Source organism: Stomoxys calcitrans, chromosome 3, assembly GCF_963082655.1.
Source record: "Stomoxys calcitrans chromosome 3, idStoCalc2.1, whole genome shotgun sequence".
NCBI lineage: Eukaryota > Metazoa > Arthropoda > Insecta > Diptera > Muscidae > Stomoxys > Stomoxys calcitrans.
The window spans coordinates 89,680,278-89,900,032 of record NC_081554.1 but is presented as its reverse complement, the minus strand read 5'-3'; the positions used below and the strand labels follow the sequence as shown (position 1 = coordinate 89,900,032).

Genomic DNA, 219,755 nt, shown 5'->3' with positions numbered 1-219,755 from the left:
TTGTCCCATCGCCTTAAGTCTCATAGCCGCTGTGGCTGCCTCACACTTAATCTATATGTCAATGGGTCGGATATCTAGAATAGTCTCCAATGTTCTAGTGGGCGTGGTCCTCATCGCTCCGCCTATGCCAAGACAACATGTTCTCCGAACCTGTTGTATGGTCCTTATGTTCCACTTTTTCTCAATACCAGTCCAACAAACTACTGAGGCCTAAGTAAGTATTGGTCTAATCACTCTCCTGTAGAGCCAGTGGACTATCCTAGGATTCAGACCTCATTTCGAGCCTACGGCCCGTCTACATAGTGCCCAACATCTGTGAGCCTTCTCAGTAGGCTCCTGAATGTGACACTTCCAATTCAGTTTCCTGTCCAAGATCACACCTAAGTATTTGAACTCTTGTCAGATATCGAAATCGTCTTATTGAGGAAACGTTGTGCGCTAACTTGGCCCACCTTCGTCTTCCTCGTGAACGGGGCATATTTCAGTATTCTCTGGGTTAACATTGAGACCTCTGGGTCTAGCCCAGTCATATGCCATATGCAAGACCCTTTCGGCCCTTCTGCATAGTTCGTTCGGATCTTTACCCCTTAGAAGTATTATAACATCATCTGCGTAGCAGACGGGTTCAAAACCCTCCTCAGTCAGCATCCGTAATAGGTCATTTATGGTGGTCACTCATAGGAGTGGCGATAAAATGCCCCCACTGTGGCGTGCCCTGTGCCACTTTCTCCCTTATATTTATGCCATGGTACACAGAATTTCTCCACCTGTTCCTTATCATATGGTTTATCTAGTCTTTAAGGACCGGGTCCACCCGATAGTGGTCTAAGGATTGGGACAGTGTGTCGGTCCGCACATTGTTAAAAGCCCCCTTGATGTCAATGCATACCGCCAGTGCGGCGAACGTTTTGGCATCGAAGGATTCTTCTATTTTATGCACAACCTCGTGCAGGGCAGTCTCCACCGACCTTTCCTTGACATAGGCATGCTGTTTGTATCTGAGCAGTTCGCTGAAGGTACTACTCTTTATCATGGTGTCCACAATACGTTCCATGGTTTTGAGTAGAAAGGACGTAAGGCTTATGGGTCTGTAGGCCTTTGGTGTCGCATAACTTGCCTTGTCGGACTTGGGTATAAACACCACCCTTGCCTCCTGCCGGGGGTTCGGAGTATATGAAAGTCTTAGGCACTCTGTGAAAATTTTGGCCAGAAGAGGCGCCAGATAGTTTGCCTCTTTCTGTAGTAACGTCGGAAATATTCCATCAGGTTCGGGTGACTAAAATGGTTTGAAGCTCCTCAAAGATTCCTTCACCATAAATTCTGTTATTATAAACCTTCGATCAATGTCATTATTCCAAGATTCCAATGTCTCCGTGAGTCCCGTCGTATCCTGTAGAAAATGGGTTTTCATCAAAAGTCTCAACATGTCCTCCGTTGTCTCTGCTCTCACTCCCATGTTGTCTACTAAAGTTTCAGTTTGAATATGGGTTTTTGAGATAAACATTTTTATCTTGGCGGCGTCATTAACGCTATCGACCTGTTCGCAGAAAAGCTTCCAGGAGACTCGTTTTGCCGCTCTGGTAATCTATTGTATTCCTTGAGTCGTCTGTAATACACATCCGTGGCAAATGGCCAAATGGAATGGCAAAGTGGCCTAGTCTCCGGTAGCGGGTAAAAAAACATACACCGCATTTTTTTGGCTTGTAGAACATTTGGTAGGTTTTGGCCGAGTGTGGTAGAATTTTTCTTAAATTTTGGTAGGAAATATTTTTCTTGAGTGACAGCAGCCAGCAATGTTAAAACTTCTTTACCAAGTGGGATCGCTATGCGGCTCGCCATTCGGGCTTGGCATAAAAACTTTAAAGCCTTAACTTTAATCGGACTGCGCTAATTGATATGAGAGAAGTATCATCTGTTCCTTAATGGAATGTTAATGGGAATTTAGTAGTAGAAGTACTTCTTATCGATTCAGGTCGTTGGGAATTGCAAATGGGTCATATAGATTCAGATTTTGATTTAGCCCCTATATAAACTGATTCTTAGTTTTGACATCAATTTCACAAGATTTAGCTGAAATTTGACAAAAGGATTTGGGTTCAGCCCAATTGGATGAGAATTACGCCCTCTAGAGGCTCTAGAAGTATAATTGGGAGATCGATTTATATGGGAGCTATACCAGATTTTGGACCGACTCAGACCATACTTGACACATCTTTTGAATGTCATAGTACGTTAAGTTAGTTTATAAACCGAAACGGATCATACTTGACAGAGATGTTGGAAGTCAGAACGGAAGTCCTTGTGCCAAAGTTCAGTCAAATTGAATGAAATCTGAACAAGTAAAAAGGCGTTAAGTTCGTTTGGGCCGAACTTCGGATACCCACCACCTCAGGTACATATGTAAACCACCTTTCATCAAAATCCAGTGAAAATTGCATACCCATAGCAGTTATATCGAAATATGATCCGATTTGGACCAAATACTAATAAGTACAAGTCATATCTTAAAATAAACTGATCTGAACCACATACAACATGGATGTTGAAAAGCCTAATTTAAGTCAATGTGTCAAATTTCAGTTAAATCGGATTATAAATGCTCCATTTTTGGGGTCAAGACTTTAAATCGAGATATCGGTCTATTAGGCAGCTATATGCAAATCTTGATCGATTTAGACCAAATTGCAAAAATATGTGGAGGGGCTTAATTTAACTCTCTGACCGAAATTTCGGACAATAAATGCGCCTTTTATGAGACCGAAGCCTTAAATCGATAGATCAGTCTATATGGCAGCTATATCCAAATCTAGATCAATCTGAGTGAAATTGAAGAAGGAAATTTCAGCAAAATCGGATAAAAAATGTGGCTTTTATAGGCCTAAGACCCTAAATCGGAGGATCGGTCTATATGACAGCTATATCCAAATCTGGACCGATCTAAAAATTTACGAAGGATGTCGAAGGGCCTAACACAACTCACTGTCCCAAATTTCAGCAATATTGTATAATAAATGTGGCTTTTATGGGCCTTAGACCCTAAATCGGAGGATCGGTCTATATGGACCGATCCGGGCCAAATTAATGAAGGATGTCGAAGGGCCTAACACAACTCACTTTCCCAAATTTCAGCAAAATCGGAAGATAAATGTGTCTTTTACGGGCCTAAGACCCTAAATCGGAGGATCGGTCTGTATGGCAGCTATAACCAAATCTGGACCGATCCGGGCCAAATTAAGGAAGGATGTCGAAGGTCCTAACACAACTCACTGTCCCAAATTTCAGCAAAATCGGATAATAAATGTGGCTTTTATTGGCCTAAGACCCTAAATCGGCGGATCGGTCCATATGGGGGCTATATCAAGATATAGTCCGAACAAGTCTAGATCGTCTTAGATTTTTACACTGATCAAGAATATGTGTACTTTATAGGGTCGGAAATGGATATTTCGATGTGTTGCAAACGGAATGACAAAATGAATATATCCCCATCCTTCGGTGGTGGGTATAAAAATTCGGGCATCGGTTTATATGGGGGCTACATCAGTTTATAGACCGATTCGGATTATACTCAGTACTGATATTGGTCTAACTTCCAAAGTAAAGTTTTTGTGCCAAATTTCAGCCAAATCGGATGAAAACTGATGCTTAAAGGGGCTAAATAAGTCAAATCCGGGGTCGTACCGACCGACCGATCAGCTTATAGACCGATTCAGATCATACTCGATACTGATATTGGAAGTTAGAACACAAGTCTTTGTCCCAATTTCATCGTAAATTGAGTTTTCTAGGGGCTTAAGAAGTTAAATTTGGGGACTTTATCCAAATCTGAACCGTTATGGGTCATTTGCAATCCCTGACCTACAAGTATAAGCGGATATCTTTATTCGTTTTCATCGTATGGTGGTGGGTATAAAAATGAATTTGTGTTTGTTGGTTTCTTCCACATAGACTCGAAGACGGTTCAGCCGATTTGCTTGAAGGAGCAATAGGCTGTATAAGTGGACCGATCGGGACAATATGTATACTGAATGAAAGGTATTCGGAAGCACAGTATGAATATGATAAAAAAATTGGATCAAAGTAAAAAAAATTGGATCAAAATCAGAAGTTGACTGTTCGGGACAATATGGGACCCAAATAAAAGGTATTCGGGAGAAGAGTATGAATATGATATTCAAAATTGGGTCTAGGTATTTAGGGGCTCATCCCAAGTCCAAAACCACCCCAAATAGGACTATCATGGGGATGGGACTTAAATGGAAAGTATTAGGGAGAAGATTACGAGTATGACATTAAAAATGAGGTCCATGTAGTGGGGAGCAACTCACTCCCCGTGTGTGCTCTGTTAAGAATCCATCCAACTTTTTTGCTCAAAATGCAAGAGCTTGACTTGCATGACATGTGGTTTCAATAAGACAGTGCCACATGCTACACAGCACACGTAACAATAGACTTATTGAGAGGCGAGTTCGGTGAACATTTAATTTCACATTCGGGACCGGTCAATTGGCCGCCCAGATCGTGCGATTTAACGCCTATTTTTGTGGGGCTCATGTCTATACAGACAAGCCCGCTTCAATTGACGTACAGGCCGATTTGTTGGAAATAGTATGCCAAAATTGGACTAAGCATTAATTGCCATGGTATTGGAGCCATATCAGATAATGAACCGATTCGGGCCATACTTGGTTTTGTTGTTGAAGACCATAATAGAAATAATTGTGCAAAATGTCAACCAAATGGGATAAGAAATGAGCCATATAGGGGTTCCAAATCGGATATGAATTGCACCCTTTAGGCACTCAAGAAGTATATTCGGGAGATATATGGGAGTTATGAACCGATTTGGATCATACTTGTTGAAAGTCAAAACTAAAGTCGTCATGCAAAGTTTCAGCCAAATCGGATAATAAGGCTCAAGTAGTCAAGATCCGAGATCGGTTTATATGGCAGCTTTATCAAAACATTGACCGATGTGGTCCATTTACAATCCCAACGGACCTAGACTAATAGGTAGTATTTGTGCAAATTTTCAAGCGCCTAGCTCTATACCTTCGAAAATAAGCGTGATTTCGATAGACGGACGGACATTGCTAAATTGACTTAGAATGTCAATGTACCACAGTAGTGGTACAGGGTATTATAACTTACTCTGGAGTCGGAGTAGAGGTAATTTGCTCGACTAAAACTCCAAAACTACGACTCCAAAACTCAGACTACGACTCCGCAGCCCTGGCTCCGTTATTTGTTTAAACACCACCATAGGTTAGCGATTATATTCATTTAGTCATTCCGTTTGCAACTCATCAAAATATCCATTATCGACCCTTCAAAGTAGAAATTCTAAGACGATTTAAAGATGTCCATGTGTCTGTCTGTCCGTTTTTGTAATGACTCTACAGTCTTCAAAAATTGAGACACGGGTGAAGTGTGGCAAGGACGCACTTTAATGTATAGCACCCATTTGTGCTGGGCTGTCTGTTCAGGAAACAAATCGAAAACGATGAATGTATCCACGACGCGCACCGAGGAGAGCACCCATTTGCGCTGGTCTGAACAGACAACACAGTCATGGGTGGGCGGCATGGTGTATGCAGCATGGTAAAGGCCGTCCATACACAGGTGAAGTGTTGGAGGGACGTACTCTAATATAGAGCACCCATTTGCTCTGGGCTGTCCAGGCAACAAATTCAATGGAGAAGAAATGCGATACACCAGCAAAAACACAATAACGCTGACAAATGTTTGTGATGAACCGGAGGCGAACAAACGCACAACACACACCCTGGTTACGGGTGGGGAACAAAAATGTCACGCAGCATCCCAACGCAGGCGGACAAACGCGCCACACATAATATAGCCATTAGCATTAAAGGTCGACTCAAACAATCGCTTAGGCGGGTGGCGGTAGCTGGGGTAGGCGTCACGCATGCCACCCCCATTTGTTGAAGGTGCAAAGTGAGATGAATCATCGGCCGCGGCAAGTCGAAGGACGACGGCAACTTAAGCGGTCAGGCCGTCTACGAGCCGTGAATTTGGGGGCTCGGAGTGGCGGCCACGGACAGGAACACCGATACCGAAACGGGTAGGGAGAATGCGGTTGGCATGGTAGAGAAGTTAGTCAACTATAATGAAAGGTCGATGGACTTGAGTAGAAAAGTTACTCTTTTATGGGACAAAAATAATTATCAATTTAAAATGGAATTATCGTGGCAAAAATTTGTGAATTTATAATGAAATAATTGAAATTTGGTAAAAATTGTTTAGTCGAGTTACATTAATTTTGTAATTTTAGCAAAAGCTATAGGATTTAGGTTAGGTTAGGTAAGGTTGAAAGCGGCTGCGGATATTAATCCGCCCCATGCCACTATGGACGTACACCTAAGCCTAAAACTAAAAAGTAACTTCGAAAGAGAAAATTTTATTTATAATTTTATAAATGTCCCCACCTAAGTACCGGTGTCTTTTAGCCACGAAAGCCGGCCAATGACATAGGAAATGCTCCAACGTCTCATTATCTTCCCCACATGCCCTACACATGCTATCACTTGCCGCACCGATTTTGTACAAGTGAGCTCGCCCGTTATGATACCAATCCGGGTCACCTCATAGGATTTTCGCCGTCCTTCCGACTGTTTCGCTGTTCCACAGGGTTATATGCGCATTCGTCGCGCACACCTTTAAATTGAACAGCGTCGACTCGAAAGATTTCGGGTTAACCTAGTTTTTTGACGGCATTTCTCTGGACTTCACTGCCAAATCGTCTGTCCTTTCATTCACCCTTACTCCGTTATGGCCCGGCACCTAAACGATGCGGAATGTGCCATCCTCAGAGAAGGCGTTAATCCCCTTCTTAAACTCTAAGACTGATCGTGACTTTACCTTCCTGGTTGTTTTTGCCCTTATGGCCATTTTACTGTCGGTAAAGACGTCCTCGCGTTAGTACCACACCAGCTCACGCATTCTGTGATCGCCCGGATATCCGCCTGTAGGATCGTATTATGGTTAGGCGGTAAGGCAGTCTAAATCAGATCTCAGTCCTTGGGTTCTCAATGTAGACCACTAGGCCCACTCTGTCTTCTAGCTTTGATCCATCCGTGTAACATGATCTTCCAGATGACAATGCTAGAGTTCCGCCAGTCCAAGACTGTGCCGCTGGTAGCACTGCCTCGCACTCGACCTCAAGTGTCGTCTCAGGTATCCGATTGGAAACCTCTTACCTTACTTCCAGGTTTCCTATCATCGCCTCGTTTATACCGCGATGGTATGAGCTGCTCCCATCCTCAATCCATTCTCCCATCGCCTTAAGTCTCATAGCCGCAGTGGCTGCCCTGCATTTAATATGAATGTCTATGGGTCAGATACCTAGAATAGTCTCCAGTGCCCCTAGTGAGCGTGGTCCTCATCGCTCCGCCTATGCCAAGACAACATGTTCTCTTAACCTTTTGTATTATCTTTATGTTGCACTTGTTCTCCATCGCAGTCCACCAAACAACTGAGGCGTAAGTAAGTATTGGTCTTATCACGCTCTAGTAGAGCCAGAGGACTATCCTCGAATTCAGGCTTTATTGCGAGCCTACGGCCCGTCTACATAGTGCCCAACATGAATATGACACTTTCAATTCAGTTTCCTGTCCAAGATCACACCTAAGAATTTGACCTTGTCAGATATCGAAATTGGCCCATCTTCGTCTCAACCTCATGCAGGGCAGTTTCCACCGACCTTCCCTTGACATAAGAATGCTGTTTGTGTTCTCTGGATGTCATACTCTTTATCATGGTGTCAAGAATACGTTCCATGGTTTTGAGTAGAAAGGACGTAAGTCTTATAGGTCTATAGGCCTTTGGTGTCGCATAACTTGCCTTGCCGGGCTTGGGTATAAATACCACCGTGCCTCCTGCCAGGCTTTCGGAGTATATGCAAGGCCTATGCAAGCTGTGAAAATAGTTGCCAGATGAGGCGCCAGATAGTCGGCCTCCTTTTGTAGTAACGTCGGAAATATTCCATCAGGTCCGGAAGACTTAAATGGTTTGAAGCTCCTCAAGGTTTTCTTGACCTTAATTTCCGTTATGATAAGCTTTCGATCAAACTCGTTATTCTAAGATTCCGGTGTCTCCGTGAGTCCCATCGTATCCTGTGGAAAATGTGTTTTCTTCAAAAGCCTCAACATATCTTCCGTTGTCTCTGCTCTCACTCCTATGTCGTTTACTATTCAAATTTATGCTCAATGATAAGGGGTCTCCCGAAGGGCGTGCCGCAGTGCGACATCTCTTTGGAGAGAAGTTTTGCATGGCATAGTACCTCACAAATGTTGCCAGCATTAGGAGGGGAAAACCACCGTTGACATTTTTTTTCTAATGGTCTCGCCAGGATTCGAACCCAGGCGTTCAGCGTCATAGGCGGACATGCTAATCCCTACGCTACGGTGGCTTCCAAATACCAGTTACCAATATTAAGTGTTAATAGGTCGTTAGTATTCAAGAATTCTGCCAGGGCTTGGCCCCGATTATTAATGTTGGTACTATCCCACGAAATGTGATGAAAGTTCGTATCGCACCCTATTAGTACCTCATTTCCTGTCTGTTTTGCTTTCCTCACCAGCCGTTGCAGCTCCGACGTAGGTGGCGGTGTCGGAGAAGCGAAAGAGCAAGTGATGCCAGGTATGCTCCACCGTCTCCCTGGCTCCTCACTGTTGCATCTGATGTGTCAACAACTCTGGGGAAATACATAATTTAAAATTTTATGACAAATAACGCAGGTCCTCGCCTGAGTACGAATGTTAGCATAGAATAATTGGTAGTTGATATGGTTCAACCCAAAAACTTTGTTCCGGGAATCTTGCCCTTGCTGGTTTTCTCCACGAGAGCGTGAGTAGCTGTCTCGCTCCGGTGGAGGTTTATATGGATGACGTCAATAATTGGTCCTCCATTAGAAGGGCTTCTTGGAGGTGGGTGATGGTCTCATCGTCTGCTCTCTGTTCTTTAGGCTGCATTAAGCTTCCCGTCACTGCACTGCCTGATGTTTTAATATTAGGATCTTTGTCGGTAATGATTCCATCATCGGGTCCTTGTGCGTTAGGCTGTATTGAGTCTGCCGTCCCTGCACTGGCTGATGTTCCAATTATAGAATCTTTGCCTATACTAGTTTTCCAAATCTTGAGTAAATGGGCTTCTTGGGAGTAGGTTATCGTCCCATCGTCGGCTCCCTGTGCGTTAGGCGGCATTGAGTTCTTTATCACTGCACAGCCTGATGTTTCAGCATTAGGAACTTTATCCATCCTAGTCTTCCTAATCTCGAGAAAGCGAGAAAGTCGTTGATGATTCCGTTGGGTCTCTCGCCCCTGTTTTAGTATTTGGATATTTGCTTGTCTTCGTATTCCCAATATTGATAGAGTCGTTGATTATCTCATTGTCGGCCCCCTGTCGGTTAGGTGGTATTGAGTGTCCTGTCATTGCACTGCCTGATGGCTCAATATAAGAATATTTGCCTATCCTTGTCTTCCCAATCTTGAAGAAGACGGCCATGGCCCGTAGTACGACATGCCTTTAGTCTTAGCCAAACTTGTCATGGACATTTGATCAATGCTTGTCATAAGGAGGGTTCCTTCATCCTTCTCCTCCCTGTAGAAAACCTCCATTGCTCCACGACCAAATCTTGGTTTTGCTTGTTTAAGACTTCCATCATGCGTTCCGTCGCGATTTCGCCGCCCACATCCTTGATGAAGACCGTCCCCTTTGTGAGCTGTGGGATGTCCATCTTTTTTACAAGGTCAAGCTTTGCGACCCAGGAAGTGTGTATACTTCCAACGAGCTTTTGACGGTATCAATGCATTCCGCTGACGCAAATCGCAGCGTTTAGATGCCCCCTCTATACTCGCAGTTCATAATTCATATGGGTGGACCACCTTCAGAGTTCAATACATGTTCCATAACCTACCGTATGCACAGCCGATATCGGCTGATAGAATCCTAACCGATGCACAACCGACATCGATGACTGCATAAGTCATCTCATCTCTTTTGTGCTTCCTTGCCACTGCGGCGTAAGAGGGCTGCTCCTTACCTTTCTCAGCGACCATCTTTCCCTTCCGTACAGCATCCTTTTGGAAGTCACAATCCTCCATGAAGACTTAGGGGCCGTGCGCGCTTCCCTCGTTGCTGTTCCGACTTTATCTCCCTCCGCAGGACACTGTCTGGTGTCTCCATTGCGGGGGGCTGGCCTGGTCTTCCCAGAGTACTTGAAAGCAAGGAGCTCTTTTTCTTCTCCAGCGACTTGGGAGTATTATGCTCTTTCGGAGATCTTATTCTCTTTCCAGTTTCCATAGAAATGCCTGGAATGTCAGTTCTATTCCTTCAAGCATGCTGCACTTTCACCCGATTACGCTGCCGGTACACAATCCGTCTCCTTCGTCGTGCACCGGATCGCTTTCTCGTTCTGCTTGTGAGTTTAGCATCTCTCGATTCGGCTGCGATGACTGTTAACAATGTCACTGTCTGCATCTGAATCGGAAACCCCACCTTTACTCAAAGGCTGGGGACGAACTATGTAACCTTCTGGTTTATTCGTCTCTTCCTCATTTGTTAATCTGACGACTGGTTATGTGCTTGAAGCATTACTCTCGACTACAGGTGCCAAGGCACTCACACCTATAGGAGGGGCGGACAACATGCTACGGTCTGATGCCACCACCGCAGCTGTTGGGTCTTTGGAGTTCATTTCCAGCCTACTCCTGAAAGGCTTCAAAATTTTTCAAATATTCCAGTTTGCGGATTTTTTTTTCTTCGAAGAGCGAAATGAAAACACTTCCGCTTCATTCAACGGTTACTATTTTACCACGTTTTCACTTTTTTCCTATCTCACTGTGCATTGTTACTTAATTTACTTGTGATTTTTGCAATCGCAACACTGTGTGAGAGATGTAAATAAAATAACATAAACCCTTTTTTACTTTAATTCAACACTGAGTTTCTTCTCTCTGCTCTGAGTACCCATAAAGGAGTGGAGATAAAAATGTGAATGAGTGATTCATTCATAAACAGAGATGCCGCTTTAGTGTGTGTGAGTGTGTAACATTTTTCGCGCCAGAATTTAAAGCACACACACACATCCACATATCGCGAACTTAGCCGAATTGGAAATACCGAAGAATCCTTCGTCTACTAAGCAGCAACAAAAGACAACTGCTTTTGAAGATTTAAATCAGTCTGTGAGAGGACATCAGGCTCAACGGAACGCAAGCTAACTTTGAATGTTTAGCTATTAAAACGAAATTACGGTATTTCAAGCAAAATAAGAGATTCATTTCGAAAACATCAACAAGTGAAATTTAATATCTCATAAGTCACGCTGTTTACAAATAAGAGCATATAAATGCTGCTTGGTTTTTTTAAACTTGACAACTAACTATCCGTAGTTGACTATGGTGCTGCTTAAACGAAGTTTGTTCAATGTCAGACAAGTGGAAACTTTCAAAGAAATTCGTTTTAATATAAACAAAGGCAATAGCATGAGTGCAGCCGATTTCCTCTTAATTTCTAATATGATAGACACTCGTGTGTAAAATTTATGCCTTCTTTGGGAATTTTCCTGTTGAAAATACATTAAATATTAAAAAAAAAGTTGAGTAGTGAGGTGATAGCATTTATCGAAGTAATTTTTCAGAGAATTACGCACAAGTAAAAATTATGAGTTTACAAAAAAAATTTACAATAAGTGACTTTAATTGAAGAGAATATAATCATAGCCAAAATGAATCGAGTGTTTTTGATATGCATTACCATTTGCATTTGTGTTGAATTAAACGACCAATTATTTTATAAAAATTCATTTGTGTTATTGCCGTCCGTGTCCTTTATACGGTTAGCGTTTGCATTAAAGCCTTCAAATGAAGTTGTGGATACGACATTATCCTCTGCACATCACATTATTTCTGAAAAGACCCTCTCCAAATCAGTGGCAGTTAATCCAGCAGCGGTGGCCAATAGCGATACACGCAACTTGAACATTCACCACAGCACCAATAACCGCAATACGAGCCATGGCAAAAAGGATGAAATAAAGATTCTCATTGGCTTTCTGGCCGATTTCTCGCAAATGCGTGTAAGTAGAAATGATTTCAATAGCAATGATTTCAATGGTATCATTGATTCAATGATTTCATGGAATTTTTATTTATTTTATTTTCATAGTATTGTGTTACATTTTCCATAGCTCAACACAGCCATTTGAATCAAAAAATGATCCATTTGAATTGCTATTGAGTAAGGTAATCTATTTATTTTTGGTGCAAACACAAAAACGGAAGAAATACAATAAGGGAAGAATCTTGGGAAAAAATAGAATAGAAATAGAATCTTGGGAATCCACCATCATAAAAATTTACGCAATTGAGCTCAGTTTGTATATGTGGTTTATTTTATAGAGAGGCCCGAAACAAACAAATTTTAACCAAATCGGATAAAAATTGAAGCCATTGAGATTCATATGTGACCTTTATTTATTTCTAGCCAAAGCGGGCCCGCTCCGCTGCGCCTTCTTCAACTGTCTAGTATTATTTAAGAGTGGGAACATTTCGCCCTAAATGTGAATATCGAATTCGTGCTTCTGTAGCCCAAGTCCGCTGAACACCTGCATTCCAATTCTTGTGAGAACATCGAAAAAAATTTAAAGCAGTGGTTATCTCCTTTTATGCTGGCGAAATTTGCGAGGTACCAAGCCTTTCATGGCCATGCAAATTCTGCCCGAAAGGTTTCGCACAGCGGCACGCCTTTCGAAATTATCATTGAGTTTAAACTTGAATTGGAAAGCACTCATTGAGAAGTTTGCCCCTGCTCGGTTCATGGGCATAATTTAACTCTACTCTTAAATGCCTTTCTTTTGAGTCCTATACTGTCCGTACTGGTAAATAGTTCCGGTTTAGGACGTATTTAGGTGGTGGGGTGGCCACCCAGACATCTGGCCCTTAAATTAAATATAAGATTCGTGCTCCACTTTCAAATACATTTATATGAGCCCCATATTGGCATGATCGGTAAATAAGTTCTCTTTGAGGGTGGAGTTGACTCCAAAGCCTTTGTCCCAAAAATGAGTATCAATTTCGTAATCCACTCCCAAATAGCTTCTATATAAGCTTTTTGAGAGCCAAACACATGACTCTTTAATTGGATATCAAATTAGTTTTTTTCTCTTAAGCATTTTTCGTTTGAGCCCTATATTGTCGTGATTGGTCTATATATCCATTTGCCGGGTTTTGGGAGATACCCGAGGCACCCGACCCCAACAATAGAAACCATGCGAAAAAACTTCGAACTAATCGCATTACCAATCTCCGAGATCTGTTTTTTTATACCCTCCACCATAGGAAGGGGGATATACTAATTTCGTCATTCTGTTTGTAACTACTCGAAATAGTCGTCTGAGACCCCACAAAGTATATATATTCTTGAACGGCGCGACATTTTGTGTCGATCTAGCCATGTCCGTCCGTCCGTCTGTCTGTCCGTCCGTCCGTCTGTCTGTCGAAAGCACGCTAACTTCCGAAGGAGTAAAGCTAGCCGCTTGAAATTTTGTAAAAATACTTCTTATTAGTGTGGGTCGGTTGGTATTGTAAATGGGCCATATCGATCCATGTTTCGATATAGCTGCTATATAAACCGATCTTGGGTTTTGATTTCTTGAGCCTCTAGAGTGCGCAATTCTTGTCCGATTGGGATGAAATTGTGCACGACATGTTTTGTTATGATATCCAACAACGGTGCCAAGTATGGTTCAAATCGGTTCATAACCTGATATAGCTGCCATATAAACCGATCTTGGGTCTTGACTTCTTGAGCCTCTAGAGTGCGCAATTCTTATCCGATTGCGATGAAATTTTGCCCGACATGTTTTGTTATGATATCCCACAACTGTGCCAAGTATGGCTCAAATCGGTCCATAACCTGATATAGCTGCCATATAAACCGATCTTGGGTCTTGACTTCTTGAGCCTCTAGAGTGCGCAATTATTATTCGATTGGTATGAAATTTCGCACTACGTGTTTTGTTATGATATCCAATTACTGTGCAAAGTATGGTTCAAATCGGTCCGTAACCTGATATAGCTGGCATATAAACCGATCTTGGGTCTTGACTTCTTGAGCCTCTAGAATGCGCAATTCGTATCCGATTGGAATGAAGTTTTACACGTAGTATTTTGTTATGATATCCAACAACTGTGCCAAGTATGGTTCAAATCGGTCCAAAACCTGATATAGCTGTCATATAAACCGATCTTGGGTCTTGACTTCTTGAGCCTCTAGAGGTCGCAATTCTTATCTGATTTGAATGAATTTTGGCACGACGTGTTTGTTATGATATCCAACAACTGTGTCAAGTATGGTTCAAATCGGTTCATAACCTGATATAGCTGTCATATAAACCGATCTGGGATCTTGAATTCTTTAGCCTGTAGAGGTCGCAATTATTATCCGATTTGCCTGAAATTTTGTACGACAGATTCCCTCATGATCCCTAATAGCAGAGCAAATCTTTTCTTATATCCTTTTTTTGCCTAAGAAGAGATACCGGGAAAAGAACTCGACAAATGCGATCCATGGGAGGGTATATAAGATTCTGCCCGGCCGAACTTAGCACGCTTTTAATTGTTTATTAATTAGGATAATGAGAATTGCTTTTTAGGGGAGGGAAGGCACCTCAGATATTTCGACTCAAATATCGATATTTAATTTGTGCTTCCTTCCGACCATATTCCCATGGACGGTAGACGTGAACCGTTTGGAGCGTGTTTTTGGGGCTGGGGCGTCCACCGGCATTTTGCCCTGAAAATAGATAACAAATTCTTTCTTTACTCCCAAATACCATTGATTTGAGCTCCATATTGCCATACTTGAAAATGAAGTTCAGTTTAGGGGTGCATTGGGGAGTACCCTCAAACATTTGGCTTAAAATTGGATATTAAATTCGTTTTCTACTCTCAATTTACCTTTAATTTGAGTCCCATATTGTCACAATGGGTTTATTAACCTTTTTGGCCTTTTTTTGAAAGCGCCACCTAGACTTGAACGCGAATTTTAATGTCTTCTTCGTAATCTACTCCCAAATACCTTTCATTTGAGTCCCATATAGACATGGTTGCCTAATATGCCCATTTGGGGGTATTTGGAGGTGAAGCGACCTTCCATTACTTGGACCTAATTATTTATGCCATATTTGAAGCCCAAATTGACGTCGTCGCCAAATTGATGAACGTCGAATATATCTGTTTAGAGAAGTTTTTGGCTTTGGGAGGCCCGCTGGGTACTTGGACCAAAATTTTAATACCATATTCGTTTTCAAGTTTCCAAAACCTTTCATTTGATACCCTTATTGTGTCCATCGAACCACTTTGGAGTATGGGTGGCGTTTTTGGGACGATATCTTAAAGAAAATCTTCAGAATATCTTCAGAAATCGGTTCAGCCAAGTCTCATATAGTCATAATGGGTCTAATGGCGTTTTTGAGGGGTGGCGTGACACCTATACTTCGATCTGATTTTGTATGCCAGATTCATAATTTACTCACGAATACTTTTCATTGAGCCCCATATTGACATGAACTTCGAATATATCTGTGTAGAGGAGTTTTGGGATTGGGGGGGCCCGATGGGTACTTACACTCAAATTTTATTAACATATACGTATTCTACTCTCCAAAACCTTTCATTTGATACCTATATTGTCCCGATCGGTCCACTTTTGATTTTGGATGGTGTTTCTGGCATGTGAAGGAGGGTCCGTCCCCCTTCCGATACCGAAAAATTATATAGCCTATTTTTCCTTCTAGACCAACCTACACAATATGCGAAAATTTCGAGAAAATCGGTTCTGCCGTTTTTGAGTCTATACGAAACAAACAAACCGAGTCCCATATATCCGTGATTGGCTAATGTGACCATTTTGGCAGTTTTTGTGGGGATAGGGTGACCCCCTATACTTAGACATGAATTTGAATGCCAGATTCGTTATCTACTCCTGCATACTTTTCATTTGATACTCATATTGTCCTTATCGGTCAACTTATGATTTTGCGTTGTGTTTTTGGGTTAACGGGGTAGGGTCCGGTCTCTTCCGATTTCAACAAATTATAAAACCTATTCTTACTTCCTGATCATATTCGTGAATATCTTTCATTTGAGTCCCATATAGTCATGATAGTCAAATAAACCTATTTCAAGGAGTTTTGGGGCTGGGGTGGCCCCCCAAGGTACTTGGACCCAATTTTTATTATGACATTCTCTACTCTACTCTTGAATACCCGTCATTTGAATCTCATATTGTCCCGATCTGTTCACTTTTAATTATGGGTTCTACTTTTGGGGTAAGGGGGAGGGTCCAACCCACTCCCGATATCAAAAAATTAAATAGCCTATGTTTCCTTCCAGACCAACCTACACAATCTGTGAAAATTTCAAGGTAATCGGTTCAGCCTTTTTCTAGTCTATACGGAACAAACAAACAAACACAAACTTAATTTTATATATAAGAAAGATAGATTATTCTTTATCCCTAACTAAGACTCACTGTAATGCTTGGGTGCCATACATGTGTCACTAAAAGAGGAAGAAACTTCTTCCTCTTCTATTTAGAATTAAACGTTAGCTTACCTCTTAAGGCATTCAACATCAATGTAAACAAAAAAACGTGGATCTGATTGATGGGCAGGCAAAGCCCGAAGATGTATGTTGGAAAACTTTCATTCATGAACACAAGTTCTGCTACAGTGGTAAAAACATTTTGCGCGCCATTATATAAAACACACCTATGCACACCCACTCGAATGACAACGAACGAAAGAACAATAAACGAACGAATTAAAAACGAAGCGAACGACATCGACTAATACAACGAGAATGAACCGAATAATCCTTCGGTTAACTGAGAAACAAATAAAAAGAGGCTGCTTTGGCAGATGTGATGCAGTCTACCAAAGGATATCGGCCGTTTAAAACAAAATAATTATCTTATCGGTAACCGTTAAGTGAAAAACATTGAAAAAAAAAACAAAAAAAAAACCTTGCATGGATTTCCATGTCTGTTGTTTAAGTGCTCTGGGTGGAATTGAATTTGTGTTGCTTTGTGAAATATTTACAAGTAAACCATTTCCAGTTAAGTGAGCAACAAAGCACAAGAGAATCAGAAATATTGTATTTTGAGCGTGACTTTTTCGGGAGGCAAGGCATCACAATTTGTGTTTTTTTTTCTGTAATTGAAGGAGTTCATCTTCTAGTGGTTTTTGGGCCACTTTATAAAATAAAAACAAAGCTAAAGTGGATGTAATTTTGTCTTAAAAAATTTTTTGGTTTAATTAAATTGTTAGGAAATTTTAAGAGAATCCTAGAAATTTCTTCGGGTTTGAATTGTTTTCTAAAAAAACTTTTTTTATGGTTATGCAAAATTTTTCAATAAAAAGCCAAAGTCAATGCCTAAAGAAAAATTGCAGAAACTTTGAAAGAAGCATTTGACATAGAGAAATACTGAAAAAATTTAATATAGCTACTAATTAAATATACTAATAAGAAATAAAAAAGTTTAGAAAGAGTTGTGCCTTGGCTGGCTTAAAATATAATTTGCAATGGTATGAAATGCCAATATTCTCCAAAATGAGTGCAGTGATTTTTATATATGCAGCAATTTGCATAAGTGGTGGTTTAAATGCCCAACAAGTTTATAATAACTCCTCCAACTTGTTATTGCCATCCACTTTGGGTTCCTCATCTTCCTTGGATTCTGGCATACCTGTTGAATCTCAAGTAGAGCCAGTGACAGCGGCATCCTTGTCATCCATGTCCGCTTTGCATTCAGTTATGCCCGCTGAACCTTTGGCAGAACCTGTGTCCATTGTGCCTGCAATTTTTCAAAACAAAAAAGGCCATAAAGCCATCAGCCACAGCTATAACTACAACTACAACCAAATCAGCGGCCATAATAGTGATAATGGTGACGAGAGAAAAAACACAAATGATATGCCTATTAAGCCAATTACTATTGGCTTTCTGGCAGATTTCTCTCAAATGCGTGTAAGTAGCAATTAGTTGTTGGTATTTCTTTAATTTATAAATTTTTATGTTAGAGTGGTCGTTGATCTTTAATTTCCCAGAAATGTTGGAGCCAATGTATTTTTAAGAATTGGATAACCGTTTTCGAGTTGTTTGTACACTTCCTAGAAACACAGAAACTGACAGTTAAAGGGAAAATGGCTCAAATTAAGTTTAGCTTGTAATACGTAACATGAAAAATACGCCAAGGCCAGACAAATTTTGATATTTCAAAAATTCAAAAGCTTATCGTCAAGTGTTTCTGCAGTGAAATGCCTTTTCCTTACATGACAGCAAATTTACTTAAAATATTTAAGAGAAAATATCAAAGTCGTCGAGTTCTGCAAAAGATGGATGAAATCATTGCATCGCATTTTTTAAATTAAATATGGTAGAAGTGGAAAATCTAATTTATTTAATGATACAAACTTGAGTTGAGGTAGAGAAAAGCGAAAAAATCTTTTTAAAAAAGTTTGTAATTCTTGTATTTTAGAAGTATTTTAGAAGCCACCCAGACGCATACCTGGGGTTAAATCCTGACGAGAACATTATAGAAATGTAAAAACGTATGAAATTCGACCGTGCCAAACTTGGATATTCAACGCCATGGAGTCTAATAAAAATTTTTACTTTCCAAATTTCGCCAAATCAAGCAAAAAACAAGTCAATGCGTGCTAAGTTCGGCCCTCAACCATGGATCGCAATTGTCGAGTTCTTTTCCCGGCTTCTCTTCTTAGGCAAAAAAGGATATAAGAAAAGATTTGCTCTGCTATTAGAACGATATCAAGATATGGTCCGGTTTGAACCACAATTAAATTATATGTTGGAGACCTGTGTAAAATGGCAGCCAATTCGAATATGAATTGCACCCTTTGGGGGCCCAAAAAGTAAAATAGAGAGATCGATTTATATGAGAGCTGTATCGGGCTATAGACCGATTCAGACCATAATAAACACGTATGTTGATGCTCATGAGAGAATCCGTTGTACAATTTCACGCTAATCGGATAATAATTGCGACCTCTAGAGGCTCAAGAAGTCAAGATCCCAGATCCATCCATTTTGACAACATGACCTAGCCAACGCAGCCGTTGTATTTTTATGCTGTATAACTATGCTATCGTTATCATACAGCCCGTGGTTCATACGTCGCCTATATTCTCCGTTAACGCAAACTGGTCCATATATTTTACGAAGAATCTTTCCAAGCACTGCCTCATGTGCTTTCACAAGTACCCATGCTTCAGAACCATATAACAGCACGGGTAGTGTCAGTGTCTTGTATAGTGTAATCGTCGTCTGTCGAGAAGTGGCCTTGTTTCTAAACTGCTGACTTAGTCCAAAGTAGCATCTGCTTGCCAATATAATTCTTCGCTTAATCTCAAAACTGGTGTCATTCGTTTCGGTTACGGCGGTGCCGAGGTAGATAAAGTTACTGACTCTCTCAATGTTGTGGTTCCCAACTTTGTCCATTTTCTTAATCTGCTCGGTTGTGCAAGGCTTTCGTCTTATCTTCATTTACTGCCAGACCCATTTTTACTGACTCTCTTTCCATTCTTTCAAAGGCTGCAGTTACTACTTCCGGTGATCGACCTATGATATCGATGTCATCGGCATAGGCGAGTAGCATGTGTTCTCTTGTGATTAGTGTGCCATATCTATTCACATCTGCATCTCGTATAATCTTCTCCAGCAGGATATTAAAGAGATCATACGATATGCTGTCTCCTTGTCTGAAACCTCGTTTAAATGGTTCGGAGAGATTCTTTCCTATTCTTACAGCGAAACGCGTATCAGCAAGTGTCATCCTGCAGAGTCTTATTAATTTTTTCAGGGATACCAAACTCAGACATGGCTTGAAATACCTTTGAACGTAAAGGAGTATCGAAGGCGGCTTTGTAGTCAACAAAGAGATGGTAGGTGTTGATTTGTCCTTCTCCGGTCTTTTCCAGGATTTGGCGCAGTGTGAATATCTGGTCTAGGGCGGATTTACCAGGTCTAAATCCCAATTATCTCATTAACTTTAGGTTTTAATCTTTCACACAGTACGCTCGAGAGTATCTTGTATGCAATGGGGAGGAGATTTATTCCTCTATAGTTGGCACATTCCGTCTTGTCTCCTTTGTTGTGTACGGGACATAGTATGCTGAGGTTCCAATCATCGGGTATGCGTTCTTCTAGTCAGATTGCGCAGATAAGCTGATGCATACGCCTTATCAACGTGTCGCCCCCGTAGTTCAGCGGGTAACCCTTCAGCTCCTATTGCTTTGTTGTTTTTAGTCGGGTCACTGCTACTTGGACCTCATTCTGACTAGGAGGTAAACATTCTATACCATCATTAGGGATTGGTTCTGCGGTATCCTCTTCGCCGCCAACATCGGACTCTAGCAGTTGGGTAAAATGTTCTTTCCATAGCCTCAGCATGCTATCTGTGTCAGTTACCAGATTTCCTTCTTTGTCTCTGCAGGTGGATGTGCCTGCACCAAAGCCATTGGTTTGATGTTTGATTCTTTGGTATAATTTCCCGACTTCATTCTGACTCCTGTACATGTCAATTCGCTCACACTCACGTCTTTCCATTTTCTTTTTCTTTCTGCGGAATAGACGCTTCTCCTCAATCCTTTTCTCCCGATACCTCTCCTTCATCTGGCGCGTTGCTCTATATGCCGCATTCTTGGCTTCACTAGCATCTCGACAATCTTGGTCGTACCAGGGTTTCTTGGAGGAGGCTTCCGGTACCCAAATACGAATTTCGCGACATTTTCCCATGGAGTGGGCAATAGTTTGCCACAGCGCCATAATATCATCGGAACAAGGAGTGCTTTCATCAAGCAGTTGGGTCAGTCGAGTGGAGTATGCCGCTGCCATTTGTTGTGTCTGCAGCTTTTCAATGTCCAGCTTCCGTGCAGTGTCAGATCGTACTCCAAAACCACCAAAACTACTAAGGCGTAAGTAAGTATTGGTCTAATCATGCCCCTGCAGAGCCAGTGGACTATTCTCGGATTCAGGGCCCATTTCGAGCCTACGGCCCATCTACATAGTGCCCAACATCTGTGAGCCTTCTTGGTATGCTCCTAAATGTGACACTTTCAATTCAGTTTCCTGTTCAAGATCATACCTAAGTATTTGACATTTTCAGATATCAAAATCGTCTTATTGAGGAAACGTGGTGCGTTAAATTGGCCCACCTTCGTCTTCCTTGTGAACAGGCATATTTCAGTCTTTTCTGGGTTAACATTGAGACCTCTGGGTCTAGCCCAGTCATATGCCATATGCAAGACCCTTTCGGCCCTTCTGCATAGTTCGTTCGGATTCTTACCCCTTAGAAGTATTATGACAATATATTGTATATCGACGTATGGGTATAATTATGCATCATTCTCAACTAAAGGTGGTTAATATATATTTCCGAGGAGGTGGGTATCCAAAGTTCGGCCCAGCCGAACGTAATGTCTTTTGACTTGTTAATTCATAGAACCAATACATAGAATCTATTTTGAATACCTATTGGCATATCAAATAGAAACTAGGACCAAAATTGTGCCGACTACAGCCTTTATGGGCTTTATCGGATGAAAGTTATGCATGGGTGCTATAAAATCAATAGCATTCGTCCTTGAGTTGGACAAAATTTTAAGACAATCACACAACCAATGCGATCTGTATATTGATCATAAGAATACATTCGCATACAGTCAGGCGGACTTAGCTAAATCGAATCAGGAAGTTATACTAAGCCAATTGATATACTAATTAATCTACTTAGATATAGCTCTTCTCATTATGAGCATTGCAAACAGATGCACAAGTTTATAATACCCTGTATCACAGTGGTGGTGTAGGGTATAATATGACTTAATATATCATCAACATACAGCAGCAGTAATTCTAGCTGCTTCAGTAGCTGGTATAAGGAATTAAATTTATTTGAACGCTGAAGGGTTAACAGCTAACTTTTTTTAATTTATTTAATGCATAACAGATTTGATAGACACTTAAAGTATATGAAATGCTCAAACGAGCATCGAAGAAATTTAAAGGTAAAACACTGGTAATCACTGCGGCAACGATTGTCATAGACATAACGTCAAATTCTTCAAAAGTAGGATATGAGTTTATGGTAATTATGGGAATTTGCTCCTGAATAAATTTCTTAAGTCCATTAAACATGTGAGATTGTAGAAAATGTGCTTTATATGTACATTAGACTGTCCCACGCCAAAAACGACAAGTTTTTTTTTTGCAAATAGGGAAACTCACACCCTTCATTCCTGTTCTTGTGAAATATTATGGCAATCGGTTAACGATAACCCATGGCGACACGATGCCCAAAGTTAGATGTAAAGGGTGATTTTTTTTGAGGTTAGGATTTTCATGCATTAGTATTTGACAGATCACGTGGGATTTCAGACATGGTGTCAAAGAGAAAGATGCTCAGTATGCTTTGACATTTCATCATGAATAGACTTACTAACGAGCAACGCTTGCAAATCATTGAATTTTATTACCAAAATCAGTGTTCGGTTCGAAATGTGTTCAAATTTTGACAAATTTTGTTCAGCGATGAGGCTCATTTCTGGTTGAATGGCTACGTAAATAAGCAAAATTGCTGCATTTGGAGTGAAGAGCAACCAGAAGCCGTTCAAGAACTGCCCATGCATCCCGAAAAATGCACTGTTTGGTGTGGTTTGTACGCTGGTGGAATCATTGGACCGTATTTTTTCAAAGATGCTGTTGGACGCAACGTTACGGTGAATGAACACATTTCGAACCGAACACTGATTTTGGTAATAAAATTCAATGATGTGCAAGCGTTGCTCGTTAGTAAGTCTATTCATGATGAAATGTCAAAGCATACTGAGCATCTTTCTCTTTGACACCATGTCTGAAATCCCACGTGATCTGTCAAATACTAATGCATGAAAATCCTAACCTCAAAAAAATCACCCTTTAGTACTATTCACAGAATTCAATTGAGAATTTTAGGTCTTCGTAAACAAGGTACACATTTTTATGGCATTTATAGTTAAATCATGAATCCACTATCGTGCTCTCTTTTAGTGATCTCAAAACAAAAATTTGGTATCCAAATTGTGGATGGGATACCTAGGGGGGACGCCCCAGCCGAAAACCTACGAAATATACGAAATACACCAATCACGACAATATGCGACTCAAATGAAGGTATTTAAGAGTAGAATACGAATCTGATACCCAAATATGGGACCATGTGTTTGGGGTACCACCCCAACCCACAAAACACCCCTAAATGGGGGGCCGACCCTTCCTAAAAACACCCCCAAACAGGACTTATTTACAGACCATTTTTTATTTTTTAGAGAAGAGTTAGGTAAGAGTGGCAGTCCTTTATAGACTCACTTAGACAATTTTAAGTCCATTGTGATACCACAGTAGCGACAGACCAAGGCTTCTGACTATGCATACAAATATGGGGCGCAAAATTAAAGGCATTATGGAGTAGAGGACGAATCTGATACCAACATTCGGGACCAACTGTCTAGGGGACAATCCCCATAACAATCCCCAAATAGGACGTATTTGCTCACCATGGCTATTTGGGTCTTAAAGAGAGTGGAGCTCTCCACAAAGCGGACATATTTGCTGACTTTTGCAATAAGGGGTTTAAATGAAAGTTATTTGAGATTAGAAGACGAATTTTATATCCAACTTTGAGTCCTAGGGCGATATGGGGTTCAAATAAATGATATTGAAAGTAGAGCACGATGCTGATTTATTCTCAGGACTAAGTGATTGGGGGACAAGCCCACTCCCCAAAACACACCTAAATCGAACATATTTATCTACCACGTCAATATGGGGCTAAAATGAAAAGTATTGGGGAGTAGAGCACGAAATTAATACCCATTATCGGGACCAATTTTTTGACTACCCCTTCTCAAAAACACCCCACAAGCACCAATTATTTATTGACCATAGTAATATGGGGCTCAAGTAAAAGTATTTGGGAGTAGACAACTAATCAGATATTCAAATGTGGGACCATGTATTTGGGGCACCGCCCTTTCCCCAAGAGTACAAATTTACCGACCAAATGAAAGGTATTTGAGATTAGAAAAGCCATAACAGAGTTCAATACGAATAATTTTGCTCCAAATTTATATGAAAGCTGTATGAGGACAAGGAACGATTCAGACTATAAGAGTAGATGTTGGAAGCTATGGCGAGGTACCACATCGCGGTAGGTGATCAAATTTGGATATTGTTTTATATTAAGAAATTTCAGGGGTCTAAAACATTCGTAGCGCCATTGGTGACCCCAGATACCGTCTCCTTTAGAATTTTGAACACAATCTGAAAATAATTTTAGTTTTAAATTTTACAAAATATAGTTCTACCAGCTGGAGTGGAGCGCTTTGTTACACCATGAAATAGCTTTACAAATATAGATTGTTTTGTAGATATAGATTGCTATGGTCGAGATATTTAAGGCTATGGATTCATTTCAGTTTTAACACTAATTGATTTGTTTAGTGTATTTGTAATCTACTTTTTGAATGCCATTTTCATTGCCTATGAATCCCACATCATTCAAATTCAAAACAGCATTCAACACTACTCATAAAAATAGAATGTGACAAAAGCCGTGTTTTCATTGGATGTCTTTTCTTTATCTCACTCAACACCCTCAAATGCAACGAATATGCAGCGAATGGAGTGAATCATTTTAGTGCTGACGAAGTGAATCATTTTAGTAATTGATAAAGCCTTTAGCTTTCAAAAGGATTTTTTTTAAAAACTTCGTTAATTTCTGAATGGGGAAGGTATTGGGGATGTGAATGCCAAAGAATTTTGAACCCAAGTGTCTGGGGAGCCGTCCTGCACCCAAAAGAACCTCAAACGAACATATAGGCCAATGTGAGACTTAAATAAAAGGGATTTGGGGGCGGGCTTATATAAATTTGTTTGTCGCTATAGACTCAAAAACTACTAAACGGATTTCTTCAATTTTCAAGTTTATTGTCTGTTAGGGCAAAGATCATTAAATTTTACAATTTTTGTTTATATCTCCTTCGAGACGAGCGCAATGATCGGCTCTCGCTGTTGCTTCGTGTGTCCAAGTTCGAATCCCGGCCGGACTCTGCTGAATTTTTTCATTTTAAAAATTTTTGGCTGTTGGGGCGAAGATCATTAAATTTTACAATTTCTGTTTGTTTCTCTTTCGAGATGAGCTCAATGATCGGAGATTTTTCTTTGCAAATTGAAAAGGAAAGCCAGAGATAGCAACTATGGGACGCGTTTCGTCTTTGGTTAGAAGACTTTTCAACCATATTAGGTGTGATGGCTTCAAGGGCCGTGCGTTGGTATGTTGTATTTAGATCGTATTAATTGCGAAAACGCCTCTATGATAGAATTACTACATTAACCACGCTACACAATCCTGTCTATTAGCTGTACTTTTTCACAATGCATGGGTTTTTGTGTAATGAGAGACTTCTGTGCATCTGTTTGAATTTGTATTGATTGATCTCGAATTTGTATAGGTTGATCTGAAAGGAGCAAGAGGCTATATAATTACGTAATTAGTACGAATTAGATATTAACCAGTAAGGAAAGGCGAAAGACGGGTGGTGCAAGAGAAATATACATATTTTAATTGCAAGCGGATATACACATATGGCAGATATATCTAAATCTCAACTATGCAATTCCCCAGTAATATTAAATGTCATAAGAAAATCCTTCCTGTCAAATTTCGAGAGAATCGGTTAACAAATGACCTCATTATTATAATATTACCCAAAATCGGACGAACATATATATGGGAGCTATATCTAAATCTGAGCCGATTTCAAACAAACTTCTCAGATATTGTGGTAATCGTCGAGGAGAGCGTGGCGCAAAATTTAGGGAAGATTGGTCAATAAATGCGCTTGCAGTGGCTCTAGGAGTGAAATTTGGCCGATATATATATAAGAGAGCTACATCTAAATCTGAACCGATTTCTATGAAATTCACCAGTAACATCGAGAGTGAAAAAAAATCCTTTCTGCCAAATTTCGTCAGAATATGTTAACAAATGACCACATTATTGCAATATTAGCCCAAATCGGACGAACATATATATGGGAGCTATAACCAAATATGAACCGATTTTTTCCAACTTCAATAGGCAGAAAGTGATTCTGATCGATCGGTATACTTATCAATGGGGCTATATCTCTCTCTCTTCTTGGAAGAGATAAGTTATAATACCCTGTACCACAGTAGTGGTGTAGGGTATAAAAATTGAATCCAAGTACCGACCACAAAACCCCTAAAATAGGCATATTAGACGATCATGAAAATATCGGATCGAAGTGAAAGGTATTCAAGAGTAGATTACGAAGACAGTCTTTATGGAGCAATAGCCTATATAATTTGTTGATATCGTGAGTGATATGGAAGTAGAACACGAATGTGTATACTGGTGCCAAGAGTCTTGGAGACCGCCCCAACCCCACATTACCATGTCCGGTAATGTTTTGGGGGTGTATCGGACCTCCAGGAATTTGGCCCCATAAGCGGATAACAATTTCGTGTTCTACTTCCAAATACCTTTCCTTTGAACCCCATATTACCATAGTCACAAATGTCCTATTCGGAGGTGTCTTTTGGGGTGGCTTTTAGGGGTGGATTCGCTCCCTTCCATTATCAACATATAATATAGCCTATAGCTCCTTCCATTTTATCCAATTTATATGACAGCTATAGAAGGTTGTGGCCAAAACGGATATGAATTGAGCTCTCTAAAAGCTAAAGAGGTCTAATCGGGAGATCGGTTTATATGGCAGCTAATTCAAGTTATGAACCGATTAGAACCATACTTAGCACAATTGCTGGAAGTGAACACCTCGTACACCTTCAGCCAAATTGGATACGAGTTGCGTCCTCTAGAAGCTTAAGAAGTCGAGAGCCATTTATAATCCCAACTCTAATAAGAAGTATTTGTGCAAAATTTTGAGCGCCCAGCTTTACTTCTTTCGTGCTTTCGACAGATAGAAGGACGGACGGTCGACTAAAAATTTCATGACGATCCAGAATGGCGTCTTAGATTTGTATACGATCGTGACAGGTTCCAAATCGCGGATCTAAGCGTATGAACCCAAAATATAACAACAATCGACAGTGTGGGTCTTCGAAGATCCACACCCACGAAAGTTGTACGTGGTCGAAGCACTTCGAGGAAAATGATCCCCTGTTTCTTTGAAAAAATTGGTAATGTTCCTACTGTTCCGCTTGAGCAAAGTAGAACGGTCAATTCCGAGTGGTACGTCAAAATTTTTTGCTCAAGTCCTTCTCAAGTCTTGGGGGAAATTCGAAAAATGAACAATGAATGAATCAATGTCCATCATGGCAATGCAAGCTCTCATACATCGGCTCAAACCATCGCTTTTTTGACGGAGCAAAACGTCGAATTGATGGGTCATCCGGCGTACAGCCAAGACTTGAAACCCAATGCAAAATTTGCCCATGAACATTCCATTAAGAAACTGGGGCAAACTTTTCAAAAATCAATAAGTGCTGTCCGATTCAATTTGAAGCTCAATGACAGGGGACATCCTTTTTTGGCAAAGTACCTCTCAAATGTCGCCAGCATTAGGAGGGGTAACCACCGCTGAAAAATTTTCTGATGTACCTGCCAGGATTCAAACCCAGGTGTTCAGCGTCATGGGCGGATATGCTAACCTCTGCGCTACGGTGGCTTATCTTTATTCCCGTGCATTAAGATAAAAAAGTGTGGGCAATGATCTTCGCCGCCAGAGAATGCTATTGAAGCGTCCAATAACCAAAACGTGCATCGACAATTGGTCTGAGCGATACTTGAGATATAATAAAAGACTTAGCGATACTTGAGATATATAAAGTATAATAGAAACTACAAGATATAAGGTTGGGTCAAGTTAGGTTTAAGTGGCAGTCTGCCATCAGACTCACTTAGACGTTTACGTCCATTGTGATACCACAGGAACAGGAGAAGGAATATGACTTCTAATTTCTATCACTGAATTATCCAGATCACTTTACAAAGCCCGACAACCTGCGAATGTTCAAATCCGCTAAATCAGACAAGTTCTCAACGAATTGAGAACCTAAAATGGAACTCCTTCTGAGTGCAAGTGCAGGACACACACACAGATGTTCTATACACAGCTTCGGCAAAAGCAGTTACTGGCAGCTTTCAGTCTGTCGGCATATTTGCCGACCAGACAGTGATCTGTCATGACTGAGACATCTGTTCTAGCAAGTGACGGCAAAGCGATAGACCTCTTCATGTCTAGATTAGGCCACATAATTTTGGAATGCTAACAGCCCCCATTTGTGACTATTTATCATTCGTTGCCCTTCGGACCTGATCCTGAACACTTAGTTTACATGTCGCTGGAGGCACCCGCAAGCTCTTTTACTCTCGATTTCCTGGGATATCTCTGTGGCCTGGCACTCAGAACAGGTGAGTTTTGAACTGGTCAGTCATATCATTGAACGATTCGGACTGTCAAGGGTGGTTTTTGTATTAAGACGTTCCCCAGATATTAAATGACTGCCTGGAGGTCTCAGAAGATGTTCCCCAGATATTTAATGGCTGCCTGGATGTCTCAGAAGATATTTATGTTTATCGTCGTTATGACATTCCAACTTCCAGTTCACCACTTCTTTAATTGCAAGGATCTCCGCTTGGTGCACATTACATTGGTCGGGTGGCCATTCTGATATGACCAGCCCTAGTTCTTCATGGTACACCCCAAAGCCCACTTGGTCGTCTAGTTTGAATCCATTCATATAGAAGTAAAGGGTGATTTTTTTGAGGTTAGGATTTTCATGCATTAGTATTTGACAGATCACGTGGGATTTCAGACATGGTGTCAAAGAGAAAGATGCTCAGTATGCTTTGACATTTCATCATGAATAGACTTACTAACGAGCAACGCTTGCAAATCATTTTCAGTGAATGGGCCCTAGAAAAGTTGGCAGAAAATCCGCTTTTTTATCGACAAATTTTGTTCAGCGATGAGGCTCATTTCTGGTTGAATGGCTACGTAAATAAGCAAAATTGCCGCATTTGGAGTGAAGAGCAACCAGAAGCCGTTCAAGAACTGCCCATGCATCCCGAAAAATGCACTGTTTGGTGTGGTTTGTACGCTGGTGGAATCATTGGACCGTATTTTTTCAAAGATGCTGTTGGACGCAACGTTACGATGAATGAACACATTTCGAACCGAACACTGATTTTGGTAATAAAATTCAATGATTTGCAAGCGTTGCTCGTTAGTAAGTCTATTCATGATGAAATGTCAAAGCATACTGAGCATCTTTCTCTTTGACACCATGTCTGAAATCCCACGTGATCTGTCAAATACTAATACAGGAAAATCCTAACCTCAAAAAAATCACCCTTTATAAGTAACTTTATTTACCAGCAATATCGTAATTCAAATCGGTTGTATCTGGAATAGTGGTATAGTATTTTTTATCAAAAAGCGGATCAGACAGGGTGTATCCACATTGCCAGGGATATCGGGCATTGTATCAAGGCTAACACATTGTTCATAGGCGCGACATGACCAAAGGGGAAGTTTCCTTAGCCTCACAGCAGTGGTCGCAGCAATTTGTCTAACCACGATGTCCAGAGGCAGTAGATGTTGTATTAAATTCAGTGCATCAAATGGGGTTGTCCTCAATGCGGATGTGATGCACAAACAAGCCATCCTTTTTATCCTGCTGAATATTGAACAGTAGGTGGATTTTTGAAGCGCCGTCCACCAGACCATAAAACCATATAGCAATATAGGTCTGATAACTGTTGTATATACCCAATGCATGACAAGCGATCTAAACCCCCAACTTTTGCCAATGGTTCTCTTGCAGGTGTGTTGGAACAGAGTTGTCTTTCTTGTTCTTTCCAAAATGTTGTATTTGAAGTTCAATTTCCTGGCTAGCAACACACCCAGGTATTTTCAGTAAATAGAACATTCTTTCCTCCCAAGGAGAAAGGAGCCTCTGTAGGTAACTTGTATCCCGTGCTGAAAAGAACTACCACCTAAAAAAACACAAAGAAATTAATTAAATGCGTATGCCATATAAGATTGTCAAGTAGGCATTAACTTCAAGCTAATTATGAAATAACAATTAAAAGATAATTAAGAAGAAACAGCCAACTTTACCAGCCCACAATTTTTTAAGCTAGAGCTGTCATGTTTTTGTATCCCGAATATTTTTGTTGTTGCTTATAATTATATCGGTTTCTTCTTTAGAACACCATTATCTTAAAAGTTTTTCTATCAATTCTGTTAGAAGTTATTGTCCTTTAAAGGTTTCAGTTAGAAACCTGCCAAAAAAAACGAATGAAATAAGAGCGCTCTTGGCAAGAAACAGGTATAATTATCAACAGTTAAATGCTGGAAATGGAAGTTAGTGTTCTTTCGAAAACTGAATTTTGGAATCGCTGACATATTAAATCTGTTGATATAATTTTTAAGGAACTGACACACGTGTAGCTTTTGTCGTCTATCTCACTTATTATTACAAGAAGGAGATAACAAAGTACACTTCCTAGTGTCAAATGAGTGCTGTCTAATGTAAGTTTTAGCTATGGATTCGGAGCGGGCCTGTTTTTTCCTGAGCAGGAGCGAAATTCTTAGAGCCCGGTGTGAAGCGGGAGCGGAACAAAATTGACAAAGAACATTCCATTAAGGAACATATCAATGACTGCTCTCCGATTCAAGTTTGAGCTCAATGATAAACGGCCTCAGTTTTAAAGCTGAGTCCGAACGTAGTGCCGCAGTGCGACACCTCTTTGGTGAGATGTTTTTACAAGGCTACTATACCATTTTTATACCCACCACCATAGGATGAGGGTATGCTAATCTAGTCATTCCGTAACACCTCGAAATATTCGCCCTAGACCCCATAAAGTATATATATTCTTGATCGTCTCGACGTCCTCTAGCCATGTCCGTTCGTCCGTCCGTCTGTCTAAATCACGATAGCGGTCGAACGCGTAAAGCTAGCCGCTTCAAATTTTGCACAGATACTTAATGTTGATAAAGGTCATTGGGGATTGTAAATGGGTCACATCGGTTCAGATTTAGATATAGCTCCCATATAAACCGATCTCCCAATTGGACATCTTGAGCCCTTACAAGCCGCAATTTTTTTCCGATTTGGCTGACATTTTCTCTGACCACTGATCATTGAAACAAACAAAAATTGTAAAATTTAGTGATCTTCACCCCAACAGACAAAAGCACCCGCCACGAAATTACGCTACAGGCTTTAAAAATAGAGATATTGAGCTAAAACTTTGCACAGATTCTTTTTTTTTCCATAAGCAGGTTAAGATCGATGATGGTCTATATCGGACTATATCTTTATATAGCCCCCATGTAGACCGATCCGCCGATTTAGGCCCATAAAAGCCACATTTATCAAGCGATTTTGCTGAAATTTGGGACAGTGAGTTATGTTAAGCCAGTCGACATCCTTATTAAATTTGGCCCAGATCGGTTCAGATTTGGATATAGCTGCCATATAGACTGATCTCTCAATTTAAGGTCTTGGACCCATTAAAGGCGCATTTATTGTCCGATGTCATCGAAATTTGGGACAGTGAGTTAAGTTAGGTCCTCGACATCTTTCTGCCAAATGGCCCAGATCGGTCCAGATTTGGATATAACTGTCATATAGACCGATCTCTCGATTTAAGGTCTTGGACCCATAAAAGGCGCATTTATTGTCCGATGTCGCCGAAATTTGGGAAAGTAAGTTGTGTTAGGCCCTTCAGCAACCTTCTTCAACTTGTTTTAAACGATCTGGATAGAACGTATAGTGCTGTAAAATTTAAAAATCTTGGAAATAGTTTCAGATCTTCTAAACGGATTGAGATATGTACGCGAAACTTGACATTGTACATTTTGAGTGTGTCGGTCCACACATTGTTAAACGCCCTCTCGATGGCAATGCATACCGCCAATGTGTACGTCTTGGTATCCAAGCATTCTTCTATCTTATGCACAACCTTCTCTTAACATAGGCATGCTGTTTGTGATTGTTCAGCTCACTGAATATCCTACTCTTTTCGCGGTATCCACATGTATATGTAAGAAGGCTTATAGGTCTGTAGGACTTTGATGTTGCATAATTTGCCTTGACGGGCTTGGGTATAAATACCACCCTTTCCTCCTGCCTGGTTCTCCTATCCTCGGCCTATCCACGCAGTGAGAATCGTGGTTAGATGAGGCTCCAGATAGTCGGTCTCCTTCTCTAGTAACGCCGGAAATATTCCATTAGGTACGGATGACTTAAATGGAAGCTCCTCAACGCTTTTCTATAAATTCTGTGATGATAAGCCTTAGATCAACCTCATTATTCCAAGATTCCGGTGTCTCCGTAGGTCCAGTTGTATCCTGTGGAAAAAGAGTTTTCATCAAATGCCTCAACATGTCCTCCGTTGTCTCTGCCCTCATTCCCATGTCGACTACTAACATTTTAGTTTGGAAAGGGTTTTTAAGAAAAATTTTTTCATCTTGACGGTGTGAATAATGCAATCGAACTGTTCGCAGAAATTTTCCAGGAGTCACATTTGCAGCTCTGATAATCCTATTGTATTCCTTGAGAAGTGTGGGCTACACTTCCTAGTAAACTGCCGCTTTCTTACGATTTCCTTTGATATAAAGTCTGCGGGACTGTTTTTTTAATGTTGAGGATCTCTTCGGTCATGGGATTTTTTGGGTTGGCCGAGTTTCCGGTAAGCATAGAATTATTGTTAGTTGATATGGTTCAGTCCAAAAAAAATGTTCCGGTTCGTCCATGGCTCCTCAATTAGGGCAATATGTATTCTGCCCCTTGCTGATTTTCTCCATTAGGGCGGGTGTAGCCAAATCGCTCCGGTGGAAGTTGATCTGAATAAACTCAATTATTGGTTCTCCAGTCGTTGGTTGCCTGCTAGTTGTCTTCTGTTACTGCACTGCCTGATGTTTCAATATTCCCAAATTTGGGAAAGTCGATGGTGGTCTCATCGTCGGCTCCCTGTTTGTTAGGCAGTATTGAGTCCCCTGTCGATGCATTGCCTGACTTTGCCTTTCTAGTCTTCCCAATCCTAAAAGATCCTGTAGATCGGCAGGTCTTTAATTTTAGCAAAATTTGTTATGGAGACTTGGTCAAGGCTATTTCCATCAAAATTGAAAATTTTTGGAAGTGATCACGAATTAACGTTTGTTTTGTTCTACGAGGCTTATGGCCATTTTAAGTTTTGTTGTGTAAAATTCCCATTTTTGGAAGTGATCACGAATTAACCATAGTTTTGCTCTACGAGGCTAAGTTAAGGAGATATGGCCAGTTTAAGTTTTGCAAGTGTAAAATTCACATTTTGGCCTATTTCCATCAAAATTTGTTAGGCAGTATTGAGTCTTTTGTCACTTCATTGCCTGGCTTTGCCTTTCTAGTCTTCCCAATCCTGAAAGATCCTGTAGATCGCCATGTCTTATATTTTAGCCAAATTTGTCATGGAGACTTGATCAAGGCCCACCGCAAACAGAGTTCTTTCCTCTTTCTCCTCTCGGTGGAGGACCTCACATTTCTCCGAGACTAAACTTTGATTTAGCTTGTTTAATACTTCTCACATGCCCATCTTTCTCACCAGGTTGAGCTTAGCGCCCTCCCAGAGAGTGGCGATACTTTCAACAAGGTTTTTGGCGATATCAATACATTCCGTTGATGCAAAATGCAGCGTCTGGAGTCTCGATCGAATGAGGGCTGGCTTTGTCTTTCTAGTGTACTTAAAATCGTGGAGTTCTTTTTCAGGGGTTTCGCAGCGTTATTCTCTTCGGGAGATTTGATTCTCCTTCCAGCCTCCGTAAAAGTTGTTGGAATGTCAATTCTATCCCTACGAGTATCCTGCACTTTCGGCCGATTGCGTTACCGGTACATACACATCTCATTCTCTTTCTCATTCACGGCATGCACCTAACAAATGATGTCAGCATTAGAAGGGAGAACCACCGCTGAAAAATTTTTCTAATGCTCTCATCAGGATTCGAAGGCAGGCATTCGGCATTATAGGCGGACATGCTAACATCTGCGCTACGGTGGCCTCCTCTTACTTATAGTAATAATAAAACTGAAGGCCAGACAGACGGAGGATGAATGATTTACATTGGTGCCGATAAGAGGATTTATGCCACCTTTAATCGAAACGCATTCACTAATGGTGTGATATCTGTCCATTTCTTAAATTCATAGAACCAATTTTTACTTTCTTATTAATATTCACACTGTAGTATAGTATATAGAGAAAAAGTCATAGCTTTAGAAAATGCGTAGTTAAATTCCTTGAATTTGATCTGTAGCCATTTTTTCTGAAAAATATTCTTTTCTTATGATAATTGCACATGACTTTTACTTTATAACTAAAATTATTAGGATTGACAGCTGGCTACGAAGGTATTGCTATATGCAAAAGTCATTTTAATTTCGTACATTGTGGCATTAAATTTAAAGAATTTATGTCCTTATATCAGTCATATCATTTAATAACCACACATACACCCATCCAACCGCCCACACACATCAACACAAAAATATGTAATTTATTTGTGGTCTCAACTTGGATGTGATGCACAACGACTTCAGCATATCTAGAGTGTGTGGATTTATGTCAGCAGAACTTTTAATGCATCAAAAGCCTGGGGTAACTTTCTAGACTGTTCCAAAAGGTGTTCATGTAATTGAATTCTTACCAAAAATATTCATCCACATTCAAGAATTTATTAACGCCATAGAATGAAATTTCCAAGAATTAATTTTCTAATTAACGACGTGTTAAGTTTTGCAAAGTATTGGTAATAAAACATTAACTAACACAACAATCAAGCTGTAATTAGTTGTAAATGGCGTACATTGGAAAAAGGCCACACTATGGTGTTTGGATTTTTGAAGGCAAGTTGGGTTTGCTTAGGTTGAAAAGAGGGTGCGGATGTTTATCTGCTCCATGGCACTATGGACATACACCTAGGCCAGTATTTGGCTTGTTGTGCGCTCTAAATATTATAAAGTAACCTCGAAAAAGAAAATCTAAGTTAGGAAATCCGTGCTACTTAGAAAATCCTTAATTGTTTTCCATAACGCGCACCTATTTTGGCTCATGTTTGGTATTGTGTCCTCATCTAAGTACCGGTATCTGTTAGCAGCGAAAGTCGTGCAATGACATAGGAAATGCTTCAACGTCTCATCATCTTCCTCACATGTCCTATACATGCTATCACTTGTCTCACCGATTTTGCATAAGTAAGCTTGTAGTCATATGTGTCCCGTTATGATACCGAAAGCTATACTGACATGCTTCTCAGTTTTTTTCAAAAATAGACTCGTCTTTTAACGATCCGAATCTCCACAAAGGATTTTCGCCGCCTTACCGACCGTTTCACTATTCCACAGTGTTCGTCGACCACGCCCTTAAGTCGTACTGAGTCGAACCGAAAGGCTTCGGGTTAACCAAGTTTATTGATGGCAGTCCTCTAGCCTTTACTGCCAAATCGTCTGCTCTTTGATTCCCCTTACTCCGTTACGACTAGGCAACCAAACGATGCAGATTGTGCCATTCTCAGAAGAGACGTAAATCTCCATTTTACACAGCAAGACTGACCTTGCCGTCCTGGTTGTTATTTCTCTAAAGGCCAGTTAGGTTAGGTTAGGTTTAAGTGGCAATCGTCCATTGTTATACCACAGGAACAGAAGAAGGAAGATGCCTTCTTGTTCCTACCGTTGAACCATCCAGATCGCTTTAAAAAGCTCAATAACTTGAGAATGTTCATATCCGCTAAATCAGACAGGTTCTCAAAGAAATGAGAACCTAAAGTGCAACTCCTTCTAACTGCTAGTGCTGGACACACACACAGAAGATGTTCTATAGTCTCTTCTTCCTCGATGTCCCTACGGATCTGCAAAAGTCGTTTGCTGGAAACCTTCAGTCTGTCAGCATGTTTTCCGATTAGACAGTGATCTGTCATGACGGACACAATGGCTGAGACGTCGGTTCTAACCAATAACAGCAAAGCAGTAGACCTCTTCAAGTCTAGATGAGGCCATATGGTTTTGGAATGCTCACAGCCCCCTCATTGTGACCATCTAACATTCGTTGCCCTTCGGGCCTGGTCCTGAAAACTTAGCTTACATGTCGCTAGAGGCATACCCATAGATTCCAGTGTCCCTGAAGTGTGTTTGGTAGTTCCTAGTCTCGCAAGTTCGTCTGCTTTAGAATTCCCTGGGATATCTCTGTGGCCCGGCACCCAGAACGGGTGAATTTTGAACTGTTCAGCCATCTCGTTGAGAGATCTGCGACAGTCGTGGGCTGTTTTTGTGGGCAGTTTACCGAAAACAGATTTCAGACACATGGTTCTGGGCCCACTCTTTCCTCCAATTTCGATATAACTGTGTAGCATGATCTTCCAGGTGGCACTACCAGAGATCTGTCCAACCAAGACTGTGCCTCTGGCTGAATTGTCTTGCACTCGACCTCAAGAGTCATCTCAGCTATACGATCGGAAACCTCTTCCCTTCTTTCCAAGTTTCTTATCGTCGCCTCGATTATACCGCGATGGTATGAGCTGCTCCCATCCTCAATCCATTCTTCTATCGCCTCAGTCTATGAGAAGTGGCTGCCTCACACTTAATCTGTATGTCAATGGGTCGGATATCTAGAATAGTTTCCAGTACCCTACTAGACGTAGCGCTCACCGCTCCACCGATGCCAAGACAACATGTTCTTTGAACCTGTTGTATTATCCTGCAATTTTTCTCCATCGCAGTTCATCAAACTACTGGTCTAATCACGCTCCTGTAAAGCCAGTGGACTATCCTCGGATTCAAGCCCCAATTCGAGCCTACGTCCCATCTACATTGTGGCCAACATCTGTGAGCCTTCTCAATACGCTCACGTATTTTACACTACCAGGTAAGTTTCCTGTCCAAGTATAAGGGTGAATTTAGAGCAGAAAATCCTCAGACCTTGTTAGATATCGATATCGACTAGGTTATCGGTAAGTTATTGCTGCTCTTGGCAATTTTCAACATTTTAAACAAGTAAAAAGGCTTTACGTTAGGCCGGGCCCACCATCTCGGGTATATATGTATACCACATTTCGTCATAAGCCGGTGAAAAATGCTGAATTTATGCCCCCATAGTAGCAATATCGAAATATGGTTCGATTTGAACCAAATTCGGCACGGACATTAAGTCGTCTAATAAGTAAAAGTCATTGTTCAATTTTTTAGAACAAAATATTGCTCTTTTTGGTAGCTATATCCAAATATAAACTGTTTTAAACCATAAACGACTCGGATGTCGAAAAGCCTAACATAGCCAAGACTTTAAATCGAGAGATCGGTCTATAGGCAGCTATATTTAAATCTGGACCGGTCTGAGCCGAATTGAAGAGGGATGTCGAAAGGACTAACATAGTTCACTGTCCCAAATTTCAGCGACATCGGACAATGAATGCGCCTTTTATGGGCGTAAGACCTTAAATCGAGAGATCGGTCTATGTTGTTGTTTAATTGGCTATGACAGAATATTTGTTTCACTAGCCGAACGTAGAATAGCGTTCCAAGCGCCTCGATCTTCTGCGCTCATTCTAAAATCTCTGACACCAAGTTGCGAGGTGTCTCCCACAACTTGATCTTTCCATCAGGCTTTTGATCAGTGTCTTGTAAAGTGTAGTCTTCGTCTGTCGAGAGGTGGCCTTGTTTCTAAACTGCTTACTTAGTCCAAAGTAGACTCTGTTTGCCAGTATTATTCTTCGCTTTATCTCAAAGCTGGTGTCATTCGTTTCGGTTACGGCGGTGCCGAGGTAGATAAAGTTACTGACTATCTCAAAGTTGTGGTTTCCAACTTTCTCCATTTTCTTTATCTGCTCGGTTGTACAAGGCTTTTTGGGAGTTGAAACCATCCATTTCGTCTTATCTCCATTTACTGCTAAACCCATTTTCACTGACTCTCTTTCGATTCTTTCAAAGCCGGCAGCTACTACTTCCTGTGACCGACCTATGATATCGATATCGTCGGCTTAGGCGAGTAGCATGTGTTCTCTTGTGATTAGTGTGCCATATCTATTCACATCTGCATCTCGTATACTCTTCTCCAGCAGGAAATTAAAGAGATCACACGATAGGCTGTATCCTTGTCTGAAACCTCGTTTGGTATGAAATGGTTCGGAGAGATTCTTTCCTATTTTACTGAGGAACACGTATCAGCAAGTGTCATCCTGTAGAGTCTTATACATTTTTTTCAGGGATACCAAACTCAGACATGGCTTGAAATACCTTTGAACGTAAAGGAGTATCGAAGGCGGCTTTGTAGTCTAACAAAGAGATGGTAGGTGTTAATTTGTCCTTCTCGGGTCTTTTCCAGGATTTGGCGCAGTGTGAATACATGGTCTAGGGTGGATTTACCTGGTCTAAAGCCGCATTGGTAGGGCCTAATTATCTCATTGACTTTAGGTTTTAATCTTTCACACAGAACGCTTGAGAGTATCTTGTATGCGATGGGGAGGAGTCTTATTCCTCTGTAGTTGGCACATTCCGTCTTGTCTCCTTTGTTGTGTACGGGACATAGTATGCTGAGGTTCCAATCATCAGGTATGCGTTCTTCTAGCCAGATTGCGCAGATAAGCTGATGCATACGCCTTATCAGCGTGTCGCCTCCGGTCTTAAATAGTTCAGCGGGTAACCCGTCGGCTCCTGCTGCCTTGTTGTTCTTTAGTCGGGTTACTGCTACTTGGACCTCATTCTGACTAGGAGGTAAACATTCTATTCCATCATCAGGGATTGGTTCTGCGGTATCCTCTTCGCCGCCAACATCGGACACTAGCAGTTGGGTAAAATGTTCTTTCCATATCGTCAGCATGTTGTCTGTGTCAGTTACCAGATTTCCTTCTTTGTCTCTGCAGGAGGATGTGCGAATATTTTGTGAATATTTTTATGTTGAAATCTGGTGCTACTAACTACCATGTTTTTTGCCGCGGTGAAATCTATCAGCCTCAACCCATTACTGGACGTTATCTCGTGGAGGCTAAACTTTCCGGCTGTTGGGCCAAAAATGTCTTCCTTCCCTATTTTCGCATTAAAATCTCCCAGAACGATTTTAATGTCGTGGGGGCAGCGGTCATATTCTCTCTAGGCGCTTGTAGAAAATATCCTTGGTCTACTCGTCTTTGTCTTCCGTCGGGGCATGGGCACAAATAAGGCGTATGTTGAAGTACTTGGCTTTTATGCGGATTGTGGCTAGCCTCTCATCCACCGGAGTAAAGCTGGGGACAAGTTGTTTCAGTCTCCGACTTACCACAAATCCACAGCCAAATTCATGCCTCGTGTTATGGCAGCTATAGTATAGTTCGTCACCGTTTGGTGTTGTAGTGAAGTCATTCCCAGTCCATCGCATCTAATACATCCGCCAGCGCGTATACTGCACCTCCTCTATAAAGAGTACGGACATTCCAGGTGCAGATCCGCAAATCATGGTCCCTTTTTCGTTTGCGTGGGTCGTCAACGTTGGGGGGTCCGTTTTTACTATTCCTTTGTTTCTCATAGTAGTTCTCATAGTTTTCCGGGGGCGGGTTACTGGCCCAGCGCCCCAACCGCATAGGTTTTGTGGGATTGCACATGTTTCCCTCATTATGGCAAGCCGCTTACTGCAAGATCCGACGCTCGCCGCCAGCCGCCCCTAACCTGGGAACAGAAGCTGATGTTGGCCATTGGTTATTTGAAGGCGCCAATAACTCGCCTTGTCATCTCGAGTATCATTGCCACTCAGTATTTAGTTAAGAGCCAGTGCCACCTGACTCCTCATTGAGACTCTCCTCTCGAAAATCGCTGACTGCCCGCGGCCGCATTTGCAGCTACTCCGCATAAAAACGGAGCTTTCCACCATCCGCAACCTGTGGACGCGCCCGGTAGCTTTCAGCTAAGCTTCCCGTGATAACGATGGGCACCACACAAGTCGGAGCTCAAAGTTCCAGCCTGTGTGGTGCTCATCCCATATCGGCCGGGAGATCGGTCTATATGGCAGCTATATCCAAATCTTGACCGATAGGGGCCAAATTGAAGAAGGATGTCGAAGAACCTGATACAACTCAGTGTCCCAAATTTTGGAAAAATCGGACAATAAATGCGTCTATTATGGGCGCAAGACCTTAAATCGAGAGATCGGTCTATGACAGCTATATGCAAATGTGTATCGATCGGGGCCAAATTGAAGAAATATGTCAAGTTTCCTTACACAACTCACTGTTCCAAATTTCAGCAAAATCGGATAATAAGTGTGGCTTTTGTGGGCCTAAGACCTTTATTCGGCGGATAGCCCTTATATAGGCTATATCAAGATATAGTCCGATATAGCCCATTTTCGAACACGCTTGTGAACAAAACAAGAATCTGCGCAAAGTTTCAGCTCAATATCTCTATGAAACATGGTGGCGTCTCATTGACCCTTTTTAGAGTGTTTTTCTGTATCTGATCCGTATCCCATTTTGTGGATTAGGGGCAAAATGTGTGTTGTGGATTACAAGGATGTCTAAGGCAATAAAATGCTTCCATTTGCCAAGGACAAAATGGCATAAAGCATTCTAGTTCCAAGTTCTTTCTGTGACGATTTTGAAAGGCCTATCGCAATCATGGAACCTAAACCTAATTGAAAACCTCTGGGGCATAAAAAAACAAAGATTTGACATTTTCCTTGTGGTTTTTATTCTTTTTTTTTAATTTTTAACACTTTTTTCTCTTCTGTTGAACTACGCGAATCATTTTTGAGGTGCTAATGCTTCAATTTACGAAATGAATATTGCAACAAGTAAATGCGATCGGATGGATCGCATTTGTCGAGATCTTTTCCCGGTATCTCTTTGCTCTGCTATTAGAGCGATATCATGATGTGGTCCGGTTCGGACCACAATTAAATTATATGTTGGATACCTGTGTAAAATGTCAGCCAATTCGAATAAGAATTGCGCCCTTTGGGGGCTCAAGAAGTAAAATAGAGAGATCGATTTATATGGGAAATGTATCAGGCTATAGACCGATTCAGACCATAATAAACAGGCATGTTGATGGTCATGAGAGGATCCGGCGTACAAAATTTCAGGCACATCGGATAATAATTGCGACCTTTACAGGCTCAAGAAGTCAAGATCTCAGATCGGTTTATATGGCTGCTATATCAGGTTATGAACCGATTTAAACCTTATTTGGTACAAGTCATAATAAAATACGTCATGCAAAATTTCAGCCAAATCGGATAAGAATTGCGCTCTCTAGAAGCTCCAGAAGTCAAGACCCAAGATCGTTTTATATGGCAGCTATATCAGGTTATAGACCGATTTCAACCATACTAATATGGCACAGTTTTTGGCTATCATAACAAAAACCCGTCATGCAAAATTTCAGCCAAATCGGATAAGACAAATGTTTCGGTAAATACAAAGAATTTTTTCTTTTGTGCCATGATTACACAAGCATAATATGGATTTTATGCCGCTCTTATAGAGTGAGCCTAATCTCCAGCTTATCTAAATCGATTGCTGTTGGTTAGAACCAGGGTCATAAATAATTATACCCACCACTATAGGATTGGGGTATATTAAGCTAGTCATTCCGTTTGTAACACCTCGAAATAATGATCTGTGACCCCATAAAGTATATATATTCTGGATTGTCTCGACATTCTGATTCGATCTAGTTATGTCAGTCCATCTGTAGAAATCACGATACCGGTCGAACACGTAGAGCTAGCGGCTTGAAATTTATGTAGTTCGTTGAGGATTGCAAATGGGCCATATCGGTTCAGATTTGGATTTAACTCCCATATGAACCAATCTTCTGATTTGACTTATTGAGACCCTGGAAGCCACAATTTTTGTCCGATTTTGCTGAAATTTTGCACATAGTTTTTTGGTATGACTTGCAATAACTTTGCCATGTACAGTTTAAATCGGTCAAGAACCTAGTATAGCTCCCATATGAACCGATTTTTCGATTTGACTTATCAAGCCCCTGGAAGCCACAATTTTTGTCCGATTTAGCTAAAATTTTGCACAAAGTGTTTTCTAATGACATCCAACAACTGTATTGAGTACGGTACAAATCGGTCTATAACTTGATATAGCTCCCATATAAACCGATCTTCAGATTTGACTTCTTGAGCCCTTACGACCCGCAATTTTTGTCCGATTTAATTAAAATTTTGAACAAAGTGGTTTGTTATGATTTCCAACAACTGTGCCAAGTACGATACAAATCGGTCTATAACCTGTTACAGCTCCCATATAAACCGATCTCCCGATTTGATTTCTTGTGCCCATGGAAGTCACAAATTTCGTCCGATTGGGCTGAAATTTGCACATAATGTTCTCTTATGACATCCAATATTTCTGCCAAGTACGGTCCAGATCGGTCTATAACCTGTTACAGCTCCCATAAAAACCGATCTCCCGAATTGACCTTTTGAGCCCTTACTAGCCGCAATTTTTGTCCGATTTGTCTGAAATTGCGGTATTCTGTTATGACTTCCACTAACTGTGCGAAGTACGGTTTAAATCGGTCTATAACCGATAAAGCTCCATGTAAACCAGTCTCTCGATTTTCTTCATTCGGTTCCTAGACTTAATTTTTGCTGGTTTGACAGAGTTTGGTATGTAGAACAAAACTATGCCCTTCAACTAAATTTAGTTTGTATAAATTTTTAGCACAATGGGTGGTGGGTTCCAAAGATACTGCCCGGCCGAACATAGCAAGCTTATACTTGTTTGTAGATTCTGTAATGTAATTTAAATGGTAGTTGTGAACATTTGCTATTTCACAACTAAATTCTCCACTGTTTGTTTTCTCATGAATAATATTTACCGAACCACCCCCAAAGATGCTCCACATTACGACACAGAAGTTCATTTACTATGAGGCAATTAGTAGATGATTACATTGTTGACATGTCCGACTACAAGATTGTTTGTGCATATCCCTAGAAAATAGGTTTTACCTTAATACGATTTCACTTGCAATTGTTCGATAGTGAATTAATTCAGTGGAAGTGAAAGTACTTTACCACTTGGCTAAGCCAGTTCATCCTATTGTTAGGGAAACATTTACTTGCCTGCTGTGGTCTTCGTGGAAGGGACTTGATATACCATTGTGTCGATTTCTCCTGATGTTTATTTAAGTTCTTCTACTGTTAAGAAACATAGCACAAAACTGATACTTAAATTGTAAATATAAAGGGTGATTTTTTAAGAGCTATAGGAAAGTTTTTCAAAAACATAAAATTCAGACAAATGCATGAAATCTTTAATTGAATCGATAGTACGGTCCATATAATTTAATGTTTGAAGATTATTTCATGCAAATGTTAACCCTGACTGCGCCTCAAATGATCTATCCGCTTAGTCCAATTTTGGCATACTCTTTCGAACATTTCGGCCGGTATCTCATGAATAAATGCTTGAATGTCGTCTTCCAATGCGTCAATTGAAGCGGGCTTGTATAGATATGAGCTTTAACATAGCCCCACAAAAAATAGTCTAAAGGCGTTAAATCGCACGATCAAGGCTGCCAATTGACCGGTCCCGAACGTGAAATAAAATGTTCACCGAACTCACCTCTCAATAAGTCCATTGTTACGCGTGCTTTGTGGCATGTGGCACCGTCTTGTTAAAACCACATGCCATGTATGTCAAACTCAAAAAAAGTTGGATATCATCCCGCTGTAGAGCTCATCATTCACAGTTTCGATACGATTCACATCATCTTTGAAGAAGTACGGCCCAATGATGACACCAACCCATAAACCGCACCGAACTGTGACTTTTTCTGGATGCATTGATAGCTCTTATTTGCAATTAATCTGACTGATATCCACATCAAAACATGAAACGTGCATGAGCGGTTTAAACCAGTGTTGCCAAAAAGATAATCGCTAAAAAAATAACCCTTTAGTTATTGGAATAGTAGTTCGAGGCGAAATATGTTGATATAACCAAAATGGCATAACAATTTATGAAACAGAATCCTAGCGACTACATAATTAAATTATCTCGAAATTTGTAGACAACTTTAAGGTTCCAAAAAACTTTCATAAGAATCTTGCGAAGATGTAAGCGAACTATACATAAGACATTTACCTTTCCGGCGGCCTTGTGCTATACAGAGCAATGTTTTGGTTGGTGGTGCTACTAATTTAAAAATGAGGATCTTGTTTTTCAGATTGAGGATGATTGAATGAAAGTTTATTAACAACCGCACTGATCTTTAGACTCTTAAACTTTTTTTTTTTGAGATATTTCATAAATATTTTTTTATCAAAGTTTACTTTATTTGTCCAAAAAAAAAACATGAGCTTTGACATAACCCTACGAAAAATAGTCTAAAGGCGTTAAATCGCACGATCTAGGGAGGCAATTGAACGGTCCCGAACGTAAAATAAAATGTTCACCGAACTCGCCTCACAACAAGTCTATAGTTTCACGCGCTGTGTGGCATGTGGCACCGTCTTGTTGAAACCAAATGTCATGCAAGTCAAGCTCTTGGATTTTGGGCACAAAAAATTGGATATCATCTCACGGTAGCGCACACCATTCACAGTTACGTCACGATTCGCATCATCATTGAAGAAGTACGGTCCAATGATAACACCAACCCATAAACTGCACCAAACTGTGACTTTTTCAGGATGCATTGGTAGCTCTTGCAATGCTTCTGCCTGATCTTTACTCCAAAATCGACAATTCTGCTTATTTACGTATCCGTTGAGCTAAAAATTAGCTTCGTCGTAAAATGGAAGAAGCGCGCGATGATCTTTCTTAACAGTATACGCATTTTGATAATATAATTCAATAATTTGCAAGCGTTGTTCGTTGGTGAGACGATTTATAGTTAAATTATTGACCAAACTGAAGATGTCTGATAGTGAAACAAGACACGAAAAGTGCTTGAGCTGTTTAAACCAATGATGCCAAAAGATAATAGCTTAAAAATCGTCCTTAATGTGAGTCATTTGCGACAATATGGGACTTAAATGGAAGGTCTTTGATAGTAGAGAACGAGTCTGATTTAAATTTTAAGGGACCAAGTATTTGGGTGGCCACCACGCATCCACAACAACCATCAACTTGACAAGTAGACCGATCGTGACATCATGGTACTTAAATAAAACGTTGATCCCGGTAAAGTAAAAATTTGTTGTTATTTGGAACTAAGTGTCTGTGGGACCGACTGCCCCAATGCCAGCCACCCGGCAGCATATGGTACTCAAATAAATGGTTTACGGCAGTAGAGTAGGAATCTGATATTCAAATTTATTGCAAGTGTTTAGGGGCCGCCCGGCCCTAAAAACCCCCAATTGGGTATGTAAGACGAGAAAATTTCAGGAGAATTTTCTGAGCCACGGTAGTGGTGCAGAGTTGAGTTTGTGTTTTATAATAAAGCATTTATATGGATAAATGTGTACTTAGTTTACCAATTTTATGCTAGGACCTAAAACTCTTAACTGGATTTGTAAGAAAGCCACGCATCCAACTTTGAACGTTATGTCGGGAAGAGTTATCGATAACCCAATGCAAATTTGCTCATGAAAATTCCACTAAGGAACAGCGGCAAACTTCTCACATATTAATGAGTGCTGTCCGGTTAAAGTTTAAGTTCTCGCCCGGACTTGAACTTAGGCGTTTAGCGTAATAGAGGGACATTCGAACCTGCGCTACGGTTGCCTCCAACCGATCGTTAACTGATTTCCATAATAATTCGTATTTTGATTTTTGCGATCCAAAGGGAAAAAAATTGAAAGGTGCATATTTACAAAATTACCAAAAAAAATATTCTCTTTCATAACATGGGACGGTCCACAGTGATGCCAAATCGAAAAATTTTGATAATAATTCTGGAACTTGTGAACGGATAGTGATATGTACACGAAACTTGGCACAGTCAATGGTAAGGTGTTTTCCAATAATTATGCACGCTAGTGGCTCCAGAGGCTGATCAATGCGTCTTGAAAATTGACCATCTTATGTATGTTAAATTTTGTACTGCTTGCCAGAGAGTCATTTATGGACCGATTGGCTTGAATTTAATATAGAGCTCGTAAAACTCTAACGGTTTCTACGTTATTGACATACAGATTAAGTGTGAGGCAGCCACTGCGGCTATGAGACTTAATGCGATGAGAGAATGGATTGAGGATGGGAGCAGCTCATACCATCGCGGTATAATCGAGGCGACGATAGAAAACCTGGAAAGAAGGGAGAGGTTTCTGATCGTATATCTCAGATGAACCTTGAAGTCGAGTGCGAGGCACTGCTGCCATCGGCACAGTCTTGGCTGAACCCAGGTATAGCCATCATATTACATTACATGGATCACGGATGGATCAAAGCTAGAGGAAAGAGTGGGCCTGGGTGTTTACATTGAGAACCAAGTGACTGAGATCTGTTTTAGACTGCCTGACCATAATACGGTCCTGCAGGCGGAGATCCTGGCAATCACGGAATGCGTGAAGTGGTGTGGTGCTAACTTGATGACGTCGAGTGTGAACATCTTTACCGACAGTAAACCGGCCATAAGGACAATAACAACCACGAGCTTGGAGAATTTCCTATGTCATTGCCCGGCTTTCGCGGCTAACAGACAACGGTACTTAGGTGGAAGCACGATACCAGACATGAACCAACTTAGGGGAGTGGTATGGAAAACCATTAAGGATTTTGTAAGTAGCACGCAATTCCTAACTTAAATTTTGTTTTTCGAGGTTACTTTTTAGTGTATGTCTAAAGTGACATGGAGCAGATTAATATCTGCACCCTCTTTTCAACCTAACCAAACCTAACCTATCTTTGAATTTATAACCTGATACGGACACACTCATTGATATGTGAGAAGTTTGCTCCTGTTCCATAATGAAATGCTTATGGGCAAATTTGTTTTTCAACAACTTTGTCAGAATATAAATTATGAATGCTTTTAGGATAAGCAGTTGCAAACTTTCCCAAAGCTTTAATTAAATATTGAAATAATTAACAAGTAAAAGCGTGCTAAGTTCGGCCGCGCCGAATCTTATATACCCTCCACCATGGATCGCATTTGTCGAGTTCTTTTCCCGACATCTCTTCTTAGGCAAAAAAAGGATATAAGAAAAGATTTGCTCTGCTATTAAAGCCATATCAAGATATGGTCCGGTTTGAACCACAATTAAATTATATGTTGGAGACGTGTGTAAAAGGTGAGCCAATTTGAATAAGAATTGCGCCCTTTGGGGGCTCAAGAAGTAAAATAGGGAGATCGATTTATATGGGAGCTGTATCGGGCTATAGACCGATTCAGACCATAATAAACACGTATGTTGATGGTCATGAGAGAATCCGTCGTACAAAATTTCAGGCAAATCGGATAATAATTGCGACCTCTAGAGGCTCAAGAAGTCAAGTCCCCAGATCTGTTTATATGACAGCTATGTCAGGTTATGAACTGATTTGAACCATACTTGGCACAATTATTGGATATCATAATTAAACACGTCGCGCAAAATGTCATTCCAATCGGATAAGAATTGCGCACTCTAGAGGCTCAAGAAGTCAAGACCCAAGATCGTTTTATATGGAAGCTATATCAGGTTATAAACCGATTTGAACCATACTTGAAACACTTGTTGGATATGATAACAAAACACGTCGTGCAAAATTTCATTCCAATCGGATAATAATTGCGCACTCTAGAGGCTCAAGAAGTCAAGATCCAAGATCGGTTTATATGGCAGTTATATCAAACTATGGACCGATATGGCCCATTTACAATACCAACCGACCTACACCAATAAGAAGTATTTGTGCAAAATTTCAAGCGGCTAGCCTTACTCCTTCGAAAGTTGGCGTGCTCTCGACAGACAGACGGACGGACGGACGGACATGGCTAGATCGACATAAAATGTCGCGACGATCAAGAATATATATACTTTATGGGGTCTCAGGCTAATATTTTGAGTAGTTACAAACAAAATGACGAAATTAGTATACCCCCATCCTATGGTGGAGGGTATAAAAAAGTTCCTCTCGTAATATTTTATTAATTTGTATTTATATTTCATGGTAATAATTTGCTTGAGGTGTCTTGGTGCGAATGATTGATGACATCTACTAACAAAGTACGTATACGTCACCATGGTACGTCACCGGGGCATATAGGCTCTAATTAAGCTATTGATGCATCAAAAACAGGAAAAATCTTTACCTACTGAATTCTCTCTGAATATCTTAATGATATCAATTGAGAAATAGGTAGGCGATATATAACACATTTTATGTAAATATTTAGAATAATTGAAGTTCTTCACATTCACAAAATTTATGTTTCGTTTGTCTATCTTTCGAGCTTGATATAGAATATTTTTTGCAATGGAAAAGGAAAGCCAGAGACCACAACACAACAACCACTGTGGGACACATTTTGTCTTTGGTTGGACGACTTTACAATCATATTAGGTGTGGAGGCTTCAAGGGCCATAAATTGTGGTAGATCGTTCTTATATTGAATATACCGCGAAAACGTGTCTAAGATGTAAGCACGAAACTATCACAAGTTTGACACCTTTCACGCTAGTTGTTCTCTCTCACCGCATGTGTTTTTGTAGTGATAGACTTATGTTCTCTACGACTACCTTGCTTCCATGGTATACGCATGTCATTTACGCATCTCTTGTAAGTTATATTGAAAATGAAGTTGTTTGTCAAAGGCAATGGCACTAGCTAATGCTCCGTGTATCCAGATTTGAATCCCGGACGTGCTCTGTCGAATTTTTATTTTCAAGTTTTATGTCTGTTAGAGCAAAGATTATTTTATTTCACAATTTTTCGTTTCGAGATGAGCTCAATGATCGTAGATTTTTTGCAACGGAAAAGGAAAGCCAGAGATCAAAACACACCACACATGAAGAGTCTTCTAATGGAAGACGAAAAGCGTCTCATAATGGTTGGCTTGTTGTGATCTCTGGGTTTCCTTTTCCGAAAGGGAGACAAACGAAGAATTGTGAAATAAAATGATCTTCGCTCTAATGGCTGGTACTATGTTCGTTTTGCACCGTTGAAACCCATTTTTTCACGATTACTTTTTTGAAACATTACTAAAAACAATGATAAAATAAGAATTTTATTAAAATTTAGCCATAAGTAATGGGGGAAGGTCTTACTGAATGAAATCAGCATTTTTTTTTTTTTTGCTTTAAAATCTGTTATTTAGAAAAGGTCATTGGCGGAAAATATCGCGAAAATAGAATAGAGTATCTGCCTTAACAGGCAAAAACTTGCTTTTATATCCACCACCGTAGGATAGGGGGTATATTCATTTAGTCATTCATTTTGAAACACATTGAAATATCAATTTCCGACCCTGCAAAGAATATATATTTCGGATCGTCGTGAAATTCTAAGACGATTTAACTATGTCCGTGTGTCTGACCGTCTGTCCGTTTGTTGTAATCACTCCAGAGCCGTCAAAAATTGAGATATTGAGCTGAAATTTGGCACAGAAATTTTGGATATAGCTGCTATATAGACCGATTTTCCGATAAAGGGTCTAAAAAGGCCATAAAAACTTTACTTTTCATCCGATTTTGCTAAAATTTGAAACAGTGAGTAGTTTAAGGCTTCCCGACATCTGACCCAAATATGGTTCAGATCGGACTATATTTAGATATAGCTGCCATATTGACCGATCTGCCGATAAAAGGTCCGAAGTCCATAAAAGCTTTATTTATTACCCGATTGCGCTGAAATTTTGCAACAGTGAGTTATTTTAAGCCTCCCGACATCTGACCTAAATATGGTTCAGATCGGACTATATTTACATATAGCTGCCATAATGACCGATCCCCCGATAAGGGGTCTGAAGGCCATAAAAGCTTTATTTTTTTATCCGATTTCGTTGAATTTTGGAAGAGTGCGCAGTTTTAAGCCTGTCAATATCTGACCCAAATATGGTTCAGATCGGACTATATTTAGATATAGCTGCCATATTGATCGATCTGCCGATAAAGGGTCAGAAGCCCAAAAAAGCTGTATTTATTGCCCGATTTCGTTGAAATTTGAAATACAAAATTCAACAGTGACTGTTGAATTGAGTGCATACATTATCCATTTTTCACCAGATTGAGGCGAAAGGGGGTTTACTTATACACCCGGTGGCTATCCAAAGTTCGGCCCGGCCGAACTTAATGCCTTTTTACTTGTTTTACTTTTATTTTATTTGTCATTTGCCAACAAGATATTCTCAAATAAGTAAGTGACAAGTCCTTCCAGAATTGATTGTCTAAACTCCGAAAAGTCGAAAATAATTCCAAGAATGCTTTGAGGAAAAGCATTTGCCAACTTTCTTACCGCTCTAATTCAATATTAAAATAATTAAAAACATGTAAAAATGCATTAAGTTCGGCCGGACCGATGTTTGGATACCCAGCTGCTCGGATATCTACAATATAAACCACTTATCGTCATACTACTGTGGAAAATGTATCATATATGTACCCATAGCAGCTTTATGTTAATGTAGTCCGATAGCCACCTAATCCAGGAACACAATTAGATTGAAATATAGATGGATCCTAACCAAATAGGGCACGTATATTGATCAGGGTTCACTGTGCCAAATATCTGCGAAATCGAGCATTAAATGCACCTCTTGTAGGTCCAAGACCTTCAATTGGGAGATCGGCCAATACGGTAGCTATATCAAAAAATAGACCAATTTGGGTCATATTGGACACGAATTTCGAAGAGCCTAACACAGCCCAATGTGTCAAATTTCATAGAAATCTAATAAGAAACGAGCTTTTATGGTCTCAAAGACTTAAATCGTGAGATCGGTATATATGGCAGATATATCCAAATCCGGACCGATCTGGGCCGTATTCAACAGGTACATCGAGAAGCCTAACACAACTCATTGTGCAAAATTTCGGTGAAATCGGATAAAAATTTCACCTTTTATGGTTCAAAAACCTTAAATAGGGAGATTGTTATATATGGCAGCTACATCCAAACCTGGACGGATCTGGGCCGTATTGAACAGGGATGTCAAAGAGCCTTGGACAACTCAAGGATATCGGGGAGCGAAATTGGAAAATAAATGCGCCTATTATGTGACCAAGACTTTAAATTGAGAGATCGGTCTATATGGGAGCTACATCCAAATCTGGACCAAATCAAACAAGGATGTCGAGGGAACTAACATAGCTAACTGTTCCAAATTTTAGCGAAATCGGATAATAAATTTAGCTTTAATGGACCTAAGATCTTAAATCGGCAGATCGGACGCACGGACAGACGGACGGACAGATGGACGGACAGACGGACGGACTGACGGACGGACAGACGGACGGACAGACGGACGGACAGACGGACGGACAGACGGACGGACAGACGGACGGACGGACAGACGGACGGACAGACAGACGGCCGGACAGACGGACGGACGGACAGACGGACGGACAGACGGACGGACAGACGGACGGACAGACGGACGGACAGACGGACGGACAGACGGACGGACAGACGGACGGACAGACGGACGGACAGACGGACGGACAGACGGACGGACAGACGGACGGACAGACGGACGGACAGACGGACGGACAGACGGACGGACAGACGGACGGACAGACGGACAGACGGACAGACGGACAGACGGACGGACAGACGGACGGACAGACGGACGGACAGACGGACGGACAGACGGACGGACAGACGGACGGACAGACGGCCGGACAGACGGACGGACAGACGGACGGACAGACGGACGGACAGACGGACGGACAGACGGACGGACAGACGGACGGACAGACGGACGGACAGACGGCCGGACAGACGGACGGACAGACGGACGGACAGACGGACGGACAGACGGACGGACAGACGGACGGACAGACGGACGGACAGACGGACGGACAGACGGACGGACAGACGGACGGACAGACGAACGGACACACGGACGGACAGACGAACGGACACACGGACGGACCGACATGGTAATATCGTCGTATATTATTACGAGATCAAGAATATATTTACTCTATAGGTTCGCAAATGGATATTTCGATGTGTTGCAAACGGTATGATAAAATTAATATTCCCCAATTCTTCGGTGGTGGGTGTAAAAAATTCAACTCAACTGTTTATGAATTTGTTTTTTATACCCACCATCCCTCCAAACATTTTCTATCGTGCGAGTCACTAAATCTGCACTCAAGGAAGTGGAAAACAATCTCAGGCGATATAATTTTTTACTCTAATTAGTGTCTCGGTACGGGAGAAAACGTGCCACTTGGCGATATATACCCATGAGTGACTAAATAGGGACTAAAAAAAGTGTAAAATTCGATTATCAACGTCATTTATAAAAATAAATTTTTATTTGCCAAATTTTTTTTTTTTACCTTTTAGAGCGAGGCTAATTTTTATTTCTCTTTCTAATTTATTTCTTTTCCAAATCAAGATTAATAATCGAAGATTTTATTTGCAATGATTTTCCCTGACTGGGATTTGAACAGCCAACCTTACGATTGTGAGGCGTATGCTATCCCTCTGTGCTACCGGCCTTTCTTCATTACAGAAGGCTAAGTTAACATACATTCTCTTGTTTCGGGTTTTTTGAGTTAGCGTCCAAAACAACAACAAAAAAATCTATTTTTAAATTTGTAGCAATAACAGTTGATTATGAGAAACTAATTAGCGAAACATGAATGATAGAATTCCGACAGTAATGTATTTTGTTGTTGTAAATCTTGAAATCTCTACAAACTATCATACAAAAGGACCTAAAAAGTGACTATTCTGGGAGGGAGTGAGAAAGTCACTTCCAAATGTTTGGAGGGATCATAGAATGGGAGTATACCAATATAGTCATTCCGTTTTTAACACCTCGAAATATTTATGCGATCTAGCCATGTCCGTCCATCCTTCCGTCTGGGAAAATCACGATGGCGGTCGAACGCGAAAAGCTAGCCGCTTGAATTTTGCACAGATACTTCCTATCGATATAGGTCGTTGGTGATTGCAAATGGGCCATATTGGTGAAGATTTAGATATAGCTTATACTTGAACCGATCTCCTGATTTGACTTCTTGATCCCCTGGAAACCGCAATTTTTGTTTGATTTGGCTGAAATTTTGCACGTAGTGTTCTGTTATGACTTCTAACAGCTGTGCCGAATCCAGTCCGAATTGGTCTATAACCTAATAAATCTCCCATATAAACCGATCTCCTGATTTGACTTCTTGAGCTCCTGGAAGCCACAATTGTTGTCCGATTGAGCTGAAATTTTACAGGTAGTGTTCTGTTACGACTCCCAACAATCGTGCCGAAACGGTCTATAACCTGATATAGCTTTCAAATAACCATTCTCCCGATTTGACTTCTTGAGCCCATAGAAGCCGCAATTGTTGTCCGATCGAGCTGACATTATGCGCGAGTGTTTCTTTTCGATTTCCACGGCGTTGATTTTGAAGACATTTTTAGCAGAATCTATTCGTGCCGGCACGATTTTACTTGTTTTTTTTTTTATATATTCTACACCACTACTGTGGTAAGAGCATTTATTTGTAACACCCAGAAGAAATACCCATTCATAAGTGTACGGATCGACTTAGCATCACTTTCTGATTCGATTCAGCATCTGTTTTGGCCTAGAGACAAAGCCTATTTTGGAAGAAATCGGTTAAAGTTTGATTTAGCACCCATATACATGCGTCCAGAGGGATCTGGATCTGAGACGAGTGGGTCTGGTTGAGCAGATAAACAGGTGACATGTATCGTGCGGTCTCAAGTCACAATCGAGACACGCATCCTGTTTTTGCTAGGACAGCATGTAGTTAAGTCTACGCAAGGGTAGATTATATGTGTCCTGCTGATGGAGATGGTCCATGTGAGAACTGAGGAGGAGACAGCTCATTGCAGTTTGAAGAACAGCATTCTGCCAGCTCTGAATATTATTCCACTGCGTGTCACTGACTAAACTGTGCTGCCTAACTTACCGCAAACCGGCCAATTGATTTGTGGTCAACAAGGTATTTTGTTTCCCACCATTAATATATAAATAATTATTTTTTTTGGCATTGAACTTCAATGGAATATAGATCATTGCATATATAACCGGTTTTTACAACGATAAATTCATGACAAGGTACAAATATAGCGAAAAATCTAAAAATGATCGTAAATTCAAATCAAACAAGTTTACGAGTTTTTGTAAACTAAAAAGGTTAAATATTACTTTTGTATTTCGAGGGTCCTCATTTAGAAATGGCAATAGCTACCAATCGTCGACTCACCCTTTAACCAGAATTTGGGTGGCGATTTCCCCTGTATAGGCCCAGTCTTCTCACAAAATAGGTTTTAGGCCTTCTTTAAAGTAATTCTTTTGTTTTTGTTGTGTAATTCTCTGATTAGGTATATTATGTTCATGCTAGATGCTTTTACGGGTGTAAAAGCTCTTAATAATCACTTCATTATCATTCTTGAACTCTATATGCCTTAGTTTTAGGTCAAAGATTGGTTGAAAATAAAATTTTCTTGAATTATACAACGATTTTTCCACATTCGGTCCCAAAATATTACCGAATATTTTAGATTAGGTTTAAATAAATAAGATTTTCCATTTTTTCTATGATAACAAGCCAAAGCATCCCCAAACCATATGAAAGTAATTCTTTTAAAGCCTTATAGTTTTTACCATATTTTATTATACCATCCGAATCAAAAATGTTCTATATCGGATATCGGCAACCCTAAGGTTTGTATAGTAGGCTTAAAAATTTTCTTATGTTGCTTTTGAAAATACAGGTTTTAGATGTCGTACACTACCGGTCCTATACGAAATATTTTGAACTTTATGGGGATTTAATTTTTATACACTACACCACTACTCTGGTACAGGGTATTACACGTACAGGGTATTATGACTTAGCCCAGAAGGAAGAGAAATACACTCATTGATATGTATACCGATCGACTCAAAATCACTTTCTCATTCGATTGAACTATGTCCGTCTGTATGTCATTGATAATCCGATCCTCTTCAAATTTTGCGAAGAGACGAAGCCTATTGGAATTAGAAAAAAATCTGTCCAGATTTGGATATAGCCCCCATATATATGTTCGTCGGATTTCAAGAAATATTGCAATTAAATGCTCAGTTGTTAACCGATTCTCTCGAAATTTTGGAGGTAGGATTTCCTTATGACTCTTAGCAAACGCATTTATTGGGTTGCCCAAAAAGTAATTGCGAATTTTTTAAAAGAAAGTAAATGCATTTTTAATTAAACTTAGAATGAACTTTAATCAAATATACTTTTTTTACACTTTTTTTCTAAAGCAAGCTAAAAGTAACAGCTGATAACTGACAGAAGAAAGAATGCAATTACAGAGTCACAAGCTGTGAAAAAATTTGTCAACGCCGACTATATGAAAAATCCGCAATTACTTTTTGGGCAACCATATTAACCATTTATTTGGAGGCCACCGCAGCGCAGAGGTTAGCATGTCCGCCTATGACTCTGAATGCCTGGGTTCGAATCCTGGCTAGACCATCAGAAAGCATTTTCAGCGGTGCCTTTTTCCTCCTAATGCTGGCAACATTTGTGAGGTAATATGCCATGTAGAACTTCTCTCCGAAGAGGTGTCACACTGCGGCACGCCGTTTGGACTCGGCAATAAAAAGGAGGCCCCTTATCATTGAGCTTAAAACTTGAATCGGGCTGCACTCATTGATATGTGAGAAGTTTGCCGCTGTTCCTTAGCGGAATGTTCACGGGCAAATTTGCAAAAAAAATTGCATTTCTTATCATTTATGATCCGTAGTTTTTACCGTTTGAGCATATTTGCTTCAAAAATGACACGGATTGTTTAATAATCTATCTGAAAACGTTCGCCGGTGTCCATCAAATTAGTTCCGAAATAGATAGAGCTCCCACTTTGCACTTAAAAGGAAGGTGTAGGGTATAATACATTCGGCACCGTCCGACCTTTGACTTTCCTTACTGGTTTATACGTACATTCGTTCACATGTAAGGTCAACATAAATGCCGAAATTTGTGGAATTTGGGACACTGCGATCAAAATGCAATGTCTTTCTCTGGACAACAACATATAGTCTTCCTGATCTCGGCTGTTCGACTTATGTGTTACTGTTTAAATAATTATTGATGACGTTGATGTATTTACAAATCGATGTGGGATTCAAAAAATTTTTTTCGCTTTCACGTGAGGATATATTTTACAAATATTTTATAATAATTGTAAATTTCCCTATGATCATTCCATTATGGAGCAGCAGCAAACTTCTCACATATCAATGAATGCTGTCCGATTCAAGTTTAATCTCCATGATAAGTGGTATACTTTTTATAGTCGAGTCCGAACAGGGTGCCGCAGCCTCTTTGGGAAAAAGTTTGTAAAGGGTGATTTTTTTGAGGTTAGGATTTTCATGCATTAGTATTTGACAGATCACGTGGGATTTCAGACATGGTGTCAAAGAGAAAGATGCTCAGTATGCTTTGACATTTCATCATGAATAGACTTACTAACGAGCAACGCTTGCAAATCATTGAATTTTATTACCAAAATCAGTGTTCGGTTCGAAATGTGTTCATTCACCGTAACGTTGCGTCCAACAGCATCTTTGAAAAAATACGGTCCAATGATTCCACCAGCGTACAAACCACACCAAACAGTGCATTTTTCGGGATGCATGGGCAGTTCTTGAACGGCTTCTGGTTGCTCTTCACTCCAAATGCGGCAATTTTGCTTATTTACGTAGCCATTCAACCAGAAATGAGCCTCATCGCTGAACAAAATTTGTCGATAAAAAAGCGGATTTTCTGCCAACTTTTCTAGGGCCCATTCACTGAAAATGATTTGCAAGCGTTGCTCGTTAGTAAGTCTATTCATGATGAAATGTCAAAGCATACTGAGCATCTTTCTCTTTGACACCATGTCTGAAATCCCACGTGATCTGTCAAATACTAATGCATGAAAATCCTAACCTCAAAAAAATCACCCTTTACATGGCATAGGACCTCACAAATGTCGCCAGCATTAGGAGGAGATAACCAGCGCTGAAAGTTTTTTTTCTAATTTTCTCTCCAGAATTTGAACCCAGGGTTTGGTGTCATGGGTGGACATGCTAACCTCTGCGCTATGGTGGCCCCCATTTGATATCTATTGGGTTGCCCAAAAAGTAATTGCGGATTTTTTAAAAGAAAGTAAATGCATTTTTTATAAAACTTAGAATGAACTTTAATCAAATATACTTTTTTTACACTTTTTTTTTCTAAAGCAAGCTAAAAGTAACAGCAGATAACTGACAGAAGAAAGAATGCAATTACAGAGTCACAAGCTGGGAAAAAATTTGTCAATGCCGACTATATGAAAAATCCGCAATTACTTTTTGGGCAACCCAATAGTAATCTTCGCATTTACTAAGAAATTTTACATCATAAGCATTTTAGCTGGTTTTGTGTTGAATAAACGAAATGTACTTAAATCTATTTGATTGACTGTATGTTCGACCAATTTGGTCAAATATTGCAATAATGTGGTCATTTGTAAATCGATTCTCACAAAAGAATAGTACATCTCGATACCGCTAACATAGAATCGGTTCAGATTTAGATACATCCCCCTTAAATATGAATACCAGATTTTAAATTTAAATAAAGCTTTAGTCGGCATATTCCTAAATAGATTTTCTCAACATTTTGCACAATGTCTCTCTTATGAATTTTACTATGTGTGCTTATTGTGATTGAAATCTATTCAGATTTTAATATATAGCCCCAATGTATATTTTCGTTCGATTTTGACTAATTCTACAATAATTTGGTTATTTGTTTACCGTCCCATCCCATTTTATAGAAATCGATTGAACTTTTAATAATGCTCCCGAACTTCACTTTCAGGGTCTTTGCAAGTGAATTTTTCAATTAATCTTCTTAAAAGTGTGCACTGCGATTTTTTCTATGACTCCCATAATAAACAAGAATTTTGGGCGAAATTCTTCTTTCAAAATTTAAGCAAATTTTAACCATTCAGTCTGCATCCCCAATGTGGTGTAGAGTATCAAAGCGTCGGCTTTACCCGACATTAGTACGTCCTTACATGCTTTTATAGGTAACAATTTGCGTGAGTCATCTCAATGCGTATGATTGATGCCATGGATTAACAAAGTACGTATACATCACCTTGGTGTGTAGGCTCTAACGAATGAATTTTCTTGAGCTAAAATATTGTAAAGTTCAGAGACTTACAAAAAACAAATACACAACACCATGACAATGGGGATGGGAAAGTTTGTAAAACAATGCAATCATTTGAATTGGTTAGAAGCTCTCATTAGCTGTTAGAATTGGGATTGGGGATTAAAACTCAAAGAGCTAAAAGAGTTGTAATTCAGTCGCCCATAGCACCAGAGGCCTGCGCGTGATACGAATATAACGTGTTACATATATGTCACGTGATTTTTTTAACAACAAAAGCACGTAATTTTGGTAGCTTATGCATAAATATTAAATTTTAGTATCTCTGGTTCTCGCAACCAAAATTTCTTTTATAATTGTTTCAACTTGGTCCTTGAAACGTAGAATGAAATCCCAATAGGCAAACTCTAGTTATGGAGAGAATTCGCTTTTCCACAAAAGACAGCGTGTTATTTAAACTACATGTAAACAAAATTACAATATCACAGTATCTTTGACACGATTGGATCGTCAGTAAGGCTGAGCTAAGAAACAAATAGGTCGATCTGACACACACCGCATGGGGAATTCTTCAGTTCCGTGCAGAATACATTCGAGACCTCTAGAGCACGGAAGATCCTAGCATCCACAGACACATTCAGAAGTCAGGAAAAGTATCGACAATTTCTTGTGAGTGGAAAGGAGACGTATGGCGATTTTATAGGGTTTCGACTATCGAAAAGTTGTAAGCGTCACAAACTTCGAAATTGCTTAGCAACTTGTTGAGTTATGATTTCATGTTATTGTTTCAGATTTGTTGTTTCTATAGCACTTATACATATGAAATTATAATATATAAGTGATAACTTGAAATCTTTTTAGAGTTGGCCCTCCTCCTGGCGGAGTTGTGTACCCAAGTAGGTTAGGTTAGGTTGAAAAGAGGGTGCAGATATTAATCTGCCCATTGCCACTATGGACGTATACCTAAGCCAGTGATCGGCTTGTTGTGCACTCAAAATACCAAAAAGTAACCTCTAAAAAGAAAATTTTAAGTAAGGAATACCGTGCTACTTACAAAATCCTTAATTGAATTGTTTTCAATACCGCTCCCCTAAGTGCCGGTATCTGCTACCAAATAAAGATAACAGTCAAGTAAAGACAGCTGAGGTTATCCCCTCCTTATGCTGGCGATTTTTCTGAGGTACATTGCAAATTTGCCCATGAACATTCCGTTAAGGAAAAAAGGAAAATTTCTCACATATCAATGAGTGCTCTCCGATTAAAGTTTCAAGCTCACTGATGACAGGCCTCCTTTTTACAGCCGTGTGCAAACAGCGTGCCGCACAGCGACACCTCTTTGATGAGAAGTTTTTACATGGCTGCCATACCATTTTATAACCATCGCCGAAAATTTTTTCTGATGTTCTCGCCAGGATTCCAACTCGCGAGTTCAGCGTCGGGTGTGCAGATGATGAGGCTACTACTTTTTAGGGAATATTTCCCAGAAAGTATATTTCACGAAGCTCTACGCACAACAGCAAAGAGGGTTACCGAAAGTTGTTGAGGCGTAAGTCCGTCAAGTTACTCACGGTGGCACCTTACTTCTTAAGAGTAGAAAACGTCCCATTTACTAAAAGCGCAAAATACCAGAGTGATTTGCTAGACAGGAAATTTAACTTCAAATCAAACATATTGGTTTCTTCTTCACCTGCAAGAGAGCCATTGGCAATAGTTGGAGATATAAAAACTGAGTGTCATGCACTGGTTGTATACTGCAGTTATAGGACCCATAATGCTATATGGTATTGTAGTCTGTGGACGCCGCTTCAAAATTCCACCTACTGTTCAATACACAGCCAGATTCAAAGGATGGCTTGTGTGTGCATCACAGCCGCACTGAAGACGACACCATCCGATGCACTGAATTTAATGCTACACCTACTGACTCTGGTCATTGTGGTTAGACAAATTGTCTTACGGTCACTGCTGTGAGTCTCAGGAAGCTTTCTACTTGGTCATGCAGCCTATACGAACACTACGTTATCACTGATACCATGCCCGATGTTCTCTATTCCTGATAGAACCGATGGGTAATACAATATCCATGATCACTGACTATTCTATACTCGGCCGAATCCAATGGATGGCTTGTTGGTACATCACAGCCGCATTGAGAACGACATCATCTGATATACTGAATTTTATGCTACACCTAATTCCTCTAGACATTGTAGCTAGACAAATTGCTGTGACCACTTCTGTCAGGCTAAGAGAGCTTCTCTGCGCAGTATCAACGGACACTGCTTTACAATGCCCGATGTTCCAGGCAGTATAGATAAGTTGTTCATTGACTGAGCTGCTATTGAATACAAAGTACGGTACGCTATTCCTGATGGAACCGATTGGAACTTCAATATCCATGGTAATTAAAGTTACATAGACTTCCCCACATATGGTTTCAAACTATACTACATATGAGCCCTGGGGTGTGCTTTGAGGAACAAGAAATGATTATAGGGAGAAGTTTACCCGACGACTGTAAAGTGTATCAAACGGAGATTGTTGTAGTAAAAAAAGGATTAGAGTGGCTAAGATATAACACCATATTGACGATTGGCATGAATACCTTCTCACATAGTCGTATTCCTGAATTCAAACCCTGCCTTCTATATTCTCATTTGCGGCGTTTATGGGGGGGTGGGGTGACCCCCTACTCTCCGATCTGATTTTGTATGCCAGATTCGTAATCTACTCCCGAATGCCTTTCATTTAAGCCCCATATTGATATGGATGACCAATTTGTTTGCTTGTAGACATTTTGGGGTTAGGGCGACTTTCTGGGTACTTGTACCTTATTTTTAATATCACATTCGTATTACACTCTTTAATACCTTCCACTTGATATCCATATTGTCTGTATTGGTCCACTTGTGATTTTGGTTGGTATTTTTGGGGTAACGGGCATATTTCTTCTTCCTGACCATATTCGTAATCTACTAATTGCCATGCTCGTCCAGTGAACCTTTTTTTATAGGGTTTTAGAGTTGGGGCGGCCCCCGTTATTTGGACCCAACTTTTATTATGAAATTCGTACTCTACTCTTGGATACCTTTCATTTCAATTCCATACTGTCCCGATCTGTGAAAATTTCAAAATAATCTATTCAGCCGTTTTTGAGTCTATACGGAACAAACAAACAAACCGGCAAACAAACACAAATTCATTCTTGTATTTGAGATAATTTGCGTGAGGAAACTCAATGCGTATGATTGATGCCATGGATTAACAAAGTACGTATACATCACCATGGTGTGTAGGCTCTAAAGAATGATTTTTCTTGAGCTAAAATATTGTAAAGTTCAAAGACTTACACGAAACATCAAAATAAACAACAAATACACAACACCATGGCAATGGGGATGGGGAGGTTTGTACAACAATGTAATCATTTGAATTGTTTATAAGCTCTCATTAGCTGTTCGAATTGGGATTGGGAATTAAAACTCAAAGAGCTAAAAGAGTTGTAAATCTGTCGCCCATAGCACCAGAGGCCTGCGCGTGATACGAATATAACGTGTTACATAAAATCACGTGACATGATTTTTCAGCAAAAAAGCACGTAATTTCGGTAGCTTATGTATAAATATTAAATTTTAGTATCTCTGGTTCTCGCAACCAAAATTTCTTTTATGCTAATCCTTTTGTTTACAATGTTCCATTGACATAAAACCAAGTATTATTATTACAGTTTCTATTCAGCAGGTTAAAATTGTTTCAACTTGGTCCGTTGAAACGTATAATGAAATCCCAATAGGCAAACTCTAGTTATGGAGGGAATTCTCTTTTCCACAAAAGGCAGCGTATTATTTGCACTACATTTAAGCTAAATTACAATATCACAGTATCTCTTAACTGGCTGTAGGCAGTTTTTGTTTATGAGGTTACTGTATTACCATCCCAGAACTGTTTGATCTAAGAAAGGATTGCAGAAGACAATAGGACAAAAGCTACAAGGATACCACATGACTTGAATGTCAATAAGGTTGAGCTAAGAAACAACAAGGGCGAGCTGAAACATACTGCATGTGGAATTCTTCAGTTCCGTGGAGAATACATTTGAGACCTCTAGGCTACGGAATATCCTAGCATTTAAAACCTTATTACAGTGGGATATTCGGAAAACAGGAAAAATATCGACAATTTCTAGTGAAAGGAAATGGGGCGTATGGAGATTTTATAGGTTTTCGACTGTCAAAAAGTTGTAAACGTCACAAATGCTCAGCAAATTTATAAGTTTTGACTTCATGTTATTGTTTCAGATTTGTTGTTCCTATTGCGCTTATACATATGAAATTATGATATATAAAATTTTACTGGAAATCATTTTAGAGTCTGCCCTCCGCCTTATGAAGTAATGTACCCAAGTTAAGTAAATACAGCTGAGGTTATCCCCTCCTAATGCTAGCGACGTTTGTGAGGTACATTGCGAATTTGCCCATGAACATTCCTTTAAGGAACAAGAAAAAATTTCTCACATATCAATGAGTGCTCTCCGATTAAAGTTTCAAGCTCACTGATAAGAGGCCTCCTTTTTATAGCCGTGTGCAAACTTTGTGCCGCAGAGCGACACCTCTTTGATGAGAAGTTTTTACATGGCGGCCATACCATTTAGTAAACACCGCTGAAAATTTTTTTTGATGTTCTCGCCAGGATTCGAGCTCAGGAGTTCAACGTCGGGTGTGTGGATGACGTGGATGATGACACCATTGTTATAGTGTTGTGTATTTGTTCTTGAATTTTCTGTTTTTTGTAATTCTTTGAACTTTATAATATTTTAGCTCAAGAAAATTCATTCGTTAGTACCTACACACCATGATGAGGTATACGTACTTTGGTAATCCATGACATCAATCATACGCATCACATAAAAACATGTTAGGACAGACTAACGTCGAGTAAAGCCGAACCTTTTATACCCTACACCACATTGGAGATGCAGACTATATCATTAAATTTGATTAAATTTAGAAAAAAGAATTTCGTCCAAAGTTTTTACTTATTATTGGAGTCATAGAAAAAACCGCAATGCAAAATTTTGAGAAGATTAATTGATAAATGCACTTGCAAAGGAGCTAAAAGTAAAGATCGGGAGCGTTTAAATATCTATGAAATAGGATCTGTTAACAAAAAAACCACATTATTGTAGAATTAGTTAAAAGCGGACGAAAATATTTATTCGGACTATATATTTAAATCTGAACTGATTTCAATCATAATAGGCACACATAGTAAAAGTCATAAGAGAGAGATTGTGCAAAATGTTGAGGAAATCTATTGAGGAATATGCCGACAAAGGATTTAGTTAAATTTAAAATCTGGTAATACATGTCCCCCTTCATGTCTTAATCCGAACCGATTTAATGGCAGCCATATGTACAATTCTTTTGCGAGAATCGATTTACAAATGACCACATTATTGCACTATTTGACCAAATCGGTCGAACATACCTTCAATCAAATAGATTTACGTACATTTGGTTTATTCAACACAAAACCAGTTAAAAATACTCACGATCTAAAATTTCTTAGTAAATACGAAAATTAATAATTATCAAATGGAGGCCACCATAGCGCAGAGGTTAGCTTGTCCACCCATGACACCAGAAGCCTGGGTTCAAATCGAGGATAGAACATCAGAAAAAATTTTCAGCGTTGGTTATCCCTTCCTAATGCTGGCGACATTTGTGAGGCACTATGCAAAAGTAAATAAGCTATTTCGTACATTTTGGTACCAAAATGTATGATTTCTTTAAAATTACTTGTCCGTCCGTCTGTCTGTTGAAATCACGCTACAGTCTTTAAAAATAGAGATATTGAGCCGAAACTTTTCACAGATTCTTTTTTGTCCATAAGTCGAAGTTGACATAGCCCCATATAGACCGATCCGCCGATTTAGGGTCTTACGCCCATAAAAGCCACATTTATTATCAGATTTTGCTGAAAATTGGGACAGTGAGTTGTGTTAGGCCCTTCGACATCTTGACATAGCCACCATATAGACCGATCCGCCGATTTAGGGTCTTATGCCCATAAAAGCCACATTTATTATCAGATTTTGCTGAAAATTGGGACAGTGAGTTGTGTTAGGCCCTTCGACATCCTTCGTCAATTTGGCCCAGATCGGTTCAGATTTGGATATAGCTGCCATATAGACCGATCCTCCGATTTAGGGTCTTAGGCCCATAAAATCCAAATTTAGTGTCCGATTTTGCTGAAATTCGGGACAGTAAGTAGTGTTAAGCCCTTCGACATTCTTCATCAATTTGGCTCAGATCGGTTCAGATTTAGATATAGCTGCCATGTAGACCGATACGCCGATTTAGTGTCTTAGTCTCATAAAAGCCACATTTATTATCAGATTTTGCTGAAATTTGGGACAGTAAGTTGTGTTAAGCCCTTCGACATCCTTCGTCAATTTCTCCCAGATCGGTCCAGATTTGGATATAGCTGTCATATCCTCCGATCCTCCGATTTAGGGTCTTAGGCCTATAAAATCGAAATTTATTGTCCGATTTTGCGGAAATTCGGGACAGTGAGTAGTGTTGAGCCTTTCGATATCTTTCGTCAATTTGGCACTGATCGATTCAGATTTCTATATAGCTGCCATATAGACCGATTTCTCGGGGCCAACCGAGACCGATTTCTCGATTTAAGGTTTTGGGGCCATAAAAGGCGCATTTATTGTCAGATATCGCCGAAATTTGGGACAGTGAGTAAAGTTAAGCCCCTGGACATACTTCTGCAATATGGCACAGATCAGTAGAGATTTGGATATAGCTGCCATATAGACCGATCTCTCGGTTTGATTTCATGAGCCCTTACAAGTCGCAATTTTTGACCAATTTGGCTGAAATTTTGCATGTAGTGTTCTGTTATGACTTCCAAACACTATGCCTATTACGGTCTGAGTCGGTCAATTACCTGATATAGGTATGCAAGGTATTTAAGATTTGAAAACGGATCTGATATCCAATTGTCGGACCAAGTGATTGGGGGACCTCCCCAACCCCCAAAACACCCAAAAAGCGGACAATTTTACGACCATAGCAATATGGGGCTCAAATGAAAGGTCTTTGGAAGTAAAGAACGAATCCGTTATTAATATTCGGGAAAAGTGTCTATGGGGCCACCCCACCCATATAACACCGCCCAAATAGGAAGTATTTGCTGAAGCATTGCAATTGCTCAAAAAAGAGTTATTTTTTTAGAATAGAACACGAATCTGACATAGCCAAGTCACTGAGTGGCCGCCTCATCCCCCAAAACATCCCCAAGCCTGGTTCAGCTAGTATAGAATAAAAATATGCCCTTCAGCTAAATTTATTTTGTATAAATTTTTAGCAGAATCCATGGTGGTTGGTTCCCAAGATTCGGCCCGGCCCAACTTAGCACGCTTTTACTTGTTTTAACTAGTTTCATTCGTCTGATTTACACCAATCCAAATTTCAATAGCTTAACTCTTTTCTAACTCGATCTAGAATTTTTCTAAAACAGGTCGATTTGTAGGTATTTTTCTACCCATTCGTCGGTCAATCTACTCATATTCGTCCATCCGTTCAACAATTAGCCGAAATCACGATAGGTCAGTATTCGAACAATTTGAAAGCCCGTACTCAGAAACGTAGTACGAAACAATTTTTAACTATTTTTGAATTGATTGGTATTATAAACTTCGATCCGTATGGACCAAATTACCCATTTACAACGGACCACGACCTACATCAATAAGAAGTATTTATTATTTTTTTTTTAAATTATTTTCATGCAGATAGCCTCATTTGTTTGAACGCTATTGTTATTGATGTGTTGTCTTTGAAGAAACCTTCAATAATTTTTTTACAAAAATATCATTGAAAATTAAAAAAATTCAATAATTTTTTTTTAAATTTTGTCCTAAAAAAAATTTATCAAAATTTTGCCTTAAAGAAAAATTAAATTAGATTCCATTATAATTTTGATTTAAAATTTTGTCTTTAACACATGTCAATAAAATGCTCTCTTTAGAAAAAATCTCATTGAAATTATGTCTTTGCAAATTTAGTATTTTCTCGACTCCGACTCCAGGCAAAATTGTCGGACTGCGCAGCACTGGTGTAAACACACTTTTATAATATCACATTTTTCCCATTTTCTTTTACTAACATGTTCTTTTAATTACTTTATGAAAATCTATGGCAAGTTATCATCTGCAATGTTCTCGTTATGCCCTTGAGACTAAAATTCCAAAACTTTATCATTGCTCTCATTCTTTGTGTAAGTAAATATTAAATCTGTGGAAAAAAGCAAAACTGTCTTCAAAAAGTGACATTTTCAAGGCCATTAATTATTAAGTATTTAATGGAATATTTTATACGTTAGGTTAGGTTAAGTTAGGTTTAAGTGGCAGTCTGCCATCAGAATCACTCAGACGTTTTCGTTCTTTGTGATACCACAGGAACAGAAGAATGAAGATGTCTTCTAGTTCCTACCGTTGAACCATCCAGATCGCTTAAAAAGCCCAATAACTTGCGAATGTTCACATCCGCTAAATCAGACAGGTTCTCAAAGAAATGAGAACCTAAAGTGGAACTCCTTCTGACTGCTATTGCGGGACACACACACAGAAGGTGTTCTATAGTCTCCTCCTCTTCGATGTCCTCACAGCTTCTGCAAAAGTCGTTGGTGGCAACCTTCAGTCTGTCAGCAAGTTTTCCGATTAGACAGTGACCTGTCATGACGGACACAATGACTAAGACATCTGTTCTAGCCAATGACAGCACATCAGTAGACCACTCCAAGTCTAGATTAGGCTACATAGTTTTGGAAAGCCCCTCTTTGTGACCATCTATCATTCGTTGACCTTCGGGCCTGGTCCTGAAAACTTACCTCACATGTCGCTAGAGGCATACCCACAGATTCCAGTATCCCTGGAATGTGTAGGGTAGCTCCTAGTCTCGCAAGCTCATCCGTTTTACAATTCCCTGGGATATCTCTGTGGCCCGGCACACTGAACGGGTGAATTTTGAACTGTTCAGCCATCTCGTTGAAAGATCTGCCACAGTTGAGGGCGGTTTTTGTGTTCAGAAATACGTTCTCTAGGGATTTATTGGCTGCCTGGCTGTCTCAGAAGATATTTATGCAAATCGTCGTAATGACATTCCACCACTTCCTTAATTGCAAGGATCTCTGCTTGATACACACTGCACTGGTCGGGTAACCTCCTCGATATGACCAGTTCTAGATCTTTAGAGTACACCCCAAAGTCCACCTGGTCGTTTAGTTTGGATCCATTCGTATAGAAGTCTATGTAACTTCTGTTACCAGGAATATCGTAGTTCCAATCGGTTCTATCAGGAATAGTGATACAGTAATTTTTATCATAAAGCGACTCAGGTAGGGTGTAATCCATACTGCCTGAAACATCGTACATTGTATCAAAGATAATACAGTGTCCGTAGCCGCCACATGACCAATGAGAAAGCTCCCTTAACCTCACGGCAGTGGTCGCTGCAATTTGGGTAGCCACAATGTCCGGAGACATCAGCATTAAATTCAGTGCATCAGATGGTGTCGTCCTCAATGTGGCTGTAATGCACAAACAAGCCATCCTTTGGATCCGATTAAGTATTGAGCAGTAGATGGATTTTTGAAGCGCCGTCCACCAGACAACAACACCATATAGCGTAATAGATCTGACAACTGCAATATATACCCAAGCATGACACGCTGCTCAAATCCCCAACTTTTGCCAATGGCTTTCTTGCAGGTGTATAGGGTAAGAGTGGCCTTTCTTGCCCTTTCCAAAATGTTGGGTTTGAAGGCCAATTTCCTGTCCAGCAAAACACTTTGCGCTTTCTGTAAATGGAACATTCTTTCCACCCAAGGAGACAGGTTCCACTGTAGGCAACTTGTATATTCTGCTGAAAAGAAATACTTCTGTCTTGCACGGATTTATACCTAGACCACTTTCGGTAGCCCACTTTGCTGTTGTTATTGCTATATCTCTTAGAGTGCTGGGAAACTTTCCCCTAATCGCAATTGCCACGCCATCAGCATACGCGATCACTTTTACGCCTTTTTTCTTCCATAGACAATAATATATTGTTAATGGCTATATTCCAACGTAGAGGAAACAGTACACCTCCTTGATGTGTTTCTCTGCCGACCCATCTTTTTAGATCCATAGATCCCAAGCCTGCAGTAATGCATCTTTTAGTAAGTAAGTTATTAATAAACTTTCTTACGGTAGAGTTGATGCCTGGGAACACCAATTCCTTCATGATTGACGTCGATTTTATATAAATGTCAAGAAATGCTACCATTGTACATTACTTGACAGCGATAGAACCCTCTATGTAGCCGACTAGGTCGTTGAGGGCTGTTTCAGTGGATTTGCCTTTACAATATGCATGCTGCTGCCGCGACAGGCGATCTCCAGGGTTCTTTACCCTAAGATATGTTTCTATCAACCTCTCAGAGTCTTCAGCATAAAGGATGACAGAAAATCTTTCGCCTTCATGTGGTAGGGTTTTCCTGCTTACGGAATGAAAATGACCTTCGTGTCCCTCCATCTCACAGGTATATATGACATTCTGATACAAGCAGAGTATATCTCCCTAAGCCAGGGAACCAGTCTATCAGATACAACTTTAATTCAACCGGTGATACATCATCAGGGCGTGGCGACTTAAAGTGGTCGAAACTTCTTATCGCCCAAACGATTTTCGGCTCGGACACAATTTCCCTAATGGCCTCCGACGAATGCATATCAGTGACAACCTCTTCTGGCGCCACGTTGTCCGTTGGAGAATTTCCCGGGAAATGTGTATCAGCGATGGTTCTGGTCTAGTCCTCACTAGACACTGTCCATACATTCTATTCTCTGACTTCTGAATATACCCCACCGTAATAGGTCTCGAGAACAGAATCTTCCTTAGCCTAGAGGCCTCAGATGAATCCTCCACGGAACTGCAGAATTCTACCCAGGATTTATTCGGAGTCTTTCTATATTTTATATGTTACAAAGCAATCAAAGCCGTTTTTCCCCGCCTAGTGCTAGTGATACTAGTGAGGTAATAACCTTAGGTAATCAGCCGCAGAAACTATTCTAGTTAGTGGTTTCGCGCCGTTCTGCGGCAAGGCATTCGAAATGGGCATTAAAAAGGAGCTCACTTCGTCGTCTATAACCTTCTCAGTTTTCCCGTCACAAACAGTCTTAGAGTGTAAGGATAGCACAATCCTTCTCTGAGGACGGTACGCCATATTTGGGTGCCGGGCCATAGCTGAGCAGGAGGATAAAGAAAGTAAAGAATTTAGCGGTGAAGACTTACCGGTCGACACACTCCAAGTTAAGGGCGTAGGCGAAGAACGCACACATGTAACACTGTGGAACAGCGAAACGGTCGGTAGGACGACGAAAATCCTTTGGGGAGATCTGGATCTTAAGAAGACGAGGCTATTAATGAAAGGTAGTAAGAAATAGGTCAGTTAGGTTTTAGTATCATAACGGGACACATACAACTACGAGCTTACTTATGCAAAATAAGTCGAAAACATGTATATGAAATGCAGGGATTATGATGAGACGCACAGTGGGAGAAAATCGAATAAAAAGCTGGTAAAAAATATGCCATTTGAAAACGGATAGAGACAACTCTTTGAATTTTGAAATGGTTAAAGCTCAAGTGTTATGAAGATCATGCGCAAGGTTGTCCGAGCGCCTTTTGGCAGGCCCATAGAGTTCATAGATCACCTCGCTATTTCGAAAATTTGTAGGGGCTGCCAAGCCTTCGTCTATGGTCCGACTAAGGGGCGTGATATAGGTACAATTAGGGATTTTGTTAGCAGCACAGATTGCCTGACTTAAATTTTCTCTTTCGAGATTACTTTTTCATATTTGGAGCGAACAACAAGCCGACTACTGGCTTTGGTGTATGTCCATAGTGACAAGGGGTGGTGGCCATCATAGCTCATAGGTTACCATGTCCGGCTATGGCCTGAACGCCTGAGTTCGATTCTTGGCTAGAACATCTCACAGCGGTGTGAGATACTTTGCCATGTAAAATCTTCTCCCCAAAGAGGTGTCGCACCACGACTCGCCGTTCGGACTCGGCGATAAAAAGAAGGTCCCTATTCATTGAGCTTGAAGTTTAATCAGACAGCACTGACTGATATGTGAGAAATGTTTATGGGCAAATTTGCATTTCAGTCGTTATCTAGCATGCAAAACATCACATTTATGTAAAATTTCTTAATAATTATGGGGAACTAACAATTTGAATGATGTTGACATGTTGGGGCTTTGGATGAAAATCCATTTTCCACAGGATATGAAGGGACTCACTGAGACACCGGAACTTTTTATTATTAATGACGTTGATTGAAGGTTTATAATTACGGAATTTATGGTGAAGGAATCCTTGAGGAGCTTCAAACCATTTAAGTCATTCGGTCCTGATGGAATATTTCCGGCATTACTAAATTTTGGCCAAAATTTTCACAGAGTGCCTAGGACTTCCATATACTCCGAAACCCTGGCAGGAGGCAAGGGTGGTGGGTTTATACCCAAGCCGTGCAAGGCAAGTTATGCGACACCAAAGGCCTACTGACCCATAAGCCTTTCTACTCAAAACAATGGAACGTATTGTGGACACCATGATAAAGAGTATGACATCCAGCGAACTGCTCAAATACAAACAGAATGCTTACGTCAAGGGAAGGTCGGTGGAGACTGCCCTGCACGAGGATGGGCGTAAAATAGAAGAATCCTTCGATGCCAAAACGTACAAAATGGCTGTATGCATTGGCATTGAGGGGGCTTTTAACAATGTGCGAACCGACACACTGATCCAATCCTTAGACTAATAGCGGGTGGATCCGATTCTTAGAGACTGGATAAACCATATGCTAAAGAACAGGTGGATAAATTGTGTGCCCCATGGCATAAATATAAGGGAGAAGGTGGCACAAGGCACGCCACAGGGCGGCATTTTATCGCCACTCCTATGGGCGACCACCATAAATGGGCTATTTCGGATGCTAACTGAGGACGGATTTGAAACCGTCTGCTATGCAGACGATGTTATAATACTTCTAAGGGGTTAGGATCCGAACGAGCTATGCACAAAGGCCGAAAGGGTCTTGCATATGGCATATGACTGAGCTAGACCCAGAGGTCTCAATGTTAACCCAGAGACGACTGAAATATGCCTGTTCACGAGGAAGACGAAGGTGGACCAATTTAACGCACCACGTTTCCTCAATAAGACGATTTCGATATCTGACAAGGTCAAAGACTTAGGTGTGATCTTGGACAGGAAACTGAATTGGAAGTGTCACATTCAGGAGCGTACTGAAAAGGCTCACAGATGTCGGGCACTATGTAGGCAGGCCGTAGGCTTGAAATGGGGCCTGAATCCGAGGATAGTCCACTGGCTCTACAGGAGCCTGATTAGACTAATACTTACTTAGTGTGATTAGACCAATACTTACTTACGCCTCTGTAGTTTGGTGGACTGCTATGGAGAAAAAGTGCAACATAAGGACCATACAACAGGTTTAGAGAACATGTTGTCTTGGCATAGGCGGAGCAATGAGGACCACGCCCACTAGGGCACTGGAGACTATTCTAAATATCCGACCCATTGGCATACATATTAAGTGTGAGGCAGCCACTGCGGCTATGAGATTTAAGGCGATGGGAGAATGGATTGAGGGTGGGAGCAGCTCATACCATCGCGGATAATCGAGGCGACGATAGGAAACCTAGAAGGAAGGGAAGAGGTTTCCCATGAGATACCTGAGATGAACCTTTAAGTCGAGTGCGAGGCCCTGCTGCCAGAGGCACAGTCTTGGATTGACGGAACCCTACTATTGCCATCTGAAGATCATGTTACACGGATGGATTATAGCTATAGGACCAAGTGGGCCTGGGAGTTTACATTGAGGACCTAGGAACTGAGATCTATTTTAGACTGCCTGACCATAATACGGTCCTGCAGGCGGAGATCCGGGCGATCACGGAATGCGTGACATGGTGTGCTGCTAACGCGAGGACGTCGAGTGTGAACATCTTTACCGACAGTAAAATTGCCATAAGGGCTATAACAACCAGGACGGTAAGGTCACGAATAGTCTTGCAGTGTAAGACGGAGATTAACCTATTCTCTGAGGATGACAAAATGCGCATCGTTTGGGTGCCGGGCCATAACGGAGTAAGGGTAAATGAAAGGGCAGACGATTTGGCGGTGAAGGCCAGAGGACTGCCGTCAATAAACTTGGTTAACCCGAAGCCTTTCGGGTCGACGAAGTCCGAGTTAAAAGAGAGGGCAACGATTGCGCATGCAACATATTGGAACAGTGAAACGGTGGGTAGGACGGCGAAAATCCTATGGGGGGATCCAGATCGTGAGAAGACGAGGCTATTACTGAAAGGAAGCAAAAAGGAGGTCAGTATAGCTATTGGTATCATAACGGGATACATAGTACTACGAGCTCACTTATGTAAAATGGGTGCGACAAGTGATAGCATGTGTAGGGTATGCGGGGAAGATGATGAGACGTTGGAGTATTTCCTTTGTCATTGCGCGGCTTTCGCGTCTAACAGATACCGGCACTTAGTGGTATTGAAACCAATAAAGGTTTTTGTAAGAAGCACGGAATTTCTAGCCTAAAATTTTCTTTTTAGAGGTTACTTTATAGTTTTAAGAGCGCACAACAAGCCGATTACTGGCTTAGGTGTATGTCCATAGTGGCATGGCGCGGATTAATATCTGCACTCCTTTTCATCCCTACCTTTCAATTTGAATGATTATTATTTATTTTCTAGTCCACAGCTTTTATGTCTTTTGAGCATTATATATACCTCATAGGTGTGTTTATGGTTTTTATGGTATAGATATTATCGATACCATGAACACCAGCAGGGGTCTCTTCTTGGACCCAGTATCGAATACAAAATTGGTTTTCCCTAAATAAGTTTCACTATTTCATTGTTCAAACTAGCCACCTAAGTAACGTTTCCAATTGGAGTGCATGTGATCAAATCCAACCTGTTGTGTGGCAATTTCCTTTCAGTAATCAAAAACAATTAAAAGCGTGCTAAGTTCGGCCGGGTCGAATCTTGGGAACCCACCACCGTAGATTCTGTTAGGGCATAATTTTATTCTACATACCAAACTTTTTTCAAACCATGAACCGATCAAGGATGGCCGAGAGACCGGTTTACATGTGAGCTACATCAGGTTATAGACTGATTTGGACCGTCTTTGGCGCAGTTGTTAAAAGTCGCAATAGAACACCGCATGCAAAATTTGTGGCAAATCGGAAAAAAATGCGGCTTGTAAGGGTTCAAGAAGTCAAATCGGTAGACTTGTTTATATGAGGGCTATATCAGGTAATTGACCGATTTAGACCGTACTAGGCATAGTGTTTGGAAGTCATAACAGAACACTACATGCAAAATTTCAGCCAAATCGGACAAAAATTGCGGCTTGCAAGGGCTCAAGAAGTCAAATCGGGGGATTGGTTTATGAAGGAACTATTGGGTTGCCCAAAAAGTAATTGCGGATTTTTCATATAGTCGGCGTTGACAAATTTTTCAACGGCTTGTGACTCTGTAATTTCTTTCTTTCTTCTGTCAATTATCAGCTGTTACTTTTAGCTTGCTTTAGAAAAAAAGTGTAAAAAAAGTATATTTGATTAAAGATCATTATAAGTTTTATTAAAAATGCATTTACTTTCTTTTAAAAAATCCGCAATTACTTTTTGGGCAACCCAATAGATTATAGGAACTAGATTATAGATATAGACTATAGAACTATATTTGGACCGTACTTGACACAGTTTTTGGAGGTTATAATAGAACACTACATGCACAATTTCAGCCAATCTAGGAGCACAGGAAATCAAGTCGCGAGATCGGTTTTTTAGAAGCTATATCTAAATCTGGACCAATATGGCCCATTTGTAATCCTCAAAGACCTTCATTGATATTAAGTATCTGTGCAAAATTTCAAAAGGCTAGCTTTACGCGTTCGACCTCTATCGTGAGGCCGGACGGGCGGACATGGCTAGATCGACTCAGGACGTCGAGACGATCTAGAATATATATACTTTATGGGGTCTTAGTAGAATATTTCGAGATGTTACAAACGGAATGACTAGATTAGTATACCCCCATCCTATGGTGGTGGGTATAAAAATGCTTCATTTCTTGTGATGTTCATTCCCTTGGCCAAATTAGCTTGACTATTTCCCCTTTGGGAAAAAAATTATTACGTAAATAATACATTTATTGACCAGCCATACCAGGCACACAAAGTTAATAGAAAAAAATAATAAATAGAAAAACTTAAAAAAAAAATGTTAACAAAAAACTGTCCGACAATCGTGATTGAAATTGTTAAGAAAGGTTAAATATTGAATATTGTCCAATATTGTACACTCTTTTTGTGTGCATTGACATTTGCATTTGCTTTCCTAACTAAACAAATAATTTTTAATTAGTTTAAGCTTTTTATTTTTCCATCTTTTATTTGATTGTTTTTATATAAACTTTCGCTCTAATAAAATAACATGAATGGGCAACTTGACAGTTGCCGAGCACATTAGAAATTGCAAATAAATTTTTCTCATTAATTATATTGAAAATGTTTTTCTAATATGTATTCCAGAAATTGCTAAACTATGATTTAATTAACGATTATAGATCTACAGCTTATTTATAAAAGCAATCATGTTGTGGCTCGAAAGTGAGATGCATAATAAGAATTTTTAATTTATTATGTTCGCCGGTTAGGGTTCGTCATTGATTGATTCTATTTTGCATTAAATTTCAAAATTTTGCTGAGAAGCTATGAACTGGGGGCCGGTAGACGGGAGGCCCAAGGAATAACGCGATAGTGACAACCCACCGAAACGTCCACTAATGTTGTTTCAATATCCTCCATCATAAGATAAGGGTATACTAACACCGCCATTCCGTTTGTAACACATCGAAATATTGGTCTAAGGCCCCATGAAGCATATATATTCTTGTTCGCCATTACATTTTAAGTTGATCTAATCATGCCCGTCTATCTCTCAGTCTGTGGAAAGCACGCTTACTTTCGAAGGAAAAACGCTAGGTACTTGAAATGTTGCACAAATATTTCGTATTAGTGTAGGTCGGTTGGGATTGTAAATGACCCATGTCGGTCCATGTTTTGATATAGGTGTCATAAAAACCGATCATGGATGTTGACTTCTTGAGCCGCTAGAGGGCGTAATTCTTATCCACTTTGGCTGCATGATTTTGCATGAGGTGTCTTTTTTATAACTTCCAACGACTGTGTCAAATATGTTAAAAATTGGTGCATAACTTTATATAGCTGCCATAATAAACCGATCTCCCAATTTGACTTTCTAAGCCTCTTGAGGAAACAATAATTATGGGGCACAAAAACTACGGTCCATATCGGTACGGTCTACATCTTGATATAGCTCATACATATTTGAAAAAGTAATTCAAAGAACTTGACAAATGCGTTCCATGGTGCAGGGTATATAGGATTCGACCCGGACAAACTAAGCCCGCTTTTACTTGTTAATACTAAAAAAAATACGAAAAGCTTGGGCGAACGTTTTTGGACAAATTTTATCCAGATCTACAAACTTCTGCGAGTTTGTCTTACTAAGTACTTTCGTTTTTGGGTAACTATAAATTCCATGTGATCAATATCTATATTCAAAGAACATACTTTCACATTATTTACATCCCAAACTAACCAACTGACTCACTTTCATACCGACCGTTACTCGAAATATTAAAATTATGAGAACAGATGCAGTTTTTAATTTTCGTCATTTAACAAGGAAAAATGGATAATCAACAAGTAAAAGTGTGCTAAGTTCGGCCGGGCCGAATCTTATATACCCTCCACCATGTATCGCATTTGTCGAGTTCTTTTCCCGGCATCTCTTCTTAGGCAAAAAAAGGATACAAGAAAAGATTTGCTCTGCTATTAGAGCGATGTCAAGGTATAGTCCGGTTTGGACCACAATTAAATTATATATTGGAGACCTGTGTAAAATGTCAGCCAAATCGAATAAGAATTGCGCCCTTTGGGGGCTCAAGAAGTAAAATAGAGAGATCGATTTTTATGGGAGCTGTATCAGGCTATAGACCGATTCAGACCATTATAAATACATATGTTGATGGTCATGAGAGGATCCGTCGTACAAAATTTCAGGCAAATCGGATAATAATTGCGACCACTAGAGGCTCAAGGCTGCTATATCAGGCAATGAACCGATTTGAACCTTATTCGACACAGTTGTTGAAAGTAAAAATAAAATACGTCTTGCAAAATTTCAGCCAAATCGGATAGGAATTGCGCCCTCTAGAAGCTCAAGAAGTTAAGTTCCCAGATCTGTTTATATGACAGCTATATCAGGTTATGAACCGAATTGAACCATACGTGGCACAGTTTTTGGATATCATAACAAAATACTACGTGGAAAATTTCATTCAAATCGGATAAGAATTGCGCACTCTAGAGGCTCAAGAAGTCAAGACCCAAGATCGGTTTATATGGCAGCTATATCAAAACATGGACCGATATGGCCCATTTACAATACCAACCGACCTACACTAATAGGAAGTATTTGTGCAAAATTTCAAGCGGCTAGCTTTACTACTTCGGAAGTTAGCGTGCTTTCGACAGACAGACGGACGGACTTGGCTAGATCGACATAAAATGTCGCGACGATCAAGAATATATATACTTTATGGGGTCTCACACGAATATTTCGAGTAGTTACAAACAGAATGACGAAATTAGTACAACCCCCATCCTATGGTGGAGGGTATAAAAATGATTGAATTTGAACCCTTATATACAAAAAACTACTTGACATATTGAAACCAAGCAGAAACAACAGGACCTCAGTCACTTTTGAGGACGTAACCGTGACTGACCCGAAGAGGTGCGCCAGGTTGTTCAACCGTCAATTTATTGTGCATCCCGAAAGTGACAGGGCTAAGAGGAGAGCTATTCGTCGTATCCGTGGTCTCCGAGCCGAAGAACAGCCATCACAATTTACCGTGGACGAAGTTACGAATGTCATTCGTGGCGCCAAGGCGTTGGGCCCCGACGGAAACTCTACACTGATGCTTAAGAATATGGATCAACCTGGAGTTGAGTATCTTACAACTGTTCTCAAACTGTCTTTAAACACTCTTTTAGTACCCCATGTCTGGAAGCTGGGCAAAGTGATTCCGCTAATGAAGCCTGGTTAGAACCCGAGTAAGGGGGACTCGTACAAACCGATCTCCCTTCTCTCACCAGTAGCCAAGACGCTTGAGGGGCTACACCTTCCGATCTTCGTTGGTGAATTTCCAATCGCCGAGCATTGGCATGGATGTCGAAGACTACATAGCACAACAACTGCTCTGCACGCCATTTCAATAAGCGCAGGCCATGACATAGGACGGTCCTCGTGGCGCTTGACCTATCAAAGATATTTTGCACGGTCAGCCACGGATCGCCAAGAAATCGAGAAATCCGGCCAGAAATCGAGACACAGTAGAGTGAAAGTGGGAGATCCCCAAGGCAGGGCAATGTTTAACCTCTAACTATCCTCCATTCCAGCCCCTTCAGACGGCATAGAGATCGTATCATATGCTGATGATAGTACGATCATGGCATCAGGCCTCCCACCTCTATGAACTTGCCTCTTTTTTATACCCTCCACTATAGGATAGGGGTTACTAATTTCGTCATTCGAAATATTCCTCTGAGACCTCATGAAGTATATATAATCTTGATCGTCATGTAATTTTAAGTCGATCTAGCCATGTCCGTCCGTCCGTCTGTCTGTCGAAAGCACGCTAACTTCGAAGGAGTAAAGCTAGGCGCTTGTAGTCTTATATAAATACTTCTTATCAGTGTAGGTCGGTTGGGATTGTAAATGGGCCATATAGGTCCATGTTTTGACATAGCTGCCGTATAAACCGATTTTGGATCTTGATTTCTTGAGTCACTAGAGGGCGAAATTCTAATCCGATTTGAATGAAATTTTGCATGAGGTGTTTTGTTATGACTTCCAACAACTGTACCAATTATGGCTCAAATCGGTCCTGATATAGCTGCCATATAAACCAATCTGGGGCCTTAACTTCTTCAGCTTCTATAGGGCGCAATTCTTATCCGATTTGGCTAAAATTTCGCTTGACGTGTTTTATTATGATTTCCATCAACTGTGCTAAGTACGATTCAAATCGGTCCATAACCTGCTATAGCTACCATATAAACCGATCTTAAATATTGACTTCTTGAGCCACTAAAGAGCACAATTTTTATCCGATTTGGCTAAAATTTTGCATGACGTGTTTTGTTATGACTTCCAACAACTGTGCCAAATATGGTTTCAATTGGTTCATAACCTGATATAGCTGCCATATAAACCGATCTGGGATCTTGACTTCTTGAGCAGGGTTATCCGTATCAATTATGGTCTGAATCGGTTTATAGCCTGATACAGCTCCCATATAAACCGGTCTCCCCATTTTACTTCTTGAACCCCTTAAGGGCGCAATTTTTATTGGAATTGACCGAAATTTTACACATCGACTTCTACTATGTTCTCCAACAGTGCAATTATGGTCCGAATCGAACGATAATTTGATATTATACCTCCAATATGATATCAATTCTTTCCTTTTATCATATGTTTGCCTAAAAAGAGATACCGGGTTAAGAACTCGACAAATGCGATCCATAGTGGAGGGTATATAAGATTCAGCCCGGCCGAACTTAGCACGCTTTTACTTGTTTAAGTTATTATTTTTTTCTAAATTTCGTGAGGATCTGTTAATGCTACGATATTGCAGTATAAGTCCAATCGGACCAACATTATGGGAGCTTATACTAAATCTGAACTTAATTTTTACAATTCGCTTCTAGCCCTAAAAGACAGAGGGACATACCTCTATCCAGAGTTAATCAATATACCTATCATTGGGCTATCTCTTTTACTTCTGGATGTTACAAAGAAATTCACAAAATAACAATACGTTGGACCACTGTGGTGGTGAAGGGTATATAAATCATGCAAACTGAACTAATAACGCTGAGGAACTGTTTCTGGATCATGGTCTTTGGTGTAAGAAATTTCAGGTTAGGGTGATCAAATACTGTCAGAAGGGCAAAGCCAAAAAAGCAATTCGATTTTTTAGGCCAAACATTTGTAAGGTTTTTTAATATAACCTTGATCAAATACGAGTTAATAAGAACAAATAAAAGCGTGCTAGGTTCGGCCGGGCCCGGACCCACCACCATGGATTCTGCTAAAATATGGGAGCTGTATCTGGTTATTGACCGATTTGGACCGTACTTGGCGCAGTTGTTGACAGTCAGTCACAGAACACTATATGCAAAATTTTAGCCAAATCGGACAAAAATCGCGGCTTGTAAGGGCTCAAAAAGTCAAATCGGGAGATCGGTTTATATGGGAGATGTATCATGTTCTTGACCGATTTGGACCGTACTTGGCACGGTTGTTGAGAGTCATAACAGAACACTATGTGCTCAAGAAATCAAATCTGGAGATCGGTTTTTATGGGAGCAATATTGGGTTCTTGACCGATTTTGGCCTTACTTAGCACAGTTGTTAAAAGTCATAACAGAACACTATGTGCAATATTTCAGCCAAATGGGACAAAAATTGCGGCTTCCAGGGGCAGAAGAAGTCAAATCGGGAGATCGGTTTATATGAAAGCTATATCCAAATCAGAACCGATATGGCCCATTTGCAATCCCTAATGACCTACTTCAATATTTAGTATCTGTGCAAACCGCTATTGTTCGACCGATATCGTGATTTCGACAGACGGACGGACATGGCTAGATCGACTCTGAATGGCAAGACGATCAAGAATATTTAAACTTTATGGGGTCCTAGATCAATATTTCGAGGTGTTACAAACAGAATGACTAGATTAGTGTACCCCCATCCCATGGTGGTGGTTATAAAAAACAGGTACCGCGCTGTTCTTATCCCACAGTTTTTTTCCCAACTATTATAATTTGACCTTCAATGAAAGATTTTTGTATTTAATAAAAAGACGCATAATTAAGAATCAATTGTATTTTAATTAACAATGCTTTTTATTTCAGGTGACGCTGGGTGCCCTACCTCTCGCTGTCGAGGACATCAATAAACATTCGAAATCACTGGGTGGCATAAGTTTCTCCTTCAAAGCATACGATATAGGAGGCCAAAAGTCAAGTGATCATCGTGTTCAACCAATAAGGTGAGATAACTTGAAGATTGTCAAATGGACTATGGTTGACAATGGTTTTATTTGAAGCGGGCCTGACACTAAGGTGTAACGGGCTTTACGAAGCTTCTTTTACCTTCAATCACAAAGTACATATTTTTTGATTTAAGATTTTTTTCGTAAATACCATGTATTTCAACTTTAAACACATCCTTTTGTTATATACATATATTATCGGACTATATCTTGATTTACCGTGGCACAGATATGTCCACATTATATAAAATGGCATATAAGATTTTACCTTAAAAATATTAACTAATTATAATACTGTGAACCGAATTAAAAAAGATTAGCAAAAATAGACATTTGGCAGAACAACTTTTTCGTACAAAAATGTGTTTTTGAATGGGGTATATACCACGGCAGCTATACGGAGACAGATATCCATACATACCGTGTAAAACGTGTATTTTTATACCCTACACCATAGGATATACAAATTTCGTCATTCCGTTTGCACACATCAAAACATTGATCTGAGACCCAACAAAGTATATACGTTCTTGATCGTCTTAACATCTTAAGTCGAAATAGACCGGACGTACTGTCTGTCAAAAGCACGCTAACTTTCGGAGGAATAAAAATCGGTTAATAACCTGATATAGCTTCCATATAAACCGACCTCTGATCGTGATTTCTTGAGCTGCTAGAGGACGCAAATGCGATCCTTAGTGAAGGGTACACTCACAAAAATGCTTATCGCAAATAGGAGTTAATTACATAATACTCGTTAGTCCATGGTATTTTTCCGCGATTAGTTAAAAATTCCTAAAGAGTGAGAAAATAAACGTTGAACGAATAAAACTAACTACTCATGATTATACATTACTTACTTACTTTAATTGGCTATGACAGAATATTTGTTCCACTAGCCGAACGTAGAATATCGTTCCAAGCGCCTCGATCTTATGCGCTCATTCTCTGACACCAAGTTTCGAGGTGTCTCCCACCACTTGATCTTTCCATCGGGCTTTTGGTGTTCCCGGTTTTGCGTGTTTGCCTTCAAAAGAATTCTTTGCGGGAGCTTCTTCATCCATTCTGACAACATGTCCTAGCCAACGCAGCCGATGTATTTTGATACCTGTAACTATGCTATCATCTATCGTCGACATACAGCTCGTGGTTCATACGTCGCCTATATTCTCCATTAAAGCAAACTGGTCCATATATTTTACGAAGAATCTTTCTCTCAAATACTCGAAGCACTGCCACATCTGCTTTAACAAGTACCCATGCTTCAGAACCATATAACAGCACGGGTAATATCAGTGTCTTGTATTGTGTAAGCTTCGTCTGAGAGGTGGCCTTGTTTCTAAACTGCATACTTAGTCCAAAGTAGCAACTGTTTGCCAGTATTATTCTTCGCTTTATCTCAAAACTGGTGTCATTCGTTTCGGCTGTGGCGGTGACGAGGAAGATAAAGTTACTGACTATCTCAAAGTTGTGGTTCCCAACTTTCTCCATTTTCTTTATCTGCTCGGTTGTACAAGGCGTTTTGGGAATTGAAACCATCCATTTCGTCTTATCTCAATTTACTGCCAGACCCATTTTCACTGACTCTCTTTCGATTCTTTCAAAGGCTGCAGTTACTACTTCCGGTGACCGACCTATGATGTCGATGTCGTCGACATAGTCGAGTAGCATGTGTTCTCTTGTGATTAGTGTGCCATATCTATTCACCTCTGCATCTCGTATAATCTTCTCCAACAGGATATTAAAGAGATCATACGATAGGCTGTCTCCTTGTCTTACACCTCGTTTGTTGTGAATGGTTCGGAGAGTTTCTTTCCTTTTCTTACTGAGGAACGCGTATCAGCAAGCGTCATCCTGCAGAGACATATAAATTTTGCAGGGATACCAAACTCAGACATGTCTTGACATACCTTTGAACGTAAAGGAGTATCGAAGGCGGCTTTATAGTCAACAAAGAGATGGTAGGTGTTGATTTGTCCTTCTCGGGTCTTTTCCAGGATTTGGCGCAGTGTGAATATCTGGTCTAGGGTGGATTTAGCAATTCTAAAGCCGCATTGAAAGGCCCAATTATCTCATTGACTTTAGGTTTTAATCTTTCACACAGTACGCTCGAGAGTATCTTGTATGCGATGGGGAGGAGACTTATTCCTCTGTAGTTGGCACATTCCGTCTTGTCTCCTTTCTTGTGTACGGAACATAGTAGGCTGAGGTTAAAATCATCGGGTATGCGTTCTTCTAGCCAGATTGCGCAGATAAGCTGATGCATACGCCTTATCAGCGTGTCGCCTCCGGTCTTAAATAGTTCAGCGGGCAACCCGTCGGCTCCTGCTGCCTTGTTGTTCTTTAGTCGGGTCACTATTACTTGGACTTCATTCTGACTAGGAGGTAAACATTCTAAACCATCATCAAGGATTGGTTCTGCGGTATCCTCTTCGCCGCCAACATCGGACACTAGCAGTTGGGTAAAATGTTCTTTCCATACCCTCAGCATGTTGTCTGTGTCAGTTACCAGATTTCCTTCTTTGTCTCTGCAGGAGGATGTGCCTGCACCAAAGCTACCGGTATTATGTTTAATTCTTTGGTAGAATTTCCGAACTTCATTCTGACTCCTGTACATCTCAATTCGCTCACACTCACGTCTTTCCATTTCCTTTTTCTTTCTGCGGAATATACGTTTCTCCTCTCTCCTTTTCTATATGCCGCTTTCTTGGCTTCAGTAGCATCTCTATACTATTGGTCGTACCATGGGTTTCGTGGAGGAGGCTTCCGGTACCCAAGTACGGATTTCGCGGCATTTTCCATGGAGTGGCCAATAGTTTGCCACTGCGCCATTATATCATCGGGATAAGGAGTGCTTTCATCAAGCAGTTGGGTCGGTCGAGTGGAGTATGCCGCTGCCATTTGTTGTGTTTGCAGCTTTTCAATGTCCAGCTTCCTTGCTGTGTCAGATCCTACTTTCCTCGCCATGCTCAAACGGGTGCGAACCTTTGCTGCAACAAGGTAATGATCCGAATCTATATTCACTCCACGGATCGATCGTACATCTAACACGCTGGATGAATGCCTTCCATCTATCACAACGTGATCAATTTGGTTCCTCGTGTTTTGATCGGGTGACAGTCATGTGGCTTTGCGAATATTTTTATGTTGAAATCTGGTGCTACTAACTACCATGTTTCTTGTCGCGGCGAAATTCAACTGTTGGACCAAAAATGTCTTTCTTCCCTATTTTCGCATTAAAATCTACCAGAACGATTTTAATATCATTGGCGGGGCAGAGGTCATATTCTCTCTCTAGGCGCTGGTAGAAAATATCCTTGGTCAGCTCGTCTATGGGGCCTATCCATATAGACCGATCCGCCGATTTAGGGTCTTAGGTCCATAAAAGCCACATTTATTATCCAATTTTGCAGAAATTTGGGACAGTGAGTTGTGTTAGGCCCTTCAACATTCTTCTTTAATTTGGCCCAGATCGGTCCAGTATTGAATGTAGATGCCATATAGACCGATCCCTGATTTAATGTTTTGGGGCCATAAAATTCGCATTTATTGTCCGATGTCGCTACAATTTGAGACAGTGAGTTTAGTTAGGCCTTTCGACATATTTCTGCAATTTGGCCTACATCGATCAAGATTTGAATATAGCTGCCATATAGACCGATCTCTCGATTTAAGGTTTTTGGCCCATAAAAGGCGCATTTATTGTCTGATGTCGCCGAAATTTCGGACAATGAGTTGTGTTAGGCCCTTCGATATTATTTTTCAATTTGACCTTGATCGATCAAGATTTGCATATAGCTGCCATATAGACCGGTCCGCAGATTTAAGGTTTTGGGGCCATAAAAAGCGCATTTATTGTCCGATTTTGCCGAAATTTGGGACAGTGAGTTTTGTTAGGCTCTTCGACATTTTTCTGAAAGTTAGCTCAAATCGATCCAGGTTTGGATATAGCTGCCATATAGACCGATATATCGATTTAAAGTCTTGGCCCCATATAAGAAGCATTTATAATCCGATTTTACAGAAATTTGTCACAGTGACTTATGTTAGGCTTCTCGACATCCATGTCGTATATGGTTCAGATCGTTTTATTTTTATATATAGCTAATAAAAAGATAACAATTTTGTTATAGACAATTAAACAATGAAACAATTGAAAGATAAAAGCTTTGTGTAAATTTTAGAAAAAATTGGTTCAGATTTAGGTTAAGCTCCAAAAATGTATACAAATCTTCCCATTTACACTCATAAAGGCGTACTTACTAAAATGGTCAACCAATTTGCACGAAATTTAGTATGATAATGCAACCAAGACTATGTTAAAATTTATCAAAATCTGTTTGGATTTGGAAAGAAATTTTCTCTTTTTTAGCATAGGGCTGTCGATTATATATATTTATGTTGTTTTGTAGCCTAAGGACTTTAGCATTTTAACAAAAATGTTCTTGGAAATAAAATATGACCACAATGTCATTCAAGTATAATTTCAAAGAATAGTTCTTCTAAAAGTGGTAAAATCTTTAAGGACTTTTAATTGAAAATTCTCTTTCTATTTCTTGAATTCTCATAAACCAGTTCATGTGACTGTGGCTTATTGGGATAAATATTTTATTGATTTTTTTTTTTCTTCATTGCAGAGTTATGACACAAATGAAAAATGAAAATGTTGCTGCTTTTATTGGTCCTGATGAGAGGTGCACCACAGAAGCTTTGGTGGCAGCAGCCTGGAATATCCCAATGATATCCTTCGTAAGTAAATTCTTAGCACAAAAACATAAAAAAATACTCTCGAAGTAAGCTTTGAGTTATAATTGCATGGATACGGTAATTGTCAACACGTGTCCAAAGTTAGCTATATATCTGAGTGGTGAGGAATCCTTAGAAGAGTTAATTAGTTTAAATTGAACACATCCGCATATTATTATTATTATAGCCAGCTTAAGTTGAAGGCTAATTACACCCAGGCATTTAATAAATGTTTTCCAAAAATTTACAAGAAAAACCAAGCACATCATGAAAGCGGAAGTTATAATGAACTTGCGGATCAACGTTTTCTCCTACATTCATGAAGCATTTTGCTCAAGATTCTACTTTTTAATAACAATACCAGGAATATATTTGTAAACATTTTTTTATCCTTAAGCAAATCATTAATGGCACAATCCGCATCATTTGGATGCCGGGTCATAACGGAGTAAAGGGAAATGAAACGGCAAACGATTTGGGAAAGTGAACGACAGAGAACTGCCGTCGATAAACTTGGTTAAACCGAAGCCGTTCGGGTCGACGCCAGTCCGCCAGTAAAGTCGTGGGCGACAAATAATGTGGAACAGCGAAGCGGTCAGTAGGACGACGAAAATCCTATGGGGTGGTCCGGATTGTGAGAGGACGAGGCTATTACTAAAAGGAGCTAAGAAGGAGGTCAGTATAGCTTTTGGTGTCATAACGGGACACATAGGACTGAGACCTCACCTATGCAAAATTGGTGCGGCAAGTGATAGTATGTGTAGGGCATGTGGGGAAGATGATGTGACGTTGGAGCATTTCCTATGTCATTGCCCTGCTTTCGCGGCCAAAAAACACCGGTACTTAGGTGGGGACACGATACCAAAAATGAACTAACTTAGGGGAGTGGTATGGAAAACAATTAAGGATATTGTAAGTCGCTCGGAATTCCTTACTTAAAATTTTCGTTTTCGTGTATATCCATAGTGGCATTGGGCTGATTAATATCTGCATCCTCTTCCAACCTAACTAAATCATTTAACATAGGTCCACTATAGAATAGGGGTATACGAATCCTGATATATAAATGTCTGGCCTAATAATGAAAAACTAAATTTTTATCGTCAACCAGTAAGGAAGGGCAAAATTCGGGCGATGCCGACTGTAAAATACCCTACACCTACCCTATAAGTACAATGTGGGACCTATATCCAATTCTGAACCAATTTTGATGGACCTCGGCGGATGTTTTCAAATGGTTTATTAAATAAAACGCATCAAATTTAGAGAAAACTAGCCGAACCGGGCCCGCTCCGCTGCGCCTTCTTTAACTCTCTAATATCTTTTTAGGCTGGGGACACTTCGCCCTAAATGCGGGTATCGAATTCGTGCCATTGTAGCCTATGACGCTGAACGTGTTCGAATCCTGGCGAGAAGAAAGGACAAAGCGGTGTTTATCTCCTCTTAATGTTGGCGACATTTGCAAGGTACAATGCCATGCATGGTCATTTAAAACATTTTCCTCAAATAGGTATCGCACTGCGGGACGCCGTTCGGATTCGGCTATAAAAATCCATTATCATTGAATTTAAACTTGAATCGGAAAGCACTCATTGATGTGTGAGAGTTTGCCCCTTCTTGGTTCCTGGTGGTAATGTTCTTCCTAAGGAGAAATGTTCTCATTAGGGGAGAAATGGCATCTCAAACATTTCGACTCAAATATGGATATCAAATTCGTGCTGCACTTCCAAATCCCTTTAATTTGAGCCCCATATTTTCATGGCCGGTAAATATGAAACGTTTTGGAGGGTGTTTTGGGGTTGGGGCGGCCACCGGCACTTTACACTGAAATTAGATATCAAATTCGTTCTTTATTCCCAACGGAAATGAAGTTCTGTTTATTGGTTGCTTTAGGGCGTACCCCAAAACACAAATACCCGTCATTTGAGTCCCTTATTGTCATAATGGGTCAAATAACCCATGTGACGTATCTTTAGGAAGAAAAGCGCTACCTAGACTTGAACGCAAAATTTAATGTCATATTCGTAATCTACTCCCTAGTACCTTTCATTTTAGTCCCATATAGCCATGTTCGGCTAATGTGCCCATTTGGGAGTGGAAGACCTCTCATTACTTGGACCTAATGTTTCACGCCATATTTGTAGTCTACTGCCTAATACTTTTCATTTGAGTCCCATATTGACTTGAACTTCGAATATATCTGTTTAGAAGAGTTTTGTTGTTCAGGGGCCTCGCTGGTAACTTGGACCCAAATTTTAATACCATATTCGTTTTCTGGTTTCCAATACCTTTCATTAGATACTCTTATTATGCCCATCGGATCACTTTCGGATATGGGTGGCATTTTAAGAAATTGGGTTCAGCCAAGTATCATATAGTCACAATGGGTCTAATGGCGTTTTTGAGGGGTGGCGTGACACCCTACACTTCGATCTGATTTTGTATGCCAGATTCGAAATCTACTCCCAAATACCTTTCATTTGAGCCCCATATTGAACCACAATGAACTTCCAAAATGTCTGTTTGGGAGAGTTTTGGGGTTGGGGCGGCCCGATGGGTACTTAGACTCAAATTTGAATAGCCCATTCATATTCTACTCTCCAATACGTTTCATTTGATACCTATATTGTCTCGATCGGTCCACTTTTGATTTTGGGTGGTGCTTTTGGCATACGGGGGAGGGTCCACCCCCCTTCCGATATCGAAATATTATATTGCCTATGTTTCCTTTCAATTTTGCCGTTTTTCAGTGTATACGGAACAAACAAACCGAGTCCCACACATCCGTGATTGGCTAATGTGCCCATTTTGGGCGTTTTTGTGGGTGTGGGGTGACCCCCTATACTTCGACATGAAATTGCATGCCAGATTCGTTATCTACTCCTGCATACTTTTCATTCTATACCCATATTGTCCTTATCGGTCCACTTTTGATATTGGGTGGTGTTTTTGGGGTAACGATTGAGGGTCCGCCCCGTTCCGTTGTCAATAAATTATAAATCAAACCAATTGTCGAAACACTTTTTCCATTTCGATTGATACACCTCCAAAACATAGTTATTGAACGCTTCAACGGCATTTTCTGGCCGCTAGTTTGAGCCTATGTGTAAGAGCTTGCATTGTCATATGATGTACCACTCAGAATTGACCTCCTATGTTTCTCAAGCGAAACAGTCGCCACATGACCAGTTTTGCCTAAGAAACAGGCTACCATTTGCTTCAAAGTGGTTCACCCATGAACAACTATCGTTGGATTTGGCACGCCTTCGAAGACCCACACGATCGATTGTTGATTTGTTTCGGGTTTATACGCATAGAACCACGATTCGCCACCTGTGACGATATTATAAACGTATTTAAGGCAACTCGATCGTATTTTTTCAACATTTTTTAGCACTTATTGACACGAGCCTTTTTTAGCCAATGTCGAATTGCACGGAATCCAACGAGAACATACTTTTACTGTGAGGTGTTCATGCAATATCGAATGTATGCTGGTTGAAAAAATTTCCAACGATTCCCCTATTTCACGGCATGTCGCATGATGATCTTGTATTATATATCAATGTCGCATGATTCTCTGGTGCAACGACCATTTTTGGACGACCTTCACGAAATTCTACTTTGAGCGAGCTTTCGGGCACGACTGAATTCATTAAACCAGCTTTTCACAGTGCTATAGGATGGTGCTTGTTATACAAAGATTTAAGTTATTCCATTTTTTTGTCAAACTAATTTTTTCATGTTACTGTAGACAACACAAATGATGGTCGTACGTCAAAACGCTCTGAATACGATTATGCTGGAAAATGTAAAATTTCCCGATGGAAATGTCTGTCTGATAGCATCTAGCAACACTTGATGTTGCCTAGGCCAGAAACTTATATAGCAACCCTCGACGCGTTTTCTTCATTTCCTTTCTAATATTTCGAAATTATGGTCGATTATAGCTCCCATATAAATATATACCGCTCCCATATAAATATATATAGCTCCCATATAAACCGATGTCCCAGTTCGTCTTTTTGAACCGAAAGAAGACGCGGTTATTTCCCGATTTTACTGAAATTTGTTAAAACCTGCAACATCCACACATTAAATTAATCCAAATAGGTCTTTAGTCTTTTGTAACTCCCTTATAAACTGTTCTCCCGATTTGACTCATTGAGCCTCTAGTCGAGCCTCGGTCGATGCTAAAGTATAGCTTCCGTATATGTTAGTAGAATATTAGAATTCTGTTTTCGCCTAGTGTAATGACATAGACCTCAGTCTGCAAGGCCGCACACTTTTCCGGTCGGCTCCGAGCCAAACCGATATTTAGGACTACGGAGTAGACTCCGAATCCAGTCCCTGGATCCATTTTGGAGCCATCAGTGAAGATCGAGGTCTTATCTCTCTCGAACACAGTATTCGTTCTAAATTCTTCACTCCTGTGAAAACGAATCCTGAATGTCCTAGTCCTTATCGGTGACAGATAATCGGAGATCCTCCTCAGTCTACCATCCGCATGAATATCATCCAGGATGGAACTGTGGTGTCACGTATCCTTCTTCAACATGCAGAGCTCGCTCAGTCCAAACGCGACCTTGGCGACGCAGTTCCGGTTTTTAAGAAACCAAAAATAAATTCTGCTCGATTTTTTTTACAAAATTCTCTAAATCTCGGGCAAAGATGGTTTCAAAATCGGTTTGTTTTTTTTGTAATTTTGCTGTGGAGGCTACAATTATTGTTAGAAGCAAAGAATTTTTTGCATTGGTTTAGGGGACATATGGATTAGAAAATATATCCGGTTATGACCCCCGTCAAAAAAATATATAAACCTAAATGGGAAATCTGGGCCTTGGAATTTGAGAACTGGAGAGGTCATTTCCATTTTTTTTTATATAAAAAAGCCTACCCTGCACTATAGGATAGAGGTATACTGATTTCGTCATTCTGCTTGTATCTACTAGAAATATTCGTCTGAGACCCCATAAAGTATATATATTTTTGATCGCCGTGACATTTTATGTCGATCTAGCCATGTCCCTCCGTCTGTCCGTCCGTCTGTCTGTCGAAAGCACGCTAACTTTCGAAGGAGTAAAGCTAGCCGCTTGAAATTTTACACAAATACTTCTTACTTGTGTAGGTCGGTTAGGAATGTAAATGGGCCATATCGGTCCATGTTTTGGTATAGCTGCCATATAAACCAATCTTGGGTCTTGACTTCTTGAGCCTCTAGAGAGCGCAATTCTTATCCGATTGGAATGAAACTTTGCACGAAGTGTTTTCTTATAATATCCAACAATTGTGTCAAGTATTAAATCGATCCATAACCTGATATAGCTACCATATAAACCGATCTTGGGCTTTGACTTCTTGAGCCCTAGAGGGCGCAATTCTTATCCGATTGGAATGAAATTTTGCGCGACGTGTTTCGCTATGACTTCCAACAACTGTGCTAAGTAAGGATCAAATCGTTCAATAACCGGATATAGCTGCCATATGAACCGATCTTGGGTCTTGACTTCTTTAGCCTCTAGAGGCTAAGGCTTTTCCGATTGGAATACAATTTTGCAAGACATGTTTTGTTATGATATCCAACAACTGTATCAAGTATGGTTCAAATCGGTTCATAACCTGATTATAAGCCGATCTGGGGTCGTGGCTTCTTGAGCCCCCAGAGGGCGCAATTCTTATCCGATTGGAACGAAATTTAGCACGACATGTTTCGCTACGACTACCAACAACTGTGCTAAGTATGGTTCAAATCGGTCCATAACCTGATATAGCTGCTACATAACCGATCTTGAATCTTGACTTCTTGAGCCTCTAGAGTGCGCAATTCTTATCCGATTTGAATGAAATTTTGTATGAAGTATTTGGTTATGATATATAACAACTGTGCGAATTATAGTTTAAATCGGTCCATAACCTGATATTCTCATATAAACCGACTTGACTTCTTAAGCCTCTAGAGGTCGCAATTATTATCCGATTTGCCTGAAATTTTGTACGACGGATCCTCTCATGACCATAAACATATGTGTTTATAATGGTCTGAATCGATCTATAGCCTGATACAGCTCCCATATAAATCGATCTCTCTATTTTATTTCTTGAGCCCCCAAAAGGTGCAATTCTTATTCGAATTGGCTGACATTTTACACAGGTCTCCAACATATAATATATTGATATCGCTCTAATAGCAGAATAAATCTTTTCTCTTATCTTTTTCTTTGCTTAAGAAGAGATGGCGAGAAAAGAACTCGGGAAATACGATCCATGGTGGAGGGTATACAAGATTCGGCACGGCCGAACTTAGCACGCTTTTACTTGTTGATTTCCAAACTGTATAACTTTAATTGAACGGTCGGATGCGGACACTTTCTGCTGCAAAGTCATTCTAAATTTTGTTGCAAATCCAAATCATGCATAAAAATTAAAATCGAACCACAAATGACTTCGTAAATTGCAATAAACGAAGCCAATCTCGGCCTTAATCGGTATGGTCCACATAATTTCATGTTTGAAGATTATTGCATGCAAATGTTGACCGCGACTGCAACTCAAATGATCCATCCGCTTAGTCCAATTTTGGCATTCTCCTTTCAACATTTCTGCCGGTATCTCACGAATAAATGCTTCAATGTTGTCTTCCAATGCGTCAATTGAAGCGGGCTTGTTTGTATAAGACGTAGAGCTTTAACATAGCCCTACAAAAAAATAGTCTAAAGGCCCTAAATCCCACGATTTAGGCGGCCAATTGAGGGGTCCCGAACGTTGAATAAAATGTTCACCGAACTCGCCTCTCAATAAGTCCATTGTTACGTGTTGTGTGTGGCATGTGGCACCGTCATGTTGAAACCACATGCCATGTAACTCAAGCTCTTGTATTTTTTGCAAAAATTGGATATCATCTTACGGTAGCGCTCACCATTCACATATATGTTACGATTCGCATCATCTTTGAAGAAGTACGGTCCAATGATGCCACCTGCCCATAAACCGTACCAAACTGTGACTTTTTCTGGAGGCATTGGTAGATCTTGCAATGCTTCTGGCTGATCTTTACTCCAAAATCGACAATTCTGTTTATCGAAGTACCCATTCTGCCAAAAAGGAGCTTTGCCGCTGAAAACATTTTTGATGATGATGATCTTTCTTAACAGAGCACGCATTTTGATAATAAAATTCAATAATTTGCCAACGTTGTTCGTTTGTAAAACGATTAATGACTAAATTATTGACCAAACTGAAGATGTTTGACAGCGTAACAAAACACGAAACGTGCTGGAGCTGTTGCCAAAAAGGTAATACCATGCTTAGGTTTAAATGACAGTCTGCCATCAGACTCACTTAAAAGTTTTCGTCCATTGTGATTCCACAGGAACAGGTTAAGGAAGATACCTTTCGATTTGGACCGTACTTAACACATTTGTTGGAAGTCATAACGCAACACTATGTGCAAAATTTCAGCCAAATCGGACAAAATTGCGGCTCCAGCGGCTCAAGAAGTCAAATCGGGAGATTATATGGAAGCTGCACCCAAATCTGAACTGAAATGGCCCATTTGCAATTCCCAACGACCTACATCAATATTAAGTAACTGTGAAAAATTTCAAGCAGCTAGCTTTACGCGCAGAGGCCACCGTAGTGCAGAGGTTAGCATGTCTGCATATGACGCTGAATGCCTGGTTTCAAAATCCTGGCGAGACCATCATAACATTTTCAGCGGTGGTTATCCCCTCCTAATGCTGGCGACATTTGTGAGGTACTATGCCATGTAAAATCTTCTCCTCAAAAGAGGTGTCGCACTGTGGCACGCTGTCCGGACTAGGCTATAAAATGGAGGTCCCTTATCATTGAGCTTAAACTTGAATCGGACTGCACTCACTGATATGTGAGAAGTTTGCCCCTGTTCCTTAATGGAGTGTTCATGGGCAAATTGGCAATTTTAGCTTTACGCGTTCGAAAGCTATTGGGATTTCGACAGACGGACGGAATGACATGGCTAGATCGACTCAGGATGTCGAGACGGTCAAGAATATATATACTATATAGGGTCCTAGATCAATATTTCGAGGTATTACAAACGGATTGACTAGATTAGTACACCCCCATCTAATGGAGGTGGGTATAAAAACATGGAAAGGTGGGTATGAAAGGTCCATATTTGAAATGTAGTTTATTTAAATTTGAAATGTAAAATTTCCACCAAAATGCCCTTAATATAGCAGCCTTCATAAAGGAAATGAAAGACTGAACCGATTTTTATACCCACCGATTTTTATACTGTCATTCCGTTTGCAACACATTGAAATATACATTTCTGAAATATCCATTTCCGATAAAGCATATATATTCTTGATCACCATAAAAATCTAAGACGATCTCGCCATGTCCGTCCGTCTGTCTGTTGAAATCACGCTACAGTCTTTAAAAATAGAGATATTGAGTTGAAACTATGGACAAATTCTCTTTTGGTCCATAAGCAGGTTAAGTTCGCAGATGGACTATATCGGACTATATCTTGATATAGCCCCCATATAGACCGATCCGCCGATTTAGGTTCTTAGGCGCATAAAAGCCACATTTATTATTTGATTTTGCTGAAATTTGGAACAGTGAGTTGTGATATGCCCTTCCACATCCTTCTTTAATTTGGCCCAGATCGGTTTAAATTTGGATATAGATGTCATATAGACCGATCTCTTGATTTAAAGTCTTGGGCCCATAAAAGGCGCATTTATTGTCCGATTCTGGGATTTTGGACAGAGAGTTATGTTAGGCCTCTTTACATCTATCTGCAATATGATCCAGATCGGTCCAGATTTGGATATAGCAGCCATATAGACCGATCTCTCAATTTAAAGTCTCCCTACAACCAATATTACGAGAAGGAATATCAAAGTTATTAGACAAATGTTTAGTTTTCGGTTCCTGTACCTTTACCCACATGTTATTGATTATTTTAAAAATATAAAATACATATTCATTCATGAAATTTGTCGTTAATTTATTTTCAGAAATGTGCGGATTCCACAGTGTCTGGTAAAGAAACTTTCCATACATTCGCCAGAACTTTGGCACCAGCATCGAAGGTAAGCATTAAATGATAATTGATGGTAAAAAGGACAACACATGATTATTATTATCATTATTTTCAAATGGTACTCGTACAGTACAAGGTCGAAAAGTTAAAACATTGCTTAAAGTGAAAACCATTAGTTATTCAAGATCATTTCACTACTTACCTTTAAATAAAAGCAAGTAAAAGCGTGCTATGTTCGGCCGGGCCGAATTTTGGAAACCCACCACCATGGGTTATGCTAAAATATGGGAGTCATATCTGATTATAGACAGATTTTGACAGTACTTGGCACAATTGTTGAAACGCATAACATAAAAAAAATCAGCCACATCGGATAAAAATTGCGGATTCTATGGCTCAAGAAGTCAAATCGGGCGATCGATTTATAACAGGTTATAGAACGATTTGAAACGTACTAAGCACAGTTGTTGGGAGTCATAGCAGAACACTATGTGCAAAGTTTCAGTCAAATCGGATGAAAATTAAGGCTTCCAGGGGCTCAAGAAATCAAATCGGGAGATCGGTTTATATGGGAGCTATATCAGGTTATAAGCCGATTCGGACCGTACTCGGCACAGTTGTTGGAAGTCATAATAGAAAACCATATGCCAAATCGGGTGAAAATTGAGGCTTCCAGGGGCTCTAGAAGTCATATCGGGAGATCGCTTTATATGGGAGCTAAATATATCAGGTTATAGATCGATTCGGACCGTACTTGACTCAGTTATTTGAAGTCATAACAGAACAATACATGAAAAATTTCAGCCAAATCGGAAGAAAATTGAGGCTTCCAGGGGCTTAAGAAGTCGCATCGGGAAATCGGTTTATATGAGAGCTATATCAGGTTATAGACCGATTCGGATCGTACTTGACTCAGTTATTGGAAGTCGTAACAGAACAATACATGCAAAATTTCAGTCACATTGGACAATTGCTGCTTCTAGGGGCTCAAGAAGTCAAATCAGAAGGGAGTTCGGTTTATATGATCTACATCAATATTAAGCGTTTTTTTATAAAAGTGTAAAAAAACATGATTACACCCAGGAAAATTAGTCTGGTGATATCAGCATACACTGTCTGCTCATATTTAAAATTTTTAAACTAAATTTTTGAGCATTTTTTTAACTTTTTTGTTTTAGCAACAAATTACTGCTGTCCCATTTTTAATGGACTTTCTGCTGTTTCAGCAAACATTTTTGCTGTTTTTACTTACAATAACAATCTCTATGAGTGTATAATCAAATCAACCTAAAACCAAGTTCAATAACATTGGTCTTATGAGGTAATTTTCGAAAAATAAAATTTTACGAAAAATTAAAACTAATGGTGGAGTGTATATAATATTCGGCCCGGCCGAACTTAACTCGCTTTTACAGAGCCCGTATTCTTGCTAAGAAGTCTGAATGTTTTTTTTTTTCTCCGTCGCTAAGCACTGAAGATTCAGTAGTAGCCAGCCTTGAAATAAATAAGGCTTGCTTCCCTATATATGACACATGATTCAGAGATGCCGCCTTCAAGCATTAAATTGCTGGTTGAAGCAGCTTCTGTAGGGGAAAAGAGCCCCGTTGTAGGAAGTGATGCTCATGCACATCACCAGATATGGGGGAGTTCGTATGTCAACGAAAGGGGTGAGCTGCTTATCGAATATATTATAAATTGCAATCTGGCGATTTGTAGTTAAGGGGATAAACCAACCTTTATTACCAGGAACAAGCAGGAGGTACTAGATATTCCCTTGTGTCGGAAGATATAAGCGCAAGAATATGCGGTTTGGAAGTGTCGGATGACAACAGCTTCTCCGATCATCGTGGTCCCTCGGCTAAACAGAAGAAAAGCGGAAATTTCAGCATGTTCTAGTGCCAAGCCAAGGGCAAACAGCGACCACCATGGTGGATCTCAGAACTGGTTGGTCCAGGAAGGACTGCAGAAAACTCTTCAACAGGGCGAAAGTAACAACAGTACCACACGATTGGGACATCTTTAAAGCTGCGCTTAGAAAATATAAGGGCGTTCTGAGAAAGGCTCAGAACAAAACCTTTGTGGAATTCTGCAGCTCCGTGGAGGATACATCTGAGACCTTTAAGCTAAAGAAGATTTTTTCCTCGAGACCTATTACGGTGGGGTATATTCAGAAGTCAGAGAATGTATGGACAATGACTAGTGAGGAAATACTAGAATTACTCGTTGATACGCATTTCCCGGGAAATTCTCCAACAGACGACGTGGCGGCAGAACAGATTATCACTGGTATGCATTCGTCGGAGGTTATTAGGGAAATTGTGTCTGAGCCGAAAATGCTTTCGGCGCTAAGAAGTTTCGACACCTTTCAGTCTCTAGGCCCTGATTATGTATCACCGGTTGAAGTACAATCTGTATCAGATAGACTGGTTCCTTGACTTAGGGAGATATACTCTGTTTGTATCAGCATGTCATACATACCTGTGGTATGGCGGGACACGAAGGTCATTTTAATTCCGAAAGCAGGAAAACCTTACCACACGAAGGCGAAAGATTTTCGTGCTGTCAGTTTGTCATCGTTTAGGTTGATAGAAACATATCTTAGGGCAAAGATCCCTGGAGATCGCCTGTCGCAGCAGCAGCATGCATATAGTAAAGGCAAGTCCACTGAAACAGCCCTCCACGAACGAGTCGGCTCGCTGTCAAGGACCACACAATGTTAGCATTTCTTGACATTGAAGGTGATTTCAATAATGTAAAACTGACGTCAATCATGAAGGAGTTAGAGTTTCTAGGCATCAACTCTACCGTAAGAAAGTTTATTAATAACTTTCTCACCAAAAAAATGCATTACGGCAGGCTTGGGTATGTGGATCTAAAAAGATGGGTCTCTGGAAGAGAAATGTGTAGTGGGACCGTATGGCTATTTCGGTACTTCGTGCAGCAGCGAAGCGGGCTATCGAAAGTGGCCTACTCATGAATCCGTGCAAGAAAGAAGTAGTTCTTTTCAGCAGGAGATATAAGTAAAGTTACCTGCAGTGGAACCTGTCTCCTTGGAAGGAGAGAATATTCTTGCCCTATACACCTGCAATAGAGCCGTTGTTAAAGTTGGGGGTTTAGACAGCTATTTAGTGTTGTGGTCTGGTGGACGGCGCTTCAAAAATTCACGTACGATGAATGGCTTGTTTGTCCATCACAGCCGCAATGATGCAGTGAATTTAATGTTACATCTAACGCCCCTGGACATTGTGGCTACACAAATTGCTACGACCACCGCCTTGAGGTTAAGGGAGCTTTTTCTTTGGTTATGTGGCGGCTACGGACACTGTGTTACCCTTGATACAGTGTTCGATGTTCCAGGCATTGTGGACTACATCCTACCTGAGCCGCTTTTTCATTAAAAGTTCTGTTCCACTATTTCTGATAGAACAGATTGGAACTACGATATCCCTGGTAATAGAAGTTACATAGACTTCAACACGGATGGTTCCAAACTAAACGGCCTGGTGGTCATATCGAAAAGGTTACCGAAAAGGTTAAAGGTGTATCACGCAGAGATCCTTGCAATTAAGGAAGGGGTGGAATGGCTTAGATATAATGCCATAACGACGATAGGCATAAATATACTACTTAGACAGCCAACAGCCATTTAATCCCTGGAGAATGTATTTCTGAACACAAAAACCGCCCTCGACTGTCGCAGATCTCTCAACGAGTTGGCTGAACAGTTCAAAATTCACCTGTTCTGGGTGCCGGACCACAGAGATATCCCAGGGAATTCTAAGGCAGACGAGCTTGCGAGACTAGGAACTTCCTTACACACTCCAGGGACACTGGAATCTGTAGGCATGTAAGCAAGTTTTCAGAACCAAGCCCGAAGGGCATCGAATTATAAATGGTCGCATAGAAAGGGTTGTGAGCATTCCAAGTCTATGTGGTCTAATCTAGACCTGAGAGGTCTACCGCTTTCCTTTCACTGGTTAGAATATACGTCTCAGTCATTGTGTCCGTCATGACAGATCACTGTCTAATGGGAAAACATGCTGACAGACTGAAAGTTGCCATTAACGACTTTTGCAGAAGTTGTGAGGACATCAAAGAAGAAGATACTTTAGAACACCTTCTGTGTGTGCACCGCACTAGCAGTCAGAAGGAGTTCCACTTTAGGTTATAATTTTTTTAAGAACCTGTCCGGATGTGAACGTTCGCAAGTTGTTAGGCTTTTCAAAGCGATCCGAGTAGTTCAACGTTAGGAACTAGACGGCATTTTTCTTCTTCTGTTCCTATGGTATTACAATAAACGAAACGTCTGAGTGAGTCTGATTCCAGACTGCCACTTCAACCATTTTCATTTTTGGAAAACATCTCGGGGGTTTTTTGTTTCCTGCGCTAAACATGAATTATTTGTATTCCAAATTTTTAAAATATGTGCTTTAAATTGCATCGAAATGCGGTTTTGGCAACAGTTTGAGTATAACAGTTGCAATTAAAAAATTTAAATTTCGAACAATTTCAATCATTTTTTAATTGGAAAAAAATATAAATATAAACATTTTTAATATTTTTTGATCAAATCTGCAATTTTTTAATTGAAAATATTTTCAATCTCTTATTTCAAAACCTGTGATTTGTATTAACATTTGCAGATTGAAACAGTTTCAATTAAAAACTAATTCCATCAATTAATTTCGTAATTGAAAGCGTTTTAGATTTCTTTGTCTAACTTATTTGTACACAAAACTCATTCATTGTATGCATCCTGTATAAGGTTAACGAGCATCCATTTAAACCCTCTCAAACAGTCTTCCAACACAATAACCTCAAACACAGATGCACTTGTTTCTCAACCACATTGCTATGCTTTTAATTCTCTTCCATTTCTCATTTTTTTTCCAACACAAACAGGTTTCCAAAAGCGTTATAAGTCTCCTGAGTGCATTTCATTGGCAAAAATTTGCCATTGTCGTCAGCTCGAAGCCAGTCTGGGGTGCGGGTGTAGCAACTGCCATTCAGGTAAGTAATGAGAATGCAATCTGCAAAATAATCTACGTGAGTATGTTTGCATGTTTTGCACGTGTAGATTTCCATCAAGCACTTCCCAGTAGTCCAGGCTGCTAGTTCCAAACCTGTTCATCCACTAGTTCTAAAGTAATCAGAACTAGTTCTACTTTTTTTGACGGACAAACGGACGGACGGACAGACATGACAAGATTGACTTAAAATGACATGACGATCAAGAATATATATACTTTATGGGGTCTCAGACGCACATTTCGAGATGTTACGAACAGAATGACGAAATTAGTGTACCCCCCCGTCCTATGGTGAAGGGTATAGAAATATTTCTTTTTTTTTTCTATTTGCTCTCGTTTTTTTCTCTGTCACTCTCTCTACTTATTACTCTACTTATAAATACAAGTTTATAAGTTTTGTCAGTGGTCGACGAGGAGATTTGAACTCATCATATTAGGTTTGGTAGTCTTCCACGCATCCTCTAGCCTGCCGACAAACAATGGGAGAAAATCGAAAAAAAGCTAGTAAAAAATATGCCATTTGAGAACGGATAGAGAAAACTCTTTGAAATTTGAAACGGTTAAAGCTGAGGTGCTGAGTACGCATGTAATATTACAATGCCCTAGGTGGTCCAGGCGCCTCTTGGCAGGCTACTAAAGTTGTTGACATATATAGTTCATCTACAAATTATGGTATTTAAGAAAGTTATTTCAATAAAGACCATTCAATGAAAATACTTTTGTCACGAAAAAAATAAAAAAATACACTTTTTCCACATTTTGGTACCCTCCACCATAGGATGGGGGGTATACTTTCATAACCTGATACAGCTGTCATATAAACCAATCTTGGGTCTTGACTTCTTGAGCCTATAGAGGGCGCCATTGTAATCCGATTTGAATGAATTTTTGCACGAAGTATTTTGTTATGATATCTAACAACTGTGTCAAGTATGGTTCAAATCGGTTTCTAACCTGATATAGCTGTCATATAAACAAATCTGATGACTTGACTTCTTGAGCTTCTAGAGGGCGCAATTCCCATCCGATTTGGCTGACCATATCTTGATATTGCTCTAATATCAAAACAAATCTTTCTTATATCCTTTTTTGCCTAAGAAGAGATGCCGGGAAAAGAACTCGACAAATGCGATCTATGGTGGATTGTATATACGATTCTGCCCGGCCGAACTTAGCACGCTTTTACTTGTTTGTTTTCCAAACGGAATAACTTTTAACTGAACTATCAGATGTGAACATTTTTTGCGGCGAAGTCATTGTAAATTTTGTCATAAATCCATATCATGCTTTAAAATGAAAATTGGACCACAAATGCCTTTGTAAACCGCACACGGCCTCGCTAAACTCAAGCTCTAACCATTCCAAAGAAATATCTCTACCCGTTGTCACACGGCATATTTATTCTGTTTTTATACCCACCACCGTAGGATAGGGGGTAAATTTATTTAGTCATTCCGTTTGCAAAACATCGAAATATCAATTTCCGACCCTACAAAGTATATATGTTTCGGATCGTCGTAATCGTCCGTCTTCTTCGTCTTCAAAAATTGAGACATTGAGTTGAAATTTGGCGCAGATACGTCTTTTTGATGTATGCTGGTTGATTTCTTCAATGGGCCAAATCGGACCATATTTGGGTATAGCTGCGCAGTTTTAACCCTCCCAACATCCGACCCAAATATGGTACAGATCGGACTATATTTACATATAGCTGCCATATAGACCGATCTCCCGATAAAGGGCCTGAAGGTCATAAAAACTTTAATTTGTATCCGATTTCGCTAAAATTTGAAACAGTGTGTTATTTTCCTGACACTCGACCTAAATATAGTTTAGATCGGACTATATTTAGATATACCTGCCATATAGACCGATCTGCTGATAAGGGGTCTGAAGCCAATATGAGTTTTTTTATCACCCGATTTCGCTAAAATTTTAATCAGTGAGTAGGTTAAGACATCCCAGTTTCCGATCTAAATATGGTTCTGATCGGACTATTTTTAGATATAATGCTGCCATATAAACCGATCTGCCGATAAGGGGACTGATTACCCGATTTCGCTGAAATTTTAAACAGTAAATTTTTCTGAGCTTCACGATATCCGACCTTAATATGGTTCAGATCGGTTTATAATTGGATATATCTGCCAAAAAGACCAATATTTTGTTCTACAAAATTGAATAGTGACATATATATTAGACTACTCAATGTCCGTGACGAATTTGGGTGCATAAGTCATCAAATTTTCACCGGATTGGCACGAAAGGGAATTTACATATATGCCCGAAGTGGTGGGTATACAAAGTTCGGCCAGGCCGAACTTAATGCCTTTTTACTTGTTTCTATTTTTATACCGTCCACCATAGAATGGGGGTATACTAATTTCGTCATTCTGTTTGTAACTACTCGAAATATTCGTCTGAGTCCCCATGACATGGGGTCGTGACATTTTATGTCGATATAGCCATGTCCGTCAGTCCGTCCGTCTGTCTGTCGAAAGGTAACGCTAACTTTCGAAGGAGTAAAGCTAGCCGCTTAAAATTTTGCACAAATACTTCTTTATTAGTGTAGGTCAGTTGGGATTGTAAATGGGCCATATCGGTCCATGGTTTCACATAACTGTCATATAAACCAATCTTGGGTCTTGACTTCTTGAGCCTCTAGAGCGCGTAATTCTTATCCGATTTGGCTGAAATTTTGCACGAAGTATTTCATGATATCCAACAACTGTGCCAAGTATGGTTCAAATCGGTCCATAACCTGATATAGCTGTCGTATAAACCGATCTGGGGACTTGATTTCTTGAGCTTCTTGAGGGCGCAATTCCTAACCGATTTGGCTGAAATTTTGCATGACCGGTCTGAATCTGAATCGGTCTATAACCTGATACAGCTCCCATATAAATCGATCGCTTTATTTTACTTTTTGAGCCCCCAAAGGGCGCAATTCCTATTCGAATTGGCTGACATTTTTCACAGGTCTCCAACATATAATTCAATTATGTACCGAACTGAACCATATCTTTATATCGCTCTAATAGCAGAGCATCTTTTTATCCTTTTTTGCATAAGAAGAGATGCCAGGAAAAGAACTTGACAAATGCGATCCATGGTGGAGGGTATATAAGATTTCGCCCAGCCGATTTGAGCACGCTTTTACTTGTTTTTTAGATTTTTCCAATTTGCTACCCCTGTTAGCAATACTTGTTACTAGTTCGGAAAAAAAAAATTTTAGAGCTGAATGCATAAATAACTACAATTCTTAGGGTTTTGCGTAAAAGGGAACTGCAGAGACGAAATTGTCTTTAAAAGATAGCTACTGAACTAAATGATGGTGCTAACTGGTTACTGGCTGGACAACTGTGTTGTTGTTCCAGTGCTAAGTGTTCCCAATTAGAGTCATAAATTCTAAAATGAACTAAGTGTGAGATAGTGGTGGTTTCGTTGCTAAACGAAACCTTCATTTTCCAATATGGTCAATTGACATTCGCAAAATTGTCATATGATTTCAGTACAAAAGAACAACGTTCGGTGGCTTGAAACATGAACGTGACAAGTGGAGCCTAAACCTCTTTTCACATCACAGCGCAATAACTACGAACTTGTTTAACAACCTCTTTGACATTTTTGAAAACAGAATGCGTTTGAAGAACATAGTGATGATTTTTTGTTTGAGAAGATGGCTTTTGCATCCTTTTTATTCCCAACACCAAAGGATGGAAGTATCGTAAACACGTCAATCTGTTTGCAGAAATTAGAACTAAAGGAATTTCACTAAGAAGGAAATAAAATTTTCAGCATATCTGCACCAAATTCCTTATTGATTGCTTTATCATCCCCTAAAAGTCTTAGGGGAGGGGAGGTCACATTTTGTCAAAAACAACGTAGTTTTTAAAATTCTTGGAAGCTACCCCTTTCTACGCTTATAGCTCCAAATAAAGATGCTTCTGAACCGCTTTTGAAGAAATTTTGGAGAGATTTCAAGAAGTTGTTGCGCTTTGTTTGTTTATTTGTTTGTTTCATTGTTTGTTTGTCTGTTCCTATAGACTCAAAAACTGCTGAACCGATTTTCATGAAATTTTCACAGATGGCAGAGTTTGAGCCTCCAGTGAAAATAGGGTACTGCATTTTTTTATATCCGTAGGTGGGGGGCGGACCCTCCCCCTTACCCCAATTTTCAAAAACGCCTGATCTTGGAGATGAGTGCACCGATTTAAGCGAAATTTTAAATGCCACCTCATGGTACCCTAAGAACACCAAATTGGTATACAATTTTGGGGTCAACTAACCTGGGGGGACGCCCCATCTCAAAACTCACCCGAAGGGACATGTTTACCGTCTGGGACAATATGGGTATCAAATAAAACGTATCTAAGAGTACAGTACGAACTTGGTATAAAAATATCGCCCTTAGTGTCGGGGGGTCCCCCACCCCCAAAAATCCCCCAACAAGACACTTTTACCGCTTTGGGCAATATGTGTATCAAATGAAAAGTATTTAAAAGTAGAGTACGTACTTGGCATGCAAATGTCACCTTAAGTGTAGGTGGGGTTCCCCACCACCAAAAACACCACCCAACAGGACACTTACCGCTTTGGCCAATATGGGTATCAAAAGAAGGTATTTAAACGAAGAGTACAAATCTGAAATAAAAATGTATTTCTTGGTGTTTGAGGGGCCTCCCCAACCCCCAAAACACCCTAGCAGGACATATTTACCGATTGGGACAATATGGATATCAAATGAAAGGTATTTAAAAGTATAGTAAAAAGCTGATATAAAAAAGTATTCCTTTGTATTTGGGACAAATAGGCATATAAACTGAAGGTGCTTGGAAGTTGAATACACATCTGTTTTAAAAATTTGGTTCAAGCAGTCTAAGGGGCCTCCCCAACCCCAAAAAACGGGCACCAATACACATCTATTATAAGAATTTGGTTCAAGAAGTCTACGGGGCCCCCAACCCCAAAATGGGCACCAATGTCCAACGTCACAAAATGGGTATCAAATGAGAGGTCTTTAAGTGTTGACTACGAATCTGGGACAGAGTCTTGGGCCGGTACGTGTAGTTCGATCGGGATAATATGGGAATTTAAGAAAAGTTATATGACAGTAGAGTTCGAATATAATGTTGATATACGAATTCAAGTATCTGGGTCACGTCCTGCCGTTCAGCCGGACATGTAGATCTCGACAATAAAAGACTCAAATAAATTGTCTTTTGGATCTTAGCGTCTGGGGGACCCACGCTCTGCTACTAATAAAAAAAATCAATAAACTGTCATGTAGGACGACCGAGAATATATAGTATTCAAATGAAAGGACGTTTCAGAGGGCAATCGCCCTCCCATCTTACCCAGAAAAAAAGGAAATAAAAATAATAAATGAAGGCCGATCAGGATAGAATAGGACAGCAAAAAAGGTCTTTGTTATAAAATGGGCTACAACGGACTATAAATTGATATAGCTTCGATATATACCAATCTGCCCATTTACGGTATTAGGCCCATTCAAGCCACATTTATTATCTGATGTTGCTGAAATTTGGCACAGTGGGTTGTATTGTTGTTCAATACGGCTTAGATTGGTCCAGATTTGGATATAGCTGTCATATAGACCGATCCTCCTATTTAGGGTCTTGGGCCCATAAAGTCACATTTATAATCCGATTTTGCTGAAATTTGGGACAGTGAGTTGTGTTAGGTCCTTCGACATCCTTCGTCAATTTGGCTCAAATCGGTTCAGATTTGGATATAGCTGCCATATAGACCGATCCGCCGACTTAGGGTCTTAGGCCCATAAAATCCACATTTATTTTCCGATTTTGCTGAAATTTGGGACAGTGAGTTGTGATATGTCCTTCGACATCCTACGGTAATTTGGCTCTGATCGGCCCAGATTTGGATATAGCTGTTATATAGACCGATCCTCCTATTTAGGGTCTTAGGCCCATAAAGCCACATTTATTATCCGATTTTGCTAAAATTTGGGACAGTGAGTTATGTTAGGCCCTTCGACATCCTTCGTGAATTTTGCTCAAATCGGTTCAGATTTGGATATAGATGCCATATAGACCGATCCGCCGACTTAGGGTCATAGGCCCATAAAAGCCACATTTATTATACGATTTTGCTGAAATTTAGGACAGTGAGTTGTCTTAGACCTATCGATATCTTTCTTCAATATGGACCTGATCGGTCCAGATTTGGATATAGCTGCCATATAGACCGATCTCTCGATTTAAAGTTTTGGGCCTATAAAGGCGCATTTATTGTCCGATGTCGCCGAAATTTGGGACAGTGAATTAAGATAAGCCCCTTGGCATACTTCTGCAATACAACACAGATCGGTCCAGATTGGGATATAGCTGCCATATAGACCGATCTCTCGGTTTTAGGTTTTGGGGCCATAAAAGGCGCATTTATTGTCCGATATTGCCGAAATTTGAGACAGAGAGTTGGCCTAAATCGGTCCAGTTTTGAATATAGCTGCCATGTAGACCGATATCTCGATTTAAAGTCTTGACCCCATAAAAGGCGCATTTATAATCCGGTTTCACTGAAATTTGACACAGCGACTTATGTTAGGCTTTTCGACATCTGCGTCGTATATGGTTCAGATCGGTTTATTTTTTGGTTATAGCTACTATAAAGACCAATATTTTGTTATACACAATTGAACAATGACATGTACTTTTTAGTATTTGATCCAAATCGGAACTTATTTCGATATAACTGCTGGGGGACATAAGGTATGCATTTTTCACCGGATTTGGATGAGGTGGTTTACATTTATACCCGAGGTGGTGTGTATCCAAAGTTCGGCCCGGCCGAACTTATCGCCTTTTTACTTGTCTTCTGTTGAAAATGGTTTGGTTTGGTTCGGAGTCAGATGATTTGAGATCTTTTTCAGACTTCCACGATCGTCTTCAAATGCAAATTTGCCCATGAACATTGCATTGGGGAACGGGGGCAAACTACTCACAAATCAATGAAGCTGTCCGATTCAATTTTAGGCTCAATGATAAGGGGCCTCCTTTTAATAGCCGAGTCCGAACCGCAGAGCGACACTTCTTTTACATGGCAAAGTACCTCACAAATGTCGCCATCATTAGGGGGGATAACCACCGCTGAAAAATCTTCTAATTTTTCAGTCAGCATTCGAACCCAGGCGTTCAGCGTCATAGGCGGACATGCTTACCCCTGCGCTATGATGGCCTCTAAGCGTCTATCATACTCAAAATAAAACTTGCCGTACCTATCATCCTATTGCATTCCTCAGCATAAGCGTATTTCGTGTGGAACAGTTTTTTTTTTGGAGTTGGAATGAAAATGAACTTTGCCTTATCTTAAACTTTCTATTCGTTTAAAAATGGTAGATGGATTATGTCAGCTGAACCACCATGGGCTATAAAAAGCAGACCGTTATCATGAATTTTAAAATTCAATCAGACATCACTTTGAGATATGTAAAGCGTCTAACGTTTTGGTGCGGAAAAATTCCCAAAAAAATCAATTTACTAAAATCATACATTGAAATATATGTATATTCGGATATTTTCATAAAAATATTATTTTATTTAGCAAAAAAATCCCTTTGAACGGAAGAATCTTTTTTTGTCTGATATGAGTCTGAATTTGGCTGGTAGTGGCTTTTAAATTGCATAACAACCAATCCTCAAAATTCCGAGGAATTCCACTTTTTCATATGCTCTTTGACTCTTTCACACTTATTCAACATAGTTCATAGCAATTCTAAATAAATGAAAATTTCTAGATAAAAACAGAATAGAAATTTAGGCAAAAGCTATGTAACAACTGGCACTTCAAATATATGGGTATAAAAAATTGTCTCACTTTTTGAGTGAAATGTGTAAAGCCTTTACCTGTTTTCCATCAATATATTTATGTGCATGTGTATTCATATTCAACACGTTCCTTATGTAAATACCTGTAGGCGTCATATATCTTTAAATTCATTTACATTTCCTCTCTCCCTCCTCATTTCCAGGAACTGGCGGAAAGTGAAAATTTCACCATCACACATTTTCGAAAGATATCAGATTACGTGCCTATCGAAAACACATTAACAAAAATGCAAAAAATCATCGATGAAACGTACACCACAACACGCAGTAAGTTTTCCCACATATACAGATCACATAAAAATAATATTCCCATAAAAAGATTAAGGCTATTTTGCGTCTCTAAAGGGACAAATGATGAAAAATGATGATATTAAAGAGCAAACGAAATTTCATTGAAGGTCACGTAATAGTCCATCACATACATGCTGGATTATGACCTAATGAAAATGGTGTGCCAGACCGAAGCAATAACCAGACATAATTGAAACGAACACTTTATCTACCACACCCAAATTTGTCTGAAATGTTGCCAAGTAATTTACACAATCTACTATTTAAAAGGTGTATTTGTATGAGAAAAAATAGTGAATTTGGGGTATACACTGTGTAGCGTTCGAAGGTGATAGAATTAAAACTCCTCTATCAAGAATATTGGCTCTATGTTTCCCATTTCACGCATCATTAAGTATGTGGTTTAAATGCGGCAATTCTTAGTCTTCGAATAATAAATTCATTCATCGATGGCCCCTGGACTTGAACAACTTCAAATCTTCCTGCAATCTGAGCCGATTTAGTCGTTATAGATGGGTTCTCATCCAATGAGCATAAATTGACCACAGGTGTACCCCAGGGCTCTTTTCTTTCTCCTTCTGTTTTTCTTGTTTTCATCGACGATCTGTTGGATCAGACATCGAATCCGATCTACTCATTTGCGGATGACAGTAATCTCTGTCATTCGTACTCATTCGACCATAGGCCGAGTCTTCGAGAGATTGAGGACAAGAGGCGTGTTATGGACGATAAACTCTGCCAGGATTTGCTAGCCATTTCTGAGTGGGGTCGAAGAAATGGAGTACAAACGATTCGCTGACCCATTACGATCATCTTAGTCTATCAACGGTGTAGATGTTTAGCAATCAGAAGCTCTTGATGTTCTGGGCATGGAAATACAAAGTGATTTTCGTTGGGCTAAACATATATTCGATGTGTCGAAAGAAGCATTCAAGTGTTTAGACTTCCCTAAATGGCGTAAGAATTACTTCACTCCGCCTGATCTTCTTAACATCTACACCACTTTCATAAGGCCGAAAATGGAGTACAACTCAGATGTATGGGCTGGAGCTTCAAAATCATCCCTGGAGCTACTGGATCGTGTACAGGAGAGAGCGTTGATTGGGGACTGTGTGTGGGTATCCAACTCTATTGCCTTCCTTCATCATCGTCGTAATGTGGGTTGTTTGGCGCTGTTCTACGGTACTTTCATGGTGTGTGTTGGTCTGATATTCATCTTCTTATTCCTGATGTAAGGATGTATGTCAGGGATACTAGACATTCCAGGAACTCACAAGCAATTGGCCAGCGGACCGCACAATGCATTATAAAGAGAATTCTTATTTCGCCTGAACCGTTCGCATGTGGAATCGACTTCCGGCTAATGTTTTCCCACCCACTTTGACATCCAAAGATTTAAGACAAATGTCAATAAGCACTATATCCTTTTCCCACCCTCCAATTCCTAATTTTCTCTCGCCAACGCAATGCACCCGCCAACGGGACACCCCCTGCGTGTTGGCTGACAGAAAAATTGTCTGATTTGTGAAAACCTGAATACCTCCTCTACAAATGTCTAGAACATTTTTACTTCAGATAATCCATCAGAGTCAGTAATCAGCTCAGTAATCAGCTTCATGTTCACTCCAAATACTTTAAACTAAACCCGAAAAAAAATCTAGGTCAGGAATTCTGCGCTATTAACAAAACCATCAACTGTTTTACATACCTCGCCCTCAAGTCGGAAATAGATCTCAGTCCATGGGCTCTCAATGTAAATTCCCAGACCAACTCTGTCCTTCTGCTTTTATCCAGCAGTTTAGATAGAACTTCAAGATGGGAACGTCAGAGTTTCAGCAATTCAAGGCTGGGCTGCTGCCAGCAGTGCCTCTCGCTCGTCTCAGGTATCCGATCAGATCCTCTTCCATTCCTACAAGGTTTCCTATCGTCCGCTATTCCATATCCATTCTCCCATCGCCATGAGTCTCGTAGCCGCAGTGTTTGCCTCACACTTAATCTATAGATCCAGTGTCTTAGTGGGTGTGGTTTTGATCGCCCAGCCTTTTCTTGATTCAGGCCCCATTTGGAGCCTACGGTTCATATACATAGTGTTCAACATCTGTGAGCCTTCTGAATGGTAAACTTCTAGTTCAGTTTCTTGTCCAAGATCACTTAACAAGTATTTGAACTTTTCGGATATCCAAGTACTACTGTTGAGGTATGTTGGTGCATCAAATTGGCTTACAATCGTCATCCTCGTTAACAGACAGATTTCAGCCTTCTGTGGAATAGGTCTTCCCGCATGCCCTACACATGCTATCATTTGCCGCACAGATTTTGCATAAGTGACCTCGTAGTTCTATGTGTCCCGTTATGATACCAATAGCTACACTGACCTCCTTCTTGCTTCCTTTCAGTAATAGCCTCGTCTTCTCTCGATCTGGATCCCCCCATAGGAAACTCGCCGTCGTACCGACCGTTTCGCTATTCCACAATGTTGCATGCGCATTCGCCGCCCACTCCCTTAACTCGGACTGCGCTGACCCGAAAGGCTTTGGGGTTACCAAGTTTATTAACGGCAGTCCTCTGGCCGTCACCGCCAAATCGTTGCCCTTTCATTTCCCCTTACTCCGTTATGGCCCGGCACCCAAACGATGCGGATTTTGCCATCCTGTTCGTTCGTGACCTTACCGTTTTTGCCCTTATGGCAATTTTACTGTCGGTAAAGATGTTCACACTCGACCTCCTCGCGTCCGCCTCACTCATCGCCCGAATCTCCGCCTGCAGGACCGTATTATGGTCAGGAAGTCTAAAACAGATCTGAGTCCCTGGGTTCTCAATGTAGACCCCCAGACCCACTCTGTCCTCTAGTTTTAATCTATCCGTGTTACATGATCTTCCAGATGGCAATACTACGGTTCCGTAAATCCAAGACTGTGCCGATGGCAGGAGTGCCTCGCACTCGACTTCAAGGTTCATCTCAAGTATCCGATTAGACACCTCTTCCCTTCCTTCCAGGTTTCCTGTCGTCGCCTCGATTATACCGCGATGGCATGAGCTGCTCCCATCCTCGATCCATTCACCCGTCGCCTTAAGTCTCATACCCGCAGTGGCATAGCAGCAGTCCACCAAACTACTGAGGCGTAAGTAAGTATTGGTCTAATCACGCTCATGTCCATCCAGTGGACTATCCTCGGATTTAGGCCCCATTTCGAGCCTACGGCCCATCTACACAGCACCCAATATCTGTGAGCCTTCTCAGTACGCTCCTTAATGTGACACTTCCAATTCAGTTTCTTGTCCAAGGTCACGCCTAAGTATTTGACCTTGTCCGATATCGAAATCGTCTTATTGATGAAATGTGGTGCGTTAAATTGGCCCACTTTCGTCTTCCTTGTGAACAGGCATATTTCAGTCTTCTCTGGGTTAACATTGAGGCCCTTATTGTTTGTTTCAACAAAATTTAATAATATTACACAACGCACAGTGGGAGAAAATCATAAAAACTAGTTAATATTGTGGTCTTCAAGCGGACTTTTTTGTAGGGATTTTTGAGCACTATCCAATAAAAAATTTTGGAAATCGGCCCACAAACAAATATTTGGCAGCCCCAACAATTCTAAGTAATACCGAGGTGATCAATTTTAGGGACCTGCCAAAAGACGCCCAGACAACTGAAGACCTTCAAATTTTACTCAGTATCTCGCTAACACCTCGGCTCCAACAATTTCAAAGACATGTCTCTACCCGATCCCACACATCATATATTTTACCAGTTTTTTCTTTTTTCTCCCACTGTACGAGGCTTGTCTAGTAATGGACGCTTGCCTGTGGTAATGGGTATAAAAATCGGCTCCATTATACAACTTAACGCCAGCTTTTTATACCCACCATGATGGGATGGGGGTATACTAATCTAGTCATTCCGTTTGTAACACCTCGAAATATTGATCTAGGACCCCATAAAGTATATACATATTCGAACACAATCGATCTACCGAATTGACTTCTTAAGCCCATGGAAGCCACCATTTTTGTCCGACTTGGCCGAAATTTTACACATAATGTTCTGTTATGACTTCCAACTGTTCCAAATACGGTTCAAATCGGTCAAGAACATGATATAGCTCCCATATAAACGGATCTCCCGATTTGACTTCTTGAGCCCCTAGAAGCCGCAATATTTGTCCGATTTGGCCGAAATTTTGCACATAATGTTCTATTTTGACTTCCAACAACTGTGCCAAGTACGGTTTAAACCTATGAATCACCTGATATAGATCCCATGTAAACCGATCTCCTGATTAGACTTCTTGAGCCCCTGGAAGCCTTAATTTACATCCGATTTGACTGAAATTTTGTACATAATGTTCTGCTATGATTCAACAACTGTGCCAAGTACGGTTTAAATCGGTCAAGAACCTGATATAGCTCCCATATAAACAGATCTCCCGATTAGATTTCTTGAGCCCCTAGAAGCCGCATTTTTTGTCCGAATTGGATGCAATTTTGTACCTGGTGTTATGTTATGACTTCCAGCAACTGTGCTAAATACGGTTTAAATCGATGAAGAACCTTATATAGCTCCGATATAAACCGATCTCCCGTTTTGATTTCTTCAGCTCTTACAAGCAAAAATAAAAATCGCTGCTTGTAAGGGCTGAAGAAGTCTGTTATGACTTCCAACAACTGTGCCAAGTACGGTACAAATCGGTCTATAACCTGATATAGCTCTCATATAAACCGATTTCCCGATTTGATTCTTGAGCCCCTGGAAGCCTCAATTTTCATCCGAGTTGGCTGAAATTTTGTACATAATGTTCTGTTATGACTTCCAATAACTTTGCCAACTACGGTTCAAATCGGTCCATAGTCTGCTATTGCTCCCATATAAACCGATTGCCCGATTTGACTTCCTGAGCCTTTGCAAGCCGCGATTTTTATCCGATTCGTCTGAAATTTTGCATATAGTGTTCTGTTATGACTCTCAACAACTGCGCCAAGTACGGTCCCATTCGGTTTATAACAAGATATGACTCCCATATTTTAGCAGAATTCATGGTGGTGGGTTCCCAAGATTCGGCCCGGCCGAACTTAGCACGCTTTTACTTGTTTTTGTTTCTTTGGCTTTTAACCTCTTTATCGACATATATATTCGCCTTATTGAATTGTAGTAGTAATTGTAGCTTGGCATAATACCCCAGCAGGCCGTGGCGTCAAGACGTCTAATAAGAAAAGTGCATGGCCCTCTTTCAATCGTTGAAGACATATGCATCGACAGCCCACACAAATCGTTGATGACATTTTCATATAGTTGTCGCGAAATTCATGCATGACATTTTAAGCCACCTTTTGAACGAACGTATCATCAATGAATGTATAGATGACAAAGTCCCTCATCTATTCGTTAATGACAATTTTTAAAAATTTCTGCAAGCTTGTCTTCGATATCAAAAATATTGTTATTGATGAATTAATTTATTACTAAAATCATTTTTATGCACAAAAAAATAATTACATTTTTATAGGATGTTATTTAATATTGGTTCTCCTTTTGTTTCCGGGATTTTTGTCTATGGCTGGTGTTAGTTTTTTAATAAATGCAGTTTTCACATCATCCAATTGGTTGGGATTGTAAATGGACCATATCGGTCCATGTTTTGATATAGCTGCCATATAAACCGATCTAGGGTCTTGACTTCCTGAGCCACTAGAGGACGCAATTCTTATCCGATTTGAGCGAAATTTTACATGAGGTGTTTTGTTATGGTTTCCAACAATAGTGCCAAGTATGGGTGAAATCGGTGCATAAACTGATATAGCTGTCTTTATTTCTTGAGCCCATAGAGGGCGCAAATCCTATCCGATTTTGCTGAAATTTTGCATAACGTGTTTTGTTATGACTTTCAACAACAGTGCAAAGTATGGTTCAAATCGGTGCATAACCAGATATAGTTGTCATATAAACCGATCTATGATATTGATTTCTTGAACATCTATAGGGCGCAATTGTTGTCTGATTTAGGTGAAATTTTGTACAACGACTTCTCCCATGACCTTCATCATACGTGTCAAATATGGTCTGAATTGGTCTATTGCCTAATACAGCTCCCCTATAAAACGATCTCCCTATTTATCTCTATGAGCCACTAAAGGGCGCAATTCTTATTCGATTTGGCTGAAATTTTACACAATGACGTCTACTATGGTCTCTAACATCCATTCCATTATGGTCCGAATCGGACCATAACTTGATATAGCTCCAATAGTATAGCACTTTTTTTTTCATTTATCTTTTCCTTTCGTTTGTTTGCCTAAAAAGAGACACCGAGAAAAGAATTCGACGAATACGATCCATGGTGGAGGGTATGTAAGATTCGGCCCGGCCGAACTTAACACGTTTTTAGTTGTTTTTATTATTATTTTTTGTTTTGTTTTATTAATCGTTTTCACTTTTATAAAATAATACAACAAAAGTTCTGGTGTCGTCAGATGTAGATACTCTAATCACTTGGTCACGTTCCATCACATTATTCTTTGTTTTGTTATTTGGTACAGTTACATATCTTTTTTATCATTTATAAAATAAAGTTTTTCGTCAGATGACGGTTTATGCGACACGGTCTGCTAAGATGTCCCCTACTGAGCAAATTGTTTATATTTTGTACAAGAGAACAATAGAATGAAAAAAAGCTTTGCTGACTTGTTTGTGGACACGGTTAGTGAATTTGTCGACTATAAAATTTTATAATAGGTGACAAAATTCAAATTGTCTTAAAAAGTCTTTGAAGGCAATATCATAATACCCGTTTGGACTGCTGGGGCATTTCGTGTCATATATACTTAGAAAATTCAGGTGGCACGTGACACGAGCCTGAAAAAGAAATACATATGTACTTTCGCATACCTATGCTTGTTAAAGATGGGTCTGGTTCCGTTTGTCTGAAATGCGTGTTAGAATATGTGCTTAAAGCCTTTTGCCAATTTACATCATTTTTCTTCATTTGTTCCACGTTGTAACTTCCTACAGTGCCTGGCATTACTTCGTTCATTTTGTCCTTGGTTTGTCATTTATTTTTATTCCGATGCCTCAGTTTATGTCTTCATCGGCGAACACATTGCAATGGTTGACTTTGTGCGTTGCATGCAGATGCGAAAGTTGCTGGACGATGGGGACTACATCATAATTTCCGTTGATGACGAAATCTATGATTCCAAAAGGCGTGTCAATGTCATGGAGAGAAGTAAGTAATTCAATTCCTTTTGGTTGACTTTCCACACCGCTTTTTTCATTCATTACCCTTTGATGGGATGATTGCATATGATTTATAATGAACATGTTTATTTTGAATTTCCCATCATTACAGCCTATTTGGATCCATACATAAAAAAGGAAAAGAGTAAATCATTGGATAAAAACTCATTTCGCTCGGTGATAAAAATTAGCATGACTTATCCCCAGAATCCGGATATACGGTGAGTGTAATTATTGTCTGCATGCATGTAACTAACTGTCAGTAAAAATTCAATTTAAATTCGCATTCCAAAGATAATTATTTTTATTTCTGTGGTAATGAACGCAATACAAGAATTTTAACGCGGTTGTGGCAGGCTTTAATCTGACGAGGAAACCACCAACGTAGATATATGGCTTATTGTGATTGTTACGGGTTGTCCAAAATTGAGATATGATGCCTCTGTTCTTTCTAATATGGTCAGTGTTAGAGCACTCAGAGAACTTTGTTAGTAAAAGCAGCAAAATATTGGAAAGCCAAAACAAAAGTGGAGACAATATCTATGTGCATACATCTTCTTCTTCTTAAATATAACCGCAAGAAAAGGCCAAAGTCGGGCGGTGCCGACTTTATAATACCCTATACCTACCCTTCAAGTACAAACTGGGAGCTATTACTAATTCTGAACCAACTTTGATGGACCTCGGCGGATATTTCCAGATGGGTTATTAACCAATCCGAATAAAATTTCAAGCAAATATGTTCAAATCGTAATAACTACGGTTGACAAATGACAACATTATTGCAAATTAGCCAAAATCTGACGAACATATATATGGGAGATATATCCAAATCTGAACCGATTATGACCAAACTCCTTAGTTATTGTGGTATGCATCAAGGAAAGAGTTATGCAAATTTTGGCAAAATTGGTCAATAATGCAGGGACCCTGGAAGAAAAGATTTCTATGAAATTCACCAGTAATATTAAACAAGTTCGGCCGGGCCGAATCTTATATACCCTCCACCATGGATCGCATTTGTCGAGTTCTTTTCCCGGCATCGAAAAGATTTGCTCTGCTATTAGAGCGATATTATGATATGGTCCGGTTTGGACCACAATTTAATTATATGTTGGAGACCTGTGTAAAAAGTCAGCCAATTCGAATAAGAATTGCGCCCTTTGGGGGCTCAAGAAGTAAAATAGAGAGATCGATTTATAAGGGAGTTGTATCGGGCTATAACCGATTCAGACCAAAATACATACGTATGTTGATGGTCATGAGAGAATCTATCGTTCAAAATTTCGACCTCTAGAGGCTCAAGAAGTCAAGATCCCAGATCGGTTTATATGGCAGCTATATCAGGTTATGAACCGATTCGAACCATACTTGGCACAGTTGTTGGATATCATAACAAAATACTACGTGCAAAAATTCATTCCAATCGGATAAGAATTGCGCACTCTAGAGGCTCAAAAAATCAATACCCAAGATCGGTTTATATGGCAGCTATATTAGGTTATGAACCGATTTGAACCATACTTGGTGCAGTTGTTGAATATCATAAAAAAATACTACGTAAAAATTTCAGTCAAATCGGATAAGAATTGCGCCCTCTAGAGGCTCAAGAAGTCAAGACCCAAGATCGGGTTATATGACAGCTATATCAAAACATAGACCGATATGGCCCATTTACAATACCAATCGACCTACACTAATAAGAAGTATTTGTGCAAAATTTCAAGAGGCTAGCTTTACTCCTTCGGAAGTTAGCGTGCTTTCGACAGACAGACGGACGGACGGACAGACGGACGGATATGGCTAGATGGACATAAAATGTCGCGACGATCAAGAATATATATACTTTATGGGGTCTCAGACGAATATTTCGAGTACTTACAAACAGAATGACGAAATTAGTATACCCCCCATCCTATGGTGGAGGGTATAAAACATTAGTAAATCCTTTTTGCCAAATATTGAGAGAATCGGTTAACAAATGAGCACTTTATTGCAATATTTCTCAAAATCGGACGAACATATATATGGAAGCTATATTAAATCTGAAACGATTTCTAGCAAACTTCGTAGATATTCTGGTGGTGGTCGGGGAAAGCACTGTACAAAATGTTGGCAAGATTGGTCAATAAAAGCGCTTGGACTGACCATTGAAGTGAAAATCAGCCGATATATATATGGCAGCTATATCTAAATCTGGACCCATTTCTATGAAATGTACCAGTAATATTAGTAGTCAGAAGAAAATCCTTCCTGCCAAATTTCGAGAGAATCGGTTAACAAAAGACCATTTTATAAATCTGAACCGATTTTTTTCAATAGGCTTCGTCTCTAGGCCGAAAAACATGCCTGTACTAAATTTGAAGACGACCAGATGAAAATTGCGACCCGTAGTTTTTACACAAATTAACATGGGCCGACAGACAGACAGACGAACATAGCCAAATCGAATTAGAAAATGATTCTGAGTCGATTGATATACTTATCAATGGGTCTATCTCTCTTCCTTTTGGGTGTTACAAACAAACGTACTAAGTTATAATACCCTGTACCACAGTAGTGGTGTAGAGTATTAAAAATCAATTTGTGTTTGTTTGTTCGCATGTATGTTCCGTATAGACTCAAAAACGGCTGCACCGATTTTCTTAGAATTTTCCCAAATGTTCCGTTATAGACCCATGGTGAAAATATGGTACGTAATTTTTTGATATCTGGAAGGGGAACGGACCCTCCCCTTTACCCCAATTCTCGCGATTTTGTGTGCTCTCTTATAGTAACTTAAAAACAAAAACTTGGTATCGAAATTTCGGATGGGATTACTAGGGGGACCGACCCTCCCCCAAAACCTACCAAATATTTATATTGACCAATCTCGACAATATAGGACTTAAATGAAAGGTCCCAATTGTGGGACCGAGTGTTTGGCGGACCACACCAGACCCCAAAACACCCCAAATCAGACATATTTATCGAGCATGGGAATATGGGACTCAAATGAAAGGTATTTGCGAATATGAATCTGATATCCAAATGTGAGATCAAGTTTCTGGGGGTCCATCCCTTCCTCAAAACTCCTCAAAACAGTGCTTATTTACTGATCGTTGGCAATATGGGGCTCAAATAAAAGGTACTTACAATACCAATGTACAATATGTATGTACAATACGAATCTGATATCCAAATGTGTGACCAAGAGCCCCTCCCCAAAAACACCTTCCCAAAGAGGACAAATTTACGACCATAGCAATATGGGTCTCAAACGAAAGGTATTTGGTAGTAAAGCACGTATCCGATATCAATATTAGGGAAAAAGTGTCTATGGGGCCACCTCACACCTATAACACTACCCAAATAGGACGTATTTGCTGACCATAGCAATATGGGGCTCAAATAAGAGGTATTTTAGAGTACAACACGAATCTGATATATATTTTTAAGGCCAACTGACTGAGTGGGCGCCCATTCCCCAAGGCGGTCATATTTGCCGACTGTGAAAATATGGGGCTCAAATTAATAGTATGTGCATTAGGGACTAACTCTCTAGGGGACGGCCCACCACCATAACAACCCCCCTAGAGAACGTATTTGCTCACCATGACAATTTGGGCCTTAAAGGGAGCGAAGATAGATATCGATTGTTTTTAGTGCTCATTCCCAAACCGAAGCTATGTACTGACTTTTGCGATAAGGGGTTAAAATGAAAGGAATTTGAGATTAGAAAATGAATTTGATATCCAATTTTGAGACCAATGGCAATATGGGGTTCAAATAAATGATATTCGAGAGTAGAGCACGATGATGATATGTTTTCAGGGCTGAGTGCTTGGGGGACCACCTCACTTTCCAAAACACCCCTAAATCGGACATATTTGCCGACCATGTCAATGTGGGATTCAAATTAAAGGTACTGGGAAGTAGAGCAAGAAATTTTTACCCACTTCCGGAACAAATTTTCTGGGGGTATACCCCTTCCCCAAAACAGCCCACAAACAGCAATTATTTTTCTAACCATCGCAATATGGGACTCCAATGAAGTTATTTTGGGAGTAGAAGACGAATCCGATATTCAAATGTGGCACCATGTATTTAAATCGGACATAGATATTTACCGATCATGGCAATATCGGGCTCAAATTAAAGATATTTGGGAGCACGAAATTTTTACCCACAATCGGGAGTTTACACCACCCCCTAAACCTACTAATCACCACCCTGGGGGCCTTCGCACTCCCAAAATTCCCATGGGAATATCGATCTCAAATAAAGTCTTTAAAGAATGGAGTACATCTAATAACCAAACTTAAATGGCCCTAAACGCTCCGATCGAATTCATAGACCAATTAAGATCATATGGGATTCAAATAAAGGCATTTATATAGTTATACTGTTAGTCAAGCGATATACATACACTATTTTCGTAGCATGGTATTTCACTGAAAGCTCTTTAATTATCGAAAATAAATATTCAAAGGATAATTTTGTTCCACATAAATTAAGAGAAGGTGCGGCGGAGCAGGCCGGGTTCAGCTAGTACATAGATATTAATGCTGCTGAATTTCAATTCTGGTTAGAAGGGCAGCAAAACAAAAAACAATCAATTCCTTTCGACTGCATTGCTCTGCTTACGGTCGACGCTAGCAGAAAAAGAATTGCAAATGCAGCAAGCAAACAAAAACGCATGCACAATGGGACAAATAACATATGAAAACTTGAAACAATTTATAGCAAAAATGAAATGTAAAACGAATGAAATGAGTTGAAAGTAATTGAATACAATCCCATAATTAAGCCAAAAACGTACACAATTAAATTGGAAAACATCAAACAAAATAGTAGTTAAAAATATATGACAAATAAATCTTTGTAATGAACTTAAAACTAACAAGTAAAAGGGTGCTAAGTTCGCCCGGGACGAATCTTATATACCCTCCAGCATGGATCGCATTTGTCGAGCTCTTTCCACTGTATCTCTTTTTAGGCAAACAAAGGATAAAGGAAAATAATTGCTATGTTATTGGAATAATATCAAGTTATGGTTCATTTCGGATCATAATTCAACTGAATATTGGAGACCATAGTAGAAGTCATTGTGGAAAATTTCAGCCAAATCTAGAAGGAATTGCGCACTTTAGGGGCTGAAGAAGAAAATTAGGAAGATCGGTTTATAGGGGAGCTGCATTAGGCTATAAACCGATTCATGCCATATTCGACACGTATGTTAAATGTCATGAGAGAAGCCGTTGTACAATTTCAGCCAAATCGGATAATAACTGCGCCCTCTAGTGGCTTAAGAAGTCAAGACCCCAGATCGGTTTATATGGCAGCTATATCAGGTTATGGACCGATTTGAATTATTCTTAGCACAGTTGTTGAAAGTCATAACAAAACATGTCATGCAAAATTTCAGCCAAATCGGATAATAATTGCGTCCTCTAGTGGCTCAAGAAGTCAAGATCCAAGATCGGTTTATATGGCAGCTATATAATGTTATGTATCGATTAAACCATACTCAGCACAATTGTTGAAAGTCATAATAAAGCTCCCCATGCAAAATTTCAGCAAAATCTCATAAGAATTGTGCCCTCTAGCAGCTCAAGAAGTCAAGATCCCATATCAGTTTATATGGCAGCTATATCAAAACGTGGACCGATATAGCCCATTAACAATCCCTACCGACCTACACTAATAAGAAGTATTTGTGCAAAATTTCAAGCTGCTAGCTTTACTGCTTCAAAAGTTAGTGTTCTTTCGACAGACAGACGGACGGACAAACGGACTGACGGACGGACATGGCTAGTTCGACTTAAAAAGTCATGACGATCAAGAATATATATACTTTGTGAGGTCTTAGACGAATACTTCGAGGACTTACAAAGAATGACGAAAATTGTAAACCCCCATCCTATGGTGGAGGGTATTAAAATATGTAAGATGATAAGGAGCCATAGAAGATGCACTATGCAATATTTAATGAAGGTCGCTTGATAAAGGCTCTAGAAGTGAAAATCGGTCAAAATATATAAATGAGCACTAAATGTAAATCTTAACCGATTTCTGTAAAATTTACCGGTAATCTCAAGAGTCATAAGAAAAATTTGCGTGCCGATCAGTTGACAAGTGACCAAATTATTGCAATATTAATCCAAATCGAACAAACATATATATGGAAGCAATACCTAAATCTTAACCGATTTTAACCAATTTCAGTATGTTCTGACTCTAGGCCTCAATTTCAAGAAAATCGGATCAAAAGTGTTACTTATACTTTAATATTATATGATGATATAACCGATATTTAGTTAAGACCTAGTCTTCTAGCGTACCCTTGAAATGAAGCGACATAAAACCCCCCTACACAGCAAATATTAAAACAAGTAAACACTAGCAAAGTTCGGACGGGCCCCGAATCTTGGGAACCCACCACAATGGATTCTGTTAAAAATTTCTATTTACTAGTTTTCTCTACTAAATCAGCCAAAATTTTTAATTAAAACGCGATATAGACCATACTTGGCACGATTGTTGGAAGTCGTAACTATATACCACGTATAATATTTTATCCCTATTGGATAACAATTGCGACTTCTCAGGGCTCAAGATGTCAAATCGTGAGACCGATTTATATGGGAGCTATATCAGGTTATAGACCGATTCGTACCATGCTTGGCACGATTGTTGAAAGTCAAAAAGGACATTACGTGCAAAATTTTAGCTTACATTTTCGCGGGAAGGGCTCAATATAATTGGTAACCGGTAAGAAAAGGCAAAATTAGGGCGGTGCCGACTTTATAATACCCTACACCTACCCTATAAATACAAAAGGGGGGCTATATCTAATTCTGAACCAATTTTGTAGGATCTCGGCGGATGTATAAAGATAGGTTATTAAAATTCCTGTATCAAATTTCGAGCAAAGCTAAAATGTTCAAAATATAATAACTACGATTAACAAATGACAACAAATTACCCAAAACCTGACGAACATATACATGGGAGCCATATCTAAATCTGATCCGATTTCGACCAAACTTTATGGATATTGTGAAAGTCGTCGAGGAAAGCGTTGTACAAAAATATGGGAAGAATTGTCAATAAATGTGCTTGCAGTGGGTCTAGAAGTGAAAATCGGGCGATATATATTTATATATCTGAACAGATATGAAATTCACCAGTTATATCGAGAGTTATAAGAAAATCCTTATTGTCAAATTTCGAGAGAATCGGTTAACAATGACCATTTTATTGCTGTATTACTGCAAAGCGAACGAACATATATATGGGAGCTATATCCAAATCTGTACCGATTTCTATGAAATTTATCAGTCACGTCCTTTCTGCCAAATTTCGAGAGAATAGGTTAACAAATGACCATTTTATTGCTGCATTACTGCAAATCGGACGAACATATATATGGGAGCTACATCCAAATCTCAGCCGATTTTTTCCAATTTCGTCTCTAGGCCGAAAAACATGCCCATACTAAATTTGAAGACGATCGGATGAAAATTGCGACCTGTAGTTTGTACCCAAATTAACATCGACAGACGGACTGACAGACAGACGGACATAACTAAATCGAATCAGAAAGTGATTCTGAGTCGATCGGTATACTTACCAATAGGTCTATCTCTCTTCCTTTTGTGTGTTACAAACAAATGCACTAACTTATAATACCCTGTACCACAGTAGTGATGTAGCGTATAAAAATTGGTCGGTATCAATCGAGAGAACTCTTAAAGGTGTGTCGATTTGGCTGAACGCTTTGGCTAATTCATGTTGTCAGAATGGATGAAGAAGCTCCAGCAAAGAAGTCTTTAAAAGGCAACCGTGTTTGCCTTTAAAAGACACAGGTACACGCAAACCGTGTTAACAGACACCTCGAAACTTGGTGTCAGAGATTATAAAATAAGCTCAGAAGATCGAGGCACTTGAAATGTTATTCTTCTTTCAGCTAGGGGAACATATGTTCTGTCATAGCCAATAAAGTAAGTAAGTAAGAATTGCACATACATATATGCTTAAAATTCAAACTTATCTGCCAGAAGGACCGATCTATCGAACTATATTTTTGACTTCATAAATGACGTAATTCAACCTATTTTACTATAATTTGAAACAAACAGTTCAACTACACTTATAATCCATATATGATTTTGGGGTTTCTTCACGCATTGACATAAATAAATCAAAATCAAAAAATTTAAATCTTAACTAATACGTAAATCTAAAAAAAATCTTAACTATTTAATAAAATTTTTGTATTTCTTCTTTTATTTCAGTGAGAAATGCACTAAAATTAAGGAATACTCACGTAAACATCCATTTTTGGTGCCTTATCATGAACGAATTTTTGAAAATATTTCGGTAAGTTTTTATTCTTTTGTTCCTGGGCAAAAAATTAATTGATTTTTAAAATAAATTTCCAATCAATTTAATGTATTTCTCCCAACCATACGAGATTGGCTTGAATCTTTTATACTTGAAACGCATGTCATTTTTCCCACTTCCAAACGGGCACATTTAAGAAATAAGAACATCCAAACAACAATGAATCACTCAATTAATTTGTCTTAAAAGCAATTATTTATTAAAAAACAAAAAATTCTTTGCTCTTCCTTCTTTCCTCCTTTCTTTTCCAATTAGGTACCAATTTATGCTCTACATTTATACGACAGTGTTCAGATATATGCCAAAGCTATCACTGAAATTGTACAGGCGGGCGGCAATATCTATGATGGACGTCAGGTGATGACTCGCATATTTAATCGTTCTTATCATTCAATACAGGGATTCGATGTAAGTTTAAAATCCGCCATGTTCGTACGTTTCTGTGTTGCTGTAATAGGGGGGAAGATATGTTAGAAAAAGAGGACATTGCCCAGCTTGGGTTGAAATGGGGTAATATGCTGTACACAAAATGTGCGTTAAATTGGATCGTTATTTTATATTAGCTGTTGTTGTTGCCAACTGCTATTTGGTTAACTATTGCTATCGGGTTAAGACTTTGGAATAATATCGGTTAGATATAGCACCCAAATAAACCGTACCTCCCACTAACATTCTTGAGCCCTTTTAAGTCTCATGTTTTGTCAATGTGTCTGAAATTTGGTATTATACTTTTGGCTGAAATGTATTGTCAGGCAATTATTTTCACCAATCAACTAAAAATCTTTTATTATGGTAATATTCCTTTCTTTTGGACAATCAATGAAATGCCCTTCATTCTGTAATAATCATTCATCAATGTTAATATATCTCGACTCCCTTCCCTTTGGAGATTTGGGAGAACTTTTCGTGCCCAATCCATCTGTTGTCAGATAATTTTTATTTGCCAATCATCCAAAAATCTTTCATGGTGATATTCCTTCACTGCTCTTTTCACTATTCCACAAAAAATCCTTCATTCTGGTGAAATTCATGTATCATGGTCAAATTGGCTCTTCTCTATCCCCTTTAGGAAAAACAATATAGAAAATATAAATTAAGTTAATTTGTGTACATTTATAGCAGAGTCTAAGATGATGGCTATCCAATTTTATACGTCCGTTGCTTAGAGAAAATTCCAAAAATTATTCTTTTTCTTACTCAATCATTACACAGAAAAAATATTGACTTCAATTTTACCAAACAAACATGGTTTTGACTATTAAAAGAACATTAAGTCACCCATCATATATTTCTTCGTTGTACGTACATGCCATTCCAGGTATACTGGAATCTTTGGGTATGCGACATGTAAGCTAAGTTTTCAGGACCAGGTCCGAAGGACAACGAATGATAGATGGTCACAAGGAGGGGGCACTCCAAAACTATGTGGCCTCATATAGACTTGAAGAGATCAACTGCTTTGCTTTCATTGGCTAGAACAGACGTCTCAGTCATTGTGTCCGTCATGACAGGTCACTGCCTAATCGAAAAACATGCTGAAAGACTGAAGGTTGGCAGCAACGACTTTTGCATAAGCTGTGAGGACTTCGAAGAAGAAGAGACTAAAGAACACCTTCTGTGTGTCCCGCACTAGCAGTCAGAAGGAGTTCCACTTAAGGTTCTCATTTCGTTGAGAACCTGTCTGATTTAGCGGATGGGCTTTTTAAAGCGATATGTATGGTTTAATGGTAGGAACTAGAAGGCATCTTCCTTCTTCTGTTCCTGTAGTATCAAAAGGGACGAAAACGTCTAAATGAATCTGATGGCAGACTGCCACTTAAACCTAACCTGCATGCCAAGTTGGGATCATAATGTGGTGGTTGTCTCTATATGACTACCTATTAAATAGTCATCATTTAGTCTTTTTTATACCCTCCACCATAGGATGAGGGTATACTAATTTTGTCATTCTGTTTGTAACTCCTCGAAATATTCGTCTAAGACCCCATAAAGTATATATATTCTTGATCGTCATGGCATTTTTAGTAGAACTAGCTATGTCCGTCTGTCTGTCGAAAGCACGCCAACTTTCGAGGGATAAAGCTAGCCGCTTGAAATTTTGCACAAATATTTCTTATTAGTGTAAGTCGGTTGGGATTGTAAATGGGCTATATCAGTCCACGTTTTGATATAGCTGTCATATAAACCTATCTAAGGTCTTGACTTCTTGAGCCTCTACAGGGAGCAATTCCTATCCGATTTGGCTGAGATATTGCATGACGTGTTTTGTTTTGGCTTCCAAAAACTTATTAAGGATGGTTCAAATCGGTCCACAACCTGATATAGCTGCCATATAAACCGATCTGAGGTCTTGACTTCTTGAGCCACTAGAGGGCGCAATTATTATCCGATTTTGCTGAAATTTTGCATGACATGTTTTTATACCCTCCACCATAGGATGGGGGTATACTAATTTCGTCATTCTGTTTGTAACTACTCGAAATATTCGTCTGAGACCCCATAAAGTATATATATTCTCGATCGTCGTGACATGTTATGTCGATCTAGCCATGTCTGTCCGTCCGTCTGTCTGTCGAAAGCACGCTAACTTCCGAAGGAGTAAAGCTAGCCGCTTGAAATTTTGCAGAAATACTTATTAGTGTAGGTCGGGTGGTATTGTAAATGGGCCATATCGGTCCGTGTTTTGATATAGCTGCCATATAAACCGATCTTGGGTCTTGACTTCTTGAGCCTCTAGAGTGCGCAATTCTTATCCGATTGGAATGAAATTTTGCACGACGTGTTTTGTTATGATATCCAACAACTGTGCCAAGTATGGTTCAAATCGGTCCACAACCTGATATACCTGTCATATAAACCGATCTTGGGTCTTGACTTCTTGAACCTATAGAAGGTGCAATTCTTATCCGATTTGAATTAATTTTGGCACGACGCGTTTTGTTATGATATCCAACAACTGTGCCAAGTATGGTTCAAATCGGTTCATAACCTGATATAGCTGTCATATAAACCGATCTGGGATCTTGACTTCTTGAGCCTGTAGAGGTCGCAATTATAATCCGATTTGCCTAAAATTTTGTACGAAGGATTCTCTCATGACCATCTACATACGTGTTTTTTATGGTCTGAATCGGTCTATAGCCCGATACAGCTCCCATATAAATCGATCTCTCTATTTTACTTCTTGAGCCCCAAAGTGCGCAATTCTTATTTGAATTGGCTGACATTTTACACAGGTCTCCAACATATAATTTAATTGTGGTCCAAACCGGACCATATCTTTATATCGCTCTAAAGCAGATCAAATCTTTTCTTATATCGTTTTTTGATGCCGGGAAAAGAACTCGACAAATGTGATCCATGGTGGAGGGTATATAAGATTCGGCCCGGCCGAACTTACCACGCTTTTACTTGTCTTTTATCCTTTGTTTGCCTAAAAGTTGATACAGTGGCAAGAGCTCGACAAATGCGATCCATGGTGGAGGGTATAAAAGATTCGGCCCGGCCGAACTTACCACGCTTTTACTTGTTATATATATAGATTTTCCTTATTCTACACTTAACAGACACGGGCCGGCAATCGTGTCCCTTTGCTTATATGCCAACTTCCTATAAACTTTGGTTGAACCCATATACTGCGTTTAACAAAGATAGTAATAAAAGAAATGGCAATCACGGTTGAAAAAAATTACTTGAACTTTTTCGTCATCTGCGTAGTGCCCTCGCAACAATTTATAAAGACTAAAAATATTTCGTTAACCAGTGAGATCCATATAGTTATACAATTAGGAACACCTCTTTATTTAATTCTAATTAGTTTTTTTGTTAAAAAAAAGACATTTTGTATCCGCAATAAGCCGACTGAAGTTAAAAAAATGGTTTATTTAATTTATTTATATTTATTATCAATTATCTATTTTAATTAGGTCAATTAAACGTATTTTTGAAAGAGTAAACAGTTTCCCAATAAATTGGTTTATTGAGTTGATAACCGCTTTAATTGAATTATTCAGCATGTCATTAATGCCAATTGTAAAATTGTTTATTAATAATTCAATTTTGTTTATAGGACCATTTCAGCAAAATTTTTAATTGAATATATACATTTCTTAATTAAATCAAGATTTTTCATTTTTTCTGTGTACTTACTTGTAGGGTAGAATTCTTCATGAATACCCAACTATGTGGAAACAAATTTTGACATCGTTGACTATCGTTTAATTTGTTACTTGTCTTGCATGTTATCTACCCTCTGCATAAACTTACATTATATCTACCATTCATTCTTTCTCTGTCCCTTATAATCCACAGGTTCATATTGACAGCAATGGTGATGCAGAGGGCAATTATTCTGTCATCTCGTTGCAAAGTGATTCAAACAGTTTGAACAAGGCCAACTCTCTTGCCAAAATGTCGATGCAGCCCGTTGGCTACTTTGTGTACAAAAAACAATCAAGCACTCCGGTAAGAAATAGTTAAGAAATTAAACACCATTTCATTGTGAGTATTTGTGTATAAACTGTGAAATAACATTTCGAGTTCATAATTATGGGTTGGTTGGTTTTAATTAAACGCATAGCAGGATGAATTTGAAAATATTTGTAGTTCATTAGTAGAGATTTTTTTTGGTAGAGCCTTAGAGATATTTGTATATTAAATGAAGCGTAAAAACTTCAAACATAAGCCTTCTAGGAAAAATCTTTGGTCTGTTTCATTAACGAATTTGGCGGATTCACTAGCTTATGGACAAATAAAACGCTCTTCCAGCTAAATGTAAAGGGTGATTTTTTAGCTATTATCATTTTGGCAACACTGGTTTAAACAGCTCACGCACGTTTCGTGTTTTGTTTCAGTGTAAAACATCTTCAGTTTGGTTTATAATTTAACCATGAATCGTCTTACAAACGAACAATGCTTGCAAATTATTGAATTTTATTATCAAAATGCGTGCTTTGTTAAGAAAGTTCATCGCGCGCTTCATTGCGATCAGCGACGAAGCTCCTTTTTGGCTCAATGGGTACGCAAATAAGCAGAATTGTCTATTTTCGAGTGAAGTTCAGCTAGAAGCATTGGTGGTATCATTGGACCGTAATTCTTCAAAGATGATGCGAATCGCAACGTAACTGTGAATGGTGAGCGCTACCGTGAGATGATATCAAACTTTTTTTGCCCAAAATGCAAGAGTTTGACTTGCATGACATGTGTTTTCAAGAAGACGGTGCCACATGCCACACATCACGCGTAACAATGGTGCACATTTTATTTCACTTTCGGGACCGGTCAGTTGGCCGCCTAAATCGTGCGATTTGACACATTAAGACTATTTTTTGTGAGGCTATGTTAAAGCTTATGTCTATACAGACAAGGCTTTCAATTAACGCATTGGAACACAATATTAAAGCTTCTAATCGTGAGATACCGGTCGAAATGCATGAAATAATCTTCAAACATTACATTATAAGGACCGTACTATCAACTCAAATAAAGATTTCATGCATTGTTCAGAATTTTATGTATTTTTTATACCCTCTATTAAAGGTTTCATACTATTACAAAGGAACATACTTATTTCGTCATTCTGTTTGGAACTCCTCGAAATATTCGTTTTAGACCCCATAAAGTATATATATATATATATATATATTCTTGATCGCCATGGAATTTTTAGTCGATCTAGCCATGTCCGTCCGTCTATCTGTCGAAAGCTCGCTAACTTTTAAAGCAGTAAAGATAGCCGCAGATACATCTTATTAGACTAGGTCAGTTTGGATTGTAAATGGGTCATATCGGTTCATGTTTTATTATAGCTGACATATTGGGTTGCCCAAAAAGTAATTGCTGATTTTTCATATAGTCGGCGTTGACAAATTTTAAACAAATTTTAAGCATTAATCGAATTGGATCGTCCTGTATCTGAGCGTGAGATATGAGAGAAGTTAAATATACCAAAATCAAACGTTCATTATCACATAAAAAGTCTTGGACTGGTGAAAAAGCTTGATATTTGGGTACCACATGTATTGAAAGAAATTCATTTAACAAACCGAATCAACGCTTGTGATATGCACTTTAAACGCAATGAATTCGATCCGTTTTTAAAACGAATCATAATTGGAGATGAAAAATGGATTGTTTACAACAACGTTAGTCGAAAACGATCATGGTCCAAGCATGGTGAACCAGCTCAAACCACTTCAAAGGCTGATATCCACCAAAAGAAGGTTATGCTTTCTTTTTGGTGGGATTGGAAGGGTGTGGTATATTTTGAGCTGCTTCCAAGGAACCAAACGATTAGTTCGGATGTTTACTGTCAACAATTGGACAAATTGAATACAGCCATCATGGAGAAGCGACCAGAATTGGTCAATCGTAAAGGTGTCATACTCCACCAGGACAACGGTAGACCGCACACATCTTTGGTCACTCGCCAAAAACGGAGTGAGCTTGGGTGGGAACTTTTGATGCATCCACCATATAGCCCTGACCTTGCACCATCAGACTACCATTTATTTCGATCTTTGCAGAACTCCTTAAATGGTAAAACTTTCGGCAATGATGAGGCTATAAAATCGCACTTGGTTCAGTTTTTTGCAGATAAAGGCCAGAAGTTCTATGAGCGTGGAATACTAAATTTGCCAGGAAGATGGCAAAAGGTTATCGAACAAAATGGCAATTATATTTTTGATTGAAGTTCATTCTAAGCTTTATTAAAAATGCATTTACTTTCTTTTAAAAAATCCGCAATTGCTTTTTAGGCAACCCAATAGATTTTTTTCCCATTTGCTACCCCTGTTAGCAATTCTTGTTACTACAATAAAACAACATGTAAAAGCGTGCTAAGTTCGGCCGGGCCGAATACATGGATCGCATTTGTCGAGTTCTTTTCCCGGCATCTCTTCTTAGGTAAAAAAAGATTTGCACTGCTATTAGAGCGATATCAAGATATGGTCCAGTTCGGTCCATAATTGAATTATATGTTGGGGACCTGTGTAAAATTTCAGCCAATTCGAATAGGATTTGCGCCCTTTGGGGGCTCAAAAAGTAAAATAAAGCGATCGATTTATATGGGAGCTGTATGTATGTTGATGGTCATGAGATGATCCGTCGAATCGAATAATTATTGCGACCTCTAGAGGCTCAAGAAGTCAAGATCCCAGATCGGTTAATATGACAGCTATATATCAGGTTATGAACCGATTAAAACCTTATTTGGATAGTTGTTGAAAGTCATAATAAAATACGTCATGCTAAATTTCAGCCAAATCGGTTAGGAATTAAGCCCTCTAGACACTCAAGAAGTCAAGACCCAAGATCGGTTTATATGGCACCTATATCAAAACATGGACCGATTTGGCCCATTTACTATACCAACCAACCTACACTAGTAAGAAGTATTTGTGCAAAATTTCAAGCGGCTAGCTTTGCTCCTTCGGAAGTTAGCGTGCTTTCGACAGACAGACGGACGGACAGATGGACGGACATGGCTAGATCGACATAAAATGTCGAGACGATCAAGAATATATATACTTTATGGAGACTCAGACGAATATTTCGAGGTGTTACAAACAGAATGAGGAAATTAGTATACCCCCATCCTATGGTGGAGGGTATAAATCACATAAACTTATCATGCTGATATTTTTGATACCAATTAAAATCGTTGATATTATTTTCAAATTATCTAATTTTATTATTATTATATTTCTATTTAAAATTTCTCTCTCTTTCTTCTTTTTTAAAGGAATTTCGCTACATTAAACCCGATCGTCCAATACAATGGCTTAAAGGTAGACCACCTCTTTGCGAGCCATTGTGTGGATTTCACGGAGAACTTTGCAAGCGAAAGAAATTGGATTGGAGATACATGACTTCTGGCTCCTTTTTTGGATTATTCATCGTTATTGCTGCGATATTTCTCATTAAGTAGTGAACATTTTCTCATTAAGTAGTAAACAGAGTTAGGGTCACTTTCTCATGAAACGCATTGAACTTAGTAACAAACGAAACATAATTTTTCGGTGGTAATTTCCAATGATTTGCAATGTTATTTTGGTTAGTTGATTAATGCCAATTGTTGGATATTCTTTTTTCAATGAACGTATGGTTTTAATTTATAATATTTTGCTATCATGGGAGAATAGCTTTTTTTGTTAATTAATATCACCAAATGGCCGAGAATTTGTCCCTTCTTAAGAAAAATAAGTAAAATAAAATTGTCTGAAGGAATTACTAATAATGTTGGTCGCCCTAGTAGCCGTGTGGTAGTGTGCTTGGATTACCAGTGCAGTGGTGGTGGGTTCGATTCCCTCTAGAAGCCTTGTATGTTGCTACGGTGCTATTGCACTATAATAAAAATAGTCTCAGTGAGTCGGTCTAAAAAATAGACTACCTCTGTAATGTAGCTAAATATATTTGATTTCGTCTATGTCAATTGGCTACATTTTACAATACGTATATATGATACAAATTATAACATTGAGAAAATGGCCCTAATGCTCATTCATCTTAGTTGGTAATGATGACGCTCTGGACCGAATCCTATATCAATTATATGCATCATCACCATCAAATTAAGAGTGTCAACACAAATAGTGCAGCTCATTGGCCACTGAGTTTTAATTAACAGTCACTTCTAACTACAGGCATTATCGTTACGAACAGACATTGGCTGGCTTATTGTGGAAAATCGATATGAAGGATGTTACCATCATCAACATGGAGAGTACTTGTGATTTTAATACTCTGAAAAGCAAAAATATTGTAAGTCAATAACCCCCCAAACCGCCTTTAACAATCTGTTCAACAAAAATTCTATTGGGTTGCCCAAAAAGTAATTGCGGATTTTTCATATAGTCGGCGTTGACAAATTTTTTCACAGCTTGTGACTCTGTAATTGCATTCTTTCTTCTGTCAGTTATCAGCTGTTACTTTTAGCTTGCTTTAGAAAAAAAGTGTAAAAAAAGTATATTTGATTAAAGTTCATTCTAAGTTTTATTAAAAATGCATTTACTTTCTTTTAAAAAATCCGCAATTACTTTTTGGGCAACCCAATATAACTTTGTTGTTGTACTGTACGATACATACTTCCATTCTCAAGTGGAAGATCAACATTTACATTTAAAATAAAAAGTGGGATGTATAAGAACTTCGACATTCCATTTGTATCTCTAGGACATTTCAATCTACGCTCCCATAAAATATATTCTACATGCAGGAAAAAAAAATAATTCATAAGTCATTAACAAAATTTTTGACAAGTAAACTTTTTTGTGAAAAACCTTGGAACTTTTTCTTAATAAAAGTGTACATTTTATGATAAATTGATGGAAGAATTAATGACGAATGCAAAGTTTGCCCAATTAATACCATTTATTCCTGCTAAATAAAACGTGTTATTGGGAACATCATCTGGTTTTTATACCCTCCACCATAGGGTGTGGGTTTACTTATTTCGTTATTCCATTTGTAACACCTCGAAAGTTTATGCCACTAAGACCCCATAAAGTATATACATTCGTGATCTTCATGACATTTTAAGTCGATCTAGCCATGTCCGTCCATCTGTCGAAAGCACGATAACTTTCGAATAATTTTTATTGGTGTAGGTCGTTTGGGGTTGTTAAGGGGCAAATTGGTCCACGTTTTGATATAGCTGCCATATAAACCGATTTTGGGTCTTGACTTTTTCTTATGCGATTTGGCTTACATTTTGCACGTCGTGTTTTGGTATCACTTCCAATAACTGTGCTAAGTATGGTTCAAATCGGTGCATAATCAAATATAGCTGCCATATAAATCGATCTCCCGATTAGACTTCTTGAGCTTCTAGAGGGCGCAATTCTTATCCAATGTGGTAAAAATTTTGCTTATGTCGTCTTGGATTGGCTGGATAAAATGAGTCCGGACTGTACTCAGTATGGTCTTAATAACCTTATATAGTTGCCATATAAACCGATCTCCCAATTTGACACTCTGAGCCATTGGAGGGCGCAATTTTTACTCGATTTTCCTGAAATTTTAGAGGTGATATTTTTCTATGACTGCTATCAACCATGACAATTACTGTCGATATCGGTCAATAACTTGATTTAGCTCATATATATATTGAAAAAGTCATTCAAAGAACTTGACAAATGCAATCCATGGTGGAGGGTATATATGATTCGGCTTTTGGACCGGGCTGCAGGGCCAAACTTTGAATACCCACCACCTCGGGTATATATGTAAACCCCCTTTCACCGCAATCCTGTCAAAATTGGATAACTTATGCAACCAAATTCGGCACGGATATTGAGTAGTTAATAAATATAAGTAACTATTCAATGTAGAACAAAATATAAGTCTTTTTGGCAGCTATATTCAAATATGAACCGATCTGAACGACATAGGACACGGTTGTCGAAAAGCTTAACATAATTAACTGCGTCAAATTTCAACAAAATCGGATAATAAATGCGCTTTTTTTAAGGTTAAGACTCTAAATCGAAAGAGCTATATCTAAATATAGTTCGATCTAAAACACATATTGGGCGGATGTCGGGAGGCTTAAAACAACTAACATTTCCGCGAAATCGGATAAAAAATAAAGCTTTTTATGGGCTTCAGACCCTTTATCGGCACAAGGGATGTTTCAGATGTTTCAAATTTCAGCGAAATCGGATAAAAAATAAATCTTTTATGAGCATTAGAGCCTTTATCTGCAGATCAGTCTATATAGCATCTGTATCCACATATGGTCCGATTTGGCCTGTTCAAGAACTTAACCAGCGTGCATCAAAAAAACGTATCTGTGCCAAATTTCAGTTCAATATCTCAATTTTTGAAGGCTGTTAAGTGATTACAATAGACGGACGGACAGACGCACGGACATCGTTAAATCGTCTTAGAATTTTACGACTATCCGAAATATACATATATACTTTGTAGGTTTCAAATTGATGTGTTGCAAACGGAATGACTAAACGAATATACCCCTTACCCTATGGTAGTGGGTATAAAAAAAATTGGTTCAAGCATTTATTAATTGAATCTTAAAAAATTTTACGTATAAAATGTAATTGAAAATTGTATCTTTTTCAAATAAACAATAACGGCCTAGAACACTAAAAATTTTAAAAATTTATTAATTTTTTAAATGGATCAATTAAAAAATTAATTGGAAATTTCAAAAATTTTCAATAATTTTTAATAGAATGCAATATTTTTAATTGAAATTTTTCAATTACTTTTTTCAAAAACTGTGATTGATATTACCATTTTCGTAATTGAAGAAGTTTCAATTAAAAGATTAATAACATCAATTAATTTCATGATTGAAACTGATTTTTATTTTTTTTTCTGTGTATATTAAATGCGTCTAAATAAAAATTATGAAATTAAGTTTTTCAATGGGCCCAATTTTTATACTCACCACCGAAGGATGGGGTATATTTGTTTTGTCATTCCGTTTGCAACTCATCGAAATATCAATATCCGACCCTATAAAGTATATTTATTCTTGATCGTCGTAAAAATCTAGGACGATCTAGCCACGTCCGTCTGTTTGTTTGTTGAAATCACGCTACAGTCTTTAAAAATAAGGATATTGAGCTGAAACTTTGCACTGATTTTTTTTTTTGTTCGTTAAGGGCAATAACAGGCAGGTTAAGTTCGAAGATGGGCTATATTAGACTTATCTTGATATAACCCCCATTTAGACCGATCTGTCGATTTAAGATCTTAGGCCCATAAAAGCCACACTCATTGTCCGATTTTACTGAAATTTGGGACATTGAGTTGTGTTAGGCCATTCGATATCCTTCTTTAATTTGAACCAGATCGGTCCAAATTTGGATATAGCTGCCATATTGACCAATCTCTCGATTTAGGATTATGGGGCCATAAAAGGCGCATTTATTGTCCGAGTGAGTTATGTTCGCTTCTTCGACATCCTTCTTCAATTTGGCTCAGATCGGTCCAGATTTGGATATAGCTGTCATATAGACCGATCTCTCGATTTAAGGTTTTGGGCCCATAAAAGGCGCATTTATTATCCGATGTCGCCGAAATTTAGGACAGTGAGTCGACATCTTTCTTCAATTTGGCCCAGATCGGTTCAGATTTGGATACAGCTGCCATATAGACCGATCCGTCGATTTAGGGTCTTAGGTCCATAAAAGCCATATTTATTATCCGATTTTGCTAAAATTTGGAACAGTGAGTTGTGTTAGGCCCTTCAACATTTTTCTTCAATTTGGCTCAGATCGGTCCAGATTTGGATATAGCTGCCACGTAGACCGATCTCTCAATTTATAGTCTTGGGCCCATAAAAGGCGCATTTATTGTTCGATTTTGCTGTAATTTGGGACAGTGAGTTGTGAGATGCCTTTTGACATTTTTTATCAATTTGGACCAGATCGGTCCAGATTTGAATATAGCTGCCAAGTAGACCGATCTCTCGATTTATGGTCTTGGGCCCGTAAAAGGCGCATTCATGGTCCGATTTCGCTGAAATTTGGAACAGTGAGTTTTGTTAAGCCCTTTGATATCCTTTTAAATTTGACTAAGATAGGTTCAAATCAGATATAGCTGCCATATAACCACACAAAAGACAGAGTGGACCTAGGGGTATACATTAAGAACCCAGGGACTGAGATCTGTTTTAGACTGCCTGACCATAATACGGTCCTACAGGCGGAGATACGGGCGATCATGGAATGCGTGAGTTGGTGTGGTGGTAACGCAAGGACGTCGAATGTGAACATCTTTACGGACAGTATAACTGTCATAAGGGCAATAACAACTCGGACGGTAAGGTCATGAACAGTCTTGCAGTGTAAGAAGGAGATTAACGCCTTCTCTGACGATGGCAAAATCCGCATAGTTTGGGTGGCGGGCCATAACGCAGTGAGAGGGAATGAAATGGCAGATGATTCGGCGGTGAAGGCCAGAGGACTGCCGTCAATAAACTTGGTTAAACCGAAGCGTGAGCGATGAATGCGCATGTAGCCCTGTGGAACATCCAAATAGTGTGTAGGACTGCGGAAAACCACCAGATTCTAAGAAGACGAGGCTATTGCTGAAGGGAAGAAAATAAGTAGGTCAGTTTAGCTATTGATATAATAACGGGACACATAGAACAACGAGCTCAGTTATGTAAAATTGGTACAGCAAGTGATAGAATTTGTAGGGCATGCGGGATGAGGAGACTTTGAAACGTCTTTTTTGTCATTGCTCGGCTTTCGCATCTAACAGATACCGGCACTTAGGTGAGGACACAATACCAATGCCAATCACAACAAGCCGATTGCTGGCTTAGATTAGATTAATATCTGCACCCTCTTTTCAACCTAACCTAACCCTAACCTACTGTTATTAATTCTGTCGTTGTCAGAGGCTATAACCTCCCTTTATTCATTACATATACACGAATGCGTGGCAGTGCGAACATTTTTTCTGCCAATAGTAGCAGATATTGGTTGACATGGAAATTTAATGTTTGACTACAGTCGAGAAAAAGTCCACCTGTTTTAACTTTTCAACTTGCTCCATTTTAAAGAAAATCAAATGAAAGAGTGCTATGTTCGTACAAAAACAAGAAGTAAAATAGAGAGATCGATTTATATGGGAGCTGTATCAAGCTATAGACCGATTCAGACCATAGTAGACACGCATGTTGATGGTCATGGTCATGGAGGATCCATTGTACAAAATTTCAGGCTAATCGGATAATAATTGCGACCTCTAGAAGCTCAAGAAGTCAAACCCACAGATCGGTTTATAGACAGCAATATCAGGTTATGGACCTATTTGAACCATACTTGGCACAGTTGTTGAAAGTCATAATTAAATACGTCATGTAAAATTTCAGCCAAATCGGATAGGAATTGCGCCCTCTAGTGGTTCCAGAATTCAAGATTCAAGATTGGTTTATATGGCAGCTATATCAGGTTATTGACTGATTTGAACCTAATTTAGCACAGTTGTTAGATATCATAACACAACACGTCGTGCAAAATTTCAATCAAAGCGGATAATAATTGCACTCTCTAGTGGCTCCAGAATTCAAGATTCAAGGTCGGTTTATATGGCATCTATATCAGGTTATGGACCGATTTGAACACAGTTCTTGGAAGTCATAGCGAAACACGTCGTGCAAAATTTCATTCCAATCGGATAAGAATTGCTCCCTCTAGAGGCTCAAGAAGTCAAGACCCAAGATCTTTTTATATGCAGCTATATCAAAACATTTACAATCTCAACCGACCTACACTAATAAGAAGTATTTGTGCAAAATTTGTTCAAATTTCAGACAGACGGACGGACGTGGCTAGATCGATATAAAATGTCACGACGATCAAGAATATATATACTCTATGGGGTCTCAGATGAAGTAGTTACAAACAGAATGACGAAATAAGTATACCCCCATTAAATTTTTAGTTGAAGGGCATAATTTTATTCTCCATACCGTACTTGGCATAGTTGTTAAAAGTTATAACAGAACTCTACATGCAAAACTTCGGACAAATCGGACAAAAATTGAGCCTTGTAGGGGCTCAAGAAGTCAAATCGAGGGATCCGTTTATATGGGAGCTACATCTAAATCTGAACCGGTATGACCCATTTACAAATATATCAATATTAAGTATCTGTGCAGAATTTCAAGCAGCTAGCTTTATGCATTCGACCGCTTTCGTGATTTCGACAGACGGACGGACGGACATTGCTAGATCGACTCAGAACCTCGAAACGATCAAGAACATATATTCTTTATGGGGTCTAAGACGAATATTTCGAGGTGTTACAAACGCAATGACTAGATTAGAATGCCCCAATCCTATGGTGGTGGGTATAAAAGTAAGATAGTAAGCTTTTTGGGCAACAAAGCATCCATTTATTGTTATGGTTCAGACTTTGATCCGATTGTTAATATGCCAAAGAATTTATTCATTACATCTAAACATACTCCTAACTACGTAATCATCTTTTTCTCAAAAATGTACGCTGCAAATAGTATCAGATATGCCGACAAAGTATACTAACCGGAGGAGATGCCAACAAGAAGGCATTCACAAACATTGGTGAGTTTTGGCTGCCTCCCACACATTTACGGCTTTGACAGCATTTAAACAATTATTCATTTCATTAACTATTTAAATTTTTAGGTTTGTATCGAGGCACCATTGTGGCAATGAAAAGAGTTTACAAGAAATCAGTCGATATAACTCGTTCCATACGTAAAGAACTGAAGCAAATGCGAGAGGTAAGAGTGCTACCAGGCAATTTGTTGAATGCAAATTTAATTTAAGAACGATAAAAGTTCAATCAACTTTTGTCTCCTAGTAGACGATAATTCGTTTTAAGAAGGGAATTCATTTTAAATTTGCTTTCTTAGAATTTTGTACAGAGTGGTTTTGTCATCATGTTTAGAATGTTAAGAACACAATTAATTTTCTACCTACATATGTTCCAACAACAAAAAGTTTTTTTTTTTGAAACCCATACTGGGGAGGCCACCGTATTGCAGAGGTTAGCATGTGCGCCTATGACGCTGAACGCCTTGGTTCGAATCCTGGCGAGACCATCAGAAAAAATTTTCAGCTATGGTTTTCCTCGCCATTCGGACTCGGCTATAAAAAGGAGGCCCCTTATAATTGAGCTTAAACTTGAATCGGACTGCACTCATTGATATGTGAGAAGTTTGCCCCTGTTCCTTAGTGCAATGTTCATGGGCAAAAATTGCAATTTACTGTTCATTTCACTCTTCCCCTTACCGACTCGACGCCCAAAGTTCGATTTATTACTTTCCAGTTGAGAATTTTAGGTCTTAATTAATAAATTAAAATACTTTCTAGAATTGTTACAGAAATCGAGATATTCTGTTTTTACGGTTAGGCATACGAACCGCAGTTTGGACATTTCTGGAAAGAATTTTTTCAAAATTTGGTATGTATTGAAAGTTACAGGGGAGTACTATTCCACCAAATTATTGGCATTTCTGTAGCTGAAACTCACATCCACAAAAAGGAGGCCTACATTTGTTTAAACTTTGGTTTCCACATTTTGGACATTTCTGAACGAGATTTAATCTCGAAAAATGGTTATCAAATGAAAGTTACAAGTGAGCAGATTCCGCCAATGATGTTGTCTGAACTCGTTAAAGAAATCGAGATATTTCAGTATAACTGCGTGGGCATGCAAACCACAGTTTAGACATCTCTGGATGGAATATTCCCTAAAATTTTATTATTTTATCTTTGGAAAGCTAAAGGAGAGAAATATTCCGCCATAGGATCAGCTTTACGGTAGCTAAAACTCACACCCACAAAATGGAGTCCAAAATCTTTGGAGGCCAAATTTTGGACATTTCTGGACGAGATTAAAACAAAAAGTTTTGAAAATCGTAAAATTGGCAGCCCGAACAAAATTTTGTAGGGCTGAGGTGACCAACTTTGAAAGCCCACCAATGGCACCTCGAGCGCTCTATGGCCTTTTTTCCCGTAAGCAGGTTAACACCTCAGCTATAACCATGTAAAATTTCATGTAGATATCCTTATCAGTTCTAAAATGACAGATTTATTTTCACTTATTTATACCCTACGCCACTACTGTGGTACAGAGTATTATAACTTGGTGCATTTGTTTGTAACATCCAGAAGAAAGAAAGATAGACTAATTGATAAGTATACCGATAGTCTCACTTTCTGATTCAATTTAGTTATGTCTGTCTGTCCATGTCAATTTGTATACAAAGTAAAGGTCACAACTTTTATCCGATCGTCTTTAAATTTGGTACAGGAGTGTTTTTCGGCCTAGAGATGAAGCCTATTGAAAATGGGAAAAACGGTTCAGATTTGGATATCTGAACCATCCGATTCGTCCGATTTACACTAATATTTTTCTTATATATAAAAATCAATTTGTGTTTTTTTGTTTGTCTGTTCCATATAGACTCAAAAACGGCTGAACAGATTTTCTTCAAATTTTTACAGATGGTGCATAATGATCCCGTGGTGAAAATAGGGTACTACATTTTTTGATATCTGAAGGGGAGAGCCCTACCCTAATTTTCAGAAACGCCAGACCTCCGAAATGGGTAGGGTGATTAAAGCGAAATTTTGTTTGCACACTTACAGAAACCTAAAAACAAAAATTTGGTTATCAAATTTCGAGGGGATGGGGCACTTAGGGGGGACGCCCCAACCCCAAAACCCACCAAATATATATATAAACCAACCACGACAATATGGGACTCAAATGAGAGGTATTTAAAATTAGAAAACGTATCTGATGTCCAATATCGGACGAAGTGTTTAGGGAACCACCCAAACCCCCTCCAAACATTATATGTATGTTGACTATAGAAATATGGAGCTCAAATGAAAGGTAATTGGAGAAGGCCACGAATCTGATATCAACATTCGGGTCCAACTGTCTGGGGGACGTCCCTTCCCCATAACAACCCTCTAATAGGACGTATATGCTGACCAAATCGATTTTTAAATTTAAGGTATTTGAGATTAGAAGACGACTTTGATATCTAATTGTGAGGCCAATGGTAATATAGAGTTTAAATAAATGATATTTGAGAGCAGAGCACGATGCTGACATATTTTCGATCTAAGTGTTTGGACATATTTACCGACCATGACAATGTGGGACTTAAACGAAAGGTATTGGGCAGTAGAACACAAAATTGATACCCATTTTCGGGACCAATTTTCTGGGAATCCACCCCTTCCCCAAAATAGCAATTATTTACTGGCCATCTGATATCGAAATGTGGGACCATGCATTTGGGGCACTTCCCCTTCCCCAAAAGAACCCCGAAAGAGAACAAATTTACCGACCATGGCAATATATGGCTCAAGGTCAATATGTGGCTGAAAAGGTATTTGAGATTAGAAAACGGATTTGATAACCAATTTTGGGGCAAGTGTTTGGTAGACGCCTCATCACATAAACTCCCCTTAAACCAATGACAATATGGGGGTTTAAACAAATGGTATTTGAGAGTAGAATACGATGCTGATATTTTTTCAGGGCTAAGTATCTGGGGAACATACATATTGGCCGGTCATGGCAATATGGGGATCAAATGAAAGGTATTTAGGAGTAGAGCACGATATTCATACCCATATTCGGGATCATGGTTCTGGGGGTCCATATCATCCCTAAACCCACCAACCACCACCATGGGGGCCTTCCCACTCCCAGAACCACCATGAGAATAACGGGCTCAAATAAAGACTTTAAAGAATGGAGTACGTCTAACATCCGAACCTAAATAACCTGAATTCATAAACCAATAAAGATCATATGGGATACAGATAAAGAATATTCAGATATTGTTATACTGCTAGTTAAGCGATATACATATACCATTTTCATAGCATGGTGTTTCATTAAAAGCTCTTTAATTATCGAAAATAAATATTCAAAGGATAATATTGTTCCATATAAAGTAAAAGAAGGCGCAGCAGAGCGGGCCCGGTTCAGCTAGTAATGCAATAAAATGGTCATTATTTAACCGATTCTCTCGAAATTTGACAGGAAGGGTTTTTTCTTGACTTTCGACGTTAATGGTGAATTTCATAAAAATCGGTTTAGATATAGCTGCCATATACGCATATCGCCCGATTTTAACTTCTAGAGTTACAGCAAGCGCATTTACTGACCAATATTGCCAAAATTTTGAACAACGCTTTCCCCGACGACTACTACAATATCTGAGAAGTTTGCTCGAAATCGGTTCAGATTTACATATAGCTGCCTTATACATATTCGTCCGGTTTTGAGAAATATTGCAATGAAGTGCACATTTGGTAAGCGGTTCTCTTGAAATTTGGGAGGAAGGATTTTCTTATGACTCTTAATATTATTAGTGAGTTTCGTAGAAATCAGTTCAGATTTAGATATAACTTCCATTTATATGTTCGTCAGATTTTGGGTAATTTGCAATAATATTGTCATTTGTCAACCGTAGTTATTACAGTTTGAACATTTGATACGGATTGTTTAATAACCCACCTGAAAACATCCGCCGAGGTCCATCAAAATTGGTACAGAATCGGATATAGCTCCCACATTGTGATGGGTATTATACTGTCGGCACCGTCCGACTTTGGCCTTTCCTTAATGGTTTTCCTATCCCACTGTGCGTTGGTTGACAGCAAATGATAGAATCAGGGATTGACAACCCTATATATCTGAATATATTGCGAATAATTCGCTGCTAACAGATTTTCAATCTGGTTTCCGGCCAAAGCACAGTTGCACTACTGCACTGTTGAAAGTAGTTGAAGATGTAAGGAGTGATATTGACAGCGATAAAGTTGCCTTTCTTGTTCTTTTAGATCATTCGAAAGCTTTTGATTCCGTTGATCCCAATATACTTTGCCTTAAACTGAAACATTTATTTAAATTTTCTGAAAGAACAACGGATCTTATATATTCCTATCTTGCGAATAGAAGCCAATCGGTATGTGTTGATAGCCGCTGTTCTAGTTATCTTCCAGTCTCAAGAGGTGTTCCACAGGGATCTGTGTTGGGCCCACTCCTTTTTTCCTTATATAGCAATGACCTTCCTGGACAGTTGCGCAACTGTGGTATTCATATGTATGCCGACGACGTACAGCTGTATATGAGCTCCTCGCCGGGGAGGTTGATCGATGGCGTACTTCGACTAAATAATGACTTGGATAGGATAAACATATGGGCAAACGCCAACGGACTTCTTTTAAATCCAATAAAGTCAAAGTGCCTTGTAATTGGTAGGAATCGGGTGACAATGCCGCCCAATCTTGATGTGGCAATTGCTGGAGCCCCAATTGAGATTGTTTCATCTGCAAGAAACCTTGGTTTGGAGTTTGATGATAGACTTTCATGGAAGAATCATGTCAGAATGACAGTGGGCAGGACCTACGGCGTTTTACGAAACTTATATATGAGTCGACAGTATACCCCTTTGTCAATAAGAATGCTTTTGGCTAGGACATTTATTCTGCCGAAACTATTATACTCTTGCGAGGTTTTTTACGGTAGTGATGTAACTCATAGGAATAAATTGCACGTGGCCTTTAACGATGTCGTTAGATACATTTTTGGTTTGCGTAGAAGAGACCGGGTATCTGACTTTGCCAGACAAGTATATGGTGTCTCTTTTAACTCGTTCCTTAAGATACGCTTGTTGCAAATGATCCACAAGATAATTTATACCAATGAACCGTCATATCTGGCTTCTGTTTTGCGTTTTGCTAACTCTACAAGAGGTAAACAAGTAATACAAATACGTCATCAATATCGTGTATCTGAACAACAGTTCTTTGTTAATGCTATACGTCTCTGGAATAATCTTCCCAATAGTATTCAAATTATAAGTAATGAACGACAGTTCAAATCTTTGATTTATAATCATTTTAATTAATTATTTGTTTTGTTTTTTTTATAACTATTTTTTTAATTTATTTTATTAGTAACTTTGATTAAATTGTTAAATTTTCTTTAAAGTTTCTTTTTTTTTGTTTTGTTTAAACCTTTTTTTAACTTAAATATTGCATCAGTAACTTTGCTTAAATTGTTAAATATTTTGTACCAATTATTGTTCTATTTAAATGAAAACTTGTTGAACTCATTGTATTTATCAATTTACTAACCCATGCTTTATATAAGACACTGTCTTTTGTATGGGTTTTATCGTAATAAAAATACGAATACGAATACCCTAATACAATGTTGAAACTATGCTATCTGAATTAGGGAACCTCTCTTCCTTGTTATTATTATGATACCTATATTTTATGATATGAACCTAAGAGCGGTATTCCTAATAGCAGTTTCCCACCTTTACTTCTCATTTTAGCTACGACATGAGAATATCATCAACTTCATTGGAGTGTCAATAGATCATGGATCCGTCATCATTTTCACCACCTATTGTGCCCGTGGCAGCCTCGAAGATGTTTTGGCCAACGAAGATTTGCACTTGGATCACATGTTCATTTCATCGCTGGTCAGTGATATACTGAAGGGCATGATTGCACTCCATGACTCAGAAGTCATATGCCATGGTAATCTTAGATCCAGCAATTGTCTCATCGATTCACGCTGGGTTTGTCAAATCTCCGACTTTGGCCTGCATGAGTTTAAGTATGGCCAGGAGGAACCCCACAAGTAAGTTAGTGTCTCAGTTAGAAGGTTAAAGCAATTAGTGCGAGTGAACGATTTGCAATTTTATTCACTGTCATCCATTTCATGGCGTAATGGCATTGGCCATTAGAAATGTTAGACCAACTGCTAATAACCAACAGTCAGCAGTTGTTTGTTGATGGTCAGTTGTGCATCATGTTGTTGAAGTGCAACTTGACATAACAAATTTGTTTGCCTGTTTTTATTTTAATAACGGCCAGTACATCTCTATTTCCTTTTTCTGTTTCTTTTCATGTTGTGGTTGTTTTGGTGGCAAATGACGGTTAGACGAGATTTAGAGTTAAAACGTGCCTTGTGGAAAGCTCCCGAGCTCTTGAGAGATGCAACAATGCCAATGCGAGGCACACAAAAAGGAGATGTTTATTCATTTGGAATTATTTTGTATGAAATAATTGGCCGCAAAGGACCATGGGGCGATACATCCTATTCCAAGGAGGGTAAGTCATTTTTTTGCAACCATAAAATAGCACCTCACATGACTCGATTAAACGACCCATTAATCACATTAACTCCTTGCGTATAATCATTAAACAGTCTGCAGTACTTAATACACACATATACCTTTTATTCATCAACTTCGAGCGTGGAGAGGCAGTTTGGAGAGGCTCTATGTGGAAGACGTTGTTGAATTAGGGCATCCCTGAAAAGATCGTGACGCTTATTAGGGACTTGTATAGGAATGATAAAGTTTCAGCGCCTTTCAGTGGGAAAGAGGGTCGACAGATGGGTGATATATGGCTCTTTGCGCATCGGTTGGAGGCAAGCCTGGAGTGCTTGAATGAAAATGTTGTCAAAGAAGGCCTGAAAATAAACAACGCTAAGAACAAGTTAATGAGGATAGGAACATCAAATTTGACAACGCTCATTATTGAAAACCATATCATTGAAGACGTTGACAATTATTACTTTGTAACAGCATTACAAAGGACGGTGCATAAGAATCAGACATCCGCTAACGTATCAACTATGCTAGATGTGCCTTTCTTAAATTCAACAAAAAAAGTCGTCAGAATCCGGTGAAAAATGCATAATTTATGCCCCCATAGCAGCTTTATCAAAATATGGTCCGATTTGGACCAAATTCGACATGAATATTGATTGGCCTAATAAATACAAGTCATTGTTCAATTTTGTAGAGTAAAATATTGTTCTTTTTGGTAACCACATCCAAACATTGACCGATCAGAACCATATACGACACGGATGTCGAAAAGCCTAACATAAGACACTGTGTCAAATTTCGGATTTACAATCGGATTATAAATCTGATCTGGGCCAAATTGAAGAAGGATGTCGAAGGCACTAACACAACTCACTGTCCTAAATTTCGACGAAATCCGACAATAAATGTGCTTTTTATGGCCCCAAAACCTTATATCGAGAGATCGGTCTATATGGCAGCTATATCCAAATCTGGACCGATCTGAGCCAAATTGAACAATAATGTTTAAGGGCCTAACACAACTCGCTCTCCCAAATTTCGGCGAAATCGGACAATAAATGCGACTTTTATGGTCGAGAGATCGGTTTATATGGCAGCTATATCCAAATCTGGACCGATCTGTGCCATATTGCAGAAAGATGTCGAGGAGCCTAACTTAACTCACTGTCGACGACATCGGACAATAAATGCGACTTTTATGGGCCCAAAACCTTAAATCGAGAGATCGGTCTATATGGCAGCTATATCTAAATCTGGACCAATCTGAGCCAAACAGAAGAAAGATGTCGAAGGGTCTAACACAACGCGCTGTCCCAAATTTTGGCAAAATATTGACTGAAGACCTTAAATCGAGAGATCTGTCTATATGGCAGCTATATCAAAGTCTGAACCGATCTGGGCCAAATTGAAGATGGATATTAAGCGGCCTAACGCAACACACTGTCCCAAATTTCAGCAAAATCGGAAAATAAATGTGGCTTTAATGGGTCTAAGACTCTAAACAGGCGGATCGGTCTATATTGAGGCTACATCAAGATATGCAAATTTTGCCCATGAACATTCCACTACGGAACAGGGGCAAACTTCTCACATATCAATGAGAGCAGTCCGATTCAAGTTTAAGATCAATGATAAGGAGCCCCCTTTTTATAGCCGAGTCCGAACGACGTGCCGCAGTGCGACACCTCTTTGGAGAGAAGTTTTACATGGCATAGTACCTCACAAATATTGCCTGCTATAGGTGGGGATCAAGATATAACCCATCTTTGAACTTGACCTGCTTATGAACAAAAAAAGATTCTATGCAAAGTTTCAGCTCAATATCTCAATTTTTAAAGACTGTAGCGTGATTTCAACAGACAGACGAACGGACATGGCTATATCGTCTTAAATTTTTACGCTGATCAAGAATATATATACTTTATAGGGTCGGAAACGGATATGTGTTGCAAACGGAATGACAAAATGAATATACCCCCATCTCTCGGTGGTGGGTATAACAAAGTTCAACAAAGAAAGCGCAAACAGACAAACCAAACGAAAAGCACGTCGAATGTGGTGTAGATATCACTGCCTATACATAAAACAGCACTGGCAGCATCAGTCGATGGCTGATCTCAGTGCAGAGAGCAAATAAGTTTGGCAATTGTGTTTTTTTGTTGCTGTTGGCATTGTTGGAGTAGTTGGATTCGAATAAGGGAAGTAAGATAAGGGAAGTAAGATTTTAAGATTTTACTTGTTGTCTATTGCGCTTGTAAAACAAGTCGTCTTAAAGAGCCCTGTTCAAATTCAGACATGTGCTTAGCAACCTACTCTAGTTGGCGTATCAGAAATTGCGATACAGAAAGCCGGTCAAATGTTTATAAGCAACATCACAAATTTTGTCTTACTTTTGAAAATTCTTAGCTGTGCTATTCTTTGAATATAATGCATTGGACGCAATGGTCTATTGCCGGACAATATACCCCAATGAAATCTAAGTGAACAAACAGACAAAAGTCAGAACCTTCAATAGCAGTGTAAAGCGACAGCCCGTGAAATCCAAGTTTGTATAAATCGCTGTCTACGACAAATACTTTTAATTTAGTGGGCTACCCATATTTCAAATGAAGAATCAAAAATAAGAACACATACTAACCCTGTCTCGACTTTGTTGACGACACATTACCCTAAAGCACTCCCCGAACTGAACTTCATTTCCAATTATGGCAATATGGAGCTCAAATCAACGGTATTTGGGAGTTAAGAACGAATTTTATATCTATTTTCTGGGCATAGTTCCGGAGACCGTCCAGCCTCAAAATACCCTCCAAACGGTTCATATTTACCAACCAAGGCAATATGGGACTCAAATTAAAGGAATTTGGGAGTTGAGCACGAATTTCATATCCATATTTGATTCGAAATGTCTGAGGTGACATCTCTTCCCTAAAAAGCACTTCTCATTGCCCTAATTTTCAAAACGCCATATCTCGGAGATTAGTAATGCGATTCGTTAAAATTTTTTTTTGCACTCTGACAGTCAAAACAAAACATAGTTTCTATTGTTGGGGTTGGATGCCTCGGGGGCCGTCCAAAACCCGCCAGTCCAGTCACGACAATTTCGAGCTCAAACGAAAGGTGATTGAGAGAAAAAAACGAATTTGATATCCAATCGAAGAACCATGTATTTGGAGAGCCGCCGCACCCCAAAATACCTCCCAATTACATAAAAGCTATTTACGGTGGAAATTTATCGATTTTCGGGACATTGATACCCTTTTTTAGAACAAAGACCCGGGAGTCGACCCCACCCTCAAATAGAACTTATTTACCGATCATGCCATTATGGGGCTCATATAAAATGGTTTTTGAAAGTAGAGCACGAATCTTATATATACTTTAGAGGCCAACTGTCTGGGTGGCCACTCTACTCCCGAAATTCCCCCTAAACACGAAATATTTACCAATACGGTAATATGGGACTCAAAGGAAAGGCATTTGGGAGTAGAGTAATAATTTGCCCAGGAACCAAGCAGGGGCAAACTTCTCGCACATCAATGAGTACTTTCGGATTTAAGTTGAGTTTATCAACGATAAGGAATCTTTTTTACAGGTGAGTCCGAACGGCGTGCCGCAGTTCGACACCTCTTTGGGGAGAATTTTTTACATGACCATGCATGGCATAAAACCTCGCAAATGTCGCCAGCATTAAGAGGGGATAACCACCGCTTTAAATTTTTTCTAAAGTTCTCGCTAGAATCGAACTGGCGTTCAGCGTCATAGACGGACATAGGCTACAGTAGCACGAATCCGATATCCACATTCAGGGCGAACTGTCCCCACCCTAAAAAGATATTAGAGAGTTAAAAAGGCGCCGCGGAGCGGACCCTGTCCATCTAGTATATATATATATATATCTAAATCTGAACCGATTTCACCAGTAATGTCGAGAGTCAAGAGAAAATCCTTCCTGCCAAATTTCGAGAGAATCGGTTAATAAATTACAATTTTATTGCATTATTACTGCAAATCGGACGAACATATATATAGGAACTATATTTAAATCTAAACCGATTTAAACTAAACTTTATAGATATTGTAAAAGTCGTCAAGGAAAGCGTTGTGCAAAATTTTGGCTAGAGTGGTCAATAAATGCGCTTGCAGTGGTTCTAGAAGTGAACATGGGGCGATATATATATATATATGAGAGCTATATCTAAATCTAAACGAATTTCTATGAAATTCAATTCCTGCTAAATTTCAAGAAAATCGGTTAACAAATTACCATTTGATTGCATTATTACTGCAAATCGGACGAACATATATATGGGAGTTATATCTAAATCTGAACCGATTTTTTCCAATTTCAATAGGATTCGTCTCTAGGCCGAAAAATATGTCGGATCGGATGAAAACTGTGGGTGTTGTTTGTACACAAATTGACATAGACGGACGGACAGACAGACGGACTTTGCTAAATCAAATCAGAAAGTGATTCTGAGTCGATCGGTATACTTACCAATGGGACTATCTCTCTTCCTTCTAGGTGTTACAAGCCAATGCACTAAGTTATAATACCTTGTACCACAGTAGTGATGTAGGGTATAATTATTTTATGTCAGCTATCTATCGAAAATTATACCAACTTATAAATCGACCTTTTTGAATTTGCCAACATTTTGATTAATTAATTTTTCTTGTAATTTATTTATTTTTTTTCCAGAAATCATAGCTTTCGTTAAGCAACCAGAACTATTACACCATGGAGTATTCCGTCCATCGCTATCACAACTGGATATACCTGAATATGTGCGACAATGCCTTCGTTCTTGCTGGGAAGAAGATCCAGAATTACGTCCAGACATTCGATTAGTTCGCATGAAACTTAAAGAGCTACAAGCAGGATTGTAAGTTTTGATTTATAATATAAACTTTATATGAGTAAGGTATAAAAAAAGATTTAACAACTCCACATTGTGCCACAACAAAAATTCTAATTTCAAAATATGCATTACACTCATTGAAGTGGAAATATTGCCCACATATTATTGCTCGTAAAATCAATCGAAATAAATAATTGTAACATTCATCGTTTTGAAGTGTGAAATTGCAACACATTTTCATCTCCATAGTGGTCGAGTGGGAATTTATCGGATAAGAGCGAATGGGAAATCATTTTCAAATTACAAAATCAGCCTTGCAATATTTTGCTTTGAATGTGTTGTAATTTTATTTCACTATGATGATTAGCAACAAAGTGCCATACCATCATTTATTTTTTTCAATTCCAGGAAACCGAACATATTTGATAACATGCTGTCCATAATGGAGAAATATGCTTATAATTTAGAGGGTTTAGTACAAGAGCGCACCAACCAACTTTATGAAGAGAAGAAAAAAACTGATATGTTGCTGTATCAAATGTTACCAAGGTACGTATAAAAAAACCTAAGCAAGGTGTGGGCTATGGACGATAAACTATTTGATGCTAATCATGGTGATTTCGATTGTGCAATAAAGTGTAGCGTTTTTTCGACATGTCGCACTGAAATCGAAATTTTGTGTTCGTTTGTCCAAAAAAAAATTCTACCCCACCACCAGGTGTAGTTTTCGTTTGTAATGGTGTTGTCTACAGAGAGTGGGAAATTTCCTACACCGTCCCATGTCCATGGTGTAGAATGTCGCAGTTTCAATCACCTGCTATCATTTCATAGGCACCTACACCAAAATAACGGCTTCACTGAATATTTAGGATATTCGTGAACGTCTGTTCAAGCTACAATAATTCCTCCTTTTGATATCTCTAAATGGCCTTAAGTTGAATATATTTTGAAGCTTATTCCCCCCTCTTTATTCCCAAATCTCTAAGTTGAATACATTTTATACCAGGAAAAAGACTTGAATTTCAATTATTCTCATATCTCTCAGTTGAATACAGGAATTGCTATTGTGATTTAACTGACCGTTACATTGTTCTAGATTAACGTAGGAATTGTAATCGATTAAGGAATGTTTTTGCGAAAGGATGGCTATACATTCATCTTGTTCTTCTTGGCATGATGTAGCCTGCGAGCTCGACTCAAAACCAAGTTCCTCTTTTTGGATTTGGCCCTCGACGAACACACATTGCCATCGTTCGTTCAAACTTCATATTTTTTCTGGTTAATATCACACTCATGTAAGTATACAACGTAACTCTAATGCATGAAGGCTGCATAAAGGAACCTGAATTCCCAGATTTTTTTGGGCATATCTCTGCCTCATTGTCCCGTCTATGGAACCCTTCCCGAATCGAACCTTACTTCAAAACTTAACATGGTAGTCCTCTACATAAGACAACGCCAGTATTTAGGTTAACTGTATGTAGCATCCATTCAAACAAAATGTATTGAATGTTTGGAAAAAAGCGGCGAAATATTAAAAAGAAATGAATAGGTAAGGTAGGTTAAAAAGAGGGTGCGGATATTATTCCACGCTCTAATTTCTAAAAATAATTGTGGCACTAGATAACTATGAACACCACACGAGTTGGAGCATTGGGCTCCAATTCGAATGGCGTTTTTCGTTATCACGAGAAGCTTAGCTGGGAGCTACCGGGCCTGGGTCCACAGCTTGCGGATAGTGGAATGCTTCATACGGAGTAGCTGCAACTGCAGTCGCGGACAATCAGCGGTATCGAGTGGGGAGTCTCAGTGAGAGGCCAAGTGGCACCGGCTCTTGCTTAAATGCTGAGTGTCTATGATTCTCGATACAGCAAAGCGAGTTATTGGCGTCTTTAAATAACCAATGGCTATCATGTTCCCGCGGCGATCAGGCGTATAGACCGGAACGAACTTGGCCACCTATTAGAGTTTGACGAGGATCGCCACCTCCACATGCAAATATGGCTACAACGACAACAACTAAAAAGTAACCTCAAAAAGAAAATCTAAGATAAGAATTCCGTGCTACATACAAAATCCTTAATTGTTTTCCATATCACGCCCCTAAGTTGTGTCCCTACCTAAGTACCGGAGACTAATATTTTAAAAAGTCATTTAAAGTACTTGTTACATGCAATCCACATGCAATCAGTATAGCTATTGGCATCATAACGGGACACATAGGACTACGATCTCACTTATGTAAAATCAGTGCGGCAAGTGATAGCATGGGTAGGGACTGCGGGGAAGATGATGAGACGTTGGAGCATTTCCTTTGTCATTGCCCGGCTTTCGCGTCTAACAGATACTGGCACTTATGTGGAGACACAATACCAGACATGAACCAACTTAGGGGAGTGGTATTGAAAAAAATTAAGGATTTTGTAAGTAGCAAGCAATTCCTAACTTAAAATTTTCTTCTAAGAGATTACTTTATAGTTTTTAGAGCGCACAACAAGCTGATTACTGGCTTAGGGGTATGTCCATAGTGGCATGGGGCGGATTAAAATCTGCACCCTCTTTTCAACCTAACCTAAGGGTATATACGATTGGGCCCGGTCGAACCTAACGGGCTTTTACTTTTTTTAACATTTTATTATTTTGAATGTTTTTATTATTTTAAATCTTTTTATTATTTAAGTATTTATTTTTATTATTTTACTAAAATTTTTTATTATTTAATTTTTTTTTTAATTTTACTATATTTTTTATCTAATTATATTTTTATTTTTTTATTTTTCTATTTGAAAAGTTTGTTATTACTTCCAATAAATGTGCTAAGTATGGCGTAAATCGGTATAGAACCTGATATAGCTGCCATATAAACCGATCTGGGATCTTGACTTCTTGAGCCAATAGAGGGCGCAATTCTCATTCGATTTGCGTAAATTTTGTACAACGGCTTCATGACCTTCAACATACGTGTCCAATATGGTCTGAATCGACCAATAGCTTGATACAGCTCCCATATAAACCTATCTCCCCATTTTGCTTCTTGAGCACCTATAAGGCGCAAATCTTATCCGAATGAACTGAAATATTATACAATGACTTCTACAATGTTCAGCATTTATTTATGATCCGAATCGGACTATAACTTGATATAGCTCCAATAGCATAACAGTTCTTATTCAATATTCTATGTTTGTCTAAAAAGAGATACCGCGCATAGAACTCGACAAATGCGATCAATGGTGGAGGGTATATAAGATTCGGCCCGGCCGCTCTTACTTGTTTTAATTATTTTATTGTTAATTTTTTATACCCACCACCGAAGGATGGAGGTATATTCATTCTGTCATTCCGTTTGCAATACATCGAAATATCCATTTCCGACCCTATAAAGTGTATATATTCTTGATCAGCGTAAAAATCTAAGACGATCTAACCATGTCCGTCCGTCTGTGTGTAGAAATCACGCTAGTCTTTAGAAATAGAGATAATTAACTGAAACTTTGCACAGATTCCTTTTTTGTCCATAAGTTCGATCATGGGCTATATCGGACAATATCTTGATATAGCCCCCATATAGACCGACCCGATGATTTAGGGTCTTTGGCCCATAAAAACCATATTTATTATCCGATTTTGCTGAAATATGGGACAGTGAGTCGTGTTGGGTCACTTGACATCCCTCTACAATTTGGCCTGGGCGCTCCAGATTTTAATATAGCTGCCACATAGACCGATCTCTCAATTTAACGTATTGGGCCCATAAAAGGCGCATTTATTGTCCGATTTCGCTGAAATTTGGCACAGTGTCTTATGTACGACTTTTCGACATACGTGTCTTATATGATTCTGATCGGTCTATATTTGGATATAGCTACCAAAAAGACCAATATTTTGTTCCACAAAATTGAACCATTAGACCATTCAATTACCGTGCCAAATTTGGTCCTATGGGGGCATAAATTATGCATTTTTCACCGGATAATGACGAAAGGAGGTTTACATATATACCCCAGGTGGTGGGTATCCTTCACTTTGGCCCAGATCAGTCTAGATTTAGATATAGCTGCCATATAGACAGATCCGCCGATTTAGGGTCTTAGTCCTTTAAAAGGTGCATTTATTGTCCAATTGTGTTACGCCCTCTGACATCCGTCTTCAATTTGGTCTAGATGAGTCCAGATTCGAATATAGCTGCCATATAGACCGATCTCTCGAATTAAGGTTTTGGGCCCATAAAACGCGAATTTATTGTCCGATCTCGCCGAAATTTGGGACAGTGAGTTAAGTTATGTCCCTCGACACATTTCTGCAATTTGGCCTAGATCGAGAAAAATTTGCATATAACTGCCATATAGACCGATCTCGCGATTTAATGTTTTGGGGCCATAAAAGGCGCATTTATTGCCCGATTTCGCCGAAATGTGGGACAGTGACTTGTGTTAGGCCCTTCGATATTTTTCTGAAAGTTGGCTCAAATCGGTTCCATAAAAGACGCATTTATTGTCCGATTTCACTGAAATTTGACACAGTGACTTATGTTAGGCTTTTTGGCATCCCTGTCATATATTGTTCAGATTGGTTTATTTTTAGATATAGCTACTAAAAAGACCAATATTTTGTTATACACAATTGAACCATAACTTGAATCTTGAAGTATTTGGCCCAAATCGGAAAATATTTCGATAAAGCGGCTATGGGGCATAAGGTATGCATTTTTCGCCGGATTTTGACGAAAGGTGGTTTACATATATACCCGAGGTGGTGGGTATCCAAAGTTCGGCCCGGCCGAACTTAACGCCTTTATACTTATTTTTATTTCAAATCATTTTATTATACCTTTTTTAATTAGGTTGAAAGGTTGAAAAGGGACATACATCTAAGCCAGTAAACGGCTTGTTGTACGCTCTAAATAGTAAAAAAGTAACCTCGAAATAGAAAATTTAAGTCAGGATTTCCGTACTGCTTAAAAAATCCCTTATTGTTTTCCATGCCACGGCAATGGCATTATCATCTTTCCCGCATGCTCTACAAATGCTATCACTTGCCGCATCGATTTTGCATAAGTGTGTCCTATGTGTTCTGTTATGATACCGAAAGCTTTACTGACCTTCTGCTTGCTTCCTTTCAGTAAAAGCCTCGTCTTCTCACAATTCGAATCTCCCCCTCCCAATTTATTCGTCCTACCTACCGTTTCGCTGTTCCACAATGTTACATGCGTTCATAGCCCATCCGCCTGCAAGACCGTATTATGCAAAGGCAGTCTAAAGCAGATCTCAGTCCCTGGGTTCTTAATGTAGACTCCCAGGCTCACTCTATCCTCTAGCTTGGATCCATTCGTGTAACGTGATATTCAAGATGGCAATACTAGGGTTCCGTTAATCGAAGACTATGCCACAGGTAGCAGTGCCTCGCACTCCACCTCAAGTGTCGTCTCAGATTTCCGATCGGAAACCACTTCCATTCCTTCCAGGTTTCCTATCGTCGCCTAAATTATATATATATATATATATATATATATATAATCTTTTGACACTTCTACATAGCTAATTCGGATCCTTACCTCTTAGAAGTATTATAACATCATCTGCGTAGCATACGGGTTCAAATCTCTCCTCAGTTAGCATCCATAATAGGTTATTTATGGTGGTGGCGAAAAAATTCCCCCTGTGATGTGCCCTGTGCCACTTTCCCCCTTATATTTAGGTCATGGGATCCACGATTTATCCATCTGTTTCTTAGCATATGGTTTATCTAGTCTCTAAGGAACTGGTCCACCCGGTACTGGTCTAAGGATTGGATCAGTGTGTCATTCCTTTTGTAACAGATCGAAATATTAATCTGGGACCCAACAAGGTATATATATTCTTAATCGTCTTGGCATTCTTAGCAGATTAAGCCTTGTCCGTCCGTCTGTCCGTCCATCTATCGAAAGCACGATAACTTTCGAAGGAGTAAATCTAAGTGCTTACAATTTTACATAAATAATTTTTATTAGTGGCGGTCGGTTGGTTGGCACCAAGTGTTTATTTTTACTTACAACAACTCTATGGCTCAAATCGGTTCATAATCTGATATAGCTCCTATCTAAACCGATTTCGGATCATGACTTCTTGAGCCTCTAGAGGGAGCAATTCTTATCCGATTTGGCTGAAATTTTGCATGTAGTGTTTTGTTCTAACTTCTAACAAGTGCGCCAAGTATGGTTCAAATCGATTCATAACCTGATATAGCTCCCATCTAATCCGATCTCGGATCTTGACTTCGCGAGCCCCTAGAGGGCGCAATTGTTATCCGATTTGGCTGAAATTTTGCATGAGGTGAAAGCTTTGGTTTTACCATTAACAACTGCGCCAAGTAAGGCCAAAATCGGTTCACAACCTGATACAGCTCCAATATAAACCGATCACCCGATAATACTTTTTGAGCCTCTAGAGGATGCAATTCTAATCTGATTTAACTGAAATTTTGCACAAATTTCAGCTAAATCCTTTGACATACGTATTAAATATTTAATTGTTCAATGAATTCCACTTTGGTCTTCAACAGCCATACCAATTATGGCCTCAAGCGGTCCATAACTTGGCATAGCAGAAATAGCATAGCCATTCTTATTCAGTATCCTCTGTTTGTCTATTAAGAAATATCGGTCAAAGAACTTGACAAATGCGACCCATGGTGGAGGGTATATAAGTTCGGCCCGGCGCACAACAAACCGATTATTGGCTTAGGTGTTTATCCATAGTAGCGATAAACCTTATTGAATGTTCTCGATATTAAACTTGATCTACTTACGAAACCAAAGGATTACGTATTCTCTAATAGAATTGGTAAACATTTCCTTGAATCGTTTCTTAAATATCATATGATATTATTGTAATTTTAAAAGGATATATGTACAATATTAACAATTGACCGAATTTTTCCACTTTCGTCAACCGCATGTTGGTGTCATTTTTCCTTTACTCATACCTTTACTTTATTCCATGTATATTGAAGCAGTGTGCGTGGGTTTTTTTATTTGAATTTCAGATCTGTGGCGGAATCGTTGAAAAGAGGCGAACCCATTGAGGCCGAATGTTTTGACTGTGTTACCATCCTTTTCAGCGACATTGTGGGCTTCACCCAACTTTGCAGCACAAGTACGCCATTCGAAGTGGTTGATATGTTGAATGATTTATACACTTGTTGTGACTCCATTATATCCAACTACGATGTCTACAAGGTAAATATTCGTAAGCCATTGTGTGCGCGTGGCCTTCAAATAGGACACATTGTCATTTTTGTTGCACAGATTATGTTTGAGTTCTATTGAATCATAGAATCCATTAAACCATAAAATCTATTGTTTTTCATATTTGGAAGGATTTATCGTCTTGGTAACTCATTTGGTTTTGGTCGATGTTAAGCTATTCAGTCTTCCTACTCACTTTACCTACTACACCGAAACAATTTTTTATCATTTTTTTGTCATGGATGCTAAATTTCGTAACAATCAAACACAAATTTGGGTGATAGGGTGACAATATAACTCATCATCCCACATTTCCTTGAAATCTGAGTACAAAGGGGCCTTCTTTGAGGTCAGTAAGTAAAAGCGAGAGATTAGATTATATGCGGTCTGTATTCAACGTGGACCATGGATGTTAGATTGGCCATAACAAAACTTAAATGGAAATTTGCCCATGAACATTCCATTAAGGAACTGGGGCAAATAACAACCCACATAAAAATGAGTGCTGACCAATTCAAGTTTAATTTCAATTATAAGGGGCCTCCTTTTTATAGCTGAATTAGAATTCGAATTTAGAGAGAAGTTTTTACATGGTATGGTACGCCACAAATGTAGCCAGCATTAGGAGGGGATCGGTTAGATTTAGGTGGCAGTCTGCCTTCAGACTCACTAGGACGTTTTCGCCCATTGTTATACCACAGGAACAGAAGAAGGAAGATTCCTTCTAGTTCCTACTGTTGTACTATCCAGATCGCTTTAAAAAGCCCAGCAACTTGCGAATGTTCACATCCGCTAAATCAGACATGTTCTCAAAGAAATAAAAACCTAAAGTGGAACTCCTTCTGACTGCTAGTGCGGGACGCATACAAAGAAGGTGTTCTATATTCTTATCTTCTTCGATGTCCTCACAGCTTCTGCAAAAGTCATTGCCGGCAACCTTTAGTCTGTCAGTAAGTTTTCCAATCAGACAGTGACCTGGAATGACGGACATAATGACTGAGAGGTCTGTTCTAGACAGTGGCAGGTGTGTTATGAACTGTTCAGCCATCTCGTTAAGAGATCTGCGACAGTCGAGGGCGGTTTTTGTGTTCAAAAATACGTTATCCAGGGATTTAATTGCTGCCTGGCTAACTGAAAAGATATTTATGCCAATCGTCGTTATGATATTATGTCTTAGCCATTCCACCCCTTTCTTAATTGCAATGATATCCGCTTGATACACACTGCAGTGGTCGGGTAACCTTTTCCATATGACCAGTTCTAGATCTTTAGAGTACAACTCAAATCCCACTTGGTCCTCTAGTTTGGAACCACCCTTATAGAAGTCTAGGTAACTTCTATTATCAGAGGTATCGTAGTTCCAATCGGTTCCATCAGGAACAGTGTTACAGAACTTTTTATCAAAAAGCGGCTCACGTAAGGTGTAATCCACATTGTCTGGAACATTGGACATTGTATCAAAGATAACACAGTGTCCGTAGCCGCCACATGACCATGACCACAGAGAAAGCTCCGTTAGCCTCACGGCAGTGGTCGCAGCAATTTGTCTAGCAACAATGTCCAGAGGTATTAGATGTTCCATTAAATTCAGTACATCAGATGGTGTCGTCCCCAGTGCGGCTGTGATGCACAAACAACCCATACTTTGGATCCGGTTAAGTATTGAGCAGTAAGTGGATTTTTGAAGCGCCGTCCACCAGACCACAACACCATACAGCAATATAGGTCTGACAACTGCAGTATATACCCAATGCATGACACGCGGTCTAAACCCCAATTTTTGCCGATGGCTCTCTTGTAGGTGTATAGGGCAAGAGTTGGCTTTCTTGCTCTTTCCAAAATTTTGGATCTGAAGTTCAATTTCATGTCCAGCAAAACACCCAGGTATTTTGCACGTTCTGTAAATGGAACATTCCCTTCTCCCAAGAGACGGATGCCACCGTAGGCAACTTGTATCTCCTGCTGAAAAGAACTACTTCTGTCTTGCACGGATTTATACCTAGAACACTTTCGTTAGACCACTTTGCTGTTGCACGTAGAGCTTCCTGAGGTATATCTCTTAGAGTACTGGAAAGCTTTTCCCTAACCGCTTTTAGCACGTCATCAGCATACGCGACCACTTTTACACTTTTTCTTCCAGGGTCAATATTATATTGTTAATGGCTATATTCCAAAGTAGAGGAAACAGTACACTTCATTGAGGCGTTCCTCTGCTTACCCATATTTAGAGATCCACAGATCCAAAACCTGCCGTAATGCTTCTTTTAATAAGTAAGTTATTAATAAACTTTCTAACGGTAGAGTTGATGCCTAAAAACTCCAACTTCTTCATGATTTACGTTGGTTTAACATTATTGAAAGCACCTTCAATGCCAAGAAATGCTACCATTGTATATTCCTTGACAGCGAGAGAACGCTCTATATAGCCGACTAGGTCGTGAAGGGCGGTTTCAGTGAATTTGCCTTTATTATATGCATACTGCTGCAACAGGCGATCTCCAGGGATCTTTGCCCTAAGATATGTTTCTATCAACCTCTCAAGAGTCTTCAGCATAAAGGATGACAAACTGATAGGACGAAAATCTTTCGCCTTCGTGTGGTAGGGTTTTCCTGCTTTTGGAATTAAAATGACCTTCGTGTCTCTCCATACCACAGGTATATATGACATGCTGATACCAGTGACAACCTCTTCTGGCACCACATTGTCTGTTGGAGAATTTCCCGGGAAATGTGTATTAACGAGTAATTCTAGTGTTTTCTCACTAGACATTGTCCATACATTCTCTCATTTCTGAATATACCCCACCGTAATAGGTCTCGAGGACAAAATCTTCCTTAGTCTAGAGGTCTCAGATGTATCCTCTACGGAGCTGCAGAATTCTACGCAGAATTTGTTTTGAGCCTTTCTCAGCTCGCCTTTATATTTTCTTTGCTCAGCCTTATATATGTCCCAATCGTGTGGTGCTCTTGTGGCTTTCGCTCTGTTCAAGAGTTTTCTGCAGTCCTTGACGATCCATGACGATTGCTGTTTGCCCCTTGGCTTGGCACTAGGGCATGCTGACACAAGCGAGTCATTCAGGGCCTTCGTGATCCGCTTGACCATTATGTCCACATCCTGCGCAGTTTTCAATTCCTTTTCTGGCCATGAAGGGACGTGCAGATTTGAATTTGAGGGGATAACCACTATGAAAAATTTTCTGATGTTCTCGTCAGTTTTCGAACACGGGCGTTCAGCGTTATAGGAGGACACGCTTACCTCTGCGCTACGATTGCCTATGCATTATGTTTTAGACAATCGGAAACAGATCTTAGTCCCTGGGTTCTCAATGTAGACTCCCAGGCCCACTCTGTCCTCAAACTTTGATCCATCTGTGTAGCATGAGCTTCCAGATGGCAATACCGAAGTTCCATCAACTCATGGATATCACAACGCACGGTTGAAAATATGTTTTTCGGTGAAACGAGTAATATTTTTCCCATAGTGCACAGTGGGATTGGTCGGATAGAGATATCTACATGAAATTTTTCATGGTTATAGCTGATGTGTATTCCAGTTTATATGTGAACTTTCAGGGCCCATTGGTGGGCCTTCAAAGTTGGTCACATCGGCCCTAGAAAATTTAGTTCGGGCTGTCAAAAGAAATTGACTTTTTCACATTTTTTTATTTGTAACTCGCATAACTTTTGACTGAAGAATCGGACCTTAGCATATATCGAAACAAAAAAATAGTACAATTTATTAGCTTTCCAAATCAATTAAAAAATTTGAAAATCGGACCATAAATACGAACAAAATTTTGTAGGGTCAAGGCGATCAACTTTGAAGCCCTACAAATTAGCCTACCACAAAGTTAGAACGGATAGAGATATGGACATGAAACTTAACATAGCCAATGATGAGGTTCAATAAGTATGTAAAATTTGGAGACCCTAGTGGGACCAGAGACTAATCCATGAGGCTTGAAATTTGGTCACCTCGAGTATGTCAAATTTTAAAGCTTGCCAAATAATCGTTTATACACCGATCGGCTTGATTATTTTTTTAAGATAAAGCTAGTTAAAACCTACAAAATGTCTAGAATATTCCTAACGGTTTATGTGTTATGGTACTTAGGTACGAGTATTAAAAAAATTGGTACGAATTGTCTAATCATTCCAAAATCTTTAATTTTTTTTGAAAAAAAATTTAACATCGTTATTTCCTTCTTGGAAGACTATGGGAATGTAATCACAATCTGTCAACCACCGACTGGAAGATTGGTAGATTAGATGACGCTGATGGTGACCGGAGACATGCAATATGCGTACTCAATTCCGGCTGTCGCAGACCTCAACAAGTCTGAATGGATTGTATCCTACGGATTCACCAAGTTGAAACTTAGAAGCAGTGAGGTTGGGGAATTAGGAGACGACTCAGCAGTTGTTGCTGAACATTTGCCTGAGGAACTATCGACCACATCGCTAAAGTCTGGCGGATTACAGGAGACAGAAAATCCCCCTGCCACAATCGATACAGGAGGGGATGGCATCGAAATGGGACCCGGCAAGCCCTTTGTGAGTGGGTCACAAAGATGGACTGGGCTTAAAGTGTGCGCCAACGGGGGAAGCACGGAACTCATTGCTTCGACAGAAGCAGTTAGTGAAGCATCAAAGGAGAAATCGTCCACTCCCCAAGACTCCAGTGTCCGTAGGAAGAGTGGTTCCACAGCTTTCTCACCTGCCACTGGATGCGTACGGAAGCTCATCATGACAAGTTTAATCTTGTGAGTATGAACTCCTGCTGGAATCGTAAGACGAGGCTAACACAAGTTCTGAAGTTCTGAATCCTGACTATGGTCCGGTTTCTACAGATAAAACTACAACATTGTAAGGCAGCTTCGGCGGCACTAAAGGTCCTCCTGTTGGCAGGGGGATTCGACGTGGGTGTGTGGAAGAATGGTTCGTAGACTAAGAATTCTGGGATTTAAATTTTTCATGGGTACGGGGAATGGGAGACACAGAGCCTGTATTCTTGCAAAGAGTAGTCTAAATGTTTTTCTTCTTCCATCGCTAAGCACTGAAGATTTAGTAGTAGCCAGTCCTGAAATAAATGGCTCGCTTGTGTCAGCATATTCTAGTGCCTAGCCTGGGGGCATACAGCGACCACCATTATGGACGCCATAGCTAGTTGGTCTAAGGAAGGACTGCAGAAAACTCTTCAACAGAGCAAACGCCACAAGAGCACCACACTATTGGGACATCTATAATGCTGAACTAAGAAAATATAAAGGCGAGCTGAGAAAGGATCAAAACAAATCCTGGGTGGAATTCTGCAGCTCCGTGGAGGATACATCTGAGGTCTCTAGGCTAAGGAAGATTCTGTCCTCGAGACATTTTATGGTGAGGTATATTCGAAAGTCAGAGAATGTATGGACAATGTCTAATGAGGAAACACTAGAACTACCCGTTGATTCATATTTCCCGGGAAATTCTCCAATGGACAACGTGGTGCCAGAAGAGGTTGTCACTGGTATGCATTCGTCGGAGGTTATTAGGGAAATTGAGCCGAAAATCCTTTGGGCGATAAGAAGTTTTGACTCCTTTTAGTCGCCAGGCCCTGATTATGTATTAATGGTTGAATTACAAACTGTGTCTGATAGACTAGTTCCTTTTCTTAGGAAGATATACTCTGCTTGTATCAGCATGTCATATTTACCTTTGGTATGGAGGGACACGAAGGTCATTTTCATTCCCAAAGCAGGAAAACCCTACCACACGAAGGCGAAAGATTTTCGTCCTATCAGTTCATCATCCTTTATGCTGAAAACTCTTGAGAGTTTGAGAATAATATATATTAGGGCAAAGATCCCTGGAGATCACCTGTCGCGGCAGCAGCATGCATATAGTAAAGGCAAATCCACTGAAACAGCCATTCACGGCCTAGTCGGTGGGCTACCGAAAGTGTTTTAGGTATAAACCCGTGCCAGCAGAAAATACAAGTTGCCTATAGCGGAACCCGTCTCCTTGGATGGAAAGAAAGTTCCTTTTACAGGAAGCGCAAAATACCTGAGTGTTTTGCTGGACAGGAAATTGAACTTCAAATCCTACATTTTTGAAAGGGTAAGAAAGGCAACTCCTGCCCTATACACCTGCAAAAGAGCCATTGGCAAAAGCTAGGGGGTTTACACCGCGTGTCATGCATTGGGTATATACTGCAGTTGTCAGACCTATAATGCTATATGGTGTTGTGGTCTGGTGGACGGCGCTTCAAAAGTACACCTACTGCTCAATACTTAACCAGATCCAAAGTATGGCTTGTTTGTGCATCACAGCCGCACTGGGCATTGTGGTTACCCAAATTGCAGCGACCACTGCCTTGAGGATAAAGGAGCTTTCTCATTGGCCATTTGGCGGCAACGGACGCTGTGTTATCCTTGATACACCCTACCTGAGCCGCGGTGTATTAACCATTATTTGGCAATCAAAATTTGACATGCTCGAGGTGACCAAATTTCAAGCCCCATAAATTAGCCTCTCAACCCACTAGGGTCCTCAAATTTTACATTCTTATTGGGAAACATCTCAACAATTACTATGTTAAGTTTCGCGTACATATCTCTATCCGTTCAAAAGTTCATCGGTTTATAAATAGTTCAACAATATACACAACAAAAATACCGACGACACCTTGACATAAATTTAAAAAAAAAAAATTTAGTTTTCTATCGAGCTCTAAAAGAAGAATCAAACCGGTCAGCCCATAAATTACTGTTTGGTAAGCAATTCAAAATTTTACAAGCTGGAGGCGACCAACATTGACTGTTAACTTTCATGTCCATATATCTATCCGTTCAAAAGTTCCAGAATTATTTCCAAGATTTTTCGATTTGGCAACACTTTGCATCGCCGATATAAACCATCCAGAATGGTAGCTCTCATTATACCCACCCACCAACATCTCTTCATTCTGTTCGTGAAATACCGCTGAATTACGTGGTGTGGGTTGTTATTCAACGCCTGAATTTAGCGGTCAGAACGGTTCTTATTCCACAACCTTTTACAACATGCATTATTTCTCACTTTTATGTAAAATAGTCAAACAGTTTCAATTAAAACAAAACTTTGTGTATTTTGCGTTTTAGATGGGTTACGAGTAATACATTTTGTTATTACAGGTGGAAACTATTGGCGATGCTTACATGGTTGTCTCTGGACTTCCATTGCGAAATGGAAATCGGCATGTGGGTGAAATTGCTTCGTTGGCTTTACACCTTCTGGAAAATGTGGCAAATTTAAAAATCCCCCATAAGCCCATGGACACATTACAATTGCGAATTGGAATACACTCTGGCCCATGTGCAGCTGGCGTCGTTGGTCTAAAGGTATGGACGTAAGAAAAACACGCTACAAATATGTTGGCCCCATTTTAAAACACAAGAAGAAAAACAAAAACTTTTACAACATTTTCATTGAATTAAGCTTTTGAAGCACATACACGTAACTACATCAGTGTCTTATGTATTTTTATTTATTTGGGTTTCCATAGATGCCTCGTTACTGCCTTTTCGGTGACACCGTCAATACAGCTTCCCGTATGGAAAGCACAAGCGAGGCCATGCGAATTCACATATCCCAGGAGACGTATCAATTACTACAGACTGTGGGTGGTTACCAATGCATCGAGAGGGGTCTCATTAACATAAAGGTAAGATTTCTTCCAAATTCACCCATAATAGGGATGTGACACAACTGTGTGGGGGAGCACCATGACATCACGGTGAGCACAAAAAATAAATATTGTTAAGGCGACTTGTTTGGCCGATTGTCATTTTGTTTACCCTTGACCATGGATCACAGACATAGGAAATTTACAATGTATAATTTTACCAGGGTTGTGACAGCAACACCGTGTTTCTTGGGATTAGGTGAACTAATGTTGACTTAATCCCAGTCAGTTTAAGTGAAAACAAATTAAATTCCTTACAAATCGAAAGGTAGCAGAAATTAAGGTTATACTAAGCCTTAAGGCTTTATTTTTGTTTAAAAATTAAAGAATTTTGCCATTCGTAGTGGTTTTAGGAGTCAAAGCTAAAAACTGTTTAATTTTGGCGCGTTGATTTTGTGGAATTTATTTGCAGAGTTGAATTTTTCAAGGCAACGCTCAAAACCAATGCGCTCATTCAGTTTCGGCCTTTATAGTGTGCCTCAGCTTATCTTTCTTACATATAACAGTTTGTGTTTGATTGTGTATGTGTGTTCCGTATGGATCAAAAGGGCTCTTGGTCTTCCGTCAGTGGCCCACAATTCATAGCTTGCTTTTTTCTAGGATATGGATTGCAAACAAAATAAAAAAAAAATCCAGAGTGCGTCCTTAGCCTAACTAATCTGCCACGGAGGCCACCGTAACGCAGAGGTTAGCATGTCTATGACGCTGAACGCCTGGGATCGAATTCTGGCAAAATGCAAATTTTGCCCATGAACATTCCACTATAGAACAGGGGCAAACTTCTCACATAACAATGAGTGCAGTCCGATTCAAGTTTAAGCTCAATGATAAGGGGCCTCCTTTTTATAGCCGAGTCCGAACGGCGTGCCGCAGTGCCACACCTCTTTAGAGAGAAGTTTTACATGGCATAGTACCTCACAAATGTTGCCAGCATTAAGAGGGGAAAACCACCGCTGAAATTTTTTTTGATGGTCTCGCCAGGATTCGAACCCAGACGTTCAGCGTCATAGGTGGACAAGCTAACCTTTGCGCTATAGTGGCATCCACAGAATCCTGGCGAGGCCATAAAAAAAATTTTCTGCGGTGGTTTTCCCCCCTAATGCTGGCAACATTTGTGAGGTACTATGCCATGTAAAACTTCTCTCTAAAGAGGTGTCGCACTACGGCACGCCGTTCGGACTCGGCTATAAAAAGGAGGCCCCTTATCATTGAGCTTATACTTGAATCAGACTGTTCTGTGATATTTGAGCAGTTTGCCCCTTAGTGGAATGTTCATGGGCAAAATTTGCAATCTACAACAATGTCCTCCTCGTCATGAAAGGCAGAACGAATCTGACATAAAAATATTACGTCAAGTGTTTGGGGGTCATTCTTTTTCCTTAAACCGCCTATCAAGACAATGAAGGTTTTACAGATAGTAGATACGAACTTTACTTTGAAATATGGATTCAACTTTCAGAGATTTTTGACCCCAAAAAGGCACCAACAGACATGTAACCTTTTTATGACAACATGGGACGCAAACTTATGGTATTTAAGAATAGAGTAGAAATTTGGCATCAAAATTTCTCAAAGGACTCCCAATTTGCTCGAAAGGACATTTTGCCGATTTAAAAAAAATCTAAGTCTATATGAAAGTGTTTTAGTAGTAGTATACGAACGTAACATTCAAACAGTAATGCCGAGAGTTCGTCTCATACCTAAGTTGACATGTAGCCCAAAATGATATTCTAATGAAGAGTACATGGGAGTAGGGTAAAAATTTGTTCCATCCACATGAAAAAGCTCTAAACAGTTCGTATGGTAAGCACCTGAAATGGCTATATAAAGCCAAGTTTCTAGCGTTCGCCGCTCTTTCAATTCCCATTAAACGGACAAATAACCCGAAAATAATAATATGGGGCATAAGTAAAAGAAGAGTGTACAAATCCTACAGATAATAAATGAAAAAATAAGAAACAAGTAAAAGCGTGCTAAGTTCGGTAGGGCCGAATCTTTATACCCTCCACCATGGGTCGCATTTGTCGAGCTCTTGCCATGGTATCTCTTTTTAGGCAAACAAAGGATAAACGAAAAGAATTGCTATGTTATTGAAACAATATCAAATTATGGTTCATTTCGGACCATAATTGAACTGAATATTAAATACCATAGTAGAAGTCATTGTGTACAATTTCAGCCAAATCTAGTAAGAATTGCGCAGTTTAGGGGCTGAAGAAGTAAAATAGGGAGATCTGTTTATAGGGGGCGCTGTATTAGGCTTTAAACCGATTCATGTCATATTCGACACGTATGTTAAAGGTCATGAGAGAAGCCGTTGTACAAAATTAAAGCTAAATCGGATAATAATTGCGCCCTCTAGTGGCTCAAGAAGTCAAGACCCCAAATCGGTTTATATGGCAGCTTTATCAAGTTGTGGACCGATTTGAACCATTCTTAATGCAGTTGTTGGAGGTCATAACAAAACACGTCATGCAATATTTCAGCCAAATCGGATAGGAATTGCTCACTGTAGAGGCTCAAGAAGTCAAGACCCCAGATCGATTTATATGGCAGTTATATCAGGTTATGGACCGATTTGAACTATTCTTAGCACAGTTGTTGAAAGTCATAACAAAACACTCCGTGCAAAATTTTAGCACAGACCAGATCGGTTTGTATGACAGGTTATGGACCGATTTCAACCATACTCAGCAAATTTGATGGAAGTCATAATAAAACTTCTCATGCAAAATTTCAGCCAAATCGGATAAGAATTGTGCCCTCTAGCGGCGCAAGAAGTCAAGACCCCAGATCGGTTTATATGGCAGCTGTATCAAAACGTGGACCGATATAGCCCATTTACAATCTCAACCGACCTAACTAATAAGAAGTATTTGTGCAAAATTTCAAGCCGATAGTTTTACTCCTTCGAAAGTTAGCGTGCTTTCAACAGACAGACGGACGGACGGATGGACGGACATAGTTAGTTCGACTAAAAATGTCATGACTATCAAGAATATATATACTTTATGGGGTCTTAGACGAATATTTCGAGGAGTTACCATCCTATGGTGGAGGGTATAAAAATATTTTGTGCTAAGTTCCTGTGCGGCTGTACAATTTTAATGTTTTTAAAATACACACTGCATTCAACCGAAGGTATTGGCAAGTTGTGTATGCCAACAATGTGGAATATATTTGAAGTCAAGAAATACCCATGAGACCTAGAAGTTTAGATTATAAATACTGCCCAACCAGCGGAACATGCATAATTGGCCTAGTAATATGTTATATTCCTGGAAGAAAAAGCTGTAAAAGTGGTGACGTATGTTGATAACGTCCCTATTACGTTTAGGGGAAAGTTTCCCAGCACTTTTAAAGATATATAGCAGGAAGCTCTAAGTTCGACAGCGAAGTTGGCTACCGAAAGTGGTCAAGGCGTAACTCCGTGCAAGACAGATGTAGTTCTTTTTAGCAGGCGATGCAAGTTACCTGCAGTGGCGCCTGTCTCCTTGGGAAGAGAGGACTGTTCCATTTACTAAAAGCACAGGAAATTTAACTTCAAATCAAACATTTTGGAAGAGCACGAAAGGCAACTCTTGCCTTTTACATTTGCCAAAGAGCCATTTGCATAACTTGGGAGTGTAAACTGCATGTAATGCACTGAGTTGTCAGACCTTTAATAGTATACGGTGAAGTAGTCTGGTTGACTGCGCATTAGAAGACCACCTGCTGTTCAATACTCAGCTGGATCCTAAGGATGGCTTGTTTGTGCATCGCAGCCGCACTAAGGACAACACCACCTAATGCACTCTATTTAATGATACACCTAATGCCTCTGGACAATGTGGCAAGACAAATTGCTGCGATCACTGCTGCGAGGCTAAGGGTGCTTTCTCTTTGATCATGCGGTGACTACGGACACTGTATTATCCTTGATACAATGTCCGATGTTACATGCAGTGTAGATTACACATTGCCTAAGCCGCTTTTTGATAAAAGTTACTGTACCACTATTCCTGATAAAACCAATTAGAACCACGAAATCTCTGGTAGTAGAAATTGCAGACTTCTACACGGATGGCTCCTAACTAGACGGCCAGGCAGAGTTTGGGGTGTACTCTGAAGAACTAGGTTGGATTGGACATATCGAGAAGATTTCCCGAACCAATGCGGAAATCCTTGCAATTAAAGAAGTGGTGGAATGGCTAAGATGTAATGTCATAACGATGATTGGCATAAACATCTTCTCAGACAGCTATTAAATCCCTGGAGAACGTATTTCTCAATTCAAAAAACGCACTCGACTGTCCTCGCCTGTTCTGTAAAGCAGGCGAGGTTGCGAGTCTAAGTACTACTCTACACATTCCAGAGGAACTGGAATCTGTGGGTATGCCTCTAGCAAAATGTAAGCTAGGTCTTCAGGATCAGGTTCGACGGTCAACAAAGGGCGGGTTGTGAGCATTTCAAAATTATGTGGCCTAATTTAGACTTGAAGAGGTCTACCGCTGGGTATGCCTCTAGCGAAATGTAAGCTAAGTCTTCAGGATCAGGTCCGACGGGCAACAAAGGGCGGGTTGTGTGCACTCCAAAATTAAGTGTCCTAATCTAGATTTGAAGAGGTCTACCGCTTTGCCGTCGCAGGCTAGATCCGACGTCTCAGTCATTGTGTCCGTCATGACAGGTCACTGTCTGATCGGAAAACATGCTGACAGACTGAAATATCGGCTTCTGCAAAAGATGTGTGTAGAAGTCGAAGAAGAAGAGACTTAAGAACATCTGCTGTGTGTGTCCCGTGCTAGCAGTCAGAAGCAGTTCCACTTTAGGTACTCCTTTCATTGAGAACTTGTGTGATTTAGCTGATATCAACTTTCGAAAACTGTTGGGATTTTAAAAAGCAATCTGGATGGTTTAGATGAAGGAACTAGAAGGCATCTTCCTTCTTCTTTTCCTGTGGCATCATAATAGCCGAAAACGTCTAAGTGATTCTGATGGCAGACTGTCACTTAAACCATACCTAACCTTCTGGGCTATTGGGGCGACATAATTAAATACATCATTTTGCTTTATAGAGATAAGATACAAATTGTTTATACTTTTCTATATTGACCGTCTTCTCTTCTTTCCAATCTTTTTGTTTTATTTTCAGGGAAAAGGTGATATGCTTACGTATTGGTTGCTTAAGGCTTTATTTTTGTTTAAAAATTAAAGAATTTTGCCATTCGTAGTGGTTTTAGGAGTCAAAGCTAAAAACTGTTTAATTTTGGCGCGTTGATTTTGTGGAATTTATTTGCAGAGTTGAATTTTTCAAGGCAACGCTCAAAACCAATGCGCTCATTCAGTTTCGGCCTTTATAGTGTGCCTCAGCTTATCTTTCTTACATATAACAGTTTGTGTTTGATTGTGTATGTGTGTTCCGTATGGATCAAAAGGGCTCTTGGTCTTCCGTCAGTGGCCCACAATTCATAGCTTGCTTTTTTCTAGGATATGGATTGCAAACAAAATAAAAAAAAAATCCAGAGTGCGTCCTTAGCCTAACTAATCTGCCACGGAGGCCACCGTAACGCAGAGGTTAGCATGTCTATGACGCTGAACGCCTGGGATCGAATTCTGGCAAAATGCAAATTTTGCCCATGAACATTCCACTATAGAACAGGGGCAAACTTCTCACATAACAATGAGTGCAGTCCGATTCAAGTTTAAGCTCAATGATAAGGGGCCTCCTTTTTATAGCCGAGTCCGAACGGCGTGCCGCAGTGCCACACCTCTTTAGAGAGAAGTTTTACATGGCATAGACTTGAAGAGGTCTACCGCTGGGTATGCCTCTAGCGAAATGTAAGCTAAGTCTTCAGGATCAGGTCCGACGGGCAACAAAGGGCGGGTTGTGTGCACTCCAAAATTAAGTGTCCTAATCTAGATTTGAAGAGGTCTACCGCTTTGCCGTCGCAGGCTAGATCCGACGTCTCAGTCATTGTGTCCGTCATGACAGGTCACTGTCTGATCGGAAAACATGCTGACAGACTGAAATATCGGCTTCTGCAAAAGATGTGTGTAGAAGTCGAAGAAGAAGAGACTTAAGAACATCTGCTGTGTGTGTCCCGTGCTAGCAGTCAGAAGCAGTTCCACTTTAGGTACTCCTTTCATTGAGAACTTGTGTGATTTAGCTGATATCAACTTTCGAAAACTGTTGGGATTTTAAAAAGCAATCTGGATGGTTTAGATGAAGGAACTAGAAGGCATCTTCCTTCTTCTTTTCCTGTGGCATCATAATAGCCGAAAACGTCTAAGTGATTCTGATGGCAGACTGTCACTTAAACCATACCTAACCTTCTGGGCTATTGGGGCGACATAATTAAATACATCATTTTGCTTTATAGAGATAAGATACAAATTGTTTATACTTTTCTATATTGACCGTCTTCTCTTCTTTCCAATCTTTTTGTTTTATTTTCAGGGAAAAGGTGATATGCTTACGTATTGGTTGCTTAATAAACTACCGCAGCAACATTCTACGATGACGTGCAACGATGCAACACCAGATCTGATTAGAGCCACGCCTGATCCCACACCTGACAGCTATGCCAGCAGCCTGAATACCATTCATCCAATGCTACTCAATTCTAACTGTATTCTCAAACACAATTTGCCCACCAATAATTCCCATCAGCAAGCACGTCTGCGTAACATACGAAATACCTACTGTAATTGTGCCACTAAGTGTTTATACAATCGGCGTTCCGATGATAATGTCTATGTCGAAATTCCTACAAGGAGCCAACAGGAGACTCCTTGCAACAGCAGTCATTTATGTGTCTGCCGCCTTAATAACAGTGTCCTGCACACGACCAATAATCAACGGGGACCACGTTCAGCACCTGTAATAACCTTTAGATTATAAGCAAATCTGCCAAACGTCAGTAATTATAGACTCAATAGTTAGATGAATAGTTGAAAAAAGTTTAAATGTGGAATTCCTCTTTCTTGATTCCAGGTATTCACTTTACTATTGGTTAAATGTTTCATCTTTCTTCCCTTCCCTAACCATCTTCGTTTTCTGATGCAAATATTTAGAAAAATATCACTCTCATGGGGCAGGGTGTCCTTTAACGGTGTCTGTTAGTCCCAACAAAGTTTTTTGTTTATAATTGAAATCAAATGGGGAAAACTAATATTTTTCTCATAAACTTGTGAGTATAACAAATTACGTTGAAAAAGTTTGTGCCCTTGTAATGCAGGTAATAACAACCCCATGTAAATTAATTTTTCAATATAAAAAATGTATGACTTTGCCATCTCAAAGTTCGTAGTTTCCATTGAATTGAATGAATATTTATATGCTACAAATATACATATGTATGTACATTTCATTATGACCAAGTAAAAACGCTATGAGTCTAGCCGGGCCGAACACTGGGAACTTACCAACATAGGTGTTGCTAAAATACATTTTCACAAATCAACACAATTTATTTCTTAATTGTTGAGCTCGAGATCAAATCGGGGGCAATACCAGATCTAATCAGGACCACCCTATATCCATTGACAGACTGTAATTGTTGAGGACTAAGTTAACTTCTCGTGGCAAATGTTTGAACCCATATTCCATTAAAATATTGAAAAACAAGTAAGAGCGTGCTAAGTTCGGCCGGGCCAAATCTTATATACCCTCCACCATGGATCGCATTTGTCGAGTTTTTTGCGCGGTTTTTCAAGCTGAAGATCGACTCAGAACATATTTGACACGTATGTTGAAGGTCATGGGAGCAGCCGTTGTATAAAATTTCTGCCACATCGGATGAGAATTGCGCCCTCTAAAGGCTTAAAAAGTCAAAATCCCAGATCGGTTTATGAGGCAGGAATATCAGATTATGTACCGATTTGAGCCATACTAAGCACAGTTATTGGAAGTCATAACAAAACACCTCATGCAAAATTTCAGCCAAATCGGATGAGAATTGCGCGGATCAATAAGTCAAGACCCAGGATCGGTTTATATGGCAGCTATATCAGGTTATGTACCGATTAACCATAACCATATTTAACATAGTTGTTGAAAGACCACTTGCAAAACTTCAAATTGTCAAATCGGACGAGAATTGCGCCCTCTAGAGGCTCAGAAGTCATGATGTCTTGAGTTATGACATCCAACAACTGTGCCAAGTATGGTTCAAATTGGTCCATAACCTGATACAGCTGCCATATAAACCGATCTTGGGTCTTGACTTATTGAGCCTCTAGAGTGCGCAATTCTTATCCGATTGGAATGAAATTTTGCACAACGTGTTTTGTTACGATATCCAACAACTGTGCCAAGTATGGTTCAAATCGGTTCATAACCTGATATAGCTGTCATATAAACCGATCTTGGGTCTTGACTTCTTGAGCCTCTAGAGGGCGCAATTCTTATCCAATTTGAATAAATTTTGACACGTAGTATTTTGTTATGATATCCAACAACTGTGCCAAATATGGTTCAAATCGGTTCATAACCTGATATAGCTGCCATATAAACCGATCTGGGATCTTGACTTCTTGAGCCTCTAGAGGTCGCAATTATTATCTGATTTGCCTGAAATTTTGTACGACGGATTCTCTCATGATCTCTCTATTTTACTTCTTGAGCTCACAAAGGGCGCAATTCTTATTCGAATTGGCTGACATTTTACACAGGTCTCCAACATATAATTTAATTGTGGTCCAAACCGGACCATATTTTGAAATCGCTCTAATAGCAGAGCAAATCTTTTCTTATATCCTTTTTTGCCTAAGAAGAGATGCCGGGAAAAGAACTCGACAAATGCGATCCATGGTGGAGGGTATATAAGATTCGGCCCGGCCGAACTTAGCACGCTTTTACTTGTTTTTTTTAATTTTTGCCGAGACAAGCTTACTATTTTCCGATTTACAAAGGCAGAATACCCAAAGTTTAGGAGCAACAGGTGCCTGATTGCCTCAGTCGTAGGGATGTCTTCGGAGCAACACACAGGCGCAAAGATCGGGAATGGAATTTAACGCCTTTACCGCGCTACTCCGTACCTGCTTTCTCATCCTACAGAAGGCACAGTTTTCCTAAGCCCGATGCCACACCAGACATCCGGAGAGAGCGGAAGCGCTACCCCATCCACGACATTTTCCCTCAAAACAAATAGCTTTCCTCCCGGTGAAAAGTATTAGCTCAGCCTTTCTGGGGTTTATGACAAACCCGTTGGCCCTCGGCCGTCCTCAGCGCTCTCAGAACAGGTTCGATAATATTTAGTAAAGATGAAATGGTCATTCAACATCTTTCATCTAAGTCATTATATACCATCCGGTCGCAGCAATCTATTAATGTCAGGATCTGCATGATCTTACACATATGTCACCGTTGCACTGATGTAAACATGTCCGCCTGTGACAGTGAACGTAAAGGCGGATTCGAATTGTGACAAGATAATCAGTGGTTATCCCCTATGGCTATGACAGAATGTTTGTTCCACTAGCCGAACGTAGAATAGCTTTCCAAGCGCCTCGATCTTCTGCGCTCATTCTAAACTGACACCAAATTTCGAAGTGTCTCTCACCACTTGATCTTTCCATCGGGCTTTTGGTCGCCCGGTTTGCGTGTACCACCGTGTTTGCCTTCAAAAGACTTCTTTGATGGAGCTTCTTCATCCATTCTGACAATATGACCTAGCCAACGCCAGCGTTGTACTTTTATGCGTGTGACTGTGCTGTCGTCGTCATACAGCTCGTGGTTCATACGTCGCCTATATTCTCCGTTAACGCAAACTGGTCCATATATTTTACGAAGAATCTTTCTCTCAAATACTCCAAGCACTGCCTCATCTGCTTTCACAAGTACCCATGCTTCAGAAGCATATTACAACACGGGCGGTATCAGTGTCTTGTATAGTGTAATATTCGTCTGTCGAGAGGTGGCCTTGTTTCTAAACTGCTTACTTAGTCCAAAGTAGCACCTGCTCGCCAGTATTATTCTTCGCTTAATCTCAAAACTGGTGCCATTCGTTTCGGTTACAGCGGTGCCGAGGTAAATAAAGTTACTGACTATCTCAAAGTTTTGGTTCCCAACTTTGTCCATTTTCTTTATCTGCTCGGTTGTGCAAGGCTTTTTGGGAGTTGAAATCATCCATTTCATCTTATCTCCATTTACTGCCATACCCATTTTCACTGACTCTCTTTCGATTCTTTCAAAGGCTGCAGTTACTACTTCCGGTGACCGACCTATGATATCGATGTAGTTGGTATAGGCGAGTAGCATGTGTTCTCTTGTGATTAGAGTGCCATATCTAATCACATCTGCATCTCGTAAAATCTTCTGCAGCAGGATATTAAAGAGATCACACGATAGGCTGTCTCCTTGTCTGAAACCTCGTTTGGTATTAAATGGTTCGGAGAGATTCCTTCCTATTCTTACTGAGGAACGCGTATCAGCAAGTATCATCCTGCAGAGTCTTATTTATTTTGCAGTGATACCAAACTCAGACATGGCTTGAAATACCTTTGAACGTAAAGGAGTATCGAAGGCGGCTTTGCAGTCAACAAAGAGATGGTTGGTACTGATTTGTCCTTCTCGGGTCTTTTCCAGGATTAGGCGCAGTGTATATATCTGGTCCAGGGTGGTCTAAAACCGTTGATGGGGCCAAATTATCTCATTGACTTTAGATTTTTATCTTTCACACAGTACGCTCGAGAGTATCTTGTATGCGATGGGGAGAAGACTTATTCCTCTGTAGTTGGCACATTCCTTCTTGTCTCCTTTCTTGTGTACGGTACATAGTAAGCTGAGGTTCCAATCATTAGTTATGCGTTCTTCTAGCCAGATTGCGTAGATAAGCTAATGCATATGCCTTATCGGCATGTCGCCTCCAGTCTTGAATAGTTCAGCGGGTAACCCGTCGGCTCCTGCTGCCTTGTTGTTCTTTAGTCGGGTCACTGCTATTTGGACCTCATTCTGACTAGGAGGTAAACATTCTATACCATCATCATTGATTGGTTCTGCCGTATCATCTTCGCTGCCAACGTCGGACACTAGCAGTAGCAGCGGAATAGCCTACATGTCATCATTTCCTCTCATTGGAAATAACCAAAAGCCTTCACTTACCCCATATAAATTTTAAGGCTATAACATGTTGTTTTGTGTTTATCCAAATGCAACCTATACAGAACGAACAGCGGGATGAAATTTTAATTAGTTAGAGCTCAGGTGTTAACGAGATCATGTGCAAGGAGGTTTGGGCGCCTCTTGACAGGCCCCTTTAAGTTGGTCACCTCGACATTTTGAAAATTTATTCGGGCAGCCAATTCTTCATTTGGCAAACTATAGAATTTTTACCATTTTTTTTTTCGATTCTATCCCAATGTGCAGTGTTACACGTCAGTGAAATTTTTGGAAATCTCAAAAAGCTGGTTACTTCCACAGAAATGTAATGCATTGCATTTGGTATATATCTGTTCACAATTCATAGCATTTTAAAACAACCAAGGCAATGAATGCCATTAAAAGCGAAAATTTTTCATAAGGTATTTCCCTTGCAATCCATGCTGAATATGATACCCAATTGAATTTGCAAAAAACTGTCTTTCTATTGTCGTTTTAATGATCATCCCAATTCCATACTCGTAGTCCTTATCCCCAATCCTCTTACTATAAGCTAAATGTATGAATGTGTCATTTTAAGACAAGACTTTGCGTGTAAGTGTATGGGTGTGAGTCAATTTATGTGTGTAAGTGTGTATAAGTGTGACGTTTACGGATGTTCTGTGCGTCCTAACTGTATGTCTAAGTCAATGTATATCGAATGCATACATGTGTGTCTGTATTTTCAACGATATAGTAAATATGGTTGTGATATTTTCGAAATTTGATTGTTTGTTTTTTTTTTTTTTGCTTTTCTTTGTTATCATCAATTTTTGATAGAATTATGTAGACTGTGTCTTTGTGAAAAAATTGACCATTTGCGAATTTCTACCAACATGGCCAACCTTGTGAAATATTGCCAAGGCGAATTTAAAGCCGATATGGTTAAAGTGAATTCCTTAGCCACGGTCATGTAAAGTTAGTAGAAATATATGTAAATTATTTACAAGGCATAACAAATGTAATCAAAATTCAATTACAAATATATCAATGGAAAAATGTTCAAAATAAAAATGAAAACCATAATAAATATTTTAAAACAATTCTATGAAAGCATACTCCGAGTTTTATTTACTATTAAAATGTCATTCGCTTTAAATGGATTATTCATTGCAATTTGAAATTATTCTTCAACATTTGCCAGCACTCATAGTATTTGGCATCTAGTTTTTGGCAAGTCTCTTCGCCCCATTTGGTGACAGCCATGCTAAGGGACGATTCAAACATAAAAGCCTAGAAAGAGAAAAAAAGAAAATAAAGAATTTTTTAATAACAAAAGTGCAGCCCGAATATAAACATAAATGAAGCTATTTTTAGATCCAAATCGAGACGAGTTAAGTGGGTTAAATCACAAATCTATCGAATTTGAATTTGGTTCTAGAAATTCTTTTTAATTTTGTTGGAGAAAAATTGGAGATGGGGTTGAGAGATACATATAAAGTGCAGATTTATCTTGGCAGAGTCTTGGTCCCCATCTTGTCTTCAATGTGGACACTGAACTTGATGGCCACTGTGGCGCAGAGGTTAGCAGGTCCGCTTATGACATCTCACTCCTGGCTTCGAATCCTGGTTAGAACATCAAAAAAAAAACTGTTCTGGTTATCCCCTCCTAATGCTGGCGACATATTGTAAGTAAAAATGTGATAAGTTCGGCCGAGCCGAATCTTGAGAATCCACAGCCATTGATTCTGCATTATATGTAATCAATGAACTTAAAAATCAGGCAAACATTTAAGCTTGTAGGAAGATCGGTTTATATAGTAGCTATAACAGGTCAATGACCGATCTGGGGAATATTTACCATGAATGTAGGAAGTCTTAAAAGAAGGCTACGTGCAAAATTCCAGCCAAAAGGGAGAACATTTGCGTCTTCCAGGCGCTCAATAAACCAAATCAGGAGGTCGATTTATATGGGAGTTTTATCAGATTATACACCGATTTGGACTGTACCAAGCCAACTTGGATAATAAACGCGGCTTCTAGCAGCTCAAGAAATCAAATTGCAGTACCATTTTCTATGAAAGCTACATCCAAGTCTAAACCGATGTGACCCATTTGCAATACCCAATGACCTACAACAATAAAAAGTAAAGCGGCCTTCGACAGCCCCATACGTTGAAAGGTATTTCAAGCCATGTCTGAAATTGGTATCCCTTCAAAACTGATACGACTTTGCATGATGACACTTGTTGATACATGTTCCTTAGTTAAATTAGGACAGAAACTCTGCGAACCTTTTGTACTAAAAGAGATTTCAAACAGAGAGACAGCCTATCGTGTGATCATTCTAATATCCCGTTGGAGAAAATTCTACGAGATGCAGATGTGACGTATCGACGACATCGATATCATGGGTCAGAAGTATTGACCTACAGCCTTTGAAAGAGTCGAAACAGAATCGGTGAAATTGGGTCTGAAAGTAAATGGAGATAAGATAAAATGGAAGGTATCAACACCCACAACGTCATGTGCACCCTAACAGGTAAAGAAAATGGAGAAAGTTGAGATAGTCAGCAACTTTATCTACCTCGGCAAATGACACCAGTTTTGAAATAAAACGAAGAATAATATTGGCCAACAGATTCTACTTAGGATTAAGCAAATAATTCACGAACAAAACCACCTCCCGACAGACGAGGTTGAAAGCAAATGAGGCAGTGTTTGGAGTGTTTGAGAGAAAGATCCTTCACAAAATATATGGACTATTTTGCGTTAATGGAAAATATAGGCGTCGTATCATCCACCTCCAGCTAGGAAATCGTTTGAAAGCGACTTCAATAGAACTCGCAAAAGGGGAAGACCAAAGCACCGATGAAGAGACCAAGTGGAGAAATCCATTTAGAAACTGGGTGTCAGAGATTCGAAAGTGAGCGCAGAAGGACAATGGGAAATGGGAAATGTATTCTACTTTCGACTAGAAAAACAAATATTCTGTAATCGCCAACTAAAGTAAAATAATCAAAATTTCATGCGGTTATCTTTATTCGCTAGAACGCAATAGTGATTTCGATAGCAAACAGACGGACGAACGCACATGGCTAGATCAAAACCGAAAGTTAAGGCGGTGAAGAATGTCCAAAGAGATGTCGCACTGCAGCACACCGTTCGAACTCGGCTATAAAAAAAGAGGTCCCTGTCATTGAGCTTAAACTTGAACTTGAACATTTTGTATAAAAAAACACTAACTTGGATTTTTGGACAATTGGTTATTTTAACGAAAACTAGAAAACTTCGGCTAGAAAAACAAATATTCTGTAATCGCCAACTAAAGAAAAATAATCAAAATTTCATGCGGTTATCTTTATTCGCTAGAAAGCAATAGTGATTTCGATAGCAAACAGACGTACGAACGCACATGGCTAGATCAACACCGAAAGTTAAGGCGGTGAAGAATGTCCAATGAGATGTCGCACTGCAGCACACCGTTCGAACTCGGCTATAAAAAAAGAGGTCCCTGTCATTGAGCTTAAACTTGAACTTGAACATTTTGTGTAAAAAAAGCACTAACTTGGATTTTTGGACAATTGGTTATTTTAACGAAAACTATTTGAATAAAGCTAGTGGATCCGACGCGATTTTATTCCGCATCGCAAAATATATATACATCTAGGAAATGGACAACCTATTGGCAAAAATGTTAAAGCCTTTCAAAATGGACTCCAACGACCCAATAGCTGCCGTGTTGCCATCGGATCATACTATGTTGTCTTGTTTGTTTTGACTCGAACCACTTCAACGGGAGCTGGAAACAAAATCAGACCCCGAAGTGCATGAGACTGCTTAAACTCTACAAAAGAAAAAAAAGCTCCCCACAGGTACTCTGGGGAGACCAAGCCAGTCAGCCCTCACTCAACGAAGTCTCCAGACCTATTTCACCTAGGGATACAAAGTCAGAAAATGAACAAAGGAGCGCGCACGGCCCTGAGTCTTCATGCGCCACTGAGATTTCTAGAGGACGCCACAGCCATCTTACGCTAGAGTATCCAGGAAGTGCAACAAAGAGGAACTGATATATGCTGTCATCGAAGTCAGAGGTGCATCCGGTAGGAGTCCACAAGATCATTAGTTCCAATTGGAGAATCTGGTTAACGATTTTGGAACATGTGATGAACTCTAAAGAGAGTCCACACATGCAAATTATGGGCTGAATGACACCAAATTGACTGGATTTCGTGCTTCATCGGCAAGTGCTGGGGCCTCAGTGCACAACACACTGTTACAATAGGAGCGTTTTTAGAGGTTTAGTTCTCGACCATAAGTTGGGGGTATACTAATTTCGTCATTCTGTTTGTAACACCTCGAAATATGCGTCTGAGACCCCATAAATTATATTTATTCTTAATCGTCAAGTCGATCTACCCACGTCCGTCCGTATGTCTGTCGAAAGCACACCAACTTTCGAAGGAGTAAAGATAGCCGCTTGAAATTTTGCACAAATACTTTTTATTAGTGTAGGTCGGCTGGGATTGAAAATGGGCCGAATCGGTTCATGTTTTAATAGAGCTGCCATATAAACCCAAGGGTCTTGACTTCTTGAGTATCTAGAGGGCGCAAATCTGGTCCGATTTGACTGAAATTTTACACGACGTGTTTTGTTATGATATGGAACAACTGTGCCAAGTATGGTTCAAATCGTTCTATAACCTGATATAGCTGCCATATAAACCGTTCTTGGGTCTTGACTTCTTCAGCCTCTAGAGAGCGCAATTCTTATCCAATTGGAATGAAATTTTGCACGACATGTTTTGTTATGATATCCAATAACTGTGCCAAGTATGGTTCAAATCGGTCCATAACCTGATTTAGCTGTCTTATAAACCCATCTTGGGTCTTGACTTATTGAGCTTCTATAGGGCGCAATTTCTATCCGATTTGGCTGAAATTTTGCATGACGTATTTTAGTCTTACTTTCAACAACTGTGTCAAATAAGGTTCAAATCGGTTTATAACCTGATATAGCTGTCTATAAACCGATCTGGGATCTTGACTTCTTGAGCCTCTAGAGTTCGTAATTATTATCCGATTTGTCTGAAATTTTATACGCCGGATCATCTCATGACCATCAACATACGTGTTTATTGTGGTATGAATCGGTCTATAGCCTGATATAGCTCCTATATAAACTGATATCTCTATTTTATTTTACTTCGCCCCATGGGGTGCAATTCTTATTCGAATTGGCTGAAATTTTACAAAGGTCTCCAACACATAATTTAATTATGGTCTGAATCAGACTATAACTTGATTTCGCTCTAGTAGCCGAGCAAATTTTTTCTTTTATCATTTTTTTGCCTAAGAAGCAATGTCGGAAAAAGAACTCGACAAATGCGATCCATGGTGGAAGGTATATAAGATTCGGCTCGGCCGAACTTAGCACGATTTTACTTGTTTTGTCTTAATTTTATTTACCTGAGTGCCCTCGGCCACACGCTCGGGTACCAATTTCGCATTAGAAGCACCTTCGAAACATTTGGCATCTGGACCATGGGGAGTCATCATAGAATGCAATGTGGCTCCACCTGGCATGAAGCCTTCTTCTTTCGCCTCATAGCGCCCCAGTATCAAGCCCATAAATTCACTCATGCAATTGCCTGTTTGGGAAGATAGAAAATTAAAATAAAATTTATAAACTTTTTAGGACCCCCGTTTGAAGTTCCTTAACCATCAAAGTGCAGTTGATGGTTAACTGTCCATCTTTGTTATAGCAAACTTCCTCTTAAATTTTCAAACTAACAGATAATTCCCGTATCCATTTTTTATAATTTTCAAATAAAACAAATAAAAGCACTCTATGTACTTACGATGATAATACGGAGGTCTAAATGTACGCTCCTGCACCGACCATCTGGGCGGAAAGATAACAAAATCAGCAATGGCAGTACCGTATCGCGAACTGGGACATGTCAAAACTGTGAAAATGCTGGGATCGCAATGATCAAAACTGACCGAGTTGATAACATTGAATTTGGCCAAGTCATATTTGTAGGGGACATAATTGCCATGCCAGGCAACAACATCGAAACAGGAATGATTTTGTTTGGCCACAAATAGATGACCCTGATATTTAGAAATCACAGCAAAATCTGCAAACGGAAAATGGAAATAAGAAAATTCAAAAGAAATTTTTTAAATATTTGATCTCACCTTTAACTTCACGATTTTCAAACCAAGCTACAGGAGTTTCAAAATCTCTGGGATTGGCTAAGCCATTGGCACCAATGGGTCCCAAATCTGGCAAATGGAAATGATTGTCGTATACCTCCAAGATGTAACCCCTTAAATAAAACAAAGAATTAAATTATCATTGAGAATGGAGGATATCCGTTGATATTATTTTCTAAACTTACCTTGTGGGACCTGCAACATTGACGGAATAACGAACTCCCTGAGGTATTACACAGATTTCATTTGGAGCAACCTTCATTTTACCAAATTCAGTGGTTATGTCCAAAACTCCTTCTTGGGGAACTTTAATGATTTACAAACAAATTTATATAATTACAAATAAAAACGGGCCGGATCTTGAAAAATCGCCACCATGCATTCTGCTAAAAAATTTTACATGCCAAATTTCTACCAAATCAGGAAAAATTTTAAATTAAATTAAGACTGTTGAAAGTTAAAACAAAACACTACGTGCAAACTTTCAGCCAAATCGGATATCAATTGCAGCTTCCCGAGCTGCAAGAAGTCAAATCATGTGATCTGTTATATGGGAGCTATATCAAATTAGAGCACATATGACTAGAAATGGGTTTCTACGGGGTAAATACTCAACGCTTGGGTATTTATTGGGTAAATACCCAATAAATACCTTTTTTGGGTATTTATAATTTTGCAGATATCTTGGGTATAAAAACATCTTGCAAACATTTTTTGACGATTTCGTATTCTTTGTATATAAACCTAATCTTCTGATCTCACAAAACCGGATTTTATTTATATATAGCCACTATATAGACCGATCTCCAGACTTTAAGTCTTGAGACAATAAATTGGTCATTTTTCATCCGATTTCGATGAAATTTGGCGAGTTTTGGTAGACCGTTACCCATTCCTGCCAAATGTGGTCTAGATCGGACCATATATGGATATAGCTGCCATATAGAGCGATCTCCCGATATAGTGTAATGAGCCAATAAAAGAAGCATTTTTCATCATATTTCGATTAAATTTGGCACAGCGGGTTTTGGTAGCCCTCTTAACCCTTTTCTTGAATGTCGTCCAGATCGGACCATATTTGGATATAGCTGCCATATAGACCGATCTCCCCATATAGAGTATTGAGCGCATAAAAGTAAATTTGAAACAGTGCATTTTGATAGACCTCTAAACCTTTGTGTCGAACATAGTCCAGATCAGAGCATATTTGGCTATAACTGTCATGTAGACCCATCTCCCGATATAGAGTTTTGAGCTCATAAAAGGAGCATAAAAAAAATATTAATATGAATTCTTACTCTACTCCGGTCTGGTTTGGGAGTCAGCCTCTCAGACACTTGTCAAAGACCTTTTCTTTGAGTCCCTTATTGTCGCGATATTAATATTCTGATAAAGTGCTTGGTACTTAATATTAATCTCAAATACGTACTCTCCTATCAAAAACTTTTCATTCGAGTCCAATTTTATCCCGTAGTCTTCTCCCTAACACAGTTTACTTTATTTCTATTTTGTGTAGATTTTTATATTAGGAGTGGGGAGACCCCTCATACACCCAAATACTCTTACCTTCCATTTAATACCTATATAGCCTAATTTGGGAACCCCTCGACACTTGGGGCAAAATTTTATACAAAGTTCGAATTTAACTCTTAAATACTTTTTATTTGATACCCATATTGCCCCAATCGACAAATATGTTCGTTTAGATGGGTTTTTGGGTGGGGCTTACCCCTTATTATTAGCTTATTTGACCCTGAAGATTTATACCAATTTTGTGTTTCTGGGTTACCATAAGGCTGGATAAAAAAAATGTTGCTTAAATCGGTACACCCATCTCCGAGATCTGGAGTTTTTGAAAATTAAGGAATGGGGTAAGGATCAGATTCCTACTTTACTGTCGTAGTCCTTCCCTTTAAGTCCCATATTGTGCCGATCCACCTATATGTCGTATTGAAGGGTATTTAATGGGTGGACTGTCCCCAGACTCTTTGTTCTAAGATTGAATTACAGACTTAGACTTTTTATTTGATACCCATTTTGTGATTTTAACCATATATGCCCGTTTGGGGGATTTTGGGACTCGGGAGATCCTGTAGAAACTTTGGACCAAATGGTTATACCATATTCGTACTCTACTTCCAATTACCTTTCATTTGATACCCATATTGCCCCAATCGGTATATGTGTAATTTTTGAGATCTTTTTTTTTGGGGTTGGGGCAGCCCCATGGCTCTTGGTGTCAAATGTTTATATCAAGTTGTACTCTACTCTTAAATACCTTTCATTTGATACCCATACTGTCGCAATTGGGAAACATGTCCGTTTGGATGGGTTTTTGGGTGAGGCGTTCCCCCTAAGAGGGCGGTAAAGTAAATGTCAAATGTCGCTTGGAGTGGCTTAACGCCTAAAATATTGATCATGATGTGGTATTTGTCTTTAAATGACTATATATTTCATTTGAGACCAATATTGTCCCGATCGGTCAACTTTTTATTTTGGGTGGTGTTTTTGGCATAAATTAACAAACCCGTAAACAAATTCATTTATATTAATATATATATATAAATCGCAGATCATTTCGAGTTGTTACAAACGGAATAACTAAACTAGTATACCCCCCATCCTTTGGTGGTGCGTATAACAAAATATTGTTAAAAGAATAAAAAAATTTTGAAATATCTGTCCTTGCTATCATGCTATCAATTTTCTGTTTATAACTGCTCAAAAGGTCCTGTGGCTATTCAGACTCAGGAACATTGTTTTCAAAACTTACCAATAAGGAAATCACCATCGCTGTTATAGAAAGCACAGTCCTTCATCGACACATTGCACATGAAGACGTGCACCGCCAGACCATGGCGACAACGAGCATCACCAGCACCGCATACCGTATGCAGACCTTGGGCGAAATTTACTTTCTCCGAAGGGGCAGGCATGTCAAATGGTTTCCAACGCATCTAAGACAACCCAACATACAAGAGTTACCAAACTTTATTCCCTACTACATGACATTGAATCTTAGCTCACTTACCTGATTTGGATTAGGTTTCTGTTCATCCCAATTGTGTGTCAAATATTTTCCACCCTCCTTCTCGTACGACTGAAATGGTTGATGTTTTGCACTGGGATTGATTCGATAGAGCCAAGTGCGAGCATTTTCTTTGCGTGGCGCAGTAAAAGCTGTACCAGACAATTGCTCAGCATAGAGCCCATAGGCACACTTCTGTGGTGTATTTTGTCCAACGGGAAGAGCATTGGGACAACGTGGATCCTCCGAAGAAAAATGGGAACCAAAACCACACATATACTGAAATAAAAAAAAATTTACACCAATTTAAAAATGAATGCAAATGAAGCTGGAAGTTAGCTGTGGCAGTTGCTTGATTTCAAACAAACTAGAAATGCATCTCATTACATTTCATTAGCACAGAATGTCTTGAAAAACCAGTTTAAAATACGTATAACAGCTGCCGTGGAGGAAAACAATAATTATGCACCAATAAATCCCTCAGAGTTTGTGGTTCTTTAGTTATACAGCAGCATGTACCTTGGAAACCACATAGTTAACTATGTCATTGTTCTATGAAATATGCAAATATTTTCATAAAGGGAATCCAAAAAAAAAGGTGTAGAAAGGTCATACCAAGAGCCAAGTTAGGTTAATCCTTCTCTAATGCTAGAATTATACGTGGTTGTATTAGCCACGAAAGTTTCTCAACAACCAGTGCAATGCTGTTTAGGTGCGATCTTAAAAGTTTCATGTGCAGAATAAATATAGGCAGCCCTCTTAGATAGAAACGAATATTTCTGTGGATTACCTCCAGTCATACACCCAGAGAAAATTCTTAGTAAAAACAGCAAAAGTACTTGCTGTAACAGCAAAAAATCTCCTAAAAACGGAAAACAATATTTTTTTGGTAAAACAACAAACAACAACTTTCTGCTCTGTTTGTATGGTAAAAAGATGACTATAGCCAAAAAAGTGTCACAAATGTTTTAAAAACTTGTTTAATATGTTAACGATTTCGAAAGCAGACAAAATATCTGATTAAGTCCAAAATTGAACACCTCAAATTACAAAAAATGTTTATAAATATAGAGCAAATGCTAATGCAAATGCAAATTGCCGCTAAACAAGTAAAAGCGTGCTAAGATCCACCGTGCCGAATCTGATATACCCTCCACCATGGATCGCATTTATCAAGTTCTTTGAATGACTTTTTCAAATATATATGAGCTTCATAAAGTTATTGACCGTTATGGACCGTACTTGTCATGCCGTACAACTCATAGAAAACCAGTAAGGAAAGACAAAAGTCGGGCGGTGCCGACTTTATAATACTCTATACCTACTCTATAGGTACAAAGTGGGAGCTATGTCTAATTCGGAAACAATTTTGATGGACCTCGCCGGATGTTTTCAGATGTTTCCGTATAACGTTTCGAGCAAATACAATATGTTCAAACTGTAATAACTACGGCTAAAAAATGACAAAATTATTGCCAATTACTCAAAATTTGACGAACATATATATGGGAGCTATATTTAATTCTAAACCGATTCTGAGCAAACTTCTCAGATAATGTGGTACTCGGCAAGAAAAGCGTTGTGCAAACGGTTTGCAAGATTGGTCAAAAAATGCGATTGCAATGGCTCTAGAAGTGAAAATCGGGCGATATACATGCATGACAGCTATATATAAATTTGTCGAGAGCCAAGAGAAAATCCTTCTTGCCATATTTCGAGGGAATCGATTAACCATTTGATCATTAACCATTTGATTGTAATATTACTGCAAATCGGACGAACATATATATGGAACCTATGTCTAAATCTGAACCGATTTTGAGCAAACTTTATAAACATTGTGGATGGCGTCGAGAAAAGTGTTGTACAAAATTTGGGGAAGATTGGTCAATAAATTCGCTTGCAGTGGCTCTAGGAGTGAAAATCTGGCGAAATATATATATATATACTAGCTAACCCGGGCTCGCTCCGCTGCGCCTTCTTTTACTTTATACGGAACAAAAGTTTCCTTGGAATATTTATTTTCGACAATTAAAAATCTTTAAGTGATATACCATGCTAACTTGACTAACAGTTCAACAATATATTGGGTTGCCCAAAAAGTAATTGCGGATTTTTTAAAAGAAATTAAATGCATCTTTAATAAAACTTAGAATGAACTTTAATCAAATATACTTTTTTACACTTTTTTTCTAAAGCAAGCTAAAAGTAACAGCTGATAACTGACAGAAGAAAGAATGCAATTACAAAGTCACAAGCTGTGAAAAAATTTGTCAACGCCGACTATATGAAAAGTCCGCAATTACTTTTTGGGCAACCCAATAAGTGCCTTTATCTGAATCCCACATGATCTTTATTGGTCTACGAATTTAAGTTTGGATGTAAGGTGTACTCCATTCTAAAAATACTTCATTTCAGCCCGATATTCTCATGATGTCTGATTTATTGGTGTTTTCGGGGGAGAGGTGGCCCCCCAGATACTTGGCCCCGAAAAAATATCAGCATCGTGCCCTTCTCTCAAATACCATTTATTTAAACCCCATATTGCCATTGGCTTAAGATGAGTTTACAGGATGAGGCGTCCCCCAAACACATGGCCCCAAAAAAGGTTATCAAATTCGTTTTCTATTGTAATCTCAAATACCTTTCATTTGAGCCACATATTGGCATGGTCGAAAATTTTTGCCCTTTGGGGGTGTTTTGGGAAAGGGGTGATGCCCTAAATACATGGTCCTACATTTGGATATCAAATTCGTATACTACTCCCAAATAACTTTATTTGAGCCCCGTATTGCGATGGTCACCAAAAAATTGCTGTTTTTGGGGTATTTTGGGAAAGGGGTAGACCCTCAGAAAATTGGTCCCGAAAATAGGTATCAATTCTTGCTCTACCCCCCAATACCTTTCATTTAAGCTCCACATTGACATGATCGGTAAATATGCCCGATTTAGGGGTGTTTTGGGGATTGGGGTGGTCCCCCAAACAATAAGCCCGGAAAATATATCAGCAACGTGCTCTATTCTCATATATTTATATATCATTTATTTTTACCCCATATTGCCATTGCCATCATAATTGGATATCAAATTAGATTTCTAATCTCATTTAAACTCCTTGTTGCAAAAGTCAGCAAATATGTTGGGTTTGGAGTATTGGCCCTAAAAACTATGAATATTTAGTTCCACTCTCTTTAAGACAAAAATTGTCTTGGTGAGCAAATACGTCTTGTTTGGAGGTTGTTATGGTGGTGGGACGTCCGCTAGACAGTTGGCCCCCAATGTTGATATCAGATACGTGGTCTACTCCCACATACCTTTAATTTGAGTCCCATATTTCCATAGTCGGCAAACATGGCCGGCTTGGGGGGTGTTTTGGGGATGGGCGGCCACTCAGTGAGTTGGCCTTGAAAACATATATCAGATTCGTGCTCCACTTTAAAAACCCTCTTATTTGGGCCTCATATTGCAATAGTCAGAATATACTTACTATTTGGGTGGTGTTGTGGGGGTGGCGTGGCCCCATAGACACTTTTCCCGAATATTGATATCAAATTCGTGCTTTACTCCCAGAGACCTTTTATTTTAGCTCCATATTGCTATGGTCGTAAATTTGTCCCCTTTGGGGAATGTTTTTGGTGAGAGGCGGCCCCCCTAACACTTGGTCCCATATTTGGATATCAGATTCGTATTCTACACTCAAATTCCTTTTTTTTTAAGCTCCATATTCCCACGGCCAGTAAATAAGTCCTGTTTGGGGGGTGTTTTGGGAAAGTGGTGGACCCCCAGAAACGTGGTCCCACATTTGGATATCAAATTCATATTCTACTCGCAAATACCTTTCATATGAGTCCCATATTGCCATGGTCGGTAAATATGTCCGATTTAGGGGTGTTTTGGGGCTTGGGGTGGTCCCCCGAGCACTTGGTTCTTATTCTAAATACCTTTCATTTGAGTCCCATATTGTCGTGATTGATCTAAATCTATGTTTATATATATATATGTTTATATATATATATATATAAACATAGATTTTTATGGCCCCAAATATTTATATATATATATATATATATATATATATATATATATATATATATATATATATATATATATATATATATATATATATATAAATATATATATATATATTTTTTTTTTTTATTTATAAATCGGAACCAATTTCCATGACATTCACCAGTAATGTCGAGAGTCAAGAAAAATCCTTCCTAACAAATTTCAAGAGAATACGTTAACAAATGACAATTTTATTGCATTATTACTGCAAATCTGACGAAAATATATATATGGGAGCTATAGCCAAATCTGAACCGATTTTTTCCAATAGGCTTCGTCACTAGGCCGAAAAACATATCCATACCAAAATCGAAGACGATCGGATAAAAATTGCGACCTATAGTTTCTACAGAAATTAACATGGACAGACAGACAGACGGACATCGCTAAATCGAATCAGAAAGTAATTCTGAGTCAATCGGTATACTTATCAATGGGCCCAACTGTCTTCCTTTTGAGTGTTAAGGTTTTGAGCCCATAAAAGGCGCATTTATTGTACGATGTCATTGAAATTTGGAACAGTGAGTTGTGTAAGACCCTTCGACATGCTTCTTCAATATCTGTCATATGGACTAATCTCTCGATTTAAGGTTTTAGGGCCATTAAAGGCGTATTTATTGTCCGATGTCGTAAGACCCTTCAACATCCTTCTTCAATTTGGTCTAGATCGGTTCAGATTTGAATGTAGCTGCCATATAGACCGATCTCCCGATTGAAGGTCTTGCGCCCACAAAAGGCGCATTTATTGTCCGATTTTGCCAACATTCGGGAGAGTGTGTAATGTAAGCTCCTTCGACATCCTTCTTCAAGATCGGTTCAGATTTGGATATAGCTGTCATATTGACCGATCTCTCGATTTAAGGTTTTGGGCCCATAAAAGGCGCATTTATTTCCCAATGTCATTGACATTTAGGACAGTCAGTTGTGTAAGACCCTTCTACATCCTTCTTCAATTTGGCCAAGATCGGTACAGATTTGAATATAGCTGTCATATAGACCGATCTCTCGGTTTAAGGTTTTGGGCCCATAAAAGGCGCATTTATTGTCCGATGCCGCCGAAATTTGGAACAGCGAGCAATTTGGCCTAGATCGAAAAATATTTGCATATAGTTGCTATATAGACCGATCTTTCGATTTAACGTTTTGGGCCCATAAAAGGCGCATTTATTGTCCGATGTCATTGAAATTTGGGACAGTGAGTTGTGTTAGGCCCTTTTACGTCCTTCTTCAATTTGGCCCAGATCGGTTCAGATTTAGATATAGATGCCCATCTTTAGATTTAAGGTTTTGAGTCCATATAAGGCGCATTTATTATCCGATGTCGCCGAAATTTGGGACAGTGAGTTGTGTTAGGCTCTTCGACATTTTTCAGCAACTTGGCCCAAATCGGTTCAGATTTGAATATAGCTGCCATATAGACCGATATCTCGATTTAAAGTCTTGGCCCCATAAAAGGCGCATTTATAATCCGATTTCACTGAAATTTGACACAGTGACTTATGTTAGGCTTTTCGACATCTGCGTCGTATATGGTTCAGATTGGTTTTTTTTTTAGATATAGCTACTAAAAAGACCAATATTTTGAACAATGACTTGTACTTATTAGTATTTGGTCCAAATCGGACCATATTTAGATAAAGCTGCTACGGGGCATAAGGTATGCATTTTCACCGGATTTTGATGAAAGGTGGTTTACATATATGGTGGGTATCCAAAGTTCGGCCCGGCCGATCTTAACGCCTTTTTACTTTTTTTTTGTCATTGATTTATTGAACAGAACAGTGTTATTTTCGTTAAGAAGATTATCTGGCGATGAACTTCTTTATACTTTATCTTCCTTCAGCGTTTTTGACGACATTATAGTTATCGTTTAGGATTTGCAGTGCTTTTAGTTAATGTCACACTCAATGTTGTAGTGCATTTTCTGCCACTTTTGTTGCTTTTTGAATTTCTCTTAATCCATATTTAGTTTAACATGTGCGGTTCAACTTCGTGTGACAAAATATTTGTTCGTATTTGAGAAAAACTAAAATATTATTTTAATACAAAATAATTCGACTTGTATAGTCATATATTATCACAAATCCTCTCATAATATATTTTGTTTTTGTTGCATAATAAGCCGGACACTTCCTACGCGAAATCTGAAATTGGTTGGTGCCACTTGCAATTTGTGTGCAAATTTAAATGCGGACATGATTTTTATCCCATTTGGAGATTAGGTTTTGTATTAGATCCAAGTACTTGCCTTAATGTTTAAACATAATGCACTGTTAAATCTACACAGAACGCACACGTGTTCATGCAAATAATGCGTTTAAAGCCTCTTTTGTTTTATATCGTTATATAACATTGGTTTTATTGCCGCATGAGTTATTTGCTTTTAATATATGGATATTTAAGTTAAATATCTTGCATAGCTACTATTTTCCATTTTGTGGCAAAATATTTTACTCGTGGTTATGAAAAATTTAAAAATCGCTTTTCTAATATAAAATTCACTTTCACTATAATTGTAATCATTGATTCCTTTTTTTGCTTGGATTTTTTAGGATAATTTTCACAGGATATGACCACTATTATTACCTTATAATCACTCATTGTTTTATTTTGTTTTAAACCACCCACGTTCTAAAACCGTTTTATGCGTTGTTTTCTGTTTCTTATTTGATCTTGAGCTTGTTTCCGATTTGACGACACAATTGAGAAAAACTCCCTGTCATGCTAGCCCATGATCTTTATATAGACCCCACCGGCATGTTGTTGTTTACGAAAACACTTGCCTCTTAAATTCATTACTGAACGCTCGGCGATTATCTAGACAAACCTGTCTTAAGAGATATTTTTCCAACTTATATTCTGTATACGCTCAAATAAAAAAGTTCTAACTTATCTCGATGGCACCTTTATGGTAAGATGTAGATAAGCTAATGCATTCGGATTTTTTTTATGACAACTTTGCTCTAGCAATGATGCTGTTGACTCCACCGTACCACACAAAATAGCTTATATCAATGTGTATTTATATAGAGCTGTCAAAGGCATGGACATACATATTTATGTGCAGCTTTGCCACTACAAAAAAAAATTTCAGACCAAAATATTTCAAAAACCTATCAAATTTCTTTCCAGCCTACCAAAATTATCAAAATACACGTAATCTTATATATAAAAATCAATTTGTTTTTGTTTGTAGGTTTGTTTGTTTGTTTGTATGTTTGTGTGTTCCTTATAGACTCAGAAAAGGCTGAACCGATTTTCTTGAAATTTTTTTTCTGAAGGGGGGCGGACCCTCCTCCTTGCCCTAATTTTCAGAAACCCCAGATCTCGGAGATGGGTGGTGCGATTTAAGCGAAATTTTGTGTGCTCTCATATAGTACCCTAAAAATAAAAATTTGGTATCCAAATTTCGGATGGGGTACCTGGGGGGGCCGCCCCACCCTAAAACCTACCAAACATATATTTAGACCAATCACGACAATATGGGACTCAAATGAAAGGTATTTAGGATAAGAAAACGTATCTGATATCCAATTGTCGAACCAAGTGCTTGGGGGACCACCCCAAGCCCCAAAACACCCCCAAATCGGACATATTTACCGACCATGGCAATATGGGACTCATATGAAAGGTATTTGCGAGTAGAATATGAATCTGATATCCAAATGTGGGACCACGTTTCTGGGGGTCCACCACTTTCCCAAAACACCCCCCAAACAGGACTTATTTACTGGCCGTGGGAATATGGGGCTTAAATAAAATGTATTTGAATGTAGAATATGATATACAAATATGAGACCAAGTGTTTGGGGGGCCTCCTCTCACCAAAAACCTCCCCCAAAGGGGACAAATTTACGACCATAGCAATATGGGGCTCAAATGAAAGGTCTTTGGGAGTAAAGCACGACTTTGATATCAATATTCGGGAAAAGTATCTATGGGGCCACCCCACCCCACAACACCACCCAAATAGTAAGTATTTTCTGACTATTGCAATATGAGGCTCAAATAAGAGGGTTTTTAAAGTGGAACACCAATCCGATAAATATTTTCAAGGCCGAATTTGATAACCTATTTTGGGGCCATTTGTTTGGGCGACGCCTCATCCTGTAAAGTCCTCTTAAGCCAATGGCAATATGGGGTTTAAATAAATGGTATTTGAGAGAAGAGCACGATGCTGATATTTTTTCAGGGCCAAGTATCTCACTAAATCACACATCATGAGAATATCGGGCTGAAATGAAGTATTTTAAGAATGGAGAACACCTTACATCCAAACTTAAATTCGTAGACCAATAAAGATCATGTGGGATTCAGATAAAGGCACTTATGTTGTTAAACTGTTTGTCAAGTTTGCATGGTATTTCACTAAAAGATCTTTAATTGTCGAAAATAAATATTCCAAGGAAACTTTTGTTCCATATAAAGTAAAAGAAAGCGCAGCGGAGCGGGCCCGGGTCAGCTAGTTATTATATAAAGATAGATTTTTTTAAAACTATAGGAAAGTTTTTCAAAAAAAAAAAAAAACAACACATAAAATTCAAAAAAATGCATGAAATATTTATTTTATTCGATAGTACGGTTCATATAATTTCAAGTTTGAAGACTATTTCATGCAAATGTTGACCGTGACTGCGCCTCAGATGGTCCATCCGCTTAGTCCAATCTTGGCTTACTCTTTTCAACATTTCGGCCGATATTGAAGCGAGCTTGTCAGTATGAACATGAGCTTTAACATAGAAAAAATAGTCTAAAGGCGTTAAATCGATCGATTTAGGCGGCCAAATCTAGGCCGGTCCCGAACGTGAAATAAAATGTTCACCGAACTCGCCTCTCCATAAGTCCATTGTTACGCCTGCTGTTTGACATGTGTCGCCGTTCTGGTTGAAACCACATGTCATGCAAGTCAAGCTCTTGCATTTTGGCCAAAAAATTGGATAACATCTCACGGTATCGCTCCCCATTCACAGTTACGTTACGATTCGCATCATCTTTGAAGAAGTACGGTCCAATGATGCCACCAGCCCATAAGCCGCACTAAACTGTGACTTTTTGATAGCTCTTACAATGCTTCTGGCTGTTCTTCACTCCACAATCGACAGTTCTGCTTATTGACGTACCTATTGAGCCAAAAATTAGCTTCGTCGTTGAACACAAGAAGCGCGCGACGATTATAAAATTCAATAACTTGCAACTGTTGTTCGTTTATAAGACGATTCATGGTTAAATTATAGACCAAACTGAAGAATTCTGACAGTGAAACAAAACACGAAACTTGTGTGAGCTGATATAAAGATAAAGCTAAAGATAAAAGGTAAAAAATTAACCTTTAGTATACAACAATTATTATATAGTGTACAATATACGATAATATAACCGGCCCCCCTCAAACATTTTGTACAAAATTTTGTTAACATGTGAAGCAAAAAAGTTTTTTTCCGGGACATTGGTCTCTATCGAGTAAGAATTTTAAGGGGCAAAATCTACTCACTATTCGATACTTTGACAATTCCGGGAAATAACAACATCGGATAAGAAAGGCGGCTACTATGGGCTCGAAACCTCAAATGAGCAGATCAGTTTATATAGCTCCTATTTTTAAATATAGTCCAATATTGAACATATTCCAAAATAAGGGTGGTGGTTGTAGGGTCGCAAATGACAATTTCGATAAAAATCTACCAAAATCGAAATGGGCTGTCCATCCATCCAAACCCTCAAAATTGAAAGTAAATCCTACCAAATTTGGTTGGTTGGAGGGCACGCGAGTAACAACCTTGACTAGCAGCTTCTTTTGGAGCTCAAAAGGCCATTGTATTCGCTCAAGAAAACTGCAGAAAAGAGAAAGAAGAAGCGGAGATTAAGATAGACTATAGATCCGTGCAGGACAGCATAAACGACAGACAAATGAAACCAATGAACTTTATTAGATAACATTTTTATACCCTCCACCGTGGATGGGGGTATACTAATTTCGACATTCTGTTTGTAACTCCTCGAAATATTCGTCTAAGACCCCATAACGTATATATTTTCTTGATCGTCGTGACATTTTATGTCGATCTAGCCATGTCCGTCCGTCTGTCTGTCGAAAGCACGCTAACTTTCGAAAGAGTAAAGCTAGCAGCTCGAAATTTTGCACAAATACTTCTTATTAGTGTTGGTCGGTTGATATTGTATATGGGCTATATCGATCCCCGTTTTAATATAGCTGCCATATAAACCAATCTGGAATATTGACTTCTTGAGCCACTAGAGGGCACAATTCTTATCCGATTTGAATGAAATTTTGCATGAGGTGTTTTATTATGACTTTCAACAGATGTGCCAAGTATGGTTCAAATCGGTTCATATCCTGGTATAGCTGCCATATAAACCGATCTGGGGTCTTGACTTCTTGAGTCACTAGAGGGCGCATTTATTATCCGATTTGGCTGAAATTAAGCATGACGTGATTTGTTATGACTTCCAACAGATGTGCCAAGTATGGTTCAAATCGGTTTTTATCCTGGTATAGCTGCCATATAAACCGATCTGGGGTCTTGACTTCTTCAGCCGCTAGAGGGCGCAATTATTATCCGATTTGGCTGAAATTTTGCATGGGGTGTTTTATAATGACTTCCAATCACTGTGCTAAGTATGGTTCAAATCGGTTCATAACCTGATATAGCTGCCTCATAAACCGATCTGGGGGTTTGACTTCTTGAGCCACTAGAGGGTGAAATTATTATCCGATTTGGCTGAAATATTGCATGACGTGATTTCCAAATTAACCATAACTTGTTTCAGCAAGAAAAACTTGCTGATTTCATTCGGTAGAACTTTCATTCAGTAGGACATCAAATCAAAGAATTAGATTTTAATCATAGAATGAGATTGCTGTAGTGTTTCAAAAGTGTAATCTTGAAATATATAGATTTTCCACTGTGTGTGAATCACGAACATATTACTGGTCTTAAGACAAAAACAAGTAAAATCGTTCTAAGTTCGGCCAGGCAGAATCTTATCTACCCTCCGCCATGGATCTTTTTTGTCAGTACATCTTTATAGGCAAAAAAAAGGATAATGCACTAAAATTCCCATTTTATATTAGGTAATATACCGATTCGAACGATACTTAGTTTGTATATTGGAGATCATAGTAGAAGTCATTGTGCGAAATTTCAGCCAAATCCAATAGGAATTGCGTTCTCTAGAGGCTCAAGAGGTATAATCGTGAGATCGGTTTATATAGAACTATATTAAATCTGTGTGTGTGTGTCACGCACTAGCAGTCAGAAGGAGTTTCACTTTAGGTTTTCATTTCTTTGAGAACCTGTCTGATTTAGGGAATATGATTCGCAATGAGCTTTTCAAAGCGATCTGGATTTACGGCAGGAACTTGAAGGCATCTTCCTTTTTCTAAGCGAGACTGATGGTAGACTGCTACTTTAACTTAATCTTGCCTATATTAAAACATCGACCAAATTAGTCTTTTGTACAATCCCAACCGACCTACACTAATAAGAAATATTTGTTCAAAATTTCAAGCTCCTATCTTTACTTACTTTAATTGGCTATGACAAAACATTTGTCCTATTAGCCGAACTAAGAATAGCGTTCCACGCGCCTTGATCTTCTGCGCTCCTTCTATAATCTCTGACACCAAGTTTCGAGGTGTCTCTCAACACTTGATCTTTCCATGGGTCTCTTGGTCGTCCCGGTTGGCATGTACCATCGTGATCGCCTTCAAAAGACTTCTTCGCTGGAACTTCTTCATTCATCCTGACAACATGACCTAGACAACGGAACCGATGTATTTTGATACGTTTAACTATACTAACGTCGTCATACAGTTCGTGGTTCATACGACGCCGAAGAATCTTTCTCTCAAACACTCCACAAGCCCTGCCTCGTCTGCTTTCACAAGTACCCATGCCTCGAAATCATATAACAACACGGATAGTATCAGTGCATTGTAAAGTGTGATCTTCGTCTGTCAAGAGGTGGTCTTGTTTCTAAACTGCTTATTCCTCGCTTTATTTCAAAACTGGTGTCATTCGTTTCGGTTACGGCGGTGCCCAGATAGATAAAGTTGCTGACTATCTCTTAGTTATGGTTCCCAACTTTCTTTATTTTCTTTATCTGCTCGGTTGTACAAGACGTTTTGGGAGTTGAAACCATCCATTTTGTCTTATCTCCATTTACTGCCAGACCCATTTTCACTGATTCTCTTTCGATTCCTTCAGAGGCTGCAATAATTACTTCCTGTGACTGACTCATGATATCGATGTCGTCGGCATAGGAGAGTAGCATGTGTTGTCTTGTGAGTGGTGTGCCATATCTATTCACATCTGCATCTCGTATACTCTTCTCTAGCAGGGTATTAAAGAGATCACACGTTAAGCTGTCTCCTTGTCTGAAACTTCGTTTGGTACTGAATGGTGCAGAGAGATTCTTTCCTATTCTTACTGAGGTAAGTGTCATCCTCAAAAGTCGTACAAGTTTTGCAGGGATACCAAACTCAGACATGGGTTAAAATACCTTTGAACGTATTGGGCTACCGAAAGCGGCTTTGTAGTCAACAAAGAGATGGTAGGTGTTCATTTGTCCTTCTCGGGTCTTTTCCAGGATTTGGCGCAGTGTGAGTATCTGGTCTAGGATGGATTTATCAGTTCTTAAGCCACATTGATATGGCCCAATTATCTCATTGACTTTAGGTTTAAATCTTTCACAAAGTACGCTCTAGAGTATCTTGTATGTGATGGGGAGGAGACTTATTCCTCTGTAGTTGGCACATTCCGCCTTGTCTCCTTTATTGTGTACGGGACATAGTATGCTGAGGTTCCAACCATCGCGTAAGCGTTTTTCTAGCCAGATCTCGCAGACGAGCTGATGCATACGCCTTGTCATCGTGTCGCCTCCGGCCTTAAATAGTTCAGAGGGTAACCTCTCGTCTCCTGCTGCCTTGTAGTTCAATCACTGCAAAGTCGGGTCCCTGCTACTTGGACCTCATTCTGACCAGGAGATAAACATTATATACCATCATCAGGGATATGGTAAAATGTTATTTCCATATCCTCAGCACACTATTTGTATCAGTTACCAGATTTCATTCTTTGTGTTTCTCTGCAGGAGAATGTGCCTGCACCAAAGCCATCAGCTTAATATTTAATTATTGGGTAGAATTGCCGGATTCCATTCTGACTGTATATTTCATTTCGCTCACACTCACGTCTTTCCTTTTACTTTCAGCGGAATAGACGTTAGTCCTCTTCTCCCGATACCTCTCCCTCGTCTGGCGCGTTGCTACTGATTGCAGAGTTGCTCTGTATGCCGCATTTTTGGCTTCAGTGGCATCTCGACACTCTTGGTCGTACCATGGGTTTCTTCGGGGAGGCTTCCCGTACCTAAGTACGGATTCGTACATTTTCCATGGAGTGGGCAATGGATTGCTACTGCGCCATTATATCATCGGGACAAAGAGTGATTTCATCAAGCAGATGGGTCAGTCGAGTGGAGTATGCCGTTGCCATCGGGACAAGGAGTGATTTCATCAAGCAGTTGGATCAGTCGAGTGGAGTATGCCGTTGCCATCTGTTGAGTTTGCAACTTTTTAATGTCCAGTTTTCATGCAGTGTCAGATCGTACTTTTCTCGCCATATTCAAACGGATGCCAACCTATGCTGCAACAAGGTAACGATCCGAATCTATATTTGCTCCACCGTTCGATAATACATTTAACTCGCTTCCGTCTATCACAACATGATCAATTTGGTTTCTCGTGCTTTGATCGGGTGACAGCCATGTGGCTATGGATTTTTTTATGTTTAAATATGGTGCTGCTTACTATCATATTTTTTGCCGCTGGGAAATCTATGAGCCTCAACCCATTATGGGACGTTATCTCGTGAAGGCTAAATTTTTCGACTGTTGGACAAAAGATGTCTTCCTTCACTATCTTCGCATTAAAATCTCCCAGAACGACTTTAATATCTTGAGCGAGTCAGCGGTCGTCTTCTCTCTTTAGGCGCTCGTAGAAAATATCCTTGGTCTACTCGTCCTTGTCTTCCGTCGAAGCATGGGCGCAAATAGGGCTGATGTTAAAAAATTTGGCTTTTATGCAAATTGTGGCTAGCCTCTCATCCACCGGAGTAAAGCTGGAGACAAGGTGTTTCAGTCTCCGACTAACCACAAATGCACAGCCAAATTCATGCCTCGTGTCATGGCAGTTATAGTATATTTCATCACCATTTGGTGTTGTTGTGACGCCATACCCAGCCCATCGCACTCCCTGAAGGTAATATCTGCCTTGTACTTCTGCAATACATTCGCCAATGCGAATACTGTTCCTTCTCTATAAAGAGTCCGGACCTTCCAGGTGCAGATTCACACATCACGGTCCTGTTTTCGTTTGCGTGGGTCGTTAACGCTAGAGGAGTCCATTCTTTCTATTCTTTTGTTTCTCAAAGTAATTCTTATAATTTTCCAGGGACGGGTTACTGGCCCAACGCCCCAACCGACTTTGGTGGGATCGCACATGTAATCCTCGATGTGGCGACTCACTTGTCATTTCGAGTATCATTGGCACTCAGTATTTAAATAAGAGACTCTCTCTCTCTTACTGAGACTCTCCTCTCGAATCCTAGCACCTATCTTTACTCCTTCGAAAGTTAGCGTGCTTTCGACAGACAGACGGATGGACGAACGGACAAGGCATGATCGACTTAAAATATCATGAATGACATATGAATGTCATGAATGACAGAATGACAAAGTTAGTATACCCCCGTCCTATGGCGGAGGGTATAAAAAACCATAAAGTTCGGTGGTTGGAAACTTTTTATACCGACCACAATAGATATTGAATTATAACTATATACTATATTCTTAGTTATATCTAAATATGGGGAGAGCTCACTGATTTCATAGCACGATCTACGCCAATCAGCAATCCGGGTCGCCGGCTGCTTCGTTCCTCACCACCCCTTTATAGACTGGGACTAGGAGTTTCCATTGGCAAACGGTTAATGAAAAACAAGTAAAAGCGTACTAAGTTCGGCCTGGCAGAATCTTATATACCTCCTCCATGGATCGCATTTGTCGAGTTCTTTTCCCGATATCTCTTTTTAGGCAAACACATTAAAAGGAAAGAATTGCTATGATATTGGAGCTATAAAATCAAGTTATCCTCCGATTCGGACCATAATCGAACTGAATGTTGGAGACCATAGTAGAAGTCGTGGTGTTAAAAAAAATTCGAATAAAAATTGCTCAAGAAGAAAAATAGGGAGATCGGTTTATATGAGAGCTGTATCAGTGTATAGATCCCAGATCGGTTTATATGGCAGCTATATCAGGTTATGGACCGATTTGAACCATATAAGTAAAATTTGTTGGAAGTCATAAGAGAACACTTCTTGCAAAATTTCACCCAAATCGGATAAGAATTACGCCCTCTAGCGGATCAAGAAGTCAAGACCCAAGATCGGTTTGTATGGCAGCTATATATGGTTATCAACCGATTTGAACCATATTTAGCATAGTTGTTGGAAGTCATAAAAGAACACCTCATGCAAAATTTCAGCTAAATCGGATAGGAATTGCGCCCTCTAGAGGCCTTAAAGGTCAAGACCCCAGATCGGTTTATATGACAGCGATATCAGGTTATGGACCGATTTCAACCTTACTAAGCACAATTGTTGGAAATCATAACAAAACACTTCGTGCAAAATTTCAGCCAATTCGGATAAAAATTGCGCCCTCTAGTGGCTCAAGAAGTCAAGATCAAAGATCGTTTTCAATGACAGCTATATTAAAACATAGACCGATATGGCCAATTCGGATAAAAATTGCGCCCTCTAGTGGCTCAAGAAGTCAAGATCAAAGATCGGTTTCAATGACAGCTAAATTAAAACATAGACCGATATGGCCCATTTACAATCCCAACCGACCTACACTAATAAAAAGTATTCGTGCAAAATTTCAAGCGGCTAGCTTTACTCCTTCGAAAGCGTGCTTTCGACAGACGGACGGACATGGCTAGATCGATTTAAAATGTCATGACGATCAAGAATATATATAACATTTATGGGATCTTAGAAGAATATTTCGAGGAGTTACAAACAGATTGACGAAATTAGTATACTCCCATCCTATGGTGGAGGGTATAACAAGTAAAAACGTGCTAAGTATGGCCGGGCGCCACTCTTATGGGTGACCACCATAAATGACCTATTACGGATGCAGACTGAGGAGGGATTTAAACCCGTCTGCTACGCAGACGATGTTATAATACTTCTAAGAAGTAAGGATCCGAACAAGCTATGCAGAAGGGCCGAAAGGGTTTTGCATATGGCATATGACAGGGCTAGACCCAGAGGTTCACGAGGAAGACGAAGGCGAAGGCCTATTTAACGCGCCACGTTTCCTCAATAAGACGATATCGATATCTGACAAGCTCAAATAATAATTTCGATATCTGACAAGCTCGAAATGGGGCCCGAATCCGAGGATAGTCCACTGGCTCTACAGGAGCGTTATTAGACCAATACTTAGTTACGCCTCAGTAGTTTGGTGGACTGCTATGGAGAAAAAGTGCATCATAAGGATCATGCAACAGGTTCAGAGAACATGTTGTCTTGGCATAGGCGGAGCGATGAGGACCACGGCCACTAGGGCACTGGAGACTATTCTAGATATCCGACCCATTGACATACAGATTATGTGTGAGGCAGCCACTACGGCTATGAGACTTAATGCAATGGGAGAATGGATTGAGGATGGGAGCAGCTCATACCATCGCGCTATAATCGAGGCAACAATAGGAAATCTGGAAGGAAGTGGAGAGGTTTCCGATCGCAAACCTGAGATGAACCTTGAAGTTGAGTGCGACGCACTGCTGCCGTCGGCCCAGTCTTGGATTTACGGAACCCTACTATTGCCATCTGGAAGATCATGTTACACGTATGGATCAAAGCTAGAGGGCAGAGTGGGCCTGGGGGTTAACATTGAAAACCCAGGGACTGACATCTGTTTTAGACTGCCTGACCATAATACGGTCCTGTAGGAAGAGATGCGGGGGATCACCGAATGCGTGAAGTGGTGTGGTGCTAACTCGGGGACGTCGGGTCTGAACATCTTTACCGACAGTAAAATTGCCATAAGGACAATAACATCCAGGACGGTAAGGTCACGAACAGTCTTGCAGTGTAAGAAGGAGATTAACGCCTTCTCTGAGGATGGGAAAATCCGGGAAATGGAATGGCAGACGATTTGGCGGTGAAGGCCAGAGGTCTGCCGCCAATAAACTTGGTTAACCCGAAGCCGTTCGGGTCGACTCAGTCCGAGTTAAGGGAGTGGGCGACGAATCCGCATGCAACATTGTGGAACAGCGAAACAGTCGGTAGGAAGGCGAAAATCCAGATCGTGAGAAAACGAGGCTATTACTGAAAGGAAGCAAGAAGAAGGTCAGTATAGCTATTGGTATCATAACGGGACACTGAGGACTACGAGCTCACTTATGTAAAATCGGTGCGGCAAGTGATAGCATGTGGGGAAGATGATGAAACATTGGAGCATTCCCATTCATTCATTCCACGCCTCAACACCCGCCCCTGCCGACCGAGGGGTCGCCTCCTCATGCGTGGAGATCGCGTACACGCAAAATTCTGGAATGTGACGGGATAGTTGTGGTTCTAAAGTACCGGCTACAGATGATATCTCCGCCAGCAATGTGAGTAATGCATACATACTTACATAATAACAAATAACATATGAACAGTGATTTCCAAAAACAACACAACAGTGAGGTAAACATAATCACAAGATAGCCGTTCATTAGCAGTGTTCTACTGGTCTGCAGAGGAAGTTGTAGACTAGGTGCCTCTTGATCAATCGGCAAAGTTCTGCTAGCCGGAGAGAGAGTTGTAGACTAAGTGCCAGAGAATAAATAAGGATAACGATTCCTAAAAACTGACAACTATTGGGTTGCCCAAAAAGTAATTGCGGATTTTTCATTTCATTTCTATCTTGCTTTAGAAAAAAAGTGTAAAAAAAATTATATTTGATTAAAGTTCATTTTAAGTATTATTAAAAATGCATTTACTTTCTTTTAAAAAATCCGCAATTACGTTTTGGGCAACCCAATACTGCTCCAAGACCAGGTTCTACTGTTCCGCGGAGGGAGTTGTAGAATATGATGCCGAAAATATTGAGCCTAGAAAGGTGGAACGAATTAGCAATTAACTACAAAAAGATCACTAATTAGGATAATGAATCCCAATTATAAAGTAATCAAATAAACAAAACAAACAAGACTGTTACTTTGCATACAATTTTACATGTGCAATATCAAATTCTTTGTGACGTGCAACGGATCACCTAAACATATAGTAGTACATAAGCTATTGTATATAGCACATAAGGACCTCAATAGGTCAATAATCTAGTAATTAGATCTCGAGAGCGACAACCTTAACGGGTCAAAATTGCGAGTGCTCCGAGAGCGAACACTAAATGTTATCTCGGCTGTCAGGAATCGATTAGGCCCCGTAATAATTTAATGATAAATAATCCTCGTAACATAAAAGGTCTCTTTCAAGTGTAGAAAATGGATCTAATATCCAAATGTGGGATTAAGTGTTTGGGGGACCGCCCTCCCGGTGCGATGTTTTGCACAAACAGAACAAATTTACGACGATAGCAATATGAGGCTCAATTGAAAGGTATATGCGAGTAGCACACGAATCTTATAATAACATTCTTAAAAAGTGTCTACGAGGCATCCTACCCCAATAACAAATAGGTCGTATTAGCTGACTTTTGCAGCATGGATCTCAAATAAAAGGTATTTTAGAGTAGAACACGTATCTGATATACATATATTTTTAGGACCACGTCACTGAGTGGCTGCCCCATCCCCAAAACTACCCACAAACCGGACCTGTTTGCGATTATGGCAATATGAAGCTCAAATAAAAGGTATTTGGGAGTAGAGCACGAAATTGATACCTACTTTCGGGACCACGTTTCTGGGGGTCCAGTTTACTTTTACTTACTTTAATTGCCTACGACAAAACATTTGTACCACTAGCCGAACGTAGAATAGCGTTCCAAGCGCCTCGATCTTCTGCGCTCATTCTAAAATCTCTGACACCAAGTTTTGAGGTGTCTCCCACCACTTGATCTTTTCATCGGGCTTTTGGTCTTTCCGGTGTGTGTTTGCCATCAAAAGACTTCTTTGCTGGAGCTTCTTTATCCATTCTGACAATATAACCTAGCCAACGCAGCCGTTGTATTTTGATGCGTGTAACTATGCTATCGTCGTCATACAGCTCAGGGTGGGTGGCCTTCCGAAAATCTCCATGAGAATTTCGGGCTCAAATAAAGTCTTTAAAGAATTGAGTACTTCTAACTTCCAAACTCAAATGACCCGAGCGAATTCATAGGCCATTAAACTTCAGACGGGATACAGTAAAGTCATTTATATTGATATACTGTTAGTCAAGCGATAAACATATACCATTTTCGTAGCATGGTATTTCACAAAAAGCTCTTTAATTGTCGAAAATTATAATTCAAAGGATAATTTTGTGTCATATAATGTAAAAGAAGGCGCAGTGGAGCGGGCCCGATTCAGCTTGTACTAAATAAAATTATAAGTAAATCGTCGGTTTAGTGATTATCACCTTACATGAAAATTTTCTCTCGAGTGTAACAACTGGTGTTACGATTTATTCTAGATTCCTACAGTAACGAGTAGCTAATCTCATTTGAATACCAAATAGAATATCCACAACAATGGCACCGGTGGCTGCTACCAACAGGGCCTATAAAACTGATAGTGGGACACTAGAACCACTGTACATCCACATTTGAATAATACCTACCTACAAAATGAAAAAAAAAAAAAAAAACAAAAAACACACAAGTATCCAGTTTAAGAATAACTGAAATTCAAATTCAGTTCTGTTGCATATTTAACAAGTTTTTATCTCCCACCATAAACCCCATCGCCATCCCCGTGTCCATCATGGCGACAATATCAGCAGGTAACAACGGCTAATGTTCAGTGGGAAAACACCGGCATGGTTTTTATGGCTAGAATGAATAAAGAATCTGAAAACTGGATGCCGAGGATTGATGGATGCTGTAGTTTCAGAATCAAAACAAATAAAAAAAAAGAACATCTGTGGCTTGAAACTGAGAAAACAACAACTGTTTTTATTTTGTTTCGGCCATTGCAAAATTTACATAAAATCTCTGGCCATTTTGAGCCTATGATAACAGTGGCGGTAACACAAATTACCCACATTTGAATGAAGTGGAAAATTCGCATATTAATTCTACAAAAAATGGATATCACAAGGTCATGTGTTGATGGCCACTTAAAAGCTTTTTCGCATATTAATTCTACCAAAAAAAAGAAAATGATTTCACTAGGACATGTTTAGGCCCATTAATGCGCAGAAAATGTAATGCAATTTGGATTGGTGTAAAGTGGATGAATGAAACTAGCTAAAAACAAGTAAGAGCGTGCTAAGTTGGGACGGGCCGAATCTTAAATACCCTCCACCATGGATCGCATTTGTCGAGTTTTTTGCGCGGTATCTTTTTTTAGGCAAACAAAGAATATTGAATAGAACTGTTATGCTATTCGAGCTATATCAAATTATAGTCCGATTCGGACCATAAATGAATACTGAACATTGTAGAAGTCATTGTGTAATATTTCAGTTCATTAAGATAAGAATTTCTGCCAAATTTTGCGCCCTCTAGAGGCTCAATAAGTCAAGATCCCAGATCGGTTTATATGGCAGCTATATCAGGAAATGTACCGATTTAGACCATACTTAGTACAGTTGTTGGAAGTGATATCAAATCGGGTGAGAATTGCGCCCTCTAAAGGCTGAAGAAGTCAAGATCCCATTGTTGCGGAGGCCACTGAGCCATCGACCCAAATAAACGATTCATGATCTAAAATTTTATGATGATATTTATTGGCATCATGTACAAAATGGTTTGCTGGGTTATGGCGATGTCGGTCATTGGGTGTGTAAAGATTTAATTGGCTCCTGGTCATCTTTATTCGAATCGTATCGACACTCACTGTGAAAATAGAAATTTAGAACATAGGACTCCTATTGTGGGTAATGAAATGGGGTGACAAGCCTGGGAAGAAACGTGCAGTGTAGACCCACATTAATGTACATATATTCGGTGCGACAGTTTTTCTTTGAACGATGTTTTTCTTTATACGCCAGACAGAGCGAGAGTTCGCAAGAATTGACAAATATTCGGCCGGCTATATATATATATATATCACATTGTATATGTGTCTGTGATCGTGTTTGGTGCCGTAACCTGGGCTTCATGAATGTAATCATGGTGTGGAACTGCTGCTGGGAGTTTATGTTCATTGATTAATTGTGGATATTTAGCCCACACCGTGCGCATACGTTTGACAAAAATTTGCCAAATGCGGTGGTTTTTGCTGTATACGCACGGGTGGAATGTGTGGACGTATGTGTGTAAACTTTTTCTTTGGTTTTTGTGGCCATGTTTTATTGCCTGTGACTCCTATTTTAATGTTTTCTTGGGCCAAATTATTGGTTGCATGGGACGGAATATTATTTATGCCCTGTTTTATGGTGCCGGCAGAATTATTTGCGAATTTATGAGGAAATATAATTTTTGGCTTGTGGTCGGTGGCGTGGTTGGTGGCGAATGACATTTTCTCGTAGTTGGCCATATGTTAGGAAGTGACCGGAATTGTGTATTAGTACAAGTACAGGGTTGGTTACAAGTAGGGATTCATTCATAAAATCCCGCGAAACATGGGGAATGCATACTATGCGATGTTTAAGACCGGAAAATAGAATTTAATAAAAATTGTGATTAAAAAGAAATTTAAACCTGGTTTTTGAAGAAAAAGGACAGATATTGTCAAAAATGGCGTGAAGAAGCCTACTTTGTGTTAAAATGAGGGTATAAATAGAGCAATGAATCGAGAAAGAGGCCATTTTTTTTAAAAAAGTGTCTATCGAGTTTATTGAACAGGCGGATGGAAATTTGTTAAAACGAGCGGCAAAATTTAATTTTAAAATTCATATTAGAAGTATCTGTGTTGTGTCGGCAATAGTCTTGATTTTTTTTGTTCTTTTGGTTTTTTGTGACGTCGTATAAGTCAAAGGCGAAGTGAGTGTAACTATGATGGACAATTTAGAGCAGCAATTAATTATTTATTCCGATAGGTCCGGAATAGTGTCCTGTGGATTCAGGAGGCATCCATTTTTTTGGTCATACACCCGTTTTTGCAACAAGTAGCCTGCACCAGAATAATAAATCGCTCGGATCTGGAAGTGGGACACCTTATATATATTAACCTTTTTTTTCATACAAACAAAGTTCAACGGAATAAGGACAAAATATCAACATTAAACAGCAACAAGTTTGTACACCTTTTGTTTGGAGATTGCCAGGTATGAGAATGTGTGTGCTTGTGCGGTTGATTTAACATACAACAAATACCCGCCAAGAAAGTCATTAAGGAGCCTCCCATATAAAATATCGTTTCGGGAAAAATTTGCAAAAAATTTTAAAAAGGTAAAGAAATCCGTCCTAAGTTATTTGTCGGTGTAAAGACGACTTGCTAGGCATTAATACCAGAGAATTCCAGAAATTGGGCAATGCTCTTGTGAAGAGGCGCGATTGCCAAGCATATTTTATATGACCAAAAAAAAAAAAAAAAAAAAAGATCTCATGAGAGAAAATTAAGTTGCCCGGAAATAGAAAATAGCAACCTTGATGAAAAAAAAAAAATATATGATGTTAACTAATTAAATCGTCTTAAAAATCTAAACCAACATTTCTTTGAATAGTTTAAGTATTTATTTTATTATAATTATTTATTATTTTTATTATTCTTATTTTTTTTACTTTTTTTTATTTTTTTCATATCGAAACGACTTTCAGACTATAAAAACCTTTTGTGTTAAGGGCAAAACAAAGTACAAAGTTTTTACCTTTTTTTGCGTGCCAGGGGTTTTAGACATAGTTATCCCTTGTATTCTGCTTAACTGAGCTCACTTAGGTAGGAAGTAAAGTCCAGTAGATTCCTAATTGGGGAGTAAAAACGCTTAGAACTTTGTGGGTCCTGCATTTTTAGTTTTTTTTTGACTGTGTTATTATGATCAGCAAAATTTGGACGAGATTGTGTTTTTTTTTGTAATGCTTTAGTGTTAGTGTGAAAACAAAATATGTTTAATAAATACGTCTTATTGTAATTGTGAAAAAAAAAAATCATGTTTTGATATTTCAACATCTTTGAGAGGCAATATGTAAGGTAAACGGAGTGATGTGAAGTAAGGGGGTGTCAATGGGGTTCACAAACATGTTGATGAGGATCTGTGAACCATGGAAGGGCGGGCAGAGTGTGAGGTTTCCAAGACCAATAACCTCTGTTCAATGCAAATGTCCCTTTGTGTTAGTGTAATGGTAAATTGTTTTAATTCCCTTCATTTTTTTTGTGTTATACCTCGGGCTAGGTATTGGTGGGTTGAGGACCATCCTGAGAGTGGTTGAGTTGCCGGGGGACCAAGCCTAGTGCCAATATGGGGACATAACAGAAATGGCGCCCAATCGAAACTAAGGACTTCTAGTATTAAGAAATGTCTGTGATATTAGAAGTAGATATAGATAAGGTACATGACCAGCGAAGTACCAAGCAATAGAACGCTAGTTTTTATGAAATAGCCCGAATGAACTCTAGTCAAAACTGGAAACATCTAGTTGTTATTGCAGCCGGACTTATGTGATAAGTTATTGATGTGCAATATTAAATTTAGGAGTTTTTTGATTTTAGGCTAGATTTTAGAAAATGGCGGGTCCAGTGCAATATCTTGTTAGTCAGTGTAACAATGAATGTTTTGTGATCGACCTGTACATATTCATATTTTGTTTTTGTTTTTTTTATGTATGCAATTTAAAGGTTGAGAAAATTTCTAAATAGAAATCGTTAGTAGCCGTTGTGAATATGAATCCACAAGTCAGATGTATTAGCGAGGACTTATTATTCTCGGAACTGTTTTCGTGTACCAGAAAACTGCCAGAATAGTAGATTTTTTTTTCAAAGACCATAATTTGTTGTTTTAATGTATGTCTAGGACGTTTTTGCATTGAATGCTCATTTGAGAACACTCTTTTTTTTGTTTGTGCATGTGTCAAATTTTTTTTGAGTTAACCAGACCGTTTAGTGATTTGTCCATAAATTGGAAGGTGGTTAACTTGAGACATGCAATACACCCTGTATGTTCGCTCCTGAGAATACCTTTACATATTCCTCTCGTTTATAAAAAAATAATAGCAAATTCACAAAATTTTGATTTTGCAATTCCCCTTTTTATTTTATTTATTATTTATCTATTTATTTATTTGTATGTGTCGTATTGAAAATCTTGACAATTCTTTCAGATTCAAACATTGTTTTTTTAAATCGTTTATGAAACCTACTACTATTTTTAGCTTTTTACAATCTTTTTATTCAAACTAATTGCAATTTGCGGTCTTGACAACTGAGTCTTGTTTGCTTATTTTTTTTTACACACATCGTGTTATGAATACAAGGTCACGTTCAAGATCTAAAAGAAATAGGACAGAGTCAGATCTGAACAATACTGTAACGAATATAGCCCCTAAAAGAACGAAAATGATTAATTCAGGGAATCCAACGGATATAGGCAACGGTCAGATTCGGGATTTGTCTGGCAGTATTATATCTCGACCCGGTCCATCAAACGGTGTCCCTGTCCCACCTTCCACTAGTGAGGCAATGCAACAGGGGCCAAATAATACTTCAAACGCTGAAGCAGCAGGTTTAATGCCAGCAAATCGGTCTTTCGAGGAAACTATGAAGGCTATGATAGGCAATGAGTTGCGTGATGTCAGGAGGACCGTGGAGTCACTAGCCAGAACAGTGAGGGACTTGTCCAACATGGTGATTCAAGATAGGGCCCCGGCTATGGCGTTACAGAGGACCGAAGCCAATGACAATTCATCTGTCGGTGGTAATACTGGAGTTGACACACGAAATGACGCGTCCAGTACCTCGTCCACTAATAGGCCTAGATTTACGATGCCTTCCGCCAATAGTAACAATTCTTTTCCGAATTCTATAAATAACGAACAAATAAAGATTAGGGTTGATAAATTTGGTATTAATTTTGATGGCAACTTACAACGATTGACTGTTGAGGAATTTATCTTCCGGTTAGAATGTTTGCAGACCCAGTATGGTATACCTTGGGAGGAAGTTCTACGGGATTTTAGATTGTTAGTTTCCGGTCCAGCTTTGGAGTGGTTTTGGTATGCTCAGAGGCTGAAGAATTTTTCCAGCTGGTCCCATTTAAGAGAGGCATTAATGTGTCAATATAGGACAACTAAATCCACTTTCGAAGCAATGAGAGAGTTAGTCGACAGGAAGCAGGTGGTAAATGAGCCAATAGACGTTTATTTTCATAATATGGCCCAGCTTCGCGCCCGATTAGTTCAGCCAATAAGTGATTTAGATATGGTGAATATATTGAAAGTTAATGTAAAGGAAAATATAAAAGTTATAGTTTACCCCATGTCTATTTCTACGGTCGAGATGCTTCGAACAGAGTGTAAGGAGGCAGAACGTAACTTTCCACGTAGAGAACAAAGGCCAATCCAAATGAATTCGCGCCCCGCTAGACACGTAAATGAAATGTATGTTGGCGAATATGGTAGATTGGAGACAGATTTTCAGCCGGATGTAGAAGAAGTGGCTGCTATTCGCTTTAACCAGCAACAACAAACCAGGCAGTTAGTATGCTGGAATTGCCGTGAGGGAGGTCATGTTTTTATGGATTGCCCGTCTTCTGAGAGGGCATTATTTTGTTACAGGTGTGGTAAGCCCAACACGATCACTCCGAAATGTCCGAATTGTCAGCAGGGAAACCACAGAAGGGGCGTGGAGAAGATCGGGGAACCGCGTCCCTCGGAGAATCCAGGCAAATAGACCATATGACTATATTACCCCGCAAAGTATCTGAAGATGGAAGTGATAAGGGGAAACAAGATTTAGATGTCGATGGCAAACAATTTTTCCCCCAAAAGAGACATTACCTTCCCATAGAAATAAGACGGCACAATTATGCGCAGGTGCGAGCCAGAATTTTTGGTTCAGAATCCAGCCCTAAACCATTATCAAAAAGAATTTTAAAGTTACGTCAGAAATCAGCCGAAAAGCGCAAAAATAAACGCTTTTTGGTGGAGTCTGTTCACAGGGCGATAAGTAAAGTAGGCGACCCAAGGGTTTACGCCGAAGTAGAAATAGGAGACAAAGCTTTAAAAGGATTATTAGATACTGGTGCATCTGTTAGTATTATGGGGAAGAGATGCAGAGAATTCGTTGAAGATTCACAGATAGAGTTAATGCCAATCTTTAATAACGTTTCTACCGCCAGCGGCGACAATTATAGAATAATAGGAAAGATTTTATGTCAAGTGAAGTATAATGATTGCGTGAAGGAAATGATTTTGTATATGTGCCCCGATTTGGAGCAAGAACTCTACTTGGGAATAGACTTCTGGCGAAACTTTGGACTTGCCCCTAATATATTAGGTGTGGCCGAACTAAATGTGGAGAAAATTGTTAAAGACTTAGCCGAAACTAATATAGAGTATAAATTGAAGCCCCATGATTTGTCAGAGAAACAAAAGGCCAAGCTTAAGGAAGCCATTGGTGAATTTGACACTTTTGAGGAAAAGGGTCTAGGCCGTACGAAACTTGAGAAACATACCATCAAACTTATAGAGGGCGCAGAGCCTGTTAAAGATAGGTATTACCCGATATCACCGGCCGTACAGAAAATAACCTATGATGAAATTGATAATATGCTCAGATTAAACGTGATTGAAATAAGCGAAAGTCCGTGGAGTAACCGGACCACTGTAGTCAGAAAACCTGGTAAAAACCGTTTTTGTCTTGATGCTAGGAAATTAAACAAACTTACAGAAAAAGACGCCTATCCACTCCAAAACATCGACGGTATTTTGAGTCGTATAGATGAGACGTACTACATAAGTAGCGTCGATCTAAAATTTGCGTTCTGGCAAATCGAGCTAGACGAAGAGAGTAAGAAGTATACAGCCTTTACGGTAGCGGGTCGACCTTTATATCAGTTTCGAGTAATGCCCTTCGGGCTTTGTAATGCCGCACAGAGACTGTGCAGATTAATGGACAAGGTCGTCCCGAGTAGGCTGAAGGAGAATGTCTTCGTCTATCTTGACGATTTGCTCGTGATTTCTTCCGATTTCGATGAACATGTCAAGCTCTTAAAAGAAGTGGCTCAATGTTTGAAGACCGCCGGCTTGACGATAGGATTGAAGAAATCACAATTTTGCTTCCGGGAGCTGAAGTACCTCGGTTTTATCATCGGTGACGGGATGTTGAGGACAGACCCTGACAAATTGGAGGCGATAAGGAAGATACCGGTTCCCAAGAGCCCTCGAGAGGTTCGAAGTTTTCTCGGTACTGCAGGGTGGTACCGCCGATTCATACGGGACTTCGCAACAATATCGGCACCACTGACCGACACCCTCAAGAAGAGCAAAAAGTTCACGATGACTCCCGAAGCGTTAGGGGCATTTGAGGAGTTAAAAAAGGCCCTTACTTCAGCACCCGTGTTGCGACACGCTGATTTTACGAAACGCTTCTACATTCAATGTGATGCGTCTGAATACGGCATCGGAGCGGTACTCTTCCAACTGAATGAACAAGGGGACGAGCATCCGATTGCGTTTTACTCGCAGAAGTTAAATCAGTGCCAGAAAAATTACAGCGTAACGGAAAAGGAATGCCTTGCCGCCGTAATGGCAGTGAGAAAGTTCCGTCCTTACGTGGAGTTGATGGATTTCACTGTCATTACGGACCACGCTAGCCTGCAATGGCTAATGAACTTGAAGGATTTGAGTGGGAGGCTCGCCCGGTGGTCGTTGCAGTTGCAAGGATACCGCTTTGAAATACAACACCGCAAAGGCAAAGACAACGTTGTTGCTGACATGTTGTCGAGATTACCAGCCGTAGACGAAATTGATATGGGTCAGGTCTTGGACTTCGAGACCAATGAATTTGAATGCGATGAGTACAAAGATCTCATAAAGACTATAGAGGAGAATCGTGAGAGACTTCCGGATTTGAAAGTTACTGGAAACCTGGTTTTTAAAAGAGTGAGAGACGGCCGTGACGATGGGCTCCAAGAATATGATTGGAGACTGTGGATTCCTGAGGGCCTAACCCACTTATTAATTCAGAAGGCACATGATGAGCCAACCGCAGCTCATGGCGGGATGTCAAAGACCCTAAATCGGCTCCAAGAGAAATACTATTGGCCAAAGATGACATCACAAGTGAGGCAATACGTATCTAATTGTGTTACGTGTAAAGAGACGAAGCCAGTAAATTGCCGAACACAACCCACTATTGGCAATGAAGTCCAGACTGAAAGACCCTTCCAGAAACTTTATGTGGACTTCTTAGGTAAATACCCTCGGTCTAAAAGCGGAAATGCCTACATATTCATTGTAGTAGATCATTTCTCAAAGTTCACATTTTTAAAAGCGATGAGAGATGCCACTGCCACAAATGTTGTCAAGTTTCTGGTGGAGGACGTCTTTCGAAAATTCGGAGTACCAGAAACAATCCATAGTGATAATGGGGTACAATTTGTTTCAAATCACTTCAAGGAAATGATAAAATCTTTTGGTATAAATCATTTACAAACTGCACCATATTCACCGCAGTCCAATGCCTCTGAGAGGGTTAACCAGTCAGTACTCGCAGCAATCAGGGCATATTTGGAAAGCGACCACAGGGACTGGGACCTCTACCTTTCCGAAATTGAGTGTGCACTTCGTTCATCCGTTCACAGTGCGATTGGTGTTACACCCTTTTTCGCCCTTTTTGGGTATCATATGTACTCTAATGGAACGGATTATAATCTGGCTAGAAAATTGAAGTCGTTAACCGAGCACGAGATCCTGAATTTGGATAGATCAGACCGCATGACACTAGTTCGCGAGAAGATTAGAGCGAATATGCACAAAGCATTTGAAGTCAGCTCAAAGCGCTATAATCAGAGAGCTCGAATAGTGAAATTTGTGCCTGGGCAAGAGATTTATAAGCGGAATTATGTGCTCAGTGATTTTGGCAAGAATTTCAATTCAAAATTTGCCCGGAAGTTTACGAAGTGTCGAGTGTCGAAAATGGTTGGCAATAACATGTATGAATTGGAGGACCTACAAGGTAGACCCCTAGGTGTAGCCCATGCGAAGGATCTCAAGATGTGATGCTTTACAGTGAGTGCAATAAACTTTTTTTTTCACTGATTTCGAAAATAACGACTATGGCCGGCTGAGTGTCATATTATGAATGTGCAATAGATCTGTGATTCTAAAGCTAACTACGTGCAATATAGGATTAGGTAAATGTTACTGTCAACGTCCTGCATGTTAGTGATTGTCTTTAGATTATAAAGTGCAGAAATGTATTGAATGATTTACCCAATGTGAAATCCAACGTATTGTATGGAGTGAAGCGCTCAAATGTAATCGTGAAGTGCCCTGCAAGGAGGAAGAGAATATATCAGAAAGTAACTTCATTATCGACAGACTAATATTTATGCTTCCCTAATACCACAGGAAATTTTCATAGCCCGGCTGATGAGACTTCAGGGTGTGGGAGTTCCCCACGTTGGGACGCGAACCTTCAAATAATTCGATGAGTCTAGCCTCTCGCACACCGTTTATTCAATCGTCGACTCAGAATCCCCGGTGTTTTGTTGCGGAGGCCACTGAGCCATCGACCCAAATAAACGATTCATGATCTAAAATTTTATGATGATATTTATTGGCATCATGTACAAAATGGTTTGCTGGGTTATGGCGATGTCGGTCATTGGGTGTGTAAAGATTTAATTGGCTCCTGGTCATCTTTATTCGAATCGTATCGACACTCACTGTGAAAATAGAAATTTAGAACATAGGACTCCTATTGTGGGTAATGAAATGGGGTGACAAGCCTGGGAAGAAACGTGCAGTGTAGACCCTCATTAATGTACATATATTCGGTGCGACAGTTTTTCTTTGAACGATGTTTTTCTTTATACGCCAGACAGAGCGAGAGTTCGCAAGAATTGACAAATATTCGGCCGGCTATATATATATATATATCACATTGTATATGTGTCTGTGATCGTGTTTGGTGCCGTAACCTGGGCTTCATGAATGTAATCATGGTGTGGAACTGCTGCTGGGAGTTTATGTTCATTGATTAATTGTGGATATTTAGCCCACACCGTGCGCATACGTTTGACAAAAATTTGCCAAATGCGGTGGTTTTTGCTGTATACGCACGGGTGGAATGTGTGGACGTATGTGTGTAAACTTTTTCTTTGGTTTTTGTGGCCATGTTTTATTGCCTGTGACTCCTATTTTAATGTTTTCTTGGGCCAAATTATTGGTTGCATGGGACGGAATATTATTTATGCCCTGTTTTATGGTGCCGGCAGAATTATTTGCGAATTTATGAGGAAATATAATTTTTGGCTTGTGGTCGGTGGCGTGGTTGGTGGCGAATGACATTTTCTCGTAGTTGGCCATATGTTAGGAAGTGACCGGAATTGTGTATTAGTACAAGTACAGGGTTGGTTACAAGTAGGGATTCATTCATAAAATCCCGCGAAACATGGGGAATGCATACTATGCGATGTTTAAGACCGGAAAATAGAATTTAATAAAAATTGTGATTAAAAAGAAATTTAAACCTGGTTTTTGAAGAAAAAGGACAGATATTGTCAAAAATGGCGTGAAGAAGCCTACTTTGTGTTAAAATGAGGGTATAAATAGAGCAATGAATCGAGAAAGAGGCCATTTTTTTTAAAAAAGTGTCTATCGAGTTTATTGAACAGGCGGATGGAAATTTGTTAAAACGAGCGGCAAAATTGAATTTTAAAATTCATATTAGAAGTATCTGTGTTGTGTCGGCAATAGTCTTGATTTTTTTTGTTCTTTTGGTTTTTTGTGACGTCGTATAAGTCAAAGGCGAAGTGAGTGTAACTATGATGGACAATTTAGAGCAGCAATTAATTATTTATTCCGATAGGTCCGGAATAGTGTCCTGTGGATTCAGGAGGCATCCATTTTTTTGGTCATACACCCGTTTTTGCAACAAGTAGCCTGCACCAGAATAATAAATCGCTCGGATCTGGAAGTGGGACACCTTATATATATTAACCTTTTTTTTCATACAAACAAAGTTCAACGGAATAAGGACAAAATATCAACATTAAACAGCAACAAGTTTGTACACCTTTTGTTTGGAGATTGCCAGGTATGAGAATGTGTGTGCTTGTGCGGTTGATTTAACATACAACAAATACCCGCCAAGAAAGTCATTAAGGAGCCTCCCATATAAAATATCGTTTCGGGAAAAATTTGCAAAAAATTTTAAAAAGGTAAAGAAATCCGTCCTAAGTTATTTGTCGGTGTAAAGACGACTTGCTAGGCATTAATACCAGAGAATTCCAGAAATTGGGCAATGCTCTTGTGAAGAGGCGCGATTGCCAAGCATATTTTATATGACCAAAAAAAAAAAAAAAAAAAAAGATCTCATGAGAGAAAATTAAGTTGCCCGGAAATAGAAAATAGCAACCTTGATGAAAAAAAAAAAATATATGATGTTAACTAATTAAATCGTCTTAAAAATCTAAACCAACATTTCTTTGAATAGTTTAAGTATTTATTTTATTATAATTATTTATTATTTTTATTATTCTTATTTTTTTTACTTTTTTTTATTTTTTTCATATCGAAACGACTTTCAGACTATAAAAACCTTTTGTGTTAAGGGCAAAACAAAGTACAAAGTTTTTACCTTTTTTTGCGTGCCAGGGGTTTTAGACATAGTTATCCCTTGTATTCTGCTTAACTGAGCTCACTTAGGTAGGAAGTAAAGTCCAGTAGATTCCTAATTGGGGAGTAAAAACGCTTAGAACTTTGTGGGTCCTGCATTTTTAGTTTTTTTTTGACTGTGTTATTATGATCAGCAAAATTTGGACGAGATTGTGTTTTTTTTTGTAATGCTTTAGTGTTAGTGTGAAAACAAAATATGTTTAATAAATACGTCTTATTGTAATTGTGAAAAAAAAAAATCATGTTTTGATATTTCAACATCTTTGAGAGGCAATATGTAAGGTAAACGGAGTGATGTGAAGTAAGGGGGTGTCAATGGGGTTCACAAACATGTTGATGAGGATCTGTGAACCATGGAAGGGCGGGCAGAGTGTGAGGTTTCCAAGACCAATAACCTCTGTTCAATGCAAATGTCCCTTTGTGTTAGTGTAATGGTAAATTGTTTTAATTCCCTTCATTTTTTTTGTGTTATACCTCGGGCTAGGTATTGGTGGGTTGAGGACCATCCTGAGAGTGGTTGAGTTGCCGGGGGACCAAGCCTAGTGCCAATATGGGGACATAACACCATATCGGTTTATATGGCAGCTATATCAGGTTTAGGGCCGATTTAGACCATACTTAGCACAGTTGTTGGAAGTGATACCAAAACCACGTTCAAAATTTCAGCCAAATCGGGTGAGAATTGCACCTCTAGAGGCTCAAGAAGTCAAGACACAAGATCGGTTTATACGGCAGCTATATTAAAACATGGACCGATTTGAACCATACTTAGCGCAGTTATTGGAAGTGATACCAGAACACCACGTGCAAAATTTCAGTCAAATCGGGCAAGAATTGCGCCCTCAAGAAGTCAAGACCCCAGATCGGTTTATATGGCTTATATGGCTTATGGCTTATATGGCTATATCAAAACATGGACCGATTTGGCCCATTTACAATCCCAACCGATCTACACTAATAAAAAGTATTTGTGCAAAATTTCAAGCGGATAGCTTTACTACTTTAAAAGTTAGCGTGCTTTCGACAGACAGACGGACGAACGGACGGACATGGCTAGATCGACTTAAAATGACATGACAATCAAGAATATATATACTTTATGGGGTCTCAGACGCATATTTCGAGGTGTTACAAACGTAATGACGAAATTAGTACACCCCCATCCTATAGTGGAGGGTATAACAAGTTAAAAGGCTGTAAGTTCGGCCGGGCCGAACTTTGGATACCCACCACCTCGGGTATATATGTAAACCACCTTTCGTCAAAATCCGGTGAAAATGCATTCCTTATTCCCTAATAGCAGCTATATCGAAATATGTTCCGATTTGGACCAAATACTAATAAGTACAAGTCATTGTTCAACTGTGTATAACAAAATATTGGTCTTTTTAGTAGCTATATCTAAAAATAAACCAATCTGATCCATATACGACGCAGATGTCGAAAAGCCTAACATAAGTCACTGAGTCAAATTTCATTGAAATCGGATTATAAATGCTCCCTTTATGGGGCCAAAACTTTAAATCGAGATATCGATTTAATCTAGACCGATTTGGTCCAAGTTGCAGAAAAATGTAGAAGAGCCTAACACAACTCACTGCCCCAAATTTCCGCGAAATCGGGCAATAAATGCGCCTTTTATGGCCCCAAAACCTTAAATCGAGAGATCCGTCTATATGGCAGCGATATACAAATCTGAACCGATCTGAGCCAAATTGAGGAAGTGTGTCGAAGGGCCTAACACAACTCACTGCCTCAAATTTCGGCAAAATCGGATAATAAATGTGGCTTTTATGGGCCTAAGACCCTAAATCGTCAGATCGGCCTTAATGGCAGCTATATCCAAATCTGGACCGATCTGGGCCAAATTGACAAAGGATGTCGAATGGCCTAACATACCTCACTGTCCCAAACTTTAGCAAAATCGGATAATAAATGTGGTTTTTATGGTCCTAAGACCCTAAATCGAGGGATCGGTCTATATAGGGGCCATATCAAGATATAGTCCATCTTCGAACTTAACCTGCTTATGGACAAAAAAAGAATCTGTGAAAAATTTCAGCTCAATATCTCTATTTTTAAAGACTGTAGCGTGATTTCAACAGACATACGGACAGACGGATGGACAAGGCTAGATGGTCCCAGATTTTTACGCTGATCAAGAATATATATACTTTATAGGGTCGGAAATGGATATTTCGATTTGTTACAAACGGAATGACAAAATGAATATACCCCCATCCTTCGGTGGTGGGTATAAAAATTCTTTCCGTCGTATATGGTCATGTTTAGGGGGGAAAAAATTACTTCTTGGAAGTCGCAAATTTTGTATAGCTCAAAATATCAAACAAAAAATTTTCTTAAAATTCTTAGGAGTGTCTTGTTGCATTTGATGGTTTCTATATTCAAACAAGTAAAAATGTGCTATGTTCAGCCTGGCCGAATCTTAGGCCAACGACCATGGATTTTGCAAATAAAATTCCACAAATGAACTCAGTTTAAGACGTATGTATATATCATGTACCAAATTTCTGAAAATCAGGCACAAATTGAAGTTTCTAGGGGCCGTAGAAGACTTATCGGGAGATTGGTTTATATGATAGCTACATATATAAGGTTATACACCGACTTTGACAGTACTTGTCATAGTTGTTGGAAGTCATAACAAAGCACACCGTGCAAAATTTCAGCCAAATCGGATACAATTGCAGCTCC

General features: G+C 39.4%; 2 protein-coding genes and 1 long non-coding RNA gene across 4 annotated transcripts; 1 reads left to right on the top strand and 2 right to left on the bottom strand.

Annotated features, from left to right (window-relative positions):
• The first annotated feature begins 11,745 nt into the window (after positions 1–11,745).
• LOC106088699 (guanylate cyclase 32E) lies at positions 11,746–198,351 on the top strand. Of its 2 annotated transcripts, XM_059364804.1 has the most exons (24): positions 11,746–12,100; positions 80,532–80,668; positions 85,309–85,420; positions 94,426–94,500; positions 99,354–99,461; positions 107,493–107,616; positions 114,714–114,863; positions 114,987–115,095; positions 123,154–123,238; positions 123,518–123,670; positions 127,574–127,726; positions 131,004–131,185; positions 131,905–132,022; positions 138,258–138,324; positions 138,409–138,506; positions 144,105–144,415; positions 144,719–144,888; positions 149,599–149,782; positions 150,167–150,307; positions 156,782–156,974; positions 164,138–164,344; positions 164,509–164,667; positions 171,125–171,583; positions 171,662–171,969. In XM_059364804.1, the coding sequence occupies exons 1-23, from the start codon at positions 11,750–11,752 to the stop codon at positions 171,566–171,568; spliced, it is 3,831 nt and encodes a 1,276-aa protein (XP_059220787.1). In that variant the 5' UTR covers positions 11,746–11,749; the 3' UTR covers positions 171,569–171,583; positions 171,662–171,969. The 2 variants fall into 2 exon arrangements, 1 of the variants encoding a protein (XP_059220787.1); XR_009397617.1 differs by lacking the exons at positions 11,746–12,100; positions 80,532–80,668 and adding an exon at positions 198,303–198,351 and having other exon boundaries at positions 85,313–85,420; positions 171,662–171,857.
• Positions 176,838–191,797, bottom strand: LOC106088709 (homogentisate 1,2-dioxygenase). The gene is made up of 8 exons (XM_013254361.2): positions 191,655–191,797; positions 185,001–185,276; positions 184,743–184,926; positions 182,155–182,275; positions 181,952–182,082; positions 181,609–181,890; positions 181,217–181,398; positions 176,838–177,040 (listed from the first exon to the last, which is right to left on the bottom strand). The coding sequence occupies exons 1-8, from the start codon at positions 191,667–191,669 to the stop codon at positions 176,915–176,917; spliced, it is 1,317 nt and encodes a 438-aa protein (XP_013109815.1). The 5' UTR covers positions 191,670–191,797; the 3' UTR covers positions 176,838–176,914.
• Positions 198,352–209,755: 11,404 nt separating the features above from the next.
• Positions 209,756–211,204, bottom strand: LOC131995901 (uncharacterized). The gene is made up of 3 exons (XR_009397676.1): positions 210,670–211,204; positions 210,284–210,576; positions 209,756–210,217 (listed from the first exon to the last, which is right to left on the bottom strand). It is a non-coding gene; the product is annotated as an uncharacterized LOC131995901 (long non-coding RNA).
• Positions 211,205–219,755: the final 8,551 nt, after the last annotated feature.

Excerpts from the sequence above, each read along its gene's own strand:
- LOC106088699 (XM_059364804.1), top strand. The coding sequence starts at position 11,750 with ATGAATCGAGTGTTTTTGATATGCATTACCATTTGCATTTGTGTTGAA. Across the intron at positions 99,462-107,492 it reads GTGTAGCAACTGCCATTCAG|GAACTGGCGGAAAGTGAAAA; the intron begins GTAAGTAATGAG and ends CCTCATTTCCAG. Across the intron at positions 115,096-123,153 it reads CCCCAGAATCCGGATATACG|TGAGAAATGCACTAAAATTA; the intron begins GTGAGTGTAATT and ends CTTTTATTTCAG.
- LOC106088709 (XM_013254361.2), bottom strand. Across the intron at positions 182,083-182,154 it reads AATGTTGCAGGTCCCACAAG|GGGTTACATCTTGGAGGTAT; the intron begins GTAAGTTTAGAA and ends GTTTTATTTAAG. Across the intron at positions 181,399-181,608 it reads TAGACCTCCGTATTATCATC|GCAATTGCATGAGTGAATTT; the intron begins GTAAGTACATAG and ends CTTCCCAAACAG.